At 42.1% G+C, this 288,358-nt stretch overlaps 4 protein-coding genes across 9 annotated transcripts; all 4 read right to left on the bottom strand.

The window, feature by feature from the left end:
• Window positions 1-108,723: 108,723 nt before the first annotated feature.
• Window positions 108,724-150,304, bottom strand: SCG2 (secretogranin II). 3 transcript variants are annotated; one of them, XM_013944363.2, is made up of 5 exons: window positions 150,170-150,304; window positions 125,025-125,122; window positions 121,914-122,009; window positions 118,960-119,225; window positions 108,724-111,029 (listed from the first exon to the last, which is right to left on the bottom strand). In XM_013944363.2, the coding sequence occupies exons 4-5, from the start codon at window positions 118,964-118,966 to the stop codon at window positions 109,135-109,137; spliced, it is 1,902 nt and encodes a 633-aa protein (XP_013799817.1). In that variant the 5' UTR covers window positions 118,967-119,225; window positions 121,914-122,009; window positions 125,025-125,122; window positions 150,170-150,304; the 3' UTR covers window positions 108,724-109,134. The 3 variants fall into 3 exon arrangements, with proteins under 3 accessions (XP_013799817.1, XP_013799819.1, XP_013799818.1); XM_013944365.2 differs by lacking the exon at window positions 150,170-150,304 and adding an exon at window positions 128,373-128,426; XM_013944364.2 differs by lacking the exon at window positions 150,170-150,304 and adding an exon at window positions 125,568-125,585.
• Window positions 150,305-155,800: 5,496 nt separating this feature from the next.
• On the bottom strand, window positions 155,801-174,352 carry AP1S3 (adaptor related protein complex 1 subunit sigma 3). Its single transcript, XM_067301921.1, has 5 exons — window positions 174,259-174,352; window positions 159,637-159,815; window positions 158,338-158,446; window positions 157,205-157,342; window positions 155,801-156,256 (listed from the first exon to the last, which is right to left on the bottom strand). Exons 1-5 carry the CDS (start codon window positions 174,259-174,261, stop codon window positions 156,221-156,223), a joined length of 465 nt encoding a protein of 154 aa, XP_067158022.1. The 5' UTR covers window positions 174,262-174,352; the 3' UTR covers window positions 155,801-156,220.
• An 8,164-nt stretch (window positions 174,353-182,516) lies between these two features.
• On the bottom strand, window positions 182,517-211,025 carry WDFY1 (WD repeat and FYVE domain containing 1). Of its 2 annotated transcripts, none has more exons than XM_067301919.1 (12): window positions 210,878-211,025; window positions 203,115-203,182; window positions 201,353-201,426; window positions 200,081-200,135; window positions 198,578-198,728; window positions 194,981-195,093; window positions 192,245-192,371; window positions 190,535-190,640; window positions 188,039-188,140; window positions 187,236-187,366; window positions 186,113-186,221; window positions 182,517-185,477 (listed from the first exon to the last, which is right to left on the bottom strand). In XM_067301919.1, exons 1-12 carry the CDS (start codon window positions 211,012-211,014, stop codon window positions 185,418-185,420), a joined length of 1,233 nt encoding a protein of 410 aa, XP_067158020.1. In that variant the 5' UTR covers window positions 211,015-211,025; the 3' UTR covers window positions 182,517-185,417. The 2 variants fall into 2 exon arrangements, with proteins under 2 accessions (XP_067158020.1, XP_013799830.1); XM_013944376.2 differs by lacking the exon at window positions 210,878-211,025 and adding an exon at window positions 203,381-203,463.
• Window positions 211,026-220,677: 9,652 nt separating this feature from the next.
• SERPINE2 (serpin family E member 2) lies at window positions 220,678-245,526 on the bottom strand. 3 transcript variants are annotated; one of them, XM_067301467.1, is made up of 10 exons: window positions 245,432-245,526; window positions 231,616-231,891; window positions 230,304-230,423; window positions 228,914-229,141; window positions 227,755-227,952; window positions 224,198-224,396; window positions 223,945-224,045; window positions 222,882-222,968; window positions 222,231-222,314; window positions 220,678-221,352 (listed from the first exon to the last, which is right to left on the bottom strand). In XM_067301467.1, exons 2-10 carry the CDS (start codon window positions 231,869-231,871, stop codon window positions 221,315-221,317), a joined length of 1,311 nt encoding a protein of 436 aa, XP_067157568.1. In that variant the 5' UTR covers window positions 231,872-231,891; window positions 245,432-245,526; the 3' UTR covers window positions 220,678-221,314. The 3 variants fall into 3 exon arrangements, with proteins under 3 accessions (XP_067157568.1, XP_067157569.1, XP_067157570.1); XM_067301468.1 differs by having other exon boundaries at window positions 230,304-230,420; XM_067301469.1 differs by lacking the exon at window positions 230,304-230,423.
• Between the last annotated feature and the right edge of the window lie 42,832 nt (window positions 245,527-288,358).

Genomic DNA, 288,358 nt, shown 5'->3' with positions numbered 1-288,358 from the left:
CTACAAAGGCCAAAACCAAAATCTGACTGAAAAAATGTGTGAATTTTGAGAAAGCTCAGATCTATGCATGGAAACTAACCCCATCTCTGCCAGAACAGTTCTATTAGTTTGTATCAGTTAAATGAAGCAGAAACAGAACTTCTGCAGTGGAGAAAATGAAAGGCATTTTAGAAAGCCACAATTAGCTACTTGTCTTACGATCTTTGGCAAATGGTTCCTGTTGGAGAGGCCATTGCAAACAAAGGCCAATTTGCTCGCTGCACAGCACAGAACAACTAATTTACGTCATTCAGCAGAGCTGAAAGCAGCTGATGTTATTAGAAAGAAGGAGCAATAAACAACTTTGTTGTGAACTGGATTGAACAGTGTCTTTTGCCAGGCATAACTAGACTGACCTTTGACACTTCACAGGCAGAATTACAGTGATAGGAATGAAAGTTGCATAATGAACTACAATGTTGTACAAAACGTGAAACACATCTTGCTCTTGCAGTAGATATTGTGTGGCTGAAGAATAAATTCTTCATTATTAGCTAGCTCAATTTCTACAAACTTGGAAAGGCACATAAGTAATTTTGTATAATGTATACTTTCTGAAGTACAGTCCAGGGATAATATATGTAGATAATGCCTTTCATGATTGCCTGATCAGGACTTTAATATAGGTCTGTAAAACAGTTTGATAGTATACTGTAGTGATTATATACCCAACAGCCATCATGTATTTAACAGGTAAATGCAGAAGCCTCTGAGAGGAACATAGCTTTTTAGACAGTGTATAATGGCAGTAAGTAACAACTTAAGAAATAGCAGGTGAAGAAATACCAGTCTACAAGAAATGGTCATTAAAAACATAAGAGCCCCCATTTTGTACCAAAGATCCACCTAGTCCAGTATCTGGTCTGACAGTGACCAAAAATGGATAAATGCCTAGGAAGGAGTGTGAGAGCAAAGTGAACATGTAGGATTTTCCTGAAAGTACTCTCCCAGGCTCCAACCATTTGCTGCTCAGGAACTTCCCGAGCCAGACATAACTTCTATGCATTTAGTAACCAATAAACTGGACAAGCTCATGGAAAGGAGACTTTTCCTCAAACACTTGTAAACATTTAGGATCCACAACATCCCATAGTAGTATTCTTCAACTTAACTATTCTTCATGTGAAGAACCACTCCCTTTTGTTTACTCTGTGGAGAAAAACCCTGAGATTTATTTTCCAAAACTGTGATCTCTCAGCAGTATGGCTAGATCTGTGACTGGAGTCCTAAAATTCAACAGCAGAGAGATGCTATGGAGACTGAGTGCACGTGCTCAACATAAAGTCAGAGTGGGAGATGAGGTCAGCACCTTCTATGCATTCAGAAAGGGTTGCATACCACAAGACTGCCATTTTGTCATTCAGAAGGTGTAAGTAGTCAGTGCCTTTGCTGTAATCGGTCTAGGACTGTGCTGGGCATTTCTGAGGTGTGCCTGCTTACCAGATTTAAACCTGGTCTCTGTGTCAGCTCTGGCAGGTCAGCAACACAACCTGATAAGGTTATGGGCCATGACAAACACATGTTGCATGCACCTGGAAATGGGAGAAAGGCAGGCGTGGAATGAGCTTACCTGCTGCTCTACGTGAAAGCAGAATTACTTTTATATTATCTTGATTAGACTAGTCATCAACCTCTGTATGGCAGAAAATCAACATAGTCTGTTCAGAGACTCAACATAGACTTGGAAGCCAGTTTTTTTTTCACATACCTTTTCATCTATTTTCTGTCCCTTATGATCATCTCTGGGCGTTCTTCCTGATATTGTCATATTGTTCCTCTGTGCTTGGTTCTCTGTAGCCTGCTGTTGGAGCTTGACTTATATTTGAATTTGGAACTCTTCAGGTAGGCTTTTTTTTTTTTTTTTCCCCTAGTCTATGGTACCTAGTCTATCAGGAGTAATGGTCTATGACTAGAATCTTAGATTACTTAGTAATTACAAATAACAATAGCTGGCCCACAGTGAATGGGTTTGCATATTCCCTGCAGGCTTTTAATCTTAATGAAAAAGTATGTCCACACTGAAGAAGGAAAAAGTCTTTGGTAAACTAGCAAAGAAGGTGGGCTTAAAAATCAGCTTCTTCTTACCTTGAATGCAATCCACTTTGTCTTAACTAATATTTAATTTGAATTTGTGGGCTGACTGTATACTCAGGGGAGCTAACCAGGGCAATCTAGCACAAGTCAGGCCTTACAATTTTTTGCTATAATGTAGACATATCTAAAAATTAAGGAAAAGGCAGTAGAACTGTACTGCTCAAGTATTTAAGGAAATTTTATCTCTATTAAGAAGTGACTCCAGCTGTTTTTTGAAGGCAGAAGTGAGTAAAGATTTTCACATAAGATCTACTGGTATCTGATTGTCAGCATATTTCTTCAAGTCCCTGTTTGCAATTAGTTAACAAAGAAATGTTTGTCTGAAGAAGGAACAGTACTAAATAGCTGGCAGGGGAAAAAAAATCAATAAAAATACAAAATGATGCAAAAAATGCTTGGGCTACCCTTGAAATTCTATTTATATCTTATTTATATTAGGCTGCACTTTTTATTTAGCACACCAATATATTTTAAGAAGAATTAAATCGGTAGCTGGTGTCTTTGTTTTCAGTGAAAATATGTAAAATGAACTAAACCATCAGCATGATTTAACGCTTGATTTCCTGGCTGTACTTTCTGAACTTCTCTCAATCAAAGTTTTTTTTTGCTTGATTCTTGCCTCAAATGTTTTCATTAAGCAAGAGAAATAAAATAAATGATATCATTTTTAAGTGTCAGAAGAGTAAAAACTTTCTCTTGGTTCATGAAATTATTTGCATCGTAATTAGTTACAGCTCCTTAACAACAGGTAAAGAAGATAAGATTGCTTTGTCATGGATTTCTCTTTCTCAGCCAGGCAAAGGATTTCACTGCCAAAAAGTAGCTTACTCCACCTATGTGGAAACAAATGGGGGTGTTATGGCAAGAAGACTGAAGCACTGTGCCATTGAAGAGTGCCATGTCGAAAGCTGAGAGGTTTATGAAATTTTAGGAAAACAAGAATCTTGGTGCTCATTGTCCAAATCTCCCTCTCCCTCTTCCTCTCTCTCTCTCTCTCTCTTTTTTTTTTTTTTCTTCCCACTTCTCCTTCAATAATGCAGCCAAGTCATAAGTCATCAAACTCCTTCAGACTTTGTTTCTGGACTTAGCTATGGAACTTCTTGAACTAATTCAGATTGTTAGTGTAGAGAGAGGATCAGATTTTCAGATGGTTTAAATAAGCCTAGCTCCATTTACTGTTATGAATTTATACAAACTCTCAATATCCCAAAGTAGTCAAATCCTAGCCCACAGTTGTCAAATCCTAATCTTGGAAGTCAAAAGGATTGACTGTATAGGTAAGCAGAGAGGTCTGGGAACAAATTTAGGCTTTGTGCAAAGCTAGAGGAAAGACTAATTTATTTGTATTATGCAACTGCTAAGGACTAAGCAAAGTTTAACACAGGTGTCTGGACTGTCCCAGTAACAGGACAGTCTCAGATCTGTAAAGAACATTTTTATTTTCCTTTGTTTTCAGTGGGAGTAGAGTGTAGACATCACACTGTCAGTGTGAAAAAGCACTGCTTAAGTTTGTCAACTTGAAAGAACTTTCATAGAGATCAAATTAGAATTTAAATATCTTGGTTTTTATTTGCCAAAATAATAATTCAAAATTTTAATTTTGAATTAAAAGGTCCCAAATGAAAACATTTGTGAAATTAGGGGCTAAATTAACACAAATAACAGTTGGAAGCTGAGTATGTTCTCTCTGTGTGTGACTGACCAATAAACCCCTGCAATGGAAGAAGGCTCAGAGGAGACGGGCAAGGGCGATGTGCCCGTGAAGCTCAGGGAATAACGTAGGGTGTGACTGAGCACAGCTGTGGCACAGAAAGCTGACTTTATCTCAACACAAAGAGGAATGGAGGGTGGCCTCTCTTTTAGATAAATGGCTGTGTCAGTTGAGTGGATGAATTGACTACACTACAGCTGAGTGGATCAACTGATGTTATAAATGTTTCTCCCCAAGTTCATCAAAAAAGTGCGCTTGTCTTCCTGAGTTAGCCAGACCAGCATGGGGGGACTGTATATGTGGCTCAGTCCAACATAGTGTATAAAAGCAGAACAACTAACAAAAGAATTTTGAAGAGGGCAATGGGCTTGAGCAGGTTACAACCCACATATTCCTTCCTGGAGACTGGGGATGCCCAGCATCGTGATGGTGATTGTATTATAGAGACGGGTAAAGGGAATCTCATTTTGCATTTAAAAATGTTCAGCAGCACAGGAAAAAGTAAGCATATCCAGAACTTTGTGTATTAATTATAAAATAAAAATAACTCTGCTTTTTTGGGAAGCAGAAAAGTGCATATTTCAATTTTTAAGGAGTGAGTCACTTGATCTCTCTCCTTAGAAGCTGGTTTCATCTAAGATCAAATAGTATTGACTGTACAGTAAACATGTCTCTTCAGCTGGTAAACAATTTGTGTGAATTACTTTTAAGTGTATGTTTACCTTAGAAATGCTCCTCCAGTCTACAAGTTCCTCATTCTTGATTAGAGAAGGTCAAGCTATTTGAAACTATGCTGATGTATTATCTAAATGGGATTTTGCTTTTCCGACCGTATGTAGAATCATCTGAGCATCTTCCAGTAGTAATGAACATGTTTCTGTTCTCATCTTCCCAAAGGGAGAAATCTGTGATGGGAAGTGTCTTAGTTGTGTTTGTCCTTGCTAAATACACGTCACTATGCATTTATGCTAGAGAAGGAATAATGGAAAAAGTGGTCAAAATAGGAGGTGTCATGATCCTTGGTTCCTGGGGGAATTCACTTCTTTGTTTCTGACTGTCCCCGACAGACTTCTGTCTCCGAGAAGATGAACTCTAACCTTTACTGCAGAGAGCTCCATCATGCCCAAGGAACAAAGACGTTGATCACAGTCTGTCTTATACAATTAAGTAATCTTTTAGACATTCTGGGCATAAACTGCGGAGGGTCTGAAGGTAGGTACTGAGACTTTAAGACCTCTGATGATGCAGTGCATGTCTCTCCTCACAGTTAAATGTCAGACTGACTAATGTGTACATGCATGTACACACATAGATGATGGTATAGCACTGAAATACCGTGATTTTTTTAGACTGTTATTGCTCTAAGGGCCAATGTATTTTCCAGTGTGCCAGCTGTTCACAAATGTATTCACATAATATGCCATTGCCACAAAAGAACTGATGTAGCTGTTCAGAAATTAGTGCAATTCTTATTGAAGGTGGGAGGACCAATTTTAATTTAAAACAACCATTTAAGGAAAAAAAAAGGGGGGGGCATAGTTCAAATTAAAAAAAAAAAAAGTTGTAATGTTGAGTAGCCTGTATGGAATTTGTGTTATGAGTTCACTTATTACTGGTCCTTATTTTGGATTTTTGGAACCCTAAAATGACTATTGTGCTCCTTTTTTATTTAAAAACAAATTCCTAAAAATTTGAGCCGAGGTTGCCTTTGAGACGTGGTCTAGTAAGTCTAGTAAGAACTACTTGTTTGCTGCAGAATTTAACTCACTGAGCAAGAGAGCCAGTCCTGAATTTTCATGCCAGAAATTATACTGGCTTCAATGAGATGACGTTCTTGCTCCGAGCTTCACTGCAGTCGGGTGAAGTCTCACCTGTGCAAACTACTTTGAAGCAGTAGAGAGGTGCAGCCTGATCAGCAGATGTGCCCCCTGAGATGGCCTTGTACCTGCATGGGTCAGGTTTGGGAGCTGTCCCCCCCCCGTGAGTTTGCACGTCCCCCTTGGAGGTGGGAGAGCAAATTGGCTGCGAGGCCTTGTCACTGGAAGTGGAGGGTTGATGGACAAACTATCATTACCTTCCAGTCACAGAAATATTTATGAATAACAGAGGATTTCTCTATGAGAAGTGTTGCTAACCTCTGTTTGGGCTGAGAGGTCTGTTTCACAGTTTACTTCGTATCTCCTGAAAGCTACCCAGAAGAGACAGTTTCACTTGCAATAACTTAAAGCATCACTTTGGGGTAAACATTTCAAAGATCAGGGACTGTGAGCAAGCAGTTTCTCCAGCCTGTATGAATATCTTATGTGAGGCAATTTCTCAGCTGGTTTCTATAAGGCAATATCTCAAGCATTTTATGCTTTTCTCTGCCAGAGGCCTTGGCTAGATCCTACGTCTAGGGTCAGTCTTGCAGATACTTATATGCCTTAAGAATGAGCCCAAACTGAGTTGAAATTACTCGTGTATCAATTTTTTCATGTCTAAAGTTGTGTGGATAAATTCACTGAATGTTTTTCTCTCGTAATGAGAAAATCCATTCTTAGATTGCTGTGATCAAAACTACCTCTCAAGCAGGAGTTCCTATGTACTTAAAGTTTGTCATACTAACATATAGATGATCTTTACCTTATTTATGTACTTCACAGATGTGGATGCTAATCCTATATGTACGTGTTGCTGCTAAAATCCTCATTTTTCATCCAGTTACTACAGTGCCTGTAACATTACATGGTTTTTTTGTTTGTTGATTAAGAAATTACTGAATTGTACTGGTAAGTTACAGAATCGCAATTTAGGAGACAGAGCTGTATGATTCCAGTATATGTAAAATCTGAAGTTAGAGATTGAAATCTTGGATCCAGTCACCCATGTTTTGTGTTCCATGTTGGACAGCTGATAGCTGGAGGAAGTGTATCACAGAACAGAAACTATTTAAATTCAAAAGAACTGCTCCAAGTACCTGCTTATAGACTATACAAGATACCTTAATTTTGGAATAGTTACATTAGTTAACTTTTCCAAAGTGCTATTTCCTGGACACTGTCTTTCCTTCATCACTGCATGTAAGCTTGTTTTCGTTAGAGCAGCTACTGTACACGAAGACACTGAGGTGGGATCACTACGTTTTCTTAGTAAGATCTTTTTTTTTCTTCTCTTATGGGTCTGTCTATTTAAAGTACTGTCAAACATAAAACACCCTGAGATATCTCTTCCCAGATCTGTGCCTTTAAAAGTGGGTTGGTAGGCCCCATTTAGCTTCTTGAGTAAGCAGGCTTTTTGCAGTAAGAAAGGTTGTTGATATGAGTGAGCATTTACAGGAGATAGCCTGAAACAGGGGACTGGCTGTAGATAAACAGTTGTAGGTCTTTAAGCCTTACAATGCCCTTCGGTTTATTGTTTTAAAGCAATGTGGAGGTCTTTGAACAGTTTGTTTTTGCTTTGTTCTAAAATAGTAATAGTATAGTGGGACTTATTTTTGAGGTAGTTCAAGTAAGAAATGTCACTTAGCAACTCCCTTTATGTTGTTGGACATCTAAAGAGAGCAGAGAGTGCAGGAGCCAGGCTTTCTTCCCCCCTGGTTGAACTCTGAGCCAACACTTTCCTATATGATGCAATAAGATAACTTTTCCTTGTGTTGTGTAAGTAATACAGCATTCCCCCCCCTTTCAACCCACCATGTATGTTTGTATCAAGTTAATCTTTCTTGTCTGTAAGTAAAAATGAGTATATGTACCATGTGAGAATTTGTATGTAGCCCTTTGATGTGAACAAAAGGCTGCTTTCCCATGCCTAGTCATCCGTCTCCTATGTAAATAGTTCTGATTGCCAAAATGTTATTGTTGAATTTTATAAGTCATTTGTGAGCAGAGGGAGAATGCATGCTTACAGCAGAATGTTTTCCCATCATATTCATTTGACATGACTTTTAAAAGAAATACTCAAAAGTATGTTTTAAAAAAAATGTAAAAAATCATAAATACAATGAAAACCTTGTAAATACACTTTTTAATGTGATATTATGTTATATTAAACTGGGTGGGGAAAATCTCGCTGTAGCTAAGACTTTCCTTTTTTGGCTAAGAATATAGTAAATTTTAGTTGGATCTTGGTGCAGCTCAGAATATGTCATGCTAGATAAATTGAACAATTTGGTGTGTTTCAAGCCCTGTCCAGGATTCTTTATTTGAGCAAAATTTCCTTTAATGAGGCGTAGGCTCCTGCATACACTCCATGTTGAACATCTGCCTACAAATCAGCACAACTTTACTGTAACGTTCTGTATTCACAGGCACGTTACTCTGCTGAGAAGTCTGTAATCAGCAGAAAGAAAATGGAGCTAAAATATAGCATAAATGAAATTTCAGGGGCTAAAATCTGTCTGATGACAGAGCTGTTGGAATACTTTGACTGATGAATTCAAAATGCTTCCCCTCCAAAACAGGGACCAGAAACAAATTCCTCCACTTGACTCTTCTTCTTGAATTTGTGTTTAGAGTGATGGCTCCATATGTTTGCCCTGTCAATAGTTTTCCAGTCCAAAACCCTTTAACTTTCAAAATATTTTCAGATGTGGATCCAGACTTGATATTTCCAGTATGTAGGACACTTTGGCCTTGCTTTTTAAAAACCATATCATTACCTACCTCTCTGTCCATTCTGAGTGAAGACCACTTTTCTTTGCTACTTGCTTTCATGATCTTCCAAGTTGGGAGCTGAAACAGATTAGCAGCTTCCAGGAAGCCCTGAGGATGGTAAAACTTTAATAATCTGTTTCTGACTACAGTAAGAAAGTTCTGGATATTCAGTCTGGTGCTAGTGTAAAATGGTATCCACTTCACTTAGTAGCAAAGTGGCTTTGGATACTGTGAAGGAATATGACTCTGTAGGGCTCTCCACCGTGAGTAGAGCAGCCACTTCTGTTGTTGCCTGGCTCTCCCTTGTTAGTGGATACTGTAAATCGTTGACCAAATGACTCCAAATGTGTGCCTTCATTGCAGCACCAGCACCCAAGCCAATCTGATTGCTCAGATATCTTCTTTTTCATGAGGCGTGACAGGTTGGTATGGTGCCAATGAACGCCTCCTCCGAGATCCATTCTCTCCAGGCACAGTGAGCAGTGTTGTGTTTCCTGCACTGTTCATATACATTTCTTCAATATTAGAAAATGCTGCTGAACTTTGTGCCCAGTTGCACTTCTTGTCAAGAGACCAGGCTGTTTTTTTGGATCCCCTTCTCTGATATTCCTTCCCATAATGAGTCGTGTCAAAAGGACTTATTTATTCTGCATAGATAAGGTCTGACTGCAGCATCAGGAAATTTTAGCAATGTTCTGCTTTCTATCCTGTTTTATATCTAAATTGACTAAAGGATAGAGAAATCAGATTAAGTGACTTCAAGTCACACAGCGAGCAACTCACTTCAAATAGGATCCCAGGAGGATACTTGTGGTTCCCAGCCCTCTTCTGTAACCTCCAGACCACATTGTCTCCCTAATGCACAGTGCAGTGAATTCAGTCTGAACATTAAATTACAGCTTTGGCAATGTAGTAGAAGTTCCCTGGGCTCCCATATTTGCTGGAACTTGAACTTTCCAGATGAGTTTCTCATTGTGGTTTCTATAGTCTTCCCTCTTGACCATGCCCCTCACAGTGGGGCACAGTATATCTAGAGGAATGTTCAAGGCCACTGCAACACACTTGCCAGTTCTCATGTTAGCTACCCATCCAAGTAAAATCTCTGTTCTTTGCTATTAATTGAGGATGGCAAGACATCGTAGTGACTTACTCCACTTATCCTGGCTTTGTCATTCACCATAGGTGAATTTGTGGTTGATTGTGGCCCTCAAAACAAAGTTTTATGTGAGCCCCTCTAGTGGGGACCTCTGTAAACTTGCTGTGGAGAAGAAGGTAGTGAGAGAGAAGCTTAAGACCAGAAGAAGCTCTCTTGAATGAGACTTTGCAAGTAAGTGCAAAATGTCTTTGGATATCTCTGTGGCTGTACAATTCTTCCCATTACATATAATAAGCATTAGGTGGGAAAATGGCTCTGCAGATCACCTGGAGTCAATGCCTCGCTTTGTATCCATACAGGCCTCTGAGGGAAGGCTTCCTTCAACACACCACTTTGTGGTTCCCTCTTGTGAACTAGCAAGGGCTGGGAAATACAACCACTGTATGTTCTCTGTACATCCTGATTTTAAAACTCATTTTCAGAAGCAGAAGAGGAACACTGCAAGTTGGATTTTTCAAATGTTCTGAATCTCTGTAGCTCACAGACCACTGAAAAGGGTGCTGGGCTTTGTAGGATCCTGTCTCTTGGCTCTTACACAGTAAGAGTTATGTTCAAAACTTAATGCCTGTATGTAAGCAGGGCAGGTTCAAATATACATGTGTGAAAACTGGAACTGCCCTATTGCAAAATGGAATGAGGTACCAACTATGCGTTGCCTATGTAAAAGTCTTTGGAACTGTTTTTTCACTTCTGAAATAAAATGACTATAGAGCTAATGTACAGAACAGCAAAAACAGAACAGCAATTAAATCAGTATTATTTTGTTGTGGTCTCTTACGAAGGGCATGTGGAATGTCCCTAAAACAAGGATTCCTGAACTATAAACCAGTCTGCTTGTTGGGGCAGTGGTGCAGCTGTCAATTAGTCACATGCCAAAAAAGGCTGATCTGACGGTTTGCGGGCAGGTCTATAGCTGGGGGCCTGTGCCACAGAGGTCTTGCGGGCACCTTTGGCAAGTTATGCAGCTCCTCTGGGCCTGTGCATCCTGCTGTAAAGCAGAGCTCCCTGACTTCTGGGGCACCATGCCTATAAAGCACTCGGATCTTGTAGCAGCGGGAGGAAGGAGACGAGCTCAGAAATGCCTCAGATAACAATATCAAATATGGGATAACTTCAAATTTCAGAATCATAGAGTAATTTAGGTTGGCTGGCCTCTGGAGGCCATCTGGTCCAACTTTCTGCTCAAAGCAAGGCCAGCCTTAAAGCTAGAGCTTTAATGTTTTTGGTCAAAGACCTTGGTGTCTCCCCTACCTTTCTGCTCTAAGAACATGATGACAACTGTTTTCTTAAATGACAAGAACTGTTTCCATAATCCTTTCCAAAGCTTTATGGGTTAATGGGTGGTTCTGGTGTGAGAAGCAGCAATGCTGTGCTTTTTTGGAGGGCCTCGTGGTGCTCCTGCTGGCTTCTGTGCTGCGCCCCCCTGCCCCCCCTTGTTCAGAAGTGCTAGATGCTGGACAATAGTGGTGACGTGGTCAGTCCTTGAATGCAGGGCTGTGGGCTGGGTAGGCACCACTCAGCTCCTCAGAGGCTTGAGCCCCATGTGGTACAAGAGGCTGTACCTGGAAAATGGAAAGGCGAGGTATTAATCAACATGTAATTACCTTATTCACTTGCCACTCTTTGTCTTGTATTCCTATTAAAGCAGAAGAAATTTCAGCAGGAAACCAACTCAAGCAATGAACATATTTTTACAATTTACAAGCAGTTTTATGGCCCTGAAAACGGCTAGTAAGAGTGATACGGGCTGTTGATGATGAGCTTTGCAACTTGCAATCTAAAAAAAAATATAGATCTACATTTAGATACTGTGTCTTCTGAAAATGATCAGTGTGTGCAATCAGATAAGCTGAGACAGTTCTTTTTTTCTTTTTTGGCATGGAATCATAGTTTATCTCAGCTAGTCGATCATAGGATTCCTGCAGAAATATATCTCCAGTTAAACTTTATTGAGATGAAAGATGACACTGGGGCCAGGTTCTGCTCTCCTTTGTATTGGAGAAAACCTGTTGCATCCTCATTGATTTCTTACAGAAATCTGTGGAGTGGAACAGAAATGGCCCACCATGCAAGGCTATATTGCAAAAACCTCCCCTTTCTTCAGTAAAAAGAGAGTGAGGTTGCTTCAGACTTACCCCAGAAGGATAATGGAATTTGGCCTGTCTTCCTGTTACTCTGGTTGGTGGTTTATTCAGCCTAAATGGTAAAGTTTACATTTTTAGCGGATTGTATTTCCTAACTTCTTCATGACCAAATATGATGAAGAAATCATCTTCTTTTCTTTTGTTGCCCCTTTTAGGGGGTGGTTGAGATGCTGTGCCTGAATAGTTGCATAAAATCTAGTTCAGCTCTTTATTATGGAACTAGGAGGAAAATTATCTTCAGGCTAAATAGGAGTAACTTACTCCATCACACGATGATAAATTCTTTCCCTGATGTGGCACCATTTTGTACTCAGTCTGATATCTCGTAAGCTTCCCTTCTCTTGTTCTGCTTTCCCTTGATATCATCTGACTAACAGAAATTATAAAGACACAACAGATTGAAACAAAAGAAAAATAACTGCAGCTAATAACATCCCCAAATGCTCCTGACAAGCAAACTGGGAGCCAGAATTAATCCTTTTATGCAAAGACGAGAAGTTCCCACGCAGAGTGCTAAGGATCATTTCTGTATCTCTGATGTCGCACCACAAACATCCATTTTGTGCAGTCTGTGTAATTAACACATTCCTTTACTGAACAACATCTCTCTATCCCATCCATTAGCTCAGGAGTGGCAATGAGGCAGAGTAGACTCTACGAGCTTGTTTGGCTCCTGTGGTCTCATGTTTGCCAACTGCTGACCCTCTTGGCTTGTGTGTAGGGTACCAGGGATCGTAGGGGTCTCCTGGACAAGCATTAGTCAGCTTCTGAGATCAGACAAGATCTAGAGAAGCCTGCACAATGTGGATGAGGCCTTCCATAGCTTAATGCCTACAAATATACCTTTTAGATTTATCTTCATTTAAATTTAGTCCCTATTAAACTATAGAAAACTATGTTATAACCTGAGTATAATGTGCTATAAATTATGATTTAAAACAAAAACAGCAACAAACCAAAAAAAAATTTCCTGACTTCTGTAGCTGGAAAAATGGACAAAGTTTCAGGATTTATCTGCTATATTTTGGGGCTTATTTGTTTTCTTTTAACTGGTCAACACTATCAACTAATAAAAGATGTTGTGTCTTCCCACACTTTCCCTTGCGCAGATCCTTACTTGGACTAACAGCACATCAACAATATTGGTACTGAAGCCATATGATTGTCCTTATTATAGTCTTCAGCATATCATTACAGACCTTTATATAGTGTGCTACCTTATTAAAACTACTCTTTATCAAAATTAACGTGCTTCACCAAGAGCAAGGCATTTTGGTGTAAATATAGTTTCTTGAACCGCTCTTTTCAGTTCCAATGGGTTTACTTCAAGGAGATAGAAGTTGTACCATTTAGTCATAGTGAGCACAATGTGAGCTTGTCTGTTAATAAGCTGCTAGAAAGGGAAGGAATTACATCTATTTTCCTCCTCCTTATTCATTTGCTTTTAATAATTCACATGTAATTTGAATGTTAGGTAACAGGAGCAGAACCAATATTTATTGGATCCTAAGCCATTTGACAGTGAAATAATGAAATGGAAACATTTTCTGCTCCACAGTTCCAGCCCTTCCCTGCAACAAAGCTGAAAGATAGGTAAATTTATACTAATGGAGAACAACTTGTTTCAAAGGCTGAGCAGACAGAAATGGATTCAGTCAAACTGGGAGCAGATAATTTTGGAGGTAGAGGAAAAGCCTTGTAGTATCCCTAGCAATTCTTTGTGTACATATAAATAAGCTCGATCATCAGAGAATACATTCATCTGTCCACTGTTTTAGTTCAGGCCCATCTCCAGCTTGAGATCCCAAGTGAAGCATTATCATAACTTGAATCATTATTTCCTGGAGGGTGCACGTTTCACACACTGTCCTGCTGGGGCCTGGAATGCCAGAGGCTTGCGTCACCGCAGAGATTGCACTGTTATATAAGTGATATCCTAAGGAAAGGCCGTAGCAACAACATATTCCTCTTGGGGAAGATGTCTGTGAAAGCCTGAGTGTGACCTAGAAAAGTTGCTGATAGAAAGAGTTGCTCTCAAGGAGTCTTCATCGAATCAGGCATCAGAATGCTGATAAAGTTTTACAAGAGAACTGAGATTACAAGAATACAGCAAAGGTGGGGTACTAATAATTCTTTATTTAAAAAAAAAAAGAAAAATAAGCCTTTGGCTCTTTAGCCAAGGCCAAGGCTTGATCTCTGGATCTGTGAGTTCTTACAAAATCAACAGAACCAGAGCTTTGCCCAAGAGATCAATATAAGTTATTGCTATTCAGTAGTTAGAGTAAAATATTGTAGCGGATCACAACTCAGTAACAAAAATGGTCTGGGAAAATGGATGCACGGTTTATTGAATCCTACTTAACTTATAAATTTTTCCCCAAATTTTGAAATTTGGAAAAAATTCAGGCTGTTCTAGCAAGGATGAGTCAAGACTTCAGTTTGGAATTCAATAGCACCTCAGGCTCCTTTCATAGAGGAATAAATTATTCCATAAGTTAGGAAACAGAGGTGCAGCAAGCTTGTAATAACTGTGCAATGACATGGTGCAGTACAGAGACTTATTTATTAATTTTTGTTGTGAATTTACACTGATCCAAGGAGGGTGTATGTGTTAAAAATCTTCTCTCTTATCACAGCACCTATACTGCCTTCCCTGCCCCTCTAGATACCATGTATTGCTCATATTGAGAAAAATTGTCTTTGTTCATGCTGGTTAAGGTTTTTCCTTCCTTGTATGTTTTTAACTTGAATTTATAATATTCCTAGTGATATAATTGTGCTAGGAGGACTAAGCTTAGAATGAGCTGCAATAAATCTGAAGAAAGACTTCATTCTCCATTTTTATCTGGGCAAATTTTTAAAGGCAAATTGAAAACTACCTTCAAGTGGGTCCCAACTTCTCCAGCTCTCCTATCCTCCTTTTTTGATTGGGGTCAGCACCTGCTCCTGTGGTCTTTCTCCATGAAGTTCTTGTCATTAATTATGTCTTCCTTGCCTTTAATAACAATAACCAGGGTTATTGCTTGCAACCAATTCCAGGCCTGTAGTTCGAAGAGACCTACATCTTAATCCACCTTGCATGTCCATAACTTTATCTCTGCAGCTTGTTCTATGACTTACCTTTTTCAAATCTCAAATGTATCTTGGTAGTGTCTCTCATCTAATGTGATATGAAATTTATGAAACAAGAGAGAATTGTTCAAAGCTTTTTTTTTGGGGGGGGGGGCTAAAACTTTCTGCAGATTTAATAACTGTTTGGCATCTTAAGTCCTGGGTAGATAGCTAAATGAAAGAGTTCATACACATGTTGTTTTGAGACATAATTTAAGATCTTCTAATACAAAGCAAACAAATAGCTTTCTTGCTTCTTTTTCTGTTATTTGAAAATCCTTTTTGGCACAGTGTATACATAGTTCTTTCGGCCAAATATCAGTGCAGCTGAAAAAATTGTCACAAAGTTCAGCAAAGGGAAAGTGGGAGCCAGGGCTGAGTCATTGCATGTATTGGAGCGGGAAGGAGGAAGAATTGGACTGTACTGACAGAGAGATTCAGAAAATGCTGAGGAAGAATCTATCCCAGAGGACGCTGGCAAGATATCAAGAAACAAAGCAAGAAACAAAATAAACCACGGCTCCACAAAGGGATGGAAACCACCCCCCACAAAGTCAGCCAAAGAACTTTCCATCACAACATCAACATCAGTCCAACTCTCTCTAGTTTTCCCAAGACAAAGCGACCGCAGCACTGACACTCATAGCAGTTCATTTAAAATATTGATCCAGCAGATATTTAATGCTGGAGTGGCAGTGGTGAAATGTCTCATATGTCAAGGAGCAGCATGGCAGGGTGTTCGGGAAGGAGAGCAGGGGGTGACCTCTGTGACAAGGGTCCAGCCCCACAGCACCTGAGGAAGAGAACAGCAGATCCAGTGAGAGTAACTAGCTTCGGCCAAGAGTCCAGTGATCACCAGACAAATTCATGGTGACAAGGCAGGTCCAAGATCAAGCAAAGAAGTCAAGTTAAAAAGGCAAAGTCAAGGTTCGGCAAGGTACAACATCAGGTACAGCGTATCTATGTTGTAGTTCAGAGACAGACCAAATGTATGTGCTCAAGTGCAGCTCTCAGTCCAATGGGTGAAGAGCCTAAATGAGACTTCTCACAGTGTTGCACCTCACAGCTGCACTGTTTTTGTGGAAATCTGATCCAAGGTTATACAGCTGTGCAGCATGAGAGCAGACTTTGGACTCAAGCAAACATGCCCTTAAGATGGGGAGGAAGAGGCTCCAGGAGAGGATCACAGGGGAAGGTGGTTGCAGACTGGGCAGGGCGGTTAGTTGGTTCACTCTGCACCCTGAGAGCAGAGCAGGAGAGGGAGGTTGGGTGCAGTGGGGCCAGCAATAAGCCCAGGATTGTGGGTAGGGGTGTGCCAGAGTAGTCAAAGGAGGTGCAAGAACCTGTTCTGGTCCCACTTCCAGTTCTGTTGCTCAGGATCTGGTCCATGGTTGCCAATGGAGGTGAACAGGATCTGTGCTTCTGAGAAAATGAGATAAGGCCAGAAAGCATTCTTTTTTTTTTTCTTTCATATATTTTTTAACCAAGTGCAGCCACAGGAAGGTTGATCTTGGACAGTGTTGCCTGTGGTGACAAGTCAGCCAGCTTCAGACAGGTAACACACCAGAGAGAGGTTAATCAAAGCAGACCTTCGCTTCCTGCAGTTCTTTCAAAATCATACTATATTATTACTTCTCTTAAAAAAAGGAGAGTTTAGTGACCATCTTCACAGTCAGTTGCTTCATTTTAAAGGTAGAGTCAGCTATAGCAATGCTAGATTTCAAGACATCAGTGTTTCATGTACTCAGTGGAAAGGGGTAACTTGCTGCCCTGAGGAATCTCAAGCTTTGTTTCCATAATGCCCTGCATGAATTCACAGGTTATTGTGGCTTTTGGCCCCCTGTGTCCTTGTAAGTATTCATGCCAGGGGGGCGGAAAGATAATAGTCACACCTAATTATCTACCTGTCTTAGTAGAACTATCTGAGTGTCTTCAAAGGAAGGCAAAATAAATTCTCTAGTAGATGGTTACAATACAGTTTTATCCACACAGCAAGTTCCTTTCTTATCCATTAATTTTTGCACAACTTTCTACTGCTTTAAAAAATAAACTTTTTTTCTATACTGTGCACTATATATTTTTCAAATTATATGCCTGAGAGTCAGTTATCAATGAACTTATGAAACTGTCTCATTTTTAGGTCCTTTTCCAATTCACATGTGACTTAAAGTACTTGCTAGGCTATTTTTGGCTATGTCGGTAGATAACTGATGTAACTGAGTGCTATTCTGTCATGCTCTGGACAACCTAAATTAACAAGCAAAGAATATATTAGGACTCAGGACTTGATAGGAGTGGAGAGAATTTCCCTTAATGTGGATGTTTGCTGATAATCATGTGCTTCTGAATCACTGCCTGTGATTCATGCGGAAGGCTGTGGCTTTTCTGGTTCTATTTTATTTACTGTTATTGTGCAGCTAAGGTAGGATTTTTCTAAAGGATTTTTTTTTTTGATTCAGGCGAATCAAGAGCAATGTCTTCACTAAGCACCTCAATTTTTATGTTTACACTTCAAGGTGTCTTTAAATTAAGCTTTAAAAAAAATCCCCCTTTCTAAAGTTTAGTGTCAGTCTGCCAGATTGAATGTTCCTTGTTTTTTTTTTTTCTCTTTCCCCTGGTGATTTCTCTGTCAAGGATATTGCAGTTGGCTATATGGTGGTAACTGTTCATTAGCAGCTCCGCTATAGTTGCTTCTCAAGCTGAGCCAAGCCAAGCTCATGTGTTTTCGGGACAAGGGTCAGAACATCCTCTCCCCTGTGTGCTCCAGAACGAGTTGTTCTAAGAAACCATCCTTTAAGGGTCAAACTTTCTGACATAAGACGAGTTTAGAAGCAAGCAGTGGAAATCCTACTTTATCATTTTATTAGATTTTGTTGTCCTTTTCATCTCCCAGCATTTTGTGCTCTGTAGTTTTCTTAGTAGAGGTCAGTGGCATGTAACTCTCATAGGGTGTTGCAGTTTTCAGAAAACCGAAATCTGTAGATTTTGTTGTATGGTCCTGGCTGCACAAAACTATGATAAGATTCCCTGAATCACTTTGAAATGTTCCTTATCTCTATAATCCCAATTATCATTTTGGCTTCTAATGAGGAGATCCACAGAGAATAACTATAGCCAAGTAAGTGCAGAGGTTCCCTTGCTCTCCAGTCAGTAGAGAGAGGAGGGCTTTTCCAGAAGATAACTGCATGGCTAAGGTAGATTCCTCTAGAAAAAGGCTCTTTCTCTCTCTTTTGTCCATTAAAGGAGATTAATATTGACTTGAAGAGATTCATGTCACCATAGTGGTGCTTTTCTTTGTTATGCTCAGATTGTGGTTCTTCGTGTAATAGTCATTCTGTGGGTGTGAGGTTTCACAACCTCTTAAGAGCTCCAAAACATTTTGTCCCAACCACTTCCTTATATATCGGAGCAATAAGGGACTGCCTGTGAGGTCTTAGAGGAGAGAGGAAAGGATCTAGAATACTGGAAAAGGGTAGGCATGAAATCCTACCTCAAAGAAGATGAAAAGAAAAAGGAGGAACTGTCAACTAAGCCAGTGTATTTTGAATACCACATTAGAAGTGGCATGTCCTGTCACTAGTGAGAACTCAGTAAGTTTTTTGATACTATATATGGCAACTTTCAGGAATATAATGGACTACTTAATACTTCCTAGCATACATCTCAGTTGCATGCTGTGAATATGATACAAGTCAGTGGATGTTAACTGTATTTAACTCCATCACAGTAATTCTCACTATTACATCTTTCAATATATCTAAATGATCAAACATGATCTAATTACAAAACAAAGCCAGAAACTGCATTTTTTATAGAAAAATCAAGCTATTTAAAGTTGTTAGCACACTATCTTTGATTGGTATTTGAATTTAGCTTTCTTTTCAATTTGGTTTCAAACAATTAGGGTAATGAAAAGAGATTCTGATTGCTGTCTTCAGCTACCTAATGGGAGGGTATAGAGAAGACAGAGCAGACTCTTCTCCAAGCTGCATGGTGAAAGGACAAGAGGAAACATACTCAAGTTGCAACAAAGAAAATTCCAATTAGACATTAGGAAAAAAATTTTTCACAACAAGCATGGTCAAATGCTGAGACAGATTGCCAGTGCAGCTTTGAATTATCTGTCCACAGGGATATGCAAAACTTGAAAAGGCAAGGCCCTGTGCAACCCTATGTAAGCTGGTCCTGCTTTGTGCAGGAGGTTGGACCAGAGACCTCCAGAGGTGCCTCCAAGCAAACTCCCTCTCTGATTCTGCAGACGCAGTGCCAGGATGATGTCTGAGGTGGCTTGGACACTGGAAACGGTCAATCTGTGGCGCCGCTGTGTTCCATAAGCGGTACTTTATATTGCCCTGCCATTATTACTTACACAGCTAAATTTATTCTCAGCACTATTAAAGCCACCATTTTAATCAACCGCTACCCTGAAGAGAGATCAGAGCACCCTGATGACTGTGGCTGTAGCAGCGCAGAGGAGGAAGGGTGATCCGCCAGGCAGGCTTGTTCCAAGCCACAGTAAAGCAACAGTTAAAACTCCTCCTTCCACCACGGCTAGTGGGCAGCCAGTTTGAATGCTGGAGCAGGGTGGCTTGCATAGTGAGTAGTCAGCTCCACTTTCTGAAAGCTGAACTGAAATTCTGTCTTATGGAGACATCTAAAATCACCACTAACTTGAAGAGACTAACACCTGTAATAGCAATCCTATCCTTTTACCTGAAGGAGCTGACATTGCTTAACCTTAACTTTGAGCATCAGCCTCTTTGTTCTCATGTAGTTGCTACTAGCTAAAGCTTCGAACAGCCTCATCCGAAGTAAATAAGTGGGAAGATAGGGCTGGAATTGTTGGCATACTGAAAACTGTTCAGCCCTTCCCTGTTCTGATAAAGGAGCAGGGAACAATGATGCAATAGCACTCTGTGGTGGACTAGTGCTCCAAGAAGCACCCTGTGCGTCAGGAGCTGAGCTGGTGTGCTGTCACCTGAGCACTGGCTGGTAGAGCTAATCACAACAACACAGACACCAGTTCTTTATTTATTACTAAGAAGAGATCATCCTATAATGCAAGCTCTATGCCACAGAGTCCATAACTAGATTAACAGAGCCAGATTTTGAGAGCTGTCTCGTCATGAATTTTCCTGAAAAGTTTACTTGTCAAGTTACAGTTACCTAGACTATAAGCTTCAAGCAGTGACTTTCTGAGCAAAGTCCTATTCTTGCTTCTATCAGTGTCAAGTGAGTGCACTGACACTCATAGGGGTGGTAAGGAGGATAATCACACTTCTGGGGTTTCCAGAACAGAACTTCACACTGTAATTTTGAGCTGGACCCATTTCAGGGTGACTAAGAACCTGTTTGTGACAGGATTGACTTATGGGTTTTTGTATTTTCGTGGCAGTTCGACCTGTATTTAGCAATTGATATATTTGAACGATACTTTGCATTACATTTATTAAATTTAGTATGTAATAGAATTTCCCCCACTTGACAGAAATATTATGCATCCTCCAGTCAGGAGGAAAAGATCTCTCTCTGATACGTAAGCATTTAATGGGAAAGGGAATTAGGTCTCAGTGTCCAAATATGAGCACAGAAGACATTGTATTTCACAGCATGAAGCACTGCAGATTTGGAAGCATTTTTTTGGCAAAAGAAAGTCCAGAGAAATCATTTTTTCAGAATTACTGGTAATGACATATTTCATGCTCCATATGAACTCTGTGAATTTCATGGTGTTTTGATAAACCAAAGCTCTTGAGTTGTGTCCTGCAAACTGCGGAAGAGTGGGTGGGAAGCAGTGGGACCTTGACTTGAGCTGGGAGCTTCTAGACCTGGGAACCATGGCGAACTACACTTTCAGGAACCTGACACCTTCTCAGTTAGCCTATCAATCCTGCAGGTGGATTATTTCAGAATGAGAAACCTTGGAAATTTAGGACATTGGAAGTGGGAGCTACTGGGGCTTCCATATTCTCCATGTCAAGTCTTTTATGTTCACTTTCATGAGGATTTGCAGTCTCTTGGTTTCCCATCTGTGCAGCACAGGCCCGCAGGCAAGCTGGCAGAAGCCTGGGCATGTTTCCAATAGGTTTCCACTGTAGTGTCTTTTTTTTTTTTTCCAAAAAAACCACAACTCCTAAATGCTTTGTTTTTGATGAATCAGCATTTTCCTATGGAAAACATTCCTTTGGAGAATTTCCAGTCAGAATGAAATCAAGCTTCAACATATTGCAAAATCCCTCCAGAAGCTTTATTTATAAGCAATTTTACTCTTCCTTGGCTTCCCTGTATAGTAAGAAAAGGAAACAGATACAAATAATGTTGTTGTGGGTATTTGTAATAGGGTTGTCTGGTTTTGCCCCTGCATAGACAGTGTATAGACTTTTTAAATACAACACCTGGAAAGGAGTTAAAATTCTTCCAGATTCCTATGGGGACAAATGGTGAGTTTTGAGTCTTTCTTTTTGCAGTCAAAACAGAGGTCACGGAACGTAAAATTAAAACAAATATTTCAGTATTTGCTTTGTAACTTGCTTGTAAGACAGATTTAAAACTAAGCACATTTTAATGAAAATTATAAATTTGATCAGACATTTTTGAATACATATTTATATTCAGCTTTGGTTCATTTTGACTGCATGTTTCTTCTGGCCATCTATCCTGGATCAAAACATAGCTAAGGCGGTTGGAAGAAGTATAACTGTAAATCACGAGTAGTACTCAGAGTGGTAAATACAGTCTTTTTGTCTTGTGCCTTTTTGTCTTGTGCCTTTATGAACTGAGTAGGTGTGAAGGCAGCCATCATTTCAGGCTTGTAATCATGGGATGGCAGCTAGAAACCAGTCATGCAAATTCACATCCTTACTTTCACAAGTTAGTCATTCCCTTAAAATAGGTGAATAGACCATCTCTGCAACACTCCCTAGATGCATTAAGTTTAACTGTATGTGCAGTCCCTTCCTCTTTTTTGGGTTAACAGTTTAATGGTTTTGAAAACCCCTCCTCCTCCAGCATTTTTAGAGGGTCTTTTCCAGCCCATGTCAGCTACCTGACTGGAATTCAATTAAGTCATAGCTAATCCTTTTGCCTTAAGGTGAAGTATTAAGTTAGGAGCAATTCAGCTGAGTTACATCAACCTGAATTCAGAATTCTTCTGTGCCCTTTTTTCATTAGCTGAAGTTCACAGATGAACTCCATGCACAGCCTCACCTGGGAAGCTTTTTCTCCTAATAAAAACTAGCTCCTGTTTCTGTCCTTCATATTGCAGGCAAAGAAGGCAGTGCAACTTGATGTGCTCCTGTGAAAAGAGACCTTCAAGCCCAGCCTGCCACAGAGATCTCCCCTCAAGAGGCATGATCTGTATGTGAGGAATATGAGATTACAGACAGAGTGGAATTAGGGTGAGTTCAGCTATCTCTGTGCAGACTCTACCACTCATAAATATGGGCTTTTCAATAGCAGTGCAGTTAATGGGTGGCTGCAAAACTACTAAGGGCATTTTCTAGAGGTGGGAGAAGATTTCATTCCTTCTCCAACCTGGTGGTCCCTTGAGACAAGGCTTTTGTAGCATGCAAGACTTCATGTCTTCACACACTTAGAAATAGCCTGTTGCTTAATACTATTTTATCCCTGAATGTTCCTATTTGGTCTGGCCTTGTTGTTTATGCTGATGTGGAGGCAGAAGAGGAATGCCCCAGTTAATTGTGGTGAGATCAAGGATGTGTCCCAAAATGTGCAGTAGCAACAGCAAGAGACAATTCCTTTATTTAACATGTACTAAATGGAAAAATGGAAAATGGAAAAAAAATTTGAATTATACCTTTTATGGTTCTGAGCTAGAGAAGTAGACCATCGCAAACATAGCACAGCTACTTGGAATTGTTTAAAGAAGCAGTTTGCTATGCTGCACATAGATCTGGAAAGAATAAACACAGGGAGCTGTGGAATTTAATTAGGTTTGCTGTAATTGGAAATAAATCTGAGGCATTAAGTCCCAATCAGAGTTACCCAAAGTCCAAGCATGTTTAGATTCAGAATGAATGATTCATATCTTTCTTTAATTGGAACTATTTTTTAAGGGACACCTTCTATGCTGGGAGAGCTAAAATTTACTTTTTCCACATGTAAAGTTACATAGAACAGAATTTTAATGAACTTATTTTCAAATTCAGCACCAAAATCAGTGTTTGGGTTTATAATGAGATCCGGCATTTATAGCATGGAGTTCATTAAAGAATGTGACTCCATCTGAGCTGTTCAGTCCTGAGTCTGAAAATTGCCAAACTGAATATGTGACCATTAAGTATCTTCTTTAGAGCACAGTTGGGAAGAGAACATGCCATGAACCAACTGACAATAAAACCCATTGGAGCAACTTGCTAAAGGTGCATGAAGGATAAAGCTGTGAATGGGAAGCCATGGGAGTTGGAGCAGATTAACATTTACAAGGCCATGCGGTTTCTTTTTACCTAGGTCTGTGGATACTTAATATATCTGAAAGTTCACCTGCTTAAAGGAGCTGTTCCAAAATGTTGTAATCAGTACTCTTTAAACACAGAACAAGCATTTTTGCCTTTTTGAGGGGGTGGAAGGAGCCCAATGTTACTGGAAAATATCCAGGGATTGGACTGAGTATACTTGTTCTCTGGTATAGAGAAAAGGCTCCTTTTCAGTCTCTATGTGAAAGAACATTTTGAGCTGACTTATACAGGGTGCAAAGTTCCCAGCATCTTACAGGACTAAGGCTTTTCAGTGAGATCTTAATGGCATGACAAGGATTGATTCAGTATATCTGCTGTGGGATGTGGGATTCATAGGATGTGCTTTACAGTCCTGGGTGGCTTAGAGCATAAGGGAGCTGGGAATGCTGCCAATTTCTTCTGGACACCTTAAAATCATGGCGGTTTTCTTAAATATCCAATGTATTGTTTAGATAAAATGGTTTATGAGAATATTTCTGTAATAAATGGATGCAGTCAATCAGCTTAATTCTGTACAAATATAGAAGCTCCTAAAAATCCATCTGAGATGCCTACAGAATCCAAGTCAGGTTCTTGCTATTTTCTGTAGGCAATGAACACTGCAGGTACTCCTCTTCTAGGTCAGTATGGTTACCCTGCATCTGAAAGGAGCCCTATTAGCCCCCTACAAGCAATTGCCCAAACTGCTTTTCTGCAATAACTTGCAATAAACTTACATCTTGGTTTTATCCAATTTAATTGAAAATTTGGCTCATGTTTTGAATACATCTGGTCTTATATCAAGCTTTAATGAATGTATTCAACCTCGGTCAGTCAAGCTGCTTGCAGATGATTTTTAATGCTGACTTCTGCTGTTACCAAGACTGCAGTTTTTGACCAGCCATCAGTGTTTTCCTATCTTGCAGGAAATTATACTTCTCAGGGTGGGGGGAAATGAAGCTTATGTTTGGAGAGTAGATAACTAAGTAGGGAGGGTTTTTTATTTTGTTTTTTCTTCTCACATATATATGTATTTGTTAAATACTTTAGAAAGTGTCTTGGTTTATGAAGTTAATGAAACAATAATAGAAACAGTTTAAAGTGATCTAGCTATTTTAGCAATGCAAGAAGAAGCTCTGGAAAATTTTCTACGATTTATATTTTCAGTGGAAAAACAAGCTTTATTAACAAGCTAACTCCTGCTTCCAACACTATTCTAGGCCAAGCTATTCTGGATTAGGCCCAGAATCAGCTGCCTTTTCTGTTTCAGATCAGAATGGGCAAAGAATGAGCTCTGATTGGTGGATAGAGCTTTTCAGCTGTTTGTGACTGCTTCACTTCTGTGCTCAAATCACAGATAATCAAAATAATACATATTCCATGGGTATTCAAAGTCCTTGTGTCATAGTGTATGAAATGAACTGGTGTACAAAGCAGCAGAAAAGCAATAATAGCTTTAATTCTCTGTTCTGTCCCTGATGCAATGAAAAAGCTAAGGAGAAGGCAAATATCCTCTCATTACAGCCATTTTGCCTGCTTTTAATAATAGCTTTACATTTATTAAATTATTTTTAGTAAGAATATTGACCTATGACACATGAAAAGCTATCTGGCTACTAAAAGGGTGGTTCTGGAAGTGGAATGCAAATTCTTCTTACATCCACCATTTACTCTCATCTTGAACACTGTATCATATTAGCAAAACATTTATAGTGCAGGAGATGGATGAGTCAAAGTATTACACTAATAGTTTAAACTGAAGACAGGCCAGAATTCTTCTGTGGTGTTCTTTGACGTATACGTAGTGGAGTGAACAACCAAAAGGAGATTTAAATGCTATAAATCAAACTGTTGCTCAACCCACCATCAGTAATCAGGAGAAAGTTTCCACAGCTGTCTCTTAGCAATTGCTAATAATAAAGTATATTTCTACTCCTATACACAATGGTAATATTTTTACTTAGGTGACCAGCGGGATTGGCTGTCAACATGTGGGTGAGAGGTTTCACTCCACTCTTCCCCCCCCCCCAATCTTTCTGAGTAGGGTTTTGTTGCTTTCTTCTACACTTAATTTTAAGAATATTGTCAATATTTGCTTACTTAAGGTGTGCTGGGGTGGAGATCCCAGTCCCCTGGTTACCATGCAGCTCCCATTGAATTCAGTGCCTGCCTCTTTTTTGTGGAAATCGGGATACCGTGGGGGGGCTGGCATGCACCATAGGGAGTCGGGAGACAGCTGGCTGAGCACTTGCAGCCGGGAACTCGGAGCGTGCCCAGGGCTCCCAGGCTAGGTGTAGACTTGGTGTCCAGAGGAGAAGGCAGGATTCAACATGATGCCCAGCTCTGTCATGGGTCTTTTGGATGGCAATGGACAAATCCTTTTACTTCTCTGTTTCTCAGTTTTCCCACAAGAAAGTGGAATAATGCTATTTCCCTTGTCTGAAAAGTGCAGCGAGTTTAACAAGTAGAAACCACTGTGAAAGTCGGGTAATAATTTTATTATTAAATATTATCACTTATTTCTTGAAATACTAGCAACAATTTGAGAATACTCTCTCACTATAAATTATGGCTATACACCCTCGAGTCACCTCCCTGTGCTTATGCTGTTAGATGCTCTGTTTGACAGCCACCACGGTGATTTCTGTATGGGTCTGGCTTTGAGACGAGTGGTTTGGGTAGGGATGGCGGCTGTCTGTGGATGCCTGTCCTGTTTGTTGGGTGTGTTGAAAAGAACCTCGACAAGGAAGTAAGAATTGGAGGAAGAGAAGGCACAGACACTTCAGAGAAACAGGACAGTGTCTTTGCCACCGAGGTCCGATGGTGTGCTAGCCTGATAGCGTTAGACAAAATGTTTGCATGTTATAATCCATACTCTCCTTATTTGCTTGGTGTGAAGCAGTTAGGGCCTGATTTACAAAGGGTCTGAGCTCTGAGAAGTGCATCTGAAGTCAATGAGCTTTCTGTCCTGAGAATAAGAAAGGCCAAGTTCTCGAAAAAGCAGGAAATGACTAAGTAAAAATGGCCCTCCAATGTTAAGGAATTGTCATGGCTGGGACGGGACAGCAGGCAAGAACTATATCTTGCAAAATTTGAAGAGTTTGGCATTTTATATTTACTCCTGCTCAGGGCAAATAAGAGACCTTCCTGTTTCTACATTCCCCTGCCTGCATGATTTTTTTTTTTGAGGGTACAATGGAATATCAGAGATCTGCTTTTTGGTAAGTGAATGCCACCCTGTGCCCTGAGGGAGCCCATGTCCTCTGAGAGCAGTGGGATGGCAGCGGCCCCCTCCCGGGGCTGAACCACCTTCTCCCTGTCCAGGTGGGAAAGCGAGCTGCAGCTCTCGCTCCCTTCCACCAGCCCGTCTCCATCACGTGGCTGTGGTGGTGCTTTACACCATCAACTATCCTGCAGAAGGACACCTGTTGGGTGATGGACATCCCCGTTTTCCCTGCTGTGGGGAGCATCGCATCTCTATCGCGTCTCAACTGTCGTCCCTCCTGGGATGAGCCCTGGCAACACTGTGGCTGCTGGGAATGCTGCGGCTGTGTCTCCGCGACACTTCTCTCTGCAGTATGTCCAGCAGCCAGCTTAAAAATTCAAAACAGTTATCTCTGAGCTTGTGCACATTTAGAGGTCTTATTGTGGCTAATGAGTGTAGGTGTGGTGTCTGCTGTCAAGTCTATAATTTGCTTTGGAGAGGAAATAGCTCAGGGTCTCGGCACTGTCTCCTCCGCTCCGTAAGCTCTGCTGCTCATCCGTGCTCGCCCTGACCTGGTGCTCAGTCTGTACCTGCGCTATGAAACGTGTACCTGGTGTTACAAACTGTCTAACAGCAAGGAAGAGAGGAAGCTAATTCTCAGTCACTTACTCTTTCGTGAAAATAGAGCCCACATGAAGCATACCAGTGAAACTAAACTTGTTCTGATAAAATCAAATGTTGCTGAGCTGAGCAAATCAATTAAGTTACCTTTTCTTCCATCTGTCCTCTACTAAATTCATCTTAAACTATTGCAGTCACGAAAAGCAGTTGTTAAAAATGGCAAGGTTCTTGTTCACAAAAATAATGGTTTTAATTATGTCTGCACTATCTTGTGCAGAGTTGGATGTTTCTACACACTGGTCCCTCAGCTGACAGAGGAAAAGGTTAAAATCTTTTATTTTAATTTCCTCAAATATCTTTGGGATCTGTGTAATGCAGAGTAACTTAGCCAGGACAAAGCTCTGCCCCAATAGAGCTGCAGTGAAACTGTGTCTGAACTGGCTCTAAACATGTTCACCTGAGCGAACACACCTCGGTGTCTGGGGAAGGAGAACTCGCACTATTTACTCAAGGGAGGTGCTCAAGTTTGGCACGTAGATGCCATAGGTCCTGTATATAGTTAACCGAGCGAGAACTTCTCCAGGACGTGACTGAGGTCTGCATCGCCCTGTGGAGCTGCCTATCTCTCTCCATTGACTAAGGACAATTAGGCTGCTAACTGAGGCACTTTAATTATTGTGAATCTCTTTCCATCCTGCATATTCTTGTAACAGAGCCAGAGGCCAGATCTTTCACACAAGTGTTATTTAGATTCCTCCTATTTCTTTGGACCGTGGTGCTCCTTTCCCTTTCTTTGGCTGCAGTCAGGCATTCATTTTTCTTTAGTATTTTTTGGTTAACTTCTTTATTAACGCAGTGTAGTTAGTGCTGCACTTCCTTCATACAGTGCTAGGTTAGACACTCTCAAGCACTTGCTATAAGCATAGCAAATCCTAGTCAAGTGGTATTTTGGCTAACAGTCCAGTGCAGGAGCAGTCCTTTGCTATTCAATATTAAGTGGAAGCGTGTGTAATTTGGTATGGCTACTCTGTAAAGTAAGCATGTTTTGTTTCTGTGGGATATTCATGTGAAGTAAAAATAACATGGAGCAAGATTCTCAGCTTTTGTGTTTGTTTAACTCCATGGGACTTACACGAGCTGCAGATCTGACAGTTTTACAGCACATGTCATCTAATGTATAGAGTTGATATGAACTCTAGGGCTTGGCCCAGCATTGGCTGGACAACCCAGGCTTCACCACTGAATCAGCAAGATGATATATATATATATATATATATATATTTTTTAAACAAGAATTTATTCTGGGCAAAGAAAAAGCACCCCCCCCACCAATATACCATGCTTATACAGTATAAGCAGCAAGGATGGTGAGGCTTTAGGAATTTTGATTCATATGTAGTGCTTGGTTCAAAACCTTTTTAGCACAATTCCGATCAGACTTTTTCTGTACAGAAGCTGTGAATGAATGCAAGGAAGAGATAAGACAGACAGAAGAAAAGCCAATCACATACATGAGACAAAACGCACTGTAAAGAAAGGTGCGTGCTCTTTTTTTTTTTTTTTAATTTTTTCCTCTCCTGCCACCATCTCACATGCAGAGAGACACAACTCAAACTGCATCCAAAATTTTTTTTAAAGAACTGCTAGTCATTTTCCATCCACTTGAGGATGGTTGTGACAAAAACCTCATTTCTTCTCCTTAGCTCAGTGCAATTTTCTCTTGTACTTCTGCTGTTACTGATATATAACCCAGGATGTTGATCTGTACCTTAGCTGGCTCAGTAATCAGATAATTTGTAAAAAGTAATCTCTTTCATGTTCAAGCCAGTGAAAGAAAAATCAGATTGATTGACCTAGACTCTCCTAATTGCCTCCTCTTAGGACCAAGGATTTTTATCTATCCTAATCCAGTTAGGCTTGGAAATCAGATAACGAAGCCTTGCATATAAATTTATCTTCAGCTCTGTTCAGTAACACCTGACTTCTTGCTCCAGGGGAAAAAACAGTCTGATAATAAGTTCTTAATCCTAATTAATTTTTATATAAATAGGCAGCCTCTTAAAAACTTGAAATATATACCCTTGCATTAATTACATTTGCCCTGTTTCAGCTGGAGGAGAGGTCTTTTTATAAAGAAAAAAAGATCCTGCAGACATGAAAAACCATCCAGACAAAGCGAGCGCAGATATAGAACAGTCATCTGAATCTTCCTTGCTATTGTAAAAAAATATATATATATCATGTAATAGTTTCTTTTTAAAAAAAAATCATAAGGAGAGGTTCTAGGGTTATATCAAGTCAAAATAAGGACAACCTTGCAATATAAATAAGACCTTCTCATGAGAATCAATCTTGTTTCAAAGATTCTGCAATACAGAACTCGGCCCAAATCTTTCTTAAGCTTTTTAAAGAATCATTGTTGTTTAATCTTATGTAGAGTGTAAGGAAATGAATTCTCTGCAGGTCTAAAATGGTTTCTATAATGGGTATGTGGCTTAAGTTAGCCTGCTTTATCTGTTGAGGGCAGCTTTGATTCATTCAGCTCCTGGCAAGAAGGCAGATTCCCATGTACTTTTCACACTTTGCTAGTGCACTGTGCCCCTGCCCCAGCTGCCTCGTGGAACATGAGTTTGTGTGGTGGATTTTTTTTTCCCCCTGTTTGTTTTTGTTTTTTGTTTTGTTTTGTTTTTTGGGGCTTTTTTTTTTGTACATGCCTTACAGATCACAATCACTTGCAAGCTGCATTAAGTTCTGTGGGAATAAAAGGCATACATAAATCTCTGATTATGATTATTATGACTATGGTAACAAGAGCTGTCTGAGGAACAACAAATTCTGTCTTGCAACAGCCTATGAGGTTTTGAAATTCCCTGTTGGAATGAGATCAAACCTTTCACTGTCTGTGAAGCAGAGCTGTTGAAACATCCATTTTTGGACTCTAAACATCAGGTTTTTTTTTTTTTTTTGGAGATCTTTCTCTGACTTCATTTGAGGCCTCAGAAACCTACCCTTGAAAACATAGCTAAACTCAATATATTGTTACTAAGCCTAGCAATTTTGATAACACTTAAAAAATGCTTTGGTGGGCAGTAACGTCCACTTTGAGTTCCCATATGGAGGAGAACATAACCTTATTATATTCTTATTCTCTGCTTGGGCAAATGCGGACTTACTGTATTTCTTTACTTTTAAGGCTTTCAAAATGGACCTTAAATGGAGATGGGATTAGTAAACAGTGGATTAGAGTTTGCATTTTGGGGGTGTTTCATTAAGGAGAGTTAGTACTAGGCCAGTTTGGATGTCACTCTCCCCTGGGTCTGTGTGCTGCTTTGGTTTTTTTTCAGTCACTCATGTGACACTTGCCTATGTTACCTTCAGTGACCAGAGAAAAACCGTCAGATTATGCCAACATGCGAAATATGTTGTGTTGAGATGGAATTACTAGGGAGCCTCTGGGGTGTGGCAAGACAGATAGCCATGTCTATGAAGACCGAAATTCTCTCTCCATCCTTTCCTCCGCCCCCAAAAGGGATGCAAGAAAACAATTGTAAAAGATATCAAAGGTCTTTTAATAACTGGACCTTTCAAGTGTGTTAAGAAAGCAAAGTGGGCAAAGTCTAGGCTAGACTGCCTGCAAATAACTGGGATTCAAAGGGGCATAGGATAACTGAGCAGCTCAAGTACAATGCATACTAGGTGTTATGAAGGGATGGAAATTTCTTATTAAATAAATTCTGCTTCAAGCCTGTTATTCAGGCTTGAATCAAAATTTGGTTCTGTGTCCTTGAACTTTGCAGAAGACTCTGCCTCCTAATCTTAATGTTTTAATTGCCCTGTTTTTTCCACAAAAGAACTAACCACCCGCACCTGGAATTTGGCCAGAGGAAACCAAATCTGGCTGTACACTGTGTTTGGAGCCCTTCTGTATTTCTTACTGTAAAGTTCCCATCAGCTTCAGGTGGGACTTGCCCATTAATTGTTTTTTTTTTTCATACTCCTAAGCATCAGTTTGAAAAATGGATGTGCTTGCTCCTCCCCCTAGAGACTGGACATGTTGAAGGTGATCAGTGCTGAAAAATCTGTTCACAGAAGCAAAAGAGAGTTTTATCTGTGGCCGGGAGGTGAATATTTTATGACTTTCTTGGTTCTGTTTGTGTGTGTGTGTGTTCCCCCCCCACACACACACTCTTCCTCATGAGAAGAACATGTTGTATTGATGGGCAAACATCAAAAAATTCATGCTCCTGGCTTTGCTTAGTGGATCATCTAAAAATTCAGGTAGTTGCTAGCCCATGAGAGGCACAAACATTGAGTAGGGAATTGCCTGAGTTTAGGCTTTCCTAAATCTCATCTCAACCAGGAATACTTTGAGAACTGTTAATTTTTTCCATTGGCACTTGTTGGAAGCATGAAAGACAGAGGTGATAGTGGAAATGAGGAGGGTGGGGGCAATAAACTTTTTGAAATTCTCAACATACAGTGATGTGCTACGATGTGGGACATGTCCATGTGGCCTAGTTGTTTGACACTGAGCACTCCTGTCATTATTGAAGCAGAAACTCCATTTTTACTGCAGGGCTGGTCTTTGCCTTTATGGATCCTTCCTCTTCCTGCCCCCTTCTTCACCTAAAAATTCCTGGGGCAACAATAGTTGAACTTTGGTGATCAATAGTCAGCTACTGCCTAGTGCAAATGAGGTTTTTCCCATTCTGAATTCCAGTGAGGAGGGAACAAAGCAATAGGTGATTTAGTGTGGGTTTTTGCTTCAGAAATCTCTTGGCAGCCTTTGTTTAGGAGGCTTGGGTAGGAGAAAGAAAGTGTGTGTCAGGGAAGGGGAGCAGAGTGAAGCAAGCGGAGGGCTTGGAAGAAGCTCCTCTGACCTGCTGAAGAAAGGAGTAAGGCACTTGGACCTCAGTTGTAGGATCACTTGTAAGTGCTGAGGCAATTACAGGGAAATATAGTGGAGGTGTTGTGTTTGTGTGGTTTTTTTTTTTTTCCTTGTCTTTCTATCTCCTTGACTGGATCTACATCTCTTCAGAACTTTCATTTCCTGCTACTGAACGGACTTGCACGGCCTTCGTCTTGACTCGCCCGGGGCTCTGAAAAGCGAACCGCAAACCCAGAGAGTTGGAGGGGGAAGGAAATGCTGCCTGGGGGTCAGATTAGGGGAACTAAGCTTATGTCTTACAACATTTAGTTTGTGGCAGGGACGATAATTAACACAAGCTCCACTGGCACTGTGCTGAATATATTGTGAGACTTTCTGCATATGTTGGGCAAAACCTGTTGCTGTGCCAAGATCGTATATCTGCAAGATACTTGGAGTGAGGCATATCAAAAGAACAGATTGCCTTACAACTATAATAACTCTAGAAGCATCTTATGTGTATGGATTTTCTGTTTCAAAATATTATCTTGACATAATATCATCCTTAAATGCTAGCCAAAACTCTAGCATTTATGCAGAGAAAGCATAAATCTGACCTTGCATAGGAGCAGAAGTGTTTTACAAAGGTTTGGCTTATTTATAGATAGTGTATGAATTACCGTAACACTATATAGAGTTCTGGGCACATTTATTTTAACCTTGAACTCAGGCTTTCACTAGTGGATATAGAATTTGGTGTACCTAGGTTAATTTTTTTTTTCTTGAAAACATCGATGACAATTCCTTGGCTGTTCAGTTGCAAACAGTGGCATTACAATACTAACCCTCCGTGCATGTAGAGAGGCATAAAACGAGAAGAAATGATTGAAAGAGTTGCTAGAGCTAAGGAGGCAGACTACTGTGTTTCAAAACACTATTTTTCCCTCGGTGTGGAGTGTGTAAGAGTTGGACGAACTCTCAGGTTTTACTGATCAAGGTGGCTTTTGCTGTTAGAGATGCAGACTCTGTATTATTTTCCATTTCATTAAGGGGGAATGAATTAGGCAAGTATGATTTACTTGACAAATATTAGCAGCTGGCCTGTTTGAAATTGGCTGCTTTATAGTACTGGAAAGGTTCAGGTGTCTAGCAGCAGCCCAGTATGCTGCCACTAACCAGGACCAAATCCTGATCCCCTTAAGCAGTAGCCCCTGGCTTCAGTATTTGATTTACGATTCCTGGTTCTTCTGAAGTTCCTGAGCTGGTTGTGGCTGGGTGAAGCACAAAGGCAGGGGCTGGGTGTGGAAGCGACAGTCTGAACGAGCAGAAATACTCTTCTGAATTGCTTCTTTCCAGTCCTTGTTATGTTTCCTCTTTTCAACTACTTCTTTTCTCCTGCTGTTAGAGCACCAAACCATGCAGCACAGGAACTGAAATGCAATAGGAAATTGGCTAGAAAGGCAATGCTTTTCACATGCACAAAATTAATGTGGAAGAAGGGGTGGAGATTTTTCTTTGTGACAGTCATTTAAAACATTTCTAGTAACTAGGCTTATCTACTGCTACTCCTCAGACAGGAGTGTTTTGTTTGTTTTAACCTGATGGCTAAATCCCTTTAAACCCTCCAGAAATTTACTCCTGTATTTCAAAGAGAACTGTGAATACAGCATGAAGACAAATGTAATATGCAGAATGAACGGTCACCCTAGCATTATTCACCCTTATACTGTGCGTTTGCCTGTGAAGATTTGAGTGCCTCTGTCTCTGCTCATTTCTGTAGTCTTGGTCTGCTTTTCTTGCCCTTGGGTTTCTGCTGTTTCTTATGGTCAGTGTTTTGGGCTTTCTTCACTTTCTGACCCTCTATATCTTCTCCTTCTGGTTGACTTTAGTCTCTCAGGCTCTAAATATAACAGCATGAACCTTCCTAAAGAGATGTACCAAAAACATGGAGTTCCCATTTAAGTGCTAAATTGAAGCCTTTCCTGAGAGTGGGACTTTGAGGAGGGCTGTATTACGGGTAGGTCTTCTGAAGTCTAAGAGAAGCCTGTGCTCACATTGCTCTCTGGGCACTAATATGGATTTTTCTCTCTTGTCAGCAACACAATTTCATGAAACATAAGAATTTAGTAACCTCAAGTTCTCTTGTCTGCTCTGTCAAGTTTAGATGAATATCGTCACTGGCCAGGTAGGCAGGTACGTGTGACTGGACTACACAGAAACAAGCCCTGTGGTATCGCTGCTCCCCCCACATCCCACTCTTTCTTTTCACCTCTTTACTGCCTTCTCTCTGGTTTAAATCCAGGACCTGGCTCCACCCAAGTCCTTTTATGTTTTTTGGGAATTGTATTATTGGCTTATGGGGGAAAGCTTTATGAGGAAGTCATACCCATGTGGATTGTGTATATGGCAAAATGTAAGGGTGTTGTGTGTGTGTGTGTGTGGTGGTTGTTGTTGTGTGTGTGTTTTTGTTTTTGTTTTTTTTTTAACACTAAGCAATTGCAAGGTTAGCCTGTAAATCCAAAAAGTGAATATGATCACATTAGTCAAAGGATTAGGGATTGCCTCTGCTACCATTAAACATTCTGTTAACATGCTGCCTCTGGAAGTCGCAATGTACTCGCTCAAAATGTGTGATATTTAAAGCTGTTGCATTACAGAGGAAGCCACTTCCAGAGCTGCTGTTTTAGTGACTTGAACATTGCTAAATTATCAACTTAAAAATAAAACCCTTAAACAATCACTTTCCACACTTTTCCTTTGTAAGCAGAGTGTGTAGAATAGATGCACGCTGATGCTGTTGCTGGTGCACTGCCTTCAGACCTGTTCCCAGACTTCCCTCTTTTTTTTTTTTTTTTTTTTTTTTTGGTATGATCCCTTTGTATAAAGTCCCCTTGAAGTCCATGGAAACGTTTAGGTTAATTTGTGCAAATGTGAACCAGAAAACTGACTATCTCACAGGATACTTTGGTCTTTTCAGCACACAGCTGGCCTGACAATGCTTTTAGCTTGCAATCCACAATCAGATTTTAACTTTCCCACAGTCCATGCTTGTATGTATGCATATATGTAATAAGCATGTATGTAGTATATGCATTTTTTTGTATTCTTTGGAAAGCCAGCTTGTCCGCTCTAAGCTGGCAGTTATGCAGTGGCCACATCCAGGCCCAGTGTGTCCAAACTAGGTGTAGACTGTGGTCTGTGTTGTAGCAGTGCGGGCTTGGGCCAATATTCAGAGGCATATCTAGCTCAGACTTTGATCTTCACTGTGGATGGTGAGTGCTGCTAGATGCATAGCTCAAACCCACACTTGACATGTCGTAAAAACATAGGCGGTGGGACTATGAACATGAGTGAATGCAACTCAGTTGGCTTGTAGGATTTGCAGATTGACTCCCCCTGGGCTAATCACTCATCAGCTAGAAATCAAGTGAACACTGCTCCCTGAAATGCACTGTGAAAACATCATCAAAAAAGAAAAATGTATTAAACCAATCATTATAACAAGAAAAATAAATATGTAAATAAATCATCACAGATCAAAAAGCAGCCAGCTACAAGGACGTGTTTTAGTTGTTGTTTTTCTTTATATATTTCCCACTGAGCTAAGAGAAGAAATTAAAAAGAAAAAAAAATGCACTGATGTTGAAATCAAACTTCAGCTTTCAAAAGAATGTGATTAGAATATTTGTTAATCCCACTCACCTCAAAAACTCTTCTTCTCTTGGGGATACAAATATTGCAGTCATAAGAACAACTTTAATTTATGTGGGAAATGCATTTTGATTTTGCCATATTTGTAACTGGCTGAAGGGAGATTAGACCCATTGCTAACAAGTACCTTTATGGAAAGCTTTCACTTGATGGATTTTATGGGAAAATACTTCAGCATGATCTTCGGGAAATTAAATACACCTCCACTGCCAGCAGTAGTGTATGTCCTTGAGGTAAATCCTTATTGCTGTGTTTATATGTATGATTGAAGTCTTTGGAATTGCTCATGCAAGTGAAACAAGCGGGATTCTGTCAGCCTCTGACAGCAGCGATCAAGTGTTTGCTCCAGGGAAGGTATCACTAATAGTAATATTAATTGTTTTAATTCTTCATGTGCTTGTGTTAAAGAACTTTATGGTAAAGCAAAACTTTAAGTCAGATAATCATTTGTTAGGAAAAGTCAAATGGAGAAAAACTTAGCTGACATGTCATCCTTCTATTTTAACCAATATTCCACAGAACTAGTGTAAATAAAAATACAGCTTGGTTCTTTTCTACAGCTGACTTTTTCATTGCAAATTGTGCATTCATTAAAATCCTTATTTATGAGAAATGGTCAAAACAATGGAATGGAAGCTGGAATAAAGGAAGGAAGGAATATAAAGACTAAAATGATGAACCACAATCAGTTTTTCTCAGGATTCTAGTTTGTGAAATTTTAGTTTGTGACATTATCTTTGGGCTGGCATGGGAATGAATATAATAAAAAAATCTGTTTTAAAATGTCAAGTCGGGGAAAATATTCCTGGTCAGCAATAAATCTCCACCACACAAGTATTTTAGATCCTATGGGGAAGCTGTCTGAGCTCTTCTCAGAACAGACTGTATAAATTCAGGACTCTCTGCCTTATGTGTACTTATTTGCAGTAGGGTTAGCCATAGCCTTGTACTGAATGATGCCTGCTGAGGTAAACACCAGCTACAATTTCTTCTGCTCCAGAGCTGCCCGAGTCTGAGGTGTTGATTCTGGTCTGTTTTTTGCAATGAAGTTCCTCAGCATATTTTAGTTTCCCAGGGAGTGTCGGCACCGCTCTCCGGCTCTGCGATGGGGTGGGGATGGCTGGTGGTGGACCTTCTCAGCATCTGTTTCCAGGTGCATAAGCACAGGCAGCATGTTATTCCTGAGGGCAGAACCGAGCGAGGGGCACCCCTTGCTGCGGGGATCATCCCGGCACTCGGTAGCGCCAGCCTGTGCAGCCCTCTCGGGCAGCTGGAGACCCAGAGCCAGGGGCCCGGGGAATGTCGCTGCAGGATGGCTGGCTCAGTAGCTAGACACTGTGAGACCCCTAGCTTTTTAACAGCTCTTTAGGAGGCTGCCATAACTCTAAAACTTTTTTTTTTTTTTTCTGATTTGCTTCCAATATACCATTTTGGCTACCTGAAGTATATCACAGTTTTTATCAATATTTACTTGGACCAATGTATACATATATTGAAAGACACAATTTATTTGCAGCTCTGTTTCTTCAGATCTTGATAGTAACCATCAAAATGTTGCTTTTGTCTTGGAGGAAAGGTTTTGGTCAACTCTGACCTTTGCACAAACTAGAGACTGTTCTCTGGCTTTGGCAAGTGCCTGCTCTCCAAAATCTACTGTATCTCTAGATAGCAAAAGCCAGTGGTTAAACTTCTTCAGTGGAAGCTCAGCTTCATGACGAGCTGGTGTTACTTAACATGATTCTCTTTGAACGAGCAGAAAAAAGCTCTCTTGTCTTACTCGAAAAAAAAAAAAAAAAGTTGTTCATTTTAGTCCATTGTGGGCGTTGGGTCTGCTCACTGGGAAGTACGGTGGTATTCATAAAGGAATTCTCTGTTTGAGTGCTAACATTTCCCAGGTAATTTCCTCTGCTCGCCTTGTGCTATTTGCATCTGAAAGATTTTATTTGAAATACAGTTACAAAACTATGTACATATGTTCTGACCCAGTTCGTAGTGAAATCAGGGGAAAGTGTCTCCTCAGTATCAATGCTTGCATTTAACTCCTAGACATAAAAGAAATAACTTTGAGCTGTGTTTCAGTGCAAAGACAGTTCTCTGAATGATTAGTAATGGGAATTTATACAACGATGTTTTACTTGCAGGAGGCCCAAATCTGTATCGCCTGTTTCTGCTTGAAAACAATACAGTCGTATCTGACTGTCGCATCAGTGTGCATGTGAGGGTGCATGAACACAGAACAAAGATTTCTATATTGACACTTCCAAGGTATTGCAGGTACTGCATGTTTCATGCTGAGGTCTAGGTTCGTACAATATATGGGTGTACACTTTGGAGTGTCTGTTTAGTGTATGCATCTGCATTTTGATTGCAAAGACAAGGAACATTGGCCTAAGCAGGACCTGGTCTTTTTTACTTGATTTAAAGAAATGCAAAATTTTAGTCTAGCAGTGACATTTGATTCTCTTTAATATGCCTCACCGCAGTTAATTATTCTGAGATTTCTGGTTTTACCAGGCTCTAACAAACTTTTACCAGGTGTGAGCTGTGTTCCAGATACCACACATTTTACAAAGCAAAGACTAGTTTTTATACAAAAAAGCTGAATGTATATTGAACATATCAGCTGTGGCCAGTTTACCAGCATGATTTTTCCGGAGCATTAAACGGAAACTTTTATTTTTCCATGATGTTCAATCTTTAAAAAGGCTATATTTTTAATGGTGGTGGCAGGTAGAATGATACTTATCTGATCTTTGAATTCTTCTGTGTCTTGCAACTCTTCTCTTCATGTTCTTTAGTGACCTTCTGTGCCATAGGTTCTTTCTGTGGGAGTGGAAACGGATTTCCTGACGTTACCAAGTGACATCTAAAAGCCTCTCTCTTGCTTGAGAGCAGACAGTGATGTCATGGGAAACGGGCAGTATCAGGCAGACTGATGTTTTCAGAGTGTTATACTTTGTGCCGTTTACTTGATTCTGGTGAACTTAGCAGCCAATTCTGCAAGCCTTCAAGCTGAAATCAGGATATCTCAGTAGTGGATAGGGAACTGTTTTCCCTCATTTGCACCCTGTTAAGCAGCACGCACCCTTAACAGCACCCCTCTGGAGTTCACGCGGAAGTTATGGGCTCAGTGCAGAAAGTCTTGACTGAGTTTTGTGGTGTGTTTCTCTAAGGGCAGCAGTTTAGACTAGGGGATTGTTTTGGCCCAGTTTAGAGGTGACAAAAGGGAGGTATAGGAACAACTTGCACTGTCCAGAGACGTTGTGACAGCCCCTTCAGGGAAGATTTTTGAGAGTGATTTAGGCATAGTTCGTTCAGCCTTTGAGCAAAAGGATGGGCAGGGCCAGGACTCAGAAGTCTTCAAAAGGCAATGCATCAGCCTTTATTTTTTCCCAAATTAAAATTCCCTATAGAAACTCAATGAGATCTGGGAGATGCTGCCTTTCTGAGGAAAGGTATATGGCCAGTTAATTGAGATGGGATAAGACAGCTCCTGCTAAATTCAGAAGTCAGGAGATACTTCCCAGAATGTTTCCAACTTACTTCATCGTTCAAATCTGACTATGTGCCATCCGTGGCAGTCAGGATATCTGCAGACCTCTGTGTTCTGTGGACTCCAGAGGTTATTTTGGGCCCTATTTTGAATTATTCTAGTCTTGCAACCTGTATGTCTATGGGTTCATGTCTATTACCACTTGTATGAAGGCATTATCCTGTTCCCTACTCAAGAAAAAGCTTGTACTTCCTCTCTAAAGTTCATGAATTTAATTCTGTTCTTTCCTGTTGATATTGGCAAGTACCTACCAGAGAGAACACCCTGTATGTTTTCATTGTGGCCATCTGTCCTGGTATTAACAAAATGATTGCATAATCTAAACAGCAGAATCCTTTGAGAGGAGGAAAAAGAGACACAAGTCATGTGGCTGACATGCACCGCAGTGATCCAAATAATTATGGAATCAGAAATAATAATAATAATGTATTAGATTTCTCAGTGGAAAAGTGCTAAAACTTCTAAGGAACAATTAAAAATACAATATGCAATAAAAGCACCCAACCATAGTAAAAATGAGTGTCTCAGACTCCAGAGCACTTATAAAACAAAGACATCTTGGTGCACTTTGAAACAGAAAATCATCATTAAAACCCTTCTTGACAAGGACAAGAGACGTTCTTTTCTCATTTGAATGACTTTCACATTTCTCTCCTCCCCGATTAGCGCATGAGAGCGCAGGGAGACATTCTGGCATAATGCACTGTGAGGTCAAAATGTCTTGCAACTCCCAATTCTTGTAATTTCCGCAGTGTGTTCAAAGAAGCATCTGAAGGCACTGATTTAAGTGGTGTCTACTTACAATGACACAGATGGGGAAATTTGGTTGATTTGTTGTAATTACTGAGCTGATGAGTCATATGTGTTGCTTGAAAGAAGGTAAAATTTTAACACGATGTAGGGTCTCAGCTAGCATGGACTCCAGTTGATCTGTGGGTATAAGATAGAGACACTACAAGTAAAAATTCAGATGCTCAGGAAACTTTATTTTAAAGCAAAAATGGCAGCCGTATTCTGTCCTGTTATGTTAAAAAATAGTCCACAGAAGTTACTTCATGAGGTAATTTCAGGTTATTTTACTTTACCACATGAAAATAATTTTTGCAAGACAATACTGGCATTCCTTGAGGTCCTCCTAGGACTAGGGGTGGGGTAACATTTTGATACCCATGAAGTTAAAATAGATCTGTGAGTTTGAAGGGAGCAAACACCTGTGGTGGTCATCTTTGTCACATTTTTCTTGGTGAGAATGGGACAGGTTCTCAAGGTTTTGTTGGGAAGGTTATAAATAGTGTAGTTGTTCTAGACAAATCCCTCAATGACAGCTCAGAGGCTTGGAGTGTGTTATCCACATACATGTTGATCCTAACAAAAAAGGGGGTAACAATTTAGTCCTGAAGCAGGATGAAATAATCATAATTTCACATTAGTTGGTGTTTTTCATATGCAAAAGGATGATCATTTTACTGTTTAAAATGAAAATTTGATGTTAATGATCTTCCTGTGTGTTTGGCCAACTGCAGAGTTGATACAATTTTCAAAAACTTGAATTTAAAAAAACTTTTACAAGGAATTGATCATTTTCTTCATCCCTTTTTCACTAGTGCTATTTAAAATTTTAGGCTATAAGCAGTTATTTTAGTGCCAAAATATTTAGCTATGGTGATATTTCTGACAAAGATAAATTATCTTTGGTAGTAAGTGTTATTCCAAATTGTTTGCCTAATTCTGTTTCTTTTTAACTCGGTAAATCAGTGAAGATCAGCCTATTGTCAAAGGCAGAGATAGAGAAATGGCAGTTTATGATAACTGCCTTCTTTGATCTTCATATACCGTCTTCAAAGAAGAGCACGCAAAGACTATACCTTTGTGCTTTGAGTAATTTACAATAACCAAAATAAGGTTCAGTATCCTGGCAAGCAAAATGTAATTTATTTTATTCTCTCAGAGAAAGATGTTCAATGTATGATGTGTTATGGTTACTGGATAAGAGGATCAGTGGTTGGTGTGATTTATATACACTCCCCCTAACTTTTTGCCATTTTTTTCCCGTATATGGGAACTGTGAGGATAAAGAGGGAAGATTTGAAAACTGAAGAATATACTTTTGATCTCCCAGGAAACATGTGCTTTCAGATAAAAGACTCTTTGCCCCTTTACCAACACAAGTGAGGCTGGCAAAAATGACTGCTCTCAGAAAAGACTGATGGAGCTGATGGTAGCAAATGTTCAGTCTCGAGATGATAAGTTGTGCTAACTCTGGTTTCCTGTGAAACAGCACGGTAATATGCTCTTTCCTTTCTAGTTAGAGCTGGTGCTTGAGACAAAAGTCAGTTCTTGCTGTGAGCGCAATGTTGGTCTGAGAGGGCCGGCAGGAAGCAAACAGACCCAGCATCGCTCCAGGGTTACTACAAGGGCAGGGATAAGGCGAGTTCCATGGCACGAAGACCAGTCCGACCATTTGCTAGCTGCTTTTCAAGGTATTCTGCAAAGGTTCAGCAGCAGAAATAGGTGATGCTGGTAAGGACAGGAACAAGAATGCAGTGGTGGCAGGCTCTCTGCAACAGACCTTCAGGCTCAAAGGTTATCGGTTCAAGTTGACTTTTTGTAAGTCTTGAGGTTCGTTACTACACAGTTACTATTGTTGTAATAGTGGGAATAATCATAGTGGTTAGGAGCCTTTGCAAAAAAGTGCAACAGCTTGGTCCCTTCACCTGTTTTGGCCATAAAAGCAAGGCAAAATTTCAGTGGTCTGTTGAATCACAGCTGAACTTTTCTCTGAGTGCATTGGGAGCCCCTCCGATGGAGCAGATAAACTGGTTTTCCAACAGACAGATTGTCTCTCGAGTCTGTCCAGCTTGAACTTGGATAACTCAGAACAAAAAGACGCCTACAATGAGCTGTTAATGCAACACTGGTTTTATTCTCTGAAATTCTGGAAGTCCTTGTACATACAAAATTTAAATACAGTGGAACAGAGTTCAGTAAGGAAGAGCTTGTAGTATCGGCTGTGCCTGGAGCAGAACTCCATAGCTTCACACAACATGCTTTATTACAGCCAAGCCTTTTGACTTAACCAATGTCTAATGCCACAGAAGGGCAGTGTATGCCAGAGCAATGAGGGGCATTGCTCAGAATACTTTTTGCTTTATTTGGATCACACAAATTTATTATTGATTTTCAGTAATATGCATATATGGTAACAAGGATGAGGTCTTCCATCTGATGTTAAGGAGGAGGTGATGACAGCTTTTACAGTAGTGACTTCCTCTTTAATAGATTGATCTGTGGGCACGAGCATTTACTAGAGTATGGGAATAAATATGACCTCACCCATGTCATCAAACCTCCCAAGCTTCCTTCTGTAGGATTTAACCTTTCAGTCCCAGCTTAGTGTTTGCTGAAGGGGTGTTGATCAGTCAAGCTCCATTCACTACCTGTTCTCGGCACCAAAAATGAGAACTTTAACTTTTTCCCTCTCAAATTCTGACTGCAGATAAAAACCTAAAATTTTGACTGTGATATGAGAGAATTGAAAATACGAAGGCAAAGAACCATACACGCAAGTGTTTAATATCATAATTTTTAGTTGGCCTCCTGTCTGTCTCGGTAACTGGAAATATTGTGGGATTTTTTTTTTTTCAGTATTTGAGGTTGACAACACTGTATTTTACAGCTTTTTCGAGTAATAACCTTCTTGCCTTTTCAGGTGTTTGGTCAGCACTGAAATAGTATGGGTGCTTATTACAGGAGCAGAACTGGACAGTAGTTTGTGGGTTATTGCTTCAAGCTCTTTGCCGACTCAGTGGGTGTTACTGCATAGGTTATATTTGACTCTCATTTCAAAGGTTACCTTCACATCCTATGAGCACCAGTGACCTTTCCTTCCCTGCTTTTCTTTTATAGAAGGCTTAGAGGGGGAAAAAAAACAAAAAAAACTTAGGAACTCCAAACCAAAGCTGAAGTGATAGGGGTGCGTGTGTGTGTGTGTGTGTGTGTGTGTGTATTTCTTTGGGGGGGGGGGTGTCCCCCCCAGGAATCAGTCTCCTACAGATAAAGAAGCTGATGGCAATAGATAAAAAAAATCTGCTATCAGACTGAACAAGCCCAGGTAGCATTACTGAAATAATTTGGGGTTTTAGTGGTAGACTTGCCCTTAGCTTTAAAAAAATAAATTAAATAATTAAATAAATAAATATATGTGTATATATATACACACAGATTGATGACCTTGCATTTCCTCTTTTGACGTGCCATGGAATGACAGAAACATTAAACTCAGTCTACAAATGTAACCTTTCAACCCGCAGGCTGTGTACTTCACATCCAGCATGCAGACTCTCTTTTCTGGCGCTCACGTTTTATGGCAATAGGTACTCTATAAATATCAACAGAGATCAAGATGAAGGGAGGGGCAAGCTTATCAGTGGCAAGAATATGCTGCTGCTGCTTTGAGTTTTTATCTTTGCCCTTGTAAGCAAATAGTCTTTGCTGATGAACTGCAAGTTGCCCAAGTTGGTTACTGGCTGATACCTTTGTGGATCTTGGCCAAGCTACTTGGAAACAATTGCTAAACAGAACATAATAACGTCAAGTCCTTGCTTCCAGATGCCAGGTCATAAAAGCGCTGTTTGGGTTTCCTGCTATAGTTATACTTGCAAGCTTCATTAGCGTAGATGCAGTCAGTACTAGCACAAGAGTCCTTGGGCTGAAATCATTTGTATTTGTTCTGGAGCAAAATGAGCTATTAAAAAAGTGTTGCCAATATGACTTAATTTGCACTCTTTTTTTTCTTTTTAGGGGCATAGCTCTATGTCAGGGCAAAACAACTAATAAATAAATAATTGAAAGTGACAACAGTAGTCTGGGAAAAGTATCACAACCTGCAGAAGACAAGTGTATGAATTTACATCAGTGTAAAAAGTATCTCCTACATGTTGATGAGGCCCAGTCAAGTGCAGATGTGCTGGTTACTGGCTGCTTTAATCTGAAATCAGAGACTGATTTGAGTGTTAGTGTGAGAACTGCTGAGCATTTTCCATAAATGTATTTCTGAGAGGAAATAACATGGGTGATGTGCATTGAAAACAAACTTAGGAATCTTTTGAAATGTTTACAGGTGTATCTATCTAAAGGGAAACAAAACATCAAAAAATATTTTAGGTTTTCCCATCCTTTTATACTTCTCAAAAGAGATAGTAATAGTAGTAATAAGAAGACCTGAAATGCAGATATTAAAGAATAATAAGCACTCTCAAATGTCTGGAGAAACCAGTAGCATTTTTGAACCAGCTCTGTTCAGGCTTTCCCTGGCTGAGTCTTTCCTGAGATGCCCTGAGCTGAGACCCTGCTGTGCAGACCCCGTCCCAGTGCTCCCCTTCGCAGGTGGCCGTGACATGAATCCTCTGGGTTTGCCGCTCACAAGGGTGCAGCGGTGACACTGCAGTCCCACAAGCTTTGCTGTGTGCTGCAATGCCCACACAGTGCGCTGGCTTCCACCCAAACTGTCCACCTCATGCAGGGCCTTCCCACCAATCTGAAACAGCAGCTGTGCTCGCCCTGCAGAACTGGCGGGAGATAAAGCTGAGACAGGCTGGAAGGGGTTCGTTTCCTTTTTTCCGCTGAAGTAAGGAGATGTGACTGAACTCTTGAAAGAATCAGTTCTGTTGCATGAAAAACTGTTTTCCAGAGTGATGCTTGGAAATAAGAATCTGTTCCCAACCACATATCACAGTATAGGTTATTTAAAGGTATGGTAGGAACCATTGTCCTTAGGCTCCACGTGATCTTGGTGAGTTACTGTTAACAGATGACAGCAAATGGGGCCAGTTCTGTTTTCACTGGATCTTGGAGGGGGAGATTGAGAATGGGATCACAAGTTCAGGTGTTCAGGTTCAAGTTCACTTTGCTACATACAGCCTCTCTGTCCTCAGCATCTCCCTCTTGTGTTAGAGGGAGAGAGGACCAGGCAGAGGGATGCTGCTCAGCCTGCTTGGACCAGGAGCAGAGCTGCAGAGCAACTAGAAACTGGCTCTTAGTGTAGGCAAAGTGAGCGATCAGTGAAGGCAGTAGAGTGGTGGGGAGAAAAAGAGCCATGGCCCCGGTATCTGCCTCAGTTATCCCAAAGTCTGGCAAGCCATGCTGGCCACTGCTGGGGAGGATGCCGTGGTGGAGTGGCAGCTCCTGCCAGGGGGCAGAGCAACGCTGCAGAAGCAGTGATTGCAAATGCATCAATGTAGAGGGGAGCATCACTGCCCATTTAAATTGCCTCCTGTCCGTCCTAGAGACAATTCTTCACAAGTGAGGGGAAATGGACGGTATGCGTTATGCTGAAACCAAGGGAATCTAGTATGTCTGAAAGCCATGACCTCTCCAGCTATTCATTTTTTCAAAGGCAGTCTTTCTTTTCCATAATGTCATTAGTGTTGCTATGAAGTTTAGTGGTGCTGTACTTGAAGGTCATTCACACAGTTACACATGTGCTTAAATGATTTAATGAAACGTATACAAACTTTTATTGAGGCGATCTCAGATTTATTGATTGTCTACAGTGTGCTTGGCATGGTATAAACATTGGGGAAGACTTGGTCTCTGTCCCTGGAGAGTTATAATCTGCCTTAGCAGAACACATCACACAAATGTAGCCTGTAAGAGCAAAATGCACTCTGACTTAATGAAACAACAAAAAAACAAAGGCAAAACCCCTTTTGGTCTGAAGACTTAGCAGAACTTAAGGGATGGAAAATGGGACATGTACTTAAAACACTGGCAAATGCTGACACTGATTGTTGATTCCTGTATGTCAGGTGTGAGAAGAGGGAGGATCAGTATTCCTGTCACCTGATAGCTCCACAGGCGCCTGGGTGACTTTACTTTGGTTTAACAAGTAACTGTGCATGAACAAAAATGCAGTAAACTGTCTGTGAATTATGTTCATAGTTCACAGCAAATACAAGCCGGTTCAAACCACAGTGAAGGATGATGAAACTGCTGTATCACGTTGCATTTGCTGCAAGTAAAAAGCATGCTCACAGACAGCTACTAGGTCTCAGCTGGTACCTGGTGGTTTCTGATTTATGAAGCTGAACTCTGGCCCTCATCTACAGTCCTGTTAGGATCAGACTCTACTTAAGAGATTTGCCAGCATAGCTAGGCTAACAAAACAGTCCTTTGTAGACTCATCTTTTGCTGAAGCAAATAGACTTCTCCTAATACAGTTTACCAGATTTGTTGAGTGAAATAAGCCAGGCAAGCAAAAGGACTTTGAAACTCTGTATTCCTGGGCTTTGACTGCCAAAGAAATGTCAGTTATATCTAATTAGTCTAACTATGCCAGCAAGAGCTGATACTGAAGAGTTGGCCTTGTTTTCCTTCAGCTTCTTACGATAACAGTTCTGTTTGAGATTGAACCTGTGAATGGATAATGGTAGAGATGGGGAAATTTGTAGCGTATGCAGCACAGTACTGCCATCAATAGCGCTTCAGCATCCTCACATATTGACTGACTTGCAAGGAGCTCTACGGATTTCAAGGGCGTCTCTCTCATGAAGATTCTGACCTAAAACTGGAGTAACATGACAAGAAAACAGAGCTCAAGGTTCAGGTTTGGCTACACTTAAGGCAAATACCCTTCACGTACAAGGAATGCTGTGGTATAATGTGATTTTTGTCTATTATACATATAGATGACAAGTCAAAGTGCTCAGTCAAAAGTTCTTAAGAAATGATTCATAAGATATAGAGGATATATAGGATATAGATCTGTGGGCTTAACTATAGATATTTAGGCCATTAAATATCATGTATAACTTACTGGGGAGATCAGTGCTATGTTCTCCCATCTCTAATTTCAGCACTTTCTGTAGTACCTGTTATGGCTAATATTAACCATAAAACAAATACTAATTGTAGATCTTTCTCAGATTTATTATCTGAATACTATCTGAACTATACTATCTGAATCTCTGAATGCTGCAGAATCCCTCAAAGGACACATCTGCGAATGGAAGGAATCCCTGATGCAGATAACTCACCTGAAGCACATGATGAATTACAAGGCAAAACTGTCTGCCTCAGTATAGCTCCAGTCAGGTTACTGTGAGCATGGAGCAGCATATCAAAGCCTTTTCAGAAATCTTTGCAATATTCTTGCTTTAGGGAGGTCATACATTTCACGGTGAGTGAGTTTTGCTTTTGCTCATACCCAGGTGGCTTGATCACCTTCATAAAAAGCTGAATTGTAAAGTTTGCATGACTTTGGAGGTAGAAGGGAGAGCTGAATGTGCCCAAGGGGGCTCCACCAGCTTTGCAGCCTGGGGTGTAGCACTCCTAAAAGTACTGTTGGAGTTTTCTAGTATTGCCATTAAGCACAGGTAAGGCTATGGATACTCCTTATGGCCTGCCTGCCATGATGTACTTTGTTTACTCTGGGGTTCAAATTCGCCTGTGCTCTGGGTTTGCTCCGATGGGATGCTGTTAACATATTTACAGCTTGGAACAAGCTTGGAAAAGCTTGTTGTAAATTCTAGCTCTAACTCACTGTGGTGTGGGTGGATCAGGCTAAAGCCTGGCATGGGGCACTGCTCTGCCTTTAGCTCTGCTGGTGCAGAATATTAAGTCATTCCTAGCATGGCAAATTATGCTTTGTGTTTATGCTTTAATTGAAACAGGCTGTAGTGATTCAGGCCTGCTCATTCAGGACAGAGCTGTGCAATGGGAGACCGAGGTCTCGGATCACTAAATTCAGTGAATTTGCACTAGGCTTAGGCAAGTGTCATTTGCTCTATCGAAAGTGTGTCATTTTAGCTAAATGATTCTGATTTGCTGTTGGGCAAACAACATATATATATGTATATATATTTTTATCTGATGTGCTGTGAGGCTGTTACCAAAGGGAACTCTTTGATATACATCTAATAAAAGAACAAATAGAAGATTATTGGTTCTGGCAACTGAACAATAAAATATAGATAACTTGTATTTACTGTCAATATGCTGAAAAGTTACCTCCTAGCACCTGCTCTCTTGGTCCACATAAGCAATGAAGGCTGTATTTCTCTCTCTCTCTTGTTCATGCTTTAAATTAAGTGCTGCTCTGCTTTCAGGCAGCTGAAATGAAGGATTCCCCATGCTGGTTAAATAAAAAGTCCTTTCATAGTCATAGGATAAAAAAGAAGGGCTGGGAAGCAGTGGGTCACAGCTAGGGACATGCAGAGCCCGGATCTCCTGTCCTTCGAAAAGGCTCACACTGAGCTTCCCAGCTGAGCTCTGTAATGTGTGGAGCTCTGTTTGTCGTTTTGTTTGATGTTCTCTTTCCTGTTTGTTAAGTAATATGAAAGTAAAACAACCAGTTGACCAGTCAAGGAGGAATAAAAAAAAAAAGTCCTTTCCAAATTATAAACTGGGCCCAGCTGTGTAAGCGGGACTGCACAGGCCCTGACCGAGGTGGCCCTGACCCCCCTGCAAAGGGCCTGTGTGTCTTGCATGCTTCGCTCCGTGGGCACTCAGCCCCTGCAGGGTGAGTGCGCTCCTTCTGAATATCTGCTGCCTTTTTGAAACCATCTCTAGCAAGGCTCTCAAAATCATTAACTGCTGAGCACAGTCTTTTTTCATATTGTTACATATCAAACTAATCCTTGTGGAGGACAAGAGAGGGTAAGTGGGGGTAGAGGAAACCCAGACTGGGAATGCTGTGTCCGTCCTCTCTGCAAGTATAATATAAGCAGTCAAAGGAGAAGGACTTGTAGAAAAGATTTCTCAAAGCACCTTTTGATATTAAAGTTGGAAGATAAATGACCTGCAAGGACATGACTTGACTATAGTTGCTGTATGACTTGCAGTCAGGTAAGTTATAGCCATAATAAATTGCACAGAGAAGACTGTGTCAGTGGTAACCTGTGAATGATGCAACAGCAACAACAAAAAATTCCTCCTCATGTTGCATTCTGCTCCAAGAATACAGATTGTGCAAGGTGTTGTTTTGAAAGCATTTGCTTTGGTTGGGAGAAGAGAAAAAAGTAGTAAGAGAAACTGCAAAGAGAAAAATCCACGTGCACTGCTGAAATCAATATAAAAGTTAGACTACATAAAAATGGATCTTTGCAAACAGCAGGTGCGTAAATAACAGTCCACCTCAACACTAAAGTAAAGTTGATAATACCCGATTCATGCACCAAATAAAATCTGGTATTGTCTGAGCTCTGAGAATATTGACAGAAGCATCATTCTTCTCAATATACTAAATAGTAATGGGTGAAAGGAAGAAAAACATCTTGATGCACTTGAACTTTTTTAATGAAAGCAGTAGGAAAAATATTCAGTGAATTGATCTTTTCCAGCATAACTTTATGAAGGGCAAGGTGGTTGAGGAAAAAATGTTTTTCTTTGTTTAAAAAAAAAAAAAGTCACTCTCACCTACCATTCATAATCTCCTAAATACTTAATTGCTGTCTATAGATAGAGGGTTTGAAAACTGAGAATCACTTCCAGGCTCTGTTAGTGATCTATTCAGAGACTTCTATAAAGTCACTTCCTCTTTCTTTGCTTCACCTTCCCCATCTGGGAAAGATTTTCTGGTGAAAAGTGCTCTTTAAGAGCTATTTTCTACATTGTTTTACTTGCAGAAGAGGTTGCAAGCAGCAGGTGGCAAGTTTTCCCTTCATGTCCTTCTGTTTGGCTTGGGACAGAACATGCAGGAAGGAGCTCAAAGATGTCCAGCAGCCCCAAGGTAGGATGCTGCATCAGCTCTACAGTGCTTTTAGATCTGTATTCTTGCTTCCTACCTCAGCACAGCAACCCTTCAAACATTTGGGCAAATCATCTACAGTTATATGATGATTTGAATCCAGTCGTCCTGCCCATACAGTCAGTAGCTGTAGGGTGTTTAGAAATACCACTGGACTAAGGAATCCAGGAGGACCACAGCAGTTTGTGAGTAGACAGATATGCCAGCGAACTGGGATGAGAACACAAATGCAAACCATTTCAGGGCAAACTCAGTTGTGTGCTTCCCTCACTTCCCAGCTCAGTTCTTGCCCCTACTATGTTCGTGTTAGTGGAGAAGGAAAATGTTTCCCATTAGGATGTACTTTCTGGTTTGAAACATAAATATTTACATGGTAATCAGTTGTGAGAAGCTATAAACTTCTCAGGCAAGATGGGAAGAAAAAGAAAGATTGTTGTACTTAAAGGCCTGGGAGGTGCAGCAGTTATTCAGTAAGTGGATGAATACTGAGGATTGTGGGTGACTGTGTGCTCATGGATTATTCTTGGTGCTGAAGAGCAAATGAAACTGCATAAGAGTATGCAAGTACATAAGCTGTTGAACTGAATCAAAAAAACATAATTTAAGATAAGAGTTCCTGAACTGACTGCAGGACTGAAGTGTATATGGGTTATTTGACTGAAGCGCATATGGGTTATTTACAATAGAGGATAACATATTTCTAAGAGAATGTGTGTCTAAAGCCCCATCCCACTACGATGACAACTTCCTAATGATCCTTGACTGGTCTCTTGGCCTACATCCAGCATGTCTGCTGTGAAATGCGCACAAGAACATCAGAATTGGGCCTTAATTCCTTCTCTTCCACCTCTCCTGCTCTCTGCAGCCAGTGATGTCTACAGTCTGGCTTTTCAGTGCCAGGCAGCAAAGCTGTTGGTACCACTGGCTTTCAGAACAAGTTGCCCCAAAAGACATCCAAAATGCTAGGTGGTCTTCAGCCGTCCCTGCTGCCGCGCCTGCTGGCTGCAGCGGCACTGCTGGCAGTCCCAGTGACAGGACAGTGTCTGACTCTCATTTGCTGCCTGTGCTTTTCTTTCTAATCTCATGCCTGCTTGCCCTTGCTTGCAAGCCAGGATCCTCCGTGCCATTTTGTAGCACTGCTTTTTTCCGCCTGAGCTGCCTGGCCTGCCTCAGCGTTGTCACGAGGATCCTTTTCTCTCTGCTGACAGGGCTGTAGCTGTCGTAACCCCTCGTAGGAGCTGCCAGGCTGCGTCCTCAGTCTCCAAGCTTCAAGTTCCCAAGTTCTTCCTTCCTTTCTCTCCCTCATTCACTTCTTTTTAACCTGCTCTCTCTTGCCAGTTAATCTGTCTCCCCTTTTCTCTCCCTTCCATGTGACACTCCTGCTGTAAACACCCTTCTCTTCTGCCTATCCTCTCTATTGACTTATTCACTACAGAAACTGATGCACTGATCTATCAGATACGGTCTTCTACCATAAAGGAGCAGTTGTTTTTAAAAATGCCACATTTACTGGATCTCTACAGAGAAAATTCACTCCATAAATAAAGAAACGTTAATAGTTTGGCTTCCTGAAAGCTTAGTCCTGACTGGAGAAGCAACGTAAATAACTAGGTGGTTGGTCACCCAAGAAACTTCATAAAACCATGATAATGGGACATGCTCCCCCCAACACCTGGAAGCATCCATCTTATCTATGTAATGCAAGACAAAGTAGAGTCACGCAGAGTTGCTATGTGACGGGTAAATGAAATGGAAAGTTTATCTATATGGAGTGAGTCTGACAAATCAGTTACTGCTGTAGACAGTAGGCTTTTGGAGATAGTTTTTGTTTTAATGCAGATATTGATTAGCCAATTGCACCCTGCAGCTTCCTCTGCATTATAGCTCTGCCAGAAAACAGCTGTTACCCCCAAGGACTTATAGTCTCCCTTATAGGCCCTTTGCATGTATAGATATGTAGGCTGTGTGGTAGCCTACATGAATAAAACACTTCATAAGAGAAAATCACTTCAAGGCAAAATATCGGGTTACTTATCATGGGGAGCGCCCTGGCTGAATGAGAAGATGATAGAACAGCCCTGCGGGTCACACTGTGCACATTTGCTCTTCTGCAGTGATCAAAAGCAGGTACGTAAGGCAAATTACAGGAATAAAAAATTGTACAGCAATACTTCTAGCTCTCAGGGCTCTCCTCGCATTTTTCTGTGTTCTCTGTTTTCACATGTTCCCTGTGTGCACAGTGACCTAGGGCTTGGACTGAGCATTGAGCACTGGCCCAGCTGAATGCCGTAACTGGTTAAAATAGAGAGGTTTCGTCGTGAACCTTAGCCCCAGCAGTTGGCACGTCTTTCCTTAATCTCCATGTGGAACTCCTCGCTGTGAGGTTATTTGTGTTTAATTGCTCCAGAAATTGTCTTTCTGCTTAAAAATGTGCAATTAAATGTTTAATTTTGCTTGTGCGTTCTTACTCTTAAGAGGAGGTACCTGGGCTTGAACAGGGTGTGTTTTTGGTGGATACTGTACCTGTCTGCATGCTCAGTGTTCACGCACCTTTCTCAGAATCCTCCAAAATAGCACAGCTCTAGTGTTGTACATTTGGGCTCTTCCTTGCCCTCCTTCCCTGCCTCATCTTTTATTTAAAATTGTTAAACTAATTCCAGGATATCCAAATGAGATGAAAGCTTTCAGCTCTAATAATCTAGATAAAAATCTTATTAAATTCCAAAGCCCAAACCAAGCAACACCTAAACTGGGAATAAAACTGAAATGAAGGCAATCAATCACTCTCAAGTCAGTTAAGCAGCCCATACTGACACACTTCCTGTAGTCTCATCGCATTCATATTAATGGGCAAATTTGGCTTTTGTATTATATTCCATACATTACACTGTATAATTAGAAGCTTATTGGAAGCAGTAGGCAGAATGCCAGTATTTGTGATGTTCAGAAATCACTCAGGGCCCAGGTATTTGAAAAAAACCTCTTTATTTCAGAGACATTCTTCCCATTGTTTCTTCAAACAAAATGTGCTTCTGAAGCCTCTTTCCCCTAGACTTTTAGGCTCTGGGAAGCTGAGCTATTTTCAGGTGAATCCTTAAGGATTACATTTGTAATTAAATTAAAACAAATCTTTAAAGGTTATGAATCTAACTGCAAAGGTGGTTATTTTTTTTTCCCTGGACTATTCTGAACACTAAGAAATTGCAAATGTGTAATTATGCTAGCTGCCCTGGTAGGGAGCCTTATGGAGAGGCTTAGGGATAGTACTTGGAAGAGACAGCATGAAAGAAGACACTGAGCTTGTCCGCTTGTCCAAGACAATGCTGTGGGTGCCTTGTATGCAGGTATTAGCTATGTACCAAGTTCACAGGTAGCATGAAAGTCTTAAAGTTTGCAGGAACTGAACACAACATTTTGAAAAAATGAGAGAGGGACCCAGGGAGAGTTTGCTTTTCACCTAATGCTCAAAAGTTTATTCTATTGGAGGAGTAAGTGTCGTAAGTGTTCAGAATAGTGGCTGATGGAAGAAGTTTGCCATGCATCCAAACCCCCATTGCAAGACCCTGCAAGCCAGTACCTCCCCACCTCTGTTCATCCATTAATCAGCTCTATGAATAGTAATGATGCCCTGCATAGAGAAAAATCTTGGCCTAAAATAGAAGTCTTTTCTGTCTAGACATAGCTTGTTCTATGTGTTGTCTATGATTGTGAGTGTGGTACAGAGATACTGTATACAGAACTGAACCTGGGGCCTTTTTGTGTGTGTTTCGTTGGGATAAAGTATTTGGAAATGTTCAGTCACCCGTCTGCAAATATCTGCCTGCACAGTAGCACTCAGTCCTGGATCAGGACAAGGGCTGTGAACTGAGGCTGAGGCTGGTTCAGATGCTGCTCTCTTTTTGATTTAGCGTACTTTTCATCATTAGATCCCATTGTTCTCTGGATATATTTATAAGTATTGCTGCCAAGGGCTGGGTGGCTTGAGTGCCTGCTTTGACTGATGAGTAACTGTTAATCACCTGTGGTGCTCCTGCACTCATTACTCCCTGTGTTGTTTCTGCTTCTCATTTGGATCACTGAAGCACCGCACAGAGGAGAACAAATTATGATGTGCAAATAATGTCTTCTAGCTGGATTTCTTTTTTCCTAAATAGTTTCCCAGATTAAAATGCATTAAACTCTTTGAATCTGTAGAGCTTTTCATAAAAATGAGCTGTCTGAATACTTGTGATGCAATTGTTAACGCGCCAGAAATCAGTCTACCAAATTCAGCCGTCTTGTCTGTGAATAAGAAATTCTTATCTTCAGCCAGGTTCTAAATAGGTTTGTGGCAGTGGAGAAAAAAATAGAGAAAAAAATCCAGCATGTAAACCGACCTCCCTCTTCCAAAATTAAAAAAAAATACAAAAACAAAAACAGAAGATAGAAAAGAAAGAAAAACAGAGATACACACTTAAGTCTTTTGAACATAGAGACTTTTCTCTTTTCCATTTTTGTCATTTGATTACATTCACTGGTTTAATAAAGCTTAAACTTTGGAGGCAATGGAAGTCTAGACTTCTTGTTACTGGGTCAATAGTTCAAAAAACCTGATTTCTTTCCTGACCTCTGACTTTTAGTTTTCTTCCTGCTTATGGCCAACTAAGAAAAGTGGCCAAAGTTTATTGACCAAATTAGCTCATTTAACCAGAAGTGAATATCTCACCCACACACCACAGCTCTGGAGATTTCTTCCAATATAGTAGATGTCAACTATAACAAGTCCCTATTAATAATTAACTGAGATCCTGTTGGGACTGCCTGTACAACTTCCTTTGCTTCTTGTCAAGTGCCATCACTGTGAAGTAGACTGATTTAGTTTAATTGACTGTGTCACAGGCAAGTGCATCTATTCTGTATGACCTGACCACTCTTTCACTGCTTTCTCTATGGCACAATTCGAAAGCTATAAAGAAATGCCTATAACAGCATAAATCTGTCATGCATGCCTTAACATAGGGATGGCTTAGCCATTGGGGCAGCACTGCAAGCGTGCCTGCCTGTACCTCCTGGCTAATGAAAGCTGTCTGAGCATCGTTGATCACCTTGCCCTGATAGCACACCTTCTCTTAACTGAGAGCTACAGCCCGTGTAATTTCTCTAGGGCTCAGGAGCTAAGGTGACAGATTGTACGGGGGTAAATCAGGGAGCTTAGACGGCGAAGCATCTCTTCCATCCTTGCTCCCTGAATGCTTGTTCAAGTATAAACAATCTCAGTACTGCATCGTACACCCAGGGGACTCTGCTAGTCTCTGAGCACCTCGGCGGCTAACAGCACGGGCAATTATGCAAGTGCCTTTTGCCACCTTTTCTTCGGCTCTTACCCCAGCTGGCAAGTGTGCACTTTCTGGGGACATTTGTGATGAAATATAATGATAGCAGAAGCCTTTGTTGCAGCCTTGAGCCTGAAAGCAAAAGACCTTTGTGAATCCCATGTAGAATTAGATGAACCTGACAGCATATTTATATAAATAAACCCTTGCTCCTTGGCTGACTTCTGACACTTCAAATTCCTTCTGGGGTACTGTTTATGGCTGTTTTCTAAACCTATGGGCTACTCATGCTTGAGTGGACAGGGCTACTGGCAGGAACCAAGAAATTCCAAGTCTCAGACTTAGCTGGAGGAGCTTTATCAGCATAAACATGGCAAACCCTAACAGAGTACAATATTTGTCCGTGTCAGCCCTGTTAAAAAATAATAATACGTTAAGCTGGTCGAGTAAGTGGGCTGCTCACAGTCAATCAGTAAAACAGATTTTGATATGACTCGTTTCTTACACTGGGTCTTAGTAACAGCTGTACTCCCAAGTCTCAGAGCTGTTCAAGAAAGACCTAAATCTGTATTAAAAGAAGTGTTTCATTCTCAGATCAGCCAGTGGTTTGCCAACTGCTATTTTGTTTTGGACAGAGATAACATTCTGTAAAAAAATAAGAAAAATAAAGAGGGTCATTATTATTATTTGGTTTATTTGTTATATGTTACTAATGTGAAACAACATTTATTTTTTTGTTTGGGTTCCAAAGGAGAAAGGTCATTTGTTTTGCCTGAAGGCTCAAGCTTTAGTCATCAATGAAGTTATTCTCCTGGTTCCAGTGTTGTCCCTTCCAGGATGTGTGTCCTGCTTTTTAAACTATCTCTTCAATTGCATGGATTTAGCTCACTTGGAGTTCATGTCCTGACCCACACCTGAAGCTGTATGAGATTGTATTTTAAAAAACAAAGCCTTGAGGATTTGACCAGCTTTAGTCTCCTGGAAGAGATGAGGAGTACATAGGATCTCTGAACCCTATTCCTAGAACTGGATAGGTTTTGCCTTTTCACACTACCGGCTCAGAAAAAAAAGTAGTATCAGTATTTTCCTGCTCATGAGGAACCTCAGCTACTGAAAAGCCCCTAAGTACCTGCAAATCAGCAATTATCTGAAATTAGGTGAAATGAGATTCTGCTTGGTTTATAAATACTGGACCAGGTAGGACAGCTCTGCAACCTGGGACTGACAGTACTCAAGCAGCCAGATCTTCTCTGCTGAAAAAAACTGCTAGTTTTTCTAAGGTACCTTTGAGGAAACTTAGGGTATTCAACCTTCAGGGGAGAGTGTCCCCCAGACAAAGCCCCTTTTGCCATTATTAGGCCATAAACCTCTCCTTTATATGGTACAAAAATGGGATCACATACAGAAACAGCAGAGCATCTAGGTATTTTTGCCCCAGTCTCGTTTGTATTGGTGTTGTGTAAGCGATTTTAGAAATCATTTATTTCAAAACCTAAAACTTTGCTGTGCAGCTGCGTGATGGTCAGGCTTTGTCCCCGAGTTTGCTTTCTCTGCGTGAATGCCATATTTCAATGCGACATTTGAATTTAGAGCTCTGCTGCGTTGCTACCTTGAGCAGAACTAAAGAGCTTTCTGCATGGCACCTTTGTAACGTCTTGCAGTTTCAGGCTCAGTTAGAAATTGCTTTTCAACTTTTGTAATCCTTACTCATATTTTATGTGAGGAAAGAGGGTCTTGAAATGAAGATACAGGCTTTGATGAGCTTTGGGTTATATTCTAGTTCTCACACTGACTTCCAAGGTGACCAAAGGCCTACATTTTAGTCACTAGATATTTCAATGCTTGATCAGCATGGCAAATTGTCATGTTGAAGTAGGTATTTAATTCTTTTTTTGAAATGGCTTTACAAATGTAGATCAGTATTTTAAGAAAGAGTACCTGAAGGTGAATCTTGAAATCTACATATGTAGGCATGTGAATAGTGGTCCCGTCTACTTGAAGAAGCTACTCCAGAGACAAAATCCTGGAAATAATTGCTGCGTCAAACGGAAGCGTATTTGTGGCTGATATTTATGATGTTGAAGACTGACAGGCCCTGCCATTCCTCTTTTGATCTTAAGAGGATAAACCATGTTTTTATATTTGTATGTAAACCCCTTGCTGTGGCAGTCCCAATTCTGTCTAAAGCCTGGGGCTGTGCAGGAGCATGATACTTTGTGTGTCCTATAAATTCAGATTATGTTGCTGTAGGGCTCCACGAGATGAGTCTAAACCTACCTGTTGTATGCGGGAGGATGCTGCTGTTCTCTGTTCGGCAGAGGCTCAGATTTCACGAACAGAAAATATTGCAGTTGCCAATAGGACCAGTTGTTGCCCAAACCTTTCTTTTCTTGTCTAATCCACAGGCACTAACAGGATTATAGTACAATACTATTTGTTTGCCCCAGAAGTAGATGTCAAGTCTTTGTATGTAATCTATGAAGCACTTTTGGATTCTTCAGAACGAAAAATGTTAAATAATACATTAATGATGATAGCAAGAGCCTACATTAAATGAGGCTTTTTTAAACTCCTTTTTTGCTGTTTGTGATAAAGCTTGCCATAAAAAGAGAAACGGAGTATCTTGGAGGGTCAGGTAATAGCTATGATGCAGATTAGGACTATCACCAGTGAAACCCCAAGAGAAGAAAAGTAAAATCTTATTTCTCCCAAAGTCTGGAGGTATTTATGCTCCTGTTTTTTTTCCTTAAATGAGTACATGAAAAGAAGCTCTGAGTCAATAGCCTATCCAGACCTGCATTTTGGGAAGCAGTGCAGAAACTGGCTCTGTTAAGCAAAGATTTTGGTCTCCATCATTGTCCCTCAGCTCTGTTAGCATGTCCAGATGTGAGAGAGTTGGTGGTCATGGAGGTGGATAGTGCACAACCCACTCAGATGTGTCAGGATACCTGGCTCAGTCATAGAGTCAATTCTCCCATGTTATAACTACTACCATGGGGATGTTTTTCTATATTTTTGAGGGCAGTTGAGGTCATGAAATGAGAAGACTGTGCTATAAATAGGGTTGAACACTCTTCTTTCCAACCTCTGACAGACCTTGACTCTCTATCCAGATCAGTGAAGCCAAGTATGGCGCAGTGTCCTGCTCTGTGAGAATCTGAGTAATCCCCTGTGAAAGGCAGGGGATTTGTACTATCCCCCTGTGAAAGCTGACTTTCATATCTAGTAGGAAGGGCTATTGGAGGACCAGTATATGCTTTTCTTGTACTTTTTCTGAGTGAGAATCGCTTGCTTCAGGCATTAATTATTTAAGGAAATACTTCTGCACCATTTAGGAAGAATCTGGTGGCCCAACTGGCTCCAAGAATAGCTTCCCTTCATTATTTTTTAATATGAATATTTGAGTTGTCTTCATCACATGGGGATGTTCTTGCTAAAACTATATACATCACCCCTGCTGAAAGCAGATGAAACATTAAACATCATATCCCACTGTTTTAACCTGAATGTCTAGGATTTGGCAGAGAGCAGACAGTCCTGTCTCTCAAGGCCATATCATCACTATCTATCTGTATCTTCAGAGACATAGATACAGTATTGTGAGATTTTGATATTGTTATTGTAAGCAAGTGGACTGCAAGTTGCCTAACGCACTGCATCGGTTGCATGCTTGATGTATGTAAGCCTTCCTGACAGATCTCAGGAGAGGTTGCAGCTGCTGCAGACTCCCGCCATAACACGGAGGGATACCAAAGAGCAACATTTTTTGTTTCTGGGAACATTTCCTGAGGTCATTGCAACAATGCTCCTATCAATCAAAAAAGCAAATCTGTGCAGTTGCATGTCTTACCTGTCTTTGCTTAATTTGAAACATGGCTGAGAGAAAGGCTGCTGGTGTAAGAAAAAGAATGAAACTGGGGAAACTGTTCTTAAACCTGCTGATTGTTGCATCCTCACTATCCCAGAAAGAATACATTGGGCAAGTATCTCTTTTTCAGTGTGACTGGTTTTTTATATCAGGCTGCAGTCTGAGAACAATTAGCTGCACTCTTTCCTCTGGATAGTTGTTCTGCTTATTCATTATTATTACTTTTTTTTTTTTTTATTGTGCTGATGGCTCAGCTGGAGCCCAGTCTGAGAGAAATGCAAGCAAATATATAGTAGAAGAGGACTGTTGCTCCAAGAGTTTGTAGTCTCAGTGTGATGTGGAAAACAGCAGGTGGCTATGATGAGCTGAGCACAAGGTAGGAGTGATATAGCAGTGACTAGTGTAAAAAGCATTAGTCGTAGCAGAGCAGTTCCCAAGCCATTTTGTGCAGTTTGTAAGAAGAGAGGCTGCAAAAAGTTGTGATTTCCCCTAATAGTCTGTGGGCTTTTCACACAAAAAATCAGTTGGTGGACTCAAGGACAGGAATATATTGGCTGAAATAACATCAAGATGTTTACTGCCTTTGTCCTTCCCCTCAATGCCAAACATTGGGACCTAAACCTAAACTAATAGATGTCATCTTTGGGAATGTTACAATAATGCCTGTATAGAAGTTGTTCTCAAATGCATCAGCTTGCAGCGCCCTTTCTCTGCGCCCCAGGGAATAGGGTCTCCCCTGTCAATTCTGTCTCCCATTAAGCTGGCTGGAGCCAGGTGGCTCAGCAGGGCGGGAGGCCATAGAAGAACATGGGAGATGCAAAATGTGGCTCCACAGGATGTGGTGAGCTTGTTGGGGAAGGCGTTTCTCCTTCTCCCCATCCCACCTGCCTCGCTCCTGCTGTGCTCCCCCACCACTTCTCTTCTGGCTCCTTTGGTGCTCACTGGACCCACGTAGCAACTGATTTAACTATTCAGCAAAAAGCCTGAATAGTTTTATATGGAGCTAAATTAAATCGGCTACTGAGGCTGGTGCCTGACAGACCCCAGGAAGAGGCTGGACCATGTAGCTGAGAGCAGGAAGAGCAGGAGGATGTGAGGAGAGGAGGGAGGGAGGGAGGGTCTTCTGTCTTTCAGCTGTGACCAAACGCTTGACTGGATCAGCAGCATAGACTGACCAGGGAGGGTGATCCAGGACGGAGCCTTGGTTCTTGACGAGTCTGGCGATGGTGCAAAGCAATACATCGATGTTCTGGGCCTCGCAAAGACAGCCAACACTACACATCATCATAAATCAAGTTCAAATGTCTAGTATCACTTAAAACTGTATAGACAAATTAAAAATGGAAGGTATCTTTCTCAAGATGTTTGCAGTGTTTGCTTATGAGTTATCAAGTGTTGCTTGGTTACAGTTCCACATATCTTTAGAACAGAAATTGTAGTTACATTTTAAAAGAGGAGAAAAAAATTCTGTATGTAATATCTGATGTCTCATAATGTACATGAAGTTCACTTGTTTTGCTTTCATGGTCAAATAATTGGGCTAGCTGATTTTGTCTGCCCAAAACTACAGGTCTGGATGAGCTGTATTTAGATGATGCACATTGATTAATTTTGTACTATTCAAATACTGGTGTGTTGAAAAAGATGTATTGATTTAGGGAAGTGCCTATCCTGCTCCCAGGTTAGATGGGTATCTGAAAAGTTTTGCATAGGATTTCTCATCTTGTGTGAAGCTGTGAAATGTGGAGCTTTTCTAAAATTATATACAAACAAGGATCACACATCTGATTAATATTTTTAATCATCATCATCATCACCACTGTGGTAATGTTTCTGATGTGGCTTGCTTGAACTGTCTCTGATATGATGAAATTTGCTCACTGATTTGCTTTCCCTTCCCATGATCTGAGACATCAGTCTTTATCTAAGCAGCAGTCTTGGTGGCGTCAGTGGGAATTTTGCCTGGTTTAGAATATCTTTGTGGAAGCTCTTCAACCCATTTTTCAATGATACAGCATACCAGGACTGTGTTAGCATTCTGATATACCTTCCCCATCCACACACGTGACTGTTGTCTTTTAGAGACACTACTTTCTGAAGTGTGTTTCTCTAAGTTTTCAGTATGTTTCTATAGACAGAAATAAACAGCCAGGAAAAAAAAAAAAGCATTGTTTTTTCCCTTTATTTCCAAATGTGTTTTAAGTGATAATCCTGTTTTATTCTACCTGTAGAAGCTAATAGCTGTAAATCTAGAGCCAGGATAGAACTGGAGAGATTTGTGTGGCTTTGGTATATTTTTTTATAAAGTAGTAAAAATCATAATGATAGAATAATGATTTTGATCATATAGGAAATCTCCAGTGCATTTGACTTCCTTGAGGACTTTCAGTTACCAAATAAATCGGTACACACAACAACAAAAGAGCAAAGTGAAACCTAATCTTTACCTGCTTGTTCAAATAGTTGGAAGCCCAAGGCACAGTTGATGAGTTTCAGTAGTGCGGTCACGTCCACTAGGGCGAAGAGCAGACAATGTGTGTTTATTTGATAACTGAACCACATTTTACTCTTATTAGTTTAGAATGATTCATGAGGTCTGAGAAAGCTTTTCCAACTCTTTTAAACTTCAGCATGGCTAAAGCAGTGCCTGAAATACATGTGAACTCTGGACTAATGTTAAAAACAAACTTCCTTGTTCCATGCCCCTTCTTGCTGAAGTCAAATTCATTATTTTTCCTGTTGTTCCCAGAACTGGGAATGGGGACTGTCTCAGCAGAGAGAAATTGTAAGAAAGCATTCAGGGACTGTGAATGACAAAGTGCTTCCCAATAAGAAGCAACAGCTGTGCACAGCACAGGACTGCGGGGTTGCACCAGTCAGGGGACTGCTCAACAGTGCACAGCAGCAGGAGACCGTGTGTGGACAGGAACATACGACTAGGGAATACACTCCCTGCTCAGTGTTCAGAGCCCAAGATCCCTTTCTAGATCCTGCCTTCTAGAAAGGGATGGACCAGGGAGCTCAAAACCCTATCCCTCTTGTTGAGCACATTATGATGCCTTTCATCTTGCTGGCTCCTTGAGCCTCACCTTTCCTTGTACCCAGTAGACAAGCTTTGACAGGAAGGATGGACAATGTTCACTCATGTCTTCCCCACTTCCAAGCCTTGCCTCTGTGCTGTTGGTCAGGATAGTCTTCTTTGAGATTGTGATGGTCAATGTGACTTGTCTGGTGCTGTGGTGAACCTGGTTTTCCCACCTCATTGGGGAAGTGGTCTAGTCTTTAAGCTGTTGTATGAGAGCTGGAGCCTGGCAGATGACAACCAGGTGGGCTGTGAAAATTTTATTTTATGGAAGCACGTTTTGTGGGTGTTTGTTGGGTCAGTTCTTAGCCAGTTGACAGGTTCAGGATCTTCTGAGATCTCTATATACTTCTGAATACTGATGTGGTTTAGTTACTTATGTTGGGGTTGTTATGAACGTGTACAAATCAGAACTGTATGGGTTGTGCTAACTTTCAAGTTAAACAAGGGATATTAAATGAGTTTAAGTATCTTCAAGGCTAGGCAGCTATTCAGCAAGGGCAGGGACTTCAGATCACTGTTTTGGAATTAGGTCATTACAATCCACTGAAGCCCTGTTTTAGGAACCTGAGCCCTTTTGCTGATCTGGAGTAAGATAATAAATCTATCCGTGTGTCCATCCAATTCTGTGTTCCTCACTGAGAGTTTAACAAGAAGGGGATACTGATGATGGGAACATTTGCCCGCTTGTGCATGGACTTGATCCATTTGTTGCAGGACGCTCAGCACTCATGGGGTTATAATGACTGTATGTCATTAACTACCTGTTCTGGGAAGGGTTTGAATAAAAGGCATTCTAAACTAATAGCAATTTCTAGAGCATTTCTGTAACTGTATGAAGGTATTTTTTAGAAAACAATGTATATTTCTGTTGTGGTTGCTTAAGAACCATATTCCTAGATTTTTCCCCAACAACAATAAACTGTAGAATACTTAAAGAAAAAATGTCTGAAAATAAGGATATGTTTTACTGATCAATAGAATCATTTTAAATTTATAAGCTTCTTTTAAATAGGTACAGAATATCAAGTCCTTTTATGAAATTTATAGGTAATCAGATGCAATTGCTGTCCTAAATTTCCAAACTTGAAAATTGAACATGGAATCTGATTCCTGGAAGCACAGTTTTGCTCAATGTGAGATAGGAGGTTACTAAAGTTATAAAACAGTTTACAGCTTGCAGTGTTTACTGAAATACATAAAATTACTCCAGGAAGACAGGATTACTGTCATAAAAAGAACTTGAAAAGCTATTAATATCGCCATAGATCAGAGCTTACCTTCTAAACTAAGTCACAATTCTGACAGCAGTTCATCTATAATGCTGGCACCTCAATAAGGAAAAAATATAACTCTGTTTATAATAATATCTTCCTTATTGAGGTTTTCAGAGGATTGCAATAACCTGAATCTGCTCTTATCTGAACTTTAAATCCATCTTTATGGAGAAAAACCTGCTGAAGAACTGTTGTTCTTTTCTGGAAGTGGCTAAAATATAAAGATGTAGGCTAACTTTATAATGTTTTTCTTTTGCTAAAACCTATAAAATACTGTGTTTACTGTCCTCTAGTACACTTGATAGACTGAGGACATTCCTTTCACAGAGGCAGCAAATGAAGGAAGTGAAAGTGAGGCTGAATCAGCAACTTCTACCTCTTAGATTGCTTAAAGCTATACAAGAAGGTGACAAGAGTAACTGGGGTGGGAGAAATCAATGTTAATTTAAACAGTGTTTGACAGAAAGTTAGGAAGATATCACTATGCCTTTCTGTGTTGGAAAAACAGACTGGTGAAATGGGGAACTTTAGCAAAACACTATGAAAACCAAACAGGGCAGAAATTATCAGGTTGCAGTAATAAAATTGGGGGTATGGAAGACAAATCACTTCATAACAGTGTTCAGTTGCATTAGGTTTACCAGAAAATATATTATTTCTTGGGTTTCTTGAGTAGTTGGAGTTGTTTTCCACTGAACATATATGCCTGTTCACCAAGTACTCAGAATCCAAAATGTGGGATAGTTACGTAAAATCTTAGGGCAGATAAAAAAAAATTGCATGTCTGAACTGAAATAAGTATTTGTCATAGTCCCTAGAAATATGGAGAATGCAGAAAGCATATTCAGTACCGTTCTGTGTAAAAGAAAGTATGGATTTCCTGGATGCATATTTCAAAGTGTAAACAGATGATCAGCTTCAGTTCAGAAGAGCTGCGTTGCTCCTCACCTGCTCTCTGACAGTGTTCATTGTTTTCCTGTCTGTTCTCCATGTGACGTCTGTGCGTCCCTGTGTTTGGAGGAAGATGAATAAGGCCTGCTTAAGTCGAGGATGGCTGTAGTGCTGGTCCAGAAAAGAGCTGCACAGTCACATGATGGTGGCTACAGCTTTGATGTGGAGTGCAGGATCTTCTAGCAGAGGCTAATAGCGACCCTACCTGTCTCATAAATCCATGCCTGCACATGACAGGCATGCAGCCTCCCACAGCTGAGCATTGCTGCACAAGCATGGAGCTGGTGGTGTCTCTAAGTGTGTGATTGTGTTGACCTCTAGTGGTTCTAACTAACAGAGGGCCAGACCAGCAGGTGGGTTAAGCAGGAATATGTCTACTGAAGCTGTGAGAGCTCCATCAGTTGACATCTCCTGTATAGCTAACGTACCAGTGGCACAGTACAGCTGCAGTCTTGATGGATTTATGCATTACTTCCTGTAGGATAGTCCCTGGAAGGGAATGAACATTTTGCATTTAAACCATTTCTGTCTTACTGGAGCTTTTCTCCAAAAAGTATTTGGTTTCCATAGGAAAGGTTGCAGCTGTCAGTCCTAGGGTAGCACAGTATAAAGGCTCTAATTCGAGTCTTCATATTCTCCTTTCCCACCATAAGCTGGCCTTGATGATCTAGCATGATAAGCTTTGGCTATTCAACTTTTGTGTTACACTGTCTTCTACCTCCAGGAGCATCTTGAGTAAGGCCTGCTCAGGAAGCCTTCTTTACAGAGGAGAGTGGGAGCAGAAAGTGCCTGAGCTAAGTTCTCATGAAGTGTTGCATTAGAAACAGGAATTTAAAGATCTGGGAGTTTATGTACTTTGGGTGTGGGTTTGGTTTTTTTTTTGTTTTTTTTTTTTGGTCAAGGAATTTAAATTTTTACTGGGATGGGGAAAATTTCTTACTGTCTTGCATGATTCTGTGAAACAGGGCTGTTTATAGAGCATTTTCTCTTTTCATAAGAAGCGAGTACCATTTACTGGTATTGCTGACAGTACAGGCAAACTGAAGGGATTTTTCATCAGCGCGGAAGTGACAATTCTTCTGCACGGTGGAACCACCCAGGCAGCCCTTGCCGTGGTGTCACTAGGCTGCAGCTGGAGGTTGGCCCTGTCCTAACAGGTAGACGCTCAGCCTCATTAGAGTCTGTGAAAGACTCTGTCAGGAGGCAACATTTGTCCCAAATTTATCTCATAACTTAGCTGTAACTGAATCCAGCACTGAAACCTCAGTCTGGAAACTGTGAAAAATGGGCTGTCTCTCACATCTCTAACGAAAATGGGCATAAATAATTGATAATAGATCAAATTTGCTGAAATATACAAAGGAAACCATCTGTCTTCCTGCCAGTTATTATACAGAATAACCAAAAGGTTTTTAGTGGAGACAGATGACAACATTTAACAGCAGCTGCTTGATGCACGTTGTTCTTACAGTTGCCTGTAATTTGAAAATTGTGCTGGGGGCTAAAGGAGATAGTTTGGCAATTGGAAAATGAATACCGGGGGAAAAAATAAATGGAAGCAAATGGATTAATGGAAATGGAATAATGCAAATGGAAAATATGTCTAGCACATGTCACGATAGCACTGAGAAAGCTTCACAGCTTGCTCTCCAGCTGTGACCTTGCCAGTGCTGCCGTAGCGTTTAGCAGGGACTTCAAGGCAGCTGCACTCTGGCACATGTATAAGCAGAAACGATTTGCAGAGAAACTGCAAGCATCACTGCTGTTCTGCAGAGAAGGTAGCTCTTCGCTGGCTTCCAGGCCCTTGAGGCTACAGAATACCTGAACTAGAGATGGTATGCCCGACTGCTTGTTTTTTTCACTAATACATCAGCTGATTTAAATAAAAGATTACCTCTTCTCACACACCAGTCGTCTTAAGAAGAAAGGACTGAGGTGTGCAAGACTATGGCCCTCTCTTAGATACAGGTGTAAGTGAGATGCCAATTAATGTCAATGAAGTGATGAGGTTATTTCTTCCCTTTGTCAGTCTTTTCCTGTAATGAGACAGGAGCTATTTAGTAACATGCTCTCCACATTTAGTTTAGATGCCAGTGATCTTTAGGGGATAGGAATCAGACATTGGTTTAATTGGGTCTCATTTGTAAATTAATAACATTGATTTAGCTTCTCTGATCTTAGTCTCACTTTTTAAACATAGATTTTTGAGTAAATAGCTGCCAGTTTAGGGCTTCTGTTTCTGGTGGTTAGCACCACAGTGGCTTTTTCTGCTTCCATGGTATGTCTATGGTTTCATACATCAGATCAGTGGGAGGAATCCTAACTCTTCTTAAATCAATGGTAAAACTCTCTTTGACATTCGCTGGTTAGGATTTCAGTGTTTGTCTTTAACAGCTACCGTAACACATTTTATGATGCATTTGACCCTCTCTGCTCCTCCCATTAGACCTTTGAATCGGAAGAATCGAGTATGTCCAGTAATCAACAAGCAGATTTCTAGAAGAGCTTGAAAGTCTCCAGATCTAAGAACAGATAAAAGAGAGTGATTGGAAATTCATCCAGCCAAAAAGACCGTCTTAGGGATGGGGCTAGTTTTGGTTTAGAGGGAGGCTTGCAACTTGCATTTTTCCATCATCAATGGTATAATGCTGTTATTGCCTTCTACTGTAAACAGTTTTGCTCTTGTGTTTATATTTAAAAAAGAAAAAAGTGTGATTTTTATTGCTAAATCTCTTTCTGTGGTCTGACTTTGGCAGACTGCCTTACACTATGCAATCTGTGTTAAAAGTAGAAACCTTGAGTAATATAACACAGTTATTAACTTCTGCTTCCAATGTTCTTGTTGCTTCTTTAAAAGATGTGCAGTCAAATGAAAACAACAAATGTTAATTCAAAGCCACAGTTGCTGTTTTCAAGAGGAAGGTAAAAGACAGCTTTAGAGAAACCTGTATTTTCTGCTTCTTATTGTCAAAGTCGCAGTTATGGAAAGCTTTGTGAAACTTGTGCTGAATTTAATCTTGCTTCTGAAACTGTCTTCCAAGGACATGTAAACATGTAAATCCAAAAAACTGAAAAAGAGGAGGAGGGAATGTAGAAAGTCAAATAGTTTGCATTTATTGTTGAAGGTATATTGTTTGAGATGTGCTGATGAAAGAAATAGGGTACAGAAATGTGAAATAATTTGTAAAACAGAACTGTACAAGTACTGCTACTACCCCTTATCTTTCCATGAGTGTGTTTCAGGGCTAACAGTGCTAATCACAGATTTTACTAGGAGGAAGCCATATCAATCCCTTTTTTAAAAATAATATGATTATTGACCCTCTGCACAATATTGTTGTATATTTGAAGCTTTCTTTGTGAATACTTTTCATGCTGAAGATAATTACTTCCTAGAGTAGATCCTAATCACTTTTGGTCTTTCAAGCTCTGGGATGTTTTACAAGTTCCTTGCTTTCATGGAAAGGCTGAAAATGTGATCTGGACTGAAGTCTCCTGATACTATGGAAGTGATCCCTCCATAAGGTTGAGCTGTGCTCCTTTCTAATGTCGCCATACAGAGTATGCAAATGACTTACAATATTAGGTAAAAGGTTTCTATTATATTAACTCTCTATTTTGAAATAACAATCCTAGCAACCCAAACAGTGGCTATTACTATGTTTTGTGTTTAACAGTCTTGTGTAGTATTGCATTTAAGTAGAGTTGAACTTCCCTAGTCTGTGAAAATAGTTCATATTTATTCAGTGTCGCGGTCCGCAGGAGTGACGGGAATGAATCATACGCATTCACAAAATGCAGGTTCAATTCCATCTTTATTCAGCAATTTGCCTATTTTATAAGTACAAGTATTCGGCGCTCTGGCCCTTGATTTGTGGTTCATACAGATTATGTCACAGGTAGCCAATCATTGCACCGATCACGCACGCAGCGGTCATGCCTTGTACCTTGCTGCTTGTTTAGCAAAGCTGTCTAGCCCTTAACCTTGGTTCCCACTGGCTTCTGCTAGTTTATCTGTACTTTCTCAGGATGTATCATTCCCAGCTGCACCAGTGTCCTTGGTAAACTACTTCAAAGCACATAGCAGCAGCTACAGTCTGAGGCCTAAGGCTTCAGCAAATTTAGCTACTTATGCTAAGCAAGTTGTGCTAAGCAACTAATCCTAAACAGTGTAGTTCCATACTCTATATTTCATATAGATTATTGTTCTGAAGTACCGCAAGGGCCCCAACAATTCAGAACATTAAAAAACCAGCTACTACTCTTGAACTTCACCAAGCACTTATTTCCATTGGCCTCAGCTTGACTTATAAGTGGTTTTGCTTCCAGTTTTTTAAAAATATTCCTTATCCATCTCCTATCCTGGGCTGCTAAACAATGGAAAGAGTTGGGTCAAATATGATTGCTTGATTATCAAAACCCCTTTCTGCCAGTTCCTTGCCTGGCCTGGTATGCTACATTACGCTGTGAATGATTTTCTTTGTTTCTGCTCCTCATTCTCATTTCTTAATTTTGTGGGCAAAGGTTGGAAGAAGCCAGTTTCTGAGGTTGGTGCAATATGCGTCAAAGGCAATATTCCCACTGACTTAAATGAGAACAGCCAGATGTCTAAATGTCTGTGTGACCAAGGTGAGAATCCAGAGGCTGAATTCCTTTCCTTGGAGGGGAAACATTTAGGGAGGAATCCACAAGCAGATTAATTAAATAGCAAATCTCCCTTCGAGAGGCCATTGGTGTTTAAAGATTCAGTTCTGTTGACGTTAACAAAAGGCCTTTTTTTTTTTTTGCCTCTTTGTTGAACAAAGAAGTTTCAAATTTAATTTGTTCTTTTGCCAGGTAAAGTTCAATTGTAATGACATATTTAGTTAATGCAGATGTTGTTGTGTGTATTTTCTATATCTGTGCCCTTGAAATGTGGTTGTTATAGCAACAAGCTTAACTATTAAACAGGTTTTAGTTTTATATCTACTTCATAGCGTTATAATGTAATTAGGTATTTGCAGCATCTTTAAGCATCAAGCTAGCTAGTAGATGATACAAATATAATTTACCTCCCTAAGTAAATTAACTACAAGATATTATCTCTAAAATGTATGTATTATTAATGTCTAATTTCTTTCTGCCTGAAAGAACTTAAAAAAAAAAAATTAATCTACATATCCAGTGTTAAAAGGCGCAAAAATGGTTAGATTTCAAAGAGCTCCCAATACTGATAATTTTGGAAAACAGATCCCAACTGAAGCCTTTTAACATTTGAAAGTCTTATCCAAGCTGTGTGTCCGTACTTCATAATTCACGGCTCACGCTAACTCTCGTTGCGACCCCATTGCTGCAGGCCTGGGGCAGGCTGTGCTCCAGCCCGGGGTACAGTCAGACAAACAGCGTGATGAAACGAGCACTCCTGCGGTGCCGCCGCCGAGCGGTTTCTCCCTTAAAATTCTCTTGAAATTAAACTCCTCTCTGCCGCGTGAGGTTTTCAACTCAAAATCAACCTACTTAAAGAATTACAGAATTGTTGGTTTCCGACAGTGAGAATGACCTCTAAAACCAGTTTTCCCTCTCAACCACGGGAAGGGAAGGGGAGGGTGGGGAGCGAAGGGAGAAGCCTGTGTTTTATGCCGGCACCGCCGGGCGCTCCCGAGACGGAGCGAGCCAGCCCTGGGAGCCCCGCGGCCCTGGGGAGGGCAGCGCTGGTGCTGGCGCTGCGCTAGCCGGGCGCTGGGTGCACCGGCAGCCTGGGCACCTTCCCCCTCGAGAAGGGGCAAAGCACGCCGCTCGCGTTAAGGCCCCACGGAGGACTTCTCCGGGCGCGGGAGCGCCACGGGCACTTCCAGTGCGTTTTCTATTATCCTTTGAGAACTCTGCAAAAGCAAAATCCTATTTAATGTGAAATAGCGTGTTACTGAGCTTGTTCAGCAGTTTGTGCAGCAGCTTAACTTGTCGTGGGGCTTTCTGAGCTGGCTTCGTTGCTGCTCCTTCTTGTAATCAAAGCTTTTAACTTCCTCAGGTGGATGTTATTGCAACAACTTGACACCAAGCCTTGTGACTGAGGCTTTGTCTCTGGGCGCTTGGATCCAAAGTCTGGTGCATGCAAGGAGAGAGGCCCTTAAGAGTCCTGGAAGAAGCAGGGGGGATAGAGTTTTTTGAAAAGAAGCCTGAAGTCTAAGCATTACAGTGGGCATTTGCACAATCTAATCAACATGCTTAAAAAAAGCAGTTCTGCACTAAAATCAGATAATTGCCGGTCCAAAAAAGCAGCAAGTCTTTTCACCATTTGTGCATTTTAAACATCTTATTTGCCTAGGCCACTGTGGTAATTGATTATATATGACTGGTCTGAAATTAATTTTGCATATTTAAGCACAAACTAAATTTTTATTTCTAGAACATATGGCCCAGGACTTCACCAGATATTAAGTCTTGTTATTAGGTGGCACTGATCTGCAAGAAAAATAATGCTATTGATGAATTTTAATTAATTCTTTTTAATAAGTGAACTTCTCTTCAGCAAACTTTCTGGAACTTTTGCAGGTTCCAAAATTAGTAAATTTGCAGGATTTGGATAGCTATAACTCATTTATTGCCATATGCATAATCCAAATCACTAAACCTGCAGTCCAGCATTTATTGGTATGAGGTAACACAGTCTCCTGAAACGATTCATTTGGTTTGAGAAAAAATGAATTTAGGGTGAAAGAAATGACATTTTTTCTTTCCATTTTACTTGTGTTAAAAACAGATGGGAAATCTCAGTCACGCTTTTAAAGACTATCTGCAAATCGGTGCGGTGAGTTTGTAAATAGTGCTCTGTCAGTTTAAACACAGTCATTAAAAGCACTCGGATGATACACTTGCGCAACACGCGTTTGACTTTGAAGAATGCAGTTTGCAACTTGGCCTCCAAACTCTGAAACTTCTGGTTTCAGAAACTCGTTTAATTTGTTTCCGCACGAGCCTGTGCTTCACGCTCGGCCCACCATCTCCCTGCGGCTCGTCCCGCGGAAGGGTGGGCGACTGGGTGTTTCTTTCTGGCGCCTCGGTGGGCCGGTCGGAAGGAGGCCCGTGGCGGAGGTGCCGGCTCCAGCCCAAGGACGCGCACCGCACCGCGTCTCGCCGGAAGCAGCATCGAGCATCTGCTCCAGATGTGGGTGCGGCCTGTCCCCCAGCTGCCCGGACGCAGCGGAGAAACACCTTCCCCCAGGTGTGCAGAGGGTTTTGCGTGAGTTCTGGGGACTTTTTTAGCTGCTGTGGAGGTTAAAATCAATTCCTACTTCAGAGAGCTAAAAACTGCCCTTTGCTTTTGCCTATTACTCTAGGCCAAGTGTTTGGCTGGAAATAACAGTCCATAGTTGCTAATTTAGCCACAAGAGGGAGCTCGTAAATCCCACCAATGCAATAAGGACACGTTGAAATGGGCTAATATAAATATTCTGAATTAAATTATTAGAAAGAAACTTATTGTTTCTTAATTTGAATCAACTTTTCTTGTGCTTTCATGTAAAAGCTTTCTGAAGCTTTTAATAGATAGCTTTTAGTACCAGACAAGTTGAGGCAGCCGGACTGAGGCCTCATTTGTGATTGTTGTACATTTATGAAGTAAAATTTAACCAAATTCTGCTCTTAGATTTAAAAAAAAAAAGTACAAACTCCTGGAAATGACTGAAAGCTCAGGAATGGCCAATAACTGTCCACAGTCTAGACTCATCATATAAATGTAAACTAGATGCTTTCTCTCTCTAGAATTTTCCTATATATATGTGTGTGTGTATATATATATACACACACATACACATATGCACACTCATATATATACATGAACTAAGCTTATGCAGACAAGTCAAGCTGTACAACCTTTTTTAAGCATGTCTGTTTAATGCTGACCAGTGGTCTTTGGAAAAGCAGTGGGCTTTTGTGGAGATATTTGCATTCCTTTAAAATTAGCATGAAGCTCTAGAGGAAAGACAAAATTCTCATTAACTTTGAAAGGTCACAGTCTTTATTTGTCCTCAGTAACACATTGTGGAACAGCTGGCTCGAGATCACATGAGAAGAGGGCTGTTTCCAACAAAATCAGCCATTAATTAATGGGCAATAGAGATATTTTTTCCCCAGATCAGCAGGTCTTTCCGAGTTGCCCACAGCGAGACGCAATACCTTCCTCAGAAGCACGTGACGGTGATAAACGTCGCAAGCAGGTCACAGCACTAATGCAGTGCACATCCCACATTTCATCACTCGAAGGACCTTCAGGCTAACAGACTTTCCATTAATCATATCTAAAAATTTAATCACACCTTAAGAAATTGAGAAAAACAGTCACAAATCTTTCTGAATAGCAGAGAGAGTCTGTGCAACTAGTATGCCAAAGGGAATCATTTCTGTAATTAAACAGCAGTTAAAACTGTTATTTATTCTAGTATCTTTGGGTTTTTTTTCCCCCTCCCTTTATTTCATGTGGTGGTGATGCAGGTTAGCTGAATATATTTTTCAATGTGATCTAAATTTCATGGGGGATCTTGGAAAGGAAAAATGTCTTGAAGCAAAAAAGTACAATAGTCCCCAACTTTTCATATATGCATGCAAGCCTGCAGCAATTTTAAAGACTTTCTTCTTTCAACTTAAGTCTCTAACAGGACAAATGAGCTTCACCCTGAGATTATTCCTATCTTACAAGCCTGATTTATTTCCCTCCCTGGCATTCCCTGTTTGCTCCTTGAAATATAGCTCAGGAGCTGACTTGCTTACATGTAATTCCCACCATGACGATATTACTCAAATGTCCTTCTGCAAAGAAGGAACCATCACAGTGTTTTAAGCTTTTATTTCCTCTGACCGCAGCCTCCACAAAAATCAGCAGACTCACTGAATAAATGCTTGAATGATGCACACTTAGGGGTGTATTCCCCCATCTTCTGCCAAGGCAAAAAAAAAATCCTCAGTGTGTTTTAGTTTGATCTGGCTTTCTTTACACAGGAATTCCTCTCCCTAATGCTCTACAGCTGGAGAAGCAGGGTTTGCACACCCCTGCAGTGAAGGAAAAGAGGGTGGATATCGGAGAGCTGAGCAAACCTCAGAAAAGCTGCAGCTAAAGAAAACCGAAGTTCAGCCAGTTCTAGTGTCCAACACCTGAACCATTTTGTGTGCCCTGTTCCTGGGAATAAGTATAATCCTCTGTTGGTCTTATAGCACGCTGCCACTGACACACAGTTATGGTCACTGGGCATATGGTGTCCCAGTGTACAGAGACCGTACTAGCCCTTTGCATTCCTCATGGTGTTATACTGAAGACACGGATTAGCCACACCATTGTGCAACAGATCCTCTGGCCCCCAGCCCATTTGTGCATCCTCCTATGTCTGTGTGGTGACTTCTAGTGTCTGGCAGCTGAGCTGCATCCCCTCAGTTCAGCAGGTTCCCATACAGTTTCCACCATCAGGTTTGATGGCTGATGGTGGGTAGAGGAGGACATTGGATTTGTCTTATACTGTGCAATCTGTAACTCCCATTTGCATGAACAGTCAAATGAGACTGGATGACATGGTGAAGAGCAACCAGGTTGCTGTCATTTCTTCTTCAATCAGGACTGACTACTGCTGATTAATTCTCAAGAAATTACAAGAACTTTTTGCTAAGAAAAACGTGCTATATTGATGGATTTTTCAATCTTGTTCAAATGTCAGGCAATCTACTTGCAGAAATTGGCGTTCTCATCTCTTGACTCCACGACCTTAATAGCCAACATAAATATCGAACCAACCTTTTAAAGCTGAGTTTAGTCATTTAAATCCAATTGGGAAAGGTGGTGGTGGTGGTAAGGGGAGAAATGTCAAGGAATTTAGGAGGGAGGAGTAAGTTATATTTGTCAGCTACATTAAGCTTTTAAATATGGTCACTTCCCTGTCGATTACTAGTGTTTGGCTGTTTGTGGAGATCAGTTGTGTTGGCCTAAATGTTACAGGTTGATAAGAGCTTTTATATTTCATTGCAAAATGTGCCGTTTGGATGGAACATCTTGTGCTCCTCTGTTTCTGGTTGCTAAGTACCCAGTCTTCACAGTTGTACCCTGCGGCAGAAGTTTAATAATCCTGTTATGTTTACCCTCTTTCCTACAGAGCCACAAGAAATATTTCTAGTAATAGGAAGGAAGGTACATATTTAAGGTCAAACTGCGCTTTAATCAATCAAAGTTAGATAGAGGCACATTATTGGATGAGCTTCCCAACTTCTCTAAAGTGATATGCACCTATTGAAATCAACTGATGTTGACCAATTAAGATTTTGGCCTAGTATTAATATGACCCTGTGGGAAGTCCACTTTTGCTGGCAAGTACCATATTGGAAGGAAAGGGAATGACAGAGAGAGAAGAAACTTTGATTTCAAATTCTAAATCACTGTCTTTCATAGACAAATAGCTTACACCTCTGAAGAAAACTTGCCTTGAAGCTTAAGACCTGGGCAAATATGAACACTGTTATGTAACAGTGCATAAATATTCATTTTTCTGGAAAAAAAGTCATATCATTTGTATTGCAATGAACTATGCTTTTGGATCTGTGGAAAGCCCACAAACTAGCTACAATTTATGCTCTATTTCCTCATATAAAGAGCGTTTTAATGCTCCTACATTGATAGGGATTTGGTGTATGAGAGCAAAAGTTATCCACTGATTTGATTTCCCACTTATGGATTTATGGAGAACATCTGTGTTATAGACAAAATGACAGTGTGACACATAACAGTCTTATTTGCTGGATGAAATCTTTGCCCTATTTAAGTCAATAAGTTAAGATACTGTCTTTGACACTCTTCATGTCTAGAAAATTCGAATAAGTTTGCCTCTTACCTTGACCTACATGCCTCGCTCTTGTGTGTCTAACAAGCATAGTCAAGAATACCACATACAACACTGTGTTTGAATACTGGTAAATTCACACCTGGGGCTGGTCCAGGACATTCTGATTTGAGCCCACTTCTCCTCATATTCTCATACGTCAAAAAGGTGCAGTGTGTTCCTCCCCTGTGCATTTGCAAGAACTGTTATTGCCAGTTGTTCAAATTAAAGTGGAGTGGGTCAGCATGTTTTGGTTTGCTCCAAAATCTGTATGACAAAATAGCTTCCTAAAGCAAAAAACAATTTGTTGTTTTGTTTCTCAAGACAAAACAAGAGAACAAAGGATCGTCTCACAACACAGGATTTGCAGTGAAAGAACCACAGATTGCCAGAAGGAGGAAAATGCAATGCTCCAAACAGAACAAGGCAATTGTGTTTGATAAGACATTTGTTTAAACATGACCATCTTCAAGCAGAGTCAAAAAATGTGAGATACTTATATTTCAGCACAGTACATTTCTTTTGTTTTCCTCCGTGTTTCTTTTTTCCTCACAGTCTCAGCTGACCAGTTTGGGATTTTTTTTAGAAAGCCAACAATGAATTCCCATCCCAGTTTGTTATGAAGCACCTCAAAACTATGGGAAGCTATGCAGGAACACTGTGCTCTTTCGCTTCATAGGGGTATTCAGCTGCCTCAACTACTTTTGAACTTCTTCCAAACTACAGAATCATTCAAGATAATGATATATGGCCAGGTAATTTCAGAGAAAAGTTAATAATAATGTACATCTGGCAGCAAAGAAATTCTTAATTTCCTGGCTGGGTTTGTTTCAGTATAGGTCTATGATTTTGCTATCCAAGCAGGGAGTTGTGGTAAGCGTGCAGTGTGCCATCAATGCTCCATGAGGGGGCTCAATAAAATTTCTAAGACCCCCATCCAGGGAACACTGTCAAAACCCTTCGCAGGGCTTTCCCATGTCCCAGAGAAAAGGAAGTTTGCTGTTACTTGGTGTCTTTCCTATTGCCAAGCAAGTTCTTCACCTTGGAAAACATTTGCAAGAATTTATAACAGTTTGAACTGGTCCCACTTTGGGTGATTTGTCCAGATGTTTTGTATCTCAGAATAGGCTGGGCACTTTCCTTACCTCTGATACTGTGTCTAAGCTTTAGCTGGAGACAAGATAATAGTTTAGGTGATCTTTTCTGTCCAGCAATCAAACCAGCTTTCCAGTCCCTTCCTTAAAGTGGTCTGTCAAAAGCACTTACGAACTCCTAAGCACAGTAAAGAGTTAAAAATAACTACTGTTGTTTCATTATTGATTTTTCCCAATGCCTTAAATTGCCTGTTCTAATCTTCTGAACCTCTTCTCATAAGCCCTTCCCACACGTCCTTTACAATTAAAAAGACTGTCTACTACTTTACCATCATATCCCCACACCTTGTCATATGCTGGCTCATTATGGCGTCTTTAACTGTAGTTTGCAGCTGATCTTTTAGGCTTTCCAGCACAATCAAAGACTGTTTCCTAGCTATCAGAATAAATTGTTTCCTAAAGGCCACCTTCTTCTCTTGCTGTGGATTCCATGCCACCACAGTGTGACTGATTCATTAATTAATTTCTTGCAGTCTGGGTTTTTTTCAAGGTGGTCTGTGTTGTTTAACTTGTAGATGGAACTGACAGTAGTGTGGATCTATGCTTGCTTATTTTATGAGTCTGTACCCTTACAGCTGGGACAAAGAACATGTATCAGTTTCAGGGAGCTCATGTTTGGTTATGCTATGCCCTGTTTTTTCATTGCAGCTTATTCTTGGATCAAGGGTTGACTTGCAGGTTAGTAACATGGTGTCATGAGAAAAATGTGTGTTGTGATGGGGAGAGGTAAGCCATTTCAGCTGAATGGCTTATTTACATTCTCTATGTATACCTAACAGTTGTGCAAAAACCAGGCAAATCTACGATCTAATCCTCTCTTGAGAGATGTCCACAGAATAAAGGTAGATGTGAGACTGTGAAGAAAAAGAACAATGACTTGGATCAATCCAAAAACATTTGCCCACTCTGAACAGCAGAAGTAAGAGCAAAAGTGATAAACAAGGAAGCCTAAGTCCCACATCAACAGCACAATATTAGAAGGGTGATTAAGATCGCTGACCTGAGAGGATTTGTGCCTTTGCAATAGTGAATGTGGAGTACCTTCTAGGCTACCTAGAAAAATCTGCAGTCTTGACTAACATATACAGGCTCTGTGTAAGGCATCGATGAAGCAAAGAACCACACCGTGATAGCCACAAATGTTGGGATCTATGCAGGTAACTGTCTCCAGAAGCCATTAGGAAATGCATATGAGAAAGTTATAGCTGAAGCAGAAGTAAGGTGTCTGTTCCGGGCTTACTTCCCAAACTAACCCTCCCTAATAGCTGGGTGGTCAGAGTGTGTCCTTACAACGTCAGAGACTTGAGTTAGTTCTGCCAGCACCTGCGCGAGTCCTGCCATCTCCCTGAAGAATGGTCTAATCATCTGGGCAGATCGAGTTTGAATGATGTATGTCTGCACTGAGAGCAGCAGGGAAAAGTGAGCATAGCTCTATTGTTTGAGAAAAATAGGCCAGCTAACTACTTTGTGCTGTGACATGAGGTCTCTCCAACTACCTTCTGCCTGTGGTATTAGTGGCCTACATTGAATGTGTGTGTGCTGAAGCAGTCTCAAAGGTTACTTGGTTCCTGAATCTTAAGAAGAGAATTATTGACTAATGATAATTCAGAAATTGGCCAGGACAAGATGAAGAGTTAGCAAAGCATCCTTGTGGCATGTTCATGGTGGTCTTTCTACTTCTGAGGAGGCTGCTGAGAGCCTCGCTGTGCGCTCTTCCTCCTGTAACCATGGCCCTTCAAGCGCTACTGCAGTGTAACCTGGCAGAGACATGGGGAGATACCCTGGCCCCTCAGATGAGCTTTTCTTGTTGAGATGCTTCTCCTCTGCCCTCTAAATGCTTCTCACTGAGCTGCTGAATTCCACAGTGGCAATGGTTACTCAACAGTGAGCAGTTCTTACTTTGTCAATGTCTTAACACAGTTATTTTTAATTGTTATTAATGATAATTAAATCCTTACTTGAGGTTTGCTGCAGCATCTACAGAAATCAGTGAGACAAATTCCTTTAATTGTAGTGGGTTTCAGATCAGGGCCTTTTTAACAGAGTTGTCTTCCCTTATCAGTATGACATCTGTAGTTCCCACAAGTCCAAAAAAAGGCTGCCAGTTCCATTCTTGTACTGGGTTCAACACTTTCCACCTCCAACCTAAAACAAGTTCAGGCCTGAGATTGTTGGCAAGATATCCATGCATCATGTTCCCATTCATACAGGCAGAAAAAATAATCTGTGATTTAATCAGTGCCTTCTTGTCATGGCTGGGTAGGATGAAAAAAGGGAGGGAGAAAGTATTGTCATTATTTCTTTAAGAATACCTGGGAGGTATACAACTCCTAAGCTGCTGAGAGCCATTTGTGTGACTAATTATGCAACTGCACTACTCTTTTAGACTGCCCTGTATAATGTCACTAGTAAACATAGTGCTTGTTGAGTTGAGTCACTGCAGCTTCTTTGCTTTTAAGCGTAGGAAGGAGAATGCATATAACAGCGGCAGCCAGGCTTCCTGGCACAAGCTGCTTACCGAACTCTGCCTGTCCCTGAGAGCCGTGGTCCTTCTGGTCTTCCCACCGCAGCCCCTATGTTGCCTCCAACCCCCTATCCACTACTGCTCTCACATTCCCACCACAAATCTCATCTGTGCCACCCCACCCCACCTCATCCTCCCAGACACTCCTTGCTCCCTATCATGCCCAGGGTACAGAGTACTGGTACTGCCTGAGCTGGTGCCTGCTGGTGCCAAGGTGGGATGTGAGAGCCTTGCCTTGCACTGGAGCAACAGCTGCATGGTCGTGGGTGTGTGACAGGCTGTTCTGCTCAATTTTGGACGGTAATCAATGCCCAGTGGATAACGGGGCAGCACCCACTCCATTTGCTTGCTACTAGGCACGAAACTAAGCAGCAGCAGCAAAAGGTTTCTGCTTTGGAGCTGAGTGAGTTTGTATTTGAGTTTTGACTTTTAATTGCAAAGCATTCTGTGTGTGGCTCACTTAGCCCCCAAGCCCACATGTTTTTCCAAAATTCTACCCGATACCTGCACAAACTTTTGCTCTTAAAGAACCTTTGCAAATTCCAGTGCCAATTACGACTCATCAGCTTCTTAGATCCCTTGTGCAAATGTGCATATGCCATACCCTAATCAGTTCTATTTATAACTGAGTGCTGCTTCTTTGTACTTAGATGCTCAAATATGATAACCAAGTGCAATTAGTTAATTCATTAATTAGTCAAAGACTTTTTACCTCTGGAGTCACACTTTAGATTTGCTATTCAAAAGAGCAACTGAAAATCGTTTAGATTTGTAAAGAAGCTGGAGTAAAACTGTTCTGGTAATCTACCTGCAGGTTGCTTTCCAGTGTTTACTATACCGTTGACTGATGAATTGAGGCCAGTTGGCAGGTTTTTCTGAAAAGAGATGACAAACTGATAAAATTATATAAGCTCCCACTCCATATTTCTGTTTCTTGCAGCTATTCTTAGAGTGAAGGGTTTTATGGGTGCTAATTATATCATTAAAATGTGAAGTATTTGCGTCTTCTCTAGGCAGAATGCTGGAGTCCACACAAAATCCCAAACATATCTTTGGATCCCAGCAATGCGTTGGTGGGTGGGTGTGATCTGCTTTGAATGCATGCTTGCAAGTGTATCTAAATTAAGGAGAGCAGATACTAGATAACGAAAAGAGGATGCAAGAAGCATGACATGCTCTCTCCTGCCTCCCCTGCATGGCCAGGCTTCAGTACACTATCTGTGCCAGGCCATACAGCCTGGGGCAGCACAGAGCAAAAAGGACGTGCCCTGAGAGCCCAGGTGTGTGCTGGGATGGAGAGGTTAGAGGTGTCTCGTTGTGCCACAGGGTGTGAATGCAAGCCAAAGCAACAGCTTGAATGGAGAGACCAGATTCTGTCTTTCCTCTATTCTGGATGAAATTATACAGATAAGCTGCTTGTTCTTTTTACCACTTCTAAAATCTGGTGCAAAATAACTTCCCAGTATCTTCTGAATGGTAGGACATGCTTCCAAATTCTCAAACTCTCTTAAGAAAGCCATGACATTTGGTGTCTCTAGCTTAAATACTGTTAGGTCCTGAATTAGAGTCAACTGTCTTGCAGTTCTCTACTCTTCAGTCTGATCTAAGTTTTATTGTTGAGAATTAAAGAAAAAAGATTTTTCTCCAGAGCTGACAATGAAGTGAGTCATGAAATGATACCAGTTAGATACCTTGGTATGGGACTACGTGGTGTTTCAACTATTTTGGTAGCCTTAGGGCTGAACCCATGATTTACAGCCCTGTTTCTGACACAGATACCTTCTTCAGGTCCTGGTTTTTCTGTTCCTTATGCAGATCTCCTGTTCTTACTGTATTTGTGGATGGTACCCCTTATTTGTCTAGATGGAAACACATGTGAATAAATGCCATGTATCAGTATAAGGAGGCTTTTTAGAAAGAAGTTATCACCTTCACAAGCCAGAAAGATGGTTTGAATTGAGAGGACAGACCCAGATGAATGTGAGCTTCATCTTTTAGAACAGGGAGAAGTATATGCAAGGTCTCAGGAGCAAAGAGCTGGGTCAGAAAGGTAAGACTTTAGTGACTATGGGGAGGCTGCACTGCTTAGCGAGGGGGCTGGGAAGGGCAAGTCAATGACAGTATCTGTCTCTTGGAGGTGTTCTTGCCTTCTTATGTCACGATGACACACAAGCTCAGTACCTTGCAAGTAGGAAGCAGGTGGTGAAAAATAATCACTTGCTCTATTGGACATTTTCATGCAATGGTTGCATGTACTGAATGGCTTGCCCTCTACTCCCACCTCAGCCTGAGAGTGAGTGGTAAGTCCGGAGAGGCAGGGGAGCAAGTGCACAGCCGTTTGCTGTGCAGAAGTGATAACCAGGCTGTTCTGCCAGCTCTCTGCCATGCCAGTAGCCAGCCTACCCTCCCAAACCTGGCTTTGTTCTATATCTATCCTGCTTTTATGGATCTTGCTGCACTTACTGCTGCTGCACTCACTGCTGCTGCAGTGGCAAGCAGTGGTTTGTGTCCCAGATACTGAACAAAGCACTTGCCAAGAGAGAAACACCAGGGAAGAATAGCATTTTGAAATTCTGCAGCATTAAAACTTGTTGAGCTGCTACCCAGAAAGGTGCAAAGGGACCTTGCTCTGAAGGGTGAAAAATAGGTGCAAGGGCTGCCTGGTGAGAAAGAAATATCGTCTTTCATTGACGTTGGTGGATGAGTCATTCTTCCTCAGTCTACTTCAACACTGATCACTGTCACACTCCCCAGAACAGCTTCCAGCTGACATCACTCACCACTGAAGTCAAAACACGCTCAGTTTGGTCGTGAAGCGTGATGGCTTTGGTCAAGCAGCAGCGCTGGGGAGAGTGGCAGCCACGGGGCCCAATTTCAGCATCCTTCTGTACCTGGACGCCCAGCACAGTCTTGCTGCCCTCTGCCTGAAGCAAGCGCATTAATACCCTGGCGAATCATGGCCTGCTTTCCTCAGAAAGAGTGGAAACACTTTTCTGATACCTTCTAACACAAAATCATGGCCTAATTCAAACTATTACCCAGGTTTTCTAGAATTTGCTGGAAAAGTTTAACAGAAAAATGCTTGAATTGCAGAGGAAAATCTATTTATGATGCATAAACACATCGATGCCAGTTCCAAGCAGCAGTCTAGATCCTTCTCTTTTCCTGAGAGAGGCTGTCTACATGGAGCTGCAGGCTGTTACTAAGAGACCATGTGCCAGCTGCTGAGCTCCCCTCCAGCCGGAGCTGCTCTCCTGCTTCAGTGGTGCCGTTGCCATGGCTTTGTCCCAGCGTAAGTGAGATCAGAAACTGGCTCCCTGCCACTGCATATGGTTTTTGCAAGAACTAAACTGAATTATGCTTGTCATTGTTTGCTTGTTTTTCTCCCTAACAGGAGTAACAATAGCACTGCTGACCAAATCCTCACCTTGAGAAATATGGGATGTTGATCTTTCCTTTAAAAGGGAAAACTAAAGGAACTAAAACAAACCTGAGAACTAAAAATCTGGACACTGTGGCTCTGGTTGTGTTTTCAGCACATTCATCTTCAGTGGCAACTTTTATCACTTGGCTGAGCAGAGGCCCGGGAGGCAGGGGATCTGAGACCAGCCCTCCAGCTCTGCCACGGAGATTCTGTGCCGATCTGCCTAAGTGATCAAATCTCGTGATGCCACTGTTCCCTTTCCAAAAAAACAGAAGTAATTGTATGTTATTTCTGCATTTTGGCTCTTTAGATGGCATGGATTTAGATGGCTCTGGAGCATGGCTCTGAAACTCTACTAGGAGTATCTCTCTGATTTTTGAATTGATAAGCGTATGAGTGGAGGCAGGCGATGTAGGTTTGGGTACAGTAGCAGAGAGCCAGACTTGATGCACAAAGTGGTTTCTACTATTCCTATGCTACTGGGAAAATTTTTTGGAAGAGAAATTTTCCTTTACTTTATGTCATGTATGGCACATATATGGTAAATGTGGCTACATTATGTACACAACATTCAGAACTTGTGTGGTATGGCACAAGTAATTGGGCTGTTTGACCAAAATCTGCTCCTTTTAAAATTTTACAAACTTTTTGAAAAAAAATTAAAATTAGACTACATTCATAATCTGTTGTGCCGCTAGCATTCTCTATGTAAGGAGACATCTTCCTGTAAAAGAGTTATTTTTTATTTTCATTATCCTTTTATGGAGGCTTAAATTATCTTGAGTTATTCAATAAAACCCACAAAATTGCTTTTTATGCAGTTACTCAGAGAGAGTGTTCCATTATGTGACAGTTGCACAACCACATAATATTCCTTTCATCTGTAACTTTCTGTTACTTTTGCCCACTAAGTGTCTGAGAAGGTATGGCAAGATTAAAATATTCTAATGGACTCATTTGGGGCCTGGGTGCTGCTGATGCCTAGTGAAAAATTCAGCAGATTTCCATGTAGTCCAAAGAGGCTTATTTGTTAGGATAAATAATGTGGATGTGACACATTGCCCTAAACGGGATGGTTTGATTAGGCTTGCTTTCATAATTTCTGAGCATCTGATTTCTTCTTTGAATTGCCAGGCTCTGATGCCTTCAAACCAGTCTGTGAGGAAGGTGGGTCCACTGGAAATTACAGAGCCTTACCTCTCCACAAATTTCCTTTGTAATCTTGGCTAAGTCACAAAAAGCTTCACCCTCAAAGTGACTTAGATGCTGTTATTCTGAGTGTGGATCTTCTGATGGGTGAGTTTCCAGCATTCCGGTATCCCAAAAAGCATGATGATAGTGCCCAGCATTTTGAGACAATTAAACCTTCGGCTAAGTACTCAATGGATTTGCAGGAGCACTTAAAGTTGTGAATTTGAGGGTCTCATTTTTGGAACTTGATGCTTACAGGTCATCTTGGGCCCCAGTGTTCTCTGATGGATCGGACTCCTTAGTCTGTCTGAGCCTCAGTTTCCAACCTGCAAAAGGAAGAAACCAGCATTTCTCTATTCCAGCTGGGTACTGTGAGCATAAATATGTTAAAAAACATGAAGCACTCCAATACTGTGGTAATGGAGGCTATATAATGAAGATGGGCAGATTCCCAAGAAAGCTTTTTACTTCACTTATTTCATTTTAGTTTTGGAAATCTAGTGACATTGTGCCAAGACCTTGGGTCGTATAAATCAGCATTTTCACTGATTCATTGAGAATCAGGCTAGTTAAAAATTTTGCAGGGACTTCTTTGGTGTGAGCCTGCGAGACTTAGGGGATGCTGGAGCAGAAGATCTCCTGTGTGACCCTGGGGCATGGCCTTACAGGAGTAGATCCTGAACGCCAGTTTGCACACCCTAGAGTTCAGCAAGATGCTCTGACGTATACACCCGCTGCGTTAGGTCAATAGGAGCTCATAGATTTATTAGTTCTTGAAAAGCTTACAGCATGGAAAAAAAGGGCTGAATGTTTAAATACCTCTGAAAATATGGTATTTTAAGGTACATCAAAGCTTTCTTTAAGGAAGAGATTATATTCTTGCTTTTGATGTCTATGGCTGAACTTTTTTCAGCATAAGATGCATTAAAGGGCTCATTGTGTAGAACTGGCTGAATGAATGGTTTAATGATAAGCAGTCAAACAAAAACATTAAAAGCTACAGATGAGGGTCCCCCAGCAGGGCTCTTTGAAGTCCGACTCAAAATTGAAGTGCTCTTTGGATTTTACTTTCACCTTCCAGCAAGCCCCCTGGCCAGCAAGGAAGATTTTCTATCTCCGGGCTGTCGGCAGCCTGGTTAAAGAGCTGCGGGCAGTGGTGAGGGGATCTCTGTGTGCTCAGTGATCCAGGAAAGCTGCAGAAGCAGCTGAGCTGGCATTGGAGCTGTTTAGGAGAGCTCCAGAGCAGTTCAGAGTAACATAGTGACTGAAGTTTTTCCAGTGTTTATTTCAGCTTCTGGAAAAATCAGGAGATAAAAATAAGTTCTCCTCAATACACTGATTAGATCAACTTCTTTTCTTTTTGGGTTGTTTTGTTTTCTGAAGTTTCCAAAGCAGCCTGCACAGTTTAACTGCCTAGTTAACCATTGTTTAAAATAAGAAGACTCATGGCTACATCTACCACACCTCTATCTGCAAACCTGTGTCCTTTTAGCATGTTGCAAAAGCTGATGGACTTTGCAGAATGCCCTGAATGTCAACAGATTCGAGCTGTTCTGGAGCAAACAACTCTTGCTGAGATGGCAAACTTCTTTCAAGGCCCTTCTGTTGATGCTATCACCATGGGATATGTGCCATGGCCACTTTGCTGCTCTGCTTCATGTAGATGCGATGACAACTGAAATTGTCTTTGAATAATTGAGGAAGGGAATGATGGAAATCATTAGGACAGTAAGAAGCCAGGCAGGCACCAGTGAAAAAAAATTTTGGTACATGCAAACACATAGTGTGACCATCTCATTATCAAGATCTCTATGGGGTGATATTTCCCACTTACCATAAGCAGTCCGTAAGCCCCATCCAGTGTGATATGTGCTCCAGTTGTTGTGTAGCTCCATCAGTACTGCAATGAATCTAGCTGTGATTTTCATATCTCTTCCAAAGTGTCAGAATTAAAAAATAAGTGGGGTAAACATTTGCATCCAAAAAAACCATTTCCTTTCTACGTCCTTTTCACTACTCAGGTTTCAACTAGAAGTTTATTTTTATTGTTTATTTGGTACTCAGCCTGTGGAGAATGTGTGAGCCAGGTGCATGGAAGCTGTAAAGTGCTGGGAATTTTCCCAACCCTCCCATCAGAACTTAGTGCTTGAATCCAGTTATGAAACCTCATCTGGTGGCAACAAATAATAGGTTAAGAGGGTCAAGGTCATACTGCATTGCTATAAAGACAAGTGTGAGATCTGAAGAGGCAGTGGGAGAGCTCTCATGTCTTGCTCACTTTGGAGACTTTCAGCCATGTGCCCAGGAGAGCTTGTCTTCTGCAGTGCTTCTAAAGGGCAAGATGAAAGGGAACTGGGAAAAATGTTCCCATTCCCCCACTAAGCTCTGCACTCTCCAGCCAACATACTGATAGAGAAAATCCCATCCCTGATACCTTAGGTGGCTGTAATCTGAGAACTCAGAGAACTTAGATAGTAGTGATAGAGAAAAAAAAGAATAGAAGATAAAAGGAAAAGATAGATAGAATTCACAGAGAGGGAGATGATTTTGTCTGGCAGATTTATGTTGAAACCAAGAATTAATCCTTCCTTGACCCAAAAATATAAGGAGCAGATTAGTAATGTGTTTTTCCTTTATCAGAATTAAAATGGTAGAAGATATTTCCAAATATACTAATGGAAAGAGAGACACATTTTTGGTGAATACTTCATTGGGGGGAAAAAAAAAAGTTCTCAACAGAATGTGATCAGAATAAAGCACTAAGAATAGGTATCATGTTAGATTGCATTTACAGTTTTTTCACTCTGTGCATAAAGCAGATCTTTCTAGTTTCCCTGCCTTAAGAAAATGAGGCACTCGGCTGTCTCTGCCTTGTGCTTCTTTGTCTTGCAGCCTGTTAGAGGAAGAACTGGCTGTGCTGTAGCGTGACTCGGCAGCGCTCCTCGCCTCCCGCAGCAACAAAGCTCCGGCGGGGTTAGCACATGGACATCCATGGGGATAAACCAGATTTGAAGGCAGCTCCATTTTCTTGAATTACTCGCACCTGAGTGGAGCTACCTGAGCACACGCTAGTATCAGATACCTGGGAATGAGGCACTGCACAGTCTTGTGCGTTTTATCTTCACTACTTAGATTCTGACCTGTTTCTTAGGAAAAATTATTCTCTTTTGGCTTCACATCAAAAATACTCTGAATTTTGAAGTTTTATCTGTTTGAGGGTAAAAGATACATTACAGTTAACATTTAGCATGTTGCATTTTTCCATGAACCTTTTATGTGTAATTACTGTGCCTGTGAGGGTATACTTATGTGTGTACCAAGTGCTTTCAGATGTCTGTATTTAATTCAGGAAGTATTGTCTGAAAAATATAGATTCATGTCTTTATATTAGGAGAAAACAGACTTTGTAAATTCTAGCCTTTGATATAATCAAGTTTCAAAATGTCTTCAAAATCAAACATATCCAATAAGTCATTTAGTCAAGTCTGTGGTTCTTCGATTGGGTGCTGAATGAATGTGTTTTAATCTAAATCTTCTCAGGGCCAGAGTTCAGTCAGAGGCATAAACAAATGCTTACTCATCTTAGAGCAGGAAAAGTTTGTCCCTGCATAAAAGTTAGAAAACATTAAAATGCAAAGTGAGAATAGCAAACATTAAAATGCAAAACCAACATAACAAACAAAAACCAAAAGTGTTTTCTTGCCTAATTGTATTTATTATAAATAATAAAAATTCTGGGATTCTGCAGCTCGTAATGATAAAAATATTTGCTCCCCCTGAATAGGACAATCAGTGTGAGTTAGTCCTATTCCCTACAAGCCAGGTTTGCAAATTCAGGTCGAAAGCTAGCAGTCAATTATGGCCTGACGCTGAGCAGAGGAGGGATGTTTGGAGATGCAGGCTACCTGGGCTCTTCCTGTAGATATCCCACAGACAGCAGAGCAGATAATGAAAAACCTGGCAGGGAGGGTTTAGAGGGAGAGGAGTGCAGGTTTACAAGTGAGTCATCATGCAGTGCTGGTAGCAGTGCGTTTCTGGCGTGGTGTGTTTATGACAGGATGAGTCAGAGAATGGAAAGATAAAGTTACAGGTTTTTCAAGTTGGCTGTGCTATTTAGGCCCAATTTTGATACTTTTGTGGACGTGCAGTTGTGCTACCTCTTCAGAGAGGATGCAACAGCGGGGTTTTTTGTTAGGAGACTTGAACTCCAGTCCAGCTGGCTCTGAAATGGAAGCAGTGGCATTAGCATGGCTCTGGGCTGATAAACCTTGGGGAGAGGTTTCCACTTCAGATCTGCTTTGGAGAACAGGCAGAACCGACCTGCATCTGCCTGCAGAACAGTAGTAACATATTTCCTTGAAAGACGTGGAAAGTTCAAAGAGCAACGCACATCTTGCTTTGAGTATCTGTCAAGCTGACAGGAACGGAGAGGTTGGGTCCGGCAGCGAGAATGATACCTAAGCAATAGGAACGCTGTCCCTGATCCCTCACCACTTCTTTTACGGACAGGACCCAACTTTGTTAGGAATTTGAAGTATTGGTGTTTCTTGAATGCATTTCTGTGTACCAGGTACCAGTGGTGGTACAGGGACAAAGGTATTATTTGGGGATTGCCCCTTTACTTATGCAACACATCACAAATGTTACCAATTTTCTCCTTACAACCTCCCCCCCATCAGAAAGGCAAATACTACTTTTCTAAGCAGTCAAAGAAGTGGCAGGTAAGTGGAGTTACAGCAGAAATCTATGGTAGGAATAGAGCTAGAGCACCTATGGTAGGAGTAGAGCTAGAGCATCTGCACAGCACACTGACAGCAGTACCCACCTCCAGGTACCAACAACTACACCAGAGTTGGACCCTGACCAATTAATGTAATTTATCATGTTGCTAGAAAGTGGAAAGCCAGCAGCATTGGGATGTAATCAGAATATTCTTTCCTCATGAAGCTCACAGCAGTATTTTTAGTATCCTGAACCATTCTGCTTGTTTCTTTTTGCTTAGGCAAAATGGCTCTGGAGCCCCTTGTTGAGATGCTCCAGATCGCATCCCCTTGCCACATTCCTCTCGGCTCTTGATGTTGCTCCCTGGTGGGCCCATGGCAACAAATGCCAGAAATGATCCATGGTTTTCAAGCTCTGTGCAGCTGCAAGGATTCCCCTCCGGTGAGCTGCATAATAAACCAGGCCACATGCACGTAATGGGAGGGTGATTTCACAGTGGTGCCTGGCAGTTTTCCAACACAGCTGTTTCCTCCCTGCCCCACACCCCAATTCTCCAATCAATGCTCATCTCAGTTGCACCCTACTATAAAAGCTAAGCAGGGGGAGACAGGGCACTAGCAGATGTGCCATGCAGAGGGGCTGAGGCTGCCTCATTAATTCTTCTGGCTGGTTTCACTGCTGCTTCGCTCCCTGTTGCTAAGGAAGGTTTCTATGGCAAAGGTCCACCAAGAAAGTGAGGATTAGAGAGAGTCAATGTTCAAAACAGATAAGCTTGACATTGTCAGCAGCTGGCTTCTTCAAGGGAAAATAGGCTGCAAGAAAGGAAGCCTGGCCACTTCAGATGTGCTGCACGCTGTGAGGTTTTCTAGTTTGTCTTGTTTTAATATTGGTAGTCTGTGGTAAATATAACCTATTAGAACGAATGTTGAGGGAGATATATCCTTGTTATAGGAGTGTTCTCACAAGGTGTTGAGCCGCAAACTTCAGTGATACGGGTGGGGATTCAGCCTCTCCCTGAAAGCTCTCATTGCCCTGTAGGCATCTCCCATGAGCTAGAAAAGAGAATGAGGGAGGAAAACATGGTTTTAATCCCCTGAGCACAAACGCACTGGCCAAACTGGGATTCCTGTTGCACTTATAATATCTGTACCCCAGGGAGGAATCCAAAAATCCTTGCACCCCCAAGGACCACCAGTACCTAAAACCTGTGAAGCACTTGCCTCAGCAGCCTGGAGTGGCCCCACTGGGGCCCTGGTCTATTTTCTGTGCGAGTGCTGCAGAAATCCGGTGAACAAAGCTCTCCTTTCCAGTGCTATGAGGTACTAGTGGTGCCTTTAGGCATGCCAGTCTAGCATCTGAAGTGCTCCTCAGGAGGCAGGTAGCCTCAGTTCTGGCTCTTCCATGCTTTCACAGGGTTGAACACCCAGTAACTCTTCTCAAGGAAGTGTTTTAGCCTTTTTCCATATTAAAATATTCTGGAAGGGATAGAGCTCCTGCACATGGGCCCATGTGCCATCAGGAATGGAAGGTCCCTGGGACAAGATGGACAGAGAGCAAAAGGACACTTGGATGTGGTGGGCTCTGGAGAAGCACTGTGGTCTACCTGAGGCCTGCCTCCTGTACTCATAATTCACTGCAAGTACCTGGTGGTTGATCATTTAATGAATGGGATTATATGAAACGTCTGCATGGGATAGCCAGGGACTGATGTCAATGCAGGAGGACTCTTCCAGTCCTATAGCCTACATCTAGCAATATCTCAGGCCACGGAAAGTGCAGTGGGCCTCATCCGAGTCAGTGAGTTGAACTAGGGTCTCTCAGTCATTTCATTATTTATCAGGCACTCTGTTATATATGGAAAATGTGCAGATCTGTGCACAGCTTTAGAAACAGGCTTTCACAGAATCGGACAGCCCTTGCAGACAAGAACTAAACCTGTATAAATTGGACTATTATTTTTACAGCACTCACACCTGGAACGGGGCTTCCTAGATGGACGTGAACTTCTTGACAGAAGGTATGCGAAAACTTGTGCTTCTGTTACCGGTCCTGTCTGCGCTTTACTCCAGTATTTTTCAGTGCTGACAATCTGCAACCTTTAACAAGCTTTAAATTTGCTAGGGAAAAAAATGCATTAGAAAATGTTAACAGTCATTTTCTGTGGCTGCTTTGCTTGCCTGCAACAAGCCTGCTCTTTTCAAAGGCTTGTGTTACAGCTGCTTGGGTGTGTAGGGCCCGAAGCTTCCCCTCCACATTTCATGCTGTTCTGATAATTTTCCTTTTTTTTTGTGAGCCTAGGGATGGTGCTGCTAATTCACTTAATGCATTAACCTGTCCTGGGGTCTGCTCCATTCTTTGCTCACTGAGGGAAAATCAGAAAATAAAAGTCTTGAGGTTAAATAAGTGACTGGTTGTGACTTGGCAGTTCTGTTCGTTTTTTCTATCCTGCTGTGTGGTGCACAGATCGTGGTTGGCCTTTATGCAACTGATCAGAAGAAAAGTGGTTAGAGAAAAAGCCTGCATAAAGGCTGGCTGCTATTTTCACTTTGTGTGCTCAGAAAAATACTGTAATTGCTGCTGTTTCTGCCCTTCAGTCTCCCCAGTGGACAGGGGATGGAGAAACACGGGAGCAAGCAGAACCACAGTGCTTTTCCTACTCAGCGGTTGGGCCTGTCTGGTTACACACGCTCTCTGTGAGAAGAAGTATCACCGCGGTCAAGTCCTTGGTCTGCACTAGGAGGGCAGAGGGCCCGGCATAGTGGGCTGGGTGTGCTGTGCTCAACAGGCTCACCAGCTTGGAGGTTTTCCTCACAGGGGCAATGACTGGTATTTGATTCAAAGATTATTGACCCGTGTCTGTGAAACAAGCTGAAGCCCATGTCTAGACTTTTGTGTCTCTGGAGAGTGGGTATCTGGACTGCACATTTGGATTTAGAAGCCTGAATTCCTCCAGTAGCCCACCCCAATGGGTCACATCATATTGTGGATCCAGCTCAGCCCTTACGTACTCTCCAACAATAGTCCTTAGCTAGTCAAGCCTAGATGACTGTCTAACTAGCCTGCAGCTCTTCTCTTTTCTGTTTTTGGTTTTTGTTTTTGTCTGTATAAACTCTCTGGGTAAGAGCTGGAGGGAAGCCGTGCCTCTGCGTGTTGTTTTAGGGAAGCTTAGCATTCCCAGGGCCTGGCAAAGGGGAAGATGTACTGGGCCAATGGCAACTTGGGCAAAGGGATGCACCAAAGGGATGCTCTGACTGAAAGCTAGGGGTGGACTTCAGCAATGTGAGAGTTGTTTGCACTTTAGTTTGAAAGCTAAGCTACTTGACTTTTAGTAAATTTTAACATAAACTAATACTTCTAAGAGGCTTTCTTTCGTATACCTCTTGCACTGCTGCAGAAATAACCATGCATTCATGTGTGTGGCTTCAGGCAAACCAGACTGAGGGCTTCCTCTTGACTGTGGGGACAGAATGGAGATGTCACACTCATCTTATGTTGCCTGAAGGTAAGTTACCTGAGCCAAGAGAAGCAAATTTTCCCCTAAATGAAATAATTTTTTTTAAGTTACAAATGACTTTCTTAAAATGCGTATCCTGCTCATTTCTCATGCTCTCAGATGCTCAGCTATAGGCTTGGAAGGGATTTACCTAGCTTCCTAAGTGGAAAGATCATTGGTGGGAAGCAATTTTCAGCCTGTTGGTTTTAAGAGGTGTAATAAACTATTATAATGGGTGTGCTGATCCTACAAACTGTTCCATGGGATGAGGACAGATTCTGCATTCATGATTGAGGCTTTAATTATTCTGACAGTGTCTTCTCTCAGAGATGCTTACCACAAATAGGAGTTATGATTTTTTAACAGGCATTATTTATAATTTAAAATGCAGCTTAATGACATTACAGATTGCAGCCAGAGTTGTGATGTAGGATCTGCAGAGGCTTACTCCCTGTCAGACAGTATTGCAAAAGTGACTTAAATCTCCTTCCTCAGTTAAACAATGCTCTAAATGTCATCACTGTTTACATTATTAGCAGAGCACTCCCAGTAGCAGCAATCTGCGCTCTGACTGTCCATGAGCCTCGACAAGCAGCCAGCAGATTTACACTTTCATGAAAACGGGCTCATTATCTCCAGCAGTAAATTCCTCTCATAAACAGTCTTGTGTGCTCAGGCTGCAAATAGAGTTTGCATATACTCTGATGAAGTATATTTCCTAAATACTCTTCTAGGTGTTTTAAAATCTCTGATTCATTCTCATGCCCAAATGCCTGATCGCTTTCCTCCAAGCCCTGCGGGCTGTTGCCCTGCGAGGCAGTGGTGTGCCATCAGGACGGTAGGCGGTAGACGAGCCCGAGGCGTGATGTGCTCACAGCTGCTGTTGCGCGTGTCTCTCGATGCCTTGTGGGTGTAACGGGGAGCAGGGCACCATGGGGCTACAGCAAAGCCGGCCGCGGTCTGTCTGGTCAAGTGGGTCTTCAGCGAGTGGGGGAACTCAGACACCTCGTGGGGAGGCCGAAGGAGTCTTTCATTTAATGGTTACGGGCCAGTCTGCATTTCAGAAACGGTTTCTCCTAATCCTTGTGATCAGGAGACTGACTTAAACTGAGGGACGTGGCATGTTGCATCTTCTCCACACACACACAGAATCATTATTAGAACTCCTGTTATTCTTGTTAGACAAATAACTGTTTAAATTTCTCCCTGTTCTCAACCTTGACTCCAGTCTGTAATATCAAGTATCTTGGTCTAATTATGTGTTCCTTGCAACAGCACTTCCTTGAGTTGGCTTTGTATTTGCTGCTTTTGAATGTCATTGATTGCTCCTGTGCTTTGAGACAGGAAGAACAGAAACTCCTGATCTGCCTTGACTTGCTACGCTTTGGTTGTTTTTTTTGTTTTGTTTTGTGGTTTTTTTTGCTGTTTGGTTTGTCTTTCTTTGAGCTGGAGACAAATCATGAAGCAGAAAATGCAAGTGGGGAAGGTAACCATTGTTTCTAAGGAGAGCTGAAAGCTGTCTAGCCTCCAGCACACCGTAGTGGTTTCCAGTACAGACCACGTGCAGAGAAGTCAGTTGGGAGGATTTGTTTCCCTGAGATCCATCTTGATCAGGCCTGGCCTTTCACAGTCCACGAGCACAAAACCACCATCCATTCACTTCTCCTGTCAGTGTGCCTGAGGAGCGGATGCTATTCCTCCTCCTGGGGGCATGGGAAAAGCAAGAAACAGCCGTGGCAGCGGAGCCTGCCCGGGGCGCAGCTGGAGCCGAGCTCTGCCGGATGCCATGAATAAATGGCTGTGAATAGCTAAGGCAGTCTTAGAAACTAGGGGTTGTTCAGGAAAGTGCGGGGAATGAAAAGCACGCAATAAACTTGTACCCAGAAACATTCACCAGAAGTAGTTCAGATAACCTAAATACTATCCGGGCCCAGCCAAGAGCTGAGATTTCACTTCCCGTGTTCCAGTGAATAGGTAGGTCTGCTGGGCGAGGGGATGCTCGCGCTGGATACTTTCGTAGTAACTGAAATGACCATTTGGCCAGATGTTTGTAAAGAGCATTGAAAGTGCATAGCTTCGATACATTTTAAAATGAAGCACTCCCTTTCTCTTTTATTTTCCCAGCAATGAAGGTGCTTCATTGCAAAGCACCGTGTGGACCTAAGCAGCTCAGTGCTGCCTTGCGCGTGTTTGAAGTTTCCTACTTGCCACAAAACCCCTTTTTTCTAGGGGGTATATGTATCTCTGAAAATATATCTTCTGCAAGTTTCTGTTACTAGCTCATCTAATTACCTGTAAATAGCTGTACGCTAGGGCCATAATAGACTGAGCAACGTTGTGCTAGCCCCTTAGTCTGCAATCGGTAGTGCAATTCTTGATGTTTGGGGGTATAAGGAAGGCTCAAAACAGTTAAAGCTCAACTGATCTTACTAATCTTGTAATGAATCCATTTCAACAGAATTTCATTTCCACTTGCACAACCATCCTGGGAAAGGCAGATAGTCCTGCAGAAAAAAATCACCCCACAGAAGAATCTCCCTCGGGGTCAGGCCTGGGAGACATGAGACAAAGCAAGCAAAGCAGATGAATGATAATAACAAAAATGGAAATTGAGTAACAGTTTACACTGCCAGTTCTCCTAAGTTCCCTCAATAATTTTGTGTTTGTGTGAATGAGTAATGGAGCAAAGGCAACTGCTGCTGCAGCAGGAGCCAATATCTTATCGGGACTGGTTGGTCACCAGCCTGTGTCTTTGCGTGCGCTGGAAAACATCATCAAATTGAAAGGGCCGCATGAGGCAAATTCAGCTGTCCACATATGCTTAGTTTTTTTAGTTCTGCTGCTTACTAATAATCCTCCTTTAGACATTTCTACCTACCTATGTACAAAGAGCTTCCCATGAGACTGCCTGTGGAAATAAGTGTCTGTATGATCGCATAAACTCCCACTTTGTAGCTATAAGCGTCCTGTTGCAACTACGTGGGTTTTTTTACCAGACTCTTGAGCTATTTTTCTATTTTAACTGTAGGAACATAATGAAATCTCCTCTAGATACTGTGGAAAGAGTAAGGAACTCATTGCCCAGTCAAGCTGGATTTTAGCACCAGGACAGAGTCTGGGAGACACTGAAGTCAGTGGTAAAACTCCCACTGAACTCAGTGCAATCAGATTTGCATCATAAATTTCCCTCTAGAGGTTTATCAGCAGAGCGTTGTTAGATGAGTGATAATGGTCTCTGCTGCAGCGCTGCATAGGGTGAAACCACAAAGTAACAGAACCAAAATATTTTCCCTGTAACACCATCTACACTGAACCCCACCCAGAAAAGGACTTGTGAGTTATCTTACTGACTTCTGAAGTTGCTTTAGATACCACGCAAGCATTTAGTAACTAATTGGCCAGAGTACTTTTAATATCTCCACTCCTAGAAAAAGAAACGAAAAGCCAAGTCTGACGCAGATATAATCACATTTTTAAGTTTATTCTGTTATACAACTTTATTCTCATTAGTAGCCTCAGCTCATAGTCAGTCAGTCTATTTCTGCCTGTGTATATGTGCATATTTTCATCCCTTTCTCAGTTTGTGATCTTTTAACAAGTTTCTGAGGTAGGTGTGGGCTGCAGTATAGTCATCTTAGCTGGCTGACTTATTTCCCCCCTTGATCTCTGCGGATTCTTCGCACACAGATTCCCAGAGTGCAGCTCTAGAGTAATCCCGTTTTCTGATGGATGAGCTGAGGCCGGAAGGGGCTGGGGTGGGGCTGGTGCAGGGGGGATGCACGGGAAGCACGTGCGGGAAGGTTTCGGCAGTGCAGAGGGTTGCGGAGGAGCTCGCGCGGACCGGGAGACGTCTCGGGGAGGATGCACGGTGCCAGGCTGAGCCTGGCGCGATGGAGAGGTTGTTTGCCCAGTACAGGTTTAGCTTTCCAAAGACGGGCCAGCAAGGTGGAGAGCAGCAGCTAGAGCAGCGTGATAGAGTGGGATGAACGCCCTTCACCTCGGCAGCTCGGAGCCGCTCCGGTGAGGCTGCTGCAGTCAGCGTGGCCCTGCCGGCCTCCCGTGTGGCCTCAGGGTGCCCGGCTCAGCTCCAGGCTCGGTGCGGCTCCACAGCGTCAGGTGGCACCAAGGGCTCCAGAGCTTGCCGGAAGCTGAACGGGAGGGGAATCGCGGTCGCTCACAAGGCCGGAGCGAGACGCATCCCTCCGCTCTTGGGGTTTGCTTGTTCGTCTTCTTCTTTGCTGGAGCTGCTCTCAGTTCCCCCTTTATTACTTGCTCCTGTTCAGTACCGCTTTCTTGGCCCAAAAGTCGCAGTTTGCCGCTCGGGGTGCCCTGTGTAATGCTCAGCCTCACGTGGACCACTGCTCCGTGGGTCCAGCCCTGCTCGTGCCCGGTGTCCTCCGGCCCCGCAAGCCCACAAGAAACCTCTAACCAAAAAGGTCCCTCAGGTATTGTGTCATCTGACAGACGTGTGTGTGCATGAATATCTCTCCTACAAGTGCTGTAACATCGAGTCAGACTCAAGAGCATAAAAGTTTTCACAGAAGCAGTAATCCAGTGCTGTGATTCATTCATCTCATGACTCGGTGCTAGCATCAGAGCTAAAGCAATTTCGGGTTTGGGAAGAACCATCCTACAAATGAAAAGAATAATTTTTATTAAAGCAAAGTAGCTAATTGCTGTCTCAACACTTTAATATATCCACTTACAATCACATTTCAGGTTTCGAATGTATTATGTGGGGTCGCTAATGCCATTATCTGCCTTGCTGTTCTCCTTGTACTTTCTGAAATAGTCAGAAAAACCATGCCGCTAGCAAAGGAATGGGCTCGGCAAATTACTTGCTAAATTGAACTGCATTCTTGAAATGAACTTTAAAAGTCAGCTGAGCTGCTCTTCCAGCATTACAAAATTGAAAATTATATCAAATTTTAAAGCATAGGTAAAGGAAGCAACCCAGGTTGTGCTGGGGAACAGAGCTAAGGCTATTATATGCTATAACACATTAAGGATCCCCATCAGACTTTTCTGGAATCATAATGATTTTCCAGTGATGAGGATACTTGTTTTTTGAAGTAGAATTTTTTGCATTAAGCTGTAGTGCTGTCTCGGCACATTTGTATTATATATAATTTTTCAATAACTCTCTTACAAGAAAGAATTCAGAAATCCTGTTACAGACACTCATTTAGCCACAGAAACACCTAGAAAGATTCTATTTTCTGCTTCATAGGTTAAAAGAAGCGCATCTTTTTTTGTCTTGAAACAGGATATTGTTTTTCCTGAAAAATGAAACTCCTCTTTGAGTAAAAAAGCTTGTGAATTCCTGAAATGGAAAAAATAATAATAATAAACCCTAGAGAAGCTAAACAGAAAGAGAGTTTTTAAAAACTACCATAGTTTATTTCATCTTGAGGTGGTATTTATTTTGAACTTATACTTTAATTTTTATAAAAGACCTTGCAAAACAGCTTCAAACCCTATATGAAAAATTTGTCTTGAGCGAAATGAAGGATTCTACTCAATTGGAAAGAATTCTTTTATTTTTTGACCTGTGAAAAATGTAATTTGGGTCGACTCTAAGCAAATCTGTCCCTGTGTGCTCCCAGCTCCCACCTTCTGTTTTGCCCGGACTTTGGTAACAGAACCTAATCGAGAAAGTGAAACAAGAGCCAACCCAAAGCCAGTTGCCGGAGGCCAGGAAGGGCCGTGCGAACCCTCGCAGGAGCTTTGCCACCCCAGCTGCCGCGGGAGCTTGTCTATGGGGAGATGCACCCGTATCCACTGCACGGCACCCACGGGGGCAAGGTTTGAACCAAGACCCCGGTGTGGTCTCTGAGATAGCACAGCTCCCTGGGGCTTCAGAGGGACTCACACAGGGCTGGTGTTTACTGGCGGGTTAGGCCCTACCTATTTACAGAAGCTATAGAAATATTTAATGAAAGATATAAATGCATTTCAAGGAGGCACAATAGTATGTTCCTAGGGTGTCTCCTGTGAAACACTGTTATATTTGTTCTTTTCAAAAAGACTTCAGACATTTGCCCCTTCAACTCCCTTCTTATTTCTTCAAAAAAATGTAGTTCTGTCATGGTGACGCTTCCACACCGAGCCCATCTGATCTCTCGCCTGCTGTTCAGTGGAGGCTTAGAAAAGTTTTAACCTGTTCTGGCAGGAACTGATACATACCTTTCACCGCTGAATGAAACAACACATCCATCACATGCGTTTGCCACACTGAACCATGAATAGACCTATGGGACATATTTTGGCTGTAAATATTTCATCACCATCAAGATGGCCAAAATACTCTGTGCTCAGTAGAACTGCAGTGAATAACTCCAGTACACAGTTTGTCTATTTATAAAGAAAAGATGATATAAAGCCTGATGTTTCCAATGTTTTCTTCAATTACTCAGGGCATAGCAACTTTGAAAGATGAGTTATTTTAAGGGACACACCCAGTTTTAGGCAGCCAAATTTTTTAATAATGCCAAAGGCCACAATGTTTTTAGAGCAGTAGCATCCCTTGGCCTTCACTTCACTGTCACAGGCAGATGCTCGCTTGCTCCCTCTCCATCCCTTTTTTCTGTCTGTAGCAGCACTTAACTATAGGACCTATGGTTTTGTGTGTCCTAATAGCCTTTGTTGTGAAGTACACTGCAATAATTAGAACTGTATATAAAAGCGAGTGATGTTATGGTTTTGAACACTTTCAATTCCTGTACTCATCTACCAAGAATGGATAAAGCAATGCATCCCCCATTCCTTGGCTTTTGAAAGATGTAAAGTAAAATAGCAAGCTGTAGATCCAACTTGGTATTCATAGTATATGTAGGAGGACGAGTAATCATAACTTGTCAGGCAGATGACTGTTTAAATTGTTTTTCCATCTTAACACATAGGAAGTCTCAGCCACTGAAATGTGTGGCTCAATAGTTAGGATATGCAACCGGCCTGGAAAATAGTACATCTATTTTCAGATGCCACAAAACACATGTTCATCAAGGAGAATATTAAAAAAATTCATTTCAGAGGGACATCAGCATTAGACTATTTAGCAGATTGGCTACTGAATAATGAATTGCACAGGCAGAAAAATGTGCACTGTAGAAGGTGAGCTACAAGCTAATGTCATTTCCTTAGGAAAAGTCAAATGTTCCAACAGTCTTGGTATATGTTATCGCCATTCTGCTCTGTCTCCACAGTCTGATATGGAAAGTACATATTTTTAAACAGCTGCATCCTTTATGTATTTATAAAACAGTTCACTGCTGCTATTGGCTGCTTCTTTGGAAAGGTGCTGTCACATGGGAGATAATCTAAAAAGATACCCACAGTCTAAAGGTAAAGGCCCGTATTTTTTGTATCCTGAATATTTTAGATGCAGCAGCTGGTCAGCAAGAACCTTTTCAGCAATGAAACAGGCTCAAAATTTATTATGAGGTTGATTAAGCTTGGCTTACTGATTCATGCCCTGAGCTGATCTGGGAGGAAGGTTAACGGAAGAAAAGGAAATTGCACAGCCTGACTAGTGAAGGAGCTAGCCAAGAAAGTAACCGCTGAGGTGTCAGCCCAAAGATATGAGGCTCCCTGGTGCCTGGTGTTGCAGGTGAGAAAAAGGACAGTCAGCACGTGGCAGGACTGGCTGCTGCTGGCAGGATTCGCTGCTTGACTGGATGCTTTGCTCTTGCTCAACTCCAGGAAGTCTCCAGTCAAGTCTCCCCCAAACAACTCCAGTAATCCGCAGCATGGCCAGGCTGCCAAACACCACTTACTTTCCCCTTTGACAGATGGTGGAAGCCAAGTGATGGGGATGGGAGGCTCCCTCAGCCTCATTCATCACCTGTGTTTGGACAGCATTTCAGTGATCACACAGCATTAAGTTAAAAACATTGCCTACAGCTGGGTTAATAAAATAAGGCTAATCTGATTTTCTAGCAGCCTACTTGTAGGTGGATGGATGGAAAAAGGTGTTTGAGCATATTGTTGATTATAATGATTGTACTTCAGAATTTTCTTGGAAGGCTGTTGTCAAGATACTGTTCCTCATGGACTCGAGCCACCTACCACTCGCCCACTTAAGGCCCCGAGGCAGCCCACGAACAATTTATCTTAGAATATTTTTAATGTCCAGACTACTTAACATTCCTTCTGATCTGGTCTTGAAGATGACATGACAAAAAACTGAATAGCATTTAGTCTTGCTATTGGAAAGATTTCTGTACTTGAACAGAGTTATATTTTTGGAGCTCATCCTTCAGTCTGCTTGGAAGGAAGAAAAGGAGGGCTAAGAGGGGTTATCTGTTAATAGCATCTCAGTTTGGAGCTGAGAGATTTGAAGCTCTGATGTGACTATCTATGCGCAAAACAGAGATCAGCTCCATAGAGGGCATATTAAACTAACCTTGAAGGAACTTTATGGCCAAAGCAATGCTAAAGAAAAACAGCATTGCTCTGTAGCTGCCAACATGAAATGATTCTTTAACTATATATTAAACTACATGTTTGAACTGTATGTTTAACTCTGTATCTCAAAGTATCTATGTTGGTGTGCTTGATTTTCCCCATATGTGGGGGAAAATGAGGCTGCAAAGAAAGGCATTGAACATTGACCTATCCATGTTGGAGACTGGGTTTCTGATTCCTATCCCCAGGTCTTTGTTGGGCTGGGAATGAGCTACAGCTTAAATATTGCCTTATTATGTTGGATATCACAAAATTTAATGGCATAAACATAAAATAGTGCTATAAGGTACAGGATTATGTGAAATTGTAAGATTCCTCTGTGTTGTGTCAGATACAAATAAGACTGAAGTAAGAAGTATTGCCAAATTAGGATGTGGCCAGTAGCTTTGAATTCTTTCATAGAATCAACAAAGCAGAATGTTCTGACTCTAAAAGGTACAATGGAAGAAACAGTATAAAAGTGAAAACAAAACTGTTAGTTTTTAACAAATAACATAAAAAATATAAGCTGAGGATTTGATAAGTTTTCTTTCAATTTTTTTTTCTTAAATTGTGCACATAATTAGTTATGGCATTCTCAACAGTAATTTTTTTCTAGAATAAAAGTGTTGATTAGCTCTTCCCAATAGTTACAGATTCTTAGAATAAAACCATTGTTAATCGGGGGGAGAGTCAGCAGGGCAGAACTTTTTGTGGAATCAAAGCAGCCACTGTGGAATGACCAGCCCTAAAGGTTTGGGGACTGGGCTGGCAACCATTTCCAGACTGTGCCCTCCAGTGAGAAGGCCAGGGCTTTTGAGGCTTTTTTAATAGAAATTAGAAAGTCAAATATATGTGTTAACAAAGATCAACCTGACCATTGCTTCTAGGAAAACAAAGTCCAGGGCCACGAATAGGACTAAAGGACTTGAGAGTTTGCACAGTACCAGCATTTCCATTGTCTAAATTAACTGGTGGAATGTGATGGGTTTCACAGATTTACATACAGAATAGGATTATCTTTTTTTTTTTCTTATTCACCTTCAGTGTACAGTGGCTTGAAACTTCTACCGTGTTTGGCTAGTGTCTTTAAGAAGAAAATCAACTGATTATAATTTTGATCTGAGTAAATTTAACCTTGTGGAAAATAGTTTTCTTGTTAGATTATGTTTGCATCCCAAAACTTACTCACAGGCATTTAACACATCTCCCCCTCTTATGCTACATGAATGACAAGCAAGGAATGTTGGTTTTATCCCCTTTCATGATTTATCTTTTTTTTTTTTTTAATCTTTTCTATGTCTGTACACAGTGTTCCTGGCCTGGCTCTTACATACCTAATATGGGAGTATAAGTACTAGGAGTATGTTAAGTGGTTTGTTTCTCTGCTATAACATTTGCTAGCAGGTGGCAAAACACATAGCCATGAGAGAAAACATGTTCTTTGCAGAAATGAAAACGTTGCATCTCATCCAAACAGTCCGATACTTTCTCTTAAGTCAAAGAGGAGAGAGAGGAAAAGTATGGATGATATGTTTCTTTTTGAATTCAGGGGCAACAGATTTAAAATGTGAATCTAAATAGAATATAAAATTTGAGCTGGAAGAAGATCCATTAGAAAGAAATATGGTTTTGGAAAAATTTTTAATAGACAATAAGGAACGACCGTGGTCAATGGTAGCTCTAATGTGTTTCTCAGCATGCAGGCACCGTGCGCTTGCTTTTCTGTGTGTTGTGGTGCCTGGCCTGGTGCTGGTGTGTGCTTAGGGCAAGAGGAAAGTAACTCCAAAAGACTTTGCCAAGGTGACCCTGAGGAAAGTCCTGGTGGGGATGGATCCCACTATCTCCAGCAGATGAGATGATGACTGCAGTAAACAGAACAGCAGAACCACCCTGATGTGGGTCACCCTCTTTAAAAATACATAGTCAGCTTTGCATAAATGCCCAGTTCTCATTTAGGCATTTAAATGAAGTGGTAAAAAAATGCACCCCACAGCTCCACCAAATGAGATTTATTCTGACTTAACCAGGGGGCCAGACGAATCTGGTGACTTGATATGGGTGATATAATAGGGAGCCACAAATGTGGCATAAAGCCAGTTTTAGCTCATTATTTCTTTTAGATCTTGTCCTGGAGCCTGCTCCTCTGACCCATAAGATTTGGCTGCAGTGTGGGACTCCCACTGAAGTCACACCTGCGAGAGGCTGGCTTTTCAGCCAGAAAAAAAGCAAGGTGCTCTATTTTTAGACAGACACCAGGAAGATTTTTGGGAAGCACATCACGGAGCTGCACTTGTAGGAGCTGGGGAGCTGCCAAACAACAATTTTCTAACTCTCCTCCCCCAAACCAATAAGACTTGCATAGCTCATTTTCTGCCGTTTTTCTCCTAGCAGAGGAAGGCAGAGCTCTCTGTGTTGAACCTTACACAGTAAATCTGCTGAATGGCTGTGGTGGATTTAAAGTAATTGCATTATAGCGTACAAATGTACAATTCGCATTTGGAATCACAGGTCCCCTTTCTTTCTGTACAGAGGAACACACTGTAAGCGAATGAGTAATTCTGAGTACAGTAATTCTAAGGCATTTGCAGATACCGAGTGGTTTCCTGGAATAACGGGCTCTCTCAAGAGAAACGTCAAACGCATTTAATCAGTCACATTTAGAGCTCTGCAACATCTGCAAGTAAATTATTAATGATCTCAAATGTTTTAGAATCATCCAAAAGTCAGGAATAACGTGGCTCTTTGGATAATCAGCTCTGATTCAGGGCTTATCCTTTCCACCCTGTGTGCTAGGGTGCCCCTGCTTGCTGCCGCTCCCTGCGGCTCCTCGTTCTGCCGCCGCGGCTGCACCCCTCTGCGGGCGCTGCGATAGCTGAACTAATGCAAAGTGCAGCTGGCCTCCAGCTGCGCCCGTATAGATTTGCGCATCATGTGGTGAGCGGTCACTGATCGGTGCCTACGTCTTGGGGTACCGTTAGGGATGCTCCTGGGAGCACAGTTCCCGTGTGGCGCCCCTCTCCACAAACAACTGCTGTCCACAAGCGTCCTCCGCTCCCTCAGCTGCAACGCTTGCCCCTAAGTCGTGGGAGACTGGCGTGGGTAAGGTTTGCCTGGAGAGGCAGGCAAACGCAGCAGAGTAAAGCAGTGAGGTAAAGCCCCGCACGGGGCTGGGGGCGCCCGGGTTCCAGCCTTGGCGCACCCATTGGCACATTAGGAAAATCACAGGTACCTCCTGTTCCTTTCCCTACGAAACAAGGTATCTTTGTAAAATGCTTTGAGAAACACTAGTGAAAAGTATCATATGGGAGTCAAACCTTTTTCACTGCAGTGTAGAAATACCTTTCTAGAAAAAAAAAAAAATGCAACAATCTAATTTCTTCAAATGAGGTAATGCAATCACATTTATTTTTGAATCAACAAATGTTCCCATTTAACAGCCCCAGCTGACAAAATAATGGAGCCATCAAGATGCAAATGTAAACAAAACAGTTGCAGTAGCGTGCGAATTAGTGAAAAAATTAAAAGGCGTTAGCTCTTATGGATACTAATACAAAGAATTCTGGCAGAGGTACAAAGAGGAGCACCCTCAGGTCTTGCGAAATGTGTCCAGCAGCCAGTTATGTTCAGACCAAACACAGAACTTCCGCTCAAGCCGATCGTTGGGGAGTGCTTTAAATATGAGGACACTGTGAAGCTCACCGCAGCCTCTAAGAGCACCATGTGAGCAGAAGCATTTCCCTTTGCCAGACTAAAGCCACTCTTAAGCGGAATGTGCCAGCCGCTACATCCAGGATGCTATCACATCATAGCCCAAATGAGGAATTAAAAATCTACGCCTTACTTTGCCTGAGTAAAGCTTGCAGGGCCAACACTTTATTTTGTATATAATTATAATAATAAGCCTGATAGTGTATCTATTATGTATTATGTATTCTATGATGTGCATTATTAACAACATGACTTCTTTCCCATTACACTCATAAGGAAAACATAAAACCCAGAAAAATCAAAGCACAGGCGACAGTGGATATTAAGAACAATTAAGCACTACACAGTGTCGCTGCAGGGGAGCCACTCTGGTGTGGCTTAACTGAGCATATCTGATATTATGATGTACATTTGATAATTCTATCTTGCAAATCCAGGTATAACTAACTGCTCCTTTGCAGGAGCTTTCATTACATATCAAGAGATAGCTACAGCTACCAAGAGGTGCTACCTGTTAAATATTTGCTCATTTCATTTAATTTATTTCATTTCAAAAAGGAGTTGCAGATTTGTTTGTTTGAAATAAAGTACTTCATAAGGAGATTAGGTTTTTTTGTCTGTGTCTACAAGAGAAAAGGACATTAATGAGACTTTTTTTAACTTGCAATAAGCTTGAAACGTCTATGTAATTCTGTTACATAACGTGCAACTTTATTATTTCAGGCTCAGCATCTCTTTTTTTGTTTATGAAAATGAAGAACCACAAACAACAGAGTCCCTAAAGGCTTGCACACCTTGTAAGCAAGATGTTCTTACAAAAAGAGGTATAGTTATTCATGTTGAGGTCTGGATTTTCCTAAGCTTGTTACTTCAACAAAAGCCTAAACTACTGGCATGCCCTTGCTCAGCCTCCTGTGCCAGATGGCTGCTGGCTCCTCTCTCCGTGCAAGAGGCTGAGAGGAGAATTGCTTGAGACAAGGTCCCCTAGACAAAGTCCTGCTCACATGGCTGTCCCCTGCGCTTAGAAGAATATAAACTAAAAGGGAAAATTAAAGAAGAGGAAGGTGGCAGGAAAGGTTTTATCTTTCATAGCTCCCTTTGCAAAGGCTCATCCCCATGTGATGAAAGAAGGCAGAGCAAGGCAAGAGGAGGCTTTCCACATTGCTTTGACTTTGAGGTATGGCTTTATTTTCTTCTTACACAGTCCCTGAAAGAATCTGTCCTCTTTTACATACGCTTGTATAAGGCTTAAAGAAGTTCCAGTTCCTCAGATCCAAAATCATTCTTGTATCCAAAATATTAACCGAGCTCTCCTTGGGTAAAGCCAGGAGGCAGTGCTTATGGCAAACGACTCCCAGGAGCTTTGGTTAGGAGAGAGCCTGAGTAGCCCAGTGAAAGGCAGTGCTACGGGCTGAGGTAGGAGGGAAATGAAACATGAACTTAAAACTCTTTATATTTCTGCTGTTTGGAGCACACCATTAATTGTGCTTGATCATGTTTCTTTTGTGTGACATCTTGTCTAGGCCTTGGTCCTCCACACATCTTGTAAACAAAGGTATATTATTGTCTGGTAATATGTTCAAGAAATAATTGCCAAAACAGAGATCTATGAATATCTTTCCTTTGGCTGGAAGCATTCTTTAAAAAAGAATGAGATCAACTAAAGATGTAGGAGTGAAAACAATAAAGCTGCAACATCTTACAGCAGGTATGTTAGATCTATTCAACCTCTCAAATTGACTTAAAAAAAAAAAACCTTTAAATCATAAACAACCATTGTATGTCACCATTGCAAGAAAGAAAGGCAGCGAAAAAAAGTCTGTTTTTAATTTTCAAACCGCAAAACAACATATAAACTCCTCCTATCCCTTTTAGCAAGGAGGACAAACAGCGAAATATGTGTTTAGCATGACTTTGTGGTTGCAGAAGTGATGCCAGTTGTTAACCTTGATGTATCAGCCCAGAGTGAGGGGACACAGGGAACACACGTGCACCCACAGGCTTTAAGGTACAGAAAGGTAACTCAAGGAAGCAAGCTGGGGGATGCCTTGCTCTCCTGCTTGTGCTTAGAGCAGTCTGCAGCAAGACAAATGCTGTGTGTGCAAGAGCCGGTGGTGAGACACCTCTTGTCTTTAGTGGGCTTTGAGCAAGCCTTGCTAAAGACTTTTAATTATTTAGCCTGGTAGCATGGTTGTGTTTGTGACATGCACTGACTAGCGGGGCTGGTTTCCCTTCTCAAACTACATCCTCAGCACCCCTGGGCCCTGGGGCATTTGCCTGGAAAAAAGGGTTGTGGGGAGTGAATTGAAGCCAAACCAGCTGCGGCTTCTGCACGTATATGCACTCAAACACCTCACTAAGGTAGCTGGTACCTCCACCATATCATGCTCCCCCCCCTCCTCCTGCCACTTCTCCAGACCTACCAGCATCCTATCCAGCACCCAAATTTCAGTCATCTGTGAGCCTGTGGCAGGTTGTCACCATTTCTGATCTTTCCTTGGACTTGGACTTTCTGTTTCTCCTGTGGCCCAGCTGGCTCAGATGATACATTAATCCAGGGTTAAAAGAGAGCAGAGCAGGCAGGCATGTTATTGAAAGCATTTGTAGCCTACCTTGCAGACCCTGCCTTTTCGCCATACCAAACACAACGGCTAATCTGCAGAGTCGGCTTCTTCTAAATATGTGTGGCCAGATGAGATCATATGGCACCCCTGAGGCAGCAGAAACATTATTGCTGTGGTAATCAGCCAACCTTTAAAAATAAAAGAAATAAAAGCCCCAAACCTATTTTTCTGGGGGTAGCCAGGTGTTGCAGTGATTGATAAAAATGTTCCTCATCTGGTGCGTGAGTAGAGGCTGCGCTGGTGGTGAAACCGCCCAGCCGGAACTCATGTACATCCACTGTGGTAACACTTGTGCTGCTGTTTTCCTTCATATTAGCCATAATCCGTGGCACGCCTGATATTTCATGAGGAAACCTCAGGCCTTCAGCACTACCCTGTTCTTCTATAGCTACTGATTATTCTTCTTTTCTGAAAACATTTATGTAAGTTTACTTTTTTTTTTCTGCCATAAGAGAGAGAGAGAAAGCATTTAATTACAGCTCTGGACAAACACGTAATCTAGTGAGTTGTCTACTGAAGCAATGGCCTTTAGGCAGACTTTAGGTAGACTTCCAGCCCGAGAGTAACTGGATACTTCCCAGTCATTTGTCTTTCTGTAGAGCTATGCTGTGTTTGGGGAGGGAGGAGGGAAGGGTGATAAACAGACTTTTTTATTAAAATAAGACCTTGGGGAACAATCTAAAGTTGTGACAGTTGCTCCCTGAATACAGCAGACATTAATTTAATTCTCAATGATGTTGTTTTTATTGCACTTCCCCTGTTTTAAGGCATATTATTGCCTTGACTGAAAGAAAATTTTCTAAAGTCAAACCGTGAGGACTGTGGGGGATGGTATCAGGATCAAGGAGAATGAAGGTATTAGAATTAAGGTGATTAGAAATTGTTGGGGGGTTTTTTAAGACAATTTTGCTTTGAATAAAATATAGTCGTTCAAAGTTACCAGTGTCCTAAGCAAGTGCTTCTCAATCGATAGCAACTGTATTGTCCTTGTTTAGTCCAGAAGCGAATTTAATGCAGGTATTTTTCAATTCTATGTTTAATGTTTTGACTCATCCAAGAAACAGGAAACTAAGAATTTTAATCTAGCCCCAAGCGGGAACTCTGGCTGGACTCATCATCAGCAATTGCTCAGGATAACGGTGACACTCAAAATGAAGTCTTATCTCTGCAGCCTTTGTACTTTGCTCCATTAGTCATTACCTCACTAAGAATCATCCCCACCCCACTTAGCAGAGATGAGATGCTGAAGAATACCATAGGGAAAACCACTTTTAAATGAGAATCCTGGAAATGCTTATGCATGAGCTGTCCCAATGAAAAATGTGCATGATTCACAGAGTTACATGAGCACATTTAGTTCTGGAAAGGAGACGTAGCTTTTTCAGAACATCCACTACAGGCCTTAACAGGAGCTACAAGACAAATTTTGAGTGTCCGGGAAATCAGGCAATAGAATGACTAAGTGAAATATAAAGGTTCTGTGTAAATTTGTAATGGCAAGTTCATGAAATGGAAAACATTATTTTTTTACACAACAAAGTGATCAGTGTTACTTCCCTATTAGCCTTGCCTTGGAGCCATGAGTTTCTTTCTGCACGTTATCAACCGTGAAAGAGAGAGAGGAACCTATCTGCAGAGCTTCCCATCTTCTACTTGGATGAAAAGGTTTAATTTTGTATTTGTTTAGAGCTTTACCATAGAGTCTGTCTTAGCTGGACAGCTCATCTATCCTGTCTCCACTGTCATACATAATCATTAATTACTTGGGGCCTAACTTTGAAAGATGTAATGCAGCTACCACCCTGGCTGACTTCAGCAAGCTCTTCAGTTACTCACTACCCTTAAAGCTAATGCCAGCCCATGTTGTTACACAGCCCAGAAAGCCAGATGTGCATTCTGTCAAGCTGTTCTACAATAAAAATAATTTACACTTCAGAAGAATTGTCTCTAGAAGTAAAAATAATATTTGTTTTTAAATTACTATGACTTTATCAACTGCCGCAAAGAAACACAGTCTGTTGTCCAGAAATAATTTATTCATCAACAATAAAACACTGAATAGAAAAAGCCTTGTAAATAAAACTATATATATAATGCTTTATTTTTTTATTTGATACTCCACAAAAACCACTACAGACAGTAACAAAATAATCCAATTAATTTTAAAAATTTCAAATGATAGTTATCACTCTTCATTTATCATGTTTTATTAACAATGCAAAGGTTGTTTGTGTACATTTTATAGCTTTACTTGATTTCATTAAATTGTTTCTTAAAACACTTGAAGCAATTTATTTGCCCCATAATTTATAACATACATAAGTATATCCATAAACAATATAACAGCTCTGAGAAAGATATGCAGACTGTTCAATGGTAAGTAGTCTACCATAAGTTGTTTAGTGGGAGAGAGGGGAATAAATCACAACTGAATTGGGATAGAAGTCAACACATCGAAGAGAAATAATATTTGGGGAACAATTACATATTTTCCATTGCCCGTTTAGTAATGTGATCTCTTTCAAGCTCTGATTTCTCCTGTTTTAGATACTCTAGCACCTTTGCTAGCATATCCTCATCCAGATACTGCCTGTTCTGCGTGTCATCAGTTTCCCCGGTCATTGAAAGCCGTTTGCTGAGCGCCGCCAGCTTCGCAGACTCCTGCGGTCCCAGCTGACTCAAGTGCTCTCTGATCGCTTGTTCCAGCCGCTCATCTTCCTGCAGGTCATTTTCAGAAGCTGGAACTGGAACTCGTTTCATCTGGTTTGTATTGATAACTTCAGGATATTTTGCCAACATCTTTGCCAAGTAATCAGCCAGCTCTTCATCTTTCTCGTTCAGCTTTTCATATTCCATTTGTCGCCTTTCCAAATCATTAATCCATGCAGCTTTAGGAAACTGGTGTCCTTTCAATCTTCTGGGAAGGTAAGGCAGTCTTGGCAAATCGCTTTCTTGATTAAGACGATTTAGTAAGTAGGAGGGGTTCTGATTAGCTAAGCTGTCAGTTCCCAGAAGACTGACAATATCTTCAATATTGAGGTCTTCAGGTAGATTTTCTGGAATAACATTAAGAGGCTGCTTCATGTATCCATTTTTAGAATTTACATTATTTTTAAATATATCGCTCTGTCCTAGATTAGTTTCAGAGATCTCATCAAGGTCTTCTGGGAATCCTATTTCCTGCTCAGCTTCCAACCTTTCACTCTGAAGCTGTTTTTTTTCTCCAGCTTTCAACATGTCTATTAAATCCTCAGGAGGAATTTGTAAATTCCTTGAGATTTCTATTAACTGAGCTATAGACTGAGGATCAAGTTGCTTGTCCAAAAAGGTAGCTGCTCTTTTTTCCTCAAATTCTCCAGTCCTTAGTTTCCTATTTCCAGCACTGCCCATCAGCCTCTTCAGGTAGTAATTCATTAGCTTTGAAACATCCTCTGACATTTGATCTTTATTCTCTCTTCTCATTTCATCGTCAAGAAAGCCAAGTTTCCCTGACCTTTTCATTTCATCATCGATCTCCTCTTCATGTTTATCAATTTCCTCTTTGCTATCTTTTATCTCTTCCTGGGTTTGACTTTCCACTTTTTCCTCTATTGGATTCCAGTCTTCTCCTCCAACCACATCTTCATAGGCAATGTTATTCACTTTATATACATCATCTTCATCATCTGCATACAATTTCTGGTCCTCATCCAGCCTCTCTTTCTTGTGGTTACTTGGTCCTGCCATCTTCCCCAGCTCCTGAAACACAGACTCCAATGTAGCAAGACTCTGGGGTGTGTATTGTTCTTCCACTATTTCATTAGTACGCTTGAAAGGACTGTCTCTTGAACTGTCTTCATAGTGCCCAAGTGGCATTTTGAGATATTTTTGCCACCTCTCAGGCCACTTGTAAGCCTCATAATCGTCAGTTACTCCAGCTGGAAAGTTATTATCTGAACTCAGACCATAAGGTTTATTCTCCTTTGGGCCAACTTTTGACTCTTTCTCAGCTTGCCTCAAGGCCTCCAACATCACTTTAACCCACTGAGACTCTTCTTCAGTCAATGAATCCCGTATATTGTCTGGTAGGCGAACCTGGTCTTTGCTTTCCTTCTGTTGCAGGAGATACGGAACGCTTTGATAAGAGTTGTAGTCAGGGCTGCTTTCTCCCTTGTTAGTTTGCTTGCGAAGATCTTCTATGTATTCCAACGCTTTGATCATATCAGGGTTTGGGAACCTTTGTAAGTTTTTCATTACATAGTCTGGGTCTTTCTGAAGCAGCTGATACTGCTGGAAGGAAGCTGCATCAACACAACAGATTAGGACAAAGAAAAAGGTGAGAGTGCACGCTGCTCCAAGCTGGGAGGTTTTAGTTTCTGCCATGTTTAAAATATTTCCTTAAAATAAAGAAGAAGAAAAAAAAGGGACAGTTAACATATGGAGACAAACTTAGTAAACTGCAAAGCAAAACAGAGATTGCTATTTTACACTGGAACTCATCATGAAGAATACCACTGCTGTACGTGCTTTTATTAGTTATGGAAAGCTAACAGAACTCATACATGGAAGCCATATGTTTTGGTGGAAATTTATCTTGAGAATCTATTTTGAGAATTTACTTTCGGAACCTTTCCAGTGATTACTTAGTTTACTGGAAATTATCATTTTGCAGTGCTAGAAATGTTTTCTCTATGCTCAATTTACTTTATGAGCATCAATTTTCCAATGGCAGTACCAAAGTAAAAAAACAGAAGTCCTATATAGCTCATGAAATGCCCATAGAGAAATGCAGATGTCATTTTAAAATGACGCCTTCAAACAGAAATCTCAGTATAACCATATTATTAAAACCATATTATTAAAACTGCATACAGAATTATTTTGTGTGATTGTTTCCCTGGGTGTCTAATTTCATGCCAGGGTAACACCACTGAATGGAGCTAGACTGCAATAAAATCCATGTAATGAAGTGGAGAACATGGCATATAAAATGACTTACAGGTTTATTTCTGTCTTTACTGTTAGTGTTATTACTTCCTTCTTTGCTATTTTATTTAAAATATATATTGTTTACACTATAGATGAATTTAAGTTAACAGGATCTGTGAATGAAATATTTCCCCATAGCCAAAGGGAGCGTCTGTGTGAAAGTCAATCTATAATTTATCCTAAAAGCACAATATTTTTTTTTTTTTGCATTTTTCTAAACCAGTTTTGAAAGGAGGTAAGTTTAAGTTCTGACTAGTGATTTTTTCAAAAAGTATTTCCTTCATTCACTTCAGTGGAAATCAGACCAGGTCCTAGGACAGGCAGAAACTTGACATAACTGAGCTGAATTCACAGTTAGACTGTATCAATAGAAGTCCTTGTCTAATCTTTGTGTCCAGTTTATGCCAAGCACAAATAATCTTGCTGTAAAAGAACAGGAGTGGGAAAAATATGCATTAGACTGAATTAATGAGATTACAGCACTGCTGCGGAGGAGGACACACCTGTGTAAGCTCAGTCCTGCAGGGAGCTGAGCACCATCCACTCGCAGTGAAGTGAAAAATTCCCATCACTTATTTCCAAGGAGATGCTCAGCAACTTGTGCGAGGGGGCTGTGAGACAGACTAGATTCTTTTCTGATCCAGTTACATTAATGAATAAAATACGGTAAATAAACGGTAAAGATAGAAACCACTTTTCTGAATTGATCTATTTTGGTTCCTTTGCTTTTGGTCGGGAAAAAACATCCTGTTGTGGTGTTGGTGATTCATGACGGATTGAAGAAGCTATGTATACAAGTATTACCCATTGCTGTAAGTTGAAAGTGAGAGTGAATATGCTCATTTCAGCTCACTTGTAGATTTTTCCACTCAGTTTTTGCTCTTAACATAATGTGACTTAACTAAATAATTAAAGCAGTATCAGTTCAGAGAGCTGGGGTTTTTTTTCCCCCCTTTTTTTTTTTTTTTCCTCAGTATGCCTGAGCAAGCTAACATCCAGAATATCAAATAATTTCCCCAAACATTTATGAATCCCAGCCTGGATACTTTCAAGAATTGATTTTGCAAAGGGTTAATTCAGGCAGTTGATTAGCAGGTCCCTCCCTCTAGATCTTGGTTTGCCCTAAAACCAACATATCTCCTATTTGATGTCACAGAAAAGGCTCCAGTCCTATAAATAGCTCCAGGAAAAAAAGAAAACCTGCATAATTAATTATTTTGTGTTGAGCAGAACCTATTGTAACAAATGAACAAAACAAAGATATTATTTTCCAGCAGACAGACTGATTATTAATAGAGTTAGTCTGGTTAATATATGAGAAACTCTGTCTTTTTTGCGGGGTGGAGGAGGGGAACGCTGTTCCATAATTATCTACCAGGCACCTCCCCCTAAAGGAGATGAGGAGCTCAACCTCCTTTATTGCATACAATTATGTATTGTTATGGCCTCTGTAAAATTCAACAGCATCCAATTAAAATCAAAATACTTGTAGTCAGGCAAAGTTAAAAGTTTAGTGTTCCACAAGCATTTTGCTCAGCTGAATATTTCCTTTGCAGGAATAACAGGTCATCAGTTCCTCTCTAGATATTTTGGGTACATTTGTCTCCAGATCAATTTTCACTTCTAATTTACTGATAGATGATACCTGAAATCTTCATCAAGTGGATTTTGGACTGATTTCTTTTAAAAGCTTTGACTTCAGGTCATAAAATCTTGTCATTAAATATACTGCATTATTTAGGGTAAGAGGACTCCTCCCTAGTCTTTCAGACTTTAATTTCTGATTTTGAGACAACAGAGGACATTTTAGACTATCTTTAGGATCTATAGTAAGGCTTCTTTTATGCTTCTCAAAGCACGATATGCTAAAATGGCTGTATTCTCTACAGCTGTATAATTATGAAGCTAGCCAAGAAGAAGAGGAGTGGATTTTTGCTCATCTGTATTGTGCAAGCAACCTCTTCTACTAGCACCTAGCAAACAGGAAAATCTTTTTGTGGCCAACAAATTAAGAAGGTGCTGTTTACAAAATGAGGGGATTGAGTTCTCAATTATTTAATGCGTACAAAGGCAATACAGACTGACAGAAGTTCTCTAGAACAGAGACAAAACAATGAAATAAATCTCCTTTCTGTGATGTTTCCATGGCAACAGTAATTTTCTTTCTCAGTCTTTCCCAGTAGTCTTCTCTGATGTGAAGATAATGTTTCCGGTGACATTTTTCTATGAAAACTCATAAGCTTTTCTATAGGTGAGTCCTTGCCCTAAGAGGCCGGGGGGGGGGGGGGACTCTGAGAGCAGTTTCCATAAGAAAAACATGGAAATATATAATATATTCTTCCTCCCATTTACTTTTGTCATAAACAAAGTGACTGCAGTTAACTTGCTTTTGTAAAGCACATCTTAATCTCTATCCTTTGAAAGGGACTCAAAACATGAACAAAATAAGAGCACGGTGGGTGGGGGGGGGTAGGAAAACAAAACAAAACAAAACTCCCCCAAGGAGTGACTATAATGACTGTTTGTATATATGGAAGATTGAGCAAACTGTGTTTATATCCAAGGAAACCTCTCACCCTATACTTTGAAAAGCCGAAAGTGTTGTGGCCGTGAGCCAGCAAGAAGAGTAAATGAAATTGCAAGCTGAAACATTACATTATGCTTCCTTCCTAGCTTTAGTGCCCGAACAAAGCTGATATAATATAAATGTATAAACATCTATGTCTATCTAGGTTTTTATACATGTGCATATATATAAGGTATGTTATCAATGATTGCAGACCTCAGGCACAACCCGACCCACCCTCTGCCTTCATTCATTGTTTAACTTAACCTTTGTGTCCCTGTCCCCAAAGCGCCGCCCGGCCCCATCCCGGCCCCGCGCAGCCCGCGCAGCCCGCGCGGCTCCTACCTGCGTGCGCCGCCGCCGCCGCCGCCGCCGCCGCTTCAGCACCCGGACAGCGCCCGCTTATACCGCCCTCGCCGCCGACGTCAGCCGCGCTCCCCGCCCGGCGCCGGGCTGCGCCCGCCCGCGCCCGCCCCGCGCCCTCCGCAGCCCCCCCAAACACACACCGGGGGGGGGGCAGCGAAACGTAAAGCAAAAAGGGGGGGCGGGGGAAAGGGAAAAAATAAAAATAAAAAAAGGCCCGGTCCGGGAGCACAGGCTCCCACAGGCCCCTCTGGAAATGCCACCCGAAACCTGCAGGGCGAGGGGACGCACCAAACAGCACCCCCCCCCCCCCCACCTCTCTGACCCCTCCGGCGCGGGGTCCTGGGGGAGCTGGCCTGAGCCCCCCGCCCCGGCTGCATCAGAGGCGTCGCGGGGCTGAAGGAGCACGTGCGAGCACCGAACTAGGAACGCCTGTGTGCTGCAGCGGCACGGCACGTGGGTTGGGGTATGGGGTGCGGGCACATGTGTGCGTGTGTGTGTGTGTGTGTGTGTGTGTGCGTGTGTGCGTGTGTACGTGTGTGTGCACGCATGTGTGTGTGCGTGTCTGTGTGGGCTACGTGGGGAGCAGCAGCAATCACGCAGGGTGGCAGGGCGGACAGGCCCGCTCACTATGGCATAACAGTGCACACACGCTTCTCAGGCACTGGCCTCCTAACAGCTACATTACGAGTCCATTTTTTTTTTTTAAAAGTGCTTGACTGAGCCACCGCAGCCCAATTCTGGCTTTTTGACAGCTCGGGGACAAATCATTGTCCTCCTCCTCCTCACCTGGCCCAGATTGCTCTGGACTAACGGCTGTGGCCCGGGAGGGCTGGGGACGAGGTGCGGGGCGGCTGAATGCGCCGCGGCTGAGGGCCTCGCGCCGGCAGGCGGGAGCGCGCAGCACCAGCGAAGGCATGAGCGCCCTGCTGCGGAGCTTGCGGCCCAGACCCCTGCGCAGCGGTGCCAAAGAGCGTGCCTGCCCCAGCACGGTGCTGCCGCCCAGCACCGAGACGCGGGACCCGGCTTGGGCTCCAGGCTGAGGCCCTCGCCACCTCCTGCCCCCTGCTTTCGCTGGGCTGCAGATCATGATAAGGAGAGGGAATACCCATGCAGCACATCATTTCCAGTAAATGGCATGCCGTCTCAGTGCCAGCTATATTCTCAGCACTCCGTGTGCAAAAAGCCAATGCCTGTATGCATAGATCACTAGGGCGAATAAATATCACTTTGCCATAAATCAGAAAGCATGAAATCCAGCACATCATTGTTTCAGCTGCTGTTCTGTGTTTTAGCTAATTCCTTCCACTTCCTTTCTATTCCAGAAGGGTTGCTTTGCGCTGGCTTTTAAATATGGAGTCCTTTTCCCCCAAAATAAATCTTTCCTGACAATTTTGACCTTTTACAGCACAAAATGCAAAAAAAACCCAGGATGAATGAACCTTCCAAACCAATAAATGTTACAGAATTAAATTGTCATAAGAACAGCAAGGTAGAAATAATTACAGCTGTGAACACAGACAAAAGAACTATCTTTGCTGCATTTGTTGTAGCTGGAATGGACATCTGCAAGGCTCTCATTTTACTCACATATTTGTAAAAATAGGACCAGTTTCTGCCTGTGCAGAAACTCTTCATCAGCAGCTTTATTCAGGGCCCAGATGTAATCCAAAATTCCTCACTGGGACAATGAAGAAAAGAGGAAACCAGACTTAGGCTAGCATCCCTGAAGGCAGAAACCAGAAAGGAATCTGCTGCAGTGACCATAAAGCAAGGGCCAGTTAAGCCCTGGTCTACACTGAGCAGCTGTGAGCTGTTTGCTGAACCCTACATATCTCATTACATTCAGCAGGGCTCCAATGCTCACAAAACATAAAGTTACAGACATAGTTAGAGCTAATATGCCTTAGTCTATTGAGAAAATGGTCATCATGGTCCAAAAAAGAAGAAAAGAAAAATGCTCAATTCAGTTTTTCGGGAATTTTCTTGTAAATCTGTGTGTGCTTCCAGTTCTGCCACCAGATGCCTATCTAGCTAGCTAATTCTTTCACATGAAATCTTCCTGCTGACCCCTTCCATTTATCACTGGTCTTCAGCATCAGCGTGTATTTATTTCAGACAACACAGATATTAATTGGCACACGAGCATGATTCCTTCCTCCGGTCCTTAACCACTCACTTGAGATTTACAGCATGTGAAGTCAGTCAGACTTGGCTTTGTTCTCTGGCTTGGTTATTTTGGTTTCAGAGGATAAAATTTACAGGAGGATATCCACAACTTACTTACTTACACATCAATTTTACTCCACATATTAAAATCTTAAGTAAGCGTTACATGGACTTTACACTAGTGATTTAACCACATATTTTTTTTATAAAGAGGCCCTTAATGTCTGTATATTCCTTTTTTTTTCTTGCATTTCCTGTTCTTCGGAATGATTCATGAAACAGAAAATGTGATCTGTGCTGCCATTAAAAGTGCTATGTCATTTTATACAAGAGCAAGATGCTAAGGGCATCACAACATTTCTGAAATTTAGGTAATTGCATTATACTAGCTCGAGCTCAATTGTTTAACAACAGACTCTGGGTAATCATTTTTAAATGCATTTTGACCATGTTGTACCCTTTTGATGATACTGGAAACAGAATAGTAATAAATCCAATGTCTTCTTTGACTGGCTTGCCCTATTGTATGCTCTACCTTGCAAGGTTATGCATCACGAGAAGCTAAAAGCTAATCAAAACTCAATCATCTTGCATGTTAACTTCAGAATAAATTTTAGGGAGATTTTATTTCATGTTATGCAAGAAACAAGGTGTGTGGGGGGGGGAGGAGGGCACTTCACCATTATAAATGCAAGCAAGAGGACTTCGTCCCACTGCGTTGTGTCATGTCCCACCTAGTAGTTCATCATCACAAAAGTTAAGGGAGAAAGCAAATTCTGACAACTAGAAAGAACTGCTCCAGGAAGCTGCCCCTGAGGCAGCAAGGGCTAAAAAGGAGGGCTTGAGGCCAAAGCACTGGTGCTTGACCCAGCGCGGCAGCCAGCACGTGTGGGCTCACGGTGCGAAGGCCACCCGATCTCGCACCGCATCCCTATCGTTTACGGACTGGGTCCTCTTGGGGACGCCTGTCTCTGACCACGAGAGAGCACAAAGCTGTGATCTTCATGGTTATTACGAAAACATTCACATAAGCAGCAGCAGACAGTATATTTATTTTGCTGTTAGGACTCTGTTTTCTGAAACCAAAATACCTTGCAGTTTGGGGAAAAAAAAAAAAAAAAAGTTAACTTCAGCTCTAGCTTTCTCCTCCTCTAATTGGTGTCACCAAAAGATCAGTACTGCTTAAAAATAAAGCAGGCTTGTGTCAATATTGATGATTTTTCCCCCTTCCTCCGTTTCCAGTGGCAACTGAAAATAATTTACAATTCATTATGGACATGGTATTTCTTCCAAATAAGTGCCATTGTCACATTAAAATTAGTTCCCTGACTTGAATATCTGCATTTATTGTGCATGTAATGAGAAGGGGAAGGTTTTCTTTCGTCAGAAAAAGTTCACCTGTCATCATAGATACAGGTTCTTTTAAATGATTTCAGTTTTAAAATACTTGACCTCCACTTGGGTCCAACATTAGACTTGTTATTTGGTGCTCATTTTGCATGCTTGGAAGATCAAACATATTTGTATGCAAATATTTCCAGCCTCCCTAAATTTAGTACATAATAGATGGCTCAAATTTCATTATCAGAGTTGTAAGGGGAAGGAAAAAAATAACATTGTAAGGAAAAATAGGGGGCTTGCAGACTGTAAACACAATTCTCTAAAAGCGTAGATGTCAACCTCATGATAGGGGCAAGAGTCTGCGGCAGCTGCAGATCACTGGGCCTCACTCTATGCTGCAATAAGATGAAGTAGGTTCAAAGCAAGCCTGACCTACATGCCTCCCTGAAGGGTTAGCACTCGCGCCACAGGAACGTTTCAAGAACAGATTTTGCTAGGAACAAAAAAATAAAAATCCTGACTTTCATCCAACATTTCCATGTTCATGATTTCATGCTGTCTGCATTTAAAAAAACAAAATAGAAAAGAGAAGCCTCAGGGGAAAACTTGATTGCTACCTCAGATATGTGGGCATACGACCACCTTTGCACATACGTCAAGCTCCAAGTGTCATCATTTCAGTGCAATCTTTTCGTGCCTGCAGATGCCCGGGGGGAGAAGGACGGGTCTACTTTACCTAACTTGAGCCACCTAAAAGTCAGGCAGTTGGTAGGAGCGAAGCTTTCCAGCATCCCAACAGCAAGGGGCTGGCTAGCAGTCCCCCCAAAGGCTGCGCCAGGGCTGGGGAGGACCCAACCTGGTAGACCCTGGTGGATCCACCTGCTTCCACCCAAGCTCACCTAGCATGGAAGCAGCATCGGGCCAAAAGGCTTGCTCTAAAGGCACAGCTTAGCGCTTTGAAACCCATTTCCAAGGCAGTCATGCAGGGCACAGAGTCATGGCTTCGTCACAGCCAACATGGGTTTATTTCCAGCACAGTACTGGCCAGGATCTCATTCAGGGTGGTGTGGGTCTTCCCCTGCTTCTGGGCAACCTAAAGGATCCCACGGCCTGGAAGCGATCTCTGATTTCCTGCCAGATCTGGTCCAAGGCCTTCAAAAAGAGCCTGCAAGGAAGGAGAAATTAGGATCACTAACTACTTCCAAAGGGAGAGGTGAAAACAAGCCACTGCTAGAAGGAAAATATAAAAGAAGCAGATGAATCAGCAGGGAAAAAGAAACCCACTATTATTCTTTTTCCAGGGCAGCCTCCAGTTTGATTAACATGAACAAGAATAGCAAAACACCAACAGATTAAGGAACATGTCTTCTCTTATAACCACCAAAGTATTTTTATCTCCAGGCCTCCCCCTCATACATACACACATATTTCCTCCCATGGAGTTTCAATGATCTTCGTAAGCCTGTGACATCTGCTTACCAACATTTGGTGTAAAAATATCAATATCTGCTTTACATAGCTGTTATGAGTGTTACATTTACCAGTCAGTAAAGATCAAGAGTCTCCTGGGAGCTTGCTGGATCAAACTGTCATGATTTCAGCACTGCTTTGCGTCAGACAGCAGAATTTAAAGTCAAAACACACATAGTTTAAGGAGGAAGACAATGAGAAAGTCTGAGTCATACCCTGCTGAGGGTGAAGAGAACAGATTAATAGACAGCAAACATGAATGAAACTGAATGGCTCATTTTAGTCACGCGGCTGCTTCTAAAACTTAAAATAGGATTTATTTTTAGTCATTGAGCATGAAAAGAGGATTTCTTTGCACCTTGCCAAGGAGAGTTGAGAAAAGAGTTTAATTACTGTGGGCCAGGCTCTCCTTTCTTTGACATTTGGAGAAGTGAGATCAGTGTGGCTCATGGTATCCAGAAAAGTTTTGCGGTTCACTAGCTGCTCTTAATGGTACTTTGGTACCTACAAGCCTTTGCCCAGCCCGTCCTCCCAGCAGCTTTTAGCACCAGTTGGACACAGAACACAAAACGTGCGCTCTAGCCCCAGCCAGCTTCCCTTTGCCAAAGGTCTGTCAAAAAATTATAATTGCTTATAATCAGATCAAATAATTTTAAGAAAATAAACCATGCCCCACCGCTGAGTCACTGGGGAAGAACGCAATGCAAACAAGACTCAGCAGTTGGACAGACTTCACAGATTTAACCAAAATCATTAGAGTTTACTCAACCTAAGCCTCTGAACTCTTCGCTGCAGCAGCGGTGATAACCTGCAACAGCAGCTACCAAAATCATTTGCCTCTGCTTTTTGGGTAGGTGCAACCTGGTCGTGTAAATCTGTCGTTTCCAGCGAGATTTAGACGTGACGCATTAGCATCCTTCCCTGTGTCGTCTGTTCAGAGTATACTGTTAGGGACCATCTCTGTGATGTTCTCCCACTTCTGAGGCTGCCTCCACCTGCTCTGCTGGGGCCTGGGCACATAAAAAGGGTCTCAAAGATGAGCAGCAGCAAACCCAGGTATGGATGTGCAAGTCCCTCCCTCCCTTTGGAGAAGGGAGGCTGGGTAAACCCTATGGAAATACACCTGCAGAGAGAGCACAGCCTCTCAGGATGAATTTCAGCAGACCCAAGGGAGGAACAACAGTGTCCTGCTGGCATCTGATGCTGCCCTGGCCAGGGCAAACTCAGCGGAGTTGTGCTGGCACCTGCGGGATGGTGCTGGGGAATGGCTTGCCTTCAGCACACACAAATGATCCCAAAGTTACCCACATAACCAGGTTCCTGCTGCAAGCTTTTAGGGGCCTCTTGGCAGCTTCTTCCAAGGTTGTTTCTTTTATTTATTTATTTTTTATTCAGTTAATCAATAGCTATTTGATGTCTTCAGTGAGTAAAGATGAACAACAACCGCCATAAAATTTCCAAGAAGACACACTAATGACGCTTTCATGTTCTCCACCCCTCCAAAGGGTTGTCTGAACCCCTGAGCTGCTGGAAGCTGTTTGCACTCAAAAACCTGTTACTACAGCATGCAGATTGCTAAAGCAATCTGTGGCCTGTGGGAGGGGAATTCGGGGGGCCTGGATTTAGCAGAGGCCAAGAGGGATGCACACAAGGGGGTTGGCAATGCAAGTGGGGCTGGGGGAAGGAAGAAACTGTAAAAGAGAGAAGAATGTATTTATTTCTTTACTGTTTTATCTTTCATTCCCTATTTGCCATACTCCATACTGCTTTTTTTTTCCTCTTCCCATCTGTCATCCTCCTCCCCATTTTATACCCCCTCCCAGCTCCTGGGCCACAGGGAGCCTGGCCAACCCACATGGCTGCAGGAAGCCCCAGAGTGCTGAGCAGAAGACCTGTATTGGTTAAAACTCCTATGCAGGAAGGCAATGAAGAAAATGCTGAGGGGGACTGACTCCCTTCCCCGGCACCATGGGAAAACCCCCGCAGGACCACCAGACCACCCTGCCGGGCTCTTCTGCTCTCGTCTCCACTGTCTCCGAGTGGATCCCGACAAGCCCAGCTGCAGTGCAAGTGGGCAGCAGTACAGCCCTGTGGCGTCCTGGGGAGCCCCCTCCTCTCTTCCCTTCCCAGGAAGCACCAAAGGGGAAAACCTGTCCCCAGACGGAAGGGTAAATGCAAGGAAGATGTGCTTGCTTTTTGTATCATCAACAGGGATGTAGAAGAGACAGGAGGAACAGGTCAGTCCTCTTAACGTGTAAACAAATGGTGTTTTTAATTCATAGCTTTGCAGATGGGGCAAGGCTAGCCTGGAAAACAAGGTATGGGAGCAGAAAGCAGGCAAGATTCAGCATATTTAAAATGGGAGATGAAGAAAAAGACCAACCTGGTTCATGGCCATGTTACAGGAGGGCCCAAGCTGGCACCGTGATGGCAGCACGACGCCCCGCAGGTTGTGTAGCTTCCAGAGGCATCCCAGGGCCTGGGGAACACATGAACTTCAGTTTATGGTCTGGGTGCCTTCTTAATGTGAATGCAATGTTTTCACAGTACGTGTCATCCAAAATTGACTTTCAGTGATGTTTTCACAACTGAACACAAAGGTTTTATGAGGGAGCAAACAAAGTTACCACACAGTGATATACGTGTACATTTGTAGGACTTCTCATTTTAAATAAATGGAAAGAAGTGATTTTACAGCTGTGCATAAGGATTGTTTACATAATTTAGTCCTTTGCTAAATCACTTCAGCAATTCTGCTCTGCAGAAACTTCATGATTTTGGGGCTAAGCCATTTCTATCCCTTAATGACATTAAAGCCTCATTAATTTTCACATTAATCACTCACAAATCTGAAAATGTTCAGTGATTTTGGATCTGCCTCTCTGTAGAAAACCTCCCCTTTGTTATCTGCTGACCTGCCTGACAATATGACAGGACCTGTGGTAGCAAAGTTGCCACTTATTAATACTCTTTTCTTCCTCATTTTTTTGAGAATCCAACCATTTTCAAAGCATGAAATAGCATGCTTGCATTATTTAATAGGCAGAAAGTGTTCTTCCACCCCCAGATCATTGGAACAGGTCCTTTGGCAATACCACAAGACAGAACCTCTCCACTAAAGCTATGAGGGCAATAACTTTTTATGACAAAAATAGAGCATGGCCTATCACAATTTTTCTCTTACACTGTCTTTGCTAATGTCATTAGTTTTAACAGTGCCACTATAGCATTTTTTGTGATCATATGCTAGTTCTTCTTTGCTTAGTAAGTGTGTGCCTACATCAGTTCCAACCTTATTTCTATAGTTTTTTATATAGATCTGGGTCAAACCCAAATTTAGCATTTGGTCACAAATGTGACAAAAACAGAAGAAAAGAGACTCACTGCAAAACACAGTACAGAGCCAACATTATAAAATTTTTCCCCCAAGAAAACTTTTGCTAAGGAGAAGGTAAATGTTTTGATTTGGAACCATCAAAATAGCTCACATAGACAAGGCAGAAACATTTTGTATTATGACAATTTTAAGTATATTAGATATATTCTTAAATGTTGATACAAAATAAACCTGAGTGACGGCATCAAAGTGAGAGCACAAATTCAAATTGTCCGTAGTTACACCTATTAACATTTGCTGCATCAGTAGCCAGATTGTATTCTTATGGTTGAACCTTACTGACTTTGCTATTTTGAATTTCAGGATATACAGTGAGAGCTGGCTGGCTTCAATGGGAGCTTTGCTACCTTAGTAATTATGGGCTGAAGGCAAGTTCTGAACCTCAGTGCAAAAAGCAGACTTATAGGGTTAATAGTTTACCCCCCTCAACTTGGCAATAGCCTCCTCACGCCTCACTAGCCTCCTTGGCAAGCTACCACACTTCCATCGATGCGCGACAGGATCGGTGCCGGGGGGGGGGGGGACCTGGTACAACGCGTCCTGCGTTGAAACGATGCAGAGATGCTACTGGATGGGGGGGGGGCAGCTTTCAAGTATAGGAAAACTTTGGGTTATACCTTGGAGGACCAAGAGGTTTGGCTTCCCCATTCATTAGATAATTTGAATCAGTCCAGCGCTTCCCACTTTTCTTAGAGGAACACAGAATCTATTACTTCATTTAAACTTAAAAACCCAAAGAAAATCTTTGGAGACTGTAATAGAACTGACAATGGTTGCACCCCTCAGCTATGCACCATTGTTATTTATCACCATAATGTTTTACTGCCATGTGAAGAAAATGGATGACTACTTAAAAAAAAAAACAATCAAACATTAAAATCAGGAAAATACAGCACTCATCCACAGCAGTTAAGCAGAAATATTTTTCTGTGACTCCTCCCCACCTCAGTTTAAGAACTCTGTCTAGAATCTGCTTTTTCTTGTCACTCAATCCTGAAAAGCTCATTTGGGCTAGGAAAAATGGGATAGGCAGGCTGCTCCCTTCTCTTATCAAAAGCCAAAATATAAGCAGCGTTACCATCTCCCCAAACAGGCTGCAAACTAAGTGACAACTAATAACACCTCTGCAAACTGGGAATAACACTTGTCTAGGACCTTCAAGTTGCTTTAGATAGCTCTCCTCTCAGTCTTGCATCCCTCTCAGCTATCAGAGTCTTGACTGGCAAGTAAAATCCGTATAATTAGGAGAGAAAGCTGTGATTTTCCCCTAAGCAAACATTTTCTGTCCAATACACAGCTCTGGTCAGTGCTAGAGAACAGCAGAGCACCCTCCCCAGACTTGGCTTCTGCTTTGCTGGTCTTCCACACTCTGGGCCAATCCATGAAGTCACTCACAAGTTTGACTTGATGGATACATACTCAAAGCCAAGATAAGCCAAAGTTAAAGTCAGACATATCAATCTGCCCATGTGCCTTCCCAAAAGGGATGAAAGCTGAAGGTGAGGGGATGTCCTGCATCCCCTGGCAGCAGCACAGCGCTCCATCACTCCTTTCTTCCCACTGCACATCCACCGCTCGGCCAGGAAAGGTCCCTCTGTCCCCAGTAAGGTGATCCCTGCTTAGGCATCTAAGTTTGTCAGGGACACAGAGATCTCCCAGGAGGGGCATGAGTCTGAAGTGTTTTTTCCCTGCAAGACCTTAAGAAGAGAAGGCAGCTGGGCAAAGGGACTGCCATACTCCCTTGACTTTGGCATCTGTTTGTCTCAACATATGTTACAGTTCAGGCCCCCCAAGAAGGGACAAATGCCCAGTGAGAAAGTAGCCCATTCACTAGCTTGTCTGAATACTAGTCCAAACAGCTTATGACTAGGCGTTCTGCTGAGCACTCCCAGCTTAAGCGCAAGATAGGACTGTGTGGTGTAAGATAATTTATTTTTGTCTCAGAATGAAAGAATTGCATTAAAAATTGGATACATGTAGAAGGGTAGATGAAGAGCATAGATTTTGTACTAGCAAAAACAAAACATACAGCCTTTTTTAATGAAATATTAAACATATGCTATTTTTCCAATTGAATGAAATGTACTCAAAACAAACCGTTTGTATCCAGGGATCCCTGCAGGCGACAGAAGGCTTGTCATGAAAATAGCTGCTTGAGCGCTGGTCTAATAATTCAGAGTCAATAGGATTCAAATCTGAAAGTAAACAGACATGTTATTGTATCTCACCCCGAATCTGCAACATCCTTACTCCGGTAATTTTCTCCCGGATACATTTAAAAAACAAGTATAAACTCCATAGACACTGTTTACCCCTGTTCTGCCAGCCAGAATCTGCTGACAGAGTTTTGGCTGGAGGAAACACACTTCTCCAGGAGGATGGGACTGGGATACTGGCTTCCATTCGCACGAGGTCAGGCTGAGACCAATACGAGCAGAGCCCCCAGGGTTCAGCGGCCACCCTCCGAAAGGGACAGGTATTCTCTCATCTCTGCCCTTTCCGCTCGGCATGATGCTGAATTCTACAGAAGTGGCCCAGTTTATTCAAAAGAAATAGTTTGTAATTCAAGGCAAAAGCAATTTATTACAGTTGTTTAAAAACAGGTGGCAGAGCACTGCAATGAATTACTGTCAGCCTTACCTAGAGTGTGGCTTGCGTATGCTTCTGCGTAGACGTGCAGCCAGCAGGGATTTGTTTGGCTGTCTGTGGTTTTCCACTAGTGAAACTCAAAGCTGAAGCAAAAGGCCAGATACTACATCTGGCACTGGAGATCTTGTCTGAAGAACTAAATGGATTACTTGTCCGTGCAGGGAGGTTTTTGCCATCTGTTGCAGATGCAATACTGATGAGGTTCTCAATTTTACATAACTGCTTCAGGATATCATTATATGAAAAAAAAAAAATGCACAGGGCTGGAGTTGCTTGCTTTTAATCAGGGAGTCATGATCATGTATGTTTGTTGGAAGTGATATTTCCTCAGCCTCTCCCCGATGTGCTGTTGCATCTTATGGCTGCTGTACATCATACTCCAAACAGCATGATACTACCGCATGGTTTCTCCCTCAAACTAAGGCTGCAGAAGCCACCCCAGCTCACGGTTTCTATGAGCCTCCCTGGGTGGTGCTCACGCGGGTGCACAAAGGTCCTTTTCTCCTTCACCCACCTCTCTCCTGCCGGGACATGGTGGCAGCTGGCATGTACACGCTCAGTCCCGCACACAAGCTATTCTCCCCAAGCTCATGGGGAGAGATTTCCTTTCTCATTATTAGGCATTGTGAAAGGTGACAACTCCTAGTAGTTATTTATTTATTTTTGTAGAATGGACACATTCTGTAGAGGACAGGAAGAAATGGGAAGGAAGAACTGTAACACGTGAGGAGACAAGGCAGAAACTGGGAAGAGACGGGGAGGTCCAGTTCCCCATGATGCAGCTGCAATACGTGAGCCGCACGGCTGGGAAGATGTACGCTCCTCCAGAGGCCACAACCTGAGCCTCCGAATGGGAAAGAGCAGATGGTTCAGGACTGAGGCAGCTATACTGAGTCTTTCTTTTGGGTCCTGTGCCAAAGGGGTGGCACCAAAGGGTAACTAGGCTGATGAACAGGGATATTCAGTATACAAAATGGGGCTTACAGAATAACAGAAATCTTAGGAAAAGTAAGTTGAAATGAGAAGCATAACAGAGAAAATCCCAGCACAATTAAACTGTAGGGAAGCAGAAATACAGAACCTGCTCCTGAGAGGAAATCTGTACACAACTACCATTATGTTCGCCGATTTTTACCTACCCAGCACATAGCTGAATTACAGCTGTATACTTGCTTTAAAAAGTAGTAAAAAAAAAAAAAAAAAAAAAGAGAGAGAGAGAGAATTAAAAGTACGTGCTTCAGCTGCATTAAGACCAAACACGTTTGGAATATGCATAAAATTAAAAACAAGAGCAGTCACTGTTTCCTGAATGAGGGCCCTTAATCATGATTTTTAATTACTATTGACAATTCTCCATTCTAAGTTGTTGCTGCTACTTTCATAGCTGCTCTGGCAGCCAGGGCTGAGGGACCGCGCACTGGCAGTCAGCAGCACAGAAACAGGGTTAATCAGGAGACTAAAAGGAACCGCAGAGGCTTTTCTGTGCCAGTGGCATCAGACAAAACAAACCAAAACAACCCCTCTTTTATAATCATTACAACCAGGTCCAATCAGTCCTCTTACCAAGAATGACACTTTAAGAGAAAAGATCCCAACAAACACACAATGATTTTCAGGCAAACAAATTGTAAAACAAGCCTGCAAATTTGATTGCCACATAGATCACCGAAAACAACAACTATAAGGGTGCCTGCAATCCAGTGATAAATGTGGTATCGTCCCATGGCTACACTGCTTAATAGCTGAAGACTACTGTGACCCACAGAGCAACTGTTGAATTCATGCTTTGCATTGTGCTGATGCAAGTCTTCAATTTATAAAGCAATACTGATTTTAATAATGCTGACCTAGTCTTGCCAGAAACATCAGTCACATTAGCCTAAAAAAGATGGATCATCAAATAATACAGTATATGCACACACCTACAAAAAAAAATACACACACCACAAAGGGGTTGTTTTATCAAGCTTTTTAGATAGAAATGGAAAGCAAATCAGTTATGTAATTTTCTAAATCCCTGAATCCTTGAAGCTAAAGACAAAAATGTCCTAGATGACCATGTGCCTCAATGAGGTCTCAAAGAATTTTAAGTGTTACAAATGATTCCTCCCCAAAACTTCTTTCCAAGTGCCTTACAACTGTAGGGCTGCCTTGCAAAATAGTTGCCATTCCTAAACACTCCTTTCCGCCCTACTTAGAGGTTACCAACTGCCCTTAAAAATCTGGCGTAACTGTGACAAAAATAAATCCCACTCTAAAATAGCTTCCTAGAAAGAAACAGAGTCCTTGCTTTGCTTGGTAATATCCACTTGTAGAGATGGAGCTGGTAGACACAAACGCAATCAGGAACAAGTGCAGTACCTGCATGCAGTGGAGGTAAATTAACACATCACGAACCACCTTACTGCTGACATTTCCTAACATCTGTTTTCTCTACAATCTTACCTCTCCTTTATTATCATGTTTTTCTTGTATTCTCTACTGTCTCTAACAGAATGAATCCCTGATTGGGACCAGGAGAATCTACTGGGAGTTACTTATACTCCAGTATTGCTGTTTGCACAAGAATTAAGCCACTATAATAGTCTGAGGGATCTTTTAGTCTCATTTTCTTCCAATCTGACTTAGTTCAGACTGCTGAAGAGAACCAGTATGCCTCAACAGGAATCTGTCCCATTGTGTCTTTCATCCTGATGCATGGCATTTAACAGCATCCTAATACAACTTGGCACAGAACTGCTTACTGAACTACTAGCACAAAAGAAAGGAGAGCAGCTTCCGTTGTACTTTTCTTACCATCCTTTCATGACCTTCTTGGAGATTTTCTTGGGAGCAGTGCTGGGCAGAAGTCAAAGTCTAGGTGGCCTAGGTGCCATCTAGCATTAATAGTGGCACCATCCTCTGAAAATTATGAAAACAAGAGTTCATTTTGGATAACTACCTTCATGTAGAAGACATATTTCAAGTACAGGAACACGGCCATGACCCACTGTTTGCTGTTCTCCAATACAATCTTAAATATTTTAAGGAGCTTTCCCCATGATTCAAGAAAGGGAAAAATAGATAAATAAGGAAAAAGGAAGAATTTTTGTCAGAATCAAAGATGTTGCAGTTGATGCAATCAGTTAATAACCACGGCCTCATATAACAGTCACGCACTATTGCTTTTGTAAAACCTAGATTAAAGGTGCACAAAACAAGTGGAGACAGACAGCTAAAATGCAAGTCTGAAGAATGAAACGGAAGTTTCCAAAATTTAAGTGCTCTCTTTTGTAATGACATATTGGCAGCAGAGCATTTAGTCAGACAACCAGAGAGTTCTCATCTAATATAGGTATATTAGCATGCTGTGCCTGACTACATTTCAGTTTGAAGCTAAGCAAGGCATTCTCTCCAGCAAGTCAGACTGATGCATTCTCCAAAGGATCATGCCTTGCAGAAAAATAATCATGAAATATTAATCATTTCCCATTTAGAGCTACAACTGTCACAAATGATGTAGCCCTCTCATGTACAACCTCTTGCTGCAAAAGTGCGTAAAGAGGACAACAAATTTTGATTACTTCCCAGCTACAGATAAAGCACTGAATTTTAGACAATTCAGTCACTAATGCCAGCTACTTTTTTCATAACCAGGACAGCAACCTTAGTTCAGTTTGATACAAGAGTTATGGCTCAAGATGCTTTTGAATTTGATCAGCGAAAATATATTAAGTAATTCATTAACCACTAAACATACAATGTCTAAGTTCAACCCTGGTTCAATGTACCAATGAATCCTGTACTGACAATTAAGCAAATGCTGCCAAAAGTATTCACAAAGTTTTGTTTGAAGACAAACAGTTGAAGACAAACAGCCCTACGGACTAGGCAACACTCCAGTTTCGTGTTGGCAATAAACAAACATTGATGAGAATGCATTACAGAATGGGAAAGCATGGCAAATATATTTTCATGAGGGATTATGCTGCAAGCACGCATACGGTCCTCTGAAAGATCATCTTGAAAGCTGCATGTGAGTTTGGAAGCTATTCATTCAGGGATCAGACTCAATGCCCTGTGACTTGCAAGGCCTGTCAGTCAGCTGAAATAGCAGATAATGAGAAATAATTCCTCTGAATAGCTGACAGGCAATCCGGAGCATGAAAAGTATTTGCATAAAACAGTCATTGTAATTTCACACACGCAGATCTCTGGCAGTCAAAACCTCAAGGTAGATCATTCAGGGACTGAGGGAAAGAAACTAAATCAGTTGTTTGCTACAAATAACTCATCTGGTTGTATCTGATGTGGCACTGTCTCGTTATCAGATATTGTCACTGCTCCAGGATCCCAGGACACAAACCTCCTGTATGACTTCCCAAGATACATACTCCACTATTACACTCTGCCATAAATGAGCCAGGAAAATCAAAATGCTGACATGGGACGGAAGGAAAAAGCACTCCAAAACCAGAAGCAATGCTTATCAGACTGAGCTAGCCTGGTCCAAGTCACAAGAAGTACACTGAATGTTAGTGACTGAGACACTTTTGGTTTCGATGACCATCACTGCCTACTTTCAAATTTACTTTCAGTCGTATATTTCTTGGGCCTCCTCCAATCTTTCTTCAATGGCAATCTTTCTTTTCTATCTTTTATCAGCAGGTAGAGTCCCCTTCCCACTGCTTGGCATTTATTATATTTGTACTTTCCTGGAATTATGTGATGCCATAGTATTTTCTCCCTCTTTGATACTCTGGAAACTAGTTTTTAGACAGAATCAAAACATTCAGCTATTACCTCTACCAGCAAGCACCAGGAACCTCTTGGAGCCAGATGGTGAAACTTTTTTAATGGAGCTAGTTTCAGTATTGTAAAAAGTTATATAATTCTCAGTTTGAGTAATGTTTGCAAACCACTACCTTCAGCCATTGCATTGCAATACCATCCATGTTTATTTGGCTGGAAAACCTTGAAATACTTACAAGAACAAATAGCAGTTGCTCTCTAACGTTTTAAGGCAAAGCACACAGAGTTGTCCTCCATCTACACTCATCCATCTCCTGGCCAAGAGAATTGGATGGGATGCAAACTTTCAAGAAATTAAGCAGCATATTGTAACCTTTCAGCCTGTACGTAGCACCTGTGAGTGCAAGGTTCAACAAACACTCTTAAATGCCCAAGACCATTCTTCCACAGCTACCTCCATCCCAGTTGAAAGAAACATTGCTAGGAGTTGCCTGTGCTTGGTCTCTGCTAACATTTGCCAGCCTACAAGAGGAAGAACCTAGACAGAAATCAGGTTCTCCTTTATGACAGAAAATACAGCAATACCTACCAACCAAGCCCAATGTTTAGTCAACCCAATAATTTGCTGCACCTAAAATATTTTGCTCAGGCACAGGACCCATTCCTAGGAACAAAGAAGCATGCTTTCAGCACAAAATAGATGCTTAACATGGAAGTCCAGATAACAAGACTGAGAACAAGCCTAGCAATGGGGCTAGCTGGCCAACCTTGAACATATAATCTGCCTAATCTGCCATGGATTTGCTGCAGCAACTTCAGCAGGTCACTAAGTCTCTCTGCGCCTGGTGTCTTCCTCTGCAAAACAGCAGCTAGTTTCCCTGCCCATCAGAGTGTCCAACAGTCAAGACTGGGAGGCCTCTTAAGGATGAAAGAGTGTCATAATTTTCATTAGGTTTTCAGGGGAATGGAAAGGGACACAACTCGCAGTACAGAAAACTGCTCAAAATAAACCACAAAAAAAAAGAGAAATATGGCAGAATAGCCTCCTGGACTGTGCCTGAAGATGGTTAAGTTTTCTATGGTTTCGTACACAAGTTATCTGGGAAAATTGCTATGTTCTATAGCATTATGACATTAAGATTCATTGTAGCTCTCAAGCATGATGAATTTAAAATATGGCAGCTTACATTCTAATTAAAGAGCTTCTGATAATTTCACATGACAGATTTTACATTTTAAAGCTATGCCATTTAACTAAAATGGTGCGAACAAAAAGGCCAGGTTCAGCCTTTCAGAACAGTGAATCTTTTTATACTGATGTGCCATATAGTTAAAGGCATCAACACTGTAACAAATATTAAGAAATCTGTCACTATCTGTCATCTGGTTTGAAAAAGCAAACTCCCCAGGGCTCACTGTTGACAGCACTGAAAGAAACAGCTTCACCTGGAATCACACATTAATTCATCTTGGTGAACGCTTCAGTGTGTAGCCCTTCCACTGCAGATTTGGTCAGCAGGCCACTTTTTGCACTAATTAAAGGACTTTAAAATGCCACTCCTTATTGCCCATCTCACATTTTGTGTTTGCATTTGTGTTCAGCACAGCTAGAGAAAGCTAAATATTAACCAAAAACAAGTTAAAAAAATAAATGAAGAAATTCTGAATCAGTTTCCTTTAATTTCCCCTTGACACCAGCTCTGGTAACCAGAATTTCATGTGCCATTCTTTATTCACAATTTGGATGTCTGAAGCACTCCTAGATCTAATGAATAGATGCACTTCCAGATTTTTTCCCCTAAATTATTCATGGAAATTAGAGAATTGTAATTCCTGTGGGCAGGTACAGTTGTGCATTTGCTGAGAAACAGACTCAGTGTTGTGCTGACACAACCCCACGGATGCTAGAGCTGAGCTGGCTCACACCCACCCAACTCAGACAGTGCAGACAGGAGGAGTGCGGGTAGGTGCCGGAGTACTCATAGGTGCTTATATTGCCATCACCCAGCACCAAGGTACCCGAGTGCTTTTTCCCCTCTGCAGCACCCTTCCCTGTTGCGGTGGGGAAGGGAGGGAGGGAGGGAGGGGAGGCAATGGTACTTTACAAATAGCAGTGGCTTCACACAGCGTCTGAGCCTAAAATACCTCCGGAGGTCATGTGGGATGGCCACAGGGGACCAAGAGCTGGTCCCTAGTCTCCCATAGCCCAGGGAAGCATTAGCCATTAGATCACCCTTCACCTTGAAATCCACTAAGAATACACCTTTGGTTGTTGTGAGTGGCACACTAGCTAGCACTAAAGCAAGATAAATGGCTTTTTCTTCTTGACAGGCTCCAAGAGAATTCTTATTTCAGATGAGTTGAATTCATCCATTCTAGTGAAATGCCAAAACGTTCCAGTTCACAGGCTACATTTCCTTACTAACAAGGGCCAAAAGAAAACAGTTCAGACATCAGTGGCACAAGTTTCTTTTTGCTGTTGGTGAGTTTAGGAAACATATTCAAAACAGCAGTAAATTATCTATCTAACAATTCAGAACTATCTGCATTAGTCTGTGCCTTGGTTACAATATTAATCTCCCACGAGACCTTTCAGTGGCATGGAGATTCATAAGAAAAGCAATAGCACAAAACATCACATGGCCTGCTGTCAGATTCTTTATCACACTAGTTGCTCTCCAATACTTCCAGAGTTGAAAGACTTAAATGAATCACAAGAAAACAGTTGTGAAACAAGATTTGTAGCCAATTTCTGCATTTGCTTGATAGGACCATGCATAGTAATACTAAGAAGGACAGATTAAGAACCACAGAGATTGCATTCAGATATGTAATAGGCAAGGCTGTATTCACAACAATTTGTAAACTGGACTGATTCTGAAGACTTTATTAAGACTTTATTCTGAAGTCTTTATTAAGGTCACAAAGTTAATGCACCAGCAAGTAAGAGGAGAACATGGCCTTAACACTATCCAATAAAAACTATTTCTAGCTAAGATGTTTTTCTCTATTAATGGCAGCAAACTCACACAGATACTTTGGATTATGATGTACAAAAATTAATACGTATGCAGCAGGTCTTCTCTGCAGTCAGTGCCCCTAACATACTACAGAGCTACTAGAATTGGGGGCCAATAGTTACAGAAATCAATTGCTGCTGCTGGAAAACTGCTAGGAGAAGAGGTGAAGCTCAGGAGCCTCTCTTGCTTCAGGGGAATTCTCAAATTTATTACTAGCTAATTTCATGAAGAGAGGCCATTGCAATTTCAAATTCTTTATCTATGCCTTAACCTCTGTTCCTGTGTGGGTGTTTTTTTCCACAGCTGCAATTGAAAAACATGTTGTTCTTTCATTGCTATTGAGCACTACTACTGAACAACAGAAATCCATGGTTGGGGAAACAATGCTGCACAAGACATGGCTAAAATCAGAGGTTCGGGTTCAGCTCACCCAGCACTCACTGTAGGCTGTAGTCCAAGCTGGTCTTTCTAGACTGCTTTTAAAAGAAGCCAACGCCAGGACAGTTCAGCCCACCCAAAGATACATTTAGAAGAGGTATAAAGAATCACCCATGAGAATTGCTCCTCCCACTCTGACTGCAGATGTCTAGACAGCACATCCAACTTTTAAGACAGCTCAAGCTGGGCAAGACGAATACTACCCAAAGTGACCACATTTGAAAAATATATTATAGCAGTTGAGTTTAAATAATACATATTAGTAACATCAGGTAGAAAATGTCTGCACTGTAGTATGTGTAAAAGTGCAGCATCGGGTAAAACCAAACATAGTCACACACCCATGCATTCCTGCTTATCAACTCTTGCTGAATTCCAGGCACCTTTCAGAGAAGAAATTTGAAACTTTGCAGCCCATCAGCCCCAGAGATTAGTTCAATTTTTAATTAAAAGGATAGTTTTCAGACTGAAGTGGCCTTTAGAATTTCCCTATTGTACTGTAGAGAAATGAGATGTGAGGAACTTCCTTAACTACTGTTGCTACCAAACAGTGCTTTAAGGCATATTGTACAAGAACAATTTTAATACACAGCATCTGTCTTTAAACCAAGCAGAAGTTTTAGAAATACTTGAGTTCATACAAAGATATATTGGCAGTAATGTTTAACACCATCACGTCCAAATTTTTTTTAACCACTTTTTACTGCAGCTTTACTGTAATTATACGATCCCTCCTTTGCAATAATTGCATGTCATACTATGGAAGAATGAATTTCCGTTAATTGATCTACTTCAGTAGCTAATGCTAAGATTAAGACCATCCTTCATTTGACATTCATGATGAACAAATCAATACATCTAATAGCTGAAGTTATTAAAACAGTTTCTTCGTATTCAACTATTATCCACAAAGACGCCTCAAGAGAGCTTCTGTATAAAGCTTGTGCAGCCCTGGGAAAGGGTTAACCAGCTCCCACTAGTTGCTAAGCAACAGGGCTCTGCTCTTAGGGCATGTTTTGCCAGTGAGAGCACCTTGCAATGATGCAACCTTTCTGCATCTTACCCAGAGACTTTGCTGAAAACTTGTCTGAAACAATAATAAACTCCTAGGCTGCTCACAGAGTTACATTTAGCTCCTAGAAGCCATTATTTTTCAAATTGCTTTTGCACATTTAATTGTCTGTTCCAAAGCATACATTGTACCATCGTCTTTTAATATGATTTAAATGACGATAAAGAAGACTAACTAAAACATTAGCTAGACAACTAAAGCCAAATCAAGAAACCCCAATATTCAGTGATGTTCAATGTCCCACTACTGAGTCACTTTAGTTAGGTGCCCCAAATACAGACAACAACAGCAGAGTCAGAACAGTGCAGAATATTGGAAGGCAGGTTCGAACTGCATGGCTGCTCCTTTCTCTGCCTGGGATGGGGAAGTGGAGCCCGAAAGAGGGTACAGACAGCTCCAAGCAACTGCATCGGAGAGACGACCTGCACCAGACTAAGACTGCATCGACTACCTGGGGTTAGCTGAGGGCCAGGAAATTCATAAATCAATCTCTCTTTGTTATTTGTGCTTACCAGACCATACGTATTTCATAAACATGTGAATCGGGAAAGTAGAATCCATCCCATAACAAGCAAATCCAAACAACAGGGATTTGAATATTCATGAACTTTGGGGAAATTAATTTCCAGCCAGCTCCTCTGCAAGTTAAGTTTCAGGGACTTGACTCCGCAGAGACTTTGGAACCATTTAAATTTACACACTAACACCAAGGTAGTTTCTGAAAGAGCACATGTAAATCAAGCATATACGTAAACCTTTGCTCAGCTTCAGTTATTTAGTCTCAGGCAATCTCTATGAAACAATAAAAACAAAAACAAAATCTTTGTGTTGCCAGCCTTATTCTAGCAAAAACTACTAATCGGATTTTATGGAGCCAGGTTTTGCTTTGTTTTCCCCTAATTTCTTAGCTGTCTCGCATAATGGGCCTATTTATGGTATTAAATATTCTGGTCTGTGTGTGCATCACAAGGGGGATATATCAACTCACTAGGGCAAGAGATCTCAGCCCAAGCTCCTGTTTGCTGTTTCTATTAGCCACAGCTGTACAGTAGCTTAAACACAAGCACCAAAAGTAAAGGACTATGAAGCCAGCAGTGCTATTACAGGGCCTTTTCTCTACTAAGTAGTATAGTCTAGGGAAAGGTAATCTTTCTGCTTTCTGCCATGACACCAAACACTACAGTGTAGGACTAGATTGTAAATTGCCCAAGATTTAGTCCAAGAACAGTGGCTCAAATTGCCCCCACTTGGAGTACTGACTGAATTTGCTGTGCAAAATTGTGGGACTAGTGGGCTCTAGAATCAGTCTTTTATTGTACGTCCTCTCAGTTTCCTATCTTTCCTCATTTTTTTTTTTTATCTGGTCACCTGGCTGGGTGAATTCACCACACTAACCTGGATCAGTGATATTTGGTCATTTTGGGTGTTTGATAGAAACTGCTTAGGACTAGCAGTTGGCTTGATGAAAGCTGCCAAGTATACTGAGCATCCCTGGATCAACAACCCTCATGACTAGCATCACTTTTACTTGGTAGCAGAGAGAACATCTACATAAAATAGGCCACAGTATAATAAGTTTGTCTTCCTCTCAAGCCATCTGCGGAATGATCAGCATTAGTGTTTCCAGCCATGCTCTACAGAGGGGCTGCCAGGCTTCAGTTCCAGGGCAGGTGAGCTTGATTTATGGAAGGGATGGGGAAGACCTGGGGGATCAAGTCAACGTGAGCACTACAAAACCAGACAGAGAAGACAAACTTGTGGGGAGCTGGCAGCATTTGGGGAAGTCTGCTTCCCAGCAGTAAAAAAGAAGAAGAAGAAAAAAAAAAGATATAGTCAGAAAGAAATGTGGGCAGAGGATACCTGACATGCTTTCAAACAAGCAGGATGGAAGAGCTCTAGGTGGCTTTCTCTTTCTTCACAGATGGACAGATGCGTGAACACAAAGACATGCAAACTACAGCTAGGAGCAGCCTCGAAATCTAGGTCAAGATCCTTGCTTGATTCTACACTTGAACTTGATACCTGATTTACAAGGTTGTTGGTATTTGAAATCCAATTTTGAGTTCTGGTCTGCTCTGGAAAGAAGCTCAAGTTACGAAACAGAATTTCAAATCTAGCTCATATTCAAACCCCTCTGGAGTCCCTGAGTTTGTGGTTCAGTCCTTTTCTAGCTATGACCTACAGGCCAAAGAAAATATGCACATTTTAAAGCCAGGCTTTCAAACAGTTACCAAATCTCTTACCTATTTCAACACAGTCAGTGTTTGGGGACAGGGAGGAGAACAACAACAAACACCCATCTCTTCAAACGCCTCCTCCCACATCTCAGGTTAGATAAAATATGCAGTACCCAGGAGTCCATTCAGACTTTCTCACACAGTTTTTAGGAACAAATATGGACAATGACTCAGTGACTGACTACAGGAAATGAGTCATGAAACAGCATCTCTCATTACTGAGTTTGAGTGTCCTACTCTGAGCCAGTTCCTCTGAACACTGAAGTGATTGGATTACATTTCTGCTGTGTTTTCTGAAAAGAGCTAATGAAATAACCTGGAGCTGAGAGCTCCAAATTCCAGTCTTGGAAAGGCAGGGTCCATTGTGATGCCCAGGGCTATTGTTTCTCTCCTTCACACATATGGGTAAATTCTCTGCATCAGTGATATTTCCAACTGTGCCACCTGCTTTCTTAAAACTACAAAAAATGGAGCGGGAATGGGCCTCTGAAGGTTGAATGGACCTCCTCCCTTCTGTACAAATATCATTTCAAATAATTAATTATTATAACTTAAAATATTTCTTTGGGATCAGGAAAAGCATGCAGACATCCTGAAGAACAAGAAATCTCAAATAATCTTCTCCTGCATGAGGTATTATTTACTTATTTTTTTCCTCTCCAATAACATTTTAACAGAGTGAGACAAGAATTTGGGGTACAATCATTTCTTATCAAAGCCATTAAGCACATCATAAGCCAAGACTGTATATTCTGAAAAAGATCAAGTAAAACTGACAACAGCATGCAATTACTCAGGAATAGTAAGCTAACCTTTCTGTGTTCAATTAATCCGCCTGCCTTCTTTCTAGCCTCATTACATGTGCTTCACAGTCAATCTCTTATTTTAGTATCAAGACTAGGTCTGTTTTACCTCATAATTCCACAGAACCCAACCAAACCTATCTCTGTTGGGGAAGATGTCTCAGAATATATCGAGCTCTTCTTGTGCAGTTGCTTCCAGTCATCTTCCACTGAAAACCTTCCCCAAGAGGGAATGGGATAAGCTGTCATCTCCCAGATTAACCTACTTTAAAAGACGACTATTAAAGATAAAGAAAACTAATAAAGTACTGAATGAATTTTATGAAAAAAAATCAGTCTTTTTCCAGTAGCTCTAAATTCTTCTATCCCTGTAAACTGCTACTATACTCATAAATCCACATATAGCTGCATTTGACATTTATGTATAGCCAGATTCTATTTAGTCAAGGAAATGCTACTAAATGGAAGGAAGCCATCCATTCTAACAGCAATGCTCACCTTGTTTTCATACAGGCTTGAATCTCAAAGACAGACACGTCTTTGTCTCTCTTAAGAGAGAAAGTTTCACACTCGCAAAATTCAGAACAGCTCCACGGGTATACTCAGATTTCTTGTCTTTCTTAAGCAGGGAGACTGTGCTTGTAACACACAAAGACCAGGCAGACAGAGCAGAGGGTGCTCAAAAAGACTAACTTCAGCCTTGTTAAACTAAGTTCTCAAGTCGCACATTCATTAGCGAGAGGTTCCCAAAAGAGGCTTTGGAGCAGGGCTCCGAGCCACTCGGCGGTCACCTGGCAAAATCTCTCCTCCCTCCCACTGCCTGCCAACATCACCGCCTACCTCTGACTCCCCCACTCTCCACCAGCGCTGTGGTGTCAGACAATGTCATTTGTCAATCCCAACTCGTGCTCTGCCACAGAGTATATTTCCATCTTTATGAGCACAGAGATATGACCTGAGCTGTTACAGATTCTAAGGATGACTCCTAGCCATTTTTTTGAGCAGCAAATATTAGTTAATAACAGCACCAAAATCAGAACTAATCTTTTGCATTTGGTACTCTACCTGCTGCAATAGGTTATAGCTGATGCATTAGAGCTGTCTGATGTATTGGTTTACAAGGGACGTAGCTCTTTGTAAATCATGTGGTATTACTGCAAGGATGGAAGCTGGAAGAGAAATCTATTCCTAACTTTAAAAGAAAACAAATCTATTCTCAGGTATGGCAGAACATCTTTTTTAAGTTTTAAACGTATCTAGTTTAACTTTAGAAGCTACTCTTATTCCTATAAAAGAAACAAAGAATGGAAATGTCATGATTCAATCTTTGAGTACTCTGCCAATAATTAATAATGACGAATCTAACATAATAGACTGGGGCATTACAAGAACTCCCGAGGGGTTTGCCGTGTGAGCAAGAAATTGACTGCTGCCTTAGAGAGCCAGCAGATTTGAGGAGTCTAGACAAGCTCTCCTGAGCAAAAACCAAGAGGGCAAAAACAAGGAAAGAAATCTGATTATTTGACCAGAAACCAGTTGTGCTTTCTCATACTACATACTTTCATTGCTAAGGAGAACCAAGGCAGGCAAGCAGGCAGGTTTGCAATCTGATGACAGAGCATGAGCTCTACTTCCTTCTGAAAGGAATAAATATCCACCCTCAGCTTTAATGTCAGGACTGCAGGCACACAATTGCCATGCTTCATCCTCCCCTTTCTGCATTACATGGAGACTTAAAGCTGCAATAAGTCTCTCACATTTGCTTAAGCAGCAGGTTGTCAGGAGCTACTGGGACTGATACTTCATCAGGATGGAACTCATTCCCTGGGCACTAGTCTGAGATCACAATTTATGCCAAAACTCACTGGACAGTTTTTGGTTACTGTTGACCTAGACTGGTGAAAGGATCCACAGCTCATGATTTAATTGCAGATGGTTTTGGAGCCTCATGTTAATCTTTCTCCAATTATTGTTTTTAAAGACAAATTTAAAACAAACTTTTTTTGCAGGGTACAGAGAGCAAGAGATTCAATGGCTGGATGAATCAGTTATTTTAAAAATAAACTATAGTGGCTTTGCAATTGGAGAATAAATTGTGGCTGGAAAACAGAAAAAAATTTCAAACTTGTGTTAAGTCTGCCCCTCCCCTCCCCCCACCCAGAATGCCTCCAGCCTTAGCAAGGTCAGAGAAAAGGCCTTCAGCTGTCTTTACACTGATCTCCCTCTCCTCAAGGCCTGTCCCAGACTCCCAGGTGCTCAGGATTATGGGCAGACTTAGGCTTTGGCATTCCAGAATATTTCTGGCTGCTGACTGCTGCTCAGTTTTGTAACAGGCCTCACATGGCCAATTTCTCTAGGCAGCTTTTAATAACCTCTTCAGACTTTATTGCTGTCTTGTATTCATATCTTTTCAGAGACCGTTTTTATTTTTTAATATGATATTTGGCTATACAATGCCTTTGATTTCTCAGGGAGCAATGACTCTTCAGCAGGACCCTTTCTAATAAGCAACTCAAAAAAGCATCTTTTGTACAATCAACTGTCTCACGACATTTGACGTGATGCCTTGGAATCATAGTGTTCTTTTCAGATTTTAACTGTGTCTTCCTCCTTTTAATTTTGTTTTTATTCTCATACTTCATAAGTTCCTCTTTGATTTCTTCTATTTTCAATATTCCTCAACGTTTCAATAGCAATTTTACTCTGAAAGATGACTTTCATTATTATTGTATGCCATATAAAATATGCTCCATCAGCAAGCAAAGAGATTTGATTTGCTGATACCTTTTCCCCTGTTAGTAGACATAACTCACCCTAACTTGTGATTTTCGAGCTGGGTTCTATCCCTCATGTCCCATATTGACTGCCTTGTGACTATAAAGAAATCAATCTCACAGTATCTGGAGTTATTAATAAGCTAGATAAACTTACAATGTCATTAATTTATTAGAATCACAGCCTTCAATATTTAAGCTCTTCCAGGCCTTAAAATTAATAGGAACTTGAAAATATGAATCTTAAAAGCTCAGAAGGCTGAAATCAAATAAAAAGAACTCCAGGAGGGATGTGCCACAGGGCAAAAATTAAAAATGAACCATCCTCAAGCAGCTTTTGTTTGAGGCTATGATTCTAAGGGAAAAAGATACTGGGTTCATGATCTCCAATTCCTTGGGACAGGGTATACAGAACCTCTCTTATTGTTGACAACCGTAAATCAAGCTTTGCCTTTGCCAAAAATCAATGCAAAACCCATTTCCTCCCAATTATATCTTCTATGGGTTTGCACGGACTTCACTAGCAGGCATAAAAAGACATACAACAGCACAGCAATGATTCAGAAAGCTAGATACAGTTTGTTCACTTCTTACAATTTCACCAGTGCTTCTGCTTTACTGCCTGAAGTGCAAAGTTCTCCCTCCAATGTCACCTGGTAGATACCAGGTTATCCTTGTGAAGAGGGCACAGCATCACTGGTTTGCCCATCCTGTTCTCTCCCTTCAGTGCTCTGCTCCCCAGTTCTGGCGGTCTCTCCTACAGCTAGTTCCCTATGTTGTGCAATGATCCAGATATATCCACCCACCCAGATATACCCATTCAGTTACACACAGTACACAAACCGTAACAGTCCCAAACTCATCACATCATTGACACAGCAGCTACCCTGGTTCCAGAACCTGGTACTTCTCTGGTCCTTCTGGCAAAGAGCAAATCCAGTGCCCCTCAGCAGGAACTTCCTACTCTCTCCCACTTCCTTCCCATACCAGGGCACCGCAGTCTCCCTGGGCTGTTTATTCTCAGTCAGGGCAGGACTGCAGGCAAGCCTTTTCACCACTCTTAAGGCCTTCATTTATCTCTACTTCTGCTGTCCTTCAGAAAGGGAAAGTCAACAGTTAAAGCTCTCAGGTGCTTATTTCATACTGCCATTCTCTCCAGCCTTCTGGCTCTGGTTTTCCAGCTCAGGACAGTCAGCCTGCTCCTGGTGTCCCAGACTTCAGCCTTCTCCAAAGAAACCCCCAGCTCTGCCCATAAGGTTTCACATCACATATCTGCTGGCCATTTTTCCCCCTCTAGGTATCTGTCCCAGAAGTCACGCCACTCTCCTACCCACCAGGAGGCACATGCCCTGCTCAGGGAGCAAGACTGACTCTGCTCTGAAAGGTTACAGACTTGCCATCATGTTGGTAGGCTGAGAAGAGCATGCTCTGGAAATCATCTTGTTACAGAGATGGCATATCACAGACTATGGCATTTCTAAGACATTTCTGTCTTCCACAGTGATACTATCTGGTTTCATCTATCAACATTTCTCCTCATCAATCAATAACAATGCAGCCCATTGGATAAATACATTTTACTATGGTAAGAAGCTTTAGAATTTTGGGCTGACATAGGTATGGAGAAGTTGATTCTAGTTTCTACTCATCAATTAAAGAAGGTACCTCAATAGTAATTGGCCATGGGGTTGAAAGAAGAAAAACATACTCCCTTTTCAACAAATTATGTAAAAGTTTGCTCTTTCAATGGCTGTAGCTAATTAGCTTCTACCTACACATCAATGGGATACCATAAATCCATGAAAACAATGCTCAAAGGCAGAAAGGTTCTTCAGACTGAAATGGTTTTCTAGTGTGTTTTTTTTCCACATTATTCTTATGTCACCCAGAATAACAAATTTCTTCTTCATCCTGTAGGTGATTAAAGTAAACTTTTGTGGAAAAAAACAAAACAAAACAAAAAAACATTCCAATAACAGTACCTGCAGTCCCACAGTGTAGCTGAAGCTAAATCTAACCTTTCTGTCAAAGCCAAGTGGCATGTTTTTGGTTCTAAGACAGCTCTGACTGACTACTTCGGTGGTGGGATTGCTTTAGGAATAAAACTGCTCATCTAATTCTATCTCTGGGTAAAGGGCAGCAGCTTTTGTCTAAGACCGTAGAACAACATAACAAAGGAAGTGTTGAACAGCACATAATTCACCATGTAGGAATGTATCTAGTTTGGAACTTGGCTGAAATAATAACCCTACTATTCCAAAGCAGAATCTGATGAACTCTCTGATCATTGCACGTTGGAAACTGAAGTTTAAAGCTGACTACAAGATGAATGAATGCAATGTATCTTGCCAAGATACTGATTCAGCATTAACTCAGAATGATGGAATGTCACCTCCTGAATCACTCCCAGAAGAAAGGTGTTTATGGGCAGGAGAACCTTCAGTGAACAAACCTGGACAACTCTGCTTCCTTTGAGAATACAAGGAGGATGGCTTTAGGCTATGAGATATGCCAGGTCTTCAGCCTTTCAGTAAAATACAATCTTGCCCTTTCAAGGGCATGAGCTTCTCAAAGAATTTGGGCAACCTACTCTCTTCTAGAAAACACGGATATGGTTAAGAGTTTGCAGCCAGTGAGACGCAGCTGACAATGAAAGTTATATTACATAAACTTTGCATGAAATTGTTAATCATGTATATGTTTGACTGACACCGATGAATCCAAAAGCTATTTACAGTGATATCAATAAATTGGTGAGATCATTGTCCTCCTCTTTTATCTCCCAGTACCTGGATTCTAGCAGGTCCAGGTAAATCAACGGAGTTTTCATAATGAAAACAGAAATTTAATTATTCACAAGCATTCCCCTGAGCTTTCTCTGGGCTTTTTGTGAATGATTAACAGAGCAGCTGCTCCAGACAGCACTCACAATCCCTGCTTGCTGGCCTGTTAAAAGCAGTGACTCATTGGCTCATGACGTCAAACCCTCCACTCCTCTGAAATGGCAGGAAGGAGGTTTCATTAAAAAGATTAAAAAAGGTATCTACATAACAGCCTTAACTTCCTCCCAAACACACAGTGTTTGGTTAGGGGTCATCTCTGCTGCCTTTATAAAAAGAACTTACTGCTTGAAGAGTTACACTATGCATACATACAGACGACTTCAAATGGTAAACTTCTCTTTTCTATTAAATACAGCCTGCTCATAAAATATACTTTCTCATGCAAACTGGTTTATTAGATACTGAGTTGAAAAACAAACAAAAAAACCCTATAGCATTAGCCCTTTTGGTAAAACCTGATTATGCATTTTGCAAGAATGCTTGGAAGATAAGTATTATAAGGTGTCCCCATGTTCATGTAGAGTTCAGAGTACCTTCATAAGATGTTTACATAATACAAAGTACCTGTTAAGCAGTTCTTGAAATTGCCCGAATAGCACTTTCCAGTAATAACTGATAAAGGTGCCCAAACAGACATGCTGTGAAGCATCAATGAGTGGCACAAAATATAAATAAGTAAACTCCTTGCATTCATACCTTGTTAAGGTTGCACAAAAATGTGCGGACATGAAAAAAAAATTATACTTGAATACAGCCACTATTCTCTTTGTTAAGAAACCTGAGCCCAATGCCATGAAATCTAGATGAAAAATAAGTAATCTAGGAAGGGGCTGTTTCTCTGTAGTTAAAATTCAGATTCTTACTCCAGACAGCAAGTGTTTCTGTCAGAAGAATGGCATTTTACTCAGAAAATCTGCAAAGCAATGGAAGAGGGAACAAGTATGGTAATTTGAGATTTAACTCTTACATGGGGATTAATTACTAACATCTGTGATACTTTACTTTCTCTGCTAGCTTTAGCCTCCAAAGCCAAGCCTCAGCTTCATTTGAGCCCAAGCTCCTTAGGCAGTGCGTCCCAGACAGAAACCATTCTCTTTCTCCAGCTGAAATGAAAATGGAAGTGGCAGGGAGACAAAGATATATTTAGCTCGGTTCCTGGCTGCCTAGAGGGCAGCATCACTTATGGCTAACGATTCATGAGTTCCCCCAACATTATGTTAGAAGCAGAAACACTGGTGCTAGCTCAATCTCTTCAAAAAAGGTAGTCAATTAGGAAGTAAAACAGAGATTTGAAAAGAGAGTATGGCAATGCGAGATCAATTCACACACATAAGGTTCATTTTGTGCCAGAGCTGGAAAAGCAGCTTGAGTATCTTGCACTCCTGTTTGCATTTCTTCCCAGGTTACTTGTTCAGCTCATGAATTGAGCATAAAGTCCAAGAATGATTGAAGTGACTGACCAAACATACATAAATTGAGAGATGCAAAATATTCAACAAGTGCAGAAAAAGAATGGTGTTATACACAGACCAAGAGCTGCTATTATACAAGCCTCTATCCAGCACTCTTTTTAATTCAAAAGAAAAAAAAATATTATCTTTATGTCACTTTGCAGAAATGCTTCTACTATCTGAGCTTTTGGCTCTGCTCTTAGTACCATCCTGACTTGGTCTGACTGCTTATTTTCTAGGGGGACTCTGTCTATCTGCAGTTCTTCTCAAAAACTGTTTTCTCACATAGATATATATCAGAGAGATAGAAAGTTCACAGCAAAAATGGCCTCTGGGTGTCTGAGTTAACTCTGGACAACACGGCACTCTAAAATTGGAGTGATTTATATAGTTTATCTTTCTAGAACTGACTGGCAGTGAAGTGCTAATGAACCTGAATTTTGCACATGCCTCAATCTTATGTTTAGGCCCTAAATAACATTTCAGTTGAAGAAAGCACCTAATTACCATCCTATCTATTGGAAGTAATATACTATACAAAGTGTTGCTTTATTGCAAAATTCATCCAAGGTTGACTGACTGCTCTAAATACTTAAGTACCCAAAAAGAAGAATACAGTACCAGAAATGCAGAAACCCCTCCAACAAAGCTCCTTTCTAACAGAATCTACAGTCTTAACAGAAACAAACACAGAAGGAGAAGAGAGGAAAGGTCTAAAAAGTACAAGCAGAACGAGCAAAGGGATGGGCAGAACATGGCTTGTGGATTCCACTCTCTGCCTTCCCAGAGGAGACCCTTCCATTTCTCTTTGCAAGTAAGTTGACCTAAAAACGAGTAGGAGAAAGAAAGAGACTGGAGGTGAAAGGGAGTTTGTGAAAGAGCAGACAGCAGGAAGAGGAAAGGAAGGAAAAAGAGGTTGGAGTAAACAGAGAAGGGTTGTGAAAAGTGGTAATGAGTGGGAGGGGAGCAACCTATGCAGAAATAGAAAAGCATAAAGGATTGAAAGCTGTGACTAAAGCTACTGAAACTGTTCGTCTCCAAAGGGTGTGGAGACTGCATTTTGAAGGACCTCTTCTCTCACTCTTCACCCTTGCAAAAATTCTCTCCTGCCTTTAGGGTGGATCACCCTCCACTTGCCTTGTTCCCTGCTCCAGCAATGATGCTGAAAGCATGAGAGGCTGCCATCACCAGCTCAGTCAGCTGGCACTAAGGAATTAGCTAATGTTTTTGGCAGCCGTCCATTACTAAGAGATCTCCTTCTGCCTTCCCCAAGCAATGCAAAGGCAAAGAAACCGTATGCCAGAGCCATGGAAGGACCTCCCTCATTCTAGGAGCTAGGATCACCTTGGAACAGAGAGGGAGTTTTAAGCACTTTCCCTCCTGTTTACATATGCCACACTACTACTGCCTGCAGCCGTAAATTGAAAAGAATGAAAAAACACGACATAGTTGCTATCTCTACTTTCTTTTAAGCAAACAAAATCCTTGTATTTTTGTTAAGGAACACCACTAGCTTCTTTTTTCAAGGAATGGAGTTAACTCACAAAGCAGAGGGAAGATAAGGTAAGCGTCTTCTGGAAACTCTCTTCCAGACCTGTCCCACAAGTCCTTATTCAAATATTTCCTCATCGTTTCCTTGTTTCATGGGATTTACAACAACTTAGAGAGGATGAAATCTATTTACTAAGTCTAAAAGACTCCTGATGCCTTCCTGTTCTAGACTAGTCTTCATTAAAAAGAAGAAAGAAAAAAAAGGAAAATGAGGCTCTCATCCCTCTCTAAGCACTCCTTTGCTTTCCTGTTACAGTACTGTTTTTCCTTTCATCCAAGTACTCTGCAAATTTATGGGGTCTCATCTTCTTTCCCATTCTTTAGGAGAGAACCTGATGCTCCAACTTAGCTATCCTTGGGGCAACCTTGTTTACACGGAACACAAACACTGCTCTGATTGTCTGTGCACGAGACAAGCAATGGCAAATAACGCATTTTTCCAAGCCTGATCCTCCAGTCCTCCCAGTGCCCCAAAGAACTTTGCCTCTCTGTTTGTTCTCAAAGCCAATGCCAAGGGCTGCCTGCCACTGCCCAGCTGCGTACGCACTCAACAGGACTCACGTGACTATCAGGTCTTCTCTCCGCCATGGAGAAACAACTTCTTGGCCTGCAACTCTGCCACTGCAAATCAGCTGGCTACACGTGCTCTTAGCCCTTCCTGCACAGTAAAATACTAACAACTTGAAGTGTTTTAAATTGCTATATTTCTTCTGGGCTGAGCCCTAAACAGACCAAGGCCACATCTTATTAAACTACATCTGAGCTCTGGCCCAGGCCTCACTGAGGCAAGAAAAGCCAGAGCAAGTGAGATGAAGAGGCCCGTCCTGCCCGGGTGCTGCATCCTGCAGCTGCCCCAAGCAGGAGTGGAAGGAAGAGCAGAAGCAGGGCACGCACATGCGATACCCCCAGGCTCCCGCCATCTCCAAATCGCACCCTGCAGAGCCGCTTCCTCCTCTAGCTGTCCAGCCCAGGAGAAGGGCCAAGCTTCAGCTTTTTGCACATTTTAGCTAGCTCTGCCCCCTGATGCTGTCCCCTCAGGGTCCTTGCAGCACAGTGAGTAAGCACTGGGATGAAGGACAAGCACAGGGACTTCTGCCCAGGCGCACGGGGCTGCAAACCGACCTGTGGTGCATTGCAGGGATCTGTCCATGCACTGCTGTCAGAAACCCAGCAGTGACACAAGCACAGCTCCCAGTAGTGACCGTGCAGAGCCCCAGGTGTGAGCAGTTCAGCCCAGCTGGAGCATGTCACTGACTCGCCACCACCTGGGCCCTGAACCTTTGAACCTGGGCACCCCCAGCAGAGGAACTGGCCAAAGCAGCAGATCTTCCTTTTTTGTAATGTACAGGGGAATACATAAGTACTGGTAGTGGGCTTGAAGGGGTCTAAAGATGCAGCTCCACAAAGCCTGTTTTACAGCCTGAGCTTTACACAGACCTAACGTCAGCAGTAACACAATGTGTCTTAGCTTTAAAAACACTCAGGTTCTTCATTCACTTACATAATACTCATTTTAGTAAAAGACCAGGGAAAATTGTTCATCCTTTGTTCACCATGTCTTACTTCACTGTTTGTCTCAGTTTCAAAACATATCCAGTTTCATATTTTAACTCCCCCGCCCTGAAAAATCCTGTCCATAAGAGGCAAGTTGTTCCGCTGCCTCCACTTTGGAAAATGACATGCACAAACTTCTCACCTGCAACCATCTCCTGCAACTGGCATCCCACCTGCTAGAATTTAAATAACCTTTATTTTTCATTTATTTTATTTAAAGTACAACTCCAGAGTTGTGAGAATGAAGAGAGCTCCTCTTTCTAAACACCTCTAAAGAAATAGCTATGTTTCCACAGTACTGAGCTAGCAACACAAATGGATTCATTTAAACTTCATAAATGCAGGTAACTGCATTAAAGCGGTATGATCTTTCTTGTATGTTTGTAATAGAGGACATGAAGTACTCTGGTGAATCTAGGCCTATTGCACAATTTTTATGAGCAGTTACAGAGTGTAAGAAAATAGGAGGAAGGGAAAGGAATTGTATTTCTGTTTTTCATCAATTTATTCTCTATTTAAATTTTCTGACATGCTACCATCAACGAGCCACAACTGAATACAGTTGACACATCAGAATCAAGGATAAAAATGCCTGGTACCTCCTTACTGAAGGCAGAGTTATCCATATACTTCAGCACTCCCTAAGAATCACCTGAAAGTTACAGACAGCGAAACAGAGAACCCCTTTGAAGGTTGCTGCAAAGAGAAACTTAATAAAGGTATTTCTAAACCTGTGCTCAAAATCACAAGTAGTAATGGGCTTGTGTCACAGCAGAGGAGGCTGAAGTGCATGTTAGGAAGAGAATTTCAAGTGTGAGTGTGAGTTTAGTTTCAGGGCGGATTGTCCAGGAATGTTTCTGTCCACCACAGGGTGATTTGAAGAAGTTAGAAAAATATCACTCAGATACAGTTTAAGTGCAGCTGATCCTGCCTGGGGCAGAAGAATGAACAAGATGATTTCTTGAGGTCCTAGTTTTTACAATTTTATGCCAGGTTTAAATGTAAATGTTAGAGTATATGTTAGTACGTAACTTTTTCAACATACTAATTATTTTCATTATCATTCAGAGAAAGCTGTCATACTAAATGTTATGTTTTTCCCCATATTAACCCCATCAGGAAGCCAGAATGAATCAATGTTTTATTATTAGTTATATTTTAAGACAAATTATAATATTTCATTGCTCTCTGCAGCACCTTTTCTGCCAGCAGAACATTCTTGTCATTCCCAACATAACATTTTGTGTCAATCCTTGCCACACACGAGCAGATTGCCCATGCCATTTTTTTCTTTGAAAGCAAGTATCACTTCGTCACTGAAAATACACACCAGAAACAATCCTCCTTCACCCCAAATTCAACTGTCAGCTTAACGGCCCATCCGATATCTTCTTTGTTCTTTTCCCCAGAATATTCCTTTCCTGCCCCTGTGTCAGACTGTTCTTTCAGTGCTGTTCTCCAGCATAATGCTCACCTAGGATCATGTCCCCAGCCCTCTACAGAAATATCAAAGAACATATTCTTTCACCTGAGACTTCTTTGAAGATGTTCCTCTGCCATTTGTCATTATCTGCTCTGCTCAGCTAAGGCTGACTTCTCACTATTAGCTTCCAGAAGGATGCTGAACCATGGTCTCCACAACGCAGTGAGACTTGCATAGCTGCTGACAATTTATTCACTCAAGATTCTGGTCCAGAGAGGAGCAGAAATCCACAGCAAGCTGCAATGAATTTGCAACTGTATGTGTAGTTATGGGATTCTAAATTCTGTGTATTTTTTTTTTTTAAGACTAGACCTCACAATCAGACACACAACATTCCCCTTTGCAGGAAGAAAGACTTCAGCACTTGGAAGAACTTAGCAAGTTTCTGTTCTCCGTTACAGAATCTGGTGTGCAATGATACATCTTGTTTTTGGAGCAAGACGCCAGAGAGAGAATTCCAAGCAGAAATTTTAAAAGAGATGTCAGAAGGACAGAGTAAACTTTAAGATACCTTTTATGTGGGTTTTTTTTGCCTCTCATTTCCTTTCAGCATTAGACCAAGGCAATCTTACTGCACTGATATACAGGTATAACCAGATTGTTCCATATGGGTACGTATGCAGAAATGTTCCTTACCTCATGTACCTAGGCTCTCCTTTAAAATGAAAAACTATGACCAAAGGCAAAAATCCTCAGCTGGTCTAAACTGCCAACTATTCACTGGCTTAACTGGAACACTGCAGACCAACAGAAGTTTGTCTCCAACGCGTCCCTTCCATCAAAGCTGGGCAAATACTGAAGCATACTGGGGAAAAGGAAAGCAAGAAAGATGCTGTTTATTTCTGGTTGGCTGAGAGTTCTTTGTATTAAAACATTCTTTGTATTAAAACACCTGGTAACAAGAGTTGTAAAAATAAATAAATAAATAAGACAAGGCTAAGTGGACTAGCCAATGAACTTGAAATAACTATAATTTATTATAATGTATATTGCTGGTCTTCTTTAGGGTTTGCTGAACAATAATTTCAAGAATAGCTTCTTCCTTTCCCTTAGCCTTGTCTCATTAGTCATGTTCTGAGGCAACAGGTTTCCATGACAGCAAACATTAAGTCTCTTACAGTACAGTCCTTTATATCTGCTCTAAATGCTAAGCTTTCACTACTATACTTCAACCTAGACCTGCTATCCTCATGAAAAAAATTCCTTGACCAAACCTAATAGGCATTTAAACCAAGAACTACATTTTATTTGTACTATGATCTTGCTAAAGAACATGCACTCTGTAGAATTCAGTAAATGTTGCCAAATTCTCCAGAAGGATGCTTTTATCTGCTCTGAGCTCACAAGTTCTTGGCAGCAATTTAAAACAAAAATATCGCTATTTAAAATGATAATGCTGAACAAGTTGACTCCATGTCCATGAAGTTATCTGAAGTTAATGAAAATCCTACCATAGGAATTAACAGCAGAATTCAGAACTTTGGTTAAAGACGTTTTATGGAGGGTGAGGGAAACATCCCCCTCACACTGAAGCGGTGCTAAGAGAAATATCTTCAGAGGCATTTTTAGTGGAGTAGAATGTCATTAACAAGCACAGACAGGAGCTTTCTCTCTTTAGGAACTGTTTTGAGTCTTGTTATTTTGAGAGGGAACTGTTGGTTTAATGTCTCTAGGTATCTTTGAAAACCTCACTCACATTGTTAAATTCTTTGAAAGCCTCACTCACACTGTTAAACTCTTCTAATCTTTCCTTATATATCAGTCCCTCCTGACCCCTAATGTACCATTACTGCGTGCTGTATTACTCCAACGCAGCACAGTGCTAAGCAGGGGATAAAAATCATGTGTTATCTACTGGAAGGACTGTAAAATAAATGAAAAAAAATGTAATTCAGTAATAAAGCTTTTATAGCTTAGCATTACTCTGTCTTACAAAGAAATTCAGAAAGAACTGAACCCAAACTTCAAAAAAATTTCCCACCTGGGTTTCTGAAAGCATTTCTTTGTAGGAGGAGCTGGGGGTGGGAGTTGAAGATTCATTTTGAAAGGCTTTTTGTTAAACAATGTTGATATGAGATAACCTAAATGCCAATTCCCCTCCAGTTCTTTGTAAGAGTTGACACATTTCAATGAGCCACAACAAACAAATGCATAATGAAAAAAGAAATCAAAATAATAAGAATTCATGAATCCCATGAGTTTCTGTCACACTTTTGCTTCTCTCATGATGATTTGTCACACTTCTTACTATTCCTTTTGACACTACACTTATTTTTATCCAATTTAATCTCTCACTTTCTAATTGCCCTGATATGTTCAAAGATGTCACAATTCATGAGCCACAATTAGTTGCATGATGGAGAACCAGTCCTGTCACAACTGGTAGGCAGTAAGATCACAGTAAGAATCCTGCAGGCAGAGAATGCTAATAAATTCAAGAAGCTTTTTGTTAGATGCAACTGGCAAAAGCAAGGAAGGGAATCTAGGCTAACAACATGACTACGGTTAATGGTTATTTTGGTAAATGCGGTTTTGTTAAGTAGGACACCTGTGCTTGGAGTTTGTCAGCAAGGTGAGAGTTAGATAACTGCAAAAGATATTAGTGAGATTAGGAAAACTGTTAGGGAACAATGTCCTGGTTTTTAGTATCTTTTTGATAATAGGCTCATAAAGTAAGCTCAGAAAGCTTTATATTGAGCATTACCTAGAATAGCCAGACAAACCGGAAAGAGAACCATAAATAGCCAGCACAACTGAAATGGTCAATGCTTCTACGAGATCTGTGAACATGTACAACAATCTATTTAAGAATTAACAAAGAACTAAGATATCAAGAGACATAAATCTTATGATGAGCTATACCCTCCTGTTGATGGCAACGACCATTCAACATAGAGGATGGAACACACGTTTTGGCACAGTGACCTACAGGTAACCTGATAATAACTGGGTTTCATTTGGGCTTTTGCTCTTCAGAGTTGGACTGAATGCCATTATAACACCACTTAGGTGGGTGACCTGTTTCTCACTGAAGGTTGTAAAAAGCATGAATACAAGTTTTACATTTCTACACCAATTTGTGCTTAAGTACACTATAAGGACAGGACTTGCAAAAGTCACATTTAGTGAGGCTCATCTGCCTACTTTCTTTTGCCTATAGACGGGCTACAGAAAGAGGAACCTGTATATGTTTTTTAGAGTAAGAACATAATTTAACAGCTCTTTAAAGTGCTTATCACATACTTTCCATCCAACTTGGCAGCACAAAGGCAATGAGCATAACAGGCACAACATATCCCAATGATTATTTATGCTAAGATGAGGAAACCAGACTAATTCCTTTGCAGTTCTCAAGTTGACACTGGGTGCATCAGTTTGGCAACACTATTTAGTTCAGATGCAATATTGGTATCACTCTCATAAACACCACTAACTATACATTACTTTTTTTGTAAGGAATTCTTCCTGTGAAATGAAAGAGGGAGAAGTCTTATGGTTCTTCTTAAAATGACTAAAGACAGGCTTATGATATCCTTATTCATATTAAGAAATCATTGTCTTTTTGCAACTCCTATTTTGATATATTCCAAACCTCAAGGAATGTGGCAGTCATGAAAGAGAGTCAGAGAGTCACAGTATGGCTCAGAAAAAGAGTAAAAGCAAATGAAACTACTGATGATTTCATTGAATAGAAGTCACTTACAAAAGCAAAGAGCTAGACCTGTAAAGAGCCTCTTTACACATTCTGAAGTGGCTTCTTAATTAAATACTCCACTTTAAATAACTTCATTTCAAACCATGAGAAAATAATATACAACTCATACAATTTCATTAATTTACTATTAAATTGGATGTCTTCAGATCTATTAAAAGCCCTTCAGCAATTTCACTATTTTTTCAGTGCTGAAAGTATCCCTTTGACATCAATACAGAGAAAACAGATGGATAAAGTAATTATAAAATGAGCAGCATGACGCTATGAAACAACTTCTCACAGTTTTACTAACAGGCTAGATAACACAGGCATAAAATAAGTGGGTTGATAATTAGCAAAGTTATCATGTTATGTCAGAGTGTTCCAAAAAAAAAAAAAACCTCCCAGGAAGACACAAATAGAAGGAAGGAGCAATGAAAAACTCAGAATAATCATGCAGGACATTTAAAGATTACAAAAATCCCTGAAGGAAAATACTGACTGTGCATCCCAGAAATCAAAGACAGTAAATGTTGAAGGGAAATGCAAATCAATGCTCAGATCATCCTGGCATATTTCTGTACTTACCTAAATTCTGTATAGGATAATTTCATGATTTGACAAACAGACAAAAGAATCTAGCTATGATTAATGGATAAGATAGATAAAAGGGAAATTCTCTCAACTTTGAAGTCTATTAAAGAATGGAATACTCTCCCCAAGGAAGCCAGTTCAATCTGTATATAGAGAGGCCAAACTACTCAAGATCCAACTCTTTCATCCCCCCCACCCCTGCCAAAAAAACCCATGCACTCATGGAAAGATGAGCAAGGTAACACAGCTGCTGCCCTGCACAAAACTACAGTGTTTTATAACACACAAAACATACAACCCAACTGATTCTTCTCCTTTCTTCCATTTTACTCTTTTCCCATTTGTGTAGTTTGCAAAGTTATATGAGGTCGATTAAACTGTTCAGCCTTCACAAAATTAGGCCATGTTCAACTTCAAGAAAACTGTTTTTTCCCAATGCGTGCATGAACTGGGGGCTGTAATACTGCACTGGGAAATATAGTCATTGGATAAAGATAGTCATATCTCCCATAACATCCTCATAGACAAGGTGATAAAGTACAGGCTAGACAAATGGACAGTGAGGTGGACTGAAAACTGGCTGAACTACCCAGCTCAGAGGGTCGTGATCAGCAGCAGAAAGTCCAGCTGGAGGCCAGTCACTAGCAATGTCCCCCAGGTGTCGATACCGGGGCCAATACTGTTTAACCTCTTCATTAATGAACCTGTATGATTGGACCAAATGCACCCTCAGCAAGATTGCAGATGATATAAAACTGGGAGGAGTGGCTGATGCACCAGTTAGTTGTGCTGCTGTTCAGAGGGACCTCGACAGGCTGGAGAAATGGGCAGAGAGGAACCTCACAAAGTTGAACAAGGGGAAGTGCAGAGTCCTGCCCCTGGGGAGGAATAATCCCACGCACCAATACATGCTGGGGACTAACCATATGGAAATCAGCTTTGCAGTGTAGGACCTGGGGGTCTGGGTGGACAACAAGTTGAACACAGGCCAGCAATACACCCTTGTGACAAAGAAAGCCAACAGCCTCCTGGGCCGCATTAGGCAGAGCATTATCAGCAGGTCAAGGAGGTGATCATTCCCCTCTACTCTGCACTGGTGAGGCCACATCTGGAGTGCTGGGTCCAGTGCTGGAAAACTGGACAGGAGAAAAGAAGGCTCAGAGGGGATCTTATCAATATGTACAAATATCTGATGGGAGGACGTAAAGAAGACAGAGCCAGTTCTTCTCAGTGGAGCCCAGTGACAAAATGAGAAGCAACGGGCACAAACTGAAACACAGGAAATTCCATCTGAAGGCAAGAAAACACTTCACTCTGAGGGTGGTGAAACACTGGAAGAGGTTGTCCAGAGAGGCTGTGAAGCCTCCATCCTTGGAGATATTCAAAACCTGACCAGACACGGTTCTGGGAAACCTGCTTTAGCTGCCCCTCCTTGAGCCAGGGTTTTGGATCAGATGATCTCCAGAGGTCCCTTCCAATCCCAACTATTCTGTGACTCTGTGGTGAATACTTGGTCAATAGGTACACAAGATCTGCTTCACCCTAAAATCCCAACAGACTAATTTCTTCTCTTCAGGTAATATCTCCTGCTCTCAAGGTGTGCACTTCCAAAGGCTGCAGCTTTTCTCCAGGTCCAGGGGAAATAAGAAGGGGATAAGAAAACAAAGGGAAAGACACAGAAATAGGCCATCTGCATGCAGGAGCAAAAGGACTACTAAAACCTGGAAGAGGCCTGCTTAGAGTCAGAGAAGTCTTCTAGATTTCATGGAGGTGTGGATTGTGGTTTAACAGGAGTTGGAAAATTGTCTTATTAGGAGACTAGAGCAGGAAACAGATGAAAGACAGCACTGCTAAAAGAAAGTTGCTGTTCCAAGAAGAAGCATGTTTCTTCTTATGCTAGATGGGTTAATCTGTCCAGAACAAGCTTCTGAAATCAGGGCCCACAACAACTTGATTTTTAGAAAAAAGAGTTGTTATTAGACCAGAATAATCATTACATTCAAAATAATGGACATTTGTACAAAAGTAGAGTCATATGGTCAGCAGCAGACCAAAACTAGTATAAATACCTCTTCCAAGTATTGTCAGAATATTATCTTAATTTAACAAATCCTGTAGCTAAAAGACATCATATAAAACAAGTGTTCAGTCCAGCAAGGAAGAGAGAGTAGATCAAGTGTAATTACAGTTCTGAGAAACTCATATGCAGTATAATGCAGGTATGCAATTATTAAACCTGCTGCTACATTAGCTGACCTTCATCTTGACCATTATACAAACAAATCCCTTTAGTTATTGGTTTTTGGTATTTCTCTGAGGATCTGGCACTTTGGGTAGCAATTTCAGTATGTGTATTTTATAGGTGTATACAGCAGTTCTCTCTCCAGGTAATTTTAACATTAAAATGCAGGCTTGTTCATGTACTCTTCCACTGTCTGGAGAAAAAAGAAAGAAACGATTGAGGCACTGTGGAGCTGTGAGGTAGGATAATACAAAGTCTTTGAAACAAACCTCCTTGTTCTCTTTGAAGGCAGTTATAGTTTTGCATGGAATTAGATCAGATTAAAATTTAGCAATAATGCTACTTCAAAAATCTTAATGGCCTTTCAGAATCTGTTCTTCAAATCACAACATACCACAGTTATTGCTAAACTCATCATATCTAGCTGGCCTTGGTATGTAGCTGGCCTACTAGCATGTGCTAGCACTTTGAAAAAGGCTCTACTCACACAGTGTTTCCCTAGCTAGTTTTACCAACATGTTATTTCCTTTAATATTAGATCATCCAGAAATACAAAGTAAATCCATCACATTCAGCTTCTCTTGCCATTCCTGGCTCAACAACGTAAGTTACAGAAGAAAATTTCTGCAGGATTTTGAATAAAGGTTACATACCTGTGCCTTGTAGAAAAACTACACAGGTATTTATAGACAAAAATGGAGGTTTCCAGCACACCCTTATTCCGATTTTAAATGTCATAGGTAGGTCATTTGTTTCCAATTTATTAGTGAAACAGTATAGTTTTTTTATATTTACACATACGTATGTATACAATAAAATATAATCTTAGATTATATATATATATATGATATAAATATCTTAGATATATCTTAACTTACTTCTTAATACAGTGACCAAGAAACTATATCAGTTAACCCAAAGAAATAAGTGGCAGAATGCAAGAAACTTCCAGCTGATTTCATAAGATGCAAGAGAGTTGAATTCAAATGTTATGTAACTGCTACCTTAACTGTTGTACCTTGTGAAAATGAACTTAAGACACATTTGGATAAAAAAATACCAGGAGTGTTTAGTTGTATTTTAAGCTCCTGTCAAACAAAGAAGCTGCAGAAAGATGAGGTGTTTGCCTTTTGTGTCTTACCTCTTGCAACATGTCAGAATCTTCTATAGCTTTCACTGCAGACTTCTTTGAAGTTTCTTGTACTTCTCCACCCATTATAAATTCATCAAGAATAAAATAAGCTTTTTCAAAATTAAAGATTATATCCAGCTCACACACCTGGCAGAACAAAAAACCCCACCCCACATTTAAATCAATTTTACAGCATTATAAATATTACTGGGCCAAATGCTGTTAAATTATCAAACGTATTCAACATGTACATTCTTTTGGCAGGTAGCAGAGCGAAGAAAGATACTGCAGATTACACAATATCACAGCTTCTGCCCACATAAATCATTATTCTCTGCACAAACACAGGCTAGATATAAAGATATTCTATTTATTATATTTTGTATAACACATTATATTCGTATCAAGTTTCAAAGAACAAAGCTGACTTCCCATCCTAGCCTACTAACCCTATAGTAGGTCTTATATAGCACATGTAATATGGACTACATACATTCACATAGAGCTTCACAGTGCAAGACAAATTCCCTGTTCTAGTGACCTTACAGGGACCAACTTCTTCTTTGTTTTGAGACTGTACAAACGTGAGTCATGGCACAGTGATTTAGATAAGGCATGAATTGAGGCACTGGGAACAATTTCAAAAATATGCATGGAAGAAATGGGTCTCTTGTAGTATTTAAAGACTTATCTGAACCTTCTTCAGGTCATTTTTTTCTAAAAAAACAAAACCAAAACTCCTTTATATTTCTCCTCTTGTACACGCCCCTTATTCTTGTACAATATTATGAAACAAAAAACCCAAGCGTACCTGAAGATGTCAGGAGGGAGAATTAGAACACTGACACCCAGGGATTATTTTAATAATTTTCCTCTAGTTTTTCCCTCAAATTCTATTGCCAGAAGAAGATGCAAAACATCAAGATTGATTTTGTTTTGGGAGAAAGGATGGAAAACATCTTTTTATGATAGTTTCAGCATTATTTTATTACATATTCTACTAATGAGTCCCACTCCAGATTGACAGGCAGAGTCTATCAGGGCAAGTAGTGCAGATGGAAACATGAAGCAGAGCAGCTACAGATAATTGCAATCCTGGCTGCCTGATAAACAAACAGTTCGCGGTAGAAAGTGAAACCTACATTTCCAAAGTATCTGTCCAGTAGTTCTACATATCGATGAACAACCTCTAGTGTCAGGAGCTCATTATCCTGGTCTTCTATTGCACAGCAGAAGTACAAACTAGCATACCTAGGAAAATAAAGACAAAAACATGAGAACAAACAACTGGATTCTCAGTGCTTTGCTCTTTGCAAAGCAACAAATCAAGTGATAATGTCTATCTGGTCTCTAAAAAAGCTGGTTTTTTTCTTTCTCTAAGTGCCCCACAGAGCACTTAAAAAGAGAAAGTTAAACAAATTATTAATTTAGTAAAAGGAAAAAAAAAAAAAGCCACCATTGGCAAAGTGGGAAATCTGTGAAATGTTAGAACCCCAACACTGGTTCTTAGCAAAATGAACAACAAGGAGCACTTTAGAGGTCTACCTCATCTGCTGCAGTAGCTTTACAGGCAAGTGGAGTGAATTAACTGTAGAATGAGTTATTTGCTCTTTATTAAATATATCAATATATATTATATGTATATATGTAAAAATAAAGGTGGAAGGAGTTACAGCTCAGCAAGCTTGCAGGCTATCAAATGACTAACAAGCATAGCAAAACTTTACATTTAAATCAGCCTCAGATGGAAGTAATAATCTACCCAATTTTTTTTCTGGTACAGTGGCTAGGGCCCCAACTTGTCACAACATCTGATCAGATGTTTACATCCATCATTTCACTGCAAAGTACTCAATTTTTGTTAAATAGGAGATGCTGATTAGTTTGTATAATGTAATATATTTAAGCCTAATGTTGTTTACTATAACTTTACAAGGATTAAAAGGCAGTTATTGCTAAGCATCATGTAACTGGGCACCAACAATTTGTTTAGAAAAGTAAACAGGAATTAACAATTTCCAGAGCAACAAGTATTTCAAAGACAAAATTTGACAAAATGTTGAAAGCCCCTCAGAACACTTCTTGCAACCTTTTAAGAGTCTGATAAAGCCTAGCACACTTCTCAGTTGAAGATCTTGAAGATTTAGAAGGGGGAGTAAAGCCTAAAGTCTTCCAACAGAATTTCAACCATTAATACTTACCATATTATCCCCATTTTTCTCTTTTGACAAATTGAACAAGTATTTTTCATCTAACAATTTACCTTGCTGATTTATCCAGGGACACTGTGCGGGGGGTTAGACTTAAGACAAAAGATGTCTACTATCATGCTCTGGCACTTAGCACTTCTTAAAACAAATGTGAGCATTTACTTTTCCTCTTCTAGCATGCGTGGTATTTATGTGAATAGTAATTGTATGTTCTCATAAAATTACTCACACCTTTTGTAAACAAGCTTGAGGTCTTTCCAGTCAACGAAACTGCTTGTTTTTTGATTGCGAGCCAAAATAATCTGAACAATTTCTCGAGTGATCTTTTTCTTCTCTTTCTCAGGTAATGTTGTGTACCACTTCTGAAGCCTTAATTTCCCCTGTCGACTGAACAGCAGTATAAAGTGTATCTAGAATAAACAAAACAACATGGTTAATGTCAGGACACAGCCAGCCTCTTGTCCACAGAGTGGCAGGCAGAACACGCCCGTGTGTGACTCAGGAAGCCTGTGAGATCTTAGTGAAGCCATCTCTAATACCGACGTGAGTTTTGGACGTGGCGTCAGTGAGATTTGGGGGGGCTGAGCATGGGAGCAGAGATCACACCATTGAAGTGTGGAATTTGACTTGACCCTTTCAAGTCACAAATAAAACACCATGATCCTAGAAGAGGTTACAAGGAGCAGAAGAAAGCAACCAACTATTTTGGAAAGGGAACTTGTAAAGTTTTACAAGAGAAATCACCAGATTATGAAATACAGTTTATTATGATGACAAAGGACAAACCTCAGGGCCTGGGACATTACAATACTAAAAAAGCACTGCATGTGTATTATCCTACTAAAATTTCAATTTTAAAGCCAGTCATAAGTTTGCATGATTTGACCCATTATTTTTTCATGCTTAGCATTAGCAGTATTATTGAAATACAGAACTGCTAGCTTTTAAAAGCCAATGAGCTTTTAGGAGAAAACTATCAATTAACACGTATACAAATACTTTTATTAGCAGATTAAAGTAACTGACCATACTACGTCTACAAGCAGCCTAGCAAGTCATCTACTCTCAGCACAGAAACAGCTTTGAGAATGCAGGAAATCTATTTGAGGATGACCATCCATCTCAATTCGATGTGCTCTGCTAAAAGAAAAAAACTTAATGGGTATAGAGATGTTTTCAGTGGCTCAAGAAAATGTGAACTGCTCTGTTCTTTTTGACAGGCACTCCCACCCCCATCACTTTTCTCACCAGTACCAAGGGTTAGAGGGCTGTGGACTCACAGGAAGGACACCTAACTGCAGTCACAGCCACGTGCATGGTGGGCACAGTCCCAGTCGCCCATGGAAAGAGACAGGGCTTCCCCCATGGTCACGAGGAGCTAGGCAGAAGGATAAGCATCCTTCTCATCTGCTCCCAATCCTAGCAAACTCACTACAGAAAAAAGGTGGGGGCTGGCAGGCCCCGTGCCATGTCCCCATTCCCATCAGCCTAGCCCTGCACTTCCGCTTTAGCTTCTCAATCTACACCCTAGTTCCTTCTCCCTCTTTGTTTTCCACCCCAGCTTATCCCTGTGCCTACACTTCCCCATCACTTCATCTCCCCAGTAAGAATTAAAGTTAAGGTTCATAATTACTATGAAGATTACAATGCAGATTTCTGTAAAGAAAAAAGTCATTCTGCACTTTGGTAAAGTCAAAGCAGAAAAGTGCACCACAGAAGCTCCTGCTTAAAAATAAAAGAAAAAAATGAGCAGCTGGATTTTAAACAAAATACTTATTCATAGTTCAGAACTATTCTCTAGCTAATAAGTCACATAGTTGTTGAATAATCTGGAGATAAGAGCTCTGAAAATCTTGGAAAAGACTTCAAATGTGGGATCATTTTAGGGACAGGTGGACTGTTTTATTCCTGTCTGTCTGTAGCAGGATTGCTACAGCTGCAAATACGGCTCTTGCTATCATTAGACTAACATGCTTGATAAAATTACAAGGATTTTGTAGCTGCCTTGTGTTGAGTACTATAATACTCTCCAGATAAGTTTGCTAAATAAAAATAATTATGTTCCTGGCAGTACACATGGCCTGATTACAGTGAAGATCAAAGCACCATGTTCTTGCCTTTCTCTGTTCATATTACCAACTGGTTTTTGACCTGGTAATATTCCAACTATCTGTACTCCTTCCCAGTAAATGAAGGAACTTATTGTCTGTACACTTGTCCACTGACAGGAGCTGGATGAATGAAAAACTATTTTGCTTGCTGCACAGCACATTACCTTCAAAGCCTTTGTAAAGATGAGTGTATTTTGAAAAGCAGAGCACCAGCTCTGAAGATGCAGGTCAGCAGGTGTTCACTTTAGAGTAATAAGGCACAGGTAGCAGCTATTTGATAAACATACATCTAAAATATGCTGAAATACATAGGACAGGATGATCAGATTCAACTGAAAGTGCAGGGAGTTAGTGAATCCATGGTAAAAGTTGTGAGCATGTTCAGCAAAACAAGATTCCCATTGTTTGAGACAGTTTCTTGCATCCTCAGAAAAGAAATATATTTGCTTGCAGTGCTTCAATAGAGGAAGATAATGTCACTGTATTCTGGTTTAGGTTCAGTTGTTGGACCCACAGGACATTAAATCTGAATGCCTGCAAATAATACATATATCTCTAGGACAGCAACCACATACCTCCAAAAGGTTAAATATGAACATTATTTCCATTTTCTGATGATTGATTTCAATATGTCATGCTTCGCCCATAGGAAACTGAGCTACTCTCCATTTAAAACTGCTTTGAAAACTCCACTAAGTTTCTTCTAAAGATGCTATTGATTTTTCACCAAGATTAGTACATTTCCATAACTAAATGGCAACATCTTCCTGAAGCAATCAGAAAATATCCATTGATACTCTTTAATGCATTGAGATTCATACACAAGCTTCAAGCTGTCTTTTGGGCCTTCCATACCATGCTCTATTTCACATGCAATAAATAACTGCATACCCCATAATCAATTCTACAATTATTGAAAGACTTACAGCTAGAAAATAGATAAGAGCCACTACTGTAATCCAGCCCCATGCTAATTTTACATGCAGCAAAACAGTATATACTACCCTCAAGCCTAAGTACGTATTACCGGCTGAGACCTCCTGCAACAAAGCAACATATTAGAAAGATGGAGATACCTAGAAGAAAAAAACACTGTTTTTTTTTCCCTCTTCTGATTCTTCTTCCTTTTTCTAATTTCTAAACTCCACTCAACCTGGAGAATGTGCTGGGAGGCAAATAATATTATATTCTCAGGAGATTAAATGGCTTAATTCCTATAAGTCTTAACATCAAATTTCTATAGACACTTCTTCATTCAGGTCAGCTTTGCCCTGCCCAGCCATGTTGACATGATACACATTTCTCATTCACGTAGCTCCATTCATTACAGCTCACTGGAAAGATTTTGATGCATCAATAAACCTGGAAATGATGGAGTACTGCATAAATGCAAATCTAACAGCTCATCTGTTCCTTGTTCTTGATTGTGGAAACATTCGTTTTTTCCCACTGTGATAATCACAAGACAGATGTTGATTAAGGGATTTTTGGTTGATGTTCAGCAGCCAATCTACGAATAAGGGTAGATTATCCTGCAGTATTTTATTTTATTTTATCTAGTTTTAATTCCAGAAGAAAGCAGAGGCAAATGATTTGCTTCAAACAAGCTAACTTTGAAGCAGAGGGCTCGGTTTTCTTTCATTAGATTTTTAAGGTCTGAACTAGAGTGGGTCAGGATGAGAAGTGCAGTTCCTATAAGAGCATCAGCTGTCTTCACATGTGGAGTCTGTAGGAGACAAGCTTTAATCTGGGAGCTAAGTGTAATTTTATCAGCTTGTTTTACTGCATCAGATTCAACCACCTACAGTACAGTTCCAAATGATCTCCATAAGTGTCAGTAAGTAATCTAAAAGACTATATTTTATATTTGTAGGCCATATTATCTAGTCTAGTTGAAAAAATAGTTGAAAATCAAGCATTCAAAATAGATTTCTAAAAATGAACTCTATCCCCTTCTCACGCATCTCTGAATTAACTGTAGCTAGCTAAGTTATATAACATGATTATTTGCAGAAAGTTGTGAGGCCTTATGCTTCATTGAGATCTACAAAACTAGCCAAGGAGGAAAAACATTATCCTGAGTTTTAGGGCTACTGAAAAATCAAATTTTTGATTTGACACAAAATAATTTCAAGGTAAATAGATTAGACCTCAAAAATGCAAAATACAGAAGGTCTACATGTTCCTAAATAGCAAACATAAGCCACCAATGAACACAGTGATTTTTCCCCTTTCTTTAGGCAACCATTCCAGCTCCCTCTTTTTACTGACGGGTCCTGTCATGGTTTGACACACAGCTCACCCAAGCTCATCTACCAAACTTCTCTCCTGAGACTCAAGGTTCCCTTCAGCACAGCCTTTCACAGTATTTGGCCATTTCATACTCTAAACCAATCAAATGCTTTACTTTTGGCTGACTGGTTTCAAACTTGGATCATCTGTACCTTTTACAGAGATCTTAATCAAAACTGTACTTTAATTTTTAGTAAGACTAAAGCATTTAATAACCATTCCAGACTGTATACTATTACATACAGAACAACTCATCAGTAAGGATATCAAATACAAAAGACAACATGGGAAGACAAAGCAGGTTTTCCTCCCTCTCATTCTTTGAGTTTACTGTCTAATGATATAAACATTTAAAAGATACCACATTTATTCCTGCAAGGTAAACTCAAAGGGTCAGTGCAGCAAGAATCTCATCCACCCCACTGCAAGAAGAATGTGGGCTGGAAATGCTTCTCCTCAACCTGTAACGAGAGGGTTGGGAGGGCAGAAGAGGAGACTGGCAGCTGGAAGACTCTGAAAGGAGCAGACTTTGCTTTTTTACTGAGTTTTTGCAAGGATTTGCTCAACTAGGCAGCTCTACCACTGAAGCAGCACTGTTCTTTAACTCTGTGCTTCAGCTGTAACCTTTCCAAATTCAGTTTAAAAAGCTTTGACTCTCCCTGATGAAAGTCACCTCTGAAAAACAGAAATTGAGTTCACAAGTAACTAATAATTGCAAATGAGGGACTACTATCCTAAAATGGACAACTTGGTAGAATTTAAAACTCCGACTTCTGATTTGTAGGCTGCAGGTAACAGCGAGGCAACAGGCAAGGCAATATATAAGGTGCGAATAAAAGAAAAACTCATGGACCACAGAAAAGGAACTGGGAGAAAAAAGCCACACCTTGGGCGGCTGACATGACAGCCGCTGCTGAGAGCGCCTGCGGGAAACCAGCCCGACTGGCCGCACCTGGTTGAGACAAAGTGACTTTGTATCGTAATGTTCTCTTTTAACGTAACCAGAGCTTTCATTCCCATTCCCTTGAAGTCTGCCTTTTCTTTTTGTATTGTTTTAGTCAAGTTCATAATCTGCCTACCTTTTACTATTTGTTATTCTTACCACACAAAATAATATCTTTTCCAACACAGACAGCTATCCAGAAAATTTTTTTTACAACACACAGCTATCTGAAAATGAACAAAAATGCTTTCACTAAAATGTTTCTTTAAAAAATAATGGACATCCAAATTATTTTGGTCATTAGATGACTTTCTTTTCCAATCAAAAACGTTTAAAAAATTATATTTTGTTTACTGTTTTTTGGAGGGCGAAGAGTAAATATTGAAAATATTTCCAAGAAAAATGAAGAGCTACTGTGAACAAACACATGGTTTGGAAAGCCAGGCTTTTAGGGTGGAATGACAAAGACGTTCTGAATGGACAACTAGCCACCCAACATACTAACAATCTAGACAAGCCAAGGATAGATAGAATACTAAAATACTGAATTACAGATATTTTGGTATTCTTCTACTGTACAAAGCCCCCTTCTGCTTAGTGACCCCAAACATGCTTTTAAAGCAATTTTGTAAAATCCAAGAAACAGGCTACTTTAATAAAAACATGTTTACATGTTTAGTCTGTTACTAAAGCTTTTATTTGCAGTATCACAGAAGCTGATACATGTGTTTGTTAAATACTGTAGCATCTTAGCTTTAAAATGTAAAATATGTTTTTAATCTGTATGATGTAAGCAAAACAAAAAAAAGAAGAAAAAGTGAAAAACAGCAACACAAGAATATCAAAATAAAGTACGGTTGCACAACTGGCATGGAATTCTTTCCAGCTTCACCTCCATTAGGAGAATTTCTGAATGGTTTGTGCTGAACAATACCTCCAAAGTTCATGTAATAAAACCTGTGCCAGATCATTATAGTTACATGTGACTATGGTTACACATTGATTTTATTCTTCACTTGATGCAGAAATCACCTGTATTTTATTACTGATATAAAATTTTAAATTGACTGGCATATGAAAAATTAAAGGATATTTGCACCATATAGTACTGATCCTGCTGACAATAACCTTGACAGTTTATTTAACCTGAGTTAAATAAAACTAATAATTTTAAAGCAGTGTAGCTGAGCTCAAGTTCTGAGCCAAAAGCCTCTTGAAACCTCTAACCCTCAATCTCTGCCTCAGGGCCAGAAAACAGCAGCGATGAGGAGCTTTTCAGTCGCTGAGGCTGTGTCCAGGCGGGTCCTCGGCACCACGGCAGGCTGGTGGGCGGACGCAGCGACACTGGCACCAAGCGCAGAGATGCCGCGTGTCCCTTGTCCTTCCGCTCCTGCTTATCACTGCCTCTAGCAGGTTTGGCAGGTCTAATCCTCCACATCCCGGCTCGCTCCTCATAAACTGGCAGCGCTCCTTCAGTAACACCCTCCCTGCAATAAAGGCCGGCCTGTGCGCTCCTCCTGGCGGGCTCCTGGCCTCCCTCCAACAAGGAAGTCAGGTTTTTCTAGCATCTTGTAGAAGAGAGGAGCCAGGACAGGTTTCCAAGAGAGCTCCTAAAACCTCCAAGAGGGCTCCTAAAATCTCCAAGATGCAAATTTAGGCAATGGTGTCCAGGTATTACAGAGGATAATTATTCTCAGGTTTTTTAATCAGTACTTTTTCATTCATGTAAGTGGAATTACTCCAGTTTATAGACAATAAGCGAGAGCAAATCCAGGCTGGGAGTTTGCATAAACCCTGACTTCTGCAACTTGGGAACAGCCCAGTGACACTGGCACTACAGCAATGTCAATCAGAAAAATGGCAAATCTTCAGCCTCAGCACCAGGGCCTGATAGCTGCAGGGATGCTAGCTGGCTGACCGCACAGAAAGCAGCATCACGGGAAGACGTTCAGAACAATTATGAACTACGTAATCACATCCCTCCTGCCTCCCAGCTGGGGCTCTCCGAGCTGTTTGTATTTGTTTGTACATTGTTACGGCAAAAAAACTGTTGGGCTGCTCTGAGGAGGAGGATCAGGTAAGAGGCTGAACAAACCACCCAGAGAGCTATCCCAAAAGAGATGACTCAGCAGAAAGCAGGGGAAGTGTCAAGGCTGTTTTGGTTTGCGGGGTTTTGCAAATACATTTTCACAGCAGAGGATTAAGCAAAGTTGAAGAGCTTGTGAGTCACACTAGCCCTGGTGTATTTTATCATCCCAAGAAGCCATTCTCCCAGGCTGTTCTTCGAACACCTGTGAAGAAACAGAGCTAGACTGTAGCCCAGCAGGCTCTGGCAGTAGTTGCAGCCTCTTCTGTTCTCATTTCCAGTTTACTTTCATCGGTTACTTGCAAAGCCCTGCAGCGCACTCCTCCTGCCTCTGACCTTCAGGAGCAAAGCTTACAAGCCTTGCGCTGGTGCGGGGGGCCAAAACAGAGGGATACAAGAGCAGCCCAAGCTCCTCAGCCAGCCGGTACACGCTCCCACTGAAGGCAGCAGCGCTGGTGGCACAGGGACATTGCTGGTCTTGCAGCAGCCTCACACGAGTTCCTTCAGCTCTCATGCATCATCTCAGCAGAGAGGCACGGTGAAAATCTGAGCTCCAGTAGGACCAAAGATACATGTATGTTTGGATCATATTTGTGAATGACTTTGAAAGAGAATGCGAGTCATTTTTTGGAAACATTGAAGCATTTCATTTAGCATTTCATTCCATTTTCCAACAGAGAAAAATCTGTTTTCCATTTGAAGTGGCACTTTTTTATTAAGGAAAAAATAAACATGGATTTAATAACCTAAATGTGAAAGAAGCAACCATTGTTTAGGGAAGGGAGAGGGGAGTACAGAATCTCACAAATGCTTTACCTTGGCCCAAAATTTTGCCTCCAGAATTAAAGTTGTTTGAGTGCAAGTTTTTGGGCCCAAAATTAATTCTGCTATTCTAATTATTCCGCTATACGGCAGGTCTTGTCATGAGACTTAGTGGAAAGGATGTGTTTGAGGTCCTGGCCCCCACCCCCAGCTATCTGCTGCTCTACACAGGGTAACTATGTACACATCTCTTCAGAGACAGGTCTGCAAAAGCCTTATTTCATAGCTTAATTAAGCACAGGTACAGATTAATAATGAATTAAAATTCAAAACTAACTGGCTGCTTTTCAGTGGTCACACCCTCTAGTTTACCTTTTATCTGTAACATGCTCTCCTCTGTGTTTTATTAATGGGGGACAGAAGCAGGGAGGAACAACACTCAATGGAAGCTTGCAGTAAAACAAGGAATTGGGTTTGAGTCTCTGGCTACTCCCCCAGCTACCGGACTAGCCTTTCTCAGTTCAGGTCATTTGCGACACTGGCCTTTATAGTCTTTCCTGGTTTGGTAGGACCTGATATCTGATAAGCTATATAGTTCTTGGGAGAGACCAAATCCAGAAAGAGATACCAAATAGAACATGCCTTATTGTGGGAAGAGGATGAAGTCCATTACACGCGACAGCCTGGTGGTTCTGAGTTTCGTTTTGTAGTAGGTTGTTTAGCCACACTCATGGTTTTTCCAGAGCCTGGACTAGACAACTAGACACCCACTGCATACTTCACACATTCACCTTGCAGCATTTAGTGTACAAGGGCAGAACATGGTAAATTTCTGCATTTTCATCAAACATAAAGGCAATTCCATGTCTCGTTCCTTTGTGCTTTGCGTCTATTACTCACCTCAGGGGACCAAGCAAAGGGTGATGATCACACGGGAATTGCTACACTAGTTAATGAGCTCCTGAGAACTGCAAGCAGCTGACAGAACCCACCTTCAAGTTCCAGTGGCAACCAGTACGGCAATAACAGACATTTACTGGCTGGCCAAGATGACTTTTAATGCCTTCTCTCCTCTGCTTAGGTCTGAACAGAGGATAACAGATGAGCACCTTACATGAATTCAGTAAATCAGAGAAGAAAAAATACCAGTGGACCCAGCACCTGGGGTTAAATCTGTGGTATTGAGAAACATAAATCAAGGGCACATTAGGCCAGAAAGACATGTCTGCCCAGAAAGACCTGTCATGCTTTCCTTCAAACACACAAATGTAAATTTTGATATTTCCAGCCTACGCCACTGGCTCTGTTCCTACTCACAAATAAACACTGTTTGTGCATGACTGGGTGTCTTAAGCCTCCCTAAACTTCTGCAACGGCCAGGTCTGGCCACTCAGCAATGCATATGCCCAAAGCAACCAAGGAAAGGCAGAGGACAGCTTGCAGGAACAGGACAGTAGGAAAATTAAGGGCATAGACAGTAATTAGTAGCTGCGCATGTGTGGTACAGAAAGAATTGTTTTCACAAGAGCAGCATGGTTTTAATTTAGGCATCAGTGGAAAGACTACAACTGGCTCACATAAATGCCTGATGAGGACAAAGCATGAACCTTGTAAATACTGCAGAGAGGAGCAGCTCTATCTGCCCCCTCTGACTGGGCAGTCTCCTCAATGCCTACATCATTTTGGTACTTTGCTGCTTTTCTGTATCTTATTCTAATTTCTTCAAAATCCTAATCTTTACAAGCCATCCCATAGACCTTCTGAAGGCATCCACTAAAAGCAAGAGCAGCCAAGGGACAATCATCTTACATGATCCACATGCTTGGCAGCATTTTCTTGCCTCCTCATCACCCAGCTGTGTTCTCATACAGCCAGATATCCCAGAGGCAAAGGCTTCCCATCACCCCTCCAACCTTCCCCCTGCATCTGCCTACCCCAAAGGTAACTCCACATCCTAGTAATTCCTGAGACATGCCTACAATTTCCTTATTTGTGAGTGAAAGTATAAAAAATGGACTTAAGCACAGGATAAGCTGATGATCTCTTGTAACATTTCTTCTTTTGCTCTCCAAAAATGAGCTTCCCGCCCAGAGACAGTGAAGTGTAAATTGCAATTCCTGCATAGCCAACAAGCCTAGAGTGGTCTCTAGTATAACAATGGGACTCTGCAACAACCAGGAGCACCAGGAGTACTCAAGAGATACCCAAGTTGGAAGAGGACCATGTCACCAGCCAGGAACTACAAACTTCTGAGAAGAAACCTAAAACCTATTTTTCCTAGCAAACTCCACAAAATGGTATTCAGTTCAACTGAATGAAATAGCATGGCACAATTTAATACCAGATTATGGATTCTCCCGCACAGTATTCTGATTTGAACAGTTCCCAGAGGGAAGTCCATAAGAACAGGGCATGCCTGAAGTCATTCGTGTGGCACTCCCAAGTCTCCAGGAATCACAGGGTTAAGGATTCAGAGCCAGAAACTGAATCCAGACAATCCACCAGTGGGCCCATCCTCTATGAACTGCCTAACTCCTAGGACAGCAAAGTACCCTTTAGCAAAGGATTAAAAAACTTCCATCTAAACTGAGTGAAAAAAATATTTCCTTTTGCTTTCTTTAAATTTAATACCTAAAAATTTCACAGGATGCAGTCTGACTCTTCTTGTTGAGAACCATTCTTTATACCATTCACGATTTTATACATTTCTATCATTTCCCCTATAGTCATCTCTTTCGAAACTGAAAAGTCTCCATCTATTCAGGATCTTCTCAAATGAATGCCATTGCCACTATCTATTCCCATGCTAATAGTTCACCACAAGGCAAACAAACAACGAAATACTACATGAACCCATTTTGTGTAGAACACTGCCTCAAACAATAGGATTCATTTATTTGTAATTTTCTGTCCCTCCCTCGTCTATTCCAATCTGCTGCCCTTCTTGTCTTTCAGACTCAGATTCCTGGAGGCAAAGTTTGCAGTCTTTGCTAGGCCAATAGGTACACAGTCGTGTCATAGAGTGGAAAAAAGCAGGCAAGATCTAGAGCACATATTCTTCTTTGAATCTTCGATAGTAAATTCTGTGCAACAACGAAAACATCTTTTATAGATCTATGTTTATTTTAACAATTAAGGGGCATTGAGACTGTCAGTGAAATCAAAATTCAGAATAGCTGAAAGCTCATTTCCAAACACCAGACAGGTGTGAGAAACTGCAGTCACTTCAACAGATACGTCTACTCAAGCTTCAAGATCAGTGACTAGTATCAAATTTCTTGTTAAGTGGAAAGGTTGCTTACCCATTCCTTGTCTATTCAGGCCAAATAAATTTTTAGATTTATCCTATTCCTCAGTGGGATTCTTCTGATCTTTCTCTGGGTTTCAGATCATGTCCACAAGTACTGATTTTTCACACTGTACTGATGAAAATCACAGGTAGGAGGGAAGCAGGCCATTTACAATGTAGGCACTAATTCTGCGCTTAAAGCTATGCAAGCAGAACCAGGTGCTATTATCAGACAAATACTGATAATACTGAGGTGGCAGTGGGATCAAGGTGTTGCAATACTTACAGGCATGGAAGACTATAACAGCGCATGTCCATGGGGAAACAAATCATTTTCTCCTCTCTGTTCTTTCCCTGCCCTTTGCCTTCCCTGCCTATTCAGAGGGCAATACTTCTAGGGCATGTTTCTCTGCTGCACCCATACAGTGTCAGCTGCAGCCATAACACTTGCCTTTGCATGGCAGGGAGCAGAATTTAGTCTTTTTTCTGAAAAGCCTTTTTTTACATGGCACGAAGCAGTAGCTAGGCAGAAAAGCAGTCTTTCTCAGCAGGATATGAAACAAGCTTTGCTAAACAGACTCTTTCCTGAAACTTCCCTGAAAGTTTGCAACAGAACTTTTCCACCAGAACAGTTTTCTTGCCAAGACATGGTACCATTTGCACAAGTACCTTCCACTCAGATCTGAAAACATATGATATATGCCACTCCAAACAGGAGGAACTGATCTACTGAGAGTGAGCTTAAATGACTTATTGAAAGTTCTCAGGCTGTGAGTCTGGTAAGACCCTTATTTCTTGATTTGTAACCCAGTGTAACAACCCCTTCATGGAGACTGGATGACAGAGGAATTTTAAGTGAAAAAATACCCTGACAAGAGCATCCTTCCTTCAACACGGGTTTCTACGATAGCAGAATGGGGTAAGGCAGACCACTAGTTAACATGATTATGCCAGCAAGGGTTTGTACTGTGACCACAGAAAAAGAAAAAAACCATGTAAGAATGCACACTCACCTTACAAAATTATAATAATCAATACAGCAGACAGTCTCCAAATTGTCAATAAACAGCACTACCGTGAGCAAAGCTCCTTTGGGATCATTGTGAGTGCTCTGAAAACTAGCATTTGTGAAGTGTATGCATCAGGGAGACTTCTGAGATCAGCTTCCCTGAAATCAGCTCCCATACATACTGACGGTCAAGGGCAAAACAGGAGCTCCACTTGTTTACACAAGCTTTACTGAAGGGAAATGAATGAGCAGGGCTGACTCGGGGTGTAACCAGAAAGATTATATATGCAGACTTAAGGCATGGAGACTGCTCTGCCATCTGTAAATTCATTATTTTGCATATTCTACATACAAATGTAATGACAGGTACATCTTTTTAAATACGCTAAATTAGACTTACATGTATGAGGAGGTGCATTCTGGCTGAACCAGTGAAAAAAACAACCTAGTTCCACCTTTGATGATAGAGCCAAGCATCAAAATTTGGTCTCCAATGAAAGAGAACTGAGAGGCTTCTGTTCAGTTGCACTACTGGTAACTCACATTACAGATGCACGCAACGGGCAAACTGTGTAAGGCAGAAGCCCAGGGCAGGCTCACAGAACCTGCCCGAACTCTGAATTACCAAGCAACGAGATGGGTTTCTCAATTAAGAGGCACCACTGACCATCTTACTGCTTGAGAATCCACAGTTCTCCTTGGGGAAAATCTAGCCATTATTCTGAGGATTTCAGTTGTCACATTTAACAAAAAAATAACCACAGCAACCTTTTCTGATCCCAGCAAACCACCAAGTGCGACAAGGACAACACTGAATAGTCACTGCTAAAGGCTTCCCTTGCAGGATCCTGCGCTGCAACCCTTTAAACTGGACAGCTGCTGCCCCCACCCCGTGCTGATCCAAGCTAAAATAAGAGGTTGCTGCCACCGACACCCAGATGTAGATCCTGGGTGCCAGTGTGGATTGTTTGCCAATACAACAACGCACACGGAAGAGAACCAGATCCGCTAACTCTAGTGACCATCTCTTTCACACAGGTACATGACTTTTATTGCCAGCTCATCATTTTGTCGTGAATTCCATCATAAGTGAAAGACTTTTTCAGCTGTTGTTCCCACCAAAATAAGGCTCATCTAATCACACACAGCAGGTACATGCTCTGATCATTTCATTTCTGAACCTGACTAAACAGCTTCAGCCAAACTTGACAAAGGTAGAGGTCTTGAAGACTAGAGCTCCTGCAACTGCTATTGGAATAGGTAGCTGAGACAGAAGCACCTCAACTGAAGGCAAGACTGATCTGCAAGCTCCCAGCTTATGAGACACCAGGGAACGTATCTGGAAAAGCGCTCTTCCAAATGCTCCTATCACAAGAAAACCCACAGCCCGGAACTGTACCATTTAGACTCCAGAGTCAGCCAAAACACACAAATCTACACAAAACCAAACTCGATACTTCTCCAGGCACTAGAACTGACCAGAACCTCAGCTCAAGTTACAGGAAGACTTTATGAAATCTCTATATATCACAGACTTGTTTTCCTGGTTGCCTACGGAAGGTTGTCAGCGCGACCTGAGGTCCTCCCCAAAGGCTCAGAAGGTAGGAAACAAGAAGAATACAACATTCATTTCCTTAAAACAAGTGCAAACCTTCTTAAAATTCATTTGGAAATAGTATTTCAGCTTCTCAGAACAACTGAGGCAGCCCTAACGAGCAAGCCAGAATGCACTTTTTAAAGAACATCTTTTATATCTGTTGAAAGGCATCTCAGATCACTCCAGCAAATGGATTTTTCAGGAATCAAAGTTCCTTTTTTTCCAGGGCTGAGAACACAAACGAGATGTTTACACTTGCTCTCGGTATCTGTCCTCTACCCTAATGAGTGCCAGGACAGCAATATTCAGATTACAAGGACTACTGCAGAACGACTAAACGTTTAAAAACCTGGCTCCACCAGAACTTTGGTTTTTCAAGCAGCGTACAAACTTTTCTGTTTGCTTCGGTTCCTAGGAAGCGAACACCCGTGGGGAAACCTACGGAGCGCCCCGGCGATGCCGAAGCGGCGTACCATCGCCGAAGAGCCGAGGCGAGGCCTGCACGCACGCCCCCCGTCCAGCGCCGAGCAAACCCAAGGGGTTTAAAGCCCGAGCGGGGCACGCCTGGCTCGCGGCGGAGCAGGGCGGCCGCGCAGCTACAGGTGCCGGCTGCCCCGCAGCGCTCTCGAAGCGAGGCCAGCGCGGGGGCACCCGGCGCGGCGGGGCCGGCGGCGCGGGGCAGGGGGTCCCCCCGCGCCACCCGGGGGCGGCAGGCGGCCGCGGCGGGGCTGGCCCGGCCGGCGCGGCGCGGCGCGGGCACTTACCATGGTGTCGCGGCGGCGGCGGCGGGCTGGGCCGGGCTGCTGGCGGCCGCCGCCTCCCTCCCTGCCCGCCTCCCTCCGCGCCAGGTGAGGCCGCGGCCGCGCATCCCGCCTTCCCACAATGCCCTGGACGAAAGTCCCCGGGCGCTCCCCGCCCCCGGCGCCGCGCACCTGCCTGCCTGCCTGCGCCGCGCTGGCGGGGGCTGCGCCGCCCGTTGCCCGCCGCCCGTTGCCCGCCAGCCGCGCGAAGCCGCCTCACGCGGCCGCGCTGCCTGGAAGGGGCGGCCAGCCGCCACCCGCTCCCTCCGCTCTCCTAGGAGAAAGGAAACAAATACTGTAGGCAAACGGGCGGTTTCGTGACAGAACAGAAAGGCGGGAGCAGCACTTCTGCTCCCATCAGCGGGGCACCGCAGTAGCGTCCCCACCGACAACCCTTCTCAGAAGTGAAGGCGCCAACGGCAGGGAGGGCTGGCGGGGACTGTCACCACGCTGCCTAAACCCCACATATTACCTCTTACGTGCGTAAGAATTACTCAAAGGGAGCCGTTCTCATCCCAGTGAAACCAGATTTTAATAAAAATGCACTTCATTTCCTTTCATGGCTCTAGCTACTTCTTACTTCTGATGCTCACACCCTTCAGACCTGCTGATGGAGCTACGGGCATGATTATCCTGTGGCCCGCCTCAGTCAAAATAAAACTGGGTTAGTTTAAATACCTTAAATGGCTGGACTTTGCCAACATTTTCTTTTTAAGAGAGCCACATTAGAAAGCACTTGCACAAGCAGCTCTGCCAGCTGATCAGCAAATTCTTGTAACCTCTGGCAGGGATTTGCGGATAAGCAGCTGGTGCCAAAAGCATATGCAACATCCATGGACCCAGCATGTGAATCAAATGCTCTAAACCCAGCCTATGGCATCTCGAGCTCTTAACTGTGGGCCTGATCTGGATACAAACTCTACCATGGAGGCATATAATGAGGAGGAGGAAGTTTGTTTACTGCCTAAGGGAGAGATGTTCCCCAGCACACAACCCCACCTTCGGTGTGTCTGGATTCGGGGTATGGGTCCCATCTGCTACAGTGAGAGCTGCTGCCTGCAGCGCCCCACTCTTGTATGCGGCTCCAGATGCATCCACGGCATCAGGGAGAAAGAGAAACCTGAAGGAGCTCAGGGACGCCAGGGAATAGCGTGGTGTCAACAACGGCCAACACTGGTCGAACCCCTTTCAGCCTCTCTGCTTCGGCAATGGGGGAAGTCCCTCTGACAAAAGCAATTGCATGCGCACAGCTGGGAGGGCAAGCTGGGCTGAAATGCATTCACAGCTGGAAATGCTTGTTTGCAAGAGCACAGTGAGAAGGAAAGGAAGAATGATATCCTACTCCATAAAAGTTTCAGAATTTTTACTGTTTTTCTCCCTGAAAATTTTGAAGAATTCATGTTTTTAGGGAAAAGAGGGAAGAACTAGCTTTATAACTAACAGAAATAGGGTGTTCAAAAACAAGAAAAAAATAACTGATTTTAGAGTGAGAAAACGTTACCACTGGTAAACAGATTTTATCCTTTAAGAGAGGCATGTTTCTAGGCATATATATACTTCAGCCTATGCCTATATCACCCTTCCAACTACACCCTCTTAACCATAAGGAATACAGGTTGGTATGAATGTATATACAGAGGCGTGATCCTTATTCTCTCATTTAGCAGTGTGGAGGTAATTCCCCCATTTCCTTGCGCATGCACAGCCCTTCCTTTCCCTAAGCTACGACTTGGTCTGTATAGACACACTTTTCCTAGACTCCTTTGCAGCTACTTGCTCAGTTCTAATTTCTCTATATTTCAACCCAGTTCTCCCAGACAGCAAGAGGCACGCCGCTCAGTGTGTTGCTGCTGACTGACTAGTGCTCTGTTTTACTTCTGGAGTGCGCAACACAGGAAATGTGAGCTCCAGCTCCCTACAGATCTCACGAATACTTCATTTGCTTGCTTGCGTCTATTTTCTGACTGCACATCCTGGGCCTGTAAAGCAGCAGTAGCTATAGACCACATGAAAATTCGCCTTTTACTGTTCAGCTGTGGTGCAGCACACAGCATGCCACAAGAACAGACACCACTGGCCCCACTGGCTTTGCTGGGACTCTATCTTGCCCTCAGTGAGCTCGCCAAATATATACTTATTGCAATCAGCATCTGATAAAGTAGAATAAAACCTTTTGCTAGGTTCTCTGAAAGGTAGCTCAGATGAGTAAACAGGCCACAAAAGCTGCCGTGCTAACCATGCTGAAAGGCAGGAACACTGCCTCCCCCAAGGGGTAAACACCTGTTTTCCCCAGAATGGCAGAACCACACTCCTGTCCCACGCAGTTCCTGGCCCTGCCTCCTGTGGCCTGTGCAGAACAGCAGAGAGCTGGCTCTGCAGTTAAAACCCAGATGTTCCTCAGTGCTGGTGAGCAATGAATGTCCACTGAGATCACCAGCAGAATTTGGAAAGCCAGGTCTCTGAAAGCCAGCTGGTACACTAGGAACTGGATTGGCCTGTGCTGCAAACATGCAGACATCCCAGCGTAGCTGTATTGGAGATGCAGGGTATCAATCTTTTCATTTCAAAAATGAATTAGAAATTAAGAGCTGAGCATTCCTACAAAAAAAAAAGTTTCATGAAAACAACAAATAGTTTCATGAAAACAACTCTTTTCAGCAGCCTACATCCCACCTAGCTGTGTGCTCCCGTTTACTCCAGTGATGGACAATAATATTTTTTGCTTAACAATCTTACTGCAATAATCTTGCTTTTCTATGCAAAGACCTAATTTAATTTGGCCCATGACCTCAAGAGAACTAGCTTCCTGCTTTTGTGTTTTTTCTGAGTACATCAGAAAGAAAGAAGCAGCAGCAAACGCATCATGCATGCAGTGCACATTAACAACAGTGGCAAACATTAACACTTTACGGCCAATCTTGAAAGTTAGTAGAGTTAAGAAATTTGCTGCCCTACAGAGGAAAGATTGCAAATATAAGACCATGCCCAGGTTAGATGTTTTTCGGCACAGAAAGCCAGACCGTACTTAATGAGTGACGAACTAGAAGCCATAGATAGTTGGAATTCTCCTGCTTCCCCCACCACTAGCACAGTGTGCCTGCATAAATTTGTGATAAAGATGATAGCTCAAACTTTCCTAATAGAAACTACTGATGGTTATCAGCATTGCAGAGCAAGGGGAGTGGGGGATGCAGGAGAATGGCTGTGCCAGGTGAACTGATGGGAGAACACAGCAAGCCAGGAAAATTCCATGCCCTGGACTCCTTCAGGTCTTTCCCCTAGGCCACGTTAATCTGAACACGAAAGCTTGCAAAGTAACACAAAGTTATTCTGCTAACTCAAAATAGGCTGCGAAAAGACTGAGGCCCTTCTCTTTTGGATTTTATCTTTGCCTGGTGGAAAATGCTCATATCTCTTCCTTAAGGGTCCTTTGAAAAGGCTTTTAAGGCAGGCAGCTTTTTTTTCCTACCGGATATTGCATCCTCTTTGTCTGTATTCCACTCTTCTAGCAGCTATCACATTCAGAAATAAGAAATGTTCACACTGATAGTTACAGCGGCTTCAGTGAGTTTCGTGTGCGTACAGATGCTCGTAAGAGCTTTTCTAGCTCCTAGGAATAAGTTTTAGTGAATTTGAACATTATTTATTTGAACAGATGTCATTGTTAAAAGGTCAGATGCCATGGACTGATGAAGTCCTAAACCTGCACCAAGTTTTACATAAGGCTGTCCTAACTTATTCACATTTTAAGGGCTGCAGAAGCTAATTGCGGGCCATATAAGTAAAGCTACACATTCACTAATGATCTACAGTTAATTGCAAAATTATATTCCATGTACCTTTTCAGGGAAACAAATGAAACCAGCAGGTTACATTAAGAGACAGAAACCACTGTCTAAAGAATAACAGGAAGAGAATAAAATACACCATTTTTGCTTCCTTCTGAAAAGCTGCAACATTTCCTTCTGAAAAAACACCCTTGTATTACAGAAAGAAGTCTCCTTGCTCACACTGAGTACCACAACAAATGAAGCAGAGCACTCACCATTTACACTGGTTCTAGCCAGCACTCTCTTTGGTCTCATTTTTCAGCACCTAAACTGAGCTTTTGTCATGCACGCAGAGCCACAGGCTATTTCAGATGAGCAGAACGTTGTGAACCAAGGAGTTCAGGTTCATGAACACTCAGTGATTTTACAAGAGACCTGCTGCGCAGGTTTTTTTCCACTCAATACTAGGTTCATAGGGGAAAGAAAAAATGTAAAAGCCCAATCTATATTCAACTGCAGGAGGTAGTGTTTAATTGCACTTTGGATCAATAAAGGCAATTTAACACTTGCTCTGGATTACTAGGCAGTGGTTCGTACTTTTCCAGACAATTTTTCCCTGCATTTCATTTGCTCCTTTTTGTCGTTTCCTCATAAGATCTGAATCCTCCAGAACTTAAATGCAAGACAGAACAGTCATATCCCTAAGGAACATACAGAATTATATTTCAGTGTCACATACTTTGTACTTAGCAGCAGCAGCAATAGCATATTCAGTAAGTAGCACCAACATTTCAGCAGTTCAAAGCACTAAAGAAGCGTAAAAATTGCATTTTCAAACCATTACAGCCTGTACTGAATTGACAGGGGTACACAAGCACTTAAAGGGTATCAAGTAGTATTTTATTCCATTTTCTAGCTGTAGAAAACTAAGATCAGGCCAAAAGGTAGGTAAACATTAATAAAGCTTCATACAGAATTCTACTTCTATCAAGAAAAAACATGTTATTGTAGCCCTCTTGTGTTCATTTGGATTAACAGCTATTGGATCCAGTCTCCTTCCTTGCAGCACCTCAAATTAAGGGCCCCAGTGCTTCTGCATGCTTTAACCACACCACCATTCGTTTCACTGTCCTCTCCACCTTCCCTCAGCTTCTTTCACTCTTTTCTCTTTCACCTTGACTATTAAACCTAACCATACTCAGACCATGCTTTGAAACAGTAGAACACGTAGTTGATATATTCACACACTAAAACAAGAAAACTACCGTTTTGAAGTAGAAGGACTAAAACATCCCTTTATTTCCTATAAGCATACTTACATGCCCTGCATTTCTCCTCCCTAAAAGGGCTGGGCTAGACATAATGAACAACCTTACTTCCCTCTTTTAGATTATGCCTAAGAGATCAAGTTTTAAACAAAATGTTCCACAGATATCATTTAGACATTTACAACATTTCTTTACCCTTACAGAAAACAACAAGATTAAAAAGACTAGTGGCCACTCCTTAGTTGGGACACAGCACAAAGTCGGGGATGGAGAAGCAGCAGCTTTATACCATATTCTTTTCCAACCTGCAAAGGCTAAAGCGAGCAGAAGAGCAAGTACGGCTGCATTGCTATGGGTGCTTACTGGGATGGAGTCTTGTACCTGAGGGTGAGACAGCAGGGTGTTTCCACAGAGACACTCACCTTCCCTGGCTGCTGCCTCAGGCATCCTTAGCTCAGCCACACAAGACCCGCTCACCTGGCACATCAGTAAGCTCAGGCAGCAGTTGAGGTGTGCTTCAAAAGCTCCTATCACCCATGTCAAAGGGTCAAACTCCAACACAGACATGCTGCTGCAGAGGAAACTTGGAGAAGGAGCCACAAACTAAGAAAGAAAGAAGAAGAAATATAATGAGAATGGAGATACGACAAAGGACAGTGCCTAGAACAGAAAAATAGCTATAGCTTAGCAGCAGCAAGGAACATTGGCAAGCAGTGCCCACTCCTGATCAGCGACATGGAGGGTGAACTTCAGTTCATGAATGCTCTTAAGAGCTTTGAGAGATACATGCATTTTAAACTGAAAACTGCTCATTTTAAACTGAAAACCTAGGAAAAGTGGGCTGTGGAAAGGAAAACCGATATAGATACAGAAGGGCCATGGAATCTTTTTTATTCGAAAGATAAAAATAATAAAGTTAGGAGCAAGTTTAACTCTATTCTGTGTCTTTCCCTACAAACAAGGCAAAGGCAAGAAAAGGGTGTACCTCCTTAACATTTGTTATTGCAAATCAGTGTTTACTGAAGAACATGCTAATATATTTCAGAGGAAGAATGGAAAGACCAAGCATAAAAACATAAAAGGGAAATCCTACAGTCAACCTGCATTTCTACAGTTTATCTTGGTTTGGGGCTGGATAAATGCTAAGGAATACCTAAGCCTCTAGCTCTCACAGAGAGCATGATTCACATCATATCAGGGCCTTTGAAACAGAAATTAAGAGCACTTAGTAATTCAGTTATGAAACAGCTAGATGTAAGGCATCCCATGCTATCCGTATGACAGAGAAATCAGAAAAGAAGAGACCAAGTATTCCATATATGACCCAGCCAATCCCACCTAGGTTACTGTAATTAGATGTAGTCTAAATCAATGAATCTGGCTCAAATTCTCTATGCAAGGGCAGATTATATAGCAAAACTGGTAGGAGATCTAGGGTACACAAACACAGGTGGCTCAGAGTTGCCAAACTAATTGCCCACCAATGTATGTTGAGGTGGCTGGGGGAAGGCTCATGATATGCAAGCAAAAAGTAAAGTTTCTAATGATCTCATATTTTGATTTATTAGTTTATAGAATATTTTTATATTTAATTTTATGAAAAATGAAAAATTGTAGATTACTGATATTTATTTTAAAACTATTTTCTTTCATTGCACAGGTGATCAAAGCAATAACACTACCTTTGAATCTGTTCAACTATTAGTTTCTTTTGCATATTCATATTCAGTAGATTATGCAATGCTACCTACAGACTATGCCCTTACTTCCTCCAAAGGAGCAAACACATCTGTGAGGTCATCTGGCTGCAGTCACTTAGGGTTTGATAAGAAGGCTTGCTGCTCTGGATACATCCATGCAACTGCCATTCCCTTTATATTCATGAGAGAAGCAGATAAAGCTTCCAAAGGTTAAATTTTAACTTACTGAAAGATGTTTAGTTATTGATTAAAAAAAAAAAAAGCCATGCTAAGCAAGCAGAAATTCATCTTTTTCTATAGATTTTGATCATGGCATTTCAGTTAGCGAAGTCATTTACAACTGAGACCAAGTCTACTCATAAAAAAGCCTTGGAGAGTTTTCCCTTTAAAGTATGCAATATACAGTTTGTTCAACATTAAAAAAAAAAAGTCCCTTTATTGAATCCAACTTATTCCTAGTCAGTCCATTGACTAAGTTCAATACCACACTAAAAGACTCATTGCTAAAACCTGCCACACAGCTTATCTGAAACTTAGATGAAGTTTGGCAACATAAGGAAGGACCCCCACATTGGTCAGCTATGTATTCTCAGTTAGAAAACCAACCCACATCTTTGCATTTTCACTACAAGACCATCATTTGTAGTTCTCAAACACTTTCAAACTGAAGATATGAAGTGTAGATTAGATTTAAAATATGCCATAAGATGGTCTACACAAACCTCTAAACAAGCTTTTCTGGCTACGAATCAGTGAGCCTGATTTCATAGTCAATTTTTTGGTTGGAACTAGAGAACACGGCATTTTCTTTAGGGAAGGTGAGAGGTTTGAACTGATCAAAATTAGATAGGCCTTGATAAAAATCCATTACAGTATTATACTGTCTTTGAGTGTGAATGCTGTGAGCAATTGTTAGGGATACGGATACTTCCCTGCTCATCCTCATCCTTTCTGCTAAGTGAAAGCGTGCTATGAGACAAGTGTAACCACCTCCTGTGACTGCAGTTTGCATCCTCTGTGTACATCATACCGTAGATTCTTCCCCTCTCATCCAACACCAGTTAAGTATTTCTCTAATACCTCAGTCTGGTCCATGTGATCTCAGGGAAGCAAGTTTATCTTCTGATACTCTATATTTTAAGAGCCTTCGCAGCACTCAGAAGAGTAACCAGATAACCAGAGGTCTAAATGAGCTGGCAAACAGGACAAAACGGATAGGGAGCACAGCTGCATGTCCCCATCTGCAGGTATTTACAGTTCAGTAAATAAGATTAGGACCACACAGCAGTTGTTTGTCTTGACTCACTGGTTCATCACAGGCCTTTAAACCCTAGTGCTGTGGCTCATTCAGCTCCAGGCAGCAGGTCTGACAAGCCCTCCCTGCAACCTAGAATTTGGACATGGACTGTCTAAATAAGGAGCCAGAGCATAGAATGGGAGTTGTTCAGTAACAAAGAAAAGATGGATCATCCAAATAGACTAAGTGAATATCAAGAAATATTTTATTGTACATGTAATCAAAATTAAAAAAACAAAAACCTCAGACAAGAGGGAGCAAGGGACAGATTTATCTAGCGTCTCTTAACTATGCAGGGTACAGAAATACAACTAGTAAAGAATTAGCACACATCAGTACCCTTTGCTCCCCTTCCCTGCCCCAATGAAAGAGGTTATACAAGCAAGATTAGTAATGCTTCAAATCAAGCTTCCTCAGTAATTGCACGCTTGACCTGACATAGTTGAAGTATGTTCAGTTTCATGACAGAGTATGCGCCTTCAAAACAGTTGTTTTAAACAACACAGCATCTCTTTAGTGGTTTGTAAGCATTACTCATTCAACACCAAGAGTATACTTAAGTGACTAATGACTTTTGGCAGCCATAATTATCTTGTTATATCCAAACTGACACTATATTTAAGTATATCAATTATAGAAAATAGATTCATTAGGCTTACCAATATGTAGTAGAGAATATATTATCTAGTGGCAAACCTTAATGTAAGATAAGTGGCTGTCAAGAAGCAGAGGAAGTATTCACAGGGAAGGGGGCAGGGAGTTACATACTGAGCAGGGAGCATGTTGACTAGTCAGAACTAAAAAATCTGAAGTTCAGGAATGTTAGCTGCTAAAGAGCTACACCTCAGTATCATTGGTGTAAGAAGAGTTTCAAATCACCTGGTTTGAAAAATATGCTATTCATACCACATCTACATCAATTTCCCAGCTTAACATATGACCCTAGATCCTCCTCACCACAGCACAGTATCTTGAACAGCTCTAGCTACATAATCATGTTCTGCCTCATGTACTGCAAGGAAGAGAAGGTTTCCATTCTCTTCCAGAGCTAGATAGGAAGAGGTTTGAAAGCAAATGTGGAGCATTATCAGCACTTATTTACCCCTTCAAACACCGTTTCCTTCCCAATTTACAGGGGCGAAGGCTTTCAGAGCAGTAATCTAACTTTTTTCCAAACACAGGCTGATTTTTCTCTCAATAGTTTAGAAATAAGCCTTCACAAAAAAGCCTAAGCTATACAGCATGTAGTAATATGAATCAAATCAGCGTGACAAGTGCTAAATCCCAAACTGAGGGCAATACAAGTTTTGTTATTCCCACAAAAGAGGGATTTGTTTATTTTTTCCACTGGCCCAATAAGCCTAGCAAATTAACAGACTCTTAGCAATACTTCAGGAAAAGGCCCGCAGAAATGTAGACAAAGCCAGATCTAAGATAACACTAACTAATGTATTCTGGATTCTAATGCCCTTGTTGGAGACTATCAGCTTTTTGGCTTAAAATTGAAGTGGATCATGATGTATTAACTATACTGTGATCTTCATATATTAGCTACAGCATGGTCCAGAGAACATTATTAACGTCAAGTTACAGAACTAGGACTTGAGTTCACTAACAGTCATAGCACCACTTCATTGTTGCTGTAATAAAGACAGTCTAACCCTTTAGTTCTCTGCCAAAAAGAGCCCGTTACCTTTGACAGTTATGCACCATCACTTACTCCGGGCCAGATGACCTGCTCAAATTTTTTCTGTCCTCACAGTAAGCACCTGCTTTCAGAAAAAGTCTAGAAAGCTCCCAACTTAAACTCTGTGCCATATTGCCTTGGCTTTCAAAAAGTTTCAAAATAAGTTCCTACAGTGTTCAAATGTAAGATTCATACAACTGACAGACCAATTTATTGGCAACACCTCACTAGCTATTCCCTGCAAGTGCCAACTGCACAGTCATAAAGGCCTCCTAGCTCTTCTTCATACTTCTCAGCTTTGAAACGGGAACAGATCAATATAGACATTTCAGGATTAACAGACCTAAGTGTGGGATGGGGTGGGAAGCAGCTTTTCTGTATCTCAGTAATTATTGCTTTGGAAAGCCTCAGTATTTATCAGTTTTAAGCAACACCAAGGCAGTATTTAGAATTATGCTGCACTTTAGCAGAGACAGGTTCCTTACCATTAAAAGAACTGTCAGCCTTTCCACAGGAAAAAGTCTCTAAACTTTAGCTGGCCATTTTTTCTTAGCCATTACACTTAAAGGCAGATTTGCTTAGCTTCCCATTCTAACAGCATTATAGAGCTGTCAAAGCATATGGTTCATACCTATAGCCTGTCTTTAAACTAGAGTAGCTAAGCTGTACATTTTAATAAGACCTACAGAAGTTTGTTACCTATGCTAAAATTCTACTTAAGAACTTAGAATTGTCTGAAGATTTGCCAGCTACCTAAACAGAACAGGTGTCCCACAAAAGTGATTTTGCTAATAATTGAACTTGAAGACAAACACAAGAAAGCCAATAAAGGAAATCTTGCATGACCAAAGGTTGTCTTACCATCTCATCTGAAAGAAGCTACCTGCCACTTTAAAAGTATTTCCTCCTTCCATAGGAATAACCAATATACCTTTTGGAGACAGTTTAGACAGTGACTGCTCAAAAGTATTTCTACAGAACTGCTTTTTGGAAGAGAGAATAAGTTATTTAACTATTTGCACAAATTGAATTCAATAAACTTGTTTTACTCTGATAATGCTTTAGCTACAAGGTGTCTATACAAGATGTATCAGCAGAGAGAGCGCATTGTTAACACTACATGTAAACCAAGTAACAACAGGTCCTTTCTTCAAGGTGTCATGTTGAAGGTAAGCCATTTTACATTAGTCCGAGAGGCTGTGAAACTGCATTTCCGCACCAAGGGGATTCCTGGTGAGCCCAACAGAAAAAGCTGTCCTCTACAAAGGTGACTGTCCATCCTGGAACAGCAGCAGGAGAAGAATCAAGCAACCAGTGTCTGCGGTAGTATTCTTAAGAAGGATTTCATTCATTTGGTGCATATTGCTGTACATAAGGTGCATAAACCTCTTTGGTGGGAGATCAGCGTGAAGAGAAGCCAGTTGCAAGGCTGCAACCAACTACTGGTGTCATGTCCCAAATCTGGAAGAAAATATTGTGGAGAATTATACAGAAACACCACTTAGGTTTCAGAATATTGCTATAACAGGGATAGAGATAAGCAACGACCTCCCTGGACACAAGGTAACAAATCCTATTTAAATTAACTTCACAGAAAAAGAGGTAAAGAGTTGTACCAGTCTTGCAAACCAACTGCCAAACTTCAGGCTCAAGAGAGTCTTGTAGCAGTGCCCTGCAGGTCTGTTCAAGAAAAAAAAATCATTCCAATTTCCATATCACTGCCCCATAACCAGGACTTTTAGTGGCAATGCTCCAAGAAGCCAGGTTGCTCAGATTAAGAAGACCCTGCACATATCATCACCTGTGTTTATTTAAGGCCACTGGCAGATACTGCCATTGCTGATGCCTGCTTCATTTGTCCAGAGGACACCAGAAGTAACCAGCTCTGATAGCTAGACTAAGCCATGTAGTAGAGTTACAGGTCATTTCCATGTTCAGCTGCAAGAAGAACAGTTTGCAACAAACACGATTCTTGCTACTCACAGCAGTTAGCTTGGTAGCTACAGCTGTCAAAAAGGAAAAAAGTATATACAAACATTACTCTTAGTTTCCTATTAAATATCTCCAATAAACATAGGAAAGAGGTACATAAATACCTTCACAATCCGGTCGCTCCCACAGGTGACCATTAACCCTCTGGAGATGTCCATGGACATGTGTGAAATGTTGTGTTTTCCTTCATGAAAGGTTGCCAAGGAAGTACGGCTATAAGAAAACAGTTCAAATGAAAGCCAGCTATTAGATGAAGCTGCATGGCATCATCATAACAGTGCAAAGTGAACTTACAAAAAAATTAAGTTGCTTGAGTACTAATAAATCAGTTTCAAGAACAGCACTGCCATCTAAAAGGGGATGGAAATAAGTTAGCAAGTCATGATAAGTCATTGCTTGTGCAGTTATACAGGCGAGACATTGCCTGGCCTTCCCCAACTTGACTATTAATAAATCTAGAGCAGAAGTGGAACACTGCTTGAGTAAAGAACTGTACTCTTGGTTACAAAGTCAAGCTCAGCTACATTCTTCCTTTCCCACAAGGGATAAACAAGGGCACAGCACCTCTCCCCACCCCCCCCCTTTTTTTTTTTTTTTTTTTTATAAAAAATGGTCATTTGATGACTTCAATTCTTTACTGCTCCAGGTTTTGAAGAAGGTGACAGAACACTGAACAGGAAATACTGTTCATATCAAGATAATCAAAGGGGTTCTTCCATAGCTAGAATAGTTTAACAAGACAATAAACAACGTTTAACATCTTGCTTGCATAGGAAAACAATGTTGGCCTGTGAAGAGTACACCTAAAGTAGTAGTCTTCAGTAAGCATACATAAATTAACGCATATATAGCCTGTCAGCTGTGACGCATTGCGAGCCACACATTTTGCAATTTTAAGTGTGACCAACAGCCTGTACAACAACAAAACAAAACAAGAAAAAACTTGAGTTGAATTTGTTTCAAACTCTAGATCTGGGGTTATGGGGAAGACGACAAACTGGACTGGATTAAAAATAGTAACACCACATCTGATCTAAATGGGCTTGCAGAGCCAGTTTAGGGATCTCTGCACCACAGTGTACTGGGCAACCAGGGCAAGCGTGGCCTGTTAGTACAGAGTCAGCTTGGCCTGTTTGTGTAGCATTGTGCACAGATGCAGAGCCAACACAAGTGTTTCTGTATCTCAAAGCAATGCTTTATCAGACAGAGACCCTTCTTAATACTCACTCTTCATCCTTGATCGACTCAAAGCAGGAATCACAGACACGGACCTGAAACTCAAATCCCATGATAGGATAGCTCGACCGTTTGGTACTGCACTTGCCACACACTGCTTGCCCACATTTTCTGCAGTGATGCTTCACAGAGAGAGAGAAAACAAACAAAAATAAACACTACACTGTGCCATTTGTCTTACCGAATGTTCGTTAAACAATCATGGCCTGTTAAGCAGTATTCTTTCCCTGCCCATCCCCTCCTCCTTGTACTAGTTTCTTTGGGGAGCAGGAGAAAGAATGGTTGGGCAAGCAGCTAAGGAAATAAGAGCCCAAAAAAGCCAGAAACAGATGACAAGAGCATTTGTGCCCACCCAGTCTCTCCAAGGAGAAAGCTGTTTGGAAAGCTTCCATATTGTAGCACAGTAAGAGCAGGGCCATCATTGCTTCAGTGAACTGTATTCTCTCTACAGCACATCAGGCTGGCAATTTGCTTGTTTAATTATGGGGCACTGTCTGCCACTTTATACAACACAAAAATTAGCTGTCCACAGCTCCAGTACACAGAAATATTCAGAGAAATCTGATAGAGTGCTCTGAGCACAGCCTGCTTTGCCACATGATACAAGTTTGATGTAACACTTTCCATAGCATTTGGAAGTTTCTTAGCACTGCCTAGAAGCTGTGACCTCTCAAAAAAGCCTTACTTCAAAACAGCAGAAATATCAATAATTTGAAAGATGAACAGCTTTAGTTGTTTTCTGTTTGCTTTTTGCCTACCTGCTGAAGAACAGCTAAGCACTCAGACAATCTCACCTGTCTCAACCCTAAAGTTTTTGTGTCCCACATTTGCTTTATATTCCAGAAGAAAGGTTGTTCACACTTCTGACAGGAATCACTTTCTAGCCACTGAGGTGCCTAGGAAAGAGCAGCAGATGCAAGTAATCAAAATTACTTTTCCTCATAAGCTAACCAAGGAAGTTTAAGAACCCACAGTGAAACTTTACCCAGAGAGGTGCCCTGCCTCAGCTCTGGGCACTGCAACAATAGTCAGATTGTACCAAACTTACCATGTACTAGATACTGGGCAAAGAAATCAAAGAGTGAGTGAGGAGGTACATGCCACCTCATAACTATAATTATTTGTTACCAAGACCTACGCACCTCCTACACTACTTTTTTCTATAGTCCCAGGGCAGTATGTGATGCTACTGCCTTAATAAGAAAAATGAGAAAACTAATTCAAATGCCTGAGTTATTAAACTTGCTGGAGGTGTTTGAAGACTGCTGCTCTGATTGCCTAGATGATTTCTAAGGGCTAGAGTAATCCAAGCTAAAGAAGTTATGAGGCAGTCACCCCCTCTAAGCTCTTGTTTTCATCAAGAGATCATTTCCAGAAGTAAATCTCTTTGTTTCCCCAGGAATGCAGATGCAATTTGAAATAAAGAACTCATCTGCATTTTCCATGCAGCCCACATCTTCATTTAGCATCCCCTCTCCCACCCGCTTATTCTTCCTGTTGGTAAATGGAGTATGCTAAATAAAAATAACTTAGAGATTGCACATATTTCAGCATCCTCAGACACTTTAACTGAGCGGCCCTTTAGGGGATAGAACAAGAGGCAAGCAACATTTAGCACACAGATTTGAGTTAGAATATGTATATTACACACAACTTTAAGCATCCGATGGAGGAGTATCCCTGAAACTTGACAGGAGGAATGCTGGAACACCAAGGGAAGATTTTCCCCTCAATTCACTTACACCCATTGTTGACAGCAACAAAACAATAGTATGGTCAATCATATCACCATTAAATTCACGAATAGCCAGATGCTGCATTTTTACTCCTTGAACCTTGATTGCGTCTTCTTCCTTCCCCCATGCTAGTGAAAAATATTGTAATGGGCAGTAACAAGACCAGTTCAGGGAGTGGGGAGGAAGGAGGAGAGGAAGTCAGCTGCCTCTCCAACTGATGTTCTGTTTTGCCTAGTTACTTAGAATAGCACTTTTCACTTAATAGCATTTTTAAAAAGTCACCAATTCCACTTTGTGGCTATGCTGACTCCCTCTAATGGAAGAGAGGGGGATCTTTTCTTATTCTTTACTTCCCTTTTAATGCCTGAAAATAAGATGAAAAACCTACCACAAGACTACCAACATATGGTTGGAACAGCCCAAGATCAGTACAGCTTTCAGGGGAGTTAACACTTTTTATTCACATAGGACTAGACGACAGACTTTTCTGAACAGGTGCATGGATACTCCCATAACATGACTCAGTAGCTAAAACTTCAGAGGCAACATGTTCAGCACTCTACAAACACCTAATTGAGCCCAGTCCAAAGGCAAAGAAATTATGTTCTTCCAATAGGTGCTGAGACATCATATTTTAATTCTATTAAAACTGATTATTTTAGGAGACCCCTTAATTATTGTGTACAGATCCAAAAGATAAAAATGGCCACATCTGGTTGTCCCAATTGTATTATGAGCCAACTGTTTGCAACAATAAAGATTCGTAGGGCCAAGAATATCATAAAACTTTGAGTTCTTCATGCTAGAAGCGTTGAGCATCACATAACACTCAGTGTATTTGCTGAAGGTGGTAGTTGAATGCAAGTCATAAAACAGTCCTTAACCATGACGATTGTATTTAAGGAAAACTAAGCAGGTACGGAAGGCTGAGCCATAATATTGCCTTATGGGGCAATTAACACTAATCCCTGTAAATACAGTTTACCCAAGGACAGTGGTAACCCAAAGGTTGTGGTACTGTATCTTTTCAGCTACTATGATGCTTATGAACTGATGCAGAGGGAACATGCAAGGTAGGCTCAGTTCAAGTATACCAAAGTCCTAAAAACAGCTGCTTGGGGACTAGATTTCTGCATTATGAATTCCATCTCAAAAACAGCATCTCACTTCTTTACATGCTTTGACATGAGTTAAGAACTTGCTTCAAGACTGTCTGCTGGTTTCTTTATTGCAAAGGCTTGCTTACTTTACAGTGTTCCAGCAGCAAAGGCTGTAGCCATTTGAGACTGAACGCATTGTCTCATTGAGCTAAGAAGCTAAGTAGTCCTGAGTCTGTCCTGCACCTGAATGAGACCAGATCTGGAAAACAATCTACTGTAAGGGTTACAACATGCCATGGACAGCCACTAGAATAGAGCATGTTTTGATAACATCATTCAGCCTTTAATGCTCAGAAAATGTGAGGAAGAGAGCCTGCAGAACACACCAAGCATGACTCAAAGCCATGTCAGCTTCCAAAGAGGAAAAAACCTTGGGCCTAAGACACGATCTTACCTCTTCTCGGCTGATATCCATGTTCCAAACAGCAATTCCCCCATCAGCTGAACAAGATACCAGCTGCCGTGTCAGCTGGATATAACAGATAGCCTGCACCTTGTCGCTGCAAACAGAGCAGACACTCTTTACCCTTAGGCATTTAAACAAAATTTAGGTTCCCAATAAACCCTGTTTTATCCTTGTAAAGCTACCTGGGAAGCCAAAGCTGACTCCCAAATAGCTTAGCTACTAAATGTTACCACATCTACTAGGTAGAGCAATGAAGATCAGTGAACAGATGCTGGCATTACTCTAGCACCAAGATGTTGACTAGAGCAGTATTCTTACAGGCTTGACCAGAATACCAGAGGTACAGCTCCATGTTAACATTTGCTGGCAGTAAACAACTGACAGTGATTTGAGCATCAACTGACTCAGAGCGTGACTGCAAATGTGTGTGTTAACAAGGAGAACCAGTTATCAAAACAGAGGCAACTGGAAGTGTAAAGATTCAGCTAGGAAGCAGATGGAGCTTCCACTTTTGCTCGCAAATCACAATAACCAAGTCTGTTGCTGACAAGCAAAGCAGGTATTCACCAATGAGAAAAAGACAGTTTATTAAAGAGCCATGGCAAACAAAGTCTATCCTAAGAAACTAAACAAAGATCTCAACACTATTAAACTGCTTTGCAACCTCCAAGTTCAATTAAAAAAGCCATTCCGCTTCTGAGATCAACTTACTTTCCCATTCAGTATGAAGTTTGAGGCTAAGTGTGATGTTTGAAGAGAAACTAACAGTGTTAAGTCTTCACCAGGACACATGATGCAGCAGTAACAGCAGTATAAAGTCCTCCAGTCACTGACTTCAGTTACTTTATTGTAACCAATACTAATATTAGTTCTTTAGCCATAAAACTAAATTCTCAAGATTTGACAAGAGTTCTAGTGCTAAGGTTATCAGTCTTGATCAAAGGTGGATGGAGGCATCTAGGGAATTAGACAAGAGGAGAATGCACTATACAAATACATCTTTAAATACAGAAGATCTGTACTAACACTGCATTTCAAAGTAGAATATAGTTTCAGTTGTGAACTGCTTGTCAGATTGAATTAAGGCCCTAGATTTAAAGATGACAACTAGGTAATGCTGTGTGTCTGTAAAAATAAAGTGTTGACTAAATGCAGACAGCTAGCTACACAGCAATCTACAGAACAGTGAAGATGTGACATGCTTTTCTGAAGTCTAGAGACCAGCCCCTGTAATTTAGCCAGTTAGTTTATCATCTCACAGATCAGAGACAAGACAGGAACATACTGAAGCTTATTCTACACATGTACACAAACATGCTTATGCATTAAGTTTCTAGCCCCACCCTCACAAGTGTTAGTGAAGGATTTACAGTCTAAAAGCACTCAACTTCTACATAAAATCCAAGCAGGATGATTCAGGATTTTTACCCACCTCTTTCTGAACACTATTTTTATCCTATAGTCTCACTAGCCATGTTTTAGAAGTACCCAGAATGATTAAAAAGGCTTATCAGCAAGGCTTTTCTAATACTGATTATCTCTCTCCCCCTTCAAAAGGGTCAGTCTTCAGAGCTCTGCAAGAAGTACTATCCATTTAATTATTCAAAGATTCAAATATCTTGTCACGCTATTCAGCCTTCCTGGGACTCCATGTGTTCATTAGAAAACATGTAGAAAAAAATAAGACACTATACATACTGATGGCCCTGGAGCAGCAGCGTTCGCCCCTTCCTTCCACCAATATCCCACATGATAATGCTGTGATCAGAGGCACCCGAGAAGAGCAGTCGTTGAACAGGATCCCACCACAGGGAAGTAATACTTCCTAAGAAAGAACATTCTGCAGTTAGATCCAAGAGAGTCACTCTAGTGCAATCATGCCCTTCAGAGCCATTACAGTGAAAACTGAGGTACTCCCTCACTACAGTATCAGATATTGAAAGCCTTAAGGCAATGGACTGCAGGGAACAGCAAGATGTCCTGATCGAGAGGTAAAGAGCACGACAACAGAACAAAACATCACTAAGAAGAAAGTTAAAAGCAAGGCTCAATCCAGAAACTTTGTCCAAGTTCCCAATTTTCTCTCCATTGTATTTGTATAGTTGGTAGGCTGTTACGAGATCTTGGGAAGGTGAAATGTTATGAAATTACTGAATAGAGACTAGTATCTACAATGCAATAAGGCTCTTGACTAGTAGGTGCAGGAAAGTATGAAGTATTTGCAGGTAAATGAGTCCCTTGTATGACTACTTAGAACCTTAAAATTTTTGGAATAAGTAACTTCAGTTTGTGACAGTTTCACCACTGTGGAAGTCTTCCAGCAAATCTGGCCAGTACAAACTAACTTACAAAGCTACAGAATTCAGAAGGCCCAGCTTGGCAATGGACACCTATTCATTCAGACATAGAAAGAATCCAGTAGCAGCCTAATGCTAAACCCCAAGATGTGGGGGTTTGCAAGTTAGGAGACTGAAGAATTAATTTAGTCACTCAGGTAGCCTTTAGTTTTGAAGTTACAGGAACATTTATTCCCTTCCAGACTAGGTTGCGTTTTAAAGCATCCTTCCATTGTTCAGTTGTCAAGTGCCTTGTTAATCTGAAAGCAAGATAAATGGTAATTACAGCCTAGATCAGTCTTTTCCAGGTCTTTGGAGCAAGAGATTTGTCTTGCCTCCTTTAGGGCTGTTTTCAGACAGACCCATTTGGGAACAGATGTTTCACTGATAGAGAACAATGACCCCCCAGGCTATAAGAGGCAGTATGAATATTATCTCATAACATTATACAGAGCAGGCTGTTAAACACTGAGAATGCTGGAAGCTGCCTCTTGAAGGACAAGCTCTGAAGTCATTTAAACTACAAAGCAAATACTGCTTGCTTACGAAGTCACAGTAAAGCAAGAGTCAGAGTGGAAATAAGATAGTCAGACATTTCAAGTCTGGAACACAGCCACACTTGAAGAACTAGCTGCCATTTAAATTTAGCATTACCAGGCCTTGAGGATATTATGCGAATACTGTGGAGGGAAAAAAGGATCTGTTTTTCTTTAAGAACAATGATAGAGCTACTATTATGCCAACTGAAGGAAAAAACCTGTTTTTGTCCCCCTAGTTTAACCAGCTCTTATACTAGATCAGTTCTGGTTTTGAAGATCACAATCCCCTTCAGGAACAAGAAGCCAAAGTTGTCCGCTATACAAATAGCACTGTTGAAGTCAGTGCTTGGAAGCCCACCTCAATTCGATAAATGGAATATATACTAGGCAGTGCCACATCCAGAAATACTGACTTCAGACTAACAGTGGTATCTATCAAGGAGCTACATTTGAATACAGACTGCCATGAAAGCCTACACAGGTAAAGGAGTCTCTATGGCCAAAAGAATTATTTTGCACTCAACTGACACAACCCGAGGTTCTGCTTGAAAAAGGAAAAGGCATTTATCATTTGAAGATCTCAACTTGCCTTTCCCATTCAAAGCCAGCTTTGTCATTTTAGTCATCTGTAAAGCAGGAGTCTACCCTGCTATAACAAAGTCTGCTCTGTACTTGTGGGGACTACACAAAGAAGCCTTTTCCAGTGGGCCACAGACTCATGACCCAGTAATTCAGCCCAACTCAACAGCAAGCTGGACAGCTGATTTGAAAGTTACCACATGGGAAAAGGCATTACATCTTAGTTATTTGTCTCAGAGTATTTTTAAGTTACACATTCTTCCGTAATTCACATTCTTGCCTTACTCATTGCAGACAGCAGCTCTGTATGAGGTTACAGACTATCTGGTTCTTCATTTGATGCAAGGGCTTCAGCTATACCACACAGAATGAGACATTTGTCTTTGACTTGACAGCTTTCATTCTAAAAGGCTCTTTATTTCTTGCACATAGCTCAGTTTCACTAAACAAAGGAAACTGAGTTAGTTTCATAATAAACCAATCAGAGTAGAAGAGTCCTCCTCATTGGGAGGAATTAAGTGGCTTTTTACATCTAGCCTGGGGCTTGCTCCAGCTGCTTTAGGTAGTATTCTAGTGCCAAAAGGCCTTCAGAAAAAAAACAAAAAAACAAAAAACCCACACATTTTTGTCCTTTCTTTTCCATGTTAAGGAGTAGAGTCTAAAGTCTTTAAAAGGTGGCCATCTAGTGGATAATTCAAGTTTAACTGAACAAACATTTTAACCTTTATTTTTATCTACAAAAATGGGACTTGTAAGTGCGCAGAGGACTACAAGGAGGGACCCTATGGCAAGAACGCTTCTCCTCTTTAAGGGATAGTCAATGCACACAAGTTTAAACAGTTTTTGCCAGCTACTGCCCTGCCCTGGTTCATCCACTACCTATCCTTAACAGGTGGATATTTAATTGAACATACCATCCCAATTCACAGAAAGCTACTAGAATCTAGGTCATGTGGAATTAAGATGAAGAGTTACTTTACCTTCATGTCCTTTGAGTGTCGTGATAACTGAGCATGTGTTCTGCTCCAGCTTCAGAAGCGTGATCTGTCCAGAATAGTCACCAACAAATGCATGCTGAGTTTCATAATCATATCTGAATAGAAGTCAAGGAAAAGCCTCATTTGCTCTTAAGAGTATTTTAAGGACTGAAACAGATGGCACAGCTGTCACCTACACAACCAAAACAAATTAGAAATAAATTTAAGTTTGTCAGATAAATATTTACGTAACTACTTCTGAAGTGTTTGGACACCACAGTAGTTGAATCCTTTTCATTCCTCTTTTCTCCCCACCTTTCCCTGTACGTGCAAGCAAGGCAATATGGAAAACAAGTGAGAAACTAGAGGATGGAGTCTCTTATGGCTTCTCCTGTGGCTTTCTAATACTTTAGTTTGAGGCAAGCAAGTATATTTAGATCATTTGTAGCACACATTTACAGAACACACTCATGACCCTCTGCAAGAGATGCCAAAACTCCTCAGGCTACTTGTTACAGCGTAGAGCTACCATTAGGAGCACTACACTGGACATGAGGCGCCATTCAGTCTTACCTAGTATCTGCTCCTAACATGCTAGGAGACCAAGTTTATAGAAGTACACCAGCTGATGTCCCCAGGATAGGATAACTGAGATTCAAAGATGTTGTTCCTCCACAACTAGTTTACCTTATAGCAAAAGCATATTCCCACTGTTCTAGCTACTGAAAAGGCAAGACCATCTCATTCTTGTTGCTCTTCCCCACGCTTTCAAGTTTGCTGGTCCTTAAGAGTACTATCCAAGACTGAACAGTATTTCAGAAAGGATGCAGCGTGGCTTTTATATCAGTCTAACATGGCAGAACCCTAACATGGGATCTATTAACACAGTGGCATGGTTGGAAAAAGCATTACACATTAGTTTCTTGAGACAGTCAAGTAGTAACAAGAACAGAATATCGGAAAACTTAAGGACAGCAAGATGGATGAAACCAGATCATTTGCCATCTTTAGAAGGCTTTTGCTATTCAGAATATAAGCAAGAGCTACAGAGCAGAAAAAAAACACCACACAACCACAGAGCTGACAGTACATAATCTAGGAGTTGGGCATTAACTCGCCTGTCCTCCTGGAGCCAAATAAATGCAAGTAGCAGCTAGCAAAATTGTCTCTTCTATGCAAGAGAAAGAAACCAACTTTAAGAAGTTTGTGAACCAAAAAGCTTACCACCATACGTGAAGAGGTTTTGTAATCTGATGACATTCTGAAGTCTCTTAAGCCTTCAGAATCTTGAGATAAACAATTCACTTAAACCCATCAAGTTCCTGAACATGCGATCCTTTCTTCATCCTGGAAGTTCATGCTACCATTATCCCTGCTAATCCAATAAAGAACAGGCACTCTACCATGTTTTACAGATGCTTACACATAGGATCATTAACTAACAAGTTCTAAAGAATCTCCCAATAGGGAAACCAAGCAGCCAGTGCACATACCAAAAAGCTAGTTCTTCCAGATACAAGTCAAAGGAATGATCAATTGGAATGCATTTTCAAATGTCATGGTCTTTAGTGGAAATTATTTTTATCTTGATAGAAAAGGTCATATTCTCTTGTCAATCTTCATAATAATCTCTTCCATAGTGTTTACAATAACGAGTGCTAGCTAGAGAACCCATGGCATTCAAGCACTGAATGCTCAGAGGCGCCAGACTGTGCAGTGCACTGGTCTCATAACACACACTAGTATTAACCCAGTTCCGTGCTACCATCAGCTAAGGTGAACTACGTGTGAAATGTTCAGCAGGACACAAGGAAACCAAGTTCTAGAACAAAGATAACAGCAAATGAGTAACAGGACAGCAGCACAACCTTGTCAGCTTTCCCATCAATAAGGCAGGGCCTGCACAGATGGGAGACCTCAGAATGCTGAGCATGCCACTGGCAATCAAGTAGTTGCTTTCCTGCCAGTTTCTTAGCATTTAGCAGGTATATAGCAATGCTAAGAGATATTTATTTTGAGAGAGATGTAGTTTGCCTCTTTCAGCTTTTGAATCACGTTGCTTCTACAATGTTACTGCCATTAATCCTCATATACCAGCCAGTACCTCCAAGCCTGCAGTACCACAAGCTCAAACTGCCACCATTAACAAGTGATAAAAATAGTTTTCTTCTCCTCCTCTGAAAGGATTTAACTAATGCTCAGAAGTTCTGATGTATGAACTACAGCTTTAGCTACTGAGTTTGTAAGTCTTTTAGATAGGATAAAGAATGCCCTGAAGTACTTTAACTGAATAGCCAACTGCAGTTTTTAAACTTCGAGTGCTGCAGTTAATAGCAATTTGCAGGAAAGCAAACTGCACATAGACAAACTTACACCAGTAACACATAGAGTTTCAACATACCTTGTAGCTTAAAAATAGAAAATATTAACACGAGCAATGAGAGAAGAATAAAGGAATCTGAAGGATTTTCATGATATCCAAATTAGTGGAGTTTAATCACTACTGGCACATATGACCATCCCATGCAGTGAGCTGTGTAAAGTTAACATTCAAAATATATATGGTGGCCTAAGCAATGAAACTGCTTTTGCTTCCAGAACACTACCAGTCCTGAGCTGAAGTGAAGTGCACATAGCAGAAGGCGTCAAATTCCATGGAGCTAAGCTGCTCTCAAGTTACAGGACGTTTTTATGTGGTAGTGCTTTACACGCTGTGAATGCTCAGTTCTAAATCCAGGAAGGGTCCTCATATTGTGCTTCACCATATAGTGAATAAGATCTAACGGGAACAGAAGTGTGGATAGCTTAGTTTTAACTTTTTGCACACAGAAGCAAAGCCAGGCAAAAAAGGGAGACTTTGCACAGCTCAATCATGCTGGCTCCATCTACTTGCAAAGCCACATGGTAAGCCCAATAAATTCACTGGTTTAAAGCAGAAAATGCTTTTAATGCCTTTTAAGAAGATTCTCAGCACTGACTATCCACACAGCCATGGAAAGCCAGCTGTAGTGGGCTCTTCCTCAAGAAAATTCAAGGACATCCAAATTACCTTCTAGTCAGGCTGATTTAGAAGGAGCCTAGTTATAAATTAGGTGCTCAAAAACTTTTGTAATTGTACCCAAAGAATGTGTAATCCTTGAGATTATTCCTGCAAACACAAAGTTGTGTAAAGGAATGATATGGCATCACAAGTTATACCACAGGGAGCACAGGATTTATTGAAGTATAGCATGTTCTAGTTTCTCCTCTAGAAGGACACAAATGCATACTGCCATCTGTTAAAGAGAAAGTGACTTGCCTAGAAATTATATAGGCCAGCCTATAAAGATACAATTACTAGAGACTTTCACAACATGCTACAGACTAACATCTCAAAATTAGGAACTAGTATACATTAAGACTTCTGTAACTCACAAATTCACAACATCGTTTTACTATCTAACAAGAGCAAATAGAAGCAAAAGTATTAAATGTCTGATCAGAATAAGAGTTAGCAGACTTGCGGGATAGTTAACTTAATCTGTTCCATCCTTTCACGTAAAAAGCTGAAGTGAGCTCAGGGGAACAAAGTACTGGGCAGCAAGCATTCCCAAAGGATACTGTAGACATGAAGCCCAAGAAGCGAAGTAATGTCTCCCCAGCATACTCCCGCTTCTGGTGCACATCCAGCTGATACACTTGTCATGACCCGTACTGATAACCCACTCTGACGTCAAGCAGAAAACAATAGCAGACACTCGATTCTGATGAGCTGTGGGAAGAAGAGATTCTTGCCAGTTTTTCCTAAAATTGAAGCATCCTTATGAACAATAATTCAGAGACTTAGAGTGAAAGTGATATCAAAAAAATGCTCCAGAAAGTTTTCACCATCATGTTATACTTGCTCCAAGGCTACATTAAAAGGTTAACATTGTTGTTTAAACGAACAGAATAGTTTAAATAGTTTAATGAATCAAACATGTCAGTCAGCTGATTTAAGCCTTTTTTCCCCATACAGACAGAAGCCGAGTTCATCCCAGGTACCTGAAATGCTCTGGTTAAAAAGCAGGTAAGCCCTCAGCTTCCTTTAGTTTGGCCAGGACTTCTGGGGAGCAGTGTAACACATCTAAAATCTTAATTGCCTTCTCTAAGTGCCTTCTTCCCCCCTCATGGGAGTTATGGTCAGATTCATTCCTTTAAGTACCTGAAAGTGATCTAGTCCAGGGCATTGTTTGCTCCCTGTGACAGCAAACAAATCTCACCAAGATCTCAGCTGTGTCTAGAATGATGCCATTAAGTAAGAAGTTATAGAAACATTAGAAAGACCTTCCCCACCCCAGCAACACACATTCCCCCAACATGCAAGTACTTCTCTTAGAGCTGTCAAGTCAGCCACCTTAGGATAAAGGGGGTCTTGTTGTTTAAGAACAGTCTTTTCCTTGTAAGCAAAAACATTTGCTTCTATCGGTATCAGGAAGTTGCAAGACAACTACACTTTGCTTTGCTACATATCTATAGTCTTTAACAGAAAATTTCCCACAGGCCATTCACATTAGTGTTCCAATTGTGACCCATAACTGGATTTTGTATTTCTCTTAAAGGATGTGCAGACAAATGCTGAAAATAACATCTCCATAAATATTAGAACAACCCCTATTCCCACATACCTGAAAAACAATCTTTTTCATTCCTGTTGCTCTCCTAGATGATAAAGGAGGCAAGGGCTCTTATATTTAGCTAGAAATAGCCTATTCCTCCAAGTGTTTATAGAAAATAAGGATAGAATTTGCAAATACCAAAACACACCTTTAGAAAGCTCTTACCCTGACACTCATGTAGTACAGCTACTCCATTTAAAGAGCAAGAACTGAACTCCCACTAGTTCTGGCTCATTACGTGTTTAAGTGATGATGACTGCAATTCTGAGACTCAACCGACTGAAGATTACTCAATAACAAAACATTTCTCTTATTGCAGTTATCCCTAACTAATTGACAGCTGGAAGAACAGTCAGATTTAAAGCATATTTGGCCTTGACTCATCTGTGATGGTACCCAATTTTCTGAGCATTTTAGAAGCCTCCCCTTGACACAAATGTTAGTGCAGACACTGGTAACAGCTTACCTGGATAGGTCTTCACAAAGTTCATCTTATTAAAGTCCTCTGAAACATGAAACTCCTAAAGCCAAAGAAGTAGGACAGTTAGAAGAGATACCACAATAAAACAGGCAAGAGATTGATAAAAAAGAACAGTGATCTCACAAACCAGAACCTGCATAGCAACAACGTATCTTACTAAAACCTAGCAGCTTGTCAGGCTGAAGCGTAGCAAACTGACAAGTCAATTGCAAGTTAATGCTCAGATTTATACTGAACTGCTGTTTTCAAGAAGCAGCACGCTCTCAAAATCAAGTTCACTGAAGGGAGACTATCGAAAGAGATGAGATGCCATTTGTCCTCAGTAAGAACAAACAAAACTATCTTGCAGTATTTTGGATTTAAGCATCTGAGACTTCATAAAGAACAGGATAGCTTTAGACGAGAGTGTTCTTTATTGATTCATTAGGTTTACAGAAATTTTAAAGGTCTCAGCTTACAGTTTCAAGTAGTAAAGTATCACTATTACTGACATTCATTTAGTACTCTTGCTCTTTCTAGGACAGTTACTTTGGCCTTTTTTCATAGGGAAAGGAAACCACTAAAACATCTGGGAGTCAAAGGATTCTCCTCCTTTTCCAAGAAAAGGGGGGGAAGAACACAGGCCTACTTTCTATTCTGCCTTATGCATCCTCCCTCCAGGAGAGGGAAGGAAATTAGAGCAAGAGGATAACAGGCCAGAAGGAAGACTTCCCAGAAAGGAAAGAAGCGCATACACTTCCTCTATCCATGCAAGGCAAAGGGGGAGTGTTTGGAAACCAACCCTGACTCTTGTAGTTTTAGAGCTAGAGAGCTGAAATTTCCACATTGCAAGAAGAGATCTACAGCAAGGAAATCCAAAGACATTTGCATTGCTAAATGCGGGCAGATCCATACTTCTGGCCAGATGCAAGCAAGCTCCAGTTCATAACCCCTATCATTACACTACCATGGCACTCTGCCCAGCTTAATGTACTCCTCAAAATAATTCCCTGACAAAGTATAGTTTGCACTCACTGCTACACTGGTGTCTCAATGCTTTCTTGAGGCTAGCTGGCTCTCATCTACCAGAAGAACCTTTGTGTCTTTGCACTCTGATAAAGATCCTAAGCGTACTGCCAAAGAATTCAGCCATTTACTAGTAGCTCCATTCCAAAGAGAAGGGAAAGAAAAGTTATCAGCTAGCCAGCAACATTTGATGCTCATGGACGATCTAAGCAATTCTAATTTGCATTCTTAAGAAAAGTCACAGCAACTTACCATGATAGCTCCATTATCCTGACCTACAAATATTCTTCTGCTGTCGTGATGGTAAGCCATGGCTGAACATGGAGCTGTCAAAAAAGCCAGCACATAAAAATTACTGAAGTACAAGTACTGGTGTACACATGACAGTTATCAAAACCAGTTTGTTTTAAACAGCTTTGTTTCTGAGTAAGGCTAGGAAGTTTGATGAAAGTTAATCTGCATAAATAGTGTCCCTTGTTAAGTCAATTGATTTTCCATTTGCTATGCCAATTAAAGATACAGTACTACAGTAAAGCAGATGCACCACTAGGAACCTCACACAGACTTGATTTCCTGCCATAACTCAATAGGAGGAATTTTATAAGGGCTGGAAGTTTAGCTAGCAACAACAGCATGTGCTTACATTTAAGAACTTGCACTTACTGAAATTACCTCAAACTGAGTCCTGAGTTGTATACAGGAACAATATTCCCTTCCTTGCACTTGAGGACTATATCATTAGAGAGAGCACACTAGACAGAAACATGTAATCACTTTTGAGCTTCATACAGGATCAGGTCTCAACACCTACATCTTTAAGGAGACCTGCGATTACATACAATCTATTTCAGCAGAAAATCTCTAAAGACCTAATTCCATTTTTGAAATGGAGAGCTAAAATAGGTGTGAGATGCAATGAGAGGGGAATTGCAAGGAAGCGTCCTAACGAGGATTTCACAACAAAATCTTTCACTGAAGAATGTCCTCATTAAACTTGCAAGTTACAAGAGTTCCAGGGATATGGTGTTCTGATCCAACACCATCTTCTCCAACGCCCTCAGAAACACGTGGTCTTAAAAGTGTTTTCAGAGATTTAAAATGAGATAGGACAATCTGGATTACTACAATAGTCATACTGCATAAAGACAAATAAGTCCCTTGCAACTACTAATGGAAAGCTTATTTTATAAAAGGTTGTTAGAGCACAATCTGAAAAGCCTATTTAAAGACTTGATAAATGGTGAAACTGTTGTTATTTAGACTAACTATTGGGGGGGAGGGGAGGAACAATTATGGCTAATACTTCCACTCTAGATCTAGCCTATTCTGTCTGCAGCTGAAGAAACAGAACATCTAGTCCAATTTTTTGGTCTTCATTTAACCTTCGCATACAAGTTTTTTCAGAAACTGTCATTTTGGAGACTTCATCCTTTGTTTGGCTGATGTTTCATCATTACATTCCATCTTTTTATTTATGGTATGTTTCTAGGCAACAACTGTACACTAAAGGGATGACAGCAAAGCTCTAGGCTAAGAAGTGATGTTTCAAAGGAAAAAAAAAAAAAATCCCTCAGCACTGGAGCTACTACTCCAAAGTGCTTTCTTAATAATCTAACTGCTTCACACTTCGAAACACAGATACATACTTTGGGATGCAGAGGGCATTCTCATGTTGAAACTTTTATTTAATGGTTTAAAACATTCACCTATTCAGCAGATGAGTTATTAAACCGGTATTAGAGACAGCCACAGCAGCTGATCAATACAGTGATTTAATTAGTGAAAGATCTAATTTCTCAAGAATGCTGTCTTAGATCTCATCAACTGTCAGACTAGTTTCAAAGTAAAGTTTGAGCTAGAGACATCACAAAGTTCCCAAATTCAAAACCACCAAGTGAATCCAGTGCTTGAGGAAAGAGGAAGGAGGCATTCCCATACACAGAACACAATCATGTTACAAAATTTATGTAGCTATGCTTAGCCATCACTTAACCATCTCTAGCATTTTACTTACATGACATAGTGTGATAGATGCTGGGCCAGTACTGCCCACTGTCTCTCTTCAGCCATACTCTTATTGTTCTGTGTTGGGGGAAGATTAGGAGAAGACAGTTAAGCATGTATGTACGTATCAGCTCCAATCTTCCTAGCTTTCCTGCTACTCCAACAGGGAGAAATAATACTAAGAATAGTCACTCTTGGATGCCAAAGAGCTTCCTTCAAAACTATTCACGCACTGAGTTTCAATAAATATGAGACAGGAATACTATGTCAGCTCACCTCAGAAACTGCTACACGTTGCATCTCTTGAATCTTCTCCTTAGCTCTGGCTGACTTAAGTCAAATTCAAGTTGCAGGAACTTAGCTTTGGCAGAGCAAACTGTAGCTTGGTTTATATTATACATCTATAAATATATTTTTAAATATGATATGATTTTTAAAATATGATATTTAAAAAAGGCATCTCAAACCATTCTGGTATGGAAGTTTGAAACTCTGAATGTTTACAGTTTCTCTTACCAACTCATATTTCAGCAAGCCAGATACTAAATATCAACAACTGTAGCACTTCATCCTCTAGACCAGCACGTTACTCCAGCACTTGACTGACACCTCCATCTCAAGAGATGGATGCAAGGCTCCACAGAGAGCATCAAATATAGTTTGATATTATTTCCTCTAAGTCATCCCTCTACTATCTCATGTAGAAATCCAAAGGGCAAGCAATGTTAGTAGCACTGTTATTCAGGCCTGGGGAACAGTGCAAAGTACAAACAGGACTGATTATTTGGTCAAATGGAATTGAAAGAACTTGACAAGACAACACACACGGCTTGCTAAACCTCTTTATAACACTGCATTTAGTTTGTAATATTCCAGAATCCTACCTCTGAACGAAGGGGAAAAGCTATCTTGAGAACATTTGGTATTATATCGCTCTCATGACTGTTAGACACTGGGAGAAGGAATAGGAAAGAATTAGTAAGGAAGTAGGTTATCATCTACTAAAAACATTCCTACAATAAACACATTCGAAAGGAATCTACATCAAGAAGTTGAGAGCACTCATGTGAACAGGATTAAGGTTATTTTAAGCCTATTTTAAACGTCTTCTCCAAACCATTGTTTGTGTTCCTTGTTCCAGTTTAAAGTTCAGAAGTTCAACTTCCTCATTCTCAAGTGGAAGCCTAAATGATCTGTAAATACCTGTATCAAGAGACACTTATGAGTTTTCATCAAGATGAGTTGTTCTATCTTAGACTTAAAAAAAAAAAAAAAAAGCCTGGAATTTAGAAATTTGTAGAAAAAAAGTAATCTATAGGGGGTGGATTTGCTAAACACCATATAGGATAGCTAGTAAGAGTTTAACAAAGAGCACAGAAGGAGACAAAAAATATCTTGCACCAAGACTAGAACTTTTCAGGACAGCTTAAAGAATAAGATATAAAGCCAGAATGCTACCTTTCAATTCATTTAAGGGTCTTTCTTTAGAAGACCACTCAAAAATAACAAATCAGACAATGCCTGCCCTTAACATACTACTTTTTCCAAAAGTATCAGTGGAGCTGAGTACACACTGCCTCAGAACAATTAGATTTTCAGCTTTTGAATTGAGCCACATCAGTCTAGTAGCAAACGCACATTACTCTAGCCCATTAGTTAACTACTTTGTATTAAGACCATCTCTTAACAGAGAGCCATTTCTCTCTCCTTATCATAATCCACACCCTGCCTCAGGACCAAAAAGCTACATGCTTCAGAGAACAGTTGTCATTTCTTAGTAACCTGAGAAAAAGAAACATAATGTTTCCAAGTCAGCCTCACAAATACCAGTAGTAGTATAGGTTAGTGCCTGTAGATTTTATTGTTTTATTTTTTTTTTTTTTCCAAGCAGCTTCATCACACTCACACTGTTCAAGTGTTTCAGATAGCAACTTCCAGCCACACTAAATCAACTGTCTGACTTCTAACCAAAATGTAATTATTTTTGCTCTAACAGACTAAAAGCAGTTACCATAGCAATTTGAGAACACTTCACTCAGTATTCTGGTGGAATTTACTAAACCAGGAGTTGATACCAGGGAAGCATAACACTGCTGTTCTAAGCAAATAATTTCCTGGGGGTATAGTTCATTCAGGGATCATCAAATCCAGTCTCTCACCTAAAGTTGAGGGCCTAAATGAATAGCTGCAAGAGTCAACAAAATTAGCTCCTGAAAGTTTCTTATTTTGGCATAAGTAAGATTTAGATTTAACTGGTCTCATGCTTGCAGAGACAAGCCACCAGACAGCTTCGTACCTAATTATATAAAGCTGTGACTCTGCAAAACTTGATAAGATTGCTTAGCAGTCATCACTAACAGCATGTGCCAAGACTGCACTTCTCCCCGAACCTCTCTCCTACAGATCTCTCAGGCTGCATTTCCTTTTGTTAGGACAAATTTATTAGGTACCAATTCTAATTTGGAGGACTACAGAAGTCCTCCAAATAATACCATTTCTGTAATCTCCTTCTATCATGAAACCGTTTTATTATGAGAACTACCGCACTAATGCTAGTCTTTAGTGCTCTTCTCAAATCCTACTCTAGTTTCTTTACTTAATGAACAGGCCTGCGCCCAGTACATGAGAGAGCTGGCTACCACTCACCCTTCCTTAAGCATTCCTATTAAGGACCTAGAAAGACACAGGTTTGTCTGACAGTGTCAATAAGGATCTAAAATGCCAAAACCCATTAATGACCACTCAGATAGACAAAATTTTTAATTTAAAGAAGATTCAGATGAAGGTGGCAGGAGGGAGTAAAATAAGATAAAAGAAAAAACAAGGAACAAACTCAAAGCTTCCCCAACATTGATTATAGAAACAGAAGTTGATTTTGCCTAGAAAGCACGTACATTCATAGAAGAGTAATTTAAACCTTTTAAGTAATATTAGACAACCTTAAACAATATGGACTGTGGCTTTATGAATTCCTAAGGATTTTCATTGTTTCTCAGTTGGTATTTCGTTTACAGAGCAAGTAAGCACAAAACAGTCTGCTGGAGAAAAAATATCTGGGGGAATAGGGGCAGGCAGCCTTTCAGCATTCCACCAGTATTTGCAGCTTGTCACATTTGCCTCTAAAAGCCAAATGCACAGGTCAGAGAAAGAAGTGATAAAAATAGTACGCAAACCCAAACTTGTTATTATGGTACAAGCAGATACGCAAGTACTACACAGACATACACCAGCTCCTGTTTTGAGAAGTGCATCTTCCTAACACTTTCAAACAACTAACAATTGCTCTCCTATCTGGAATCAGTGATTAACAATTGTTTTCCTAACAGGAACAGAAGACTACATTTTCCCAGCAGTCAAAATAAATCAGAAGTATTTAGGCTGACATTGACTATGTTCCCAAAACAGCATTAGGAATCTGGTTTAACCACAGTACAAGGCAAACTCAAGGACACAGCTTGCAATCAATGCTTTTTGTTGAATTTCCGTTCGCTACAGCATTCATTTTGACTAATATTTAAGCTCTGTAACTGAAAAAACTAATACTGCAGCTTAAGCAGTTCTAATGTGATAGCAGCTCCCAGAACTCACAGAGCATTATTATTCAAGTGTGCTAGGGACTCCAGAGATCACCTTAGCCCATGGTAAATGTTATTCCATTATCTCACATTCAGGATCTTTTACACCAGCTTATTATCCCACAGCATCCCCAACTACTGCTGGAAAACGCTCACCTTACCTTAGCTGCTTGTCTGCAGAGAACAAGGGTATTAATGCTAAGTCCAGAGATCTGACTGTAGCATAGATCTGTGCAGCCCACAATGGACTATCTCAGATTTGAGAAAATACCAGTCATTCTCAAACAGCCAGATCTAACTCACAGCTGATACCTGAGCTAGCTAGCTGTCTAGATTAAGAGGAACATACTGCAAGCAATTCCAAACATTTTCCTGGAGCCAGGATCATACAAGATGCCTGTAAGGCCACAGGCTAGGAAACCATCCTAGCTAGATAAGTTCTGAGAAAGCTTTATAGATAGCAAGAGAGTTGTGTGCTGAAAAATTAGATTGGGAAGATGAACTACTTACTTTTGCAGGCATTCTTGCCTCCTTTTTGACTTCATATCTTCAAAAAGCTAAGATTCTATTGGTATTTGGAGATCTATTATGGTATATTTTGTACCACCAAAAGAATAGATCAATCACTTCTCATTTTAGGAAAAGTTATTTATAGTACAAAGAACTGCAATGACTTCAACAAGAGGGTAATGCACAACATTCCTGGAGGATGTTTGTGCACTGGTAACGTTTTTCCCACTGCTTAACTTGTAAACACATTCCTCTGACTTGTTATTATGAAATATTTGCTAGCATTACTTGTATTAAGTTTTAATCAAAAATACTTAAGCCCTGCTCTGTTGGTGTACTACTCAAAGGCATTGTACGCAGCAGCTCTTTCACTTCCCAAGCTCTGCACTTTGCCTGCTGCTAGCAGCATAATCAGTTATGCAGTATTAACACCTATGCCCCGTTTTTAGGGGCAAACGGGAGACTAAGAAGTTTGATTACATGTTAAACTGTGGGTGAACATGAGTGAGTAGGCTTTGATGTACTGTAGGAGGTACCCCAAATTAGAAGTGATACAATACAACAGTTTCTGAACATTTAAAGATCTGTGTACCTCCCATACTGAGACAGGCAACAAGAGTTCAGCCTCAAGGTTCAGTCAGAAATTTTTCTTTCAAACTTACACACACCAAAGGTGGAGAATTCACTCTGCTCTCTTTATGCAATTCTGTATCTGACACCAACATTTGCCCAGAAAAAGATGCAATTGTATCCTCAGCTCTTGTCAAAGCAATCTAAGCATGCAGGCTGCTACCCTTTAGCTCTGGGCTAACAGACCTTTTTAAGTTTCAACATTGGCATTGTCTGCTACAGGCCTTTGCAAGTCCTCGGGGAAAAAAGGACATTTGTTTCTACCATGAAATTCTGTTCAGATTTAACTGAGATACCAACTCGTAAGAATTCCCATTTCCTCTTCTCCCCCTTGGGAAGCATGTCAAAACAAACTGAACACAAACATGCTACGATTCAGCCCACACTATCACCAAAAAAACAGCTTCATCCTGCACCATACTAAGATACCAGAACAACCACACATAAGGAGAAGAAGGGGAAGAAGGGGAAGTGGCTCAGCCTCATCCAAAACTCATTATCCATGCACTACAAAAGTCACTTCCACAGCAAGGGAAGAGACCGACTGGGAACACCTTTCTGTCAAAGCCAAACACCACAGCTAACACATCCAGTGTCACGGCCTGCTGCCAGCTAGGTGTAACTACTCCCATGGCTCAACAAGGAGCAGTGTGTGCTGCTGCTTCAAAAGGATCAAGATTTAAATCCTGCTGATTTTACATAGGGACAGCTACAGCTGGAGGAAACCGTTCATCTATTTACAAGGCAGGAAATTGCATTCTAAACATTAAGAAACCCTACTAAGCTGCAGAATCAAGCTCTAAAGAGTCAGGTGCTGCCGCCTAAGCTCTATGGAGTCACAAAATTCAGACTGTAATGCTTCCCTTAATATCCATCTTTCAGTGCACATACTGCACAGTATGATGCCATGCAGTTTAAGGACATTTAATAGCTTGATATCCCATTGCATAATTTGACAAGCATGTTTGCCTTTTACTCTCAGCCCCTGCTGGCATTAAGCTGAAGACATTTGGCATTCAAGACCTCAGCAGGTTGGAAGTTTTGGGAAAGAATACAGAGATAACTGTTCTGCAGGATAAGACTAAGAAGCTGATGGTATAGTACCAATGCTTATGTTTTCAAGTGCAAGAGTCACCACTTAAGAGCACACCTTTGAAGGGCCATTATAACAGCCACCCAACCTCATGGCTGAAAAAAATATTTTTGAGGAATAGAAACCTGAGTTTAGGAGCCCAAATCCAAGTGCTTCAAAAAAACTGTCAAGTTCAGACACGTTTAAACAATGTAACTCCCTTACATTATTCTAAAAGCTTGAATAAGGTAAAGACAAAGTGATCAGCTTTTATTCCCACTCCCAATAATTGATAGCTCACATAAGAATTAGCATGTTAGTCTGCAGGGGGGGAAAAAAAGGGAGGGGGAGGGCATTCAACTAGCCACTCAAGATAACTGCATTTAGTCTGTATTTTCACACACAAACTACAAGCAGAAACTACTTATTAAATCTCTTCCCTGCCAAATCCAACTACTTCTACTGCCTATTTCATAGTAAATTCAGCTAGCACTTGAAAAAAAGTAATCCTTTGCATGCCAAGGAAAAATGCATTCTTATCACTCCACAGGAAGTGGACTTAGACTAACACTTTGATTTCTCAGCAGTGCTGATAATCACCTTCAAAAAGTGAGGCTGTGGCTTCACTTTTTTTTTTTTTAATATAAAATTTATGTTGCTAGGTCACTAAGAAGTGTAACAAATACAACTGTGTGCTTACCTGATCCATACAGGAGCATAAGGACATGTGCTATACAGTTTGTTTGTTTTTTTTTTAAATACCAGCTACTGAAAGACCAACAATATGTGGTAAACTTCATTCAAAGCTGGACATGGACAAGTTTGCACCCTTTACATTAAAAAAAGAAAAAAATCTCAAGAGCCTGTGCTAACAGTAAGCTTACAGAGTTTAGCATGTGCTGTTACTAGCTGGTGTTTGCTCTTTTTGATCCAATATTAAATGCCATAAAACCTTGTTCACCAGTTCAGACAACACCATGGCTCTGCTGAATTCCAAAACTCATTATACTTTGTTTCTCATCAAGTCAGGTCTTTTAAATGAGGATTCTTGCAAAAATAAGTGCAAGTTCAGCTGAAAGGAGTTTTGTATTATAACAGCAAAACTTTCTCCACCAAATTACCTCTCAACAAATGTATTTTCACACACTACTGTGGTTTCTGAACAGGAGCTCTCAAGAGGGATCTACCATCACTTCTCATGCTTAAAACTCACTTTTCACATAGCTTGCTGGAAATTCCAGATCTCACCACTACACTGCAGACCACTCATCTCTCTCCTAGCCAGCACTCCTCGGTGATACCTGCTTCCTCATTTCCAGTTTCGTTTCCTCTGAATAACTACTTAATGACATTACCAGCACGCGAAGCATCTGTCAAGAAAGCTATGCGATCCAGTGCTCAGGGTAAAGACTAGCTCAGGGTTCAGAGTAGGCTCTGAAGGCGCCCTCCCTTCCAGCCAGCAGCTACTGTCCTCAGCAGGCCATCACCACCACCTCTCCCTCGGATGTGCCAGCTCACTCCCCGAGCTATTTCGGTCAGCAGGAAGCCGGTCGCAGACCTGCAGGTCTGAGCCGGCAGAACGGGCAGCAGCGCAGGGAGCTCCAGGGCCGGCAGCAGGGGCCTGCCCGGCAGGGAGCGCAGAGGGAGACACACTCCCCCGCTCAGAAACCTGCCTGACGCCCGTTAGCCCTTGTGCCGCGGCGGGACCGAGCTCGCCCGCCCGCCCCGCGGCGGTGGGAAGCTCGCAGGAAGCGCGACAGCTTTCCGCCCCGCCAGCACCAGAAGCTCGCAGCCCCGCTTCGCGGCGCCCTCCCCGCGGCCGGCCCCGCCGCCCGGCCCGCTCGCCCCGGCAGCGGGAGGCCGCCCGGCGCCCTCCCCGGCAGGGCCGCGGCTCCGCAGAGCCCCGCTGCGGCGCGCAGGGACCCCGCGCGGCCTGGCTCCTCTCTGCGGGCCGCCCGGCGCCGCGGCCCGCCCCCCCCCGCGCACCTGTCCTCGCTGGCGGTGATGACGCCGTCCTCCTTGGGGATGAGGAGAGCGGCGCTCACGACGTCCTGGTGCCCCTCGACCTTGCTGAGGAGCACGGGCCGGCTGCTCTGCGGCCGCGAGTGGATCTCGGCCGCCATCTTGCCGCGCGGCCCGGCGCCCCTCAGCTGACGCGCCGCCGCCGCGGGGGGAGAAGCCAGGCGCCCGCCCGTAACGCTGCGTGTAGCGGCGCCGCCCGAACCGCTCCGCAGCGCCTGAAATAAAGCGCCCCCCACGGCCCGGCGAGCCGCGCTGCTCCGTGCGTAGCGGCGCGGCCGCACTGACGTATTTGCAGGAGTAGAACGGCGGCCCCGCCCGGGGGCCGTAGTTCGTAGAAGAGCAGGAAACAAGGATCTAGCTTGGGGCAGAAGGAGGCGTGCGGGGGGCCCCGGCATCTCCGGGCCGGATCAGCCCTCCTGCCGCCGCCGGCGGCCTTGGGCTCGGGGGTGGTACCGTGCAGCAGGGAAACGCATGTTTCCTCAGCTTCGGGTGCGCGACTGTGTCCTCACGTTGACTTCAACAACAGAGCTCAGCTCAGGAAAAGTGTTACTGTTAAATATAGTTATTGCCATTATTCTGCAGCCCTCATGAGCCCCACTCATTGTTCGTGTCCCAGCTGGACTGGTGCCATCATAAGGCAGCAAATAAAAGGATATTCCTGCTGGAATAATTAGTGGAGGAATATGGACTGAGGAAGGACATGTAGTCACTGGAAATGCAATAGCTAGGTTTTTTATATCTTTTAAACTATAACCAGCTGCAAGCCTTTATCCTTTGAGTTCTTAAGCATCTGGATTGCCCTCGTTATTTTTCACATGCATTAGGCATGATGACATTCTCCACAAATTCAGTTGATCAATAACAGAATTCCTCTCTTCATCTCTGAGCTGTTTTTTAGTAATTGCTGGTGACAATTCTGCTGGTGGTGCTCACATCTTTGAGCCCAATCTTGAACCAAAGCCCTTGCTTGCTGGGACTAGCCAGGGGCTGTTGGAGAGATTACTAGAGTTATATGTCTGCATTAGCTGTTTCTCACAAAACGTATGAAGACGAAGAAAAGGAGATATGCAGTTTGTATCTAACTGCTTGGAGGTAAAAGCATGTGGGAGAAGCAGGCTTCATTTCCTGCCTGGCAAGACATTTGCCCCTGCCTGGCAAGACTTTACCAGCATCTTCCACTTGCATATTCTTAGCCAGAGGTTAGGGGGAAGGATGTGGGTGAAATTCTCAGATACTCCTGCAAAAGCTGTTCTGTCTGCCCAGAATAATTAATAAAACAATAATAAACAATATTCAAACAGTGCTATGCCTCAATATAACCAACACAGATGCTAAACTTACTTGAGAGGAATTTTATCTGCTTTAGTGGATTTCCCAGCTATGTGCTGGCCAGCAAAAGAAACGGAGACTCAGGAAGAATGGGTTCAGCTGGAAGGTTTTAAAAGACTTGTGGTTAAATATGGTCTGCTTTGTCTTCAGCTTCGGCTTTTCCCTATTCCCTAGTCTTTCCTCCGTTTTTCTGGACTCCATCTCTCCCCCACCCTTCTTTCTTCCTGAATTCTGCCAGACTCCTTTATTTGACTCTTGCCTGTGTCACTGTGTTTATCTTTCTCCCCTTGTCTTCCAGCCAACTTCTAACCTTATAGCATGTTTTTTTCCCCCTCTCCAATTCTTATTTTTAAATTAAAACCTATTTTTCCATCTCCCTGTTGCACATCTCTCTCTCGCTGTTCTCCAATGAAACCAAGCAAGTTAACCCTACGCCACCTTGTGTCTCCTATGACAAGGTCCTGGAGAAGCTCAGCTGTAAGACAAAGTGGTGAGCTAAGGTCCTTTAACGAGAGGGTGACTATGTTCACTGCCTCCAGTGTTTGCATAACTCTCTTCCCAGGCCTCAAAAGGAGAGGTCACACAAGGACACAGGGAGGAAGCAGGTTTTTCCAAAAGGAGTGACCTTTGGAGCAAAGCTACCTGGTGCCTCAAAGCGATGCAGGTGCTGAATCCCATTTGGATCTAGGGGCATTAAAACATCTACTTCCTCTGCTGGAGCGCACCTCCATGTCTAGAGACTTTATCCTTGCTGCAGCTTTCAGGGAGCTTTGGGCTTTCTCCCAGTGCTTTACCACTCACTACCTGTTTCAGGAGCTGCCAGTCAGTAAACAGCAGAGGCACTAACTCAACACACTGCAGCTCAGGAACACTGGCTGTGTATAAATGCATTTGTGCGAGAGCAGCTGTAATCACTTGCCAGTTCCTGGCATCAGGATTAGCTTTACCAGAAGCTCCACTAAAAAGCTAAATAGTTTCTCAGGTAATGCACTGGCCTGTAATGCTGCGAGAGCCTGGCATGACTCTCTTTTGAAAGAGTGGACTTGGTGTGCCCCAGTCTGGCTTGGTCTCCCAAGGAAGGAATATTACTCCGGATAGGTCCAGATAGATCCAAATACACTCCAGATTCATTAGATCCAGTCTAACAAATTGGCCCATTACAGGCAACAGGCAATGCGTACTAAGTAAAATACATGGCAGAGCCAGCTCTAAAATCACAAAACGTCAGGCCTTGGTCATGTTTTCCATGCAAGGTTTCCCTGTGCTTGCAACCAGTGGTACAGTACTTAGCCCGGTGGACAGGCATCATCAGAAAGAATAATTCCCTCATTGCCCAAGTAGCCCACAAAAGGCACCTTGCTGCTCAGCGCTCTCTTCTTCACCCAGACTCATACAGATTGCATGCCTACTCCTCTTTCCTCTTTAAATCTGACCTGCTCAGCTCTCAGAAAATCCTCAGCTGTCAGAAAATCAAACTCCGGCTCCTTCGCCCAAGGAGAGATGAGAAGGAAGTGCTCTCACCACAGCGAGACCTCCGCAGCCGGGACCCCCCGTACGAGCTTTCAGCTGTTGCGCGGCACCCCTGGGCGAAGTGTTTCCAAAAGCAGCTATCCTGAGACCCTCGCTGGTGACTAGCGGTTACAAGCGCTCCGCATGGAGCAGAAGGCCTTCCTGCCCCAAGCCTGCTGCCGTGCCGCCCGCAGCTCTGCCTGCGCTCTGGCTCCAGCCGCGTCTCCCCAGCCTCCTCGGCTCCCGGCCGGCCGTGGGGTGGGCCAGCCCCAGCGGGGCGGCAGCCCTCCTGCAGCTGCGCTCGCTGCCCGCCAGCACCGGCCTCCACGCAGAGGCAGCGCGGCTCGCGGCATCTCCTTCCCCTCGGGAAGCAGGGAGCGCGGAAACATCATGAGCACGCGTTCCCTGAGCCGACGGCGTTTGCACCGCGGGTGCCTCGGTGGCAGTGGCCCAGCACCGCAGCAGGTCTCGTCCTCGGAGCCCAGCTCACCGGGGCAGCCTTGGCCGCTGCACCCTCCGTGCCAGTTTACGCGAGGGCGAGAGGAAGCAACTCTCCTTTTAACAGGCAGAGCCATCAGCCCGGTTACTGCCGCACAGCCTCCCCCCTTCAGCCGGGCATCGTCAGTGTCCAGGCCGCCCTCAGGGGCCGGCGACCACGAAAACGCACTGGGAAGGCAAAGGAGGCCCCTGCGCCGGCTCTCCCTCTCATCGCGGTCTCACGGCCCGCAGAGCGAGCGCGGGCGGCTGGCCGCAGCGCTCCAGCTACTAGCGGGCCAGGGCTTTCCCGGAGGGAGCGCGGCCCTTTGCCGCCCGCTGCGGAGCGGCCTGGCCTGCCGCAGCGCTCCAGCTACAAGCGGGCCAGGGCTTTCCCGGAGGGAGCGCGGCCCTTTGCCGCCCGCTGCGGAGCGGCCTGGCCTGCCGCAGCGCTCCAGCTACAAGCGGGCCAGGGCTTTCCCGGAGGGAGCGCGGCCCTTTGCCGCCCGCTGCGGAGCAGCCTGGCCTGCCGCAGCGCTCCAGCTACAAGTGGGCCAGGGCTGTCCCGGAGGGAGCGCGGCCCTTTGCTGCCCGCTGCGGAGCAGCCTGGCCTGCTGCAGCGCTCCAGCTACAAGCGGGCCAGGGCTGTCCTGGAGGGAGCGCGGCCCTTCGCTGCCCGCTGCGGAGCGGCCTGGCCTGCCGCAGCGCTCCAGCTACAAGCGGGCCAGGGCTTTCCCGGAGGGAGCGCGGCCCTTCGCTGCCCGCTGCGGAGCGGCCTGGCCTGCCGCAGCGCTCCAGCTACAAGCGGGCCAGGGCTTTCCCGGAGGGAGCGCGGCCCTATGCCGCCCGCTGTGGAGCGGCCTGGCCTGCCGCAGGGCCCCGGAGCGGGGAGCTGGGGCTCGCGGGGAAGAGAGGCCTCCGCAGCACAGCGGTGAAAGCCACCTCCTTCTCTCATTGTCCGGCTCCGGTAAACGCGGGAGCCGCAGGAATAACCGCTGAGCAGCGGGGTCCCTTGTGCAGGGGGCTCGGGCTCCACAGCGCTCACTCACTCCATTTTAAGTAAAAAGCCCTTTATCAAAGATTTTAAACGCGACTGCGTTGGCACTTGGGCCGCAAGAGGGTGCTGCGGCCACGCCAGGTTTGCCGGGAAGCCCCGCGCCCAGGGGTGCGCTGGCGTCATGCCTGCAGGAGCGCTGATGCAACGGGGCGCGGGGACACAGACGCCACTGTTGAAATACCACCACGTGGCAGATGCCAGCGAAGCAGGACATTCACCGCTTCGTTCTGTCTACTTTGACCCTGGTTCTCTGAGGACGTTTTTAAGAGCTTCTGATAAAATAAACTGAGAACACAGGGCAAACCTACTCAATTCCATCATCTACCCTATTTTTTTTTTTTATTTTTTTTTAAATATGTACCATGGGCCACATTGAGGGTGGAAGTGCCTCCCAAAAGGGCCTGTGCTGCCCTGGTGCAGCCAGAGTGGCATGCTGCTGCCAGGGACAGGAGCCACAGCCAGCCAAGGGCCAAAAGCAACGTGTAGGGGACCAGGAGCACCTGCTCAGAGCCTGGCAGCTAGCACACCCTGGCCAATGCGTTTGGGATCCAGGGCAGACCCTGCGCCATGCCACGGCTGTAGGACATGGGGATGAGCTAGCATAGCCTGCCCCCACAGGCACCCTCCTCCTCCTCCCCAGCTCCACAGGCAGCACTGCCTTCCCACGCCCTATCCGCTATCTGTTCAGATCTGTAACCGGCCAGTGCTAGGTGTCCTGGAAGTGAAAGCACCGTTCCCCAGGGAGCAAGGGCAGGCACGCAGTCCTTCCGTGGCCTGCCCTTTGGTCTGAGCAACGTGGCTCACAGCTATTGCAGTTAACTGATACAGGCTCCAAGCGCTGGGTGCCAGGAGGGAGAGCCCTCTGACTCACGCACCTGTTGCACAGTCACCTTTCAGGAGCTGCTGCACTTAATTATAAGGGGCTTGGTGTGCAAGGAGGCCACATCAAATGTTGCCGAGAGATGCCATGGGCGCAGCAGCTGGGAAAAGCTCTGGGAAGGTAATCCCCTGCTCAGGGCTAACTGTACTCTGAAGGTACATGGGAAAGGAAATGCCAGCATGTTAATATGCATGCACATTACCTACACCCCAGACAGGGTCCAGTCTTCTAGTCTAGTGCAAAGTTATCCCCACCTTGGCCTTGAAAGTAAAAATAGCATTGATGGGAGCTTCAGTATGATCTGGAGACACAGGCTGGAAGGCAGTACAGCACTGAGATAGCTGTGTTACTGCAAGCTAACAATATTCACCCAACATGACCCCATGTCCTCACAGCACAAAAAACATCATTAGTCAAGAACCCTCAAAATCATAACCCAGTAAGTGAAAGGCACCTATTGGGTCATCATGGTAGCCCAGGAAACAGAGCAAGGAGGTCTGCATGCTGCCATCAGCTTTAGCACCAGCCTCCAGGAGGGGTATGGGGATCATATCTGCCTCTGCTTTTACCTTCAGGTCCCCCTTACCTGCCTTTGGGTAGAGGCTTGTCTCCTCCACATCCAGTACAAGACTATCAGGGCTATTTAGGCCAGCAATAACGTAAATTATTATTCCCAAACAGGTTTCAACCATTATAGATTTTTTTTTTGAGCATTACTAATACACAGTTTAAACCAATAGGGCTAGATTTAAGGCTAAAGGGCTTTCCTTCTGCTTGAAGTACAAGGACACTTTACAGAGCTTTGCTTACAAAAGGTATTTGAATTTAATGTTCTTTTTCTTTATTATCCTGCTCCGCTGCTGGGAGGCAGTGCAGCAAGGTTTCTGAAGGAGAGGTTGCTGTCAGAAGTGGGCTGTCAACAGGGAATTCAGTGGGACAAAGGACCAACAGCAACTACCCCTGTACAAGGGCTAAAGAATCTCCCCCACACACTACCCTCCCCACTCCAAACTTTGCCCATGGGCATAGTATGTCTGCTGCCAGCATGTGCAGCACACCCCAGATCTGAAAGCTACAACATGTTAATGAAATCTGGAAGCTGTGAAAGAAAGGCAGCCTTTTTAGAGCTTTCTGAAGCTATGAAAAACAGTTGAGACAACTTAGCAGACAAATAGCCAGCTAGTTTTCCCCCATAATTTTATAAATAACCGCTTTCTTCATTACAAATCTGCTTTAGGAAATTCCCAGTGAGTTCTAACAAACCCTTCCTTCCTTCTTAGTCTCTAGGCTAAAACTGTAGCCACAAGCATTTTACACGATCATTCCCTGCCCAGGGCTTCATTCTGATATTGCTTGAGAGTCGGAAACTAACAGTGTGAGCTTCACATCTCAAGGGAGTTTACAAAGGATGAATTATCTCCACTTCTAACAGTGGAGAAACCGAGGCATGCCTAAGGAAAGCAGCTGATTACAGGAGGCCAGTAACAGAGAGAACAGGAATGGGATCTAAGCTGCAGTTCTGCACTCCTTCCATGAGGTTTCACTCCTGCCTGAAGTTAAACACATCATTGAGCTATGAGCTTTCTACAAAAACCTTCACACATTCAGTCTCACTGTTTCTGTTCTTGCAGGAGAATCGTTCCTCCCTCCCCCAGCATACAGCCCCAGGCAGGCTCCATCAGGGTACATGTGCCTGCAGAGCAGTGGTGATTTCATCACCATGTCTGTACTTCAACAGTGCTTGTCCTCAGGTAGGGTGCTGAGCTACATACAGCCTAAGGCTGCCGGGCCTAAAAATACCTGCAGTTTTTATGGAGTAAAGAAAGTCCAATTATGAAGCAGCTAGGAGTAACAGAGGAATAAAAGTGGGCCCAAGCAGTGTTCATCTTAGACTTGATATTCCTAGAGACAAAAATATTAATAGACAGCCTCTGAAGATTGCAGGCAGATTCCCCCAGACCTTTGAAGACCAGCTAATAAACTGTTGCAGTAAGGATTAATAAGACTACAGTAAGCACAAGCCTGACACTAACACATCAAGCTGAACTCTAGTTACTGTCAAGTGGGACTGGAATTTGATATGAATCAGCTCCCAGAACTGAAGCTTTGTGCTTTCTGGATGAGCTCAGATTGGGGGGGGGGGGGAGGGGAAGAAGGGGGACATGCTGTAAAAACCACCTTTTCAGCAGCTAACCTAACCTCCCCCTTCCCAGCCTCTTATTCTCATTTCCCTCACTGAGATCTCCTTTATCCAGTTTACAGGCAAATGCCATCAGCATCCTAATTCAAACTCACTTTTGTTAAACCTGTCTTTCCCCAGCACTGAAGAGACTGTTTGACAGTGTCAGAAATGGTAGAGCTGAAAAACATTCTTCTGAGCTGTGACATATTTCACCCATGTACTGCCGAGTCCTGAGGCACACAAGTAGCTGATATGTGTCACATTTCCCATCAGTTTGTTCAGGGCTCAGCTCTGACAGGTAGCCCTGGCCCCTATCTGGGGAATAAGCCTGCTCACACTGGCAACAGCCTGCATTGCATTGCCCAGCTTCAGCCTGGTTGGGGGAAGAAAAATGAACCTAACAGCCAACCACAGAGTAACTTCAGTATTTCAGGCAGTCATGTCATTTTGTCAAGCTGTTTCTGGACTAACAGAGGGGACAGACAGTTGTTCACAGAGAACTAGTGTTAAGGTACACTGAAAACTCAGAAGCCGCTGCATTTCCCCCCCCCCAATCTAATTTTGAACCTGCTTGTGGCACAACACATTGCTTCTGTGTGCAAACACTATGGGGGCTCAGTTTGAGTGCCAACACTTTTATTATTGATATTCCTAGTGAGAATTCAATAGAAGCAACTAGAAAATTCTCATATATGGATGTTACTGATATCAAAATAGCAATACTGCTATTCTGAAATCCCTTACAATCCCACTCTGCCTCAGAGTCCCAAGAAGAAAGCATCCTGCACCCCAGCAGTCCCTTCTCACTCTGGGGAGAGCTGTACCATCATGACACACTAGGCAAGTGCTTTTTGCAGTCCAGCTCAAGCCCTAGCTATAGTTTCTATGAAGCAGCATTTCTCAGTTATTTTAGCAGGAAAAACTGCACCCAAGCTAGGTGCAAGACAAACCAATGCAAGTGTTGCTATAGTTATGCAATGCTCAAGTCTTCTGTTATTACTTTCACTCCTAACCTTCAGAAGATGTAACAAGCTGAAGCCAAGCTTGGAGAACTTCCTATTCAGCACCAGAATCTTTAGTAAGATCAGTCACAGACATAGAGCCTAATTTTGCTGCCTGCGTCACTATCTCCTTGACAGGATATAAGAATGAGATCAGGCAAGTTTTTCCATTCACCTCCTTGGAGTTAACAGTGCAGAAGACCTAGCTCTGGGCATGCATTACCACAAGAGACTGGCAAGAATGCTTTTCTCAGTTTGTGAGAATTTGGGGGTCAGCAGCTAACACATCCCGTAAGACAGCTAACCAGATCCATTGTTCTTGATGTTTGGAGTAACAGAGTCAAGGCGCCCAAGACATCTTATAAACACTGAGGAAGCTGCTTCCTCAAAACAAACAAAAACAAAGCCACCCATACAAAACAAGAAAACAAAAAGCCAGCAGACCAGACACTCCAGACACCAAAGAGTGTCTGAACCAGACGCTCTTGCTCTAGCGCTGTGCATGGTGGATGTATCTTTTTTAAAATATCACCCACACTCATTCTTAGAGTTGTTACCTGTGATGCATTACCTGCAATTGCTTATTCTGAGATATCATCTTAGTTTTTTACTGGGTTACCACTGGTCACCCATAACACATTTGGGTGCCTTCTGCTAGAACCTTTTTCATTTAAAACCTTGTGTTCTCACCTGACAAAGAGGCCCAACTCTCATTCATCCTCCAACTTGTTGATACATGCCACAGTCACCTACTTAAACCAGTGCTAAGTCTGAAACACTGTAGGAATTTCTCCCCACAGAACACTAATCAGTTGGCCGCCTGTTTCCATGAACCTGGCCTTGAGAGGGAGATAACAGGAGAGATCTGCTTTTTCATCCAAATCCCTAGGTTGCCACAAGAACAGCACAACATGCTTTCAAACAAAGCACCATCTGTGACAAGCCAAACTAATTTAGTGCTTCTCCTTAGAAGAGTTTGCATTCACACAAGTCCCGCACAAAGCTGAAGACATGCAAATGAACATATAACCTACATCACAGGAAGTTCAAGGAAGAGCCCTGAAAGAACACTTCGGTGTTCTTACTTGACACTTTTAGTAATAACTTGGACACAGCAGACAAAGAATTTGATCTTCAGGTACTTAATCTATGGATAATTTATCCAGAGCAGGAATAACTTAGGTAGAAGGGGTAATCACCAGCAGGCCATGAGGAAAAAAAAAAAAAAAAAAAAAGACAGCGTTCTTTCAATTTAGAAGAAAGTTTCAAACAAGTACTTCATAGGAATCTGTCCCAAATACTTTTCAGCACATCACTATCATCCACAACATGGACCATTCATAATGCAGTTTTATTTTTTCCTTTGTACAAAAACAAATATAAAATTTAAATCCAATAGAAAGTGTATACTAGCAATGACAAGTTTACATTACAATAAGACAGGACAATGCGATGTGTATCTAACACCACATTAGTTAAAACTCAGTGATGCATGCACTATATAAAATAAAAATTGCTAGAACTTTTAATCTATTTCTACCAAGAACAGCCAGGTACCAAGATACTCAAGAACCAAAAGTAATCTTGATAGGCAGTATCTACAAAATTAATCCTTTTCCACACACAAGAAGAAACCAACATTAATAGAAACGTTTATCATTCTTTGTTAAAATCCTCTCACAAAAGCCATACATAAAATTCTTAGTAGATACAGAAAAAGCTCAAAAAGTTTGCTAGCATAGGTAACCATTCAGTAGTTTAAAGACTTTTAGACATTTCAAAAAGATATTGTAGTTTTCAATCTGTATTTCTGCCACAAAGCCAGAACTATGCTGACTCCTTTTTCAAAACCTAGCCAGTGGTTAAAAACTAGTTCTTGAGTGAAGTCAGAAAGTAGTGTACAAAATATTTAACAGAACAGGGATGTGTCACATGAGTGTTTACTTCTTGAAGAAAGTCTATTCCACATTCAAGGTTTGTTTATTTGTCCCATAAACAAGACTGTACCTGCAGGATAAAATGAAAACAAGGATTACCACACAGAGTCTGTAAATACAGTTAAGCTCCTCCATGAAAGTATGAGGTTTAGAGAGCAGTCCAAGCCACTGTGTCAGTCCTGTCTAGCCTTTCTGGAGTTTGTTAGTGCTGACCAGGCAGCAGAGCAGCAGCGTACAGGAGACTAGGAGCAGAGAAGCGCACGTTTGGGGAGGAGGCCAGCTCATCGTATTTCCAGCCAGAGACAGAGTGCTTTTGATGCTCTGTGGAGTCTCAGGATGGGGACTGCTGCCAGGAGCCTACTCTTCTCCTAGTACTGGCAGCTGCAGCTTATTCCCCAGTGACTAGCATATCTATTATCCAGATGTCAATGCAAGAAGTAGATGAGCTATTCAATGTAACTGGGTCAGCTCTACTCTAAGAGACTCAATCCATACTGCAGAGGAACCATAACCATGTTTGAACACATACACATGCTCACAGCGGGCTGGGGCAACACTCTGGAACTCTAAAACCCCGATTGCCCTAACACTGTTTTATTGTCTTTCAGAGAGTCTGCTTCTACTCACTAACTCACCATCAGCAGCATGAGGATAATTCCCATTTCCTCTGCTCAGGGGCGCTAGGAGTATTAAAAATAATGGTCTGTACCCACGAACCTGCCATGCTGGTTTATGTAATCTCTAATTCAGTAGCCAATACTTTTATTTTTCCCTGTTCTGAGTTGTATCCAAAAGAAAATAATCTGGTTCTAAGGCATAAAAATATACCTTTTTTAAGCAATAGTTATTTTGTAGCTTCAGGCTTCTCTCATTTGGGAATTCTTTTGACTCATTCACATAGCTCATACTCAACTTCTATACAAAAAAATACATAGAAATACTGCTTACCTGTAGGATTGTGTCGGATGAAAAATACGAATGGCCTGTCTACTATGAACCAAGGAGGGGATGACCTGGCTATTAATATTGCAGCTTGCAAGAAAAATAAGATTTGAAGTTAGACAAAGGAAATGCCCTAATACATTATACACTGTATCAAAGTGACATTTCCTGGTATATATTAGAAGTTTGTACAGATAAACACCTAAGATGTACCAGTTTGGACACACTTAAAGCAACACAGGTCACACTATTTCCACAGGTCACACTATTTCCATAGGAACCATAGAGAAAAGCAGGAACCACAAAAAGCTGCAAGCAAGTCTTGAGTTGTCACACTGAAGGGATGTAGCAGCTTATTCCTTTTTTCCCCTCCTCCCCCGTAGCCTGGAAAGCTTTAATGGTAGCCACAGTGCTAGCTGTTAGAAGACACTTCTCTAGAGAAGTAAACGTGTTTATACTTCCTAGAAGATACAAAATAGATTGATCAAGATTATTGTAATTTCTCAAGAATATCAAAATTTACCATTAAAAACCCCAACTTATCTGAGTTGAAACAAGATCCTGCAATGGTCTCCAAGCAGACTGTTTTTGCTTAGTGATATAACCTTCAACATCATTATTCTGAGATCAGCAACTGGCAGTATAGTAGTTGCTTACTTGTTGCTGCAGAAGCTTTGGTTCCATCTTCACTAACTTCAATTTTTGTCTTTTGCAGAACATGAGATACATGAAGACCTTCTGTTCCTAAAAAAACACAGGAAGAACAGCACTTTCAGGCAAATGAACAGTTAAAGCACCTTGTAGCTAGCAGAACTACACAGCTGATAATAATGGGTGCTACAATTCTGCTAAAATCCTAAAGTTGCAGTGAAGAACTGCATTAGTAGTGCTCTTTGAATATAGTCATTAAATTTATAATTACAAAAAAGGGGGGGAAAAAAAAGCTATTTTACTCCCTTTCCTCATTTACTAATTTTTCCTTAATGGTTTAAATTTCAAGTATCCAGTTACATTTAATTTTAATTACAGAAGTTACTGAAAAAATATTCTATCTGAATTTAAGTTACACTCCCATTTATCTCACTGCTGGAGGAAGGGGGATGGGGACCACACTTAGCAAAACATCTTGCTTCCAATTAACACACAAGAATTTATTCTCAAATTACAGGTTAGCCAGAATGAGGTGGGGTGTTTTAGGTCTGTTTTGTTTGATGGAAACAGAACAGAGGTAAGAAAAGCTCACAAAAGTCAACACCCCATTTTCAGGGGCTAATATTTACAGCTCTGTTTTGGTGCAGTCCCTTAAACTGGGCATTTAGTCTGGCTGTTTCTTTCCTGCAGCTCAAGACAATTTAAACAGTTGAACACATGCTTTTGCAGAAAAAAATTAAATACTACAGTTGCTTCTTCAGTTATGGTTCAAGTAAAAATCTCAGTACTGTTAGAAGCCCTGCCATAGATTTTAGACAATGCTTGAGACCATCAGATAGTAACATCTAATCATAACTTAAGAAGCTGACCAACATGATTTACTCCTGCAACGCAATACAAGGGAAAAGATATTACAGTGTGCACTACTTCAATGGAAGTGGTAAGAAGCCACATTTTGCAAGGTTATTCAGATACAAAACAGAATTTTGCTCTGATGTGGTGTGTCATGGTAATATTTATGCAAGACAAAGGGACAACTGCATTGATAAAACAGCCCTGAATAACTTACTTGTTATTTTTGCAAAGTTCGCCTTTGACTGGTCAAACATATCTGTAATACCAAGTGCTTTCAGAGGCTCCTTTAAATCTGTTTCTGCTACTGCTGTAAATCTAGTTAGTAAAAAAGCAAACAAAAAAAAAAAATCAAAATTATGTAGGAAATCTGCTTTAAGCACTCTATTTCTCCTGTATTCGAGGTGGTATACATTCACCTATTCCCAGAAACAGGCCTTGAAGGGGAAATGGATATTACTAGTACTTACTTGGGTAAAATAACCTGCACTCTTTTTGCTACCATGGTTGTCATCCAGCTTCCTATTGTTTTCGTGCTGATGTGGGGAATGATAGCAGAGAGCGGCGTTGTGCTTTCCGTAGGCAGAGCAATCAACATGCTTATCATTTCACCATGGTATGGCAATTCAATTATATTATACCATAGCTCATTTGGGGTACTTGTAGTGCCTAAAAGATAACAAGCCATAATTACTACAGCCTTCAATCTCCATTTTATCTTCAGATACCTACTGCTATAATAAAGTCTGTTAGGAAAACTTTGCCCATATCTTGAAACAGACTGTAAAAAAGACCTAAGACAGACTATTGCCTTCCAGCCAGGCAACCCTTCAGAAGTAGCATGGGGTCTGTACAGATGTTAGTTTGACAAAAAGCAGGAATAGGAAGTAGGAAGCATCAAATATTAATTTGAATTTGATATGCATATTATTTCCCAGATTAACCTCATCAGCCCACAATAGTAGGCCAGCTACATTAGAAGTTACCAGGTCTGACTCAGCTGGGATCTCTACTTTTGATCTCAGCTGTTGCAAAACTAATCGGAGTGACAGTCCTGCTTTTTTGCTTTTTGTTTCTCAGTGCTCAAATTGAGGAGACCTTATAGGCAAGTGCTTTTTCCTCAAAAAGTCATTGGAAGAGCTTCTGTTTCAAATAGTCCATTACATTTGCTTTAAGATTCCTCCGCATCTTGCAGTTTCTAAGCTCATTTTTCCCCCTCACATTTCACCAAGACACCTCTTGAAATTTACAGGGTAGACAAGATACAGTGGCACATAGATCCTGCCCTGGAAAAGTTTAAGAATCACATGTTGGGTGAAGAAACATCAGGCTGTTGATTCGAGCTTAATCAGAAGCATTATTCTTGGGCTCAGAAATAATCATAGGTAAGGACCAAGTACAAAATGGAACTGGGATTTGTCTGAGGTACAGCAAGAGACTGAGCTTATCTTGAAGTTTGGTCAGGTACATATGACAGAGTGCTGAAATACCTTGACCTTCTCTTCTCTGGTCTCTTACAAATAAAGATATAAACCTATGAGATAGCTGTCAGCCTTGGGGCTTTCTGTGTTGTTGATTTGGTTGTGGGAGAGTTTGGGGGCAGGAAGGGAAGGGTGGGATCAGAGCTTTTTTAATTGGGCCTGTCACGTAACTTGGTAACCAGTTTAGTGTTATTTTGGCTAGACAAATCAGAAGTTCACTATCACAAGTTTGCAACCACAAAGAGCACTATGCATTATATAAACACTTCTGGTGACATACTATTCACTGCATGCAGTAATGAGCAGCAAACTGCAGCTGCTGCATCTGAGCAGGCTACAGTTATAATTAGCTTCCATACCACTTCAGACTAAAGGTAGTTCATCTTCACCTTCTCTTCTGTTTGAGGTAGGGAGACATGAGGCAGTTATTCCTCTTTTCCAAAGGGGAACAGAGCTATAGCACATTGCTTAATAAGGATCACATTAGGAAGCAATTTTAGTCTTTCAGCAGCAGTGAAGAGCAGCCTGCCTATGCATTTTGGGAGCCTTATCAGAATAGGAAGGAGATAACAACCCTTCCATGAATTAGAGGGAATGGTGAAAACTGTCTTTGAGCAAACCCACTCTTCCATGTTCCCTTTGGTTACTGTGGGATTTTTGGCACGCGACCAAGCAGCAAATGCTTTTTATAGGAGTTTCAAGTGAAAACTTGATGGTCGAACTGCAGACAGGGTTTTTGGAAAAGTCTTTAGATAGCACTAACACCTTACTATGCTTCCCCTTTCCCCATCTTAGTCTGCACTTGTCAGCCCAAACTGAAGATTGATGTCCTGCTGAGAAATTTAATCTTGTTGCCAGGGCCATGCAACTTGCCTTGACTGAGTTCAGACTGATAGATGACCGGTAAAGCTGCACTTAATGAGAGAATGTGTCAAGTTTTCCAGTTTGATTATTTCCTTTTATTGTAAGAGTGGTTCTCAGATTTTGGCCTACAGATAAAAATACTGGTTGCATACATTAGCTATATGAATGTGACAAAAGATAAACTGGCAGGGAAATATTGCTTTCCTAATCCAATTCTGCCATACACACTATCGTCATTACTGTTGAGATAGCACAAATGAGCTCCTCTTCACAATCAACTGATGGGATTTTAAAGATGCTTAAGATGTTTATAAAATCTTTTAAACTTAAGGATTCCCTTTGAAGCATTACAGAAAGGATAAAAGCAGCTCTGTGGTAGGATATCTAAGGATATCCCACCTAAAACAAGTCCTAGTTCAGCATAATTTCCTTTACTCCTTTCTAGCCTCATAGTATTTCTAGCCTTAATTTATACCAAAATAATGTGGGTTTTCTTTTAAGCCAGCATCAGAATCAAAAAAACAACCCCCAAAAAACTCAAAACCTACAATAAGCTTTAAGGTAAAAGTCTGGCTAAAGATTGCCTTAAATTATGAACTTCACTGAAAGTCCATAGATGAATAAAAAAAATATATACTGAAGCAGGGGTCCCAACACTTTAAGCTGTCATCTTTGTGAGAAGTTATATTTGCTCTAGTCCATATACAGTTTTCAGTCAGAAAAATTACAGCCCTTTACAAAAATCTACTAGATTTGCTGAGCACTACTGAGTAAAATTAGGCATTTATAAGCAAGTCAGTGGGTCTTTAACTGCTTTTACTGGATTTACAGAAAGTTACATTTCTAGGCCTATTCTTTAGAATAAGTTTAGTACATATGGAAGCAAATTACAAACAGCACTGCTCTAGTCTTGGAAGGACACAAGAGAAGACATTCATAGATCAAAACTTTAGTTTTACTTTGACCAATAAAATCCCCATAGACCTACAGTAGTGAAGCCCTGAAGCAGTGTCAGTCACATCAAGTTGCTTTGCAATTCTCAAATGGAATTCAGGCTGAACCTCCAAATCTCTCACTTGTAACTCAATTTGAATTTGAGGAGCAGCTTCACAGCTGGAGAGATACAGTCAGCATCCTAACCCTGCGTTACTCAGGCTCTTCCTCTACTATTGATTGTTGAAGTTCCATTTCCTTATATAATGAAATGGAGCTTCAGTCTTGTATAAATTTATTCTTCTTTAATTAATAAGGGTATTAATTGAATAATCAATCCAATCTCTTTTATATACAGTTCATCACTAGATAAACTCAACATTCAGTTTGTCGGCAGTTTTTTGTTCTCTTAAATATTGATTTTTCTCCTACAATAAGGCTTAGGTGACATGCAAAGTCTTGGTGTTGGTACTTCAGACTTTTTTTTTAAAAGACACTAGGATAAAGTATGTACTTTGTCAGAGTGTTTGAACTTAAGCAACTATTAAATAATTTGCACAGCAACCTCATCCATACCTCAGAAGTTTGAGATACTTGTGTAAGACTGCAAAGCTTCTAACATTAGCCACAAAAAATATCATTAAACAGTGCATACATACTGAACTCCTTTTTTTCAGTTTGAAGGAGAAAGCAGACATTTTGCAAACCTTCTTGTGTATTTTAGAGTGGAGAAAAATTTTTGTGCTTACCACAGCGGAAGATAGATAACTGGGACAGCATAGGAACTTGGTAGGTCTTCCCATCAGCTCCATAAAATGGACGTTTCTTTGTATTTTCAGGTCGAAATCGTGATTTCCATAAGCCCTTGAAATACACAGCATTTACCAGAACAAGTCTGGTCAAACTACCATCAATATCATCTGGAGCTACAACTTGATCAATCATACCTAAAAAACAGTAAGGACAGACTGAGCATGTGCTGTCACAACACCAGCCAGCTGATCGCAGAGACAATTAAAGCACATGTTACCTCAGGCTTTTTAATCTTTGAATGCATTCTCCCGCAAGGAGTTGGTACATTTGGGGGTAACAGTTTCAGCTGAAGCAGTTTTGCCATTCATGTACTGCTTATAACATTGTCTACCATGTCACCAGCTTTGCATAGCAAAGTTTGACACCCTCATTTTGCATATACCACATCCAACACCATTAGCATCATGCTCCTCACATCCAGGAGGTACTGGTTTTAATTCCAAGAGATACCAAAGAGTTTATCTAAGCTATGAATACATTGTAAGAAAATCTCTGGTTTAACATATGTAAGCCTGACAATTAGATGCCAAAAGGCTTGAAACATGAAGAGTTCTGTCAAGGCAGTGTTGATTAAAAAACTTCCACTAAACATGACTCCCTAAGAATACTGCCACATCTTGCAGGATTTTAGGGTAATAAGAACAAAGGCTGAACTGCTCTACAGCTTATTAGAAATCAGATTTGAGTCAGGAGTTTGCACACATCTTGTGTTTTAGAAGGCATAGCTCCAGGAGAATGCTGTTTGGATATCTTGTAGGTTGGCAGAAGGCAAAGAATACTAGAAGTTCCCCTGCTCCCACGGAGAGCAAGAAGGAAATAATAACCAAAAGACCTCCAAAAACCAAAAAAGCCACCACACACCCCTCAAGGCAGCCAGGCAAGCATATTTGCCATGGCAGTGGGAGGGTTCCTGGCCCGCTGGCTCTAAAACACCATGCCTGCACACACACAAGCCAGCTTAAGAACACTTTCCAGCTGCAGGGCAGAGTCTTTTCCTCCCTTCCTATCTTTTCTCCCGTATTTTCCAATTGGATCTGAGGGGTCTCAGAGATGCCACTTAGCAGCCATGCACAGAAAACATTCACTAATACTCACCCCTTGTTTCATTTTTCACCCACTGGTTAATGGAATCACATGCTGCATTTGGGTCCTCAAAGTCCACGCTCTTGACACTGCACTGAAACACCTCTTTGTTCCTTGTAACAAAAGGCACTTCCATTTTAAAGCCACTCTTTGCAAATACTGCATTAGCAATTGTAACAATGTCTTTATTCTTTTTTGAGACTATGAGCCTGTTTATCTTCTTTAACGCTTTACCAACTCCTAGTTGGAAAGAACAGCAAGTTTAATTTAGAATAAGATGACAAATGAACAGTTTTTATTCAGCTATTAATGACATGAAAGGTCAGACATTTAAAGTGCTGGGGTAGAATAAAAAGGTCAAAGCAGGCATTCTGAGAGAGCTTACAGTACACCCATTTCTGATCTCTCATCTGAAGGACACTACTGTTCCCAGCAAAAATGTTACCTTCACCATGACGTCTGCTCCCTGCCTAGCTGTCTACACAGACTGCTATGGACAATATTGGAGATAAGACCAAGTCTTGATGTGGTATTACTAAGCACACTCTTCCAAAATGTATTTCATGCTGTATAAGCCCAGGTAACTTGTCAGTTATATGCCTGTGACAAGACAAGTCAAGGCCTCAACCTTCTCATCCATGGTCAACAGGCCTGAAGAATTACACAGGTGGTCCTGAGCCTCAGCGTAAGGCAAAGGTTGTTTTCTCACCATCCTTCCTTTCCATTTACTAGAGAATAAAGGAAACAGGATTTCTAGAACAACTTGAAGTCAAGTCTTAAGGCCAGGACATAGTCATTAAGGAAACTAAATCAGCTACAAAGCAGAAGTCAGGCCCTCAACACATGAAGTTGTCTTAAAAAAAAAAAAAAAAAACACGCAATGGGTTCCAATGCTTACAGTCAAGGTCTTCAAGATCTGAGAGCAGCCTGTATTAACTACTCACTAGCCCCTTAACTGCATAGGAAGGAATGCATATGATAGCATAGAAGAACTGCTATGTTCATCATACCCAGTTCTCCCAGTTGTTACAGCTTATGAATAAGGGTTTGTCTACCCAGGGAAGCTATTGCCAGTCAAGCAATTCAATGTTCAACCATTATACTGGACAAAATCCTTGGGTGACTGTTTCTATAGCAGTTGTCAGTGGGCTCCTTGTTTCCCCAACTGCAATTTAGGCAGAAATAATTCCAGACTATTTCCCCATGTAGACAAACTTAAGAGATAATAGCTATATGAAGAGAATAAAGAAGTTGAGAAAGTTATCCTCTTAGCTGCATATCAGGGAAAGCCTCAGATGGCTTTGCTGTTTATAACATCATGAATGCTTTAGTAGTACTCTTTGCATGAAGTTCTACATGTTCACTCTCCATTATTATGGGCAAATTCTTCTGGTGAACATACCATAACAGAGGTTCTCAAACTGTATTCTGTGGACCACTGGTGGTCCACGGAGCACTTGCTGGTGGTCCGGGGAGAGCTGGCTGGTCTCATGATGCTGGCTCTCCTCCTTGCTTCCAGCTGCTAAATTGCATTAAAAGACAGCTAAAGATAGATTAAATACTTTCCAACTAATACCTTTCCAAAGAAGCAGTTGCTGTAGTTGCCAAAGGACTGTAAGGCAATTAAGAAGAGCAGAGGAGGTCTGTGCAAACAGAGGTAGCATCCCATGATAATCTCTATAGCAAGGTACTGGCTACTAAAGAGTTTGAGAACCTCTGTGTCTCACGGCTAAGATGAGAAAATGTTCAGGCCAAATAAAACCAGCTGATATAACACTTCAAAATTTTTGCAAGTACTTATATTTTGAGTACTCAAATGCTCTTGGAGTTCGTTATCCCATGAAGAGATTTCAATTCACAACATTTAGATTTTAATTAAGCTGACAAGTCATTTAGCTGTGTTTTAAATCCAGAACCAAAACAGCAAAGCAAATGAAGACAGGACAACATGTTATATGATGACACTGCTCAAGAATTAAAAGTGTACTTACCTCTTAGAGGGTTTCCTATTCCAGGAAGGAAGGTGGAATGCTGGCACTAAGTTGTTAAGTCTTGCTGGCAAACACTCACAAAAATACTCGGCATGCAAAGCAAAGCAGCAAGAACCTTCAGCCTATACCCTCTAGAAGGGCAGACATTGGCAGAGGAATATAAACCCAGATGCATGCAGTGTCACAAACAGAGACAAGCAGAAATGTCTGTTTCAAGAAGAGGGCACTACAAGAACTAGAGATTCATGGATCCTGACAGCAGAAACAAGAGAACAAAGCTGAAGAGCAAAGTGAAAGCATCAATTATATGGTTAGAGTTCACATTGTTTTTAAGTGACAGTGAGAAATATTCTATTGCCCTGTTATCAGAATCACAAAGGCTGTTTAGTAAAGCCTGAAATGGGATACTACAACCTTCCTACATAGCACTGGCACTGGACCTCCATCCACTCCGTTCTGGGAAATCAATTTGCAAGGATGAGAGGGCAGTTCCAGTTAGGGCCCTTAAGTCATTAACAAAAGCTGCTTATAAGCTAATTCAAGTGTATTTAGATGTCCATACTCAAACCGCCAATTAACTTCCAGAAGTGTGACCTTTTCTTGCTTTGGTAAACAAAGCTAACTGGCTTATATGCAATCTACCACACCTTGAAAACCATCTCAAAGTACATGAGGATTCTGACAAAAAAGCCACAAACCCAAAAAATCCTAGGAATCACTGACCATTTACGCTGTATCTCATCATAGTTGTCAGCTGCTTCTTTGTCTTGCCATCAGCACCCAGCTGCAACACCCCCAATACCGATGCAATCCCATGTGGAGAAACCACAACATTGTCCTGAGGTTTAGTTTTCACTATCTGATTGAAGACCTGGATTCCAACATCAGAGCTCAGTTCCTCCAGAGGATAAAAACTGAACTGGGAACATACAGATGTTAAAGTCCCAAGAATAAAGAGAAGTGGGAAGTGCCAGTTCATGATTCCTGGTTGAAAGTTACCTGTAGGAGAACAAGAGGGAAAAAGTTAAGCCAGCTTTCACAAGTATGGCATTTTTCTTTTCAACTTATTATTTAGCTAAAGAACAGACATATCTTAGCACGTATTCTAGCCACCATTTGCATAGTTCTAACAATAGGATTCATACCTGCATTTGACTACTACTAGTATTTCAGGTTGAGGGTTTTCCAGAAGCAATGACAAAATTGCTAAATATAGGCAAGTATAGAAGGACAAAAGCCACAAAGTTGGCAGACTTTTTTTAAACCAAGTTCAGTTAGCTTTGTTTCAGAAAAATGGAACCTCAGATTTCTATATAAGTTACCCTTTAGGATAAGTTAGTGCTAACATGAGTGTTGTGGTATGGTTCTTTAAGAAAAGGGGATGCACTGGTACATGTCATAGGCATTTTCTGCAATGAACAGGAGCATGTATACATATGCAAACAGACCTTCTGTTGTGGGAACTTGACACTTGTGTAGAATAATAAAAAATTAGTTGCATAACTGTAATTTTTTGCAATAGAAAAGAGAGCAGGAAGATTTTTTAGAGGTTAAGTTTGGATTTTAGCCTGCACTTTTTCATACAAGAAAATTCACCAGTTAGTAATATACAGAAGGAAGTTCATATTCAAATACGGCCAGTCTTCATCTGCAAATCTCAACATGTAACAACTCAGTATCATTATTCCTTCCATGTGTAGGAACTGAAGCACAAGCAGCAGGAGCAATTTTTTCAGGACCTCTCAGCAACTGAGTAGAGAATTGAGCATGAATCCTAAGCAGTAGGTAGTATTTATCTGCTAGACTATTTCCTCCCCATGAAAGTGTATTTATCCCCTTTTTTGCTTGCACAAACAAATACTTAAAGGAATAGTCATGAAATAATCTATACCATAAAGTTAGGCAAGACAGCCATTCTCTTTGCAGTGCACCATTTCCAAAGCTCTCCCTGCTCATCATATTGAGAAATTAAATCACAACATTTCACAACATTTCAGTTGTACATTTCAGGAGCACTGACTTCTCTTTTCAGGCCTGCAAGCAAACCTGTTCCCCAACTGAGGCACTCCAAGAGAGCACTTAAGCGTTAGTCTTCCAAATACATTGATGAGTCAACTGGTTACCCAGTTCACTGAAGGCTAAACAGGCTGCAGAAGGTATACAACTAATTAAAATGCCATTTGTATATTACATGCGCAAACTAAGAATAGGTCCCTCCTCCCCTTGAACCTTCTGATCATAATTGCAGACTTGCACTCTGGCACACAAACTACACCAGAGCTCAGGCCAGCAGAGACTCATTCAACCAGAGAGAATATTTCAATTTACACTTTATTTCAACAGCCTGCCTCCCACTCATAAGTAAGGGTATAATGCACCAAGAAGCTCTGCCATTGCATAGCCTACCTACGCTGCAAGTCAAACCATGCTGGAGCACTCGATCACCAGAAAACCAGCTGGTGTTTTTATAAATTCATTTAATCATCTTTTAATAGCATGTACTTTAACTGTGCTAAAAGACTTGAAAGTAACAAATTCAGTATTTCCATTTTTCTCCAAGGCTCTAACACTTCAGGGGACACCATTTGCTGCTGTAGCACAGAAGAAACCAAATGCTGAACATAAAGGAATCAAGAAACTGTGAGATGTCATTCTCCCTCCAACCCAACTGTGTTAGTATAGGTGTGACCAGAGGAATTTGTGGGACTGATCCAAGTTATGTAAGGAAAGCCAAAAAGCTCCCCTATAAAGCTAAAAAGGCTTCCTATAAAGCAGGTTTACAGCCCTCTCACTAATTAATCATCCCACTAATCTCCTCCTACCTCCCCAAGCCCTTTCAGAACCACTCAAGATTCCTTCCAAAGCAGCCCCATCCCAGCCATCAGCTCCAAGCCCACTCTGAAAAATGAGCTGAATCTGACCAGCTGCAGCTGATAGAAGCGAAGGGAAAAAATACAAGTTTAATCTGACCACACTAAAGTAGGTTACATGAGTCACACTTCCTAGAAAGTCTTATGATTTGTCCTTGATCTCACATTAATGGCTAGAGCAGGAAGTAGGCATGGGAAGGACCAGCAGCTTGACTAGGAAAGTGAACTCGTATTCCCTGTGGTTTTTCAGTAAGGAATGCTCTTGGAGTTTTGATACTCATATATACAAGCCACCTGAAATCTCAAGTTTTGCTTCAAGAGGGAAGAATTCCTCCTTCTCCCAAAGAGCAGCTATACACAGTCAATCATGCTTCCTTGTAGAAAGCAAACATGGCTGCCACTCAAAGATAAGCTAGGTTTTCATTTTAAGTAGTGGTACATGTGTGCACACACGTTTTTAAGAGAGTATTAGTGTGGTGACTATCTCTTCTTCCTACAGAGAGGAAAGAAAACTAATACTTAATGCCAGTGGTAATAAGACTTCAACCATTACCTAGTATGTTAGCAAAGAACAAAAGATTCTTAGGTAGGCCTACTTAGACACAAGTGAACAGTTAATGGTGGTGCCATACAGCCTACCACACACAGCAAATGAGACCAGCAACAGTCCCAGACCACAGCACCGCACAGACCATACCATTCAAGCTGCTATTTGACCGTTCTGCTTTGGACTGTGGAAGTTCTGCCCAACCCAGCCTGCAAACCAGAAGGGATTCAGACATTTTGAGTACATCTACCCTTGGCATGCTAGTCAAAGTCGGACATTTCTCTTCTTTGTCTTTACACTACCACAGTATATTGCAAGTCAAGTTTTCTACTTCAGTGGTGACAGGCTCCTTCCAGACTGAAGATATGCCAGCTATGAACAGCCTTGCATTTTCCCAGTGAGATGACTGAAACCTTGTCAGAATGCAGTCATTGACTGTGCTCCCACAGCCAGTGCTACAGGATTTTTCTTTTTCTTTTTGTTTCAGTGAAGAAGCCTATGACCTCCTGTACCTGGTTTCCCCAGGAAACTGCATGCTTGCCTACCCTCTCACACCTGCCATGCCATTAGAAAGGGTTGTTCTCTATTTCAGAGTACAATCTCTAGCAGATACCTACTAAATAAGTGAAACAAAATTCTGCAATGTTCTGAGCATGGGAAAGAGTAAACAGCTTTTAATGCGAGTTAAAGCATTTACTTCTTGGCCCTGTTATGCCCATTGTGCAGCATAACCAGCTAACTGGGGAGCTAATTTTATCTTTGAGCAGAAGTGGCATTTATATGTTATTAATGTTTCTGGCATGGATTTCAGTATATTCAACTTTTACACAGTTCAGTAACAAGAAGTGCATTTGCATATCCTGAAAGAAAGAAACAGCTTAAGTACAGTGCAAGGAAAAAAAATCTAAAAGGATGCAGGATGTGTAGGATGGAAAACACAGTTGACCTGCTATAGAGAATACCAACGAGCTTTCAACAAGCTTTCATAACTCTGATGCTAAAAACCTCAGTGATAGTTAACTTTTAATCTAATGCTCTAAGACAAAAATACAAGCTAGGTATTTTTGTCTATGACCCTTGTATTTTTACAATGTTAATGAGTAGGTGTAAGGTGTATAGGTAAATCCATCTACATGTATGTAGGTTTTTGCAAGATGCTGGACTAAAACAAAGTTCTCTCTACAAGGTATCTTACCCACTTTAGATTGAGAACTTGCAGGAAGGACAACACCACAAAACTCAGACTTGTATATACACACATTTCTTTGGGTCAGTATTAGTATTTACATTGTCTACTTACAAAAAGGAGAAATTTATTCCTCATGCAAATCCAATACTTAACCTTGATGCTAAAGTTTCCACACAAGATGAGAGCATTATGCATCAAGCTGCATGAGACACGCACCTTGTCCACAGCAAGTGTACCAAGAACACCATTACTCCATCTGCCTTACTGAACAGCACCATACTGAGTCCTATACACCATTCTAAATTAGTTGTTACAGCCCATATCTAACTCCAAGGCCTAGCTTAAGATGCTGTGCATTTTTAGGCTCTTAGTCCAGTCAGGTACACAGCTTTCTTTGAAAGGAAGGAAGGGAACATTGCAGTTGGTCATATCTGCACCAGCCTATTTCATGAGATGAAATGTCTTCAAGCTATAATCTCTAGATGACCTCGGTCTCTGCTGGCATTGCAATCAGCTAACCCTCAGGTATACCAGACAAAGCACTCAACTCTCACTAGGCTCAACTACTTAGATCTCCCACATAATGCATATTTTTTGATTTTGACTGAAGTTATTATGTAAATATTCAAGTCAACAAAAAGGATACAAGGTTTTCAGCACACATTTACTAACTTTGGTACAGAAGCACAGGCATATTAATACTGACTGTTTGATCTGGGTATAGAAAGACATCTGGTGGAGCTGGTAGAAGTTTTGTCTTCAGCCCCAGGCATGAAAAGCTATTTGAAAAAGGAGATTCTCCCACATGAAGGAATTAGCTTATGAAGGACTCTGTCTTCAGAGAGCTGTTCCACTCTTTCGCAAGGAGAGGAACAAGGGAAATTAGTTTGGTTCAAGGTCAGAGGCAAAAGACTGAGCTGGAAAAAAAACAACCACATTTAAAACACAGGTCATGAGCTGGAGGAAAAACCTATCTTGGATAGTCAATTCAGACTAAAGAAAATTTTTAAAGTAGATTGAGAAGAAACAGTGAACTGTATATACATTTCTAGGTCTCCATATCTACTGCACTAAGTACAAAAGTATTTTAGAATCCCATGAGAAGTCTCCAAATGTTGCTGTTGAGGTGATGCTTCAAAATAAGCTGTAAGCTACAAGGCTCATTCCATCTTGCAACTGAAAGATTCTGCCAGTTCTTTGAAGACAGATCAGGCATAAGTAGGCTTAGACACTGGATTTCATTCCTCTGAATAGTTGTAACCGAAATAGCAAACACAGCTAAGTATCAAGTAAAACCAAAAAGCAGTCTTGCAACATTGCAGGTCTCAGCTGTAGAGCCCCCAAAAGCTTAGAGCTCATGAGCCCAGCTGGCATGCACTGGGCAGGCAGCCTGGGTGTCCAGAGAAACTCAGACTGGGTCAAGCTATCAGGGACTTCTCAGAGTCTGAGATACTGTTGTTTTCTTGTCAGTGCCATCTGTGCTAGTAATTTAGAGGTCTTATTTCAACTGACATGTGAGCTCAAAGGAAGTTGTTTCACTTCAGGCATTTAACTAACTCTTTCCAGCAGGACTGAATAAATACTCAACCAAACTTGTTAACAGTTGTTTAAGGAGTTGGCTGAGCACACAGCAATTGTTTCTTCAAAGCAATGAATGAGACCACTCCGGCTGCAATGGGAAGGTCACATGCTGGGTCTTGTTTTTCAGATGATGCACACTTGACGGCATATTAAGAAACTCAAGCCTGTTGGTAAGCTTTTCCTCTCCTCCTCACAGGTGTTCACAACTCTAAGTCTCTTATATTCCAATGCCTTCAACCTCAGTCTCCCCTCCTATGATGCCTCTTGGCCTCTGCTACTTCTAAGGATGCTTTCAAACTTGGAGCACCAGGACCTATGTTCTGAGTGTAAATGTGTTCAGAAGTGGCTTCCTTCAGTAAGCAACACAGAAGACAAACCAGAACTGTAAAACGTTTGGTCTTCCCTCCAGGTTTTCTAGTACATCCTCAGTGTTGGCTCTTTCTTTTTGTCTAACAACTCCTTTCAGTGTCACCTGCTTTAAAGCAGCAAAGTAAACAGATCCACCACATATATGCACAAATGAAAATATACATGCTATATGAACATGTCAGGTCACAAAAATCTAACACTAGAGACTTTTTACTAAATCTGGAATGTTTAGTACATCTGTACTTACATCTTAGTGTTACAAAGATAGGATGATTGCTGGCTTTCAGACATTTTTAAACAGTTCAGTACTCATACTGCTTATTGAAGAGAAATAACTGCCAATGACACAAGATAAATGTGCCTTATACACAGAGTTAAGCTGGAAGATTTTTAAAGCACTTGGTATATTAAAGATATTGGTCCAACTTCAGGCATTACAGTCAACTTTGCACACAAGTGCAAAGAGCACAGTCTTGGTTCTGAGGCTCTTCTCTAGCCACCTTAATCCTTTCTCTGCTATTTCTAATTCTCAGTTCATTATTCCATTTGTGTTTGTTTCAAGATGGACTGTCTCCATCTGGAAAGCCTCCCTTTCAGCTTTGTCCAACCAACTTCCCCTGCCAAAGGGAAATTTCCCAGTAGAGCTCTGACTTGTAAAACTGGCTGGCCCCAGATAGTAACCATCTCTTTGTCCAAGCAGAATTCCCACGTGAACAGAAAGTTAGAGTTTAATAGTTCTTTATGAAGAGCCCTGACCACCACTTCTTGGGAGTTTCAGTTTAGCATGAAGGACAGACAGACAAGCTCCACTTCAGACTTCCTGTAGCCTCACAGTGTCTCCAGTTTATAAGCCAGACTGCTTTTCTCCACAAGTATTTCTTTTACAATGTTTACATTGTAGTGGTTAACTGCACTACATGAAATGTGGTCTCCATAATACTAATTAATAGAGACAAATTTCAATATCACTAATTGAGCTGTAGCCATATTACAGCTGCATAAGCACTATTAAGAATTTAAAGAATGTATTAGATATACATAAATGAGGGGCATAAGAAAAACAAATGATACATAAATTCCTAATTAAAAACAGCCAACTTGTGTTCTGCTTCATGAAGTAAATATACATTTTGCTGATAATACAAAGCAGGGGGGTTATGAAGATTATTCTGGGAATTTACAGTTCTATCACCATTTTCAAATTGTATCCATATTCTCTCATTTGGGAGGCTCAACAACTATTGAGAAAGTTTCTATGCATTATTTACTTCTAAATTTAAAGTAGAATTTCTAAAAACTTCTTTAATCTACCTGATACTGTAAGACTTGACAATAGATCTTAAAGAGAATTATGATTTTAATTTACTGATGTCCCTTTAATAACATGGCTTTGCTGTTCCCAGGTTCTTTATGCAGCATGGTTATTTTACCATAATGAAGAAACATCATGGAACAGTCAGCCCATCATGATTAACGCTGCAGAACCAGTTTTCCAAAAAAGATGCAGCACAGCAGTGTTTCACAACATGGGAGTGAGGCTATACTCTAGTATTCTGGACTTACCCCAGTAGAATGAAAGACGGTTCAAAGATTAAAGCATTTGCCTAAGACCTACCAGCAGGTCCATAACCCAGCTTCCTGCATGAGATTTAGTGGAAGAAAAAGCCTAATGGAACCAGAGTTCCCACATTTACTATACATTAATAATGCTCCCTATACAAGTACAAGTTCATTAAGAACCAAAGGCAAATCTACAGGATTGTAAGCTCCCATTAGTAAGGTACAGGATATTTAACTCTTTGCTAATGGGCTACATGAGCACAGATTTATAAAGTCACTCCACAAGCTGTGGAACTAAGAAGGACTGTTTACTTACCAATTTCACCACCACCTTCACCTTATCCCCTACTTTCCTACAGAATTTATCTGCCTTTCTTCCTGGAAGAAAACAGGAGGAACCCAGTAGCCTTTCATTTTCCCTTGTTACAAAATTGCTGTGACATCAGGACTCAAACTTCTGCACTCTTGATAGAAACCTGAAATTTGTTCCTTCTGCCCCCAGATAAGTTTAATCTAGTGGCCAAGCACACACGCCCCATTTTATACATGCACCAGGCTGAGAGAGCAGAAATAGCCTTGTGCAGAAAGGCTCCATGAGAAGTAGCAGCTTGGGTCTGTGTGAAGATCTATGCTTGCAGCTGACTGAATATTGAGCACGCTTCCTAGTACACATCCTTCTTTCTCTCCCTTCCATATCAGGAGGTTTAAAATATTAATACTTGACCTAGAGAACTGTCAGGGAAAAAAAATTCTTTATTAAAAATAGTGAGAGTTAGGGGCGCAAAATCAAATCCTCAAACTGAGGGTGAAAGTTTCAGTGAAGCTTTGACAAGGCATGCAAGCTGTTACATAGCAGAAAATAGGCAGTTATTTGTCTTCAGATTCTACAACCTTTAGGATTAGTTTACCCTTTAAAGTGCTTTTCTTTGCTATTAAACAGCCCCCTACCAAGCCTAGTTCCTATCATTCCACATCCTAGGGTTCAGCCTGGGTTTGCAGCATGAACTGAAGACTGGGTTTTCTATGTAACAATAATACTTCTATACTCTGAGAAATTAAGAGATGTAAGGATATCTCAGCTAGCATGTTAGTAAGTTTTAACCCATTTTTTCCTTCAAAAGGTAAAGTTATGGTTGTAACGATGTTGGTAGTTTTATACAGCTACCCAGCTGTACTGTATTGTATTTTGTTATACTTTTATTTCACCATAAAAGTAAATTGGAACAACTCTAGTACTTCTGTTAATCATAAAAACTTTTGTTTTTATACAAACTCATTGATATCCAAGGCCTGAAACTTAACACTTTAGCTAGGGAATGTTACCATGAGACTTCCTTCTGACAGCAAGGATTGAGAGAGATCAGGAATGCTATTCTGACCATTTACTTTGTGGTTGGAGATCTGCCAAAGTGATAGGTGACTTCCCTTTGTATTTTTAAAAGTCATACTGTACTTTTACCATGAAGAACTTCCTATTTACAAGTGAATTTTTAGAGCCTCCGGTCCCAATCTAAAATACTAAATCAAGAATAAAGTTCTTAAGTGTAACTTAACCAAGGATGAAAATATTTAAAATTCAAGATGAAAACAGACCCATTTCCTGAATACAGGATAGCTTCACTGACACAGACCTGAGTTCACAGAAACTTCAGACACTAAGCTAGATGCAGCAAGCATTTCTCAAACATATCAGAAGTTAAAGGTATCAGAGTTTAAGTTTACCCACAAAGAGGATATGGATATTTACTTTTTCCCTTTACAGCATACAGACATTTTGTTATATTCATCCTTATCCCCTTCCCAGCTTTAGAAACAGGACCAGCCAGTCACAAAGGCATCAGAAACCACACATGCTGACCGTGAGGATGCAGGAATGAGGCACTGTTCTGGGACCCTAACTTATATTCAAATAGACATCTCAGTCATCTGCAAGAACATTCTCATTAACCAGTTAAAGAACATTAACAGCTATTAAGAAAAACAACTGTATTTAAGACAACATACTCTTCATTCATCTGACCTCGGTTCTGTAGCCAATTAATCCCACTAGCTTTACCACAGGTTTCTGGAAAGGCAAGACCTGAATTTCCATTTGGGGGGGTGGGGTGGGGGAGAACTGAACATGAGCAATGCACAAAAGTCCTGGGAGAACAGATCATGACCTGGTGTATTAAACCATCTGATTCAGTTCAGACAGAGATCACGGGCTGGGCTGTGAACTGCACTGGCCAAGAAGCCTCCACGCGGTCCATCACTATTTCTGTAATGCAGATGACGAACCTCAGAGGAAGTAGGCAATTAGCTGGGACAAGCAGCCTCTTAAACTGAGCTGCCAAAGCAGCTGGAGACCTCAAGCCTGCTTCACTGCTGAGAAAGCAACACGAACTACTCCTTCTGCAAGACTGGGACACACAGCAAGATGACGACACATAGCTAAAAGGTAAACCCACCAACTTTTACATAAGATTTCTCAAATATCTTCTTACTTCACATTCTTAGGTAAACAGAAAGGAAGAGGAAAGATTACAGGTACATTCAGTTCTCCTCTTGCTTTTGTGCCTGTAACTTGTCAGTGCCAATGCAAGAGTTTGCCCCCTCCTACTGGGGGGAAAAAAAAAAAAGATAAAATAAAATTACACAAAACACCCCAAACTATTCCTCCTCCTCCCCCTCCAAACACCCCCCCACCCACACACACACAACCTTGGGCCAACAGGAACTTGCAATTCAGACCAGGCAACACAGCTGTCACAGAAGCAGAGGAACATCAGTAAATAATGCCACATGCTCTTCTGCAGGAATAGGTGTTCAAGTTATTCAATAATAAGAAAAGCACTTAGGAAGAAAGCAAACCTTGGTCAAAGCTACCCAGCTGAAGAACAATTCTATCATCTGTACATCAACTGAAGTAAGAGAAGAGATTAAGATATGCCAAACATTTCTCAATATTGCTCCACAGATGCTAGTGTAATCTACAGCTTTAGCTTACGAACAGTCTGTTGATGACAGACATTTCTCACTAACAAATGCAACAGCTTTTACCTGCACTCTGAGGTCACTACATACACACAGCCTCGAGTCTTCAGTTCAGGACTTGCAGGTTATTTGTCTTGTGATGTAGTTGCTCTCATGGTCACCAGAAATTAAGAAATAAAACCTCAGGCTGCTGCTTCTGCAGTCCAGGAAGAAGAGAGAAGGAGGCTACCTGCAGCATCACATTGCTGACCACGATCAGCAAGACTGAGATTTCTACTTTAGAGAGATCAATTCACAAGATGGATATACCTTCATATTTTAAAATGGCTTGGTGACATATTTAACAGACACAAGCATAGGTTACCTCAAGATTTCAGCTGCAAATATAAGCAAAATGTCTTTCTGGCTATTAAAGATGGACATTGAACCATGGACAGTTAAGACACAATAACTGCCAGGAATTGTGCGTTTCAAAGACACTGCCCTTAAGAAGAGGTGCTAAAGCCTAAATAAAGCATTTCTGTTAGCATTTAAGTGTATTTCAAGTCCATCATAAGCAACTTGATAAACTATGGCCCAAACTAGCATTGCCACTAAAATTGTCCCATCCTCCTCCTGTCCATGGTCACTGGGTCCTACTTCAGCAATGACCTTCTCCTGGCACTGGCAGGAATATTTGTGTAGCTGAGCAGTGAACTATATCAGGACTAAAGAGGCAGGAAAAGGCAGAGCACAGGACAGCTTCTCAGCACCACACCAGCCTAAGCATCTATGTAGTTATAGCTGTGGAATGTGGTCACCTTTGCTTTTCTATTTCTGGTCTCTTCCTATCCCATCACTTTAACCCCCAGCAGAGGGGACACACCTGAATGTGTACATGGTTGAACATATTAAGCTTCCTCATACTTTCACAGATGAAAGACTGAGTTGTTTCAGAAAAGCATTTTTTTTAAATAATTTCCTCATTTGTAACGTTAATCTTGAAGTTCCTATGTAGGAGGTTGGCTCTTCCATAGTAACTGCCCTCCAAAGCTAAAAAGAGGAGGCAATTCTGTATATCACTCAACCTGCTTATTCAAAGCTGGTTTATGGTCAATATAGGCACACTGAATTACATGCTACTTACAGGCTGATATTTCAACAGTGACTGCTGTGGTGTGACTTACAAGTCATGTTTTACAGGTGATTGGAAGGATGCCCAGAGGCATACAAAGATGACAGCACCCAGTTAACACTTTATGGATTAGCGATGATTAATCCATCTTTTCTGTCTTCCTGTATGTAAAACCTTCGACCCTAAAGAACAGTAGAATCCAGTTAGCAGACCAACTAACTGGAAGTGTTTTGATGATTAGGCTGGATTTTCCCCCTAACAAATATTATAAGAGCATGCCTCTCATGCATGCTTGTGATTAAGCAATCCAAGCTGTCTAGACAATCCTAACTTAAGATTCCAAGAAGAAAAATCTTCCACCCAGTCTCAGCTTTTTCAATCATGAAACTGCAATTGCTTACCAAGAATCAGGAACAACTACTGGCTGCCTGAGCCAGGTAGATACTGACCCTGCCGCCTCCAACACAACACAAACCTAGCTACAGCTCCCTCTAAACTCCACCCTTACCACAGGGGGGATGCAATTCATATACATCTCCCTTCTAATTTCTAGCAATAGGGTGAGGTGGCTATTTTTATATGCGCGCACACACACACTTAAATCTGGTCTAAAAATTGCCCAGTGCAACTTAGTGCCTTCACTGTTTGACATTTTTCTGCCTAACAGCATGCTTGTTAGGAAGCTTTAGGACTGGAATTCACTTACGCTGTGCAATTTAGAGACCTGTACTAAAAGTCTCTCCATACCACTAAGACATGCTATTCTCCTGTTGTCAATGACAACACCAAGTAGGAGCCTCAACATTTCTGTATACACCTTTAGATGAAATTCACTGCAGATTTCTGCTGTTTTCTTTTTGCACTGACATGAGTTTATTTCATCTCCCACATGAGGTACATTGATCTGTATATAGGCAGTTCTCTATAGTGATGGTCATATCACCACCATCCTAAGCAAAGAGTAGATTTTTTATTTTTTTATAACAGCCAGATACCTAGGGAGCAGATGCAAGAGTAAAGTCTAGATAAGCAGCTTTTCAGCATCTTAAGAACACCGTCAAAGTTTGCTGACAGATCATTTGACATATAACTCGTCCACAATTTTTAATTGTGAACTAGCATCCATTACACAAAGTTTATTTCCACGCCAGACAGCTGCTCTTCTCACAGGTTTATCAAGCGCCACAAAATGCTGAAACATCTTGTATACATTTGAATTCATGCATGTAATCATCCTGCCTTTTTACTTGTGTTGGTCTTCACCTCACACATTTTAAAGGCTCATTGATCACTCAGCAAGCACACAGCTGCTTTTTTGGATTGCTACTACATTTCTGCAGATTCTCCCTTTTTCCAAGCTTCCTGGCAGTACAGCTGTTCACACCTACGTACATTTTGTGAATAGTCACTACAAAAACAGGTTTCTAATGAGCTCCGGTGAAGAACTGGGGTAACACGTTACTAAGTGCTCACTCAAGAGAAAGTCAAGCGAGAGGAGGAAGTCATTTTTCAATGCAGTTAAAAGAATCAGTCAATCAGGTTTCTGTTTCAGGAAGTTGCTCAAGAACGCAATCAAAACCACAGAAACTAAACTATGTAACAGAATGATATGAAGGTATGAGAAAGGGAGGTTTATACTTTGAGCGGGTGTCCTGAGCTTTAGGAGAAGTCTGACATCGCATTTTAATATCTATTTGCCAGCACAGTGGCATCTCCACAGGTTTTGTTTGAACGTGAAGGCTCCCCCGGCACTGCACAACACTGAGCCGAGACATCAGAAACCGCTTTAAACAAGGAGCAACAAACCCTCTGCTGAAGCGTACGCAGCGCCTCCCAAGCCCGCCAGGAGCGAGGGCAGGAAGCACGCGCCCACATCATTCACGAACCCCCCCAAAACAAAAGACAGAGCCACGGCTTCAGCTAAGCTGCTCTCCGCCTCAACGCACGCCCGGCACCACCGGCACTACCTAAATTCTGCTCCAGCAGCCCTCCTGCCCCAGGGCGCCCCGGGGCTCCCGGGAAGCGAGGCAGGCGGGGGCACCGGCCGCGCGGCACTCCCGCCCGGCCGAAGCGGCGCTGCGCGCTCGCCGGGCGCCCGCGGACGCCCCTCTCCCCGCACAGACCCGGCTGCTGGTGCCGCCGCCGCCGCGCGGCTGCCGGGCGCCCCGCGACCCGGCCGCTCCCCGCCTCGCCTCGCCTCAGCGCGGGGAGCGGCTGCCCCGCGGCCGGCACCCCGCGCCCTCCCTCATGGCGGGGGAGGGGGGGGGCTCCAACGGCCGCGCCGCCTCGCGCTCCCTCCTCCCCCCCTCTCTCTCTCTCTCTCCCGCGCTCACCTCCCCTCGGCGGCGCAGCGCGGCGCGGACTCCTGCGCACAGCCCTGCACACGGCGGCTCGGCCGCGCGGTGCCGCGGCGCCCGGCGTTTATAGGGCCCGCGGCCCGCCCCGCCCCGCGCCGCCCCGCGCCGCCCCGCCGCGCCGCGCCGAGCCCCGCGGCCGCGCCGCCTCGGGGCAGAGCTCCCGGCCCGGCCCGGCCCGGCCCGGCCCCGCGGAGGACATGGCGCCCTGCGGCGTGCCTTGCCGCGCGGCACGAGCCGGGACGGTTAACGCCGACCGGCAGCCCCGGGGACAAGGCATTGTGGGGGGGGGGTTCCCACTACTGATGGCAGAAACGGGGCTCCTGCAGCCCCAGACGCACAGGCCCTCCGTTGGTCTGCTAGGGCACCGCGCTCGCTTGTGGACTCGTCCTTTCTGCGTCTGTTTCCCCCCCAAATTGCACATGCACAGCACAGTCCGGCTTTGAAACAGGACAAATACGTAATAAACCACATCTTTTTCCCTCAGAATTTTGGACTCTTTTGGATAAAAACCATCTCCCAGCAAGCAGCAGCGGCCCTCTGAGGGCTGGTCCATGGCCAGGCACCAGGATCTGCTGGGTGCCAGGCTGGAGTATCCCGGGATCTGCCAGGTTGGAGCATCCCAGGATCTGCCAAGCGCCAGGCTGGAGTATCCCGGGGTGTGCTGGGCGCCAGGCTGGAGCATCCTGGGATCTGCCAGGTGCCAGGCTGGAGCATCCCAGGATCTGCCGGGCGCCAGGCTGGAGTATCCCGGGGTCTGCATCCACTGTGGCGACCAACTGCTCCTGGCCTCAAACGCTGACCTGGTTCAGTTCTGCTCGTTTCATTTAAAAATGTCCTATTTTCCCCCTCCTGACATGCTTCATGCCATCACTTCTGAAAGAGGGGTCCATGTCCTTTTTTTTTTTTTAACCCTTTTGCATAATGATTATCACACTCTTTCTTAGCGGGGACACCTTTTGAGTGCCAGTTTTCTCTCATGAACAAGGGTGGATGGCGGTGTAGACCTGTCAGATGTCTTGCCCGACAGCTTAGCATCATGAAAACTACATGGAAAAAATGTTGCCAAGTGGTTTCGGTAACCTTTTGGTACAGTTGGGCTGCCAGAAAGAAGGCAGAAGGGCCAAGCCACAGCTAGCCAGCTCTGCAGATTTTGAGGGCAGAAGCCTAGCTGGAGGCCAAAGACCTGGGCCACCACGCAAGCCCCCAGTGACCTCCAGCTTGATCTGAATCCAGACTCTGCAGATGCGCACTTTGTAGGCTGTCTTCAGGAGAAAAAGCACTGATAAGGGAAGCTGCCTTCCAAGAAATTACTCTGGAAAGATGCTCAGTTTTGTCTACACCCAACGGGGCAGCACGGTGCCAAGCCTGCTGGTAGGAAGCTGAGGAAGTACTGCCAGAAGGCAACATCATCCCTTCCCTTCCTTGTCACCAGAGTATCCCACCGCTGTACACCGAAGTTGCAGTGGGCAGCCACTTCTCCACCAGGTAAGAAATCACTGTTTCTTCTAATTAATGAATCGTCTGCTGTGACCAAATTGCTACCCATTAGACAGTTTACTAGTAATGCTTTTTGGAGGGATTGAGGTATCACACCTATTATTTTGCACCAGCAAAGGATTTGTTTGCGGAAATTCAAGCAGCAGGGAAAACTAGTTGAATTCAAGAGTTGTGGTGAATGCACCATATCTCACTGGTGCCAGGAGAGCAGTGCTGTCCTCCCCCTTTTCCCCTGCCACCCTCTGCTTCCTGGGAGTCTCCAAGCCTCACCTGGCTTGCCAGCAACGTTGCTTGCCAGGCCCTTTGGCGATCCATCTCAGTCTGGCAGGGGAAAAAGAAAGAAACCTAAATTTATTCTCTGAAGTAGCCTTCTGAGGGGCTTAATGAGTGCTGAAGCCAGTGGAGCTACAAAGGGGAGAGGCCCACGGCAGCCGGGAGCACGACTGGCTTGCACTGCCGTAGAAACGTAGCCACGGGAGGCATTACAGGATCTGGCCTGGATTTGTCTGTGTGTGAGTACGTGGGACGCGCTTGGTTGCTATTAGAATTCACTTTGTGCATAAGTACCTATGCACAGAGATGCGCGTTAATTAAAGATGCTTACATAAAAGAAAAGCAGTCCCTGGCAAGCTGCATGTGCTGCGAGGCTTTATTTAGGAGCACACAGGTTCTTCAGAGGGAGCTCACCTTAGAAAGGGCAGGCTTCAAACCAGACGCCAAGCTGCTAATGAGGATACAGGAAATCTCATCAGCTTTTCCCACTTGAAGCAAAATATCTCTTCTCACAGAGGGAAAGGTTGATGTTTAGACTTAAAGAGGAAGTCGACAGGCAGAAAGTCATAAAAACTCACCCAAACACGAGCAAGCCTAAGCTTAACAAAATAGGCTGTAGTTTAACAAGCAGCTTAGGAGAAGACTAAGGCAGAGGCCCTTAATGAAAACTACTGTCCTTTGAGGCTAAAAATTTTACAGCACCGTTTCTCAAGCAGTTCAGGGTGGGAATCCTATAATAAAAGTGAAAGAAACTTCACAGTTGCTGCACCTGTTTTATAAAGCTAAGAGTAAAAAATTATGGTAAAAGTGATAAGCCCATAGAATTTATTGTTTCATGTATAGTTTCGACAGGTTGCCAAAAGAACGGCGCTGCTATATGGAGAGTGGAAGAAATGACATTTTCTTTACTTTAGATTGTTATAAAATTTTCAGCGCTTCACAAGCCCCCAGATGGTTTTTATAACCCCTTGCAATGCGTAGACTGAGAAATGCTGATTTATATAGCAAACTCCACTCTCTTCTCATTGCTGGCAAAAATTATTGTTTTGTATATGTGCATACACACAGTGACTGAATATAAATGAAAGCCCAAGAAATAATGAGATCCGAGGCAAAATACACCACCGACTGTACGTTAACTTGGATGAAATTTCCCTAAATTTACAGTGGTGTAAGTAAAAGGCATATTTGGCCCTAAATCTTTTAGGTGAGCTCTGGATTGAGGATTAAAAAGTTTGTGCTTGGTTTCACCCTGAAAACACTGTAGATTGCTAGCTGTTTTTACTCAGTGACAGGAATAAGATAACATTTCTGATCAGCAATGTTCCTATTTATTTATTGGCTTTCAATGGATTTATCTAAAGCAATTTAACCAGAAAGTATCAGTGAGCTGGGTCATATCAGGCTTGCAATGAAAACACCAAAGCGGGTCATCTTAGCACCTCCATGGGAGTGACTCTGAAATGTTTTGCATGTATTCAATAGACAGCTGGAGTAAAAGCACATCCAGTTTTTATTTTATTTTTGGAAGGACAGTAGACTCCTCTACGTTTCGCATATTCAGGAGGTATAAGACAATTCTTACCGAACAGTGGCTTGCTAAAGTATGTCGTGGACTACTAGAAGTTCATATCCCTTGAGTGACTAAAGGGGGGCTTTTGCCCTTGCCCACAAGTCCCTTACTTACAGTATCGCCAGCGTCTGCTCACTGGGTGAGCATCCTCCAAGCTGCCACCAGGACTGCCTTGGGTACAAAACACAATGGTGTCTGGCACTGTGTCCCAAAACACAGCCGGAGGAGGAAGTAACGCTCTTTTCGTCCAGTAACTCCGTGGTCAGGTTTTCACTCAGAACAGAGGAGATGTGATTTTAATTTCCCCAAATGCAGGAGAGTTGCTCGTGTTCCCGGGGGAGTTCTCTAGCCACCATGTCTGAAGCTTTTTCTGGAGCAAGGGAGAGCTCTTAAACTCTCGTGTCGATGCTTTCCTATTTTGCATTAAAGAATTAAAAATGCATTTGATCAGACAGAAAGAAAAGAAGAACATGACGCTGTAGCTTCATATTTGTCATTCATTTGGGAGGGTGGAGACTGCAGTTCCACTCCCTGCTTGGAAGATCAGGCTGCTTTTGTATTTTACATTAATCAGCCGCTGGATAAAATGCAGGAACAATCCTTAGGCTGGGCAGAGGATGGCTTCGTTCTTTGCATCTCCTCTGCTCTTTTGCATTGCAGTACCTTGGTGGCTTTTTGGATCTGGGCCCTAGTCTGTGTCCCTTAACTCTGCACTGGTTAAAGCAGAACCACTACACTGAACTTTCTTAGCATTTTAAATACGCAGATTGTAAAACTGTCAGTGCACAACCTTGCTGTGACCAGGCATGCACACAACTCCCAGCTCCTTCAGCCCAGTCTCCTTCTGACGCTGTAGTAACATTAAGGGCAACAAGCTGCTTCCACATTACCTTTGATTTGTGTGGCTGAAGGGGCCAAGCTGCATCAGCAAAGCTGCTGCTTACACTTTTGCACACTGTGTTTAGGTGGTAGGACACAAGTGACCAGAGCTGGCAAAGTCACACTGTTGGTTCAACCATTCCTGCTCGCTTGGGCCACTGGAGAAAGAGCAGGCGCCCGAGCGGCTCCAGACCTGAAAGCAGGCAGCAAAGTGGACTTGGCAGAGGGAGAAAAGCACGGGCAAGCCAGCGGGCTTTGGGGAGCGGGTGGTGGGACCAGCCCCAAGCGCAAACAAAGCAGCGGGCGCTCGGAGGCTGGCGGCGGCCCCGGCGAGGCAGAGCCCGGCCGCGAGCCAGGGAGCGACCCCCTTCCGCAGCCTGGGAGAGGCCGAGCTCAGTGACGAGGTCAGCGCAGGGCGACGATGTGAATGAACACCGCTCTTTTTTTGGCTGAAAGACAGCTGCTACTCAAAGCTGGGAATGTTAAAATTTGCCATTGTAAATATCCTATTCCAAAGCATGGGCTCCTTCGGCATCCAGCCAAAGGATGAAAGATCTCGTTTGAAATTCTTCGGAGCTCTATGAAAACTCAGTGCTGCCATGTCAAGCCTAAATTACCTTCCCTCCATGTGGGCAGGGCGCAGTGCTTAAACTCCTGTGACATGCAGTTCAGGGAGATGAATTGAAGTTCATGTGGCCCATCATTTACTATCTACATAAAAGCAGAAGCAGACGATTAGAGTGGGGAAGTGCCCTGTTTTTGCTATATATAGTGCCCTGTCTCCTCAGCCCATAACATTTTGCTATTCAGTTGTAAATAACTTTCTAAGAAGGGGAATAAGATGGATGAAAAAAGAACACTGAACTCAGAAAAGGTGGTGTAAAAAGCAGACAAAAAAGACCACAGGTACAAATCATTCAGGGATATGCTTTCTACTTGGGCTTAAAAACAGAGGAGCACACTGCCGAAAGGCGTTTCGCCAGCCACCCTGAATCTGCGCCGGCGCCATAACGTGGGGCTGCAGCCTTAGGGGCTGACTGACAGAAAACCAGCTAAGCCGATCCTTCTTGGTTTGTTCCTTCTCTTGGCACCTGTCGGTACAATCTGACGTGAAGACTTCCAGGGTTATAACTAAAGGAATTCTCACATTTAAATTTCAAAGAGTGCTGGGAGGCCACACATATTTCTTTTACATTTACATATTTAAATCTATTCAAATTTGTTCCTGTTATGAATCATCATCTCATCATGAATCATCATCAGGGCTTATTAGCCTAAACTCTACACAGTAAATACTTGTAATGAGAAATACAAAATATACATGCCTTGAATATTCCATTGGTAGCCGGATGCCTTGCAGCAATAAATAGGTTTTCTAGCAACCGCCTCCTGAGGAAAAGTAGTATTATTCCCATTTTACAGAAGAGCAATAGAGGTAAGGTGCTCAGTCCATGGTTATTCAGGAAGTCGGTGGAAGTGACCCCAGATCTCTAGTATTTCAACATAACTGCTCACTCATAAGGCCAGTTTCTTCCAAAACCAGATGTAAAAACAACAAATAAAGGAAAAAGAACAAAGAAAGGGGTTTTTGTTTTGTTTTGTTTTGTTGCCAATGAAGAGTAAAAGAACAAAGGCATTAACAAAGCATTTTCACATGTGATTCAAATTAGGGCAGCCATAATGGCCGAAGACAATTGTGCTTTTATTCTTTTCAGTGATATTTTCAAATTTGGGAAAGTTTTTGTTGTTATTGTTGTTTTGCCATATAACGTAAATAAGCCAAGTTTGGTGCCACCACCAAAATGACTCACTGCCCTAAAGAAATTCAGCATTGTCCAAGAGAGGAAAAAGTATTACTAAATAACATTACTAAATATTAAATCTGAGCCACATCAGTGCAGATTATTCTATGCTGGGAAGCGATTTCTCTACAGTTTGGAGGAAGTGCTCTCTAACAAATGAAAAATGAATTCTGTATGCAAAACCTATTAAATTCATTGCGTTTTTTGCATGAGTAACAGATGAATAAAAACAAACAAACAAAAGCCTTTGAATATGAACCAAAAAGAGGCATAAAACATTAGTTGGGCTTTTAGCCATAATCTACTGAGAGATCTGTGGTCTCAATGAATTTTTGGTTCTCGTCTTCAGCAAATACACAATACATAGTTTACTCAAAATAACTTGATAGCAACTCCAGGCATATTGGTTACGAGCTGTAGGTTTCTTACTTACTGACACATCCTACTGGAAACCTGGCCTTGGCTTTTCATTCTGTCTAAGCCAGTTTTCTAGATTTTAGTTTCTTTGTTTCTTTTGAATTGAAAAAGAAAAAAGAAGCTGTAGGAAATACTAGGGAAAAAAGCACAACTATTTCAAATTTTAAGTTTCTATTCACTGTTTTAGGGTTTCTTTTATCTGAAAATTCACAACTTTCGAATTTTAAAATAAATATTTGTAAAACAAGTATTTGCAAAATGTACTTGCCTGCCAGCTGTAATGACTGCTTTCTGATTAGCCATTTTTCTGAGGCTACGTGGGTGTTTTCATACCTTTAGCTCTTAATACAATATTTTGCATTGTTTTCTTCTAGAATGGCTACTTTACAGTCTGAGTTAGCTTCACGTGAAGGTACCTTGCAGTTGGTTGAACAGAGTTTCGATATATTCCATACACTGAATTCTGGGATATATTTGCATAATCTATTTGCAGGAGTAAATCAAAGAGCAACGTTTCTTGCGACGAATAATGGGAAGTTGTAGAGGTGGGGCAGTTTGGACTATTTCCTGTATTTTACAGATAAGAAAACAATAAAAAGCTAATATTCTTCCCCAAGATTTACGGATTAAGACTCCAGATTTTTGTCGTGTTTTGTTTTCCCATCTGAGTGACTTTTGGGCCTAACAAGAATTTGTATCCTCTGAGGATAAGGTCCAAAGAGAAATTTATATTCAGCACAAGAATTTCAGATCAATTAAAATTACTGTTCTCTTTCAGAGGCCTGCAGAGATGACCAAGGTTCAGGGTTCGACTTCAGCCCACTCGGATGAATCAGACTACTGCTAATAATTGCCACGAGAGCATGGCCTACTCAGCCAATAGCAAATATCTTTAAAGTACGACATTAAGAGTCCAGAAGAGAAATGCAACGGCTTTGAATCCCCAGAGGTTTGAGCCACTGCCTGAAGTAACTGGCAGCTGCAGCCTGTAATCACTGGCCATTCAGGCCGGCAGGAACTGCAGCAGCAAGCAGCCAAAGTATAATGATATCTACCATGCTTCCGCCTCCCTTCACCTGACCTAGCTTCTCCTTCATACATCAGGGTAACCACCTTAGCAGCCCCCACAGGCAAGGCTTCCAGCTTTATACAAGAACATACTTCCCTCTTCGCAAGTTAGCTAAACCTGACCTAGCCCTTTTCCAAGGCACAGACTAACTTCTGAGTCTGACATGCTGGAGTAACATCAATAGGAGATCTTTCTTTGCTGGATTTGTGCCTTCTAAATGAAATCAAACAGACCTATTTTTTTCCATTATTTTGCCAAAATGACATAGAAAATGGCAAATCAGATAGTCTATGGTTTGAAGTAAAGGTTTCCCGCTTTTCAACTAATCAAAAAAATCAGGTCTTACTTTGAAAACACTATTATTTCTTTTCGTATTTACTCATTATAAGAAAGAATAGATTTTTAAATGCATAGCCTTTCAGGCTTCTGCTGCTTCTTTCCAAGATATTTTCCTTCCAGTCACCTTATTTTCCTGTCTGCACTTAAACTCTGATCACTCCGATGATCTTCAACATCTGCTGTTTCTGTCACGCTTTTCAAGACCTCTCTAGGTCTCTACAGCTTAGGAGAATTTGATTCCTTTTTTCTATTTTCCCGACTTATTTCTCCACCCTTCCCACCTCCATTTGATGCCTCAGTGTCTCAGGGGTTTACATCCTCTTCTGCGTTCCAGGGCCCAGTTTCTTTCAGGCCTGGGATGTTCTCCCTGCGTGGCTGGAGAGTTTGGTTTGACTGCTCTTGCCTCTGGTTTAGTCCAGGCATCCCCTTGCATCAGTTTGTGCTGCAACAACTGTAATGATGGAGTAACTGGTAACGCTTTAAGGATTAAGTGATAATTAAGGCATATCACTATAGTTTGAGAGATGATGGGAAAGGTCTTTTCCCCTGTCCCCCTCTCAAAGCTGGGATTTAGGCTACAGTTTCTGAAGTCATACAAGGCAAAGGTAGACTGAGTAGTTTACAATGCCAAATCTATTCTTTCAGAAAGGGGTGAGATTTGTTTTTAAAAACTTTAGGCTAAATTGTAAATTATTGTCTTAATTTTCTGAGGTACAGCCAAGCCAGTCTGCTCTGGAGACTGACTGACAGGGTGTAACAACAGAAGAGGAGAACAAATCTAATTCTTTTAAATTTAGTTACTACTGTGCATTAGCACTAAAATGTCAACTACCAACCATAAGTCTATATGTTTCATATTTTTTCAATATATGGTGTATATGTATAAAAGTATATATGGAATTAAAAAGTTATTTTTTCCCAATTAAAAGGCAACAATCAATAGCGCTATGGGACATAGCAGCTCTTTCAAAAAAAAAAAAAAGAAGAAACAGTAAGGTTCAGGAGACAATTTTTACAACTGCCAATAACAGAATAAACACCTTTAATCATGAAAGAGAACAGAATTGCATTTTAGTGTGCGTAAGTAGGTGTTGTAAGCTCTTTTGGACAGAAACAGCTCCGTGCTTATTCACTTATAGGCATCTAACAAGACTGTGGAAATCTCATCATGCAAATAAACAGCAACAATGGGAGAAACCTAATGGTCTGTGACAAGGTGACAGACACTGGATGGCCTGGGGTTAAATAAGCCCAGAATCGCATGACTGGTTGGCACGTTGCTCTAAAGGTAACAGGCAAGAAGACAACAGCTGCCAAGGAGCAAAAGTGTGTTTGTCCCCTGCTTTGTTCTTACGCGACTGTCATCCGCTGCCTTAAGTGGGGGTTTTGGCTGAAACCTTGGTCTGTGCATCGATAACAGCAAGCCTGGAGGCAAGACACTGGAGCTTTTCCTCTGGGAAGCATGGTATATATTACCCCACATAGTGGTTCTGCCTTCAAGTCTACAGGGCCCATTGGCCTTGTGCTGCTACTAGTAAATAAAAACACAAGTTTGTAGATTTATCAGATGGGTGAAAAGAAAGGTCAAAACCCTGAGACGGGCATTTTGGAGATTACTGTAGCCAAACTTAAATAAGACCAAACTGAAGCTTAAGTGCTCTATATTGGTTAGGAAAAATATGCAGCTGCCTTTGGAGGATGTCAGCCTAGCGCTGCTCTCGGAGGGATCAATGCACAGGGAAAGGGGAAAGTGGGACACCGAGCAGCTTTGCGGGGGTCTGCAGTGTCAATCCCACAGGACACGAGTGGTGCTGGCAGATGCAGCCCATGCTCTTGCCCTGTGGTTAACCTCTGCCACAATCAGCTTCAGTTATTTCTGGCCCTTTCAGGAGCACCGCCAGGCGAGCCCTGGCAGGATGGCCACGGCCTGCCCTGCCACGCAGGCAGCGCTGCCAGGTGGCAGCCCACGTCCGCAGAGCTCGCTGGTGGACCTGGCGGAGCTGCCTCCCGTTTGCCCCCGGCCCTGCTGCACCAGTGCAACCTCCCTCTTTCCAAGGCTTCGGCAGATGGATACATCTATGATTCCTTTGGCTTCCTTACTAAATTATGCCACTGGTCATTTTTCTTGTGTAATGTCAGACTCCGAATTATTTGCTCTTACCTGATGGAAGCGTAGAAAGAACATTTGTAGGACGGGCCTGTTCTTGGCTGTGCTGCTGGAGGGATAGAAGGAGGAAACACCACTTTCTCATGCAGGCAGAGCCATTTCACGTTTCTGTGATTTCCCTGAAAAGAGAGCCTTCACGGCCCATGTCCTGGCCCAGCATCACTAGCAGAGCTAAGGGAGGTGTTCATACTGTCTGAGGCCAGGATCCTTTGCAGGTGCCTGCAGTGAGGAGGCCAGATATTTAGACCAGCCAACGGCTCCCTCCAGGAGCAATCAAGCACACTGAAGTCAGGTTTCGGATCTGAACAGCTTTCTGGAGGAGCACTTTCCCTTTGCTGACTATACGGGGAGCCAGCCCAGAGCAGCCTCCTCAGCCTGGGCTTCTGTCTGGTGCCTGAAGACCATCAGTGCCCCTTCCCGAAGAGAGGATGTTACTGTGGCTATCCGTATTGCTGTGGTTGCGTAGACAGTGACGCCATGCCCGCAGACATTGTAATAGTGCTTTTGGGACACATTTGCATCTGCAGGCTGTGTCCACTGTCTGCATTTTGCAACCACATGTAAGCTGGTGGGCTCATGGGCTAGCCTAAGAAAACTTCAGGATGGCACCAAAGTCTCTCTCTTAGACCTTTCCCTTGGGTCAGCACCTTTTTAACTCAAACACATAGCCCAGCCAACCGGAAAACAAAGCTACCCCTTAACCAAGACAGGACATGAGGAACCAGAGCTTGTGTCATGTCACCTCATCTAGAAGGAAAAAGAATAACATGCCTTTTTTTTTCTTGTGCTGGGCAGACAGCTCTGCCCTCCACCGCATGTTTCAGTCTGTCACAAACACCCTTTATAAAGGGGGTCATAAACCAATTTCCAAGCCTGATCTGCGCCCAGGACTACATAGGCTTTCCCTGGCCACATAAGAGTCCTCTTTTTTAACAGGGCTGAAAGAATATATTTTTCACTTACAGCTTTTAATTCCTTCTAATTTGGGCTTTCCTCAATCTACTTTTGTCAGCTGGGACTTGTTGCTTTTCTTTCCAGTTATGCAGGCTGGGTCCAAGGGATAAGGCTTTAAGTTAGAAATCTAGCACGCTGGCAACAGTGTGCCCTGGCTCGGACTTCTTCAGCCTGATTGGGCTTGACAGCACTTCAAAAATGTTTGATGCTGCAGCCCCTGTGCTTTCCTTTGGCATGACAGCACTTAGGAAAGCTGTCAGTGCTTGAGGAGAAGGAGTCGCCACAGAAATGCTGGCTTGTTTCCGCTTATCTGCTGAGTTTGCTGCTCAAAGATTTAAATACATGGATTAGGGTTTCTGTTAAACTTTGCTGAAATGCAGGCAACAGGCTTACTCTAAGATTTCCTGGACAGCTGGCACCAAGAGCTGCGTTTCTGTAGTAAAATGTAAATGTATCTCCCTCTAGTCACAATGCCTTGAAGCAGTCAGTTATCTATAATTCAGGTGGTGTATTGTGCAGTTCAGAAGTCACAGAGCACCATTTAAAATGTCTACCCAGCTTAAAAATGACTGCAATTAAGTTGCCCCATTGAGGATTCGTCTAATTATGCACCCTTGATGGAAGGGGCAAGCAGCATGTGAAGCAACCCGAGGCGCATGCATTAGCACTATCATTATGTTATCAGCACTCCTGTCCTGCAGTATCAGAGGATGCTATTTTTGGCAATTCGCCTGTTATCAAGCAGATCCAGGATGGTAATCCAGATGGCAGTAAGCTGCATAAAGCAACTTCAGCTTTTCTTACGAACTCCCCAACTTGTTTGTACACCAGTCCAAAGGTAGTGATATTGCCCAGTGCCTTTATGTCTACTCCCTGTGGTTGGCATTTGTTCAGACTGAACAATCGCTTGCGTTGAATAAATGGCATATATCAAAACATTGTTTTGAATAACCTGTAAGAGAGAGTTCAGAAATTAGGGTCAAAATAACTTTGAGACATCTCAAAGCATCAGCCTCTCATATGCATCCATTTCTTCTGAGAGCACTTCAAATTCCCTTTAGTTCCAGAAAACCTGTTTTTCACTGTCACTTCTGGCCAGTACACTCCTCAGTGGTGCTCTGGGCTCTGCTTTCTGAAGGTGGTTATTTCTCCTACAAACAGAATTCTTGCTAGGTTGCCACAGTTTATCTCAATGAATCTTCACATACCTAATTTCTATAACCTTTTTGCATGTCATGTGTTGAGCAATCTAATATTGCATCATTTGTAGTGAGTGCTTACTGTCATCAAGAGCCTAGAATTGTCTGCTGGGTATGCTTTCTTTCAGAGTCAAAACAAAGACATTTCTACCAAACCTCAGTGTTTCAGTCAAATACTGGAAGTCTGACCCCAGCCTTTTAGCACATGTAAAGTTAGTGTCACACAGCCAAAAATCAACAACAGATCTTCACGTTTCAGAAATGGTTTGTTCAAACCAGCAGAGCAATGCTCTGAGGGGGGACTGAATTTAAATTTTGCAGCATTTAGAATCCAGTTTGCATAGGTATAAATAGTTAACCAAGGATCAAAGGCAGAGAATAAGAGCTTACTATCCATTTGCTGTGTTCAAAACAAACAGAACACGTGAGAACAAACTATTGCATGTCTCTTTTTAATCATTAGGATTGACTCATTTTAAAATGCTACTATTAAACAGATCCAAGGTGAATTACATTTCTAGTAATAATCATCATACTTTCAGGACTAGCTTTTCTAGTTATCTGTTTGCATATGTGCCTGCACAAATTGTGCACGTCATGTCTGTTGGCACTAACACAGCAACTGTCTTCACAAAACTGACATCTGTGCACACACATGGCCAGCTAGACAACAGACTGGACTTGGACTGAGCACCCAATTTGCACACACAGATCCCTCAGAACAGTTGTCTCCTACTTATATTAAGTAAGTTATTGTCAAAACAGTGCAGATAATAGAGCAGCACAAGCTAAAAGTCATTTCCAAGTAACTTAGAACTGAGCTCACATATAGCTTCATGTAGTGCCAGCAGTTCTTTGGGGTTTTGCATTCATCTTTCTTAAACACACTGCATTCAGTAATTTGTATCTTATACGAGGTTAAAACATTTCTTCATTTATGCAACCATCTTCCCAAGTAACTTTTTTAATATTATTACCAACACCTATTCTTGGAATAAGTAGCTTCCTTTGCATGCCTGGCCACCTCCCAGTTGCCTCTGCAACCAACAGTGTCGAAGTGGGAGAAACCAAAGCCGTGGATGCTCTTCTTTCAGTCCCCGCCAGCCACACAGCAATGGACCACTCAGCACTTCTGTGCCAGACCTCTGTCCTCTCTGTATCCCTTGATTTCTGGAGCTGAGGAGCAGGATAACTTCCCCAATGATAAATGGAATGATGATAAAATGCCATTTTCCTCTTATCTCTCTCTTTATAATAATCTCTGTCAGTACTTTTCCAAAAAACCCAAATTCCACTGTCCTTAGACTTGTCATATTTTTCTTTTTGGTATTCATTTAATACAGACTCCCTCCACACTGGCTATTATAGCAAACTTTGCTGCGTCTAACTGGAAATCTGTAAGCAGTCATTCCAATATTGGACACCATAAGATATACTGTGACAGCAACATCTCTATTCACACTTCTCCAATATGCCCTTGATAAATCATCTACTATATTTTCAACTCCTTTTCTGGATTGGCATTCAAACCTTCACTTGGTATTTCTGGAGTGTTAACAGCTCTCTCCCTATTCTTGGAGAATACTTAGTGAAGGTTCTTGAGAATAATCTCAAACACCTAGTGATCTGTTCCTAGGGCGGTGCAAGTTTTCCATAGAGGCACTAGTGTAAACCACTAGAAGTACTACTACTGCAGTCACCCTTGCGACACTGAGATTGCAGTGTGCTAAATGCTGCGTGAGATTAGAGATACTCTTACAAAAGACAAGGCAGAGATGGGATGGAAGAGAAGTTACAACATAAAAAGAGCAGATGAGGAACTGAGGCACACTTGGCTTTCAACCAAATATGTGGCATAGTTGGAGCTAACATGTTCCACATAGACACATGGCAGAATAAGGAGGCGGTACACTGAAGTCCTTAAATCTGTCAAAGAAGAAAAGAGTAATTCTTCTGGGTTATTAACACAGACCTGTTTCATAATTCAGCAAAAAACATTCCAGTGGCCAAAGATTTGGTTAGTTCTTAGGGGACTTGGGATCAGTCCCTGACCTGCCAACAAGTTCTCAGTGCAACATTTAGAAAATCACTTCATTTGCTTTGCTCTACCTCCTTGCCCGTAAAATGGGAACAGTGGCATTTCTTTACTGCAGTGTCAAACAACGCAAGTTTAGAGTGTGGAGGTGCTCAGATACCACAGAGCCTATTATTGCTCCTTAATAGTTGAATATTCCCCATCTTCCCGAGTATTTTTTGATGTATGTATAACAGAAGGGAGCCAGCAAAATGAAGCAATTAGTTCTGTGGCATTTTCAGCCACCGAGTGAGTTTCTCTTCTGCTTGTCACACGAGTATTTCAGAACAGGAGCTTGTGCTACCAGCTCTCAGTATTTTACGCTTTTTCAGGCTGCAGTTCAACAGCTGTCTCAATATTGCAGTTGGAGCCAACATATTCCATATAGATTTTCCTCAATATGTTGCCATTTTTTAAACCTTTGCCATGCTGTTTTGCTATTCATGGCTCAATCATGGCTAGTTTTTCATTATAAATCTGGCATTTGAGTCTTTCTTCTGCGAATCTGAACTGGGGTTCTTTTAATGTCAACAAGATTCATTTCTATGAAGGCTCAGGTTTCTGTCCCAACACTTTCCCACTGCTCTTCCAAGCTGCACATCATGTGCTTGTTAGGCAGTTCTCCACAAAAATACCACAAATATCATACAGCATACTTTTCATTTTGCTTTCTAGGTGCAAGAAGGTATTATATTTATCACCAGTGTTATTGCTGGACTTTTCATACCCCATTGCCTATGGTTGGGCCACAAAACCGGTCCTTAAAATGACATCTGTATGTACTATCATTGTCAGCATTATTCTCCCCAAAATATCTCACTGTATTCAGGATAAGCCTCTTTTTTACTCCTGCTGAACCAGTAAAAATCCTACTGATGGAGATCTACACTGTGAAACCCTGACCCTTCTCTCCTAGCCTTTGGTATGATTAAAGCCATATTAATCTCGCACTTGTGTTCTCTGTCCCAACTGCAATACAAGCCCTAATACCAAAGTACATAAGAGAGTCTTGCTTCATGTAATTAGGAGTTACGACAATTGCCTGTATGATTTTAAAATTAGACTGACAGTGTCTTTGTCACTTATACATAGATCAATATATTTCAAAGCTTTGCCTTCCTGCTATTTTGCACATCCCACAAGAAGAAGCTCCTTTCCTTGCAGGAAGGAATCTCTTTGACAATTCCATCACTGTCCAAAAATGGAGCACTCCTACAGATGGTTTCATCGAAAGAGCTTTCGGTTATATACTCTGACAATTTTTTTTCATTAATTGGATCACAGACTATTTCTTAAAAATATAGTATTTAGGAAGAAGGAAAATATACCTTTGTATTTGATATTACTTTAAAGCACTACTATTACTTTTAGTAGTAGTAGTACTACTAGTGCATGTATTTCTGGAGTTGGATTTTATATAGGGAAAAAAGGGTTTATTTTGTTTATTACTAGGAAAAGAGGCGTATTTTCTTTTTTATCCGCTAAGCTTTTCATGTAATCTGCAAGAACACAGAGAACATTCAAGGCCTCAGGACACCTATATTCTTCTAGTTCAGTTACATTGTTATATTCTTTTGCCTTGTGAAAGTAGCTTATGCAATTTCTCAAAATTTACATGACTTCAGAACTATTTTCAGATCAGTCATATGCAGCTCACCGATTATCGCCTTGGTTTGACTAGTTTAGGCAACCTTCTTTCTTAGTTCACCATATATTACAAAAACCTGTGAGCAGTCCCTCACCTGCTCTCCCAGGTATACTCATGAATGCTGCAAGTGTTTTGCATGCTTTGAAATTCTTTGTCCTATGAGAAATTATCTCGTCTGGCTCTCCTCTGAGTACTTCCCTAGTTCTTAGTGCCACTCAGCTAAAATCCCTGCCTCCGTTCATCACTCACTTTCGGTTTCAGCTTGCCCCTACAGAGCCTTCCTCATTCCGCCCTCATGGCCTGGCACCACCTGGGTGAAATCCTGAACTGGCCTTTGAGACGTGGCATGACTCACTAGCCTTCCGGCTAGTGCTGTATCCATGGGTGCTCGTCTCTGCTTCAGTTCAGGTTGAAGTGGAGCAGCTTGACAGCAAGCGCAAGAGGACCCTGGAGCAGAGCCGTGGCAGTGACGGCGCTTTTGGGGAAGCGTGTGCAGCGCAGGAGGGAATCAGGGCCATGTCTCCCACGTCCTGGGCAAATGCTCCAGCCTCTAAACTGATGGGGATGGCAGCAACTGCAACAGCCCGCTTGTGCTTTGATTGCCTTTTTCCCTTCTAAGTGGCTAAGTGAAAAGTTTTGTTTCAACTGATTTAGTTCTGGTTTTGCTTTTGTAAAGAAAATAAAAGTCTATTTTGATTAAGCCAAGAAAGCAATTCAATGTTCAGTCCTACCTGCAGGAAGGGACAAGTTCATCAGTGATGTCAGAGGGGACAATTCTGGATTAGCTAAAGATAAGGATAAATTCTTTCTCTCTTATCATGTCAGATGAGACACAACTCTCCTGAACAGCCCAAATCAGTGCAATACCTCTAGGCATCTAAACTCAGTGATACCTCCTTGGCGCAGCTCACCCTGCAGCGTTCCCATGCTGCAGGGAGGCTCCCGGGTGGCTTGGTAAGTGACACCAGTCATCCATGGCATGGTGATGCTCTGGCCCGGTCTCCTAGATGCCTAGCCTCGCACAGCTGAAACTCTCTTCTGGAGGCATCACCTGCCCTCCTGATTAGAGAAGGAGCCTACAGGAGCCAAATGCTTTGCAGACCTGCCCGGGTGAGCCAGCTTGTGCTGTGAGCCAGGCAGAAGCTGTGTTCCCGCACAGGCACCGCACTGAGTCCTGGGCTTGCCGTGCTGCCTGCAGGGACCAGGGAGCATGCCCTGAGAGCCCCAAGCAACACAAGCAAGACTGGGAAGAGCTTGGCGATATGCACATTACTATCAAGAAATCTGCCTGGGTGAGAACATTGGTCAAGGACATGAAAAGCTCACTCATGTCTCTTTAACATATGGAGACAGCATTGGTTGCTCTCAATCAACAGGACATGCTCTTACCTAACCATTTTTCCTGCATACTGCTGTTGTTCTATTTATGCATGCTATAATAATAATACTTTTATAACCTTTCATACCCTCTGCTAATGGAATTTACTGCTTTTGTTCTCTCTAATGCTAATGGAAGTCACCGCATGAACTTTACCGAGGGTCAGCTCCTTTATTTCTATTTCCCAATAGCGAAATTGAGTCATGAGGAGGTGAAAGGATTTGAGAAGACCAGTGACAGCTCTAGGACAAGAATCCAGGTCCAACGAGACCTTGATCATTGCTCTGTCCACTTGGAAGTTCTGTCCTTCCTCCCCAATGCGCATGCATTACAAACAATGCACCTGTTGTATTAATAGGAAATTAACCTTACTCCTTCAGGAGGAAAAAGCTTTAACAGCTGTTGTCCAAACCACAGCAATGCTATGGCCACAACTGCACGTGGGCTGGAGCCATAGCTGAGAATAATAATGTCAGACACAAATGCCTACTTGCCCAAAGTCACACATGCAGCATGAGACGCTTGGCACTGGGGCAGCAGAAAGCCAACGGGTCCATCCGGCAACCAGGCACTGCTGATGGAGAAACACTGCTGTTATCTGCACAGCCCATGTCTTCCCAGGGCTCAGCCAGGCAGAGCAATGGGTTAAAAACCATGAGGGATTTCTCAGCGAGCCATGGAAAGGATGAAGGAAACGGAAACTAGCCTGAATTTAAACTGAAGCACTCCGTTCTTCTGCCAAGCCGCTTGCTTCCTTAATCAACTGGGGCCTTGTTTCACGGCCAGTCATCAGAGGCTTTAGAAAGCAGCTCAGACAGATCTGTAAGGGGAGAGCCACAAAGGATGTGTTTTTGGTGGCACTCTCCACCCAGAATATGTGACATTACGGGGCAGGGGCTGCCCTCACTGCTGCGTCTGTAGCGCTGGAACACAACACACAATAATGCTATAGGATGCTCTCATTACCGAGCTCCGACTTATTTAAATACACATTTAATTAAGGCAAGTCCTGTAGGAAATTGAGCAATGAGCTTTCCCAGTGGCACCTCTCCTTCTCCCCAAAATAAAATCTTTGCTGAGGTCAGGAGTGGGTTTCAGAAGCGGGCTGGCATAGCGCTACAGTCGGCTCCAAGTCAAACCTCTCTTTCTCTTTAGTCCCGCAGTCTTCTTGCTTGTTAGATTTTTAGCTTCTAAGGAAATACTTAATTCCTTTTTTTAGCTCAATCTAGTAATACTTTCAATGATTTCTGTTAACTACACTTTTATTACTGGTTATAATCCAGTCAGGAGAAAAAAAACTCTCATATACCAGAGACCTGATTATTCTGGGAAACTTTGAAGTTCCCTTCTCTAGTGGTATTCTTTGATGTTGCTATTAAATAAATAATGATTTTACATCTAAGGTTTATCTTACAGCACAAAATACGCCATTATCCTCAATGTAAAAAAAATCTTTTCATTGTTAGCCACCATAAACATCAGCTGAAGCTGTGATTTAGGAGTGCTTGAAGCTGACCTAGCCACATATGGGGCAGCGTAGTTTTTTAGCTTTAACTGCTTGTGAAGTAGGAAATGGCACTGCAGACAGAGATGTACTACAACAGGGGAGGTGGAGGAAGGGAGAGGTTAGATCAAAATAGAAAGAGCATGCAGGCAAAAAGAAACTAGCAGAAGCTCAAAAGACAGAAGCACATCATATCAGAAACAAAATATAAGTCTTTTTTGTAAGATTTTCAGTCATGGCCTCAGGTACTTTTTATGACAGTAGGAAATAGGATGACATTTCTAGAACTGTGCTGAATTAAAAATAATAATAAAAAAGATCAGAGTTTAAAGTGGAAGGAACTTATTAAAGACTTCAGCAAAGGTACACACAGAATGTTATTATATAAAGCGGAGCAGCTAAAATGATTTATTTTTACATCCTTAGTTTGCGTGATTATAGCTTTGACTGTGAAGTTGCTAAGGTTGGACTCCAGTTAGGGGTGTCAGTAGCTGCGCGGCCCCCTGTCCAGCTCCATCAGGTCTTGCCCCGGGTGCCGTTCACTCGTCCCTCTCGCTGCCCCGCGGCGATGCTGGAAGTGCCGCGTTTGCAGCAAGGGCCGCCGGTTCTGCCTGGGCGGGAGCTGCAGCGGAGCAGCTGCCACGGAGCCCCCAGGCTCCGGTGGGCCGGCGCCTCGTCTGGGCGGCAGGTGAGCCCCCAAACCTCTCTTCATCCTACGCCCTTCGTGCCCACCGCCCCAGCACGGGGCAGCCCCCTTGTGCCTCACACAAGCCTCACGCATCCCGCACGCGCCTCCGCCTGGGGCCTGGTCCTGTTCTCGCAGGCAGGACGCTCCCGTGGACAGGCAAGGGGCTCCCTCCCGTTCCACCTGCCCGGAGAGGGCGCCCACCCCGGGAAGGCCTCGCTTGCACGCGTCAGCAAATGTCGCACCAACACACAGCGAGCGCACGAGGACTGGCAGGGTTCACAACGCTGCTGCCGGTGGGAATATAAAGCAGTGACGCACTGAGGCTGCGGACAGAGAGAAAGAAAGAATCGGCTAGAGAAGTAGATGCTGGAAGGAGAGCTCCCATACTTTTTTCCTGCTCTTATTGCCACTTTTTATGCCCTGATTTCCATGAGGCTTTTTTTTTTTTTGCATTACAGATGAAACCTAGACGTCTGCTCTGTGCTTCCCACAGCTGCCAAATACTCTTCACACTCCCAGGCAGTATCCTTTTCACTTCCCTCCCTACCCCTCACTTTTAACTCCCACCTAGGCTTTCCAAAAACCTGCCTGAGCCACTGCTTCTCTCAGCAGTCATGTAACACTTCTTGTTAGATCTTTGCAACTACAGACATTTGACAAGACTGGAAGAAGAAATCACCACAGACTATTAAACGCAAAGATACAACCTCGTGCTCAGGAAGTTACGCTGCAGGGTACCGGCACATGTGTACCCTCTTCTCACTGCCTTCACTAGGCATCTGCTGATGCGATTGACCCTCTGTGTAAGCCCATGTGGTCATTGCTGTGTTGCTTCATGCAGAACCAGAGAGAGCAGCCCTTATGCTGCTGCTTACCTTGTTTTCTGAAACAAATGTCCCATTGCAGAGGTGATGATTCTGGGAAGTATTTACATCAAGCTGTGTTTAAAATCGAAGCGTGAAAAGTGCAGACATGTAAGGACTTTTATTTTGTGTGCCAGTGGGAAGGAAGGAAGATGTTGTGGCTGCGTTCCCTTGCCGTGTGTTTGCTAGCACTGTGCAACCACTACAGCCACGGTGGGCTCAGCACTGATCAAACCCTACCACAGTCCCTGTCTTGAAACAAGCAGCAACCAGCAATTGTGACCAATAATAAAAGTGAATGAGAAAGGCAGGGCGAGAGAGATCATTTTTCTAGAAACCAGAGGACCTTCCTGGGGTCTAAATTGCTTTATAAACGTATCAGATATCTCCACCAAGCTACTTTTGGCTGGCTAATTTCTTCCAAGTAACATTTCCAAAAAAAACCCCCCTTATTCAGTCCTGCTGACCAGAGCTTAGTGCAAGACTCAAGGTTCTGTGTAGTTTCTATGCGAGGTAGCTAATAGGAATTTACAATTTTTTTGTTCTTCAGTCTTCTGAGTTGCTGAAATCAGTTCAGCCCCTAGCATTATTCCAAGCCTTGCTTTCCCTATAGTCCAATTTCCTTTTATTCAATCCAATCTAACTGAAGGCTACAAAGAAAAGGAGCAGTATATCTCCCTCTCTCCCAGCAGACAGGCCCTCTTAGGTCAGATTGTCATATGTAGTAATTATGATAGGATGCAAAACTAACTTACAACAGGCAAAAAATAGACTGCTTTCTACTGGATCAACAATGTGATCCAAGTCAACAACACCCAGAGTTGACAGGAGAAAGAAAGCAGGAACATGCATTTTGGATGTAGGATATGGAGAGGCCACCTCTTTTGGAAGCAGCTCGCATTTAAGCTGGATTAAGTATTTCAAGAAACTGGACCCTTAGTTACACTGGATTTGTCCTCCAGGCCACTCTTAGTCATCTTAGCTTGCAGCGTCCCTCCCAGAGGCCACTGCACAAGCTGCGCACCACTGCACGCTATGATCTTTGGCTCTTCTGCTCTCTCAACACAGCCCGTGAGCTGGATGGAGGAGTTTCTGCGAGTCAGCCCCACCAGCTGCCAGCCAGCACAATGTGTACCCGCCATGCAAGACCCTACTAACGCTCCCTTCGTGTCCTCAGGGACAGGGGAGTTCAGAAATAGCCAGGCTCGGGGTCTGCCTACGTTACAACATGGCAGCTGTGTCTGACCACGGAGCTGAGTAACCAGATTGGATGACACACTGCTGCCCATAGTTTAGCAGCCAGCATAGTTTAGGGCAAACGTGTTTAACACTTCATCAGCAAACTGTGATTAAATCCTGGGCAGCACAAAGACCCGTAGGCAGGTAAATTAACAAAAATTAGCTCCAGCCTACATGGCTTGCCAAATTAGAGTTGGTCTCATGTCGTCAAGTGAGTTCAAACATGATAGCAGTTCCTAATATAACACAAGACTTCAGAAAAAGGCCAAAGAACAACACTCTGGGGATGGTGATTTCTGCTACTTTATAGGAATCAGCCAACCAAATAACCTGGGAGGAAAGGGATTGGGAGTTTTCAACTTACCCTCGTGTGAACTTCTGCATTTTTTCTAGGGAAGGTGTGGGCCCCATTGAGAAATGTCGCCTTGTGTAGATTCACACAGAGATTCCTGAAGCGCTTACAGGAACTTGTATGAATAAACCCACAAATCCCACAGGGACCACAGCCCACTCACTAGCCTTAAGTGGTTCTCAGACCAAAGCCAGCTGATGGCCTTGCTTCTCCTTTTTCTGTAATTTTCTGACAATGCCATTGCACAGGTCATAGTACTATTGTCCCAGATTAGTAAAACTCCAGATTATGTCCTTAGCTTAATGTAAATTCTGATCACCGGGCAAACTGGGCTGCGGGTCCATCACTGTTCCTGCAAACCCTACGTCCGTGCCTCTGTGGTTCCCCTCCTTCCCCTTGCCCTGGCGGCGTCTTCTCCATGCTCTCCCCTGCTTGTCAGTGGCACGTATCTGACCCATTGCTTAGTCAGCTCCAGACTCCAGTCTGGCAGAAAACCAGCTCCACAAGCAAAATGAATAAATTTTTGCTGGTTTAAACCACTATAAAACCACACCCTTAGAAACATAATTGATCTCAAGCCCATATAAGACAATTTTAAAAAGCAAGTTACTGTAAATTTAGAGTCCTCTTGTATTTATCATTCTACGAGATGTCAGATATGTTTCAGAACCATGGACACAATTAAACTTTAGAAAACATGTGTAACTAAAGACCTTCATCTCCTGAAAGCCTTTCTTTTCTGACTCTTGCAAGAAATATGTCACTCTGTTTCTAGCAATTTCTTTTTTAAAGCATTTTCAGAAAACAAAGAGCTTGCAAGATTATGTATATATATTAAAAGAAAGGTAATTCTGGTTGAAGAAGAAAAATCTTGAATAATTTCTCAAAGCCTTTTAGTGGAATCCAATAAGCACATTACCAAATTACACTGTATATTTTGCTGGGATAAGTTATCTTTACGTGTATTAGAGGCACAGCATGAAGAAAAACAATAAAAAATACTGACCTTCTTCGTATAACTTAGTAGAATTATAAAATATCTAATTGAATAAACTGCATTTGACATGAACAAATGGCAACGTTTCCATGTAATGTTGTCTTTTTTGGCTTCCTTACAAAGAAAAGCTTAAAGAATCTTTTTTTTTTTTTTTTAAGGTTGAGTTCTTCTATTTTTATAAACTCAGCAATCAATACTAAAGTATGAACATAAGCACTTTTTAATTTATGAACTGTATACTTTGAGCAAGTTTAATAGTTTAATCCTATGCATGTTGTTATAAGACTGTTTATTTTTGTTTTACTGCATGGGACTGCCTAATGGAAAAATATTGCATTAAAGCACAAAAAGCAGATGAAGCAGCCATTTATGTAGAAAGACAAAAAAGAAATAAAAAAGACACAGCCAAATGAATACTGTGTGGATTTTTTGTAAGTAGAGAAACACCATTAACTTGAGGGAAAGCATAACACCAAATAGGGAACCTGCACTGGTTTTACCCTTAAGTAGAAGACCAGCAGATGTGAAGATCCTCTCTCCTTCTATTTAGCACTTAGACGAAAAAGCTTTTTCTTCCCTTGAAAGCAATTGGCACTTTTTTTTTCCCCTAAAATGTAGAGCTTAGCATTCAAGAGGGTCTGTATTTGGCTTATGTGCAGTTTTGTACCCAGTTCCCAACTCTGAAGACCTGGCTTTTCTAGTGCATCCCCTCTGAAGCACCACTCCAGCACATATGTTCAAACTGATCGGTGGATCTGTCAGTCACATAAAGCTGGGAGTAAGCCAATAGGGGTTACATATGTTGTTTTAAGCTGACCTAGGAAGGACTTAACAAAGACCACACTTGACTATAAAAAATATCACTCCTATTCATCTTAGGGAATAAGGAGTGGACTTTTATGAGACTAACTACAGAGTGAATCACTGCTGTCCATTGTTCACAGCTGAAATATAATGTGACCTGCTGTTAGTGATGGAGGAAGAATGGCTTTTCCCACCATGCTCACATTCACATCTGAAAAGCATTTTCACAGTCTATATTTATAATGTAAAAAGCAGGCTCTTCCACTTTGTAATATTGATATTAGTCACAGATGGACTGCTGGTTGCCATGCAGATGATAATGTTCCAGGGAATTTTGGTTAATATTAAATGGAAAGTGTCTTGATTTGCATGTCGCTCTAGAAAAGGCACAAGAACTATCTTGAGAATCAATACTGATAATACTGTGAATGTGAAGCAAAACATAAACACACACAGCAACAAGGAGTACATGTCACCTGGCAAGTCCAATAGCTGTTAAAACACTGCAGCATCACAAAAGAAGAAAAGCAGGAAATTTTAAAGAAAGCAAAAAAACAAATTCCACCTATTTCACTTTGCCATAAATAACATCAGAGCCAATTCTTCATAACAGTATTCTAATTAAGACCATGCATTAATCAGTGGCTTGCAGAATGGCTGTATAGAGCCACAAACTTTACTTGCCAAATCCAAATGCCAGTGGCGGTTGGCACCACCTGCAAGAGGAGCACACGCTACGAGCGGGCAGACCCAGCCCTACCAAGCTGAAGGTCATGTCTGAGGAATGCCCTACGCAGCAGGGCCTGAGAAGACACCTATTACCAGGCTTTGGCACGAGAAGACAGGGCCAAGGCAAGCCCACAGTTGCATTATTGGATGTAGGGTTTTTTGGTCTGGTGCTTGACAGAATTTGGCCTATGGAAATGTAATGAGACAAAGTAACAGGCAGGGAGTTTGTTTCATAATTCTAGCTCAAAACCCACATCATACACAAAAAAGAAAAGTGATATTCTGTCACCCAGCTGCTTCAAGCTAGGATGAAGTGCTCATGACCACACGTGGGATCAAATGGCTCACATGACTGTTACCTTTCTCAAAGAAATCTAACTTCTCAACCTTCTTATGCAGTCAGTAATTAATGGAAAATCATATGATCTGAAGAACAATTTCTGCAGCAGCCAAACCAACCTCTCTGGTAACCTGCTGTTTTCTCTCAGTGCTTTCTTTCTTACTTCTACTTATAGAGGAAAAATAGATTTTTAGCAAGGAGTATAGACTGTATTTTTCTTAGTTCATTTTATACTAGCAGTAGCCTGATATCCACTAAGAATTCCATTAAAATAGATTTGATCTACTCATCAAACCAAAGTATCATTCAAATGAAGCCATGGCATTGAAGACCAGGCAAGTGTGGTGTCCTACAAATCCTGTATGGCTAGCCTCATTATACAAGCAGGATTCTCATTTATTTACCATAGGTGTATGCATGCATGTGTGTGTGTACACATGAAAATAAAAGCCTTAGCTGCAGACAGAACTAGGAAACCCCGTTCTCTGGCTGTTTTGGAATTTGAACCATGGGAAGACATTTTTCCCCAGTCTCTCAGTGAATCCACTCAACGTTCATCCTGGCAGAACCCGTGGTATGTCCTAAATTTCTCAATGAAAGACAGCACTGGGACAGATGAAGGACAGAACATGACCAAAATACTGAATAACAGGATATGTTGGTACATATTCTGGTTGAGGGCTAGTGGCCATAGTGATTCCACTGGCCTGAATGCAGTTCTTCACATTCAGCTCAGACTGAAATCAGACAGCTACTCATTTCCAGATGTTCAGGGGAGCATCTTCATTATGCACATGTAGACAGAAGACAGAGACGTCAGAAACACGTACAATGTAAAAACAATTGTGCATCATTTAGTGGAGTGAAGGAAAACAGTACAAGAGTAATTGGAGTCCTCAAGGAAGGGAAAACAGAGAACATTGGCAAAGCTTAAAATAAAATACAAGCAAGAATGCTTGTGTTCTCCCTCCTTCACAGTCTCAATTCTCTCAAACCTGCTTACACAGACTTGCCCCCGATATGGCAAGCAACTTTTCTGTGGTATCTATTCTGCAATAGAGGGAGAAAAGATCATGCGCTCAGCTCAATAATTTGCAATTTAATACCCAAGAAATCCACTTAAGTTTTTTATGGCTTGCTATTTCAGCTGAGGGCTTTCATTTCACTTAACTGATTTCAAAGCAGTTTGGTGTCTGTCTATATATCTTTAAAGATCTGGACCCAAGTTTTTTCAAAATGATCTTCACAGTTTTACCTTTTACCTTATTATGAATTTGAATTATCAGATTACAGTTGTTGCCACAAAAATAAACCACAGTATTATAAACACAAAAATAAAGAGCCAACTACAAAGGAAGGATGATGTGACACAGTCACCACTTTGAATAAATTTTTAAGTAATGAGTGATGGACAAATTCTTCCAGACCTCCTGAACTATGGGAGTTAATATAACAGTCCTATTTTGCATCTCTGTAGAAGTGTTCATGATGTCTCAAATCAGTTTAGAAGCAGAGAGTGGCTCATACTTGATGGCTTGAAGTTAAATGGTAGTTTTGTCATTCCAGGAACTCAGATGGGACCGTTCTGAAAAGTCTTGCATTATAGCCTGTTCCACTCGTGCTGAAATACAACCCAGGAGCCCAGAGTTGCCAAGAAATCTCTTCTGTAGCAACACCACACACGCATAAGCATGACTGACCTTATAGCAGACCCATCCCTTCAGAAAATTCCCATAGGCAGTGGGATTCTTCCACTGGCCACATCCTTTGAGCTTGTAGCCATGTGACACCACAGAGAGTTATAAAAGGCCAAAGTCTTGTGTGATCTAGGGACTCATTTTACAGGCAGAAATGAAAAAGAAGGAAAAATCAATGTGGCTTAGGTCTTCTTGCACAGTCAAGTCAAAAGCCTGTGCTGCCTTAGGACCAAAACCCAGATGTTGCGATGCAGCCTGCTGCTGTGGCAAGCAGGGAGGAAGAGAAAACGGAGGCATCAGAGAGAATGGCAGAGAAAATCAGAGCAAACGCTGCCTGGCTGAGACGGTGGGGGAGATAGTAACCCCATGCATCCAGCATATTTTTTGCGGTGAGAGGAAAAATGGTGTCTCAGAAAGTAAAAAAAAATTACTCATAATCATTTAAATACAAATTTTGACAGAAGTCCACTCCTAATTTTGCTCAATGGATCCACTCTACAGCGAGCAAGAGGTGTGCTGCCTTTCCAAGGAGCGTGTATGTGGGGTGGAGGGAGTGGAGTAAGAGAGGACATGGGCCCTACACTCTTGCCATAAATGTGTTCCTTCGTTAACAGAGACAAGACACAAATGAGGTTGCAATAAAACTCTTCAATTTTTGATACAGAGGGGTTTCCTAATCTGCTTTTCTAGACCCTTCAGAAGAATTAGAGGTTCAGCTCTGCGGTAGCTCACACGTGCATATCCATGCCCTACTTAATCTTCATCCACCCTTGCCAGTTTGCCTTCTGCTTCGGTTGGGCAAGGCTGCAAGTAATTACCCGCTGCCAGCTGCTCGGCAGCCTACCTGGGCGAGCGCCGGGCCGGCAGCCAAGGCACTGCGGACCAGCCGCCCCACAACACCACACCTCACCTCACCTCACCGCAGCGCAAAGAAAACATTCGCGCTGGAACGCGCGTTGGCAGGCTCGGGGGACGGAGCAAGTAAATACGCAGGAGGCCAGCAAGCTGGGCTAAATACACCCTTAGTGCAGCTAGGTGGTCACTTGACATCAGGAGAAATATGTACAGGCCACAGCAGAAAGCTTGCATTGCTGAAGCCCACCCTCGATCTGGTCTGCGGGTACACCGCAAGCTTGGGTTTTGTCATCTCAGGCCGACTCATGTCACAAACACTCAATTAACTGTTTAAAGGGTAAATAATCAGACGGAGCAGGAGATTATAACTGATTAACGGAAGGGCAGGAAACATGAGAAGCTGGTTTGCTAGAAAGAAAAGCTCTTGTGCTGAGATCTCCAGTAATTAGCAACAACAAGACCTACAGAAATTTATGATGGAAGAAAAAATACCAAACCCTTCCTGTTTAAATGTTCTCTTTTCACATGTTTAGCTTGGAACACTAGCTTTAAAATACAAACACAGCCTGGGTCTCAAATACAGAATAGATTCATGCTCTGCAAAAGTCATATACTCAGATTCCAAATCAAATGAACATGGATCAATGCTAGTTCTTTTTTTTTTTCCCCCCCCCAAAAATGTGTGTTTTGTTAATGGCTATCAGATTGACAGTTCAGTGCTCTCGTACAAATGCCTGAAAGACAAACTAGTTATTGCTGGCAAATGCTGTTACATCCTGCCTAGAACACAATAGTGGAGCTAAGCTGCTAGACAATAAAACTGAGATTTCCTTCCTGAACAGTATGATTCGGTAATTAGTTAGCAATTTCAGTGTAGCCGTGGCTTATGTGACCTGGTTATCAGCCCATAGAGGAGCTGTTGCTGACTGTGGAGAACCTACCTGGCTTCATTATTCTGCTGCTGAAATATTTTTCACCTGGCTCTCAGAGCAGAACAGATCCTCCCCGGTTCAGGTAATGAGGTCCCCAGACAGAGCTGAAACCCTGACCTAGATTTCAATGGCTCTCCAAGCTGTGTTTACGCATCTTCAGGGTGGCTGTGTTTACTCTTTTAAATTGCAGATAAATTGCAAATTAAAGAGAATCCTGGGTCTTTTTTTTCAGTTTATGTGCATTCATCTCTGCTTTACTGTCCTGGTTTTGTCTTTTTCTGGCTTTGCTGGATATTTCGGAAGAAAATTTCTATCAAAATTAAGACTTACTCAAATTGATAACAAGCCTCAGCATATGCTTGGAAAAAACAGCACTAACAGATCAGCAGTAATTTCATTTGGAAGGAGTACAGCAGGTCTGATCCTGAACGAACACACAGAGCTGGTTAGTGTCAGGTTATTATTCTGCATTAGATTGTGCAAAGGTCCCAGGTGCAATTAAAGCTCCAGGATGCAAGTCACTGCACGTGGTTAAAGACAGTGCTTAAACTCTGGATACAAAGGTGAAGAATATTACTCCATTTTCTTTATAGCAAATTGCAAAAATACGGGGTAAATCTGCATACCAATACCAAGTAATGTAAAGGAACCAGAGCTAGCTCTCAGTGAGCTAATTAGGCCTAGCCAAGTGCTGTATTACGCTGTTGCTGCAATCCATGTTAGAGCCAAATATCCAAATGATACTCTCTGCATAGGAGATGGACTAGATGTCCCAGGAGTACTAATAGTGGGACTTGCAGACTTCCTCAGGGACAGTAGGGTGCTTTTCCTGCTGAGATCAATGGAAGCAGGATTAAGCCACTGCAGAAGACTTCTGAAAAACCCTCAAATGCAAAACAGCCCTCCTTCCACTTCCAAAAACAATTGTGGATTTGGGGAAGAAAAAAAAAAATCAAAGTCTGACCACCTTCCATTACAGCACGATTCATGTTTCTCTGCAAATGCTTGCCACAGAAGCTGGTAAGGTTATAAATACACAGTAATATCTCGTGGGAAGCCACCAGAGCAGGGAGTTCCCAGGTTTCTTTGCTAGCGTACCACTGTTGGGAAGAGGGGAGCCCTTGTTCCAGGACACAGCCATGGACGCAGGAGGTGGCATTTGGCTGCTCAGGCATGGTTCTTGCCTTGGTTTCAGACCTGCTTGCAGATACAACCGGAGAGTCCCAGCTGAGGCTCTGCAGTGCAGGGAGCTTGTGGATAGCAGGCCAGCACTTCAAAGCCTGCTGAAGCCTTCCTCACATTAAAAAAAGCACATAAATTGGTGACAATTGAAGTGTTGCATATTTTTGCCTAAAAATAGCTCTCCCACAATCTCACCCCACTTATTTCACCAGAGCTCCTAACTGCCATTAATTTACATTTACAGGAAAAGACGAGGAATTACAGTGTTTTACTTCTTTACATAAATATTTTGCATTTTAGTGCATAACATTTTGGACATCCTTTGCAGTGCTGCACAGAGGCCCCAGTGAAGGCTAAAGGTACATGCAATGGTAAAAATATATTTTCAGAACCATTTTTAGAAATACCTGTCAGCATTTGGATATCTACAGAGCTGTGAAAGTGCAGCTGCCCCTGGAAGAGCTGTCACCGCACTGATACTTCCCAGCAGCAGGCCCTGTGATTACAGAGATTAAAGGCAGAGGTCTCTTAACTACAGGCCTAGATGGGAGCCTGCGAAGAACTCTGCTCTCCTCCATCCATCAGTTTGCACTCTGATTAATCCTTCTGAAAAGAGCAGAGCTGAGACGAGGAAGAGTGGCAGAATTTGGGCTATTTATGCCCTGAGCACGAGGCAGGGGTTGAAGCACCTCTCCGGGCTGGGAAGGGAGCACAGCTCATCCCTGAGTGCATGGAAAGCTGAAGATTACATCTGAATACCCTTCCTTTAATCCAGAACTTCCTTTTCAGCTCTGCTTTTGCTTTGTTTTATATACCAATGAGAAAAGCCAAGTGACACCTTCTGCATTATTTGCTCTTCTGTGCGCACAAACAACGGAGACCCTGCAAAGGCCGAATCCTGTCTGTCCTGTGCCCCTGCCTTAGGGAGTCGCGTCTGTGCCCAAGGAGCCAGTCCCAGGGTGAAGCCCTGCTCTGGGTGCTGGGAGGTGAGAGAGTTAATGTTCAGACCACAGCGTGCAGTGCCAGGTCCCACGGGGAGGTCCCGCTCTCGTCCCTGCCCCTGGCTGCCGCTTCCCAAGCGCTCCCGTGCCTTGGATCGGGCAGCCAGGTGGCCATTCGGCAAGTCAGACCCCGCTCCCATCTGCCAGAAAGCTAATCCCCGAGGAAACGCTTTGGGATGACACCGGAGGGGATGGGGAGCAAGGGGAGAGCCAGACCGCCCCTCTCAGCGACAACCTGCGGCTATAGCAGACTAAGCAAACCCCAGAAGTGCTCCCACCTTTAAAAGCTCTAAGTGTGGTCTGAAGCCACCTCTTTGTGGGCACAGTGCGCCATACCTGAGACAACGTGCAACACGCAAACTAATAGCTCCCGTTGTCCAAAAAAAGGGTCGCAAAGCTTTGTCCAGGGAAGGACGTTAGCTTTTCATTCAACTGTTCCCTGAGCAAAGTTTGGAAACTGGTCCCCATACTGAGATGGGTATTAAACCGCTCCTGTTTTGTGATGGCTTTTGAAAGCCAGGCACTGTTTGGCATAGCAGTGCCTGCAATATTGGTTCCAGCAGTTTGGGGCTGTTTCCGCTTTGACCATTTTCCCCATAGATACATTGATGAAACCGCTTGTAATCACACCCAGTTGCTGGCGCTGCTCGTGCAGCCTGAGCCCAGGCCCGCTGCTTTCCGTCAGGCTTTGAGACACAACCGTGCTGCAGAAGGAGGTCCCCATCTCTCCAGCCCTTGCATCAGAAGCCTCTTCGGCTCATTGTTAAGCTCCAAAAATACAGCTGTAAAATAATACAGTTGGCTAAATGATAAAATCTAGCTTTTTTCTAGTCACCCTGATGGCACTATCACGCTGTTGTGACAGACATGGCCATGTGTTACAGCGTCCGCTAGGGCTCCCTGCCTGGGTTTGCTTGTGCTGGTGCCACCGGCTGCTGCGTTGCTTGGCCGAGGCAGGCCCATGGGTTGCTCCCCCAGCTGGGGTTTGGTCCTCTTTTCTGCCATATGTCGCAAACCAGTGCTGCGATACTGATTCGAAGATCTTTAAAATTTATCTTGTTCAATTTACATTCTCAAAGGTCTGTGAAAAATGTAAATTTATATTTTTTGGGGGGAAAAAAAAAGTGGTTAATTTCGGAGACAGCTATGTTCAAGTGCATAGGATAAAAGGCGAGGAAAGGGGGGCCGGACCCCCAGGCGGGGAGCGGGAGGGCGTTTCCTCTGCGTTGGCAAGGCGGGTGGTGCGGCGCTCGGCCGGGACGCGGAAGGCAGCAGGCAGCCACGTACGTGCCCTCTCCGACGACCACTGGAGCAGCCCACGCAACGCGCATGGCCAGCGCTCTAGCAGTGCCCTGAGTGTAGACATCAAAACGCCCCCTGATTTGGGCTATAACTTGGAGTTTTGTTGCCTCTCCAGGCAGGGAGAGAGAGGAAAGAAAAGATTATGAGACGAAATGCCCGAGCGGTGGGGTGAGACCCAACGGCTACGCTGCCGCAGCAGAGAGAGGTTGGAGGAGGTTCCTGCCCTGCTGAGACTGCCAGACTTCTCTGGGTGATGCGACCACAGTGCTCGCTTACCCATTTTCTACATTTTGTAACATGTCCCTGTTAAGATAACTGAGCTGTATAAATGCAAATGAATACAGTTTAAAAAATATTTGGAAGCTTAAATCAGTGTATTTTGGAATAGGCAGCCACTGCAGGACACTATTCCCTTAAAAAAGGGGGGGGACAGAGAAGCAGGAAATAGAAGGCCATTCCCTGCTGATGCGTTCCCATCGGAAACACACACAGTGCACTTTATTTATTTATTTTGGAAGAGAACTGGAGAACCACCAGACCAATAATGGACCATAATTGGCTAAAACTGCTGACCGGGGCTTAGCTTCATTTAATTAAGATTACGGTACACGCATCGCATTAACAAAGCGCAGCCCAAGGAACTGTTCCCGACGCTTTGAAAGCCTTCCCGTGCAGCTTGTCCTCCCTCCGTACCCGCTTCTTTAACGCGGAAACGTCCCCGTCGGGGAGCTTCCCCCTCTCGGTAGCCGCTGTCGGCCGCAGACGCCTGCCGGCTCCGCGCTGGCCGCGTGGCACGCAGCAGCTCACCTCCGCCCCGCCAGCGGCACCGCCGGCGCGCGGGGGCCGCTCGCCATCCCGGATCCGGGCTGCGCCCGCCGCGGAAGCGGGCGTCCGTGCCGCAGTCGCCGCCGGTCCCGGCGCGGGCGGCTGCGGTGGGTGCGGGAAAGCCGCGGCTCGTCGCGTGCTGGCAGGCCGCTCTTTTAGTGAGCACGAGTAACCCCGCGGCGGAGCCCTGGAGCGAAGCAAACCCTCCCGTGCTTTCCCCGCTATCTCTCGAGCTCCGCTTTTGGCGGCCGCCAGCCTCGTTCCTTCCCGCCGCAGCTGCCAGCGAGCCTTTTCCCACCGGCTGCGTTCCTGCCCATCGCTTCCCGCTCCCGGCGGCTCGGCCTCGGCACGAGGCTCCCGCGGCGGCTGGAGAGCGCGTAAGGCGACGGCGAGGGGCGAGGACGGGCCGAGCCCCGCAGGCCGCCGCCGAGGCGGGACGCGGCCCGCGCGCAGGTTGAGGCGCGCAGCCCGGCGGGCGCGAGGGCAGGGCAGGGCCGGGCCGGCGGCAGCTCGCGCGCTGCCTCCCCGCCGCCCGCCGGCCCGGCGCCGCGGGAGGGCCGCCTCTCGAAGCGGGGGTTTCGCGAGCCCTTCTGCTGCGCAGGCTTCCTCCGCGCGGCGCGGGGGGGGGGGGGGGGGGGCTGGGGCAGGGGAGCCCCTCGCCCCTCGCCCCTCGCCCCCGCCCGGGCGCCGGCGCACACCTCGCCGCAGCCCGGCACCGCACCAGCGCGCAGCTCGGCTTTCGCGCCGTGGGACGCCCGAGAAAAGCTATACGAACAAACAAACTACCGACTGGCAGCATTTGAGATGCCCTAGAGGTGGTGCGGGAACTTTTATGTTCCTCTCAATCAGATCCACAGAAATTCATTTGGTGATGCCGATACTGGAGGCCTAGCTCCACTAAATCAACCTTTATGGGCACATAAATACATGTTTCATTCTTTGTCACATTTAGTATAGGCAATGATTTCCACATAGACATATATCAGCTCCCTTTTAATCACAACTGCCACCTTTTTCTAGCCATTCAAATTTACAGCAACATTAATAGTTCAAAAATAATAGTGTTTACTGAGTACTAGATTTCAATAAATTAGGAGCAAGCAACAGTGCCTAACAAAGACTCTAGAAACCAACAAAGCTTGAATGAATGTAATCCTTTTCACCCAGATTAACACATCCTTGTCTATCAGCAGAAAGTTTCCATTGCAGCTGTTAAGGAAATCATTCTGTGGATTATGTCATATTGATTCAAAGTAAACTCAAAGCCAAAGAGAAAGCAGAAAAGCATTTTCTATGTTCTTAAAGAAAATATCACTGCTTCAATTAGGTGCTACAGATACTTGGAGTAAACATATTTTCCACTGGTTTTCTCAGAACCATACCCACTTAAATCCCCAATATTCTTCTGCCTGCTCATTTTTCATCCCAGTTTAATACCACGCCTCTGGGTGTTAGTGGTTAAGGAGATACTGCCAAGCAACGCAAGCCAAAAAAAGCTGGGATAAGAAGGGAAAATAAGGCCTTTATATAGTAAATAAACTTTGCAGCCTTAGTGTTACGGTTGTTGTCAGCATAACTCAGAGGGGAAAAAATTAACCCAGTGCTAGTTCTACCCTTCATTTTCTGGACCATCTGAATGTCCAGTTCTCCAGTTTTCAATCTGCCCTTAATCCAGTGGGAGCAATACAAACAACTGAGCATTCAAGTCTCTAATAAATCTCATCTTTGCGTGGAGTCACTGGTATTCGGAGTTAAAACAAAACTAGATAAGACATTTCAATATTTCAGTAAATAATTTCTTTTTTTTTCAATAAAATCTTGAGCTCTAGGGAATCTAAATATACTATTGATGTGACAATCATATAGCAATACGATGGGATTGATAACTCCAGTATCTGCAAGTAGTGCATGTGAACTCTACATCCTTATACATATTGCATGTATTTATATATTCAAAATAATAAATGTTAGCGACCTCTGCCAGATTGAGCTAGCAGCATCCCAAATATGAACAGTCCAGAAGATAAACACCTTCTCAGCTAGAAAACTCCTTGCCAGGAGCACTGGTGTGCAGGACTGACCCAAAGGCAGGGATCCTGGGCAGGCGGTGGGAGATGCGCCTTCCTCTCCGGCTGCAGATCTTTCTCCTTCTCACTGATACTTCACCTTTCCATGGGACAGGTGACAAAAAGCATGAGTTGATGTTATCCCTGTCATTGATTCAAAGGATATAACTTCCGAATCCTTGCAACACATACATCAGTGCTACTTATGGAGCTGAGTCCCCTGTGGTCCTAAATGTGCTGCCCTATTTTCCATTGACACCTACAGAAATTTTTCACTCAAAGACACTATTGCATATATCCCGATCATTGGAAAGTGATGGAGGGGGAGACAGAGGGGAGAAAAATCAGCAGCTTTATAGGTGTTATAAATGCAGCTTACTTTAGAGCTAAAAAAATCCTGGCATATGGTCTGCAACATCTGGGAGAATGTTAATGCCCAGATATAAAATTTGTTTTCTTTATTTCTCTTTGTTGGGATCCTGGTTGGTTGTAGTGGGCTGTAATAAGATCTATTTCCTAGGCTTGTCTCTTAAATTTAAATCTCAAAGCAACATTTGTAAATATTACAACCTCTCAGTTATTAGTGTAGTGCAGGGCTGAATTCAAATCAGTCAGAATATGCATAAATATATCACGTAGAAGTGTGTTTGCAACACTTTCCCAAACAAACCTCTAACAAATTGTTTAAAAAGAGGCTAGCTGAGAAAGAAGGAAAAAAACCCAGACTATGTTAGCATACCCCATGAAAACAAATGGTTTGACCTTGTGGCAATAAACAGGAACAGCTCCATTAATCACATTAAAAAGAAAAAAACCCTAAGATTATGAAAGTTTACTGTTTTGGGGGCAGGAACCATCCCTTTTTGTTCCTCCTTGACAGCAGCAAGCACCCCAGGGAATGTGAGCCATGGCAAGCGCTCCCAAGGACCGTAATAATTCCACGTTACAGCGGTTTCGGAGACATATGATATGCTAGCGGTCCCAGCGGAGCAGCGCAGGAAATCTGCTTAATCTGCATCCGCTTAGCCTATCCCAGCTGGCTTTTGGGAGTTGCGACTTCTGAAGCGGGGGTCGAATCGGAGGGCAGCGCTCGGCTCGTTGCTGGAAAGCCTTGCCCACACCAGCAAACTAGGGCATGCTGCGGGCTGGCGGCCCAGCATCCTTCCTGCTCGTACCTTGCCCTTTCCTGCAATTAACTGGGTTTTCAGAGTCCGGGAAGCCTGGGCTTCCCTCCCCTGGAGCCCTGGGCTCCGGTCACAGGCACGGCTCCCCACCCGCCCCTCCGGCGATGCCAGGCAGATTTTGCTTTTCATCAGCCGGGCAGGAAAACCACAGAGCCTCTCTGTTCAGGATACCAGGTCAGGTCTGCTCGCAGCTGAGATGCTACAAGGGAAAACAAAGGGAAGAGAGCTTCTTCTCAGCCCAGCCGGCACCCAGAGCCCCTGCGCCGGCTTTCCCGTCTCCGAGGGACATGAGCAACTCGCTAACGTAAAGCTATGGTAACAAGGGCTACCTACCAAACCTCACAGCTGAACACAGGAAAAACCTAGCAAGTAGGTTCCCATCATAGGCAAAGGAGTAAGAGGCCCAGGCACACACATACCTTCAAAGGCTGGATCTCTCCAGCCTCAACCAAGTCTGAAAGGGTTAATTTATCATGTATTATTCCCTTATTCTAGTGCTAATTCAACAGTTCATTAAATGGCATATTAATGCTTAAACTGGAAAAAAAAAATCCCAAAAGCAAAGATATTGCCTCATCTTGCCTATAATGATAACAAGTTAGTTGGGGTATGGACTGTGTCAGTAGAGTCTTAAATATATTATCAGTGTCTCCATGAATGAAGAGTGCTAGAATTGCTCCAAGCCGTTCATTTCAGCAGTACGGCAACTAAGGCAGGCAGAGGAAAAGAGAGGGGGGTTTTACAGGGGACAAAGGACAGTTAGAGAACTGACTCCAGCCAAAATTGGAGCTGGGAGCATCTTTTCTTTATGCTTTTAAAACTCCACTTTTCCTCCCCCCGCCCCCCCAACCTCAGAGAAGAAAATGCCAGGGAGGCAAGCACCAGTACCCGTAACGCACCCAGATGGTGTCCATCACTCCAGCAGGTCAGGGACAGCTTCCCCCTGCCGGGCTGTCCAACCTCCTTCGCCCACCCATGTCTGTCCGTCCCTCCTGCCCATCTTCAGCAGCCTCCCCTGCTCCTCCCCCAGCAGGGGAGCATCAGCTCAGGTCTCACTTTAGACCCCAAGACATTGAAACAAACCAAGGTTGTTTGGGATTTGTCTTAATACACCAGAGGGTAATTCATGGCAGTTCAGTGGCAGCTGGATTGTCCTTGGAAGAGAGGCAGGAGCCATACTAGCTGTTTGAGAATAAGGCTTGGAAGTATACCCCAAAATCTCTGCTTAAAGGGGTGAAACATGTCTTGACATGAATAAAGAACAAGAAAGTCATTTGAACACAAGGCCAGACATGTTCTGCATCATAATCTTCACATGGGTTATTTCTTGGCATCTTGGAAGAATGGGTTTACAGAAACCAACACACAGAGAGGGCATTTATATTAGCCAGTGGCATTTCGGATCAGAGGCATCTTTCAATGAGTTCTTGTACAAAGAAATTATGAATTCCTCAAGTTAAGCAAAAACAAACTCTGCTGAAGGGGACATCTTTTAGAAGTGCTCTATGAAGTAATTCTGGAAAAAAACACGAAAGACTCATTCTTGGTCCCACCCTTATTTCAGTTCATCAAAGGAAAGTACATTTCTGCATTTGTGTTATTGGCAGTAGCCAAATGCTTGAGATTTCATTTTGGTCACTTCATAAGAGAGTGGTTCTCTCTCCACCGTTGGGTCTGTCTATTTTACTGTTGGCTCAGAGGCTTTGCTAGTGATCCCCAACACTAGTTCCTAACAGTCCCGGCAGTCAGATGTGGTGGTGCAATCTGCAGGCAGCCAGAGTCACGTGTTGGTGCTATCCCAGGAGTGTTTCCATTCCAGAGAATGACACAAGCTGCAGTAAGTGAAACAAGAATATTTACCTTCCTTCCGTCCCTAGAATGGGACATTTCTCTCTAATGAGGTCTAGGGTTGTCCAAAGACTTTCCATAACCTTTGGCCAACTAAATAGCTGCATGTGAGAAGAACAGAGAAGGGAGCCCAAATTTACTTTTGCAAGCATTAGCATGGTCTACAAGAAATGCATAGACTGATTAGATAAAATGAGAGTTATTTTAATAGCAAAAACATGTTTTCTTTGGCCTATGTGAAACCTAGAGCTTTCCTGGTGCTCAAGCTTAGCTAGTCATGCAGATCTAGAAAGACACTAGTTGATTACCAGGCACAAAGGGAAGCCCGAGAAAACGATTCCTCCTTCCTCCTATTCAGTGAGTGGGTATAGCAAACCCTCACTCTTGGAGCACAGTAGGATTTTTCATTTGCTCTAAAAAAATGGGGGTTATTTTTCCCTTCAGTTCCTTCCTGCTGAATATCTCCATGGTGCACAAAGCCTCAAAGATTATTAGCATTCTCTTTGCAGGAGCGTGGCTTTGGATGAACTCAGTTTGAAATCAGCCCCTTGCGCCTGGAAGGCCAAACACTTGCCTGCACAGATATAGCCGAATTCAGCTGAAGTCCACAGAAACTTAGGCTGGTCATTTCGCATTTCAGTTATTTATCTGGTTGTTAGAACAAGTGCCAGTCTATGTGGTAGGACTGCTCATTTCTTAGCATTTGGTAAATGCAGCACTTACATTAAGTATTTTCCTATTTCCAGACTGAATCCTGGAGTGGATTCAGTCCCTGCACACAAGTAGAGGGTTGGCTATCAGAAACGCAGTAATTCCCAGTTTACTGAGGATGAGGCCTTTGCCAGGAAGCAGGACAGATGTCAAGGGGACTAACGTACACGTGGTCTGGCCAGGCTGTAGGATCTGCCCACAAGCTGCAAGCCGACCCCTTCGGCGCGAGGACAGCCCGACAGTGCCACTGCCAGTGCCAGCATCCCCGAGGTCCTGGCCACGCGCCCCCGCTGCCAGCAGCCCTGGGGCTGTGCCAGGCACCCACGGCCAGCCCAAGCCATCTCCCTGGCCTTGCCTGCACCCCCTGGTTAGGGGTAGGAGTAATTTACCTCCTGCTTAAGTTTACAGCAAATACATCCCATTAGGGCAAATGAACTGCTTTGAGGGACTGTCAAACAATATAGATTTGAGGAGTAGCCCTTACATCAAGCGAGGACGTACTGCAAAAGACAGGTTTTGCAAAAGAACGAGCTGAAGTAAGGCCACATAAGATAGGCAAAAAGGGACATACGTTCCTCATCTACCACATAATTTTATAAGGTGCAATAAGTGAAGTGAGTTTTAGGAGCTGGCTGCAGCTAGTCTTCCTAAGGAATTTTCAAAAGAAGTAAGTAGGGCTTCAGCTTTGGGTTAATCCTCTGTATGGAAACTTATTCCATCTGCCTCGCAAAAGAGTATTTGACCTCAGCACTTCACTTCTATTCAAACCTCAAAGTGGGGCTTTAGTGGGATGGTGCCTCAGGGCTTCGGCTTGCCCAGGGGATCAAGGCTGTTTTATCTGTTATGACCCAGGTGTATGATTCCTACTAGGTCAAAATAATCCAGCTTTATCCCATTACACAACTCCTCTGAGCTGCAGGGAACATCTTCCACAGTCATTTTGGAATACCGCAGTGCTGCAAAGCACCGAGTGAATCCTCACATCACCCACAGCCAACAGAAAAAAAGCTAGGAAGAACTAAAAGGGAGTTATGAAGAATCATTTCATGCTTACAGCGTTGGACAGAAAGCTCAGACTCCCCCTACCACCCAGCAGCAGCCCTCCTTTGGGAGGGAACAAAGAGTGATGCCAGTACCTGATGCCGCACCTTTCCAAGCAAGTCAGTGACACTGCGTTTCCAATGCCTTTCCAGCCTGAACCTTATCGTCACCAGCCGTCTCGCTTCCCTTGGGCCGCTTTTGCCCAAACACACAGCCCCATGATGCAGGGGACGTGCTTTCAGCCTCGGCTGGGGAGCGCAGCCAACTGGGAGTCTCGGTCAAGACCATTTTCTCCGGGGGCGTACACAGAGGCTGATTAAACACAGCTTATCGACATCATATTCTGCAAGCTGGAAACACTCTGCACGAGGCGAAACTGAAACTACTGGTGTTCTCCTTAGCCAACACATTGAACTGCTGCATCTTTCAAAAGCATTTATTCAGTCTTCATTTAAAATAACAGTGCATTCTTTAAGGTAGAGCTGATAATAGACCAAGAACGATCTGTCTTGGTCCTTTCTATCATATTCCTTCCAAAATATTTTGAGTCAACCTTCAATATGTCTGTGGGCCACTTTGCATCTTAGCTATCAAGCCAGAGTTACCAGACCTTACAGTGGGCCACAGGTGGCAGTTCAGGAATCACTGTTTTATCCCACTTGAAGCTCCATTTGGCTTTGCCCTGAACGGGAACACAAGGGGTGAAGTTACTGCAGCCTTCCTTGGAATATGAGAGCTCAGAACATTTGGGGCTCAAATGTTTCTCTTGGGGGTCAATGACATTAACCTGCTCAGATGAGCTGATGTGAAATGCTGAGTTCAGAGGCCTCATGCCTTTATTGCCCCTGTGTGGCGAACTCCTAAACAGCCCCTGTCCCACAGGGAGTTATAATCACAGGATAGCGATAAGCCACCCCGGCTTAGCCAGAACCCTGGCTCAGGGCCACCCTTGTAAAAGCAAACGTCAGCCTCGCGTCAGCCTCACCTGGAGGAAATGTCTCACTCGGATTTCCTTGAAAGAGAATCAAATTCCTCTTCTCCCCCAAATCCAGGGGAGGGGGGATGGCATGGGGTGAGGGAGACTTCTAAAAAGAAACACTATTTTTTACAGAGATCACATTTTTCTCTCAGAAAATACTGATGGCAACCTCCCAACCAGCTCAACTTAAGCAACTTTTTGTACAGCATCTGCCACCAACAGACACAGGCTTTTCATTCAAGAGGTATCTTCCCAGCCCAATTTGCTAGGCCATCTTGCCTTATCATCACTAGAGCTTCAACCGAGGAAAAAAAGCATGGGAAACCTGTTATACAAGCACATGGGTGCTTCGCCATAACCAAGGAAGGTTTATACCCACATGCAGAAAACAAAAGATATAGAAGATTCTGAGAGTTTGTGCTAAAGTTTGTTAACAAGAAAATAACAAGTTTTGCCACTTAGTTCAGTCATAAGGTACTGGATGTTTTCAGACTGCTAAATGGAGAATGCAACAGAAAACGCAATCATTAGTCTGAAATATAACCAAAGGGACATGGCTGGTATGTACAAGGAAGATCTAATTTTTCTGAACTGGGTGGCAGCTTAAAAACTCAAGGCAAAGAGAAGGAAAGACTGTGTTTATTCAGGTAGTACAGATGGCCCTTTTAATAACATTAACATACCTATAAGAAAGATCAGTTTAAAAGACTGCTTAAAAACAGCAGTTATAGGAAACTTGTGAGCTGGAAAAAGCTTCAGCAATGTTTGAGCTGTATGATGAAGACTTTCAGAGACTTGTGATGAATGCTGGGGAAATAATCACAGACATTTTGGCCAAAAAAGATTCTTACTGGTAACTTCTCTGGGAAGCCAGGGCCTATAGGCATCCATAATCTGTTTTGCTCCGGTACAAACCCTCTGCTGCCATGTGCATAGACAAGTAAACCTGTAACCACCAAGAACACAACATGTATTTTCAATGAAATGTGACTTCAGATGAAGGAGGAAGGGAGATGATAATAAGCACCTCTTTGGAAGGGGCTGCAGCAGTGCCATAAAGTCCGGCAGCTCAGCTCTGTAGCAAGAGCAAGATCTCACTCAAGCGCGGCACACGGACCCTCTTCAGCCCAAGCACTCTAGGAAGCTTACCCTGGCCTGCCCCTAAAAACTGAGCGTTCAGAACACCAGTTTTGCAATACATTAGTTGTGTTTAATAAAAACTCTCCTGTAACATGGTACAGATATCCATCTTCTGTCAAACGACAGCTTCCTCAAAAAAACAAAACAAAAAAAAAGAGCTAGATGGTGATGACAGACTTCAGTGGGATTAAGCAATTTCTCTCAGCATTTTTGTGGGCTTAACTAAACCCAGAGATTACAAGGAGAAAGGAAAGAACCACCCCCAGATTTTCCACTTTCAAAAAAAGCAAAGCAACATCCTGACCAAAATATAAAAGGTAAACAGACAAGTTAAACATGAAGTACCTAGGCCCGACCTCCCAGCAACAGCTTTTTATTATTCCCATTCAGATCAAATGCTGATACAGTTTTCTTCTTACCCAGGAGCTCCAGCTGCCTTTGAATGTTTCTGCTTTCAGAGCTTGCAGAAGGAAAGCATGTCCAGGGAGGGCAGTAAGACGCAGCTAAGACAACACATGTCTTTATAACCCTGTAAAGGACAGACCCAAAACTTACAGACTCAGTGAAGTGCCTTTTCCCCTGATTTCCATAGGTCTGGTTCAGGCCCGCGGTCATACTAAGCTGCCCTTTGGATCTCCGCCAACAAAAAAACTGACCAAAACTCTAGTATCTCTTCAGCAACTTGGTTTCAACAGCTCTTCAGTGCTCCGGCCGGCACGCCGAGATCCCACGCAAAGAGCGCAGCAGCCCCTCAGCTTTGCCTGCCCTTGGCACCAGCACACGTGAAGCTGAGCAGGCACTTGCTGATCAGTCGCACAGAGAAAGAAACAGAAGTGGGGGGAAACATTATGGATAAGCCCCCCCCCCCTTTTTTTCCCCCCTCCAAAGCAATTCAGAGAAATTGCAGTCAATGAGTCACCCCTAGTCACAAAGGAAAAAACACATATAGGCCTTAGGAGGTCAGAGGGACTGATTACACCGGCTTTGGGATGGGGCTCATGGAGTAAAGCATCTCACCTGCTGTTTCAAGAGCATTACATAATCCTCCAAAAGATAAAGAATTGGTAATTTTGAATGCACAACTTGTCCAACCATGAAGAGAATAAACCTGAATCATATTGGATGCTTTTGTTAAAATAGTTCGGAAAAAATGCTGTAGTCTGACACAGAAAACCACACTGTAAAATTAGAGATGAAGTCTGCCAGGATGGATTAAGCTATATTTATAAAGTGCCTATCAGTGACGTGGGTACTGTCCAAAAAAATTAAACGATACACTTGATCGCTAGAGGAATGACCAAAGATCAAGTAAAGTTTACCAAGGAGCTTGTGTGTTCTCACACAGAAGACCAGGG

This window comes from Apteryx mantelli, chromosome 9 (genome assembly GCF_036417845.1).
Source record: "Apteryx mantelli isolate bAptMan1 chromosome 9, bAptMan1.hap1, whole genome shotgun sequence".
In the NCBI taxonomy this organism is placed as follows: Eukaryota; Metazoa; Chordata; class Aves; order Apterygiformes; family Apterygidae; genus Apteryx; species Apteryx mantelli.
The sequence above is the reverse complement of the archived record's forward strand: the minus strand, read 5'-3'. Positions and strand labels throughout refer to the sequence as shown.

Excerpts from the sequence above, each read along its gene's own strand:
- WDFY1 (XM_067301919.1), bottom strand. The coding sequence starts at position 211,014 with ATGGCGGCCGAGATCCACTCGCGGCCGCAGAGCAGCCGGCCCGTGCTC. Across the intron at positions 195,094-198,577 it reads TCTTGGGCTTCATGTCTACA|ATATGATTATGAAACTCAGC; the intron begins GTATCCTTTGGG and ends ACTTCTATTCAG. Across the intron at positions 185,478-186,112 it reads GGAGCGACCGGATTGTGAAG|ATTTGGGACATGACACCAGT; the intron begins GTATTTATGTAC and ends ATTTTCTTCCAG.
- SERPINE2 (XM_067301467.1), bottom strand. The coding sequence starts at position 231,871 with ATGAACTGGCACTTCCCACTTCTCTTTATTCTTGGGACTTTAACATCT. Across the intron at positions 224,046-224,197 it reads GTGCAGGTTATTTTACCCAA|ATTTACAGCAGTAGCAGAAA; the intron begins GTAAGTACTAGT and ends TTTACTAACTAG. Across the intron at positions 221,353-222,230 it reads CATCCGACACAATCCTACAG|GTACAGTCTTGTTTATGGGA; the intron begins GTAAGCAGTATT and ends TTTATCCTGCAG.
- AP1S3 (XM_067301921.1), bottom strand. Across the intron at positions 157,343-158,337 it reads TGGACAGATACTTTGGAAAT|GTGTGTGAGCTGGATATAAT; the intron begins GTAGGTTTCACT and ends TTGTTCTGCCAG. Across the intron at positions 156,257-157,204 it reads ATTCTGACATGTTGCAAGAG|ACAGTGGAAGAGTACATGAA; the intron begins GTAAGACACAAA and ends TTTTTTCTCCAG.